Source organism: Aedes aegypti, chromosome 3, assembly GCF_002204515.2.
Source record: "Aedes aegypti strain LVP_AGWG chromosome 3, AaegL5.0 Primary Assembly, whole genome shotgun sequence".
In the NCBI taxonomy this organism is placed as follows: Eukaryota; Metazoa; Arthropoda; class Insecta; order Diptera; family Culicidae; genus Aedes; species Aedes aegypti.
The window spans coordinates 299,975,008-300,263,365 of record NC_035109.1 but is presented as its reverse complement, the minus strand read 5'-3'; the positions used below and the strand labels follow the sequence as shown (position 1 = coordinate 300,263,365).

At 37.2% G+C, this 288,358-nt stretch overlaps 2 protein-coding genes and 2 long non-coding RNA genes across 6 annotated transcripts; 1 reads left to right on the top strand and 3 right to left on the bottom strand.

Moving 5' to 3' along the window:
• Positions 1-20,369: 20,369 nt before the first annotated feature.
• On the bottom strand, positions 20,370-49,745 carry LOC5574262. The gene is made up of 4 exons (XM_021851796.1): positions 49,430-49,745; positions 38,577-38,673; positions 38,292-38,502; positions 20,370-23,731 (listed from the first exon to the last, which is right to left on the bottom strand). Exons 1-4 carry the CDS (start codon positions 49,457-49,459, stop codon positions 20,533-20,535), a joined length of 3,537 nt encoding a protein of 1,178 aa, XP_021707488.1. The 5' UTR covers positions 49,460-49,745; the 3' UTR covers positions 20,370-20,532.
• Positions 36,676-37,763, bottom strand: LOC110678653. Its single transcript, XR_002501809.1, has 2 exons — positions 37,150-37,763; positions 36,676-37,078 (listed from the first exon to the last, which is right to left on the bottom strand). It is a non-coding gene; the product is annotated as an uncharacterized LOC110678653 (long non-coding RNA).
• A 28,928-nt stretch (positions 49,746-78,673) lies between the features above and the next one.
• Positions 78,674-79,191, top strand: LOC110678643. 2 transcript variants are annotated; one of them, XR_002501801.1, is made up of 4 exons: positions 78,674-78,715; positions 78,781-78,935; positions 79,007-79,072; positions 79,150-79,191. It is a non-coding gene; the product is annotated as an uncharacterized LOC110678643 (long non-coding RNA). The 2 variants fall into 2 exon arrangements; XR_002501802.1 differs by having other exon boundaries at positions 78,982-79,072.
• Positions 79,192-81,996: 2,805 nt separating this feature from the next.
• LOC5574260 (glutenin, high molecular weight subunit DX5) lies at positions 81,997-273,508 on the bottom strand. 2 transcript variants are annotated; one of them, XM_021850086.1, is made up of 9 exons: positions 272,530-273,508; positions 110,484-110,586; positions 86,362-86,575; positions 86,157-86,302; positions 85,955-86,020; positions 84,554-85,870; positions 84,266-84,499; positions 84,038-84,211; positions 81,997-82,937 (listed from the first exon to the last, which is right to left on the bottom strand). In XM_021850086.1, the coding sequence occupies exons 1-9, from the start codon at positions 272,572-272,574 to the stop codon at positions 82,276-82,278; spliced, it is 2,961 nt and encodes a 986-aa protein (XP_021705778.1). In that variant the 5' UTR covers positions 272,575-273,508; the 3' UTR covers positions 81,997-82,275. The 2 variants fall into 2 exon arrangements, with proteins under 2 accessions (XP_021705778.1, XP_021705777.1); XM_021850085.1 differs by having other exon boundaries at positions 84,038-84,499.
• Between the last annotated feature and the right edge of the window lie 14,850 nt (positions 273,509-288,358).

Sequence of the window (288,358 nt, the reverse complement as noted above, 5' to 3'; positions counted from 1 at the left end):
TTTTGGCACATGAGCCAAAGAGGCTGACCGTCGTACTTGTTTCACTGCATTCAGTTGTTTGGCATTTTCAACATTATTAAAAATAGACAAGAAAAACCATGAAAAATGATCAATTTCACCCGAAATTACAGTACAGGTAAACTTCAAAACCTTATAACAGCAAGAAAACTGTGCTTGTCTATGAAAAATAAGACATGCCTCGATGTTTACCAATTTTTCAATAGTTCAATTATGAAAATCAATAGTTTTCATTATTGGAGTAGATTCGTAGAAAGATTTCCAATCGATTGGTGCAAGAATCTTGAAAATCTATGCGGGCGTTAGTAAGTTATTAACAGTCAAAATCTAACCACTTTTCGTGACGCGGGCGATTTTTCGTTTTTCGAAATTGTACCCCAGTATGTTGCCGTAAGACGTTATCCAACGTCAAAAAAATCTTGATTGAATTCTTAAAGGTTTTATTTTGAAACATAGTCCAGGTGAAGAACTAACCATATGTTAATGAAACATTATCAGAGATGATAAATCAGCAGGAGCGTTATCGTTAAGTTACTGTAGGTACCTTTTTTATTTGTCTTTTTTTAATGCCTCTAATTGCTAAGACTTTTGTATGGTCCCGAGCCCATGACTTGCAGTGAGGTCTCGTAAAAATCTTGAAAATACTTTCAGAAGAATGTTTGGTCGGATTCTCTGACAATTCTTGGAGTATTTCTTAGTTCCTTTTTGGTCCCTCACGCAGTCGCTACTAGCCCTGTGATTCGCTTCATAAACTGTTATAATTAAAAATGGAAAAGTAACCCGACCTAAGTTTGTTCAGCGAAATTTTCGCTTAAAGATAAAAGGTCCCGGCTTGCCATATAAGTTTCGTTTTCACTATTACAACTTTTCTGTAAATATTGAACTAATGTCAAACTTTTGCCTCAGCTTTCTCCAGCCATTCATCTCTTAATTCTCATCGCAATATCAGTTCTTCATGATATAAATCTTCCAAACTGAAACGTGACTCTGCAGGAAGCCTTCTAATTAGTGCTAAAACTTTGATCCAATTCTGGCGAATTCTGTGTTACTGGGAGAACTTTTTTTAACTCATTTTTTCACAACCAAAACACCGAAGGTGCCGCCCAAATGGTGCTACCGCCATCACTTTGATGTTTATCGATTCTAATCGCACCGCCGGTAGCTTCCGCCAGATTGTTCCGTCTACAACCAAACTTCGATGTGTTACCTAACATCCGTTTGAGCAGGTTTTTTCTTTGCGGGGCGCCTTGGGTAGAAAACTTGCAAATGCACCACAAGTCAGGGAGCTTCACAGAGAACGAAACAAGTTATTTCCACTTTGACAAGATAGTTTAACGATTTATATCGGCATTTCAAATGAAAAATGAATTTCTAAGCGGTCTGGTTGTTTTTATGGTTCATTGCTTTGTTTAACGAGTCGAATGTCAAATTGTCAATGACAAATTAACACAATTTTAAACAATACTTTCGCATATAATAGTTCAATTTCCGAAGAACTCAAGACAGACATGAAGGTGGGAGCCTATTAACTTGTTTAGTTCTATAACTTTGAAAAAAAAAACTGCGAATTATGGGTATGGAAAATCAAAAAAGTTCCAAATGTTTTGGCCAGTACTGTACAACAATTCAGCATAAATCATGCAAAATCTTGCTGTTATTTTCGTGCGTATCTTGATAAACTTCCATCATATAATGCAGTGACGCCAAAAGCTCCAATTAAACGGCCGAAGATGATAGCATATAAAAATTTTAATTTTCAGATAATCAACTAATAAATGCGAAGGACATCGCAGTCGAGAAATTGATTTTGATGACCGCAGCTTCCCCAGACAAACAACGTCTTTCGATAATTGGCACGAAGGATACACTCCACCCGCCGAAGAAGAAAGGTCAATGGACCCATTTCGGCAGATTCTTGCCTACGTATCTACGTGTTTCACTACTACTGGGTCAACCGGTGAAGCTATTTTGCCTAAATCAGAGCGAAATTGAGCATAGAAATGGTTCTCATTAAACGTTGCACGTATAATGGCGTCGTTTTTTATGATGGCAAGCTTGATTATGCAAATTGATTTCCGCTTTTTGGAGGGTGGTATCCTGCGAAGGATCGAAATTGGAGGTTTACTAGCTTTTGGCAAACATGACGCATGAAAATGGTTATGCAAATTTTACGTGACATTGGAATTGCGTTAGGAATTGATTTTGAAGAAATTAAAAATATCTTGAATGCTAAGGGGTGAGTTGCTCAGCAGGTCATAGAAATAAATTCCATGCAGAATAAGACGATCCCAATACCAATCACAATCCCAATCCCAATCCCAATCCAATTCAAATCTAACTCAAATCCAAATCCAATCCAACTCTATTCCAAGTCCAACCAAGTCCCATTGAAATCCATATCCAATGCATGTCTATTTCAAGTTCAATCCAAGTCCCATTCAAATCCAATTCAAATCCAAATCATATCCAATCCAATTTCTAACCAAATCCAATCCTAATTTAATTCATATTCGTTCGCAATTCATTGGGAGCTCTATCGAGGTTAATTGAAATCCCATCGCATTTGTATCGCAATCTTATCAAAATCCTATTCCTTTCGCTTTACAATCAAAATGTAATTGGAATTTTATTAAAATTATTTCAAATTCACCCCAAATAAAATCCACTTTTTCAAACTATTTTTTTTTTTTCTTTATTAACGAGATTTTTAGCCCTGGGCTAGTTCATCTCGGGACCAACGGCTTTACATCCCTTCCGAAGGAACTCGTCACTTTTTTAGTGACTATCTCGGGGATCCTTTCAAACTAGTCCAAACTCTAATCTATCCAAATTCAATCTATATACGTTCACCAAATACTCTATTAATCTAACTTTAAGTTACATTGTTACCATAATCCATGGCTACATAAATTTAATCCGGCTGAGTAAACCACAATGTGCTAATCATTTGATTATCATACTCATCTCATTATCATCCTGTTTACAAACAAATCGTGATGCAAAACGGAACTCCATCCTGGAGTGAGGAATCCCCTAATCCCTTGACCGCGAACGAGAACGGTATGCAAATAGCCAAAAATCCCACTCGTAGATCATAGTTAGTTTTGCAAACGGAACATCTGCAAGAAACTGAATCTTCTTCTCAAAGACTTGAGCTAAGACCTGTTTGGTACGCAGATAACTTATTCGGATCTGTTTCGAATCATTACGCATTGGTATCATTTCTTTGTGGAATTTCGATGGGCTTTTTTGGTGGTGGCTGTCGAAAACAAACTCGTTAGTCGTTTTAATACGTGATGGTGTGGTGGCTATTTTTAGCCGTTCGGCCAAACTCCACCGGAAAACCAGACCCATAAATTGAGTGCAGTCGCAAGAATCGAGCTAAAAATAAAACTCATGTAGAGAAAGGTAATGGAATGCCCCGTGGTGAGCTCCGAAACAGCGCACGCCTTATTTGGAAAGCTCTCAAAGGAAAAGCAAATGAAGTTTCGATGGCAAACGCCCAAACGGTAATCGGCAATTTCGAAGAATGCATCCAGCAAACAGGATTGGCGATGATTATTGGAATACATTATTGCAAGGTTGAACTGTTTCAAATGAACTCCCTTTATTGCCCTTGATGAAATTTGATATTCTTTTGAAAATCAAATTGATGAAGAATAGGGTTAGACGACCGTAATCCAATGCAGCATGTTTGAAAAAAAAAAACGTTTAAGAGATTTTTGGTTTAGCTGAAATTGGGTATACCGTAATGCATCAATACCCGGACACCTAAGGCGACACAAATGTTCAAATGCTAATATGAATGTGTTGTTTTCGAAAATCCTTAATGTTATAGTGTTTTGAATATTGTTTCAATCCAGATCTACACAAGAGTCATTAACCTTTTTGTAAAAACCACTGTTTTAACTTAAAAATCAAGCAAATATTGAAGCATGTGTTGTCTATAAATCCGGACAGCTGATGCAAGTGGTGTCTTTAAATCCGGACACTTTTGAATCGAAATCCAGACAACTGTTTTAAAGTATGTAATTATCGTTTAATTTTAATGAAAATCATATCAATCCAAATTAAAAAGATGTCAGTTTTTGCCGTATACTATCAAATAAAAATAGCACGTTTGTGATATTGGTGGTTGGATTACCTGAGCAGAAGTTCATGTGGCGTGAACTGCAGTCGATACTGCTCGAACTGTTATCAAGGAAGATATACTCAATTTATGTTACATACTCTTGAATTCTGATAACTCACTACACTTTTCATAGTCATTTTTCACATCTTCTATTGTTTTTCTTCCTTAAAACTCACTTACACTAGTCAAACGTGGACCTTTCAGACGATGTTCGGATCTCAAAACACTGGCTCGTAATCCCGGACAGTCTCTTTAGGAATTAATAAAAACATATTTCCCACACATTTAACAACAGTCGAGTCACAGAGCTTTTAAAATGAATTTTTTTTTCACACTTATGGTTAAAACTTTCTGTATAAATATGTTTCACAAACATTTCATCGACCCAAACATTGTTCGCGCGTTTTCATAGATCGAATAACTTGAATTGGGGTTGGACCGCGACGAAATGACGTTCAACATGAACAAATTATTTGAATTTATTTTTATTTTTTATTTGTCAGTGGTTACTAGATTGAAAATGAATGTAAAATGACCAGCATTGTTTAAAATAAAGGGAGAGACTAAAAATCAAATGTATGAAAACTTAATTTTAACCTTAAACAATAAATATACTAAGAGTGTCCGGATATCGGTACCGTCTGGATTTTGATTCACGACGGTATCTGATCATCCATGTAAACACTAACAATCGGTAAAATTGTAAATCCATGTAAACAATAAAAATCGGTAAATAATCAGTTTAAAATGCAAAATGCGTCTAAAGGAATAACATTTCTTAAGCGTTTAATACATCGCTTTTGATATTCTGACATACAGTAAGGGGGCATTTTGCACTGCTTACCTCTACAGATACACTGTAAGCGTAGGCTGTTAATGTGGTTCCGGTTTTTTTTTTTGCTTTACAACGAATAAAGAATGGGAATGACCGGTTACCAAACGAGGAAATATAATTTTGGTAGCTGTTTCATGCACCTCTGAATCGCTGACTTTGATGAGTGTTTCGATGAACTCATTGCATGCTAATGAAAAGATGTTTCTACCCCCGCATATTTTCTATTAACGTTTGAACAATGAAGGAATAGAGCTCAAATGTTCAAAAATGAAGTGTTTGATGAGAATTATTAAATCCATTTACACCACTGTGTTTATGGTAGACCAACATTATCTGAAAAATAAATATCTCCACGATACCCCCTGTTTTTGCTTCACACTTCTCATTTGATTCTAGATAAAAGCTGAGAATCCTCCCAACATCTGAGCTTATTTATATTAAAAATTAGATTGCAGCAGCCCTTCAAAGCTAGTAGGGGAATTACTATGGGAAAATCAAACAATTCAATAAATCGGTCATAGTGTTTACCTATGTTCTCTTGAGGGTTGGAGCTACGCTAATACAGTTAGATAAGTACTGTTCATTTTATAAAATGGATATCTTGTGCTTCTGGTTGAAGAAATAAATAGTTTTTCCGAACACTCCTTAGAAAAGCGGATCTTTAAAGTTAAACATTATTTTTCACAAAACCAAAATCCTCATTTTTCTCATATTGTATGTTGGTATTCATTACTATTTTACTAAAATAGAGCATTAAAACCAGAAGTCTTTGACACTAGTTTACTCTAGTGAATCATCCCTTCATGGTCAAATTGCTGAAAGATCATCTTTGTACTCCCAGCAAAAAAGTTAACCTAAAAGCGTGTTCAAAATTGGTATAGATTACCAAATAAACTGCATTCTGAAGTATAAATTTCACTAGTTATGGTCATTCTATGGAAGATTCTCAAACTTTGTATCACATGTACGCATATTTACCAATCTACTACAATTTGTAAACGTTTTTTTTTTTTTTCAAATAATTCTATCGTTTATTTCAGAATAACGGATTATGAAAATAATACATCTATATAAATAAAAATAGAATGGTGTCACGAAATGGCTTTAGAAAGGGTCAACGCATTTAAGTAATTCTTTTTATTTTGCATTCTACCAGAGCTGCAACGTGTTCTTGCGTCGGAAAATTTGCAAATATATTGTCCGATAGTGCATTTCTGTTTTGGTTGCGAAAACTTGTCCGAAAGACAATATATTTGCGAAAAAAATATAAAAATATTTCCCTGATATGATTTATTTATACCACTAGTTGTAATATAACATATACCGTTGAAAGTTAAAAGTTCTTTCTATAATAAATTGTACCAAATGTAACAAGAGCGTATCAAATCCTATTGTAATTATAACAAAACTATTAAAGGGTGTATTTCAAGAATGTCACAATATAAAAATATTATTGCAAGTTATGTTACTGGTCATAACTTCGAATGTTCTTCACAACGAGCCTACAAATGCAATGTCGAAAATATACAAATATTGTTATAAATCTGTTACAGTTTCCAAACTGTCCAACGGTGTTTTCATGTAATTTTCGTCCAACAGAAAAAAATAGCGTAATTCGTAGAAGCTAAGCTTATGTTTTGTCTCCTTAACAATTTCTATGAAATAAAACATAGCTGAAGTAATTTCAAAGTTGATTTTCTCAAAACATAATTTTTGGTGACTTACACCCCCTGTTGCTTCTAACTCCTATGGCTGCTATGAAAAGCATAGAAAACGCTACCGTAGACTTGTGCGTTTGACAGAACAGTGGTGCTGTTACAATGTTAAATCCCATATAGGTGCTTCTGTTTTGACGCAGTCACTGCCGGAAAAGTTACTTCAAATGATCCATTGTTACAGATATGATAATGCTATTCACGACTGGATGAAATTGATACTTCCCTGCAGAATTATGCAATCTCTCTAAAAAGGTCAATCCAATTAAAAAAGAGAACAACTTTCACGTAGAATTCAATTCTGCAAACAACAAACAAAAGCTGGTGGCGCTAACAGGAGAGGGCGTGGTTGGTGGTGGCCAACTCTCTAAATAAGCCAAACAACTTGTAGTGGCCGTCCAATCAAGTCAAGATAAATTACCACCTCCTAACCGAAAGCTGCTTAGGCGTGGATGGAATCGAGCCCAAAGTGTCATCGTCGACGTTGTCGTTCGTTGGCGTGATTTATTGGATATCAATCAAATTAATAACAAAATGCCAACGTGGCCCGTCCAAGCCAGCCCGATGCCATGATTAATACGGAGTTTCATCGCGCCTTTGAGGAGGATGATTGCTTGATGACACATAATTAAGCTGTAGATTTTTTTGTTACCGGGCAGGAATTTTGAACATCATTTGTACTGGAATCTAGCTTATTAGTTCTGCCAAAATGAGTGAAGAAAATAGGTATTTTCACCAGAAATATTACGTAACTGCAAAGGCGTTCAAATATACAATGCATTCCACAACAGGATTGAATTTTGATAGTTAGTCTGTCATTTCGGATATATAAGTTAGAATAATAAAAGAGTGTAGCGATAAAAAGACTTGCGAATCACAAATTAGTTCAGAAACATAAAACCCATCCATGTGTATTAGGGTGGTCAACTGCAAACAAATACATGGGGTTGGTCATATTTACTGCACTGTTCAGTGAGTCTTACCAGATTATAGTAAACTTAACAGATTTTTGTTGTCGGTTGAAAATCGTTGGTGCAGTTCCTAATTATACTATGTATTCGGTATATTTTACGACAACATTTGTTTGCGTGTACGTTCTTTTATGTTGTACAACAATAAAGAACAAACATCGCTTGTCACTTATAGTCGATGTGGGGTATTTAGAGGTGCGGGCGAACATCAAATCAGTTTTGTGATAACATCAGTTTTGAAGTGGTAGTTGTGCAATGCCAACTTCGGCGAGCCGAAAGTTCACGAAGCAGCCGAAGATGACGTCACGTTGAGGAAACTGCGAACAAAATTTTTCGCAGCCTTGTCGTCACCATCAGCTGATCGTTTGTTTACATCTTTTTCGTGACTAATACAAGCAAACACATACTAAGAGCCGGACCTGTTATATATGACATTGACTTATAGTGGTGATTCTGATTTCAGTGCACCGCGTGACAAACGAAAGATTAACCTCCGAGCTGTCGCGCTGTTTTACTTTGTACAACAGCTGTGATTCATATCCTATCATTTATCAAAAAAGATATCTATCGATACCAAACCAAAATGTATTCATCAAGACTCTTCCTAAGAACAATTCTCAACAGTTTTGTTTATAGTATGGTCCTTTACAATGCGGTAAAATAAACAAATGTACATAAAAATCGCATAAAAATGAACGGTCGAGTAGATTACAATTTGAAATCGATATATCTCAAAATCTAAATTATTTAATAAAAGGGGTTTTCAGGGAGTTTGAGCGCTATCTGATGGTATCTCATTTAATTCATAAGATTAGTTTTCACTCGATGTGTTTTGCAGCTGCAATATCTTCGTATGCAACTTTTTATATGAACCTACACCCAAAAGTTGAAACCGTCATTATAGGCGTTTTCTGCGTCTATTGATGGTGGAAAAGTGTTCTTCTGAGCGACATGACGTTTTTGAGCGTCTATTGATAGGCAGATAATCCGGTCATTGAGTCGAGCAGTTTTTACGGTACAAATGAGGAAGTACAACGTGATATGCTTTTTGCACCACGCATACCAACGAGCGGGTTTAGTGCTGTGGTATAGTATTTGGTTCTCACGCTCATGACCATGGATCGATCTTGGTTGATGTCGCATGTGTATTTTTTTTCATGTGCGTGCATCACCAACACATGTATTAAAAAATAAAACTTCCACACATATGCATACGCAAAAAACCGAGAGGGTGTAAACCAGATTCGAACCAAAATCATCAGATCGACTTGCACACTGTGTATCTACTGCTCCAAACTTACTACTGAAGTGAAGAGTAACCAAAATCAATGTGGTTTTACGTTTCATATGCATGATTGCTCATGCTGTTGATAAACATGTGAACATGTGTTATCCCCAGCAAAATAAAGATATACAGTCAAGTCTCCTTTAAAGCGTTAATCATCGTATGTTGAACAAGTTTAATGTATATTCATAATAATTTATCACCTACCAAAGTAGCCACATTCTCTATTGTAGAACTTACTTAAGGACTGTTCATTTTATAAAGTGGACACCTTGTGCATGCTATATCTTTATAATATATCAATAGAATCGTAATCGGTTTTCTGTATACAGTATCGTTAGACTATTATATTATTGCACGATGGTGTAATAACAAAAAAGCCATCAAAATAATTATAATTCACACGAATAAGGAACAATGTTTAGAATGGTCAAAGATTGGTAGGTCTGGAGCCAAGTATAATAGTTGAGTATACCAAAACACAACTCATTCATAAAAATTCGGATTTTTGGTATGTGAAAAATATTGTTTAAGTTTGAAGAACATCTTTTCTAGGAAGTTTTTGTCGAAATTTCTTTGTTCTTCTTTGTAAGATCTTATATTTCCATATAAGAGGAAAATAATAGTATTACGATGCATAGAAAACCGATTATGATTTCATTGATAAACTAGCTAACCCAGCGTGGCTAGTCACGTTCCATAAGAATTTTCAAGCAAAAACCTCTTTCAAAGATTAATAATGTTTATGTTCAATTGCAAAATGATAACATGGACAGAGAAATTTCTCTGTTGATTAATATGCCATTGGTGTATGAATAATAAGCTGAGACACGCATGATATTTATGAACGCAAAATCGCCCAAATTTATGCTCTAACCATACTCCATTGTTATAGTGCCGTTATTCTGATCTGAAATAATTACAGCCTTAAATGCTGTTGTGAAATATTTCAAAAGTTCCAGAAGCTTCTATAAATTAGAGAGAAGAATCTGACTGAAAATTCTAGAATATTCTATTGAATCCCGATTAACCAGTGCTACAATTTCTGTATAGATCTTTGTGCTGCGATGGCGATCGTCAACAATTTACAACGAATCGAATTGTAATTAGGGGACTATCGACTAATGAATATATCGAGTCATCGAACAGGAATGCTTTGGAAAGCTCTTTTAGGGGACCATTATAGTTACCATAAAAAAATATTTTTATTTTGCCTTCATAAGTCGATATCGAACCATGGAACATCGACTCAAGAAGGTTGTGTAAATAAAAAAAAACTAGAATATTCGGCCCACAATCATGTTTATCTTTCCTTTGCAAATATCTTATTTGTTTTTGAACCTTATATTGAAATGACGAAACCCGTAATGAATCACATTTTCAACTTGCATCGGAATTTAAGTGCGGTCGAACAGCATAAAGTTGGTTTGTTTACATTTTGATTACCGTCCAAGTTCATAAAACCGGAAAACTACAATGATAAAAAGATCGTGACTTTTATACGAATTAGGAAGGACAAAGCTCCGGAAAACTCTAGAACACCCTGTGCAATAGCTGTTATAGTGCTCCACAATTTGCAATAGGGTCCTAAAATGGTTAATGAAATCTTGTTTTCATTTAATAACACGAAAGATCATATTACTGCAACTACTTTAGCAATTTTTCTCGCTCAAATAACGGATACATCATATTTAAACTTTAATTTCAAAATTGGATCCATATATGAACCTTGACACTTGAGATCATGTTTGACGTTCGCTTAGTCGACAAAAATATCACAGGGGTTTTAGTTTTAACACTGGGGTTGTTGCTATCTGACATTTCGGAAGGGACACGGAAAACAAAATACACCCGAAATTTGAGTTCAAATCAAGGAGTGTGACAAAATCTATAAAAACATGAAAAAATGTTTTTTGTACTTAAACAAATGAAAACCATTAAAAAATTGAGTAAACATGTGTTTTTGGCCTGAACGTAAGCGTTTGGCACTAAAATTGGGACAGAGCTTTAGGACCCTAATGTAATGTTGTAACATTCAAATGGACTTTTGCAGTGCTCTTAATTTGACTGTTGTTGTGCTCTTAAATTGCTGTTGTATGCTGCTCAATGAAACCTTTCAAAGCGTTACTGACAGACAGAAAACTCTGGGATTTTATACACATGATAAAAAAGATATAGCATAAACAAGGTGTCCTCTTTATAAAATGAATAGTCTTTAAAACATGAAAACTCTGTGGAATCTTTTGCTGGTGCTGTTCAAAGAAAACAAGATCACGGTTCTACTTTCACATTGATAAAAAAATATCGATCCAATGCTGATGAATGCTACCCAGAATGAGCCGATTATAAGAAACCGTGCCCCATATATGGGATTAAATTTTAACCATGGTTTTAGTATAATAGTAAAAGAGTTTTCTATAGATGAATCGATCATTTTGACTCAAGAACAACTTCTGCAAATTGGCTATTAGTTTTTGCAAGCAATTTATTTTAAGAATTATTGCACCGATATGTTGATTTTAGAACAGAACGTTCAGTGGGGAGATTGTAGTAAACCGTACTGATTTTTTTTTATCATGAAAAATATGAAAACAAAATTTCATTTTTATATAACGCAATAATCTTTTTTTTTTATCATTTTTAATTTTGACTATCTATGAATTGTGATAGGAATTAGTTGTTCAGGACAAAATTTCAGAGACATTTTCGATAAGAAAGTTTTTCTAAGAACAACTTATGCTGTCCATAAAGGCCCATATTGAAAAAAGTAGGCACTGAGAAAATAGCGCTCAAACTTTGAAGTTTTTCTTTCATACAAATGTTTATAATTTTCTATTAGGGGCCGTCCATAAATAACTTAGCATTTTTCACTGATTTTTTACACCCCCCTTCCCTCTCGTACCGTTTCGTCACAAATGCTGATACTTCCCCTTGGAAAATACGTAGCATATCAAGCACTCCCCCCCTTCTTCTTCTTCTTCTTCTTGGCATTGACGTCCTCACTGGGACAGAGCCTGCTTCTCAGCTTAGTGTTCTTATGAGCACTCCCACAGTTATTAACTGAGAGCTTTCTATGCCAATGTTGCCATTTTCGCATTCGTATATCGTGTGGCAGGAACGATGATACTCTATGCCCAGGGAAGTCGAGAAAATTTCCAACCCGAAAAGATCCTGGACCGACCGGGAATCGAACCCAGACACCTTCAACATGGCTTTGCTTTGTAGCCGCGGACTCTAACCACTCGGCTAAGGAAGGCCCCCTCGAAAGTAATTTGGAAAACAGTTTCAAATAAACACAGTTCCTGTTACATAATTTTGGTATCTAGTTTCATATAGGCTAAATTGTATTACTTTTGCTGATGTCACCAAGCCAAATAAGTTTACTATAGAAAATGTGAAAAAAAATTGATTGGATTGATGAAGCTCGTTATTGTTGAGTTAGGGTACAATATATTTTTAGTTTATTTTTAGTTAGAACAAAAATTTCGTTATTAAAGGATTGTTTTTTTTTTTAATTATTCTTTGTTAGGAAATAGATTTCAATGAAAATGAACAATACAATATATTAATTCGAAATGAATTATTATCCAAATTCAAATCCATTTGGCAATCAGTGGCCAGATATAGAAAAGATTACACTTGATATATTTGGAATGTTTAGAAAATTTTAGCGATTATTATTTATCTCTATTAATATTTCAGCTGAACTTCATTATCTTTCTTCATAATAAAATAAACCTACACAACCTATAATGAAACAGTTAAATAATAAAAAAATATCAAATTACCAAGTTATCAATAAAATTGAATGATAGGACAATTTCGATATCACTCGAATCTGTTGTCCTCATTAATATTCAGGCTATTCCATCAAGAGCATTGATATATCAAAACAAATCGATGAGTTGATTGAGTGAGATCTCCTGCAACATTGAATGCATAATACACGGTATAAATATCTTGTTTCATGTAATATTTGCCGAAAAGAGCATATTTTATTGTCTTGAAAACAGCTGACTTTATGACTTGTTAACAAATGAGAAAACAATGTACTCCAAGTAGTTAAAGCATTGATTTTTAATTTATTTATTAAACTTTGATTTTGTTTATTTATAAATTTATCAATTAAGACACGAATATAATATAATATTTACATAACCATTTAAAGCTTTGAAAAATCTGTTTGATTGCATTTATCAAGAAAATCTAAAATTTCTCAGATTTCTTTTCAATCTTGATGAATGTTTTGAAGCTGAATCATCATTTTATAAACCAAGTTTATAAGTCAAACAAAACAGAGGACAGAGCCTGCATCTCAGTGTTCTTATGAGCACCTCCACAGTTATTAACTGAAAGCTTACTGTACCAATGACCATTTTTGCTTGCGTATATCGTGTGGCAGGAACGAAGATACTCTATGCTCTGGGAAGTCGAGAAAATTTCCAACCCGAAAAGATCCTCGACCGGTGGGATTCGAACCCACGACCCTCAGCTTGATCATGCTGAATAGCTCCGCGTTTACCACTACGGCTATATTGGCCCCGTAAAGATCCCCCTCCCCCCTAAATAGCTACGTCATTTATGGATGACCCCTTACATTTCTTCCTGACATATTTAACACAACCGCATAGCTTACTAATTTTGCTTTTAATGATCAGCAAAAAATAATAAACTTGAACACAATTCACGTTTGCAGCTGAAATTTAAATTAAAAGTTCATATGGAGACTGGTATGCCTTTATTTTTCAATATGGGACTGCACCAACTTCATATTTTCCAATACATTTTCAAACAATGTGTGTTTATTTTTATATGCATAATAAAATGCAGATTGAAATAAGTTTTATTGCACTTATTCGATAACTGTCAAGCAATGATACATAGTTTTGACATCATGAATGCTCTAAAGCATGACTTTAAATCGACAATATGTTGAGCATTATTATTATAAGTAAATTTTCTGGGATGTAGAAAAAATATTGTTCGGAAAAGATCTTCACGAGTTTTATATAGTTATGCGGCTTGGCAAACCTCTGAACGAACACCAACACCAAAAAATCCACTTAAGGGTTGAAGAAATCATTTCGTGACGCGTTCACCATTATTTTGCGATTATGTTGTGCACATAAGTTTTTTTGAGAATTATTATTTATGTATATCAATTCCAAAAATATGGAAAATCTGGCTTTGGTGTAAAATTTTGAGTGCGATAATTAAACCTTATTGTTATTTCTGTAAATTCCAGTTAGGTACTATTGCATCTTCTTTACAAAAAAAATAATATAACGGTAAATGTAAATGACTGCTAATAAGAGCGGTTTTAAATTTAAAAAAAGTTTGAAATTCCAATCCCCATATCTTTCTTAGGGGTCGTCCATAAACCACGTGAACATTTTTCCTGACTTTTTAGTCACCTCCTCCCCCCTCGTGCTTTTGTGTGGTTTTGACGAATAACCCCCCGCTCGCCCAATGATCATGTGTTTCATTTGTTCATGAATGAAACAGAAATTTGAAAAATGGGAGAAGAGATATTTATGAATTAGTTTGCTATTACTAAGCGAAATGTGAGATTATAGTGTGACAAACTTCTGCAAAAATCCCTAACAAAATTAGCTCAAAAAGATTTGTTTCTACTGCAGTGTTCCTTATTATTGTTTGAGGAATTAGTTTTCACTTAGAGATAATTTTGTATTAACATTACAGTACTAACATGTGGGGAACATTTTTTTTTTTTCAAATTTTGTCATAGTAATTTCCATAGAAATCTTAATCGTCTTCTAATCGTTGTTGGTAAAGAAGATATGAAATATTGAATTTTAAAACTTTTTTTTTTAATTTGAACCATCCGACTGCTAATGAAACCTTTCAGGTTTAGTTGATGGTGGAATTTTCTTTGAAACACAAATGGGTGGACCGTGGTCTTTGGCTAGATACCCCCTCCCCGCTAAATGATAACATAGTTTATCAACGGCCTCTATTTTGATAAGTAATTGTTAAAAGAATTACGGTAATCCAGTTTGCTGTATGCAGGCTTAGATGTTTGATTACAATATTACATCGTCAAATGAATCGAATCCCACAAACCCTGGGTCTCCTACTTCGAGGAGTCTCATACCGTCCCCAACCATGCGACTAATAGGAGACCAAAATGTAAATAAATGAAAAGTAAATCAATCAGCAAACGTCAACGATAAAATTCTGCTTATAAAGCGCCCGACTGTTATAGTCAAGTGTGTTTATTTGTTTCTCCCTAATATATTACCCAATCCAACACGCACGGCATGAAATTCTATTTCCACTGCAAATGTATAAGTCATTGCCGATAATAAAGATATACAAACATATAGATTTTGACTCTGGTATAAGTAAGAAATTCCCGCAGCACCGCGTTGGTACTTTAAATATATTTATAGAACATATCATCTCACCCCTTCTCGCACTTGGCTGTCCAACGGGTGTTGTATTTTGCTCCTCTTGCAGGTTGTCCTCCGTGACAAGATGGTTCCATCGTGTGTGATGTAGAGAACTCAACACATAAGAATTTGTGATAGTCGAGTAGTGTGAGTTTATGTTTAAGGATCCGAAGGTTGCGGTTTCGAAGCCAGTTACTGTTATTATTTTTTTGTTTTTCATATTTTGGTGTCTAAGGCAAATTTCTTGTGGCGGAGCCTTGGGGCAATCGGGTATATGGGGTAGCTAACAAGGGAAGGTCACGATGTGTTACACGGGGTTTTCAACCGGACTATTTTTGTTGGATTCAACATGTCGAAATATGTGAAACCCCAAAGCCTTTCGGGTGAAGAGCCAGGGAGATGTAGTATGTTGTTAACAAAATGTTAATAAAATCTTAAATTTGTTTTACCAAATTAGGATGATAGTGTTGTCTAACACAGATCACCTAGATATAAGAAATGAATGTAATGTTTGGAATGATACTAATAAAGAAATTAAAAAAAAACATGTACATCGTAATGTTCTGAATGGCTTCAACGGATGACGCATGAATTTGGATACTAGGTTCAAATAATGACTTATTCAGTAGGTACAAGAATGTTAACACTTTTGACCGGGTTAAATCCGCTCGATAAAGGCAATAAATACATTACTTAGAAAAGAGATAACGTAACTTTATATAAAATGAGTAGTAGAAAATCGGTAAAATAGAATGGTGTTTGATTTTCGATGGGGTTATTACTTTCAATAAAAGTAACATTGTTGCTAAATAAATAACTTTACTCAAGAAAATTGTTTCAAAAAGAACAAAATGTTTATTATTTATGTGTGATTTTTTGTGTATTCATACACTAACAAATGAGGCCATTTGAAATCACAGATCTGACTGTTATTTTTTAAGTTTCAGTTCAGTCATTTAAAACGACAATATTTTCACTTGTCCCACTAGTTTCCAAAATTTTCAATATTTACCTTGAACTTTGGCACAAACATTAAATTTAAATATAGCATAGATTTAGTAGGAAACAATCTGAAAAATATAGTAGATCTTATTCATTTTATTTTTTTAAGAACCCTCTCTATACGATTTCCTTTACCCATTTGTCACACGGTACCTTATTTCGATAGTCACTCAAGCAAAATGATTATCTAAATACAGGGACCGGAATCTATTATGATAATTCGCCACAAGAAATCGGGTTGAATTTCATAAATTTGCCTGAAGAACCAAAAAATAAAAACAAAATATATACTCGCGCTAATTTAGAATCGAACCAAGGACCTCCCGATTCATAAACCAGTACTAACTTCACGAACCTATCGACGGCTTGATGAGAGAAGTGACAAAAGCAATATATAAAGCGTTTTATATTGCAATATTCATTCCATTCTTCTGACATGTCCACCATCCATTTGCCGCGTGACCATTTGCCTAAGTGTGCGTTTCCGATGCCATCATTCGGCTTCGGATTGGTTGTGCAATTGTGTGGGTCGGGCGTAAACATTTAGATTGCTCGAATTTTCAAGTCCAATGTGCTCGATTTCAATTGACGGGTTTGTCCGTCTACGCTTAGGAGGCGAATCTTACCATCAATAGGTGGATTTAGCACCTAATACGTTAGAAGGGAAATCCGCCATCCGAATTATTTTGGGTGTATGCACGGGTTCATTATTGAGTAGTGTGTGATCCTTTGACTGTGACGCTTGCTCATGCGGGAGCGGGTGGAGCGGTCAAGCAGGATTAATCGTGTCTCGCGCGCAGTGCAGTGGGGGGGGGGGGGGGGGGGGGGGAGAAAAGTGGCGTGATTCGCGGACTTATTTAGTAGTGTGTGATCCTTTGACTGTGACGCTTGCTCCTGCGTGGGCGGGTGAAGCGGTCAAGCAGGATTAATCGTGTCTCGCGTGCAGTGCAGTGGGGGGGGGGGGAGAAAAGTGGCGTGATTCGCGGACTTATTTAGTAGTGTTTGATCCTTTGCTCGCGTCACTTGCTCCTGCGGGGGCGGGTGATGTGAGCAGGATCAATCGTGTCGCGCGTCGCTCGCGTGGCATGATCTATTAGTGGCGCGGTTCGCGAAGCAGGTTAGTTGTGTTTGATCCTTTGCTCGCGTCGCTTGCTCCTGCGGGGGCGGGTGATGTGAGCAGGATCAATCGTGTCGCGCGTCGCTCGCGTGGCATGATTTATTAGTGGCGCGGTTCGCGAAGCAGGTTGGTAGTGTTCGATCCTTAGCTCGCGTCAAATAATTTATCATGGTCTAATCGCTTATCAAAGTGAATCCTGTGACCCAACGATCCTCCCCATTAACAAACATCCCTCCCAGTAACCTTTGTGGAGATGCAGAGGTAAACACGGTCTCCATATAGCAAAGGTTACACACTAACATTCCTTCCTCCAATCCCACCTGACTGCAAGGACGTGGCCGGCGCCGTTATTGACCCTGTATAAATAGAAGCACTGAATTATGCACACTGAAGAAGATTATGGCCAATCCCAGCCGAACTTCTAGTTGATTCATTGTGCATTTTCACTGACTTCGGTCAATCACGGAATAGCAACCATTGATATGTGTAGTCAGTCTAAGCTAAGCTAAGCTAAGCTAAGCTAAGCTATCTGATGGTATCTCATTTAATTCATAATTCTACAACTAGGTGGCACTAGTGTACATGAAACTTTTACTTTTATTCTGCAGATATCTCAAGAGCCTGTCCATTTAGAAAGATGTTGTCTCCGGTTAAGTTGTTCAGTAACTCAAGAACTATCATAATTCTGGACAAAAGGTTCGAGACTTTGCCACTAGGCGGCGCTTGTGAGCATGAGGCTTTTGTTTTGCGGATATTTTATGATCCTAACCACTTAGAAAGATGGCGTCTTCGGCAAAGTTGTTCAGTCAATCTCCAAGATAGCCATTGAGCAACTGAATAACTCTGCCGAAGACGCCATATTTTTAAGTGATCAGGCTGCTGAGATATTTGCAAAACAAATGATTTATGCTCATTGTCATCACCTGGTGGCGAAATTTAGCATCAAAAAGCTCGACCAATGATTGCCTCAGGCTTATTAACCAACTTTACCGATGACGCAATTTTTGTAAGTGGCCATGATTCTGAGATATCTGCAAAACAAAAATTTCATGCACACTAGCACCACCTGGTGGAGAAATCTAGAATCTTTTATCTTGAATTATGACAGCCATCGGTTTATTAAACAACAAAGAAGACGCTATATTTCTAGATGGTCAGTGAGATATCCGCAAAACAGTTTCTAGCGCCACCTGATTGCAAAATATTGAATGCCTTGGCTCAAATAATGATAGCCCTTGAGGGCAACTTTTCCCAACACTCTATCCTCTTAAGTGATCAGGCTTCACCAGCCTTGGCATCATATTTTCTGTCGTGTTTGTATTTGTGAGTTTTTGAACAGATGCGACCGAAGCTATCTGTCAAAATACAATTTAGCTTTGTTTTTCTCTTCTCAAAGAATCAGCGTTTTGGCATTGCTGAATATTTGTATACATCATTCTTCCTCATTTTTGTTGCATTTACGCACCCACTGGAACCAAGCCTGCTACTCACTTTAATTTTCTATAAAACTAGAATAATTTTGATTTAGACTTTGCATTCAAAAAGACTGGATCAAACGCAGATTAGACTCGTGTGTCACTGTGCCACGCTGCCATCGCCGATCTATTTAACGTATATTTGATAAACTTTTTTTTCCTTAAAATGCTTATGGAAATATTAAGCTATTGCTTTAGGAATTCTTACAGATATCCTTCAAATGGTTTCCAAAGAATTTTATGTGTCTCCTGAAATTTCTCCATGGAACTTGAATCCTTCTGAGGATGCCTCCAGAGATTCTGCCCATAATTTCACCATGGATTCATCATTAACTCTCCTGATATTCAAGTATAAAACATATTCTTAAAATAATTCCGACAGGCATATTCCAGAAATTCCTTTAGTTTATCCTTCTGATACTCAAGTTTAAAAACTTCTAAGATTTTCTTCAGAAATGCTGCCAGGAATTCCACCAGATTTTTTACGCAATTTCAGAGATTTCTCTAGGAGTTCTTCCCTTCTTAAAAATTCCTTCAGGGATTTCATCAGAAATTTCGCATTCGAATCCTCCAAGAAATGGTTTAACTATACCTTTAGGAATTTCTCCAGAATATGTCCCAGTACTGTTTCCAAGGAATTCCGGAATCTAGGAGCTTTAAATTAAACTATTTTGAATTTCACCAATATTTTTTTAACCTATTTATGAATTCTATTGTGCCTTTGTACAAAAATTTCACCAAGTAATTTCTCCAGGATATAAAGTGGATTCAACTATAAATTCTATTTTCTTAAGAAAGTACTCAATGACTCTTTTTCATTGGGCTCTTCAGGTAATTCTTAAAAATGAAAGTCTAGAAATTTTGCTATGGATTTTTTTTTATTACACAAATATATTCAGCGATTCGTTTAAAAACTGAGCAAGTTTCCCAGATGCCCCAAGAAAATTCTCTTAGAAAACTGTCGATAACTCCACCACGTATTCATTCAGAAATTTTTGCATGGAAAATTCCTCAGAGATAGTTCTTGTTTTTAATGTTTAATGTTTTCTAGTAAGGCTGATACAAATATCAATTTTCGTTTATGTCACTACCCCCCCCCCCCCCTTCAAAAATCCGAAAATATTTTGAAAGGGAAAAAAAAAGATAAAAAAAAACCTATTTTCATTTTTATTTTTTTTGTTCCTTATTTATTTTTATTTGGTGGATTACTTCTTGCAAACTTCAATCTTGTTTACCTCCTTCCCCTTTTTTTGAAATATGATCATTATAATCATTATAATGTGCATTCTATTTCATCCTAAGATTTAAACCAATAAATCTATTATCTCCAACGCTCCTTCTCACAACCCCCGAACATAAAAAAAATCGTTTCGGATCCGCATTCTAAAGAAGAACCCAGAACACAATTTTAAAGTAATTCAGTCCATCGTTTTTATTCCAAAAGAATCCAGTCAAATACCTGCATTCGTTTGCATATTAATCGAATTGAAATTAATTTGCCGCTTCATACAGCTTCGCGGCTGCCGCAGTCTCAACCGGTTTGAACTCGATTTTCCCATTCCCGCCTTCTCAGTAGTAGAGCAAAACCTTCCTCCAGGATGGAACCAAACCGAGCAAAGCGCGCTGCTCTTGGCTTAGTTCGTGACTATCCGCCCCGACGGTCACGAGTTCCACATTGCCAGCCTCCTGGGCTTGCTCAATCGACACCAACGGCAAGTACGGATTGTTCAAGGTACTGTCACGTAAGTCTGTAGGTCCTCGGTTGACAGGCTGCGGCACCAACTCTCCATAGTTGAAACCTTTAGCAATGTCCAACATGAGCTTGTTTGCGTCCCTGTGTTGGAACTGTTCATACTGACGGAACTTGATTCCGCTGGTGGCACCGATGTTGACCTCGTAGACTCCAGGATGGATCTGTCGGATTCGATTCGCCGGATCACTGTCTCCGAAGACACGGAATTCAGGCGATTCGGTTTTGAGCAGGACCTGCTTGGCATCGGCCGGGACTTGGAGGATTACTTCGTAGCAGTTGGACGATATGGATGGCTGGATGGAGTAGCTGGAATCGGTAGTGCTGGGTTTGGGAGGAATCTGAGGAGACATTTGTACTGGACGAGGAGGAGCGACCGGTCGAGGTGGAGCAACAGGCCTTGGAGGCGCAACGTCTTCTTCAACTTCATCGTAGATATCTCCACTGGGGCCAATAGTAGTGCGGGCCGGTTTCGAGGTAGTTGTTGTCGTGGCTTGGAAATAGGTGTTCGAAACACTTGGACGATAACTGGTGGTTGGACGGGGTAATACAGGTGGTTTACCTGCATTACTGTATGCGTACGATACGGTGATTGTCTCTGCGTTATTGCCTTCAGTGGTTGTTCGTGGAGTGGCAGGAAGCTTTGGAATCATCAATCGATGTGATTCATCATTGGCTGCTTCTACAACAACGGAGTCGTCCAGATAATTCTCAAATGTGTTCTCTTGTCTGGCAGCAGGTGCACCGAGAATAGAACGAATCAAATCTAGTTTTTGTTTGCTGAGAGATGGAGTTTGTTTTACAGCGGGTTTTGTATCTACGATAGATTCCTGGGAGATCAATGGGATCGTTGTAGCGTCAACTTTTTCAATGTCTTGACGGTTGATAGGCTCTAAGTTTTCTGCATGTTCATTGGAGTTTTGATCTGAGCTTACAGTTTCAGAGAGATCGCTTTCAACCAATTTTTCGAATTCATTGTTCGAGTTTTGTTCCTCAGTTCTAATGTCAGAATGAGAATCAAGAGTTAGAGCATCTTCTACTCCTTGAAAAGTTATATCAGCGGCCTCGTTGACTTCTTGAATTGGGTTTTCAGCAACTTGATGGACATTTTCCAAATCGAGATTCAGATGATTATCATTTGAAATTATTTTTGTGATGCCATCTTGATCTTGTATTTCGATTGAGATCGGTTGAGTATCTATCTCCGTGTTTATCTCAGCCTCACTTGAACTTTTTCCTAGGCTTTGAGCTGATTCCGAGTCATGTTTAAAGTCTTTCGGAGATGCATCTGCTTCTTCCCTCGATGGTATGAAACTTGAACTATCTTCAGAGCTATCCATCTGTGGTTCATAAGCTTTTGGTGTGTTTTCGATTACTTGATCAGTACGTTCGGGTTCAGACACCGGTAACGATTCAACAAGTTCAGATCTCGATTGATCATCGTTAATTTCAACGTACAATGGATGTTCAACGACGTTGTCCGTTGTTTTCTTAGGGCTCACACTGTCAGGACTTGCGTTTTGTTGGATGCGTCCAAAATTTTCCGTCAGTTTCACGTTCGCATCTTCACGAAAGCCCGAATTAATCTTACCGGTGAAAGTTTCTCCTGTTTTCCTGATGTCGTTCTTTTCAACGGATCCAGTTCTACGAATCTTTGAGTCAGAAGTATCGACGGGTTTCGATGGTGAATTAGCATAATCCTTGTATTTTACATTTCCTCTAAAATGGGGTGTTAATTTCTGTGGCTGCCCAAGAGGTGCAGAATATTCCGATTTGACTTGGCTGTTTATCGGTTGTTCAAATAGTGATTCTGCTTCGGTAGGATTTGAGGCAACAGGTTCATATCTTCCGGAACTTGCTGTTCCGAAAGCATTAGATTCATCCAAAGTGATTTCACTCTTTGCTACAACGGGTATTTCAAGTGCAACTAATGTTTCTGTTTCAACAGAATCGCTACCGGTAATGGCAGTATCTACTTGATCAGTCCTCACATTTTCTGGTTCTATTTGATCTGAGTGAGCTTTATTTTCAGCGGTAAGATCCAAAACCTTCGGCTCAATACGTTGGACATCTTCGTTTGATTCTTTTGGTTGATCCTGTTCAATGGTAGATTCTGGATTATCCATAGTTTCTATTTGGTCAGAGTTTACTATGTCAAGCTTTTCCTCGACATTTTGCTCTGCGACAGTGTTATCTTTTTCCACCACAATTGTTTTGGCAAAATCTTCATTTGAAGCTTCCAAATTTTCTTGAGCCAATTTTCTTTCGCCGTGTTTCTCCTCCTTTTCGTATTCATTTTTCAATGAAGTCTCTTCTAATCGAGCTGGCTTCTCGGCCGGGTCAACAACCGCATTGACAGTGTCTGTTCTACGAGTCTCCACCATCACATCAGCAGCCTTCATCGCATCAGGAATCTTCCTGATACTGGCAGTAGGATACCAAACTGCCCCGGAACCTCTCAGAGGTATCAATCTGCCAATGGGTCTATCATTGGTATCGATTACGGTGACCGGTATGTAGGTTGACCCATCCGATCCAACACTGAATCTACTGCCAAAACTTTTGCCTGTATTCTGACTTCGCAGGTTTGGTTTGATGTAATTCCTTACCATAGGGTCCTGTTTCGCTTCAACTGAACCAACACTTTTCTGATTAGCCAAAGATGCCGAATTCGATGTCTGATCGACCTTTCGGTTTCTTGACAACAATTCCTTGACCTCATTTCCGCTTGATTGACTCAACTGTTTGATTGGCTGAACTGCTTGATTCAATGTCTTCTTCTGAGGCTGTCTAACCGCAACAGACGGCTGAGATTCTGGTTGATTTGTCACGACAATTCGCTCTACTGAGTTTGAAATCGAAGAAGAAGAACTGCGATCGCGGCCGTTTCCATACGGGGTCGGAGATTGTAGTGTGCTTTTCAACTGGGCAGATGTTTCCTGTAAAACTTTGATGTCCCCATCGGCTTGGCACTCCAGTGGGAATAGATTCTGCACTTCCAGAGGATGTTCTGCTGAACTGAAATGAGAATATGATGACAAATAAGATGACAATTCAAAAAAATCATTTGTTAAATAAACTATGAGTTAAGTAAAAATGCATTCTACAGTATCAATGAATCTAACGCCGTTATAAGAAGCACTTCAGCACTCTAGCAAAATTCCTGAGAAAATTATCGATCGTATAATTTCCAAGTTAACTAAGTCACAAATACTTCTAGATCTGTATCCAACTATGGCAATTATCAAAAAGTTATAACAAATCGATATCGATCGGTTTTGAAAGTCATTTACTAGTTGAACCAGAACGGGACCCACACCACATCATTATATGCAGTTCCAATGTTACACTACATAGAATGAATTATTTGAATGAATCTAAAGATAGTCATAAATACCTATGAGTATATGGTGTGTTTTTATAATTTAATTTTCAATTTTCGATTTCTTTTGGATAGTTCTAGAGCATAAACAACAGTCAATGGTAGTTGTGTAGATCATGAAAGCCTATTTATATCAATATCAAGCATATGTATAGCAAACAATATCAATCAAAAAGTGTCGAATAATTATATTGTTCAGTGTTGATTCCGTAGCTTCTGGCGTTCAGCAATATCCACAATGTACCAAAAAATGATAATTACTGTATTCTGCGATGTAATAAATAATAACGATCTCATAATACAGATGTGAATCTGTGTTAAACATGGAGACTATAAGTACAGTTAACTCTCCATTACTCGATATTCCGTATCTCGATATCGAGTTAGAGAACCAGGGTTGGGAAAAAATCTGAAACTCACTCTACAGTAGCCAAACAAAGCCAATCACAGTCAGCGAAGCCAGTGAAACTCACGCCCATCGCTGCTGTAGGCAAATGCCTTGAAAATTGCAAAACACCCGTTACTAAGGGCAACCCGAAATTACTGTAGAAAAATGTTCTATTTCCCGCTGCATTTCCCGCATTTGGAGCCTTCAATGACACTCATGATTTAGAAAATTCGTGCACCCAACAGAGGCTACTTGATGAGATTCACGTTTTTGAACTACTGTACTGGGAGAGCCACGTGATTTTCGCGAAAAATCAAGCCTACTACTATTACCATTCCCAGCACTGTAGAGAACCATAGAAAAAGTTGGTTTTCATGGCTAACTCGATGGTCCCTTGAAACGCAGTTGCACTGCTTTTGTGTTCTGTAACTCGATACCTCCCTAACTCGATGGTCCCTTCAATATCGAGTAAGGGAGAGATGACTGTATTGAAAAACAACTTAGAAATAATTTGTTATATATACAGTCATTCCATGAAAAACCGATCTAGTGGATCACCGAATTCCGTGAAAATATGCTATTTTATTCCTTATCCGAAATAAGGATACACGTGTTTTTGGATATTTTTTATTAGGGTTACCATTTCCAAAATAGGGTGATGAAAAAAATCGCGATTTTGCAAAATGTTTATTTTTTAAAAAATCTTTTGAACCGCTTGACCGATTTTCAATTTTCTTGGACGAAATGAATGCTAAAAATTTTCAAGAAAAATATGAAATTTCACAAAAAATTATTTTTTACATTAAAATAAAACAATAATTTCCGTTTTTTCGTGCTTTAAAGGCTATTGCTGTTCTTATTTACTCTTGAAAGCGATGTCTGTTCTTCAATTTTTGAGATATATCTTTTTGAAAATAAAAGATCAGTCATTTTTCATCAGCACACACTGTAGGTCTCAGCGGAATAGATTTTTTATTTAAAAAAAATCATAACTTTTGAACAGCTCAACCGATTTCCAACCTTTTTTTTTGGAATGAAAGCTGAAGATTTCAACTTTTCAGAACAAATATAAAACTCCGAAAAAAAAATTCTATTTTTTAGGAAACTTTTATACATTTTCATGTAAAAATATAAATTTCAGGGTCTTAAGCTTTCATTCCATAATAAAAAGATTGGAAATCGGTTGAGCTGTTCAAAAGTTATGATCATTGAAAAAAATAAAAAATCTATTCCGCTGAGACCTACAGTGTGTGCCGATGAAAAATGACTGATCTTTTATTTTCGAAAAATTATATCTCAAAAAAATGAAAAATATACATAGCTGAAAATTTGACAGTAAACGTAAAATTTACTAAACTTTCAAGAAAAAATAAGAACAGCAATAGTCCCTTTGGACCCGAGGCCTTTAAAACACGAAAAAACGGAAATTATTGATTTATTTTTTGTAAAAATATTTTTTTGTGAAATTTTATATTTTATATGTTTTTTGAAAAGCGTTCAAGTTTTCAACTGTTTCGTTTGATACACGAAGCCAATACGTCGATTGGCAGTGTCGGTTCTGTGGCTAATGCAATAAAACCAGTAAAAATGGCACTACCGCAACTATAGGAACACCTACAACTAATGGATCATTTGCCCTAAATGAGATGGATAAATATAAGTTGTGAGAAGCGTCTGCGTATGCTGTTGGGATTTAAATTTAAAACTTGTATCCTTCTCAGTTATTGGGTCACCAAGTGAATCGGCAGCTTAGTTGGTAAAGCACTCGCCTAGCATACAAGAGTCATAGGTTTGAATCTCACCTGTGCACGTGGACTTCCTAAGCATTTAATCCTAAGAAGTAATCTTCTGAGAAAAATCAGAGCAAATTGAGGTTATCCGTCATAATTTCCAATATGTCCAGGCAATCTCCTAAAATAGCAAAGCAACCACCATCAATTCAAGAAGCATCTGAGAGTTGTCTTTGATCCTCAATTAATTCATGTTAATGTCATGTTGGTTCACACATTGTTTGTCCACGAGTTGTTCTTGTTTTATTTAATTTTTATCAATTTTTTTGCAGTACTTCTTAAAATTTATTTGATGCTATTGCACAGTGAACATTTTCACTCCTTACACATACACTTGCAGTGTATGCACACATACACTTGCAGTTTGACAATAGCTTCGATAAATAAAATGTTCGTCTCTGTTTTGATTTTTCATTATTATCATCACATAAATTTTGCAACAAAAAAAAGTAGTCAAGTTATTTCTTACTCTCACAACTCATAATATTGTTTAAGTCATCATCAAATTTCGGAATACAAAAATAAAATTGCCAGAAACGCCGCCAAAAGAACTATCCAGTGGGTAATGCAGAATCTATCCTTCTAGTAGACCATTAAGGTGGTTCATAAAAAACGTTTTTACTCCACACCGCTAATTCAATTCTAAATCAAATTATGAGTACCGTTTTGACTCATATTCCGAACACTTAAGGCCAGCAGTGACTTCAAATGCATCTGGCAGGCATAAATTAACTGATATTTGTAAAAGTTTTAATTTCTTCGGAAAGACTATCTGTTAGCTGTGTAGTGTGCTGATAAAAATGTTTATTTGAACTTGTTTAGTATTGTTTTAACGTAAAAGTATGGAACAATATTTTGATTCAAATGCCGAACACTGCGTTCATTCTGTCTCATATTCCGAACACCTTGATTCAAATTCCGAACAGCACGAATAAAGCGTATTCAAATGAATAATTTCGCAAATAAATTAATTCAAGCTAGTTTTACTGGTCTTGAACTAAAGAATCATCAATACTCCCGAGGTATAAAATACATTTAAAGACGTTAAAACTAAATTGCAATCGACTGCCATTTCCTGGTTATTTGATGACATATTTCAGCGAAACATTTCAACCGAATCGCCATACAAAAACGGAGTGTTCGGAATATGAGTCTGTTCGGAATTTGAGACAAAACGGTACCGTTTTGTCTCAGATTCCGAACAGACTCATATTCCGAACACTCGGTTTTTGTATGGCGATTGGGTTGAAATGTTTCACTGAAATATGCCATAAAATTACAATGAGATGGTAGTCAATTGCAATTCAATTTTAACGTCTTTCAATCTATTTTATACATCGGGAATAGTGATGAGTCTGTAGTTCGAGACCAGTAAAACTAGCTCAGATAAATTTATTTGCGAAATTATTAATCTGAATACGATTTATTCGCACTGTTCGGAATTTGAATCAAGGTGTTCGGAATATGAGACATAATGAACACAGTGTTCGGCATTTGAAGCAAAATGTTGTTCCATACTTTTACGTTAAAACAATATTAAACAAGTTTAAATTAACAATTTTATCGGCACACCCAACAGCTAACAGCTATGCTTTGCGGAGAAATCAAAATGTTTACAAATATCAGCTAATTTATGCCCACCAGATGCATTTGAAGTCACTGTTGACCTTAAGTGTTCGGAATATGAGTCAAAACGGTATTCTCTCAAAATGAAAACAGAGACTGCACAAGCTCTTCAAAGTTTATATGAAATTACTATGGGAAAAGCTAGCAATTCATTCAATCGGTCATAGTGTTTGTCAATGTCCTCTTGCGGGTTAGAGCTATGTTGATACTGTTAGATACATTAATCAGCTACAACTTTGCTGAAGACCGGTTCCAAACCGGACGTCTCAGTAATTAGTTATTATACAGGGTGTTGGGGCGGAAGTCACATTTGCCGCGATAAACCAAAGACTGAGAGCAGCATTCTCAATAGCAGAAGTAGACGGAAGGAAGAAGGCCGACAATTTAGGCCAGCGATGGAGAAACGGAATGGAAAGGAGCCAGAAAGGTGTAAATCAGAACGGAAAACAACTGAGTCTGTGAAAGAAGTTCACGGAAGTCACGGTACAGCCTTAGGAAATTATAGTCAGAAGAAGAGGCAACAGTTCATCTATTTCGAAACTAGTGATGAAGATCGATTCTTAACGGATACTTCAAGTGAAGAACAAGATGAAGTTTCCGAAGAGTCGGAAGACGGTATTTTGTCAGTAGATGAAGATATTGGAAAGCGTCCCAAAGACACAAAATGTGGTCTAACAAAAGGTCAACTGTCCGCTCGGCAGTTTCTATCAAAGAAGCTTCCGACTTTCAATGGTCGACTCGAAGAGTGGCCTATGTTTATTAGTGCCTTCGAGACGTCTAATGCAGCTTGTGGATTTTCGAATGTCGAGAACCTGGCTCGACTTCAAGAGTGCTTGAAGGGGCAAGCACTAGAAACAGTGAGGAGCAGACTACTTCTACCGAGTGCAGTACCCCAAATAATCGAAACCTTACGCATGCTGTACGGTAGGCCGGAACAGCTGATGAACATGCTGTTAGCAAACGTGAGGAAAGCGCCATCTCCAACAGCGGACAAATTAGCTTCGTACATCAAGTACGGTGTCGTTGTTCAAGAGCTTACGGATCATTTGGAAGCGACAGGTTTGACCGCGCATCTAATGAATCCTATGCTAATCCAGGAGCTGACGGAGAAACTGCCTGCCAATCTGCAGCTAGAATGGGTTCGGTATCGAAGGAAGACTCAGGTTGTGACTCTACGAACATTCTCCAAATTTCTTTCGAGACTTGTCAGAGATGCTAGCGAGATTACTTCGTATTGTGAGATCACCCCTAGCGATCCGGATGAAGAGTTTCAGAGAGCTGAAAGCAAAGAGCACGAAGAATTTCGTTAGCATCTCTGACAAGTCTGGAAAGAAATTTGGAAAATGTTCGTAGAGTCACAACCTGAGTCTTCCTTCGATACCGAACCCATTCTAGCTGCAGATTGGCAGGCAGCTTCTCCGTCAGCTCCTGGATTAGCATAGGATTCATTAGATTTGTTCGGGCTAGTGATTTTCGAAATTGACCACAATTTACACAGCAGCGATTTTGGTAACGACAGCTTGAAACTATAAATTTATTATTACTATTTTTCTTATAAAACTATTTACACCTCTACTTACATTTTATGGTTTCTTCGCTTTATCTAATTTCTCTTCGGGTCTCAGTAGTGGGCGCAGCGGTATCGATTATCCTGCGATTACAATTTATATTCTGAAAATTAATTTCCTTTACCGCAAGATATAATGTTCTAACTTACAATACACTGAAGACCCGTTTCCACTATCCCAAACCTTCAATGCTTCAAATTCTTCTATTTCAGTTCTGTTTCCCGATTTAATTCAACTCACAATTTACGATTGTTTGTTTACTTCTCTCGCTTGGAGCAATTTAACCACCAAACAATTCACCTACTTCTTTTACCGCCAACTTCACAACGACCATTATCAGCATGTGCGATAAGCGCAGGGTTTTTCAATGTATGGTGGTGCGAACATACTCCCTCCCCGTAATTCTAGCTAAGAACTCTCTTTATCGCTAGAGTTTCAACCTTAAACTTCAAGCACCACCATCTTCGATACTTCACTTCGGAACCACCTGGCGCACGAACGAAGGCCCATAAACCGACCATCTCAGCTTCGATCTCACGGCTATCGGTTCATTAGGCGTACCTATTTTGGACTCGAGAGGCGCACATAGGTGAATGTCCTTCAATCCTATTAATATTTGTGGAATTCCTTGTTCGAATTCCGTTCCTTGCAGTTCTTGCAGATGAGAATATTTGCGGATGACCTCATGCATTGCAACAGTTTGTTGAGGCAATTTCAAACTATCCACGGTTTGGGCGGCACCAATACGGAAACACTGTGACGATCCTCTTGCCGAAATCCACATTTCCACCCGTCTCGAATCTTTCTCCAGCCTGGTCATACCAGCTGTCCAAGTCACTCGAAATTGCTGCGTCACTCCTTTGGCCTGTAACATGGTTGCCAACGACTTTTCCACTAACGTATGTGATGAACCTTCGTCCAGAAAAGCAATTGTATCAACGGCGCGATCACCGCTGTACAAAGTGACTGGGATCATACGAAAAATAATCGTTTCGTTACCATTTGTATGATCAGTCTGATCGATATGCAGCAGCGTATTGTGACGTCCACAACACTGATCAACATTCTCAGATCAACATTACATCGAATATTCAGCTTGCACGGGACTCTTCCGTGTTCGTTCAAGCACAAATAGCAAAGCCTCCATCTCCGCACTGCTTCCCACCTTTCGGTAAGATTTAATCTCTTAAAGGCTTCACTGTTCCGAATACGATGATCGTAGTAGCCACAGTTCCTGCATGCTGATCTCTTTTTATCAGGTTGTTGATTTCCCATTCCATTCGCTCCGGCATTGTGCGTGTGTATGAATCCCTCACGAAATTCGTGCTCTTTGCTTTCAGCTCTCTGAAACTCTTCATCCGGATCGCTAGGGGTGATCTCACAATACGAAGTAATCTCGCTAGCATCTCTGACAAGTCTGGAAAGAAATTTGGAGAATGTTCGTAGAGTCACAACCTGAGTCTTCCTTCGATACCGAACCCATTCTAGCTGCAGATTGGCAGGCAGTTTCTCCGTCAGCTCCTGGATTAGCATAGGATTCATTAGATGCGCGGTCAAACCTGTCGCTTCCAAATGATCCGTAAGCTCTTGAACAACGACACCGTACTTGATGTACGAAGCTAATTTGTCCGCTGTTGGAGATGGCGCTTTCCTCACGTTTGCTAACAGCATGTTCATCAGCTGTTCCGGCCTACCGTACAGCATGCGTAAGGTTTCGATTATTTGGGGTACTGCACTCGGTAGAAGTAGTCTGCTCCTCACTGTTTCTAGTGCTTGCCCCTTCAAGCACTCTTGAAGTCGAGCCAGGTTCTCGACATTCGAAAATCCACAAGCTGCATTAGACGTCTCGAAGGCACTAATAAACATAGGCCACTCTTCGAGTCGACCATTGAAAGTCGGAAGCTTCTTTGATAGAAACTGCCGAGCGGACAGTTGACCTTTTGTTAGACCACATTTTGTGTCTTTGGGACGCTTTCCAATATCTTCATCTACTGACAAAATACCGTCTTCCGACTCTTCGGAAACTTCATCTTGTTCTTCACTTGAAGTATCCGTTAAGAATCGATCTTCATCACTAGTTTCGAAATAGATGAACTGTTGCCTCTTCTTCTGACTATAATTTCCTAAGGCTGTACCGTGACTTCCGTGAACTTCTTTCACAGACTCAGTTGTTTTCCGTTCTGATTTCTTTCTGGCTCCTTTCCATTCCGTTTCTCCATCGCCGGCCTAAATTGTCGGCCTTCTTCCTTCCGTCTACTTCTGCATCCGAATGCTGCCTCATCTACATTCTTTGCTAATAATTTTATCCTTGCCATCTCACGCTTCAATTTTTCCAGTTTTTCCTGCACTTGCTTCAACACTTTTACACGTTTTTTCTGATGTGCTTCTTCATCGGCAACTAGCAGCTCCAAACGTTCCTGTTCGTACGTCAACGCCATTTCGCGTTTTTCCTTTTCGGCCTGCTGACGCAGCAGGAACAGCTTTTTCTGGTGCTCCAGTTGTTTCTTATGAAGGAGTTTTTGTAATTCGATGTCCTGCCTTTCTTTCTCCATTTTCTGCTCGAGTTTTTCCAATTCCTCTTCCAGGCCGAATGACCTCTCTTTGTCCGCCGACAGTTGCAGACAATCCTCGCAGGACCACGATTCGTTTCTTACATCGACCGATACATCAACGCATCCGGAATGGTACCATCGCTGACAGTGGTCACAAAATACCATCTCGCTTTCTTCATCATCCGGACGATGGCATCTCGCGCAGTCAAAACCTGTTTTTTCGGGATCCTGAATCTAACGCGACATCATAAAATTTTGTTCGGGCTAGTGATTTTCGAAATTGACCACAATTTACACAGCAGCGATTTTGGTAACGACAGCTTGGAACTATAAATTTATTATTACTATTTTTCTTATAAAACTATTTACACCTCTACTTACATTTTATGGTTTCTTCGCTTTATCTAATTTCTCTTCGGGTCTCAGTAGTGGGCGCAGCGGTTTCGATTATCCTGCGATTACAATTTATATTCTGAAAATTAATTTCCTTTATAGAGTTTTCATTCCCGGGAACATTTCCCGGGAATTGAGATTTCCCGGGATTCCCGTTTCCCGGGAAATGATTTTCTATTTCCCGGGATTCCCGTATTACCCGGGATTTTCATATTTCCCGGGTAGCTTTATAAAAAAAGAAATTACTATCTATTTTCAAACACAAACCATCGCACCGTTTACTTATCATATAATTCTTACCAATGAACTCACTACATCACTAGTTATATTTCGATGCTAATTTTTTGTTTTTTTTTTTTATGAAAAAGTTGTTCATAAAATAGATATCGTTTTTGACGAATTTTGCTATATAAAATAAAGGAATTTTCAAGGGATCTCTACGAATTCAGTAGGCTCATAAAGTTTTTTTTGTATCTTCATTAACGAGATTCCAATCTGAAAAATGTGTCCTCGGCGTGAGAGGCGTATGTTCTAACCACTACACCACGCTCGTCTCTGCTTATAAAGTTTTCATGAATGTAACAGTCACAAATTTTAATATAAAGACTCTAATTGGATCAAGAGTAAACTCCACGAGGACTTTTGCTTAATGCTATAAACTTTGTTGTTCTGAAGCCCAGCGTTTGAGATGAAGCTAACATTTCTTTAGAGAAACATGAATAAATTACTTACAAAGAAGAGAAATAATTAACAAATTTACTGGTACAAAATACATATAGGGTCGATGAAACCGCATGACTAAGAACAAATATTCGAATAAAATCGAAAAATACAGCCAGTGGCATTGTTTTTACGTCTGGAAGCTTTTATCACGGTTTTGTGAAAAAAAAAAAACAAAAAAAATACGAAAACATTTGTTTTTGTATTTATTGTCGCTTGTGCTACTATAGCCTATAATACAAATCAAAATGCAAATCAAAACCGTGTTTTTACACAACTTTTACATTTTTGCTTTAAAATGTGGATCAAAAGCTTTTGATTGATATAAAAAAGTTTTTATTCAATTGATTATTTTGTTTTATGAGAAATAGTTTTTCTTAGTAGTGCTACTATAGGAACAACAGGTTTCCTATAGATGCATGGGAGCTTAAATTATAAGCAAAACTATATTTCGATCATTTTTTAACAAAATCGAGTTGTGTATCAATTCTACTAAAGTAAATGGTTCCTGAGCTTTGTGGTAAAAATATTTGGCAACGATTTGTAGCAAAACGGCCGTAAAAAGCTACTAGTGCGGCAATAGGGGACTGTCTACTAAGGAAACACCGACCCTACACGAAATACGAATAATTTGAGAAATAAAATTCCACCGAATTTGCTTTATTTTCACGTTTTTCAGAATTTCCCGGGATCCCGGGATTTCCCGGGAAATGGTAATTTTATTTCCCGTTTCCCGGGAAATCAAATCCCGGGAAATTTGAATACTCTATTCCTTTACCGCAAGATATAATGTTCTAACTTACAATACACTGAAGACCCGTTTCCACTATCCTTCCACTATCCCAAACCTTCTATGCTTCAAATTCTTCTATTTCAGTTCTGTTTCCCGATTTAATTCAACTCACAATTTACGATTGTTTGTTTACTTTTCTCGCTTGGAGCAATTTAACCACCAAACAATTCACCTACTTCTTTTACCGCCAACTTCACAACGACCATCATCAGCATGTGCGATAAGCGCAGGGTTTTTCAATGTATGGTGGTGCGAACACAGGGGGTGACCCATTTCGCATAAAGACGTTTCGCAAAAGGACATTTCGCATGCGGACGTTTCGCATAAAGCGGTTTCATACAATAACAGGCAGCATTTCAAAGAAGGCATATAATTCTCGTTATGCCAAATGTCCATTGTTCCAAACGGCCGAATGCAAAACGTCCTTATGCGAAATGTCCAACCCCCATTATACAGATACGCGAGGTTCCAATGACATGCACAGTAGGGTGGATCAAAATTCAAAAAAGTTTGAAAATCTTCTCTCGCATATCTTCTCTACGACAAAAAAAGGTGTTCTGTGAAATTTTCAATTTTTTCGAAGGTAATTTGAAGGCGACCCAAAAATCGATGTGGGTTTATATGGAAATTACTATGGAGAAATTTGGGAAAATATTACACAATTAGTACTGTGTATTGTTAGTACTGTCATGTAAGTTACAAAATTGTCACCTCATAGTGAAATCTCATACTTCAAACCATAATAAAAAGAGTTTTTGAAGAAACAAACTCTTTTTGAGCTGATTTTATTTGGGGTTTTTGCATAAGTTTGCTGGTCTATAATTTAACATTTGGCTAAATAATATCAAACAATATCATAAATATCTCTTCTCCTATCCGTCGGATTGTATAACTCTCTTCAGCAGCTTCCTTTATTGTGGATTGAAGAATGAGTTTTCACTATGAGATAATAACCCGCATAATCATGAACCATACTAGTACCGTTTCCTGAATTGTCCACAACAATTTGCGACCATATCTGAGTCGTTTCGTATAACATGATTAAAAACAATAAATCGACCGTTCCACTAACGGTTTTAACAGTTCGAGGAATGGTAAATGGAAAAATTACAATGTGGGGAATAGGCGGTTAAGTTATGTAACCATTTAAAAACAGCGATTTTCTCGAACAAAATTTTTCGTTGACAGTTTGTCAAAATGTAAATATATTATCCACTTTTTGGCAAATCAAACGTAAGGCAAACGGTTCAGAAACAGTTTTACCTTAAGAGATTCATGAAAATAAATAATGTTTGTGTAATGATTAGGTTATGTTACATTATAGTGCATTAACCGTACGGTGAACTGTCCTGTTGTGTTTGTACTATAGGGTAGGTGTACCAATTATGGATGCAATATGTCAACAGTAGTAATAAAAATCAAGTTGTAACCGCGTTTCTAAAACGCAAGCATGACTTGTTGGTGTCAATTACTAGTTTAAAGCCTTGCGAATCTGTTGATTTAAACAGTTTTAGTACCAAATTGACTTTAAGCTTCTAAAAATGGATTTTGAAAAGCGTTGTCTTTGTACCAATTATGTTAATAGCGTTCCTAGCATTCGATATAAAAGTGTACCAATTATGGACTATCGAATATTTGCACGAAATGAACTCAAACGCCATAAAGAGCGAATGATAATGCAACGCTAATATGTAATGAAGATATCGCTCATGAAATTTTCCAAAAATTTTGAATTAAATAGATGTTAAATCAATTTTTTGCAATGGGTTCATGGGAGAAAATTAATTTTCGAAAAAGAAGTCAAAATGTAGTGTAAATGCAAATTATGATACAAAACAGCATTAATGATCTCACATTACCTTTCCAGTGCCAATTTTTAACGAAAAAAGAGGAAAAATTCAAAAATCGAGTGTCGCTGAAAACCCCTCTCTATCATGAAATTAGCATTTTCCGTTCGCGAACGTTTTCGAACGTGTGATTGAAAAATCTTAGTAATTGAGTACAAAACATGAAGATAATGCCTTACCGAACCGTCCCGTCGTGGAAGTCACCCGTAAAATAGCTTTACTTCTTGTTTTTTACTGATCAAAAAATGTAAACAAACCGCCTCTAGTGTATTGCCATAATTGGGCTCTCATACACTCTTTGTACCAGTTATCGACATAGTGGAAATAACACGATTTCCAACTTAAAACAGTAGAATTGATTGCATACCAGCTAAATTTATTCATTTGTTCTCACTAGGTAGCATACATTCATCGGTTGAAGCAGTTTATCCGGATGAAAACATACATTTCGTAACGGAGGTCTCTTAGCCAACTGCTAAGAAGGTGACATATATGTGAGGCAAAATTTTCAAATGTTCATTTTTCGAAGCTTATTGTACGAATGTTCTTTTCAAGGTTTAGTTACCATCAAAAACAAATAGTTTAATCATTCTTGTGAATACAAGCCATTATAATCTAGTGAAACAATAAGGAAAATCTCTTTTTGTTCCCACTATTGCCATAATTGGTACTATAGCCATAATTGGTACTTCTACCCTAATGGGAATGTGGTAGACATTCAATAAAATTAATGAAACAAAAATGCATGTAGAAAAAAAATCACTTCGACTGAAACTTGTCCAATTTACTCAAGCAGATAACTTTATCTTTAAAGTATATGAAAGCTAAAAAAAATTGAGCAAAATATCAGACAAGATTACACGCACTATTGTTTCACTGTTTCATATAAAAAAATAAACACACTTATTGTTAATACTATTATAATTATTATTTTATATTACTATTCGACATACATCACTTAATTACTTCAGTTAAAAAATATCTCCCATTTTTCTTGGGATAAGCTTTAACCCCACATCTACTTGTACTGTCTTAGTTCCAGGTTTCACTAAAACCAATTCCGCAGCTGCTAGTCCTACTGGTGTTTTCGTATGTTGGTGGCATCAGGGCTGAGTCTACGGGTCATATTTCATCCCTGTTCGATGTGTGAACGAATCCATTTCTTGATAGGCTTTTATCACCGACACCGACGGCGCCATTTTCCGATTGCGTTCCAATTCCGGAATTTCCGACGAAAATTACATCGCCATTTCACGATGCTTACAGGAACTTTTTTGCTCCTTTTAATCGTTGTAGCGTCGCGATTCTTGGGAAGTGGAAATTAATCACACGTTACAAGTCAGATTATTAATCAGTAGATAGGATAGAATTACATACCTGCTGTTATTGATCTGCAAACGCAAGAAGTCGGAAACTTAAGCAAATTTAAGGAACTTTAAAACTAACACAGAACGGTGATTTTCGTTTCATTTATTTTTTTATCGTTTTGTTTGTTGACAGACGGTGAAAAGACAAGCACGCTAAAAAAAATGCACAGTAAATATTTTTCACACAGCGACAAAAAACATTGTCATTTCGTCACAATAAGTGAAACAACACAAATTGTGCGTTGTTCTGAATTATCTGGAGTTTTTTGTGAAAATTTCAAGAACTTTTAACATCAGTATAAAATTGTATAACGACCTGGTTAGCGTCACAATCGTCCTAATTTTTCAGCTTGTACAATAAAAATCACTCACAAACAATGCAAAACAACTATTTCCCGAACAGTCAAATAAAGGTAATATACAGTGAATTGCACGTGTACAACTGGGTTGCACGAATAAAAAAGCTAACCATTCCACATACAGTGATTTTATATTGTGACTATTTCTCACCAGATCCCATACCGATATTGTTGAACTTTATCGGAACACTTTAATGAATTATCACTGTTTGGTATTTGGTACTCAAAACGTTGTTTATGGTTTAAAGTTCTGGGATCCATATTGTTCAACAAAAACGCAACTGTTTGCAGTATTGTAACCTTAACAGTTAGAGGTACTTTACTGTTTGAAATGTACGACAAACCATATTTTTCTATGCGGGAAGTTTGTACTAACATTACAGCACTAACGTGTTTGCAACATTTTTCAAAATTTCTTCATAGTAATTTCCATATAAACCTTCATCGACTTTGTGCCACCTTGAAATCGCCACCAAAAGCTGAATATTTCATAGGACTTTTATCGTAAAAATAGTGAAAAGATATGGGTGACTAGATTTTCAAATATTTTAAATATTTTAATATTATATTTACGAAAATATAGTTTATGTGGAGTTCGGTGTTTTATACAGTCAGTTCAGTTAAAATTTCCTAAAAAATGTGTCCTTCTTTCAATTATATCCGAAGTTTACGTATTGCCAAGAAGAATAAATACCAACAATTCAAACTTCCTAGAAGTTTGATTCAATCCTTGAGTCCATTGATAACCTGAAAAATATGAACGATATTTTTTATTTCATAACGATTTACTCACCCCAAAGTGCGAATTCTATCCAAAAGCTTCTTATCCAAATTGGCCATGTTGACCAATCGGTACCCCGCCTTATCTGCCAAATAATGCGTAATGAAAAGCTTTCCCTGGGGATCAACATATCCATAGCATCCATACATGGCTCCATCCAACGATCGCTGATGATGGAATTGCGTTTCCCCCTGTTTCACCGCATAACCATACTTATAGCGTCCTAAAATATAAAAATAAACGTTAATATGAATAAAATATCGTTCTCATGCATATCGATTAACTCCCACAACTCACCTTCCTTTAGGTTTCTCTCGTTGTATACCACTTCGGACCGCAGCTGTTGACGGGCCCCGGTAGCCGGACTGGACCAGACAGCGATAAGGAAGCAAATCTGCGAGGAAAGAAATGCAAAAATTCAGTTCCGTTTAGGATTTGATAAGCAAAATTGCTGTGGCTCATATGCATATAAATGTCCTCATCGATACCGTAAGAATTTATTCCGTGACAAATGGTGATTTACAGTTTTCCTACGAAATGAGGATTCAAGCATATTTGCAGCATTGTCAAAAAGCCGGCGGTCGATTGATTCATGCCAACTGGTTCCAGAAGGAGCATTTAAATTCCAAAAAAAAACTGCGCTTAGTCAATCGAAAACATTCTTTCTTCCTGTATCTTCTTCCGAAAGCACTTCAGCAGAACCGATCTCTCGGTTTTATTGCGTGAATTATAGTTGAAACCTTTAACCAAAGGTTATCTAAATCATCCTCGTTGAAGAGTTTACAGTCCAGGGCAGAGCGTAATAAATCAAACAGATTACAATCAACGCAAATAATTAGCATTTTTTGTATAAATTACGCATTGATATACATAATTTTGTTTGTTCAAGCATTATGTGTTTTTAAACCGATATTCAGATTTTTCGAACGTGATACATATATTAATGGACGATTACCAATAACTTTAAGAGATTGATGTGTGCATAAACGTAAAATTTGTCGTATCATATTCAATCAAATCTTTCAGAGCATGATAGAAAAATAATTATATTTTATGGATAAGGTTGTTTCTTGACCTTTTTGCAGTGCAAGGCTTTTCTTTTCACTTTGTTTGAAATCCCAAACATATAAATAAGATCGGCTGTCTACATTTTATATCATGGTGTTAAGGTCCAAATAAAATTAAACCAAAAATATCAAAACAAAAAAATATCAAGTGTCCAAAACAATGGACAAATTAAAGAAAGAAAAAACACACAACTCCAATATTTTCCAAATAGGGTAAAAGCACTATATTTCAACCCGTGAAACCAGTATTGGAGTAGAAAACTTCTAAAAACCCTGCAAAAAATCATAAACTAATATTCAAATTTGGCAATCGAATAAAAAAACCTGATATTTGTTCATGTATAGCTTCTATCAGATGATATTTCATTGTATTTTTTGTATACAGTATTGGACAAAACATTTGCAACTTTTTCGATTTTCCATACAAAATGACCAACTTTGGTAAGCTTTATCTCAGCTGTTTATGGACCAATTTGAATGAAATTTTGGCGGAACATCAGACATAACTTGAATTTTTGCATATATTTTTGAGTGATTTTTCCTATCACAAGCTCAAAAGCAGTAACGATTTGACTAAAGTGAATTTTTGGACGATTTTCTATAATTGACAAAACTGAACATATTGAAGGAATAGCCTTATAGTATATTCAGCAAAGTTGTAGATTTTAACGAGATGATTAAGTTTGTTGAAGACAGTTTTTGTATAGGGCTATCAGATTTTGAGATAAATAGTTTTGAATTTTTCGTCGAAAATTACACTTTAGTAAAACCGATATTACTTATAAATCCGTGATTGGAAAATATATTCAAAAATATGTGTTAAAATTTAAGTTATATCTGATGTTCTGTGAAAGTTTCATTTGAATCGGTTCATAAATAATTGAGATCTAGCTTACCAAAGTTGGTCATTTTGTATGGAGAATCGAAAAAGTTGCAAATGTTTTGTCCAATACTGTATTTAGAGATAAATGACTTTATCTATTATTTTTTGACCCATGCATGTGCTATTTTTCGACCTGTACCACGGTGCTCCAATTCCCAGACAACCAAAATGTACGTATAACGAAATCACCTGGAGGCTTTGTACGTGCAAAATTTCATTTATAAGATGTCGCGAAAAGGCCTTCTACATACAAAAGTGGAGGCGATATACGTGCATATATTATGTGATGCATCATAGCATACAATGCGAGTGTATAAATGTTCTACCGAACTAACCTGTGATCCTATGCGACTTAACTTATGATAACAAATGTTGATTTGACAGCTGCTACGGATTGATGCGACTTACTTTGTGCGAGTATACGGGACGAAACAAAATGTATAAACGAACTCAGAAAAAAAAGCATTTTATGCGAGGAAACTCATCAATCTGACGATTTTATCAACCGTGTTTTGTGGGTTTGATGTTATTTGTATGCATTAACGAGTTATAACGTGAACTTTCATGCGACTTCTGGTTGTCTGGGTTCCGTTATTATCAAATAATATATACCATCCAAACGGCAGTCGGCAGTTGATTTCTGACGTTGTTCTGCTTAGTAGGAATTTTGAGATACGCCCTTTTAAAATTTATATGATAGAAATCACATGATGTATGCCACTTTAACTTGTTTAAACAAACAGATTAAAATAAAATGTTGTAGTTTTAATTTTGTTTATCTGGTTTTAGATATTGAAAAATACTTTTTTTCTAAAATTTATCTAGATCGACATTTGAAATGGGCCAATGCTATGTTTAGTTATTACTAAGCAGCCAATACACAAAAAATGATGTTTACTAATCTAGAGCTTGATAGTGAATTCGGGAAATTATCCTAAGCATTCAAATATGTATGAATAAAATATGTATGAATAAGCATTCAAATATGTATGAAAGCATTCAAATATGTATGCATAATCGATAAACTGGTTCAAACTGCCTTCAAAAAATGGGATCCAGCTCGAATGAAAAACATTTAATACAAAATACTTCAATTCCTTAAAATACATTAAAAATCTACATATATAAGTTGAAACCCTTATTTGAACTTACAGCGAAATAACCATTCAAACCTTCATTTTCGTAAAGCATATGAGAAGCACGGATTAAGATTTAGAGTCTGTGTATAGCGATTTTTCACAGCTCGGGAGTGCTATAAAGCCGTATAAACATCGAAAGTGTACCGTTCTAATCTTTTGCGCATAGTTGTTAATTTATACAGTGTCCATTTGTAAAAAAAAATATGTATAAGCGCAAGTAGGGTGAATTATAATAGAATAAATTTATGTAGAATAGAATTGAATAGAATAGAAAAGAATTAATAGAATACAGATATATAATATAGATACAGATATGTGATGTTCGAGTGTTTCGATACGAGATACAGGCATTGTTCAGCAAAATTGATTTGTATATATTTCAATCATACCTTGGCCCTTTTCTAATGTCAGTCTAGACAATAGAGTAAGGTGGGGCAAAAGTTCGACCTTAGTGGTATAATCAAAGTTTCCAGGAAAACAATAGCAGTTAAAACAAAACAAATACCATACAGTGAACCTTCAACATATGGGCTATAATTTTGCTGAACAAACTTGTATCAAAATATTTACCCATTTTTAATTATAACAGTTTCAAAATTGATTGTCTTATTCGAACTTTTGCCCCACCGGTGGGGCAAGAGTTCGAATCTAGTGTGGGGCAAAAGTTCGCTGGCTAAAACACAAAATATCGATCCTTTTATGACAGGCATACTTTACACCAGCCATAAGCTTAAGTTTGACGAAAAGTACACACTAATTTTTTATCAAAAAACTGCATAAGAGCGGGTTAATTGTAATATACTCAAAAATAGCAGTTTTTCGCAAAACTAAGTGGAAATGTAAAATTTTAGTGACAGTTTTCACACGATCAGACAAATTTAACTAAATTTGAAGATAATATGTGGATTTTAGGCAATTTGAATATTTTTCCGTGATTTTATACATGGGTCGAACTTTTGCCCCGCAGATTCGAACTTTTGCCCCACTATGGGCCAAAATTTGTTTTCAAGCATTTATGTAAAAATTAATACACCTCAAAATAACCTTATGATAGGTCTATAAACGCCCTTATATAAAATATTGAAAAATATTTTATCTTTAATTGGTTCCATGCAACGAAAGTTTAACCAAAAATTACAATATTCACGTCGAAAAACAACAAATAGCCATAACTTTTCCAAATCTCAATCGATTTTTATGATATTTGGATTGAAAGTCTCTTACTTCAATAGCATTCGAACCACCATGACATTTATAAGATTTGTTTTGAATTGAGCTAGAAATCTTAAAAAGAAACTCTTACCCCACTCGAACTTTTGCCCCACTTTACTCTATGCGTACGTGTAAATTTTATGCAACTTGCTAAATTGAATGAAATAAGAACAACCGCAAAAGTGTAATGATTATTGATGTGTAATGTATGCACCTAACCGTTGATTATAGATGGAACGGAATTAACAATACAATATTCTTTCCATACACTTTAAAAGGGCGTATCGAAATATCCTGTCCAAGAATTATTCAAACATATTTGAATGCTTTGGGCAATTTCTTTAAATCACTATCAGGCGTTAGATTGGTAGATATCATTTTTCGTGTATTGGCTGATTAGTAATACCTAAACATAGCATTGGCCCTTTTCAAATGACGGTCTAGATAAATTTTAGAAAAAAAAGTATTTTCAATATTTAAAACCAGATAAAAACATTAAAACTTCAACATTTTATTATAATCTGTTTGTTTAAACAAGCTAATGTGGCATACATCATGTGAATTCTATCATATAACCTTCGAAAGGGCGTATCTCAAAATTCTGACTAAGGATTTTTTTCAAATTCGGCCCAGAGGTGCAGAACAACGTCAGGAAACAACTGCTGACCACCGTTAAGATGGTATATTTTATTTGATAATAACGGTAATTGGAGCATCGTGAAAACAACCCAACAGTGAGTATAAACTAAATGCAGTTTACCCAAATTTGAGTTTAAAGAACTTATTTTTTGGGTAGTCTGATTTCTCCGTGTATGCATATTCTCAAAGATTAAGGGGGTGTCATTATGCCCCGGATCCCCCTATTCTTGTTAAAAACTTTATTAATTCTTCAATAAAAAACCTTCCAGTTCATTTCAGATGTTCCATCGTTAAATTCAAATTTTAATATTGGGAAAATTAAAATCTGAAAATGCGAAACCGCAATCGGTTTTTTAAATATATTATTCATTTTCTTAAATTGTAATTTTCAATCAGCATGCACCAAATTGAAGAGTGTCATATTTTCAAAGAGCAAAACCCAATAACTGATGCTTGCTCAATGGTTCGGCTAGTATACATTTCGGCGCAATCAAACAGTCATAAGCTTTATACAATCAACTGTGACCGAATGAAACCGCCTACATGTAGAGCAAAGCCGCGGAAATTTGACTCACAGCAATAATCCAATCGCGTGAAACCGGTTGATGTGATGACGATAGCACGTGTTCGGCGTGTTCGGCGACGGTTCCACACCATGGACCAATGCACGAGTTCACTATTTGACGTTATAGCGGTGCCGTGTTATTTATGTGGACATGGAAACCAGTGAATTCGGCACTGCTCAAACGTCAAACTAGTGAACTCGTGCATGTGTCCATTTTGATTGGCAATCAAATCATAAATATCGAATTTTGTGTGATATCTATTTCAAATCTCAGGATGATGGCACCACCATCAATCGCAGTGATATTTTCTCGGCTAGTGTTTTACGTAGGCTCAACGACTTAACTTGTCTATCAGTTATTCTCGGTACAGCGCATTAGGTACATGACAGGGAACGAAATTGGGTTGGCTTTAAAATCAAATTTCTTACTTTGCTGTCATTTGTTTTGAATCGAATGGATTGCTGTCATTTGTTTTGAATCGAAGTCGTTACCGTAAATTCAAGTGAAATTGATCAGTAGGATGAAATTGATCATATTGTTACACAGGGAGCCTTCCTTAGCCGAGTGGTTCGAGTTCGTGGCTATACAAAGCAAAGCCATGCTGAAGATGTCTGGGTTCGATTCCCGGTCGATCCAGGATCTTTTCGAAAATTTTCTTGACTTCCCTGAGCATAGAGTATCATCGTACCTGCCACACGATATACGGAGGCAACTTTGCCAGAGAAAGCTCTCAGTTAATAACTGTGGAAGTGCTCATTAAATACGTGTGGACGTAATGCCTAGAAGAAGAAATTACACGATTTTATTTCTTAGAAATAGAGCACTTACATTTAGTAAATAAACATTTTTTCAATTATTCTTGAATTGTGCGTTGTTGAGTTTGCAGCTTGCACTTTCAAAGTCATAAAATCAGTTGATTCAGAAAAGTAGTTCTTCTTGCGCTTACATGCAGAAACTATGCAGATTATTTTTTCAGCTATGTCAGTTCAAAACCAGATGCTTTTCTTTAATTTACAGTCGACCCTCCACATCTCGATGTTCTACATCTCGATATCTCTCCCTATGCCGATAATTTCATAAGTCCCTTCAGTCTGCAAACATTTTCACCCTCCGTATCTCGATATTCCATATCTCGATGTGTTTCTGTTCATTTTTCGTTCTCTCCGTATGTCGATATGACTAATATCGAAGGTTACTAGACCAAAGTTTTGGGATTCAAAACAAATTAGGAGCGCAAAATGACGTCTGTTTGTGTATTAATTTCTTGGCAACGGCGTGTTTTTCAATCTAGTATTCATCAAAAATTTGTTCTTTGTCTCGATCTCTCCCTATCTCGATGGTCCTTTCGATATCGAGATGTGGAGAGGCGGCTGTATAATCTTGAGTCAGATAATCCACGACGATCGGTACGATGTACAAATTTCAATGACGGCCTTAAATAATGTTTTTTTTTATATGAAAATAGTGTAAAATTCCAGAATCACGTTCGAAGTGGTACTAACAGATATCCACGAACTTCAAGATCTACCTATATAAGAATTTGATCATGGTGCCAGCCTAAAAGTTTGTGAGAATGCTTGAAATAGGGGAACTTACGTATTCTCGGCAGTCTGCGGCATCGGCGCACTTTTTTTGTAATATTCTCGAACATCAGCAGATAAATTCCGTGTTTGTCTGTTTACATTTATGCGTTGCTCAATCCTCTATTGATTCACATCGACAGACTTGTCAAAATGCTTTTGGAAACGTTTTTTACAACGTTGTGAACATCTCTTGTCAGTGTGACTATTGTCGGCAGCCTCATTCTGTTCGACAACTTTCCCATAAAAACTGATGGTGAATCACTTCGGCAGCTCCAAATCAGTCGCATTTTGAGGCGTGTTCATTTGAATTGATGACATATCTGGCGGTATTGTTTGTTCAGTCTCGGAATTCTCGTCAGTGGGAAGCGGACAGAACAAAGAATCATCTGAATGTTTTCATTGACGTGTTTTTATAGAATAATACTGTGAATTTAGCGTTTGAAATTTGGTTGCCGATAATAGTCGAATGGTGCCGAAGCCGTAAGTCTCCCTATATCCCAAAACAGATTTCATAAATAAAAGAAACCTGAATTGAGTACCGTCGTGCGGGGTGACATTGGGCCATAAGGCTGACTTTGGGCCAATATATATACAGCAAACGAATACCAGAATAATGAAATGTGGCAAGATTCAAGAATACATTATAAATAGCTACTAGATGCCCAACTAACAATTTTAGCGCTATAAGCCAAGATTATTTGCTTTGTGCTGTATAACAGTTGAATTGAAGCAGCGAACGCAGCAAAAAATGAAAGCTGTCAAAAATAGAACGATTGGTGTTAATACAGCTGTAACGCAAACGTTTTGCAGCTACAAATCTTAGCTGAATAAATTTCGTCAGTTATCGCTTTTGCTGCTTTCACTAAGCTGTAACTCAACACCGTAAAAGATAGCAACCTAATAATGTGGAATAAAACTCGCCATCATCAATCCGGCTGCTTCTATACAATATGATTTGTTATGCTGCTCAATCTATATTTAAGAAGCGCTTTGTCGTTAGTTATACAGCGAGCATACAGCAGTATGCTGTAAAACAACGACTTGTGGCGCATCTACTCAGCTTGTTGGATGTAAACATAGTGGTTTCTGCGCTCGTGTACATACACGTTACATGTCACCAACACTACTTAAAAAGTGCTGGTTGAAAATATAAACAAAGATCAGCTGTTCCCAGCAAAATCCAACGGCAGTATTTTCAACCAGCAAATTTGCGCACGTGTTCGTGACACCGCTCGGCGAGAGCTCAATTGCGTTTGACGTTTCGCACCCTTTTACAGCCTGATGAAGTGGTGTAAGCGCGGCTATGGCATCTTTTACGATCATTATAAAATATTGTGTGAACCGTTTTCGATGTAGAACAAAACGGTGTGTTTTCTTTGCCTTTCGATATAGACTGTGGTGGCAACAAGGACAGCGTCGAGACTTGTGGATGCAGAGATCGTGAGTTCGATTCCAAGCGGTGGCAGGTAACGTTGAGAACATTAAATTCAGATACTTATGATATGAATTCCGGAAGCTGTGAAACAGCTTGAAAATAATATTTAATCCATAATACAGCGAAGCTGTATAATAATTATTCAACAGTTGCGAAATGGTTGAGAAAACGCCTTCCGAAGATATTACACAGCTACTTTGTCGTATAACTGTCGAGATAGAGCAATGATCGGTATGAATAAGAGCTGCCAACACAGCTTAAAAGTAGCTGAGTAGATTCGCCAGATTTGTTGGTAAAAGGATCGCATAGAAGCTTTCGTTCGTATGTACAGCGCCTTTACTCAGCATAAAGCCGTATAAAGAGGGCCTAGAGAATGTTTACATTTGCACTAAATGTTAGTTGGGTGGCCATTGATTAGTTTTTTGACGTTCCCTCTAGCCATGAGGCGCATCGAAAATGGCGGTCAAAGTCACCCTCTAGGCCCAATGTCACCCCGCATGACGGTACTATATCATTTTATCCACTATAGTATGTATCCTTTGACAGTCACTCGTATTTTGACCTCAACTGTAGGGCCGTCAATTATCTCATTTTGTTAAAACGGTTAAACACACAATTATAATTACCTATAATGGATTACCTACTTTCCTCTTGTTCACAGTTGACCACCAGAAGTTTTCTCATTTTATTTTGTAAGGGAAAAGGAATCTAACTTCAAATATCTTTTGGATGGAAGCTTTAATCGAAACAATAACGAACGAAAAATCGCTAAGAGGTAACGCGAAAAATATTTGTATCCAGCTTTTTACGCTAGCCATAAAACAACGAAGGGTGAATTGAATTTGACATTTCTTGCCTATAAGTTTTATAGCTTGATTTAAGTAGGCTGTAATTTAAGATAGTTGATTGAACTGTCAAGAATTTTCACTATTTACATTTGTTTGTACATTCCTTCGTTACAACATAAGTATCATTATTTTTAGGAATACGAAGCGAGCAACCGTGAAAATGTAGAATGAAGGAATACTCCGAAAGAGACGTTGTTTTGTTTCTTATTTTATAGTGTCTACATGGTATGGAAATTGGGGTCCCTCCATCGATCCGCCCTCTTCAGTTTCAGCCAGCAAAGTTCAAATTGCTTAAAGTTGTAAGAAAAAGTACTAGGAAATGTGATTTAAAATGTATAATGAATAAATGTCAAATTGTACGATTTCCTTAAACCGTACATGACTGGTTTGGAACTAAATTATGCCTGATCGGAATAATATTGTAGGCTTATTAATTATCAAAGGGATGTCTATGAAAATTCAAAAGGTTGATGGGTGAATGTTCGTTCGTAGTTCAAACATCAGCAGAATCCCGTAGAATGAGAGCAATCGGATTACAAAAATTGCCAAGCAATCGCTATGACTGCGTCCTAAACGTCTCTCATTTTGTTTATGTTCAGATGGGAAATCGATAGGCACCTTTTAAACTTATAATGTCCTCTAAACTCATTACTAAAGCAACAGAACGTTCAGTACAGATGAAAAATCATTTTCCCAGTGGAAAGTCTCACTGAAGAAACAATTTCCACAGCTGGTTTAGGGCCAGTTCGTAAAGCTTTGGAATCTTTTCCCCAAGTTGCCGTTGTTAATGCTTCCCATTAACCTAAAAAATAGAAATAGATTCAATTGTAAATTAAGGATTATTATTCAATTTTGGAAAACCAAGAGTGAGGACGTTTCCAACGTTTTAATGTCAGCAAAAAAGATATGAATATCACGGAGCTTATTTTGATCCTGCCATAACAAAATTATAGTGTAGAAAAGCAATGAAAGAAAGGGGTGATTCAAATTTTATGGCATCCTTGCGTAAAAAGCTGGATGGCGATTAATTCTAACGAATTAATTATTTAACTATTTTCGAAAAAAATATTTGGTACCGGTTGTATGTGATGATAATGACTATCACGACTACCAAATATTTTTTCGATTAATACTTGCATTAACGATAAAGTTGAAGTTAGATGCCTTTCCCCGTACAAAATTAAACGAGAAATCTTCTGCTGATCAACTGTGGACAAGAGCAAAGCAGGTTGTCCATTGTAATTTTTTTTTTCTAGATTTGGAATATTCCTGAGGAAGTTGCCTAGGTGTTTGCCGCTGTATTCTTCAAATTTATTTCCAAAAAATATTTTTTTTTAAGAATTTGACAATCATATTCGGATTCAGCAAGCTCAAACTAAGTACCTAGCCCGAATGGTTATCTACAACTCATTGACAACACATCTCTAAAACCGCAATATCGGAGCTAAAAATGTTCAAATGAATAACTTGCTAGAACTCGTGAGCCCTTTTCCAAAGTTGTTCTTGAGTCACATGATTATGCAAAACATTTATTCTATCACATACAACAACATCTGCGAAATTTTACACAAATCGAAGATGGTCGAGTTCGATGACTGACCGACTCAGGTGTAGCTTTTTGGGGTCCCAAATTTCGAATCCCTGATATGAGGCTTTATATTCTTTCAGTTTGAGTTTTTCCATGTCCATCTACTTCGTTGATCACTGTTGAATCACATATATTACCCTGAGCAATTGCTTACAATTCATTCACAAAGACAAAATTATTGTTCACTCACCAGTAATAGATCTAATTTCATGATGTTCATCTCAACATCAGCATCTGATTGATCCGAAAACTGCTCACTCCTGGCTTCAACAAACTTATACACAACACAATTTTCTCACAAGCCCACCTCCTTTTAGCAAACAAAAAGGATTCGCTTGAGGAAAAATATTCGCACACACCGCTCAGCCCGAAAAGCACCAGAAAACTAAAATTCACCAAAAACCATTCCAACATTTGAGGCATTAAGCGAAACTCATACGAAAAGCCGGCATCCATTAAAATACAAACACACTTGTTTGCAGCTCTTCTCAGAGACCCTACCTTCGGACCGACCGATCTCCGGCAACCAAGAGATATTGGCAAGTTGTCTTGGCAAAACGATGACTACGCACCACGCTGCTGCTAGTAATTTATGCATTTCCCGAAAAATGTTCATGTGCTTAGGAGTCCCGTGGCTTCGTGGTTTCTGGATGGGGATTTACAGTTATGCGGTGAATAGTACGAATCATGAATAGTATGCCTATACAGTTACTCCAGACAACAAGAAGTCGCATAAGAATTTACATCAGAAGTCGTTATTTGTGCGAATTATATCACACCAGCTCGACACGGTGGATGGAATCGTTTGATTGCCGAGTATCATACTCCCTGATTGTAGACCAAGGCAGTAAAAGAACGAGAGTAAAGTATGTAGATATTATGAATCATTCTTCTTAGATTGAAAATCTGCGAATTTCACAACTTTTTCCAATTATCACATTTTTATCACTTCGACCATGTTCCACGAATGACCCCTTTCCCCGGAAAGTGATACAGTTCAAAAACGTACAATAGTTTTTTTTAATCTTTATTAGCGATATTTTTAGCCCTGGGTAAGTTCATATCGGAAGAAAAGTTCTCAGTAATTAAGGGTATGCGAAATACCGAATGATTCCGTCAAATACGCTTCGAAACGAAATTCCGCGGAATTCCACGGAACTCGCACTGGCGAAATTTGTATTTTACTATTTCGTTTCGTTTCGCCAAATTGTTAAAATATTTCCACGGAAAATTGAAAACAAACGGAATAAAACGGAATTTCGCGAAATTCGAGTTTAATTTCGAACAAAAAAAGCAAAGCGTTCGCTTCTACTCCTAGCAGCTACAGTCAAAAATGGGTCCGTATTATGGATCAAATCAACTCGTATCATGGATCAGAACACTATAACAGCAAATTATCTGCGAGGCAAACGAATGGTGTGCTAGTGAAAGCATACGTTTTGGCGCTTCTTGAGGAATCGTCTTATCTTAGATTCATAACTGTGGTATGGGTTTCAATGCCCCACAAATATGAATCGACGCTTCTAGGCATATGTATGACATTTTATTTCCTACGAATGGAACAAATGTGTTTAAGCATGTTATTGTTGATTGCGATGCTGTATAGATTTATGGTTCGCGTAGGTAAAATGGGTTCTGCGTAATCGCTACTCTATTTGATGAGATATTCTCCGTTTAATCCAACTTTGATCCATATCTGTGTGCTATTCATAACTGTGGGATGACTGTAGTATTGACTGGTCCGCAGGATATGATAAACTGCACTGCCGTTGTAAAGTTTCCAAAAACGCCCATTTGCCCTAAATTCCTCGTGGCGAATAGCCCAGGAAAGGAACAACTGCGTTTGATGAACTACCGAAGTGTTATCTTCCATAAGAATGAAGAAAGCAAAACCATGGTTTCCTCCGGTGAACATCGCGTGTCCTTTTGAGCAAATCCGTTAATATATCGCAAAAATTGTTTGTACACAAATGTCAAAAATAGCTGCGGAGCGTGAGCCCCTGATGTTATGGATTTGCTCAGGTGGTGCAGATTATTGATGCGCGCATTAGTTCTCTCTCTTGCTTTCCCGCTATGACGTCACTTTTAACTCTGCATAAGAACAGCGGGAGAATAGAAGAGAAAACTAATAGCACGCACCAATGAGTTAAGGCTCTCCACGATTTCGTTGTTGTGTCATTAAACTCTACATGTAGCAGCGAAATCGCAGAGATTGTTTGTTGCTGTCGCCGTAAAAAATCGCGTTGATTTGGGTGATCCAAAACCACACCTCAAATCTTCAAGAGCACAAATCTAAAGAACCAGACGTCCATTCAAGCTGAAAAATCTATCGGTTGGTTACTCGATGGCCAATCGATCAAGTGTTCAGCTTGAACCGCTGTCGGGTTCGTTAGATTTGTGCTCTTGAAATTCTGAGGTATGCCTTCGATTTATATTCACCTTAAACAAGGAAGATGCATACATTATTTTATATCGAAAAATGAATCTAGGTTTATTCAAGCTGTACCACACCACCAACTCCTCTCTCCTCTTATAACGTGACCCAATTTACTCACGACCCCCAATTAAAAAAAATGCGAATATTGATAATATATCATTACAAGTATTAGAAGCCAAATGCCGCAAGGCAAAAGTCTTAACCTTTTCAATACCGACATCAACTTTCAAAATTCTCTAGTTTCGCCATCTTTCGATCGATTTTGATGATTTGTAAAAATTAGTATTAGTAAAAATCACAATCAGTTATAAATTTGATTCATGCATTGCAAGCGCCATCAAAATTGGTTCCGGATTAAGATTCAAGTTTGGTGAGGTACCTAGGGTATACCACAATAGAAAAGCGCAACAATTTTTTTTTTCAATTTTCGCACATCTAGATCTTGAGAAAAATAAATTAACCAAACATTTAATTTAGCTCATTGAAAGACGGATTGTCTGAACGAACATGGATGAACTTGTCAATCTTATTTGCGGTTCCTCTATGCTATGTAGTCCAGGTTCAAAACTGTTTTTTCGAAATTTTCAAACATTTTTTAAAATACTCTCGAGGCTCAAAATTCAGTGAAAATGTGATTTTGTAGTCAGTTTTAAGCAAAGAATCTGAAAATGAGATAATCTCAACAATCCTTATTTCTTCCAGAAATCGTCCAGAAATTCCTTCACAGATTTTGGAATAGGATCATTTGTCCAGTATTTGCTCTACAAAATAATAGAAATACCTTCAGTATTTTCTACAAGGTTTACTCTAAAAGTTTGCATTCATACAGATTTGATCCCTCCAAGAATTAGTTCACAGTTTATGCAAGGCTTTTCCAGAAAATTTATTAAGAACTTCTAAATTACCCCAACAGGCAATCCTGGTTAAGTTGCTGTCGCAATATCTCTTGGAGTTTATTACTTTTGCAGTTCTTTTAAATTTATCTTGATTGATTTCTTAGGTATGTGTTGATGGATTTTTTAAAATTTAATTTGATTCAATACTCCAGCAAATACTAAAGCAAATATTCCAGTGATTCCTCTGTTCTACTTATATTTCTTCTTGCGTTATGTTCCAACTGGGAAAGTTTAGTATTTTCATGATCACTTATCGACTTGTGTCCCCAATCCCATTCATTCAAGCCACAAAGCATAAAGTACAGCAAAAATAATTAATATCATTGTTCCATGTTTTATGGTATATATTAGCATATCCACATGATTAAAAAAATTGTAAGGCGTTTCTAAAAATCAAATTAATTTTGGACTCCTCTCACTATTTTTGAGATTGTTTTAAATGTTTGTAACTGCTTTTCGACCCACTTCTTAGTTGCTACATTTAAATTAAATCCACTGATTGCCTTGTGTGAGTGTCAGATATGTTGAAATGAAACCAAAACATGTAAGGATTCCGCTGAGCAACGCTAAGGTTTCCATATGGTAGACGATTTGAAAAGACGTTTATGCCTATTGTCAAATTTCCAGCTTTTGACAAAAAAAAAAAAACTTAAACGTGTATTCCGCGAAACAAATTCAAAAATTTCGTTTCGTTTCGAAAAATTCCGTGAGATATTTGATTTCGTATCGAGTTACACGAAACATTTTCAAATTTCGTTTCGTTTCGTCATTATCAGCGCAAGATATTCCGCGTATCGTTTCGTTTCGTATCGACATGGAAAAAATCCATATCGCATACCCTTATCAGTAATAGAGCAGCAAACTTGTATGCACGATAAACAATCAAAAGAAGGAGATATTCAGTCATTCTCGTCGTAACACATATTTAAAAAAAAAAATACAAAGAAAAAAGACGGGGTCGGTGAAATTTTGAAAGAATTGCCAATTTAATAAAAAAAAGGGCGCATGTGAGATGACCGGTTTGTTCACTACCTTCAAAAAGTATAAAGTCATGGATATGGGTTATGAAAGGGGTCCGCGTGGTCTGTAGGGATTTGAATTCTAAACTTGTAACCAACTCAGTTATTGAATCACCAAGTGGCTCGGTAGCTTAGTTGGTAAAGCGATCGTCTAGCATACAAGAGTCCTGGGTTCGAATCCCAGCCGAGCACGTGGATTTTTTTCATAATTTCACCCATAATGTGTCCATCTTCACCACGCGTAATGAGTTAATTAATTTAATTTTTTTTTTTAATATCTTTATTAGTATCATTCCAAACATTACATTCATTTCTTATATCTAGGTGTTCTGTGTTATTAGACAACACTATCATCCTAATTTGGTAAAACAAATTTAAGATTTAATTAACATTTTGTTAACAACATATTACATTACATTTGCCGTAGCAGTTCAGATTTTTTACAGGTGAGTTGATTTCACCTGCTTATAAGAGAAAAAAAAAACGCTTTGAATATACTTAACCTAACTTAACCTAAACATATAACGCATTAATCGTGGCAATAGAAGATTGTAATGATTTTTGCCTGAAATTATTTATTATTTTATTTGACATTTGTTCCAATGTTTCAACATTGGACATTCTATGTAACTCATTGGTACTATACCAGAGAGGAAGTCTCAGAATCATTTTCAAAATTTTATTTTGAATTCTCTGCAGAGCTTCCTTCCTGGTATTACAACAGCTAGTCCATATTGGTACAGCATACAACATGGCTGGCTTGAAAATTTGTTTGAATATCAATAGCTTGTTCTTAAGACAAAGTTTTGATTTTCTATTTATAAGGGGATAGAGACATTTTACATATTAATTACATTTGGCTTGAATGCCCTCAATGTGATTTTTGAAAGTTAAATTCTTATCTAGCATGAGCCCTAGATACTTAACTTCATCTGACCAATTTATTGGAACCCCTCTCATCGTGACAACATGTCTACTTGAAGGTTTCAAATAAAGAGCTTTTGGTTTATGTGGGAATATTATTAGTTGAGTTTTGGAAGCATTAGGAGAAATCTTCCATTTTTGCAAGTATGAAGAAAAAATATCCAAACTTTTTTGCAATCGACTACAGATGACACGCAGGCTTCGACCTTTGGCGGAGAGGCCTGTGTCATCCGCAAACAAAGATTTTTGACATCCCTGAGGTAGCTCAGGTAAGTCAGATGTGAAAATATTGTATAATATTGGTCCCAAAATGCTGCCTTGGGGAACACCAGCTCTTACAGGAAGTCTTTCAGATCTGGAGTTCTGATAATTAACCTGAAGTGTACGATTTGACAGATAACTTTGAATTATTCTAACAATGTATGTTGGAAAATTAAAGTTTTTTAATTTTACAATCAAACCTTCATGCCAAACACTGTCGAATGCTTTTTCTATGTCTAGAAGAGCAAGACCAGTAGAATAGCCTTCAGATTTGTTGGAACGAATCAAATTTATTACACGTAAAAGTTGATGAGTGGTCGAATGCCCATGGCGGAATCCGAACTGTTCATTGGCAAAAATTGAATTTTCGTTGATGTGGGCCATCATTTTGTTCAAAATAACCTTTTCAAAAAGTTTACTGATGGAGGAAAGCAAACTGATTGGACGATAGCTAGAAGCTTCTGCAGGATTTTTGTCTGGTTTTAAAATTGGAACAACCTTAGCATTTTTCCATTTGTCAGGAAAATATGCTAATTGAAAACATTTGTTAAATATATCAACTAAAAATGATAAGCTACTTTCTGGAAGTTTCTTGATGAGGATGTAGAAAATTCCATCATCGCCAGGAGCTTTCATGTTTTTAATTTTTTTAATAATAGTTCTCACTTCTTCCAAATCAGTCTCCCAGGCATTTTCGAAAACGTTCTCTTGATTGAGAATATTTTCGAACTCCTGAGTAACTTCATTTTCAATTGGACTAGTAAGTCCTAAATTAAAATTGTGCGCACTTTCAAACTGCATAGCAAGTTTTTGAGATTTTTCGCAATTAGTTAATAATAATTTGTTTTCCTCTTTCAATGCCGGTATTGGCTTCTGAGGTTTTTTCAAGATTTTAGATAATTTCCAAAAGGGCTTAGAGCCAGGGTCCAATTGAGAAATTTTATTTTCAAAATTTTTGTTTCTTAATTGAGCAAAACGTTTCTTGATTTCTTTCTGCAAATCCTGCCATATAATTTTCATAGCAGGATCGCGAGTGCGTTGAAATTGCCTTCTCCTCACGTTTTTAAGACGGATCAAAAGTTTTAATTAATTTAATAACCATGCGGATTGGATTACCGAACAGCGCAATATAAGCGCCAATTTATTAAGTCATGACAATTATGAGTGCCAAATAATTTTCGGGAAAGGGGTCTTCGGGGAAGCTGGGAATTCGGGGAACAAACATTCGGGGAAAAGTAGCACAACCCCTGAAATGCCACTGCGACGATTTTTTTTTTTCATATTTTTGTTCAAACAACAGGGCACAAGACAACCTTGGAAACGACATGGTTGCTAGCAACGATATTTCATTGCATGTACCGTAATCCAGGGTAATATTGATCAGCGGGGTATTGATCGCAATGACCCTCCTCGTAAAAAGTTTAAATCAACATTTATCGATGAAAGATTTTCAATGCATGAATGATTATTCGCTTTCTTCTATTCAAGAGCTAATAAACATTAAGGTTTTAAAAAAATTGAGTTGTGTTCATGCGTAATTTTTTCAACTTTTGGAAACAATGTTATGGATGACACAATCAATGAATCTTATCTCACAAGCGTTCTGAAAAAGATATGAGCAAGATAAATGCAATTGTTACTAAAAATGGCATCACCGAAAACAATTCCGTTGTCAAAACTATGTTGAGTTTAGCATATTCACAAATTACTATGAGGAACGTTGAATTTCCTTACGAAATAACCTACCTTTAGGCACATTCCACAATACAAGGTGTTTTTAATTTTGAAATAACTCAAACAGAAAATGACTTATAAGAATGTGGCCTTCATATTCGGAACTCGCTCAAAACGTACTCATTGCAGGCTGCCATCTGGGAAAAGTTTGCTCGATGCATTAAGCGTCCAAAATTTTACCCAGCAAGGTATAGGAAGTGAAATTTCAAATGCCTATATAAATTAACTACAATACAGTGGGATTCCGTTTTTGGCTTGTTCCGTTTTTGGCATGCTCCATTTTTGGCACCCCCCGATTTTGGCAACAAAATAGATCCGTTTTTGGCAACATTTTTCAATTTGTAAATTGCTGTAAATATTATCGTGTCTGTTGCTTAAGTCAATTGAATAGCATGTCAAATCCACACCAATTACATTCCAGAGCTCCATTTGCGTTGATATTCCCAAATCTCACCAACTACTAAGGACTCGAGTACGCGCTCATTTACTTCAGGATGGTCATTGGTCATGCTTTCGCAACGTTTCATGAGGGCAATAATCTCCACCAGTATCTCAATAAGAGACCAATCTCTTTTCTTAGGCATTCATATTGAGTGATCAGCCCACTTGAGTCTGCCAGTAGGTGATATAATACAAAAAACACTTTTTTTCAGATTTGGAACAGCTTGTTTGATCAAAGCACAAACACCGACATAAGATTAATCAAAAATCTATGACTCACACAGAGTTACAATCATAACTCTCGTCTCACCTTTTTGGCTCACTGTTTTTTTTTTTTTTATTAAGGATTTACATACATTGCGCTTGTACAAAAAAAAACACCGCAGTAATAGGTACAAAACCAGCAAAAATCATACTTTTAAGAAATTTCAATAAATAAATTGCGTTATGCTGGAGAATTGCAGCATATAATCCATAACAAGATTTCATACTGTAAAAATGTATATTATTTTTTGAGAATTCCACCGGCTCCATGACAAATGCGTGTATAGTCCAAACTTCAATTTATTCTCAATAATATCATTGAAGCGTGCGATAAATACGACTGAGAGTGTTTTAGCTTTTCGTCTGTGGTACTGGTGTGAAAATTGATCGTTCCGTGCCAACTATTTAGAGCTACGTTCCTTCTTTGTTAAAGACTCTGTAAGGCGTAAGATTTGTTAAGAGACGATCCAGAATTCTGTACAAAATTGTTAATCAAGGATACGGGTCTCAACATCATCAAAATGTTCCTCACGAGCCGAGTCTATGATTTTCCTAACTGTACCCTGGAGAATCCTTAGGGGCGATCCATTAATTATGTAAGACAATTTTCGGGGTTTTTCAACCCCACCTCCCCCATGGTAAGATTTTTTGTATGAAAATTAGAAATAAGTTGTATGGCGCGTAAGAAATCTCAAACCCCCCCACCCCCCATAAACCCCTACATAATTAATGAACAGCCCCTTAGGAGATGCTTGGTTCTTAGAAGATTTTTCAGAAATTTTAACGGATTCATGAGGATGTCTGCAGATTCCAAGTGGACACTGAGGGTTTCTTGAGGGATCTTAAGAACCTTTAATTGGTTATGGGGGATTATGTCCAAAGTCTGGAAATTTCGAATAAAAAGTAGTGTTTGATCCTTCGACCTTGACGCTTGCTCCTGCGGGGGCGGGCAATGAGGCAGGATTAAACTTGTTGCGCCTTGTTCGCTCAGAGAAATGAAAAAGCGCCGCGGATCGTTAGTAGTGTTTGATCTATTGATCGCGTCGCTTGCTCTTGCGTGGGCGAGTGACGAACATATTTTCGACGTACAATGCGATTATCGAATTATTTCGCGAATCCGGTTTGGCATGATTATATCATGGATCGCATCACCAAACATTGGTGACTCCCAGATCTGTACCTTATCCCACTAACCCAATATCCTTTCCATGACAACCGTGGAGATGCAGAGGTGATCTCGGTCGCTAGTAACAACGGTAGTCACACTAACATTCCTTCCCTTCCCCCCATGACCGTAAGGACGTGGCCGGCACCGCTATTGACTTTTAAATTTGAGCTCTCGATTTGTGCACATTGAAGAATGGTAAGCTAATTTCAATCCCCATTCTTTAATTCCCTGTGCAACTACGAATTGTACGGTCTTATGCTTATGCTTATGCTAGTCTGGAGATTTCGAATAAATTCTTAAGATTTCTAGGGCGTCCTGTAAATTATAAGCAGGATAATATGAATTTCTCTTGATATCTTGAGTATTTCTGGCGAAAGCTTGGGGTTTTGAAAAGGTTTCCAGAGAAATTTTAGATGTGCTAGTGGCAGCTTAACAATTATAAACATTTGAAAATTTTCATCGGAGACTTGAGAATTTTCAGCAATATCGCAGCGGAATACCAAGATGCTAACACCTAGTAAAATCATTAGCAAGATGATTCTAGATAGATTCTACGGATGCCTGGCATGATGCTTCAGAGACCTATCGTTTTTCTGTAGATTCCTTATGAGAACCTGATTCCTATGTAGATCTGGAGATTTCATAACAGGATCCTGTAAATTTCCGTTGATTTCATAGGGTAGGTGTGAAATATATATCAGGTTCTATTAAAAATTATTTCAAGTAAAAATTACTAGTTGCATTAATGGATCATCTCATGTTTATGATTGCTGTCAATTATTCATTATTAGATGCTTTACTTTATCAGAAACATAAATTAAAGGAGAAATTCTAAATAAACCGAATTTTATCAAATTACGCTCAAGTCCAAAAGTTAAACTAATTTTAAATGTAGCTCAGTTCGTTTTGCAATACCCAGCGCTTTAGTTTCGTTAATCTCAGGTTTCAATTTGAAGCTGCTCAAACGCTTTTATAACTAATTCAATTCAGCCTTTGTTTGAACAAGAGCTATTCAGAGCCTCCATACATAGTTGTTCAGCTTTTAAACAACTAATTCTGGCGATTTTATTCAGCCTTAAGCTTAATTTGAGCTATATAGAAGGCTGAATAAAGGTCTAACATGCGCTTGTTCAAGCCCCTTTTAATAATGATAATTCTATTTTTAGAACAGATGACAACCTTCGAAAGCTTAACGATCGCTTATTCATCCATAATTCAACAATAAACCAAAAGATGTTGAAATATTTACAGAGTAATAGCTTTGGGTTTTATCAACGCAACTAACAATTTCAAACATATAGTGGAGATATATGTTGGAATTTAAAGATGAAGATGAAATATGAACAATTGAGAAATGAACTGGGATTCACTGATTTATAACCACTTACCTTGACATCTGCTCCACATGAGACTGTTCGATCATCATTAAAAGCAAGGGAATAAGTTGACTTGTTGACTTGTCTGAATAAAGGTTGTATTGACGCTGAAGAAGTGATATCAGTGCCATTAAAAAAAACACTTAAGTTAGCTGTCAAAAGTATGTTGTGCCTTTTGATTTAATATGGAATCCTCGACAACCTTTTATTACTGCTGTTTAAAAGTTGTCAACGCAAGTTGATGATGATTACAATTTCATACAGTTAATTAAAAATGTGACGAGGTAATCTTCGTGATCAAGTGTAATATGCTATCTTGTTGTTACCCAAGGAAATAGTTGCCGAATTCAGGAGTTTTTTTTTTCGGCGAACGATAGGCCCAAGTGCGTTTAAAGCATGTCCGCTTCGGGATGTGAAAAATTGTTGTTCGATGAGTTCGATTATATAGTCGCCTCTCCACATCTTGATATCGAAGGGACCATCGAGATAGGGAGAGATCGAAACAAAGAACAAATTTTTGATGAATCTTCTTCTGTCTGGCGTTACGTCCCAACAGGGACAAAGCCTGCTTCTCAGATTAGTGTTCTTATGAGCACTTCCACAGTTATTAACTGAGAGCTTTCTTTGCCGATTGACCATTTTTGCATGTGTATATCGTGTGGCAGGTACGAAGATACTCTATGCCCTGGGAATCGAGAAAATTTCCTTTACGAAAAGATCCTCGACCAGCGGGATTTGAACCCACGACCCTCAGCATGGTCATGCTGAATAGCTGCGCGTTTACCGCTACGGCTATCTGGGCCCCTGAATACTAGATTGAAAAACACTCCGTTGCCAAGAAAGTAATACACAAACAGACGTCATTTTGCGCTCCTAATTTGTTTTGAATCCCAAAACTTTGGTCTAGTAACCTTCGATATTAGTCATATCGACATACGGTGAGAAAATTGAGAACGAAAAATCAACAGAAACACATCGAGATATGGAGATACCGAGATAAGGAGGATATCGAGATACGGAGAGTGAAAATGTATGTAGACTGAAGGGACTTCTAAAATCATCGACATAGGAAGAGATATCGAGATGTAGAACATCGAGATGTGGAGAGTCGACTGTAGTTAATTAAGTGTTTGACCCAAACGTTGTTGTGTATATTTTTGCTGGACGATTTTTTAGCAATTTCTGTGGATTTGATCAAAGCGCCTTAAATAAGCTTTAATCAATATCATTCAGGTTGGTTAAACGAAAGTTCAAACTGTAGATGTTTAGTAGATGTAGTTTTTTCAACTTGATATTCAGCTTTAAGTGTACTGCTGAATAAGATTGTTTAATAAGCTTTTCTCCAAATTATTGTTCAGCTGTCACGGTGTTCAGCCTTGTACACCATTAATCAGTCAACGTTCGGCTAATACTCTTCCTGTTCAGCTTTCATTGTTACTTGGGATACGTTTTTGTAAGAAAACAAAAATATTTTTTTTCGTATTCTTACATAATTTCAAGAAAATGTCCAGTTCTTGAATAAAAGTCACTTATGCGATTATTGATTTTTCATGACCCACTTATACAAAAAGTGTACATAAAGCTTCTAAAAAATAGTTGAAGACGTTGAGGCGTAAAAAAGCCACCAGAAAAACGTTTGCCAGAATTAACATTACGGGGCTATATATTCATAGCATAATAAAACCCTACGGAAAAATGCTTTGAAGTGAACCTTTCCGAAGTTCGAAGTCCGAAGTGCCTTATGCTTCCATAAAGATAATATATTAACATTCTAATGATGTTTTCAAAACAAAAACTTGAAAAATAAAATTTAAAATATGGGTTCGACTTTGGCACGGTTCCGTTTTTGGCAACTGAAAATTTCAACTTTGTTGCCAAAAACGGAATCCCACTGTAGCTATTTACAGTCTTTTCAGAATATGTTGATTTACTTTTGATGTGCTACATTATAGGCATATTATTTTGAATTTGATACTTTTTTCTCAATATGCTGCTGATTCTATAACTTTTCAAAAGCCAAACCCCGTACAATGTACAGAATTTAATAAAATTGTGTCTTGAAATATTTAGAAGCATTTAGAAAATTGACTTCCTATGCTTTGCCATGTAAAAAAATCGGCGCTTCACGCATAGGGTTGAATGTTGAGTTGGTATTACAAGGATATACAATTTTGTCATTTTCTATAAGAATCAGCATTCATAAGTAAAGCTAAACATGCTGTTCCTCTAAAAAAAATAAAAAATTCTTCCCAAGTAATGGTCAAAAAGATTTCTACATCGAGCTCTATTTGAAATGACATTTGTTTTCAACTGCGTACAGTTCCCGTAACGCGGGTAGATCTCCTTTTCGAGGTGCGTTACAAGGTAAGATCTACCATATTGTACTCTTGTTGTATTTGTTCTTTTTTTATTTTTTTTTTGTATCATTTTAAACATTACATTCATTTCTTATATCTAGGTGTTCTGTGTTATTAGACAATACTGTCATCCTTATATAATTTTGTTCTTCTTAATATGTATAAGTTACGGTCGGAAAAGCATAAAAGAGTAACAAACAACTAAGACTCACCTATTTGTCCTTGATGCCCTCCTTATCGTTTGAAGTGGAAATATGACTCAATCATCATCTGAGGCTCGTTTCAATTCATGCGATGAGTTCTATCCGAGTTCAAGTACTTATCTTTCGATCTCGAATCAGTGGAGTAGCAGACCTCCTACTTTCTAAAATGAGATTCTTGTTTCAAGAATTCTAAATGTATTATGCGATGAAACCTGATCACAGTTACAAAAAAAACGATCTTGTACCTTGTAAGTAGAAACAATAATTTGATACGCTAGAGTACCGATGCATGGTCAAAATCAGTACCGTAAAATCGGGTGTAATTGATCAGAAGGGTGAAATTGAACATCGTATCACACGATTTTATTTATTCGTAATGGAGCACAAATATCAATGTAAGTTGCAGTAAATGAACGTTGCTTGTCGTAACTATTGTCGAATTGTGTGTTGTGAAGTTTTTTCCCGCATTCAGAGCCTTCAATGACACGCATGATTTAGAAAATTCGTGCACCCAACATAGGCTACTTGATGAGATTCACGTTTTTGAACTACTGTACTGGGAGAGCCACGTGATTTTCGCGAAAATTCAAGCCTAGTATCGATTTTTTTCACTCCGGATAATCGAATCCTCCGGATAATCGCATCACTACGAAAAAAATTGAAATCTTTGATACAGGGACTTAAATATTATATTTTTTTTCGTTATTTTATTTATATGATGCGGTGGCGTAGCCAGAATTTTTTTCTAGGAACAGTAAGAGTCTTTACAGGGAAAACAAATTTTGACCAGCATACACAAAAAAAAACTTTTTCAAACCCACTTTTTCTTATATACGTTCTAAACTGCAAAATCATTCATATTTTATATTGCAATACCAAATTATCTCAGATTTATGCATAAAAATAGAAAAATAAGAACATCAAAAAACAAATTCCGTATAATCGAGTCAAAAATTCCGGATAATCGAGTTCGACCTGTCTATGTAAAGGCAGACCTGGTGGGGTTGGTGCTGAGGTAGTGTTTGAAGTTGTTGAAGAGTTTTTTTACCTTAGAACACTTGTGACATGTGACAATGATGTTTTCCGCGGAATAAAAAAACGACCTAATGTGAAAAAACAACCTAATGTGAAGAGTCATTCATAACAGTGTAACAAAAATAACACTTTTGGGTATCTTAAAGATCAAATCAATCAATCGTTCAAGTTTTAAGCTTAAACAGTTGTCTGGTTCTCCAGAGATTTGTGCTCTTGAAGATTTGAGGTTTGGCTTTGATTCATCTTCGCCTTAAGAAAAAATCAATCAAATTCAAAGTTTGAAGTGATTTGAAGTGCGCATGATACTTTCATTTAATGAATATCTCAGGAGCCTGACTAATGAGCTACTGAACAATTTTGCCGAAGACGCCATCTTTATCTGAAGTGGTCAGGCTTCTGAGGTATAAGCAAAACTCAAGATAGATTCATGCTCACTGGCGCTGCCTAGTGGTAAAATTTTGGGTCAACTAGCTCGATCAATGGTAGTCCTTACCATGCTGAACAAATTTGCCGAAGACGCCATCCTTCTTGGCTGAAATAATGATAGCCCTTAAGCTACTGAACAACTTTGCCGAAGGCGCCATCTTTTTAAATGGTCAGGCTCCTGAGATATATGCAAAACAAAAGTTCAGGTCCACTAGTGCCACATGATAGCAAAGTTTTGCAACTAGCTACAATAATTGCAGCCCTTGAATAGGGTCCTAAAGCCCTGTTCCAATTTTGGTGCCAAACGCTTAAGTTTAGGTCAAAAACATATGTTTACTCAATTTTCTAATGTTTTCCGATGGTTTAAGTCCAAAAAACATTTTTTAAAGTTTTTTTTTTTTAAATTTTGTCACACCCCTTGGTTTAAACTCAAATTTTGGGTGTATTTTGTTTTCCGTGTCCCTTCAGAAATGTCAGAAAGGAACAACCCCGGTGTTGAAAAGTTGAACCCCTGTGGCATTTTTGTCGACTAAGCGAACGTCAAACATGATCTCAAATGTCAAGGTTCATTTATGGATCCAATTTTTGAATTAAAGTTTTAATATGATATATTCGTTATTTGAGCGGGAAAAAATGCTAACGTAGTTGCAGTAACATGCTCTTTCATGATATTAAATGAAAAAAAGATTTCATTAAACATTTTAGGACCCTATTACAGAACAACATTTGCGAATACATCATCTTTCTAAATGGACAGGCTTCTGAGATATCTGCATTATAAAAGTAAAATTTTCATCCTCACTAATGCGTTCTAGCGGGTAAATGAAGTACCATCAGTGGCGCTCCATCTCCAGAACAACTTTACTGTAGATAGTGCGTTCTTTATTATGCGACTTCTATGTACATTAGTTAATTTTACCGCATTATAATTATAAACAAAAACTGTCGAGTATTGTTCTTGAGAAGATTATTGATGAATATATTTTAGTTTGGTGTCGATAGAAATCTTGCTAAATGATAGCATATAAATCACTACTGTTGATTAAAGTACCATAGCGCGATAGTCCGAAAGTTTGGTGTATGAGAAAATAAATGTTCCGCAGTGTGATTTATGCAAAATGATAACTTAATTTGGATGTTCAAATTGGTTTACAGATATAATAATAAGCATTACTCAATGGGTTACATGCATGCCCAGATTCGCTTTTCGCCACACCGTAACGCACATGCGCTAGTGTCTATGCACGAAAAATCGCTAAAAGGTAACGGGAAAAATATTTGTATGGCGAAATGCATCTAACGAATCATTTCTCAAAATTGGGATATAGGGGAACTTACGTATTCTCGGCAATCTAAGCAACTGGACTTTGAAAAAGGCAATTATACACAACCATTAAGCACAAGAATTTGCAGAAGACACCTGAAATACACTTGAGCACTCTTTATTCATTGGTTATTAAACACATAACACTATTTTGTTCTCTAAATTATATGTTTTTCTTCGCCAAAGTCACGAGGCACTTGTTCTATTATCGGCAATGCAATTACTATTATCGGCAACAAAAATGTTCACTTCGGCAATCCAAAACTGTGCAAAAACTAGCTTATGTATTGGATACTTTTCGCATGTGTTGACAATGACTGAAATTAAACGTCACTCATTATGTTCTACTCGCTGAAAGGGCCAATGCAGAAAAATACAGACTACACTGAAAACAGCGTTGCAGTTATATTATGTATCCGGTAGAAATCAAGACCAACATTTATTTATAATTATTGTTTTCTCGGGCCCCGTGCACCGCAGCTAATATGTGAATAGTGCGCTGTGTTCATAAAAATCGTAAGAATGCAGCGCCACACTAAAAAATTTCAAAATCGCGCGAGTTGAGGCGCGTCGCGAGTTTCACTGGCGCGATCTGGTTTGGTGGCGGTGCGACAATAAATACAGTAACAAAGAATCAAATTGAATGCACAACGCCACTTAATTTGTGCAGACTAAGGCGCCGTCCACATATTACGTAACGCTGTAGCGGGGTGGGAAGTAAGCTCAAATGTTGCGGCTTATACTTTTTTTTTTATTCAAAGACCGTTACGGAGGGGAAGGGGGTCGAAAATTGAACAGTTTAGCGTTACGTCATAATTGGACGCAGCCTAATTTCATTTTCATTTATTTCATCGAATATTTTTTGTATTAAGTCTCACTGTGGCAGCATTTCGGCTGTGAACATTGACATGCCATGGTTATAAACTTGCAGCAGGTGCAAATCTCGCTTTTAGGTGGACGAATACTATTTAGAAATCTCACATTCCTGTCCATTATATCATCCATCATATTGGAAAGCTCTAGAAAACTTGAAAGGAACACGATTCTCTTGATTTGTTCTTATTGCGTATCTATTCTACACGCAGCGAACTGGACTATAGAAATTCATATATTTTGCCTTAAGAATGATGGAACGATTATTGCAAAACGAAAGCTGTATGTATCGTTTTAGCATCACCCCACATTAAGGCGTTGATAGAAAAGGGGAGTGCGCACGAGCCTATTGATCGCAAGTTTTTTGGTTCGATTCCACGATGCAGCGAAAACTATTGTTGTTTTCAAATTTCGGTTTTATAACGTAAATTTATGAATTTCAATCCGATGTCTTGTGGCGAATTTTCATAAGGGGTTCCATGTTTATCGATAGTTCACTTTCCTGAGTGTTGTTTGTTTGGCCAAATGTCATCCCCTCGAAGGGGTGAGTTTAGGCCTATTTTCGTACGTTTCCTATTTAGAGGAAAATAATCAAATTTCAATCATTTGTTCAGCATTGGCAACCCGCATAGAAAAATAAATTTCGTCTTATTTTCCAAACACTATACATCTTTTAACTGATACGGTTAATGTATCACAAACAGTCAATATTTCATATAACAGTATAAATTATAAACTCTTGGACTATAAAATATTATTTGGGTAGTTCATTCCAAACTGTGACAATATATTATACATCTCAGAAAAAGTTCAATTATATGGGGATGTGAACCTTCGACAAATAGTAGCAATATAACAATACATTTTCCCAAATTGTTCGGGCTTCACACTCATACACATTACCATTTTACAATATATAACTAAAGCATAACAGTTTGGCAAACAGTGACGCGCATTAGTATTCGTGAGTGATATTTATTGCATGCCAAGCAACACGCTTGAATTTTTTTTACGCTTGGCGGGTATGTCTCACATCCGTGAAAATGTTTTTTTTTGTATTTTAAAGCAATCTCACCTGAAAAGTGAAACCACCTGGTTGTTTCATAGTGCATGCTACATCATGTTTGTTTTAAAATAAAAAAAATAAGGAATAAGAAAAAAAATATATAAGAACTTTATTTGTTGTGTTAAACCAACGGAGCCAATATATTTGTTTTTAGCGTGTTTGTTTTCGCACTGACCATCAACCACACAAAAATATAGAAAACGTTTTTTTAGTTCATGTTAAGTGCTAAGTTTTGCTTTTGAGTTCAAAATGTCCGGTCTAACCTGGTTCTATAGCAACTCTGGTAAGTACTTCATTTCAATCAATACACTGAACAGACAATCAATTCAATTTTCCCAATAAATAGGCTCGAATGTACCTTTCTTCGACCCAAGCTTCTGTGGGCTGCTGTGAATCCATCGAATTCAATGAGTCGGGAAAGAATGGCCAAAAGCGGACCAGGCAAGCTCCTCTCTCCTTCAGAATAAGCAAAATAAAGGTTCATATTGCATGGGAAATCGAGACTGGATGCATAAACTTGAACTTCCCGTGGTGTTCGGCGGTCTGTTTGGCGTTCGGTACTAGCAGCAGCAGAATTAGTGCCATCAAGAGCTAAAAGTTTCGGATGTTGCCTAATTGGATCTGATACACTAAATATTGTTATAAGTTAAGTCGCGTTGATAGTGTTTATAATAAAATTATGATTGAAGTGATTTTTTTCAGTACATACTAATTTATTTATTTTTCTTGCGACTTTAGAATTTTGAGATAAAACAGCCCCGCCGGGTTTTTTTCCTTTCACATTCCAACAGTATGTGAACAGTTTGCCTTAATGTATTCCACCGAAAATATGGATGGTATGCCAACAGTTCCCCATACCATAATGCGAAAAATTTGTTCGAGAAAATCGGCGATTTTGAATGGTTACATAACTTAACCGCCTATTTCCCATATTGTGATTTATCTAATAACTATTCGCCGAACTGTAAAAATCGTTTGCGGAAATGTTGCTTTATTGTTAATTTGGGTGGTTTACGATATTATTCAGATATTGTCGAAAATAGTGGTAAACAATCTGGGAAATGGTAATAGTATGGTTCTTGATTATGCGGGAAAGTATTCTCTTATTTAGCCGAACATATCATGCAAATTGCAAAAATTGTTTAGAAATAAATGAGGACTTACACATTTTTGGCCAAATCTCACCCCCAACGACGGTACTTGCACAGTTGTTTTCAAATTTCTTTAAATGCAAAAGGTAAATAATTTCACGGTGAATTGAACTATTCGCTGAATGGCTCGATATGGTTGTGGTCTCTAAAGGTTGCTGCTCTTGAATGCTCTATCACCATGTTATTACCGAGAGGGTGAATGGTAACATAAAAAAAAATCGGTTGCGATGTTTCACGATTTTTTTATGGTTCATGATTAGCAGTCTCCGAATATTGTTCGATCGGCTTATTCGAATCAAAATCCAAACTTTACAATTAAAATTTATTTGCGTTCATATTATTCTCAGTGTATGAGACAATCAGAATAGACCCTTTGCAAATCAATTCACTTATGACTTGACACATAAACATCATCCTCTGATAAGCCATTTTACGAGACGTTCGAATGACGTTTTCTGGCGGGCCGCTCATTGTTGTTGTTCAAAAAACTAGCATGATATCTGAATGGCGCTGGTCACATTTTTGTTGCCGATGACTTCCCCGTCTCTTTCAGCGCATGTTTCTACCCGGTTTACATGTATTACAGGTAACGTAGATGAAAAATATCTTCCCTGCCTACTGATTTAAATTTTACATGCGAACATTAAAAACTTTGTTGCATTGCCACCAGCGCCATTATTGAATATGCTTCTTCCAAATGTAGCGCTAAAAGATACGTAAATAAATCGGCCCGCCAGAAACTTTCAAAGCTGGTAAACAAACGGAAACCATATGATTCGAAACGTCTCATAAAATGCCTTATTCGCGACTACGAAGCTGCAGATGTTTTATTCGGTTTGCTGTGAGAAAAACAAGGAGAGATGTTTTTTGCTTTTTTTTTCACGTAAATACACGATGACAGTTCCTTACGAGGTTTTCCGTTGGTGCGAGTGCTTTGTGGAATCTCTTTTTGCTTCGTAGTCGCGAATTGCCTGTAGAACAACAGGAGTGTTGCCAAAATAGTTAACCTATTAAAAGACGTATGTTTTATATGTTTCTCAGTATATTGATGTTTATGCGCTACAATACGCAGATAAGGAAAGTATTGAAAGGCTCAATTATTACCAATGCATGCTTTGTTGCCTAATTCCAATAAATTAATGAGTTGTGTTTGACTATTTCTCTGAATTTAAATTGTGAATAATAAATACACCGCAATTGAATATGGTTTCCTAGCAACCTTGTCCAGTAATTAAAAGTGATTGCCGAGGAAATCAAAGTGCATTAATTTTAATTTGTGATTTGGAGCATTGAAATTAAGTATTTTCGAGTGCTTTATATACAAATCGAAAGTTCAATAGTGCATAAGTGATCGGTGCGTAGTTTTTGTGAAAAAATTGGAATTGGAGCGGAATATTGGACCGTTTAAAGTGGTGAGTTTTTCTTAAGCAATTCTTGTGTTGTTTTATTCGGCAGCTCACGAATGACGATAATTTCATATGCATTTATTTAATTTTATAATTAAACCCATGTTGTATAATATTTTTGTGAAAGATGAGATTCACAAGGAAGATTATAGTTCAAGGAATATGTTGAGAACATTGAAGTTAACTCTTGTTCCGTAGATAAATTTTGACAAGGACGATAAGTTAGTGCTGCCGAAAATACCCTCAGGGTGCCGAAGCCATCATTTAGCCTATTTCCGAAAAAAATATTTTGTACCGGTTGTACGTAATGATGATGGCTATCACGCGTACTAAATTGTTGTTTCGATTCAATCTTCCATTAACAAGCTATTTGAAGTTAGATGCCTTTCCCCATACAAAATAAAATGAGAAAACTCCTGCTGATCAACTGTGAGCAAGAGCAAAGCAGGTAATCCATTGAACTTATTTCTCTCGAATGCGCAATGCTGGAGATACTACTGTACCAAGCTTTGATGATGCAGAGCCAAGAACTTGAGCAAAGGAAAGAAATGCCCGGGAACGAACAGTAATGGGTCTCAAACGTATCATCACGCTCAATCGACGAAGAAAACGACGGGATGTTGTTGATCGCCCGAAAAAGTGGAGCTAAATTGGATTCCCTTAATCAAACTGAAAAATGGCAAAAATCTATTAAAAACAGACGGCCACTGCTCGTGGGCAAGCGAAAAAAAAGCAGATGGAGAGGATGTCACTTGGTCAAAGCCAAAACTTCGCGAGAAACAGGTCATTCAACTGAACCAGTTTTTTGAGACTCAAGAGTGGACGCCACTGCTCCGATATTCTTCTTATGTTTTGTTTGATTTGGAAAGAACTGATGATATTAGAAAGGTGAACCGTACTGGATTTGGAGCCGGTTGTGAAATGCAAGAGAGATAGAAAAAATGAATTTCCATAATCAATAAGATTGCGGGCTGAAACATAAGAGGTTCTCGAAAGGAGTTGAATTTGTGAAATGTTCAAAACTCGAATTGAATCTTTACTTAGAAAAAAAAATTGTGCCAAGTTTAAAGTGAATATAGAATAATGTCACACTTCTTATTGTCAAACACGCAATTCTAGAAAACTGAACAGCTTCGACCTTTAACAATAGTCCATGAATTTCAAGTTCAAGTAATAACACATAGAATTATCAATGAAAAAAAAATTCGATTGCCTATGCACCGAATAATTTTGAAAACTTTCCACGTAGGTATTATGAACTCATTCCATTTTTTCATGACCAACTTTTTGACCGGCCTTCTGCATTTTATCATGACACAAATTACCATTTTTGTGGCAAGCCAACTCATCTCTGAAATGGAAGGACCGCCCGGTGAGGGTGAAGTCATCTGGACATCTGCAGATTTTATGCAATTTCATGTCATAAAATTGTCATAAAGAGAATCGCCACGACTAAACGGTAGCGAAACGGAGAATCGATTCCGTCCTCTTTTCAGATGCATCGAGCGCAGTAACCTTGACATTGACACAATCTTGAAACCTCTTTCCCAAAAGAGATAGTGGAAAAGAAAACCTGTTTCTACGACGTCTTGCTCTTAACTCGCAAAAGGGCTTAATAAGTTTCTTATTGTCAAACTTTAGTTCCCACGAATCACTCGCACAACGGAAAATTTTCTCTGAGTTAAACGTTTCTGAGGCATGTACAAAGGATTTTCACTATGCTGTTACGTCAATCCAAATTTTGTTCGAAAAGGAATTAAATATTTCATTTCTAGCCCTTTTGAAAGCATGCGCTTTGTCCTTTAAGCATTGCCATGACCATTATCGCGGTTACAAGCTAAGGTTTCGGGGAAAACTTCTTTGCGTATGCTTCTCGCTAGCCACTTAACATACTACGAATTTTCAGCCAGACTTGGCTCATCAAGCAATGAGATAGGGTAACTGGTCAAAGTTTATCACGCTCTTATATTTATCCTGTTTGAAATTGAGTGTTAAGTGAACTTTTTCTGCTCTATTTGACTGCCCAAGTTCTTCATTACGTAGTTTAAATGTAGTAGAGCACAATTGGACAATTTATAAGCGGACATGTATGAAACATAAGTAATCTTGAATAATTGTTGTTAAAAATAATACGTATCTGTTCGACTTACTAGATTTTTTAAGAAAAAACTTTGAAAAAGTGGTATTTTTGTTAGACTTACTTGAGTTTGATATATGTCCGTTTATAAATTGTCAAAATGTACTCTACTTCATCTGAACAACACAATGACGAATTTGAGCAATTATAAAGCGCATTAAAATTTAGTTTTGTATGTTCTTCTTCTTCATTTTCTTGACATTACGTCATTTCTGTGACAGAGCCTGCTTCTCAGCTTAGCTTAGTAATTAACTAAGAGCGTCTTTGCCAAAGCTGGCATTTTCGTATACCGTGTGGCAGGCGCGATGATACTCAATGCCCAGGGAAGTCAAGGAAATTTCCATTGCGAAAAAATCCTGGATCAACCGGGAATCGAACCAGACACCTTCAGCATGGCTTAGCTTTGTAGCCGCGGACTCTAACCACTCGGCTGAGGAAGTTTTGAATGTTATATGTTTGATTTCTGACAGGTATACGAATATGAAATTGGGTCAGTTTTAAACATAAATTCAATACTTTTCCATTATTCCAAAGACGAATAAAATTAATACAGTTTATACCTACGGTATTCGTTATCGATAGTGTATGTCATATTCCATAGATCATTGAATAGTTGTTTACTAACTGTATCACGCTATGTCTAAATCAACAGATTATGAAAATCGAATGTGTAGAGAATAAGATGAGATTATCAGGATATTTTGAAAGTTCGATATGTAACAGTATACAAATAAGTTTTGATAGACAGAATTAAGATTTGGCAAGTAGGCATTGATTTTGAGGTAAAAAAATATATGTGAGTTTTGTGACAGAATTTGTAGGAGAAATATTAATATATTGGAATTGGAAAACAAGAACACGAAAATTGTTTAAATTTCGGCAGTCCGAGTGAGAAACGTTCCGAAGTCTCCATGAGTGTTCTGGGTCACGACAGTTTTCTACTGTTTTATACGAACTGAGTTTCTCCACTAGTGTTGTACAACCATCACCATGAATCTTCTGTAATAGAAAATACTCTTTTGGATTAAATTTTTAGACTTGCAATCTGAGCACAACAATCAAAGATTATAATAAAAAAAATCTTAATACTTTCGGTTTCTTATAAATTACGTTGCTAGATCTGGCTTATGCCATTACAGATCAATTTTTCCTGACTCGATATATCCAACTCTAACTTTGATATATGTATCACGATTTACATCACTGTTATCTCTTGTAATGCCTTGTGCAAATTATGTTTATTATTATTATTATTATTATTATTATTATTATTATTATTATTATTATTATTATTATTATTATTATTATTATTATTATTATCTTTATTAACGAGATTTGCAGCCCGAAGAAATAACGTTTCATATATTTTATTTTTTTTATAATTCTTAGAAAGGTATTTTCAGATAAAATCATACATTTCATATTATCAAATTGTGCCATGCACCTCCAAGAATACCATAGCATCAACCTCTAACAGCTGCATATCCAAAATTTACAGTTACGTTCAGAATGATAGTAATGAAAGCTGATTGTCATACAAAATGCTCAACTTTGGCATGCTGTAACTTTGTTTCCATATGAGCAATCGGCATGAAATTTTGGCAGTGAACTACAAATATACTCAATTTCATTATCACAAAATTTCACACCAATGGCTTAAAAGTTAAGCACCAGGTGAAATCGCTCAAAATAATAGTAGTTTTTCTTTTGTAAATTTTTGTTCAGCAACAATTTTATAAAAAAAATGGTTTGTTTATACATTTATGGCTTGGGTGGAAATGGTTGAAATGATGGATAAAGAAAAATGTCAAAACTCAAAATACCGCAGATATTTAAATTATTAAAACTACTATTATTTTGAGCGATTTCACCTGGTGCTTTACTTTTTAGCCGGTAGTGTAAACATTTTCAAATCTTGTGATCATAAAGTTGAGTATATTTGTTGTTCACTGCCAAAATTTCATGCCAATTGCTTATATGAAGACAAAGTTACAGCATGCCAAAGTTGAGCATTTTGTATGAATATCGGCTTTCACTACTATTATTCTGAACACAACTGTATTCTGAGTAATTCCACCGAACATGACGATTTTTTTTTTAATTTAATTTTTGCATTTTTTGAATCGCCTGGAAATTTTCATACAGATTCTTTTTGACCAAAAATGTCATTTTGCACCTTCAGACCGCCATTTTGAACCTCGCCTTATTTTTGAGAAGGGCGTATCGGAAAATGCATAGCAAATCTTTAAAAAACTGTAACTCGAAAACGGTTTGTCCGATCGATTTGAGATCTTCTACAAAGTTGTAGGTATTGCTTAGGACTATATGGAAAAAAATATGCACGGTAAAAAAAGTTACAGATTATTTTTTATTTCAAAAACAAAATTTTAAAATCGATTTTCTCCAGAAACGCAGTTTCGATTTTTTTTTAATTTTTGGATATGTTTTAGGGGACAACTTATGTGATTTATTGCATAATGTTTCAAAATGGAAGAATTATGAACAAAAAAAGTCATGATTTTTAAAAAAAATACAGATTTTGAAAAAAATAGAAATGGAGGAAAACAATATTTTTTATTTGATTATTTGAAAGTACAGAAAAATTGCAATCGAAAAGTACTTAGTTTTAAACGACAAGAATCACAAAGTTTAAGCTTACTTTTTAATTTATTCTGTTCAGCAAATCCCAACAAAACCAATTTCCGAATATTATCTTTCGTAAGATTTCGACAATGTTTAGAACAACTTTGTTTGAACACTTCAATACATCTTGAACTGATATAACTCATTGCGAAAAAATGATATTTGTACAGCTTCACGCACAACAAAAATAAATACCTCTGTAAAACGCCTCCTTAATCCACAATATAATTCTGTATCTTCTTTCGTAGCACGTCAATTTCACAGGCAAATAAACGTCACCTACAATCACTGAACAATCCCTGTGGATACAACATGCTCTCACGGATTCAGACTTACCTTATATACTACATAGGTACTTCACACCACGAAGTTTTTGTATCGCATTTTTTTCAATGATAAAACTTGTCAACATAGCGCATTATTTTTGTACCCATGAAGTACGTTAAAAAAAAGCATCGTTTTTCTTTTATTCATTTACCAAGTCCAAATGTATGGGTATGGGAAAAACGTGTTTGTTCATCATACCTTCTGACACAGGCAAAAGTGATGAAAACCCTTGTGGAGTCTGTTTAGTAGAATGCCTGTAAATATACAACAAGATGAGTAGTACTGTTCCTCTTAATTCTACTTTTGTATCCTTCGACAGATACGCGTATTTCAACCTCAACTGTAAAGCCGTCTTCAGTGTTGTGTACTTGACTTGACTTGGTTTGTGTTGTTGGAATCAAAATAAAATTTTCCGGAATGGAGAAACACGAAATATGTTTGAAAAGGGCCTATTTTTCTTTTTTTATTTGAAAATTTTATATAAGTATGAGTATATCTCGGAATTGATGCAACTATCAAATAAACACATAAAAAAATATTGTTTTCCTGTACTTCGAATTTTTTTCAAAATTTGTAATATTTTATAAAATTATAACTTTTTTGTCCATAATTCTTCCATTATGAAACTTTGTGCAAGACATCACATAAGTTGTCCCTTAAAACATGTCCAAAAATAATAAAAATCACAGATGCATTTTCATAGAAAATCGATTTTATTTTTTTTTTTTTAAACAAATCTGTCATTATTTTTTACCGTGCATATTTTTTTCCAAATAGTCCTAAACAATACCTACAACAACCGCAAAATATATCCAAAAATTAAAAACATCAATGTTGCGGTTTTTAAGAACTATTAGCTTCAAATTTTCATTTGAAAATATCGTTCATATTTTTTACCGTGCACTCTTTTTTCAATACTTAAGCATAAATGTTTTGATCAAACGATAAATGATTTAGCTATGATTCGCTCAATCAAAATATTTTTTTTTCTGGAATGGAGAAACACGAAATATGCTTGAAAAGGGCCTATTTTTCTTTTTTTATATGAAAATTTTATATAAATATGAGTATATCTCGAAATTGATGCAACCTAGAAAAAATTTACTGAAGTACTTTTCGATTGCAATTTTTCTGTACTTTCAAATAATCACATAAAAAATTATTGTTTTCCTCTATTTCGATGTTTTTTCAAAATCTGTATTTTTTTAAAAATATCATAATTTTTTGTCCATTTTGAAACATTGTGCAATAAATCACATAAGTTGTCCCCTAAAACATATCCAAAAATTAAAAAAAAATCGAAACTGCGTTTCTGGAGAAAATCGGTTTTAAAATTTTGTTTTTGAAATAAAAAATAATCTGTAAGTTTTTTTTAACCGTGCATATTTCTCTCCATATAGTCCTAATCAATACCTACAACTTTGTAGAAGATCTCAAATCGATCGAACAAACCGTTTTCGAGTTACAGTTTTTTAAAGATTTGCCATGCATTTTCCGATACGCCCTTCTCAAAAATAAGGCGAGGTTCAAAATGGCGCTCTGAAAGTGCATAATGGCATTTTTGGTCATAAAATTTTCATGCGATTCAAAAAATACAAAAATAATCGGGTTTGTGAAACGGCGTGGATCCGCTCATGTATGCACCTTCATTAGTAGCTTAAATTATTCAGAGCTGAATAACAAGTGTGTAATAATCTCAGAATACAGCGGAGGTTCGCTGGTTGGACCACGACAGCCTTCCATCTAGCGAATCCGACCCTTTAGTTGGAACGACTGACAGCTGGTAAAAATGCTCCACACTAACGCACCTGGAGAGCAAATCGTCACGAAACGCACATATACATACGCATTTGTTCTATTGTGCTCTGCAAGATAAATCCACGTAATGCGATTATCTGAAAATGTCGATATACCGTCGCAGTTATAATGAAAATTAATAAATGTTTCAGATTTAGCAAATTTGAAACATTTGTGTCCTTGAAGCACGAAAAAATCCAAGCCTACTTGAATTTTGACGTTGCGTTTTAATTGCGCGCATATCTTCTGCGCGTTACCGCCGCCGCTGGATGTGGATTTAAAATAAGCGCCGCAATATATATGGAGACTTCAATGCGACGGTACTCAGACGTCAAAGTCAGTTTGACATTTTCTGGTGACATTTAAGTGTTTGGGATATTTTCCAACCAGCAAACATCCAACAATCGAGTCATTCCATCCCAAGCAGAAGAAAATAACTACTGAATACCAAATTGAGGTATTCCATACCAGATAATTTCCAATACTTACAACCTGAATGAGGTATGAATGAGTCCTGCATAAGAGGTTAAATACCTCAAATAATACCTTCTGCATATTCTTCAAATACCAAGCTGATAATTAGATCAGGTATTGTAATACCTAAATTATACTTGATGGATTTTCATATAAAAGTGAAATTGTCAATAATAGTTCAATACCTCCAGCAGTCCTCAATAGCTATCGTATACCAAAATGAAGTATTTTTAATAGGGTCCTAAAGCCCTGTCTCAATTTTAGTACCAAACGCTTAAGTTTAGGGCAGAAACACATGTTTACTCAATTTTTAATTGATTTTCATTGGTTTAAGTACAAAAAACATTTTTTTATGATTTTGTCACACCTTTTGGTTTAAACTCAAATGTTGGGTATATTTTGTTTTCCGTGTCCCTTCCGAAATGTCAGATAGGAACAACCCCAGTGTTCAAACTATATGCCCTGTGGCATTTTTGTCGAAAAAGTGAATGTCAAACAAGATCACAAGTGTCAAGGTTCATATTCGAAACCATTTTTAAAATTAAAGTTTAAAAATGTTATAGCCGTTATTTGAGCTGGAAAACTTGCTAAAGTAGTTGTAATAACATGCTCTTTCGTATTATTAAATAAAAACAAGAATTCATTAAACACTTTAGGACCCAATTGTTTTAAACATTTTTTTCAAATACCATTTGAATACCAAAATGAGGTATTGATAATTGATCAATACTAATTGTGGTATGATACCAAAATATGGTATGTATAAGTTATTACGAGTTATTTGTGCTTATTCTGCGCGGCGTGTGAGTCGAGACGACTCGCTCTCACCGCGAGTGACGTGAGACGACTAATGTTAATCAAATGGGAGCGAGTCGACAATTGTCACCTCATTCGACTAGTGTCACCTCACACGCCGCGCAGAATAGGCACGATTCTTTCCTCCTCGGGATGTAGCGGACCCCCAACGAGCGAATCCACACTGTACTGTGGCTACTGCTGCTCATAGCTGCAAAGGAACAGTGTTAATATCGTAATTATTGTAGAATATTCTATTTTCACCACCTACTCATTGTTCAATTTAGAATGCTGGTGCTGGTATTACACACAATGAAAATTTACAACAAGAATCTAACTTTTATCATAAATGTACAGTGGTCCAGTTTAGTTATCTAAAAATAGATCTTGGAATGGAAAGAACTGAACCAATGTCTTATTATTTAAATATTAATAAGTTCTGCCATTGAAGTCCCATACCGGTCGATGCTGTAACCAGTGGTTACAATTATTACTTTTTGGCTCCACCACAAGTGGATATTCCCTTTTCCCGTGATTAACATTACGCCCTTTCCAAAAGTAGATCTCCCACTAACACTATTACATGGGACAGGGGCTGCACTCAGTGGCTTGATGAGTGTTAGAGCTCTGCACCACTCTCAACTAGTACCTCGATCGAGTGAGTGCTTTTGAGCGGTGTAAACGACACGCTCAGGGTTAATGGTTAATCCCGCCCTGAGTGAGCTACTTGCCCATAGGTGGAGTATAAGTGTCGAAAATGGGGTAAGCAGCAATGTAGCGAGCATAGCTGTCAAAAATCGTTTTTTATGATTTTTGATGGTATTAGGTTCCATCAGAGATGCCAGAATTAAATAAAAGGCCTTGTTCTTTCCTGAACAAGCCTCTGTTGCCTGAAAAATTCCTAAAGTGAAACAAGTGCGCGTCGTGATTAGTATTTAGAAGGTTAAAAAGTAATTATTTATGGTGGAAGCAGTTTTAATCAGTGTGTTTTGTCTCTTTGTTAATAGGTGGCCATTGTAGAACAATAAAGTCAGTGTTGTTAGAAGCATGCAGTGAAAGAAATTGTTAAAAGCTATTGTTAAAAGATAATGAATGCATGCAGTGTTAAAAGGACAATTATTAGTAGCTGTTAGTATAAAGAGTGTTTTTTTGTATTAGTACGGTTAGTTGTAAAATTGTGTTAAAATAATATGCTTAATTGTTAATAGTCATGCAAATTTAAAACCATTATAGATAGCACGAAAAGTTAGTTGAAGAACAACGAAGCATTGTTAATAAGCTTAAATCTACAAGGAAAAGGTAATTGTGCATACAAAAGTGTCTAATGTGGCAAAGTTCAATAGTTTGACGTCAATGGGAATTAATTTGGTGGGCAGGTCCACAAAGCGGGCCTTTTTCTGTTTCTTCAACCTTTTTATTAGGCAAGTGGACGTTCGAAAGCCAAAAGGAGTTCGAGTGAGTGGAAGTGGCCTCGTTCCGGAGTGTATCCAGGCCGGTCACAGCCGAATCGCCATCGCTGTTGGCCCCCGAGAGGTCGAAGCCGTCATTACCGACTACCCTCGCCACCGCCGCCATCTTCCTCGCACGAAGCCCCCTCACTGCCTCCCCGCTGATCCGTCCCTCGTCAAGAACCGCCATTTTGGAAAATTGGTACGTCGCTGGATAGTTTTGGCCCTGTGAACTCCTGCTGTCGATACCGGAAGCCCACCTGCGCCATCTACCGGTTGTCGTCGCCACCAAGACATTGCCGAATCCAAGTCAACGGTCGGCCTACCACCAACTTGGGCCGTGTAGGCTGGCGTGCCCCAATAGTGCCCCGACCAGCATCAGAAGCAACCCCCACCGCCGAGGACCCACCGTAGAAGCCACCAATAGTCGATATGCCCAGACACGCAAGTACCCTTGACGTCACAATAAATTGTAATGTAGATTGAATTTGCCTTAGTTGCATAATTTCAAAGTGCAAAGCCCTGGTGATTGTTGTTTCCACCATCTCATTTCGTATTTCCGCTTTTTAAGTTCAAAAAGGAACCAATAAGTTTCCGCTTTTGGAATTTCCCCAAGCAAATAATTATTCTCCGCAATTTTGAGCATCTCTACAATATTTGAATTCCAAAGAATAACATGACACAAAGTTGTGAAATAGTGATCCCCGGATTACGGTACTGATCCTACATGAGACATTATTCATTGATATTTTATTCATCAGTTCAAACGATTTCCCGCAAAAACCAAATTTTCGGACGTTTGGCGTTTTTCCCGATTTCTTGAAAGTTCAATTCGAACAACCCACCTGTTGGTTGGATTTTAGATTTGGAGCAATTTTGCATCACTTTTTATTAGTGTGTGCTTGCTTATTCAAATCAAGTACCACATATGCAAAACCGTTTGCGATCCATAGTGGTTCGCCCAAAGTTATTCTTCAAGATAGCTCCGCAAGCGGAGAGCAAAGTTTTGCTCATGCTCATGCACTCTGAAAAACACAGAGGTTCAACGGTTTTACACGATGATAAATACTATGTGAAGGTCTTTCAGTATTTACACTTAAACGCGTAAGGGATGGTACACAAATTATGTCACGCTAAATTTCGACTTTTTCGACCCCCCCCCCCCCTTTGTCACGTTTTTTGTATGAGTCCTTGGAAAATTTTGTAAGGCTCGTCACGCTTGACTTGACCCCCTCCACCCCCTTGGAGCGTGACGTAATTTGTGCATGACCCCTAAAGAAATTTAATTACCATAAAACGGGGGTGACATTGATACGTCCTCTTAGAAAGAAGTTTGAATCAACATTTATTGATGACATATTTTCAATGCATGAATGGTGCTTTCCAGGCTCAATCCAGAACATTCGCATACGCTTGTCATACATAGATTGTTATTTTTTTCCTCGAGAAACTTACTTCTTCTTCTTGGCATTACGTCCACACTGACACAGAGCCTGCTACTCAGCTTAGCGTTCTTATGAGCACTTCCACAGTTATTAACTGAGAGCTTTCTATACCAAACTTGTCATTTTTGCATTCTTATATCGTGTGGCAGGTACGATTATACTCCATTACTAAAAGATCCTGGATTAGCAAATTCTATAACAGTAGCCCGAATGACACGTGCACGAATACCATTAGCCCAAATATGAGGAGCTCGAATTTCACTATTGCTGCAGTAATATGACACGAAAGAACAGATATGTTTTAAAGAAGGAACGATTTCAGTTGACTCTTTAGTTGCTCATGACGCCAGGAGTCATCATTCACAATCATCAAAATTTAAAACTAGTTTGTTCGTTCAAACTCAAAGAAATCCTCAAGAAAATCTATCATCGCTAAACAGAAAGCAATGGCAATCATTGCTTAAACTCTAGCAAAAAAAACTGGTTTTGAAAATTTGAGAAACAATGATACTTATTTTTCTTTTAAGTATTGGATAAAAAAGAATGTCTTTTCCCAAAGAGGCTATGTGCATCATTCGGGCTACTAGCATTCGGGCAAACGTTACTGTTTCTGTTCGGGCTGAACCACTGCGATCAGTTGTCTTTTGTGGTAGCAAAGAACAGCTTAGTGCATGTTATTCAACATTAGTACTATTGAGAAATAATGTAGATGCCGTCTTTTAAACAACTATCATTGTTAGCCGTGGTAAAGTGTCTTTATTAAAATATAATAACAAAAATAATAATTCTGCACCATTTTGCATGATGATTTGCAGCTGGTTGAATGATACTGATTTTGACCATGCTTCAGTACTCTAGCGTATCAAAATTATTGCTTCTACCTATAAGGTTCAAAACCGTTTTTTTTTTTGTTACTGTGACAGGTTTCTCCGCATTAGATATTTAGATCCCTTGAAACAAGAAGCTTACTTTAGAAGGCAGGAGGTCTGCAACTCCACTGATTTGGAATCGTATAACTCCTAGATATCGAATGATAAGTACTTGAACTCTGAAAGATGATGATTGAATCATCTTTCCGCTTCGACCTCCTCATCATCTAGGACAAATAGGTGGCTCTTAACGCTTGGTACCACCTCGTAAGACTGATCTACCCGCGGTACAGGGAAAATGTTTCATTGCGGGCTACTAGCATCTTGCTTCATAAACAAGATATATTGAAGTTTTCTTAAAGTTGTCAGCGATAAGATCAGAGGACAGTTTCGAATTTTAACTTAAGGCACAACATATGGTATAAGGCCAGTGATATTATTATGATTATATCTAAACCAGCTTCATTTCTGACATTTATTAGAACACTAGTTATCATTCGCCGACTACGCTGCCTTCAAGAATCAGTTCCCTAGCACATACCTAAGCTTAAAATCGAATGAGTATTTTCGTCTCACGTCCTACCATTAATGGTTGATCTCAATACTGGAGGACGGTCACGTTGGACTTGCACGTCACAACCAGTCTGTTCCCTCACGAGTTTCTCACTATCGTTGCCATCTTTCTTTCCCAAGTATCCCTCTTCTTCCCATCGGTTCCGACGACCACGTTCTTCCCATTCTCACACGGATTCAATCTGAGATTCTGGTTTTATCACGAACTGCTCCACCTGTGAAGGCGGTGGTGGAGGAGGTCGTCTACTCCGAAGTCTACGGTTTCGGTTCTGGCGAAGTCTTGGCTGTGGAACCTGCTGAGGTTGCTGCAATGGTGCCAGTTGCAGTTGCTGCAACTGCTGTTGTCGTTCCTCTGGCGATAGCTGTTCAATGTTCCAGCTTCCATCCGAGCCCTGAACTAATCGCTGCAGCGGCAAGTCTTCAAGAGCTTTGCCAAGGCCATTTGGCGGTGGAGGAGCCGGCCAGTTAATGTGCGTGGGAAGACCACTCTTTTGTGCGGAGCAACTCGGTACGTAGATGACCGGGATGAAGCCGAGGTAACCGGTAGGAGGACGGTTTTGATCCTGTGGACAGTTGCATGGAGCTTGAGGTGGAGGATAAGGGTAAGGAACAAAGAAATACGGATACTGAGAAACAGCAATCTGATAGGGAGGGTATTGGTTGTTGTTGTTGTTGTTGCCTCCATTGGAGGGAGGAGGACCAGTTTGTCCAGGACGATTCGGAGGTTGGACACCGCTGGCAGTCGATGGATAGTCTGGTTGTGCGGTTGTGAACCCAGATGGAGAGGGAGCTGGTGATGTTGGTCCATAAGGATAATCCGTCGAGGGTTCTACAAAAAGTACGATATTTGGATTACTATGGATCAACGAAACTTACCAGAACATGTGTGGAGTTTAACCTTGAGGGGGTCTACCGATAACTACACTACCACCACCGCCGACTGTTACGCTACCTTGTTGGGGACCTATGAGAGGCGCACTTATACTGGCATTCGTGGTAAGCATCCCACTCACTTCGACGCCGATGTGCTCCGGACTAATTGCTCCCCCAAACGTACCTCCGGAAGTGCTACTTACGTTAACGGAACCTACCGCTAGGGTTTCGGTGTGATTAATCGTACCTCCTACAGTGATCTGACCTCCTTGGAGTGAACCTCCGAGGTTGTTAGCACCCGAAACGGATACGTGCGTACTGTTCAAGCTATTCGAACCTGTATGAGTTCCTTGTACTCCCTGGCCAGTCAGAGAACCGCTGTTACTGGACGTGTGATTGTAGGAAACTCCCAGCACGCTGCCTGTAGAATTGTGGCTTGTTGTGGCATGTACGCCACCGGTTCCAATGGATCCACCTAGACTAGTAGCTCCTGTGTGAGAGGTCGAATTGTGGGATGTCGTAAGGCTACCACTTATGCCTGCTTGTGAAATGCCAGCGCCTACGGTAAAACCCACTGGAAAGCAATTTAAGAAACGAGAAAAACGAAAGCATAGCACAGCGAAAGCGCAGAATTGAAAGCAAAACATTAGTTAAGCCATTTGAGAGAAACGGAAGTTCGGCAGGTAATTACCGTGTGGTCCACCAATACTAATCGATGCGCCAAGGCCCCCACCGCCCAATATCTGTGGCCGAATGCCAATGTTTACTGCGTGTGCGTGTTCGTAGATCGTGATGCGTGTGATCGTGGTGTATTTGTTGGTGCAGATGTGCGTTTGTGGTGGATTTGTAAGTGTATGTGTGGTGAAGTTGTTCGTGTGTGCGATTAATTTAATTATATGAAATGAGAATAATCTAGTTATCTTTTATGTAAAGAATGGGTATGAGTACATTAGATCACAATCCTCAAGGTATGTTGTACGATTAGCATTACTTACGAATTAGACGACTCAGTTTGTTAAAACACTTGGCAATCTTTGCTCAAAAATTTAACCTTACCTCCAATTGGCCTTGCTGTGGTCGTTTGTTGCTGTCCCTGTCCTTGCCATTGACCCTGCCCCTGCTGTTGACCCTGACCCTGACCCCCGCCTTGCCATTGGCCTTGTCCCTGCTGTTGACCCTGGCCTTGTCCTTGCCATTGGCCTTGTCCTTGTCCTTGTTGTTGACCTTGACCTATAAATTGAGTAAATATAGTTCTTTCTGTAACGAGGTGCATTCGATGATTACCTTGACCCTGTCCCTGTCCTTGGCCTTGACCTTGTCCTTGACCTTGTTGTTGACCTTGTCCTTGGCCTTGTCCTTGACCTTGTCCTTGCTGCTGACCTTGTCCCTGTTGTTGGCCCTGCCCTTGTCCTTGCTGTTGACCTTGCCCTTGTTGCTGTCCTTGACCTTGCCCTTGCTGTTGCCCTTGGCCTTGTCCTTGCTGCTGACCTTGTCCTTGTTGTTGACCTTGCCCTTGGCCTTGAAAAAGTATTGGTCTCAATTTATACTTGAACAAAAGAAAATCAAACTAACCTTGTTGCCCAGGTTTCTGATGACTCCACGACACCTGAATGTTGTGTGTTGAATTGCCGAAAGGACCCTGATGGGATCCCTGATGCTGACCCTGGTGTTCATGGCTGCCGCCTTGATGACTTCCTTGATGACTGCCCTGGTGTTGTCCTGAACTGATTGGACCTTGATGTTGACCCTGATGCTGGCCTTGATGTTGCCCCTGATGTATTCCCTGATGACTACCTTGATGCTGATTTTGATGTTCACTTGAGCTAATAGGACCCTGATGTGACCCTTGATGTTGGCCTTGATGTGAACCTTGACTGATACCCTGATGACTGCCTTGGTGTTGTCCTTGATGTGCGCCGGAACTGATCGGGCCTTGATGAGATCCTTGGTGTTGCCCACCATGCTGACCCGAAGAGCCTTGATGACTGCCTTGGTGTTGGTTCTGATGCTCACTTGAACTTATAGGTCCTTGGTGAGATCCCTGGTGCTGCCCCCCATGAGAACCTTGACCAGCTCCCTGATGGCTTCCTTGATGCTGACCCTGGTGCTGACCAGAACTTATCGGGCCCTGATGCGATCCTTGATGTTGTCCTTGATGGTGGTGTCCAGGCCCAGTTTGTGGGGCTTGCCCTTGGCTTTGACCTCCAGGTCCCTGTTGTTGCCAATTGCCACCCTGGTTTTGTCCTTGCCCTTGACCGCTGGTTTGTCCTTGATTTTGCCCTGGTCGTTGTGCCTGCCCTTGGCCTTGTCCCTGTCCTTGCGTCTGTCCTTGACCCTGCCCTTGCCATTGACCTTGCCCTTGACCTTGATTCTGCCCTTGTCCCTGTCCTTGTCCCTGTCCTTGACCCTGTCCCTGTCCTTGTCCTGGTCGCTGACCTTGACCTTGCCCGTGCCACTGATTTTGTCCTTGTCCCTGTCCCTGACCTTGTCCAGGTCTAGTACCTTGGCTTTGGCCTTGACCTTGTCCCTGACCTTGGCCTTGTCCTTGCCACTGTCCTTGTCCTTGACCTTGGTTTTGCCCTTGGCCCTGTCCTTGGCCTTGATTTTGACCCTGTCCTTGTCCTTGATTTTGACCCTGTCCTTGTCCCTGCCATTGTCCTTGTCCTTGACCTTGTCCCTGACCTTGGTTTTGTCCCTGACCTTGGTTTTGGCCCTGTCCTTGCCCTTGATTTTGTCCTTGCCCTTGTCCTTGGCCTTGACCTTGGCCTTGCCATTGCCCTTGTCCCTGTCCTTGGTTTTGTCCTTGTCCTTGGCCTTGCCCTTGTCCCTGCCATTGTCCTTGCCCCTGCCCTGGTCGATTTCCACCCGACTGTTGAGACCCTCCGCTTCCTAAAATACAACAATCAATGCCATTCGTTTACGAAATTCATATCTTCATAGTTCACACATCTGAAACGAAAATATCAATAATACCTTGAGGACTACCAGTGCCACTTCCACCGCCAGTATTGGTGCCACCATTTGTTGGTCTTGTGGGTGCTGTAAAGTAGTGCGGATATACAAAATAGTGTTTCCAGTGCTAGGTTCTACTGTTCAAGTGCAATCTTTGGGTGCAAGTTCTAGCCTGCCTGCCTTCCAGCTACAACTAACTGAACGGTAAACTTCTAATACTTACCTCCTGTGGGTGGAGGTGGAGTTACCGCTGGTCCATCCGGACGAAGTCCTCCTGGATACATTCCACAGCCACGTGGCAGATATAAATCTCGCCAGGCGACCAGCTGACCTCGGTGTCGAAATTGGGGTTCGTCTTCGGTAAGGGCGCTGAAAACGAGTAGAAATCATTTGAGCTGCCGAAAAGAAACATTGAACTGCTAACTCACTTGCTGTATTGCGCTGGCGAGTCAGAAAATATCTCTACCGGTCGATTTGGTTCCACCACCCTATAACCGTGACTATCGGCAACATAATGGGTCACCCGGAGCATTCCGTTGGGATCGATGTACCCGTAACAACCATATGTGACTCCGTCGGGTCCTCGTGTTTCGTGATGGAACTGACCGTTTGGTCCCACCTCGTAGCCAAACTGGTACGCACCTGGAAGTAAACGGAAGATCGTTTAGGTTGAGTATTGAACTAAGCGTTGCGTAATGAACTCAGCGACAATCTTTACTCCATGATCATATATAAATGCACAGTAGTTCAGATCAACGATTTGGGCAGCCATGCAATCCCAGACAACTGGAAGTCACATAACAAAGTCGTTTTCTTGATATAAATTGCATCTTATCGCACTATTTGGTGGATGAAACCGTTTGATCGATGAGTTCTCTCGCATAAAGCGCCATCTTTGAACATAAACTCATAGATTTATCTTAATTCCGGTGAAATTCGACAATTTTTCACTTTTTTGACAGAGTCGTAAGCTTTTCAGATGATTTTAAAAAAGAATAAGTGTTTCCATGCCAAAAAGCAAACTCATGGAGAAGCCTGGTTGCTGATTTTTCTTTCTCCATACTAAATGGCATTCTACCCCATCCATTCGGTCATTTTGAACCACCCCCATTTCAACCAACTTTTCGACACGATTCAAAACCGTGAAATAGCTCAAATTTGGGAAATGTTTTCATAGTGGCAGTTAGCAAATTTTGTAAATTTACTGTTAAGGCTTATAAGGGCCACGAAGAATGTTGCTGCACTTAATTGTGTTTAACATTAAAAATATAGAACTAACAGTTTTTTTTTTTTTTTTGAAACTATTTTACAGGAAAGGTAGCTGACAAGTTTTTCGTTGGTATTTCTATGGCGGGTTTGTATTATCTTCGTGTTACGAAAAACTGTAGTCCAGATAATCCTACAGGGTTTTCCTAGGGTTTTTCTCGAGAAATTCGTTCTGCGCCTACAAAAAATCATCCAGGGATTCCTCCAAGAGTTTCTCTTAGAATTCTTCCAGAGATTCTCTCATGAATTCCTGCAGGTTCTTCTTCTTGGCATTAACGTCCCCACTGGGACAGAGCCGGCTACTCAGCGTAGTGTTCTTATGAGAACTTCCACAGTTATTAACTGATAGCTTTCAGTGCCAAAGCTGGCATTTTCGCATTCGTATATCGTGTGGCAGCTACGATGATACTCTATGCCCAGGGAAGTCAAGGAAATTTCCATTACGAAAAGATCCTGGACCGACCGGGAATCGAACCCAGACATCTTCAGCATGGCTTTGTTTTTAGCCGCGGACTCTAACCACTCGGCTAAGGAAGGCCCCTGCAGGTATTACAATGAAAATTGCCCTAACAATTCATCTAGGGATAATATTTGAAATATGTCTACAAAAGTTCCTCCAGTAAAATCACTACATTTATTTCTTTTGAAAAATTTCTCCATGGATTTCTCCTGAGATTTCACCTGTGATTTCTATAAAAAAAAATTCTTGGCTTCCTTCAATCCCTGGAATTAGGACATCTTCGAAAAAATCTCTACAGATACTTTTCCCTAGATTTCTCCTGGAATTCCACCAGCAAAATCTCTAAGTTAGTGATTCTTCCTGGTATACCTGAAAAAATTGCTTTGGAGATGCAGACTCCTGGCTGTTCAGGAATTAACTTAGATAATCCTTCCTACAGGAGTTTCTCCCTCCTGGGATTACTCTAGGAAAATCTCTACAGGAATTTCTGCAGAAATTTCTACATCTTTTTCTTCAGGAGTTCTTGCAAGGATAGCTTTAAACAATATAATGATTTCTTCCAGAAGTTGGTCCGGGGAAAAGCAGGAAGAGAATCGGAAGGAATATGCTTTTCGTCTATGGAGTCTTTATTACACAGAAGCCGTTGAATGTGTAAAAACTGCGTAGCCAAAAATCATATTTGATAATTCAGGGATTTTTTCAGAGATTTTCACCATAGGCTCCTGCAAGAATTTCTCAAGGATTTTTTCTTGGAATTTCACCAGGGACTCTTCTAAAGATTTCTCTAGATTTTTTAACAGGTTCCTCCAGGGATTGCTCCAGGAATCCTTCTAGGAATTTATTTAGGGATTTCTCAAAAGTTTCATATGGAAAGGATAATTCCAGGGTCATCTTCGAAAAATCTTTACAGGGTCTATTCCCTAGATTTATCCTGGAATTCCACCAGCAAACCTATACAGTGATTTTTTCTGGTATACCTTCAAGGATTCTCCAGGGATGCCTTTGGAGATGCATTTAGAAGTCCTTCAGTAATTGAATTAGATAATCCTTCCTACAGGAGTTTCTCAATACACTCCTTCAGCGATTGCTCTAGGAAAATCTCTACGGCGATTTCTACAGATTTCTCTTCAGGAGTTCCTCCAAGAATTGCTTCAGAAAATCTGTAATGGTTTCCTCTTGAAATTGTTCCAAGGATGAGCTGGTAGAGAATCGACTGCATATTTTAATGGAATATGCTTTTCGTCTACGCAGTCTTTATTACACAAAAACCGTTGAAAATATAAAAACTTCGTAGCCGAAAATCATATTTGATAATTCAGAGATTTTTTCAGGAATTCTCCCAAAGATTTTGACCATTGGCTCCTGCAAGAATTTCTCATGGATTTTTCTAGGAATTTCACCGGGGACTCCTCTAGAGATTACTCTAGATTTTTTTTAACAGACTCCTCCAGGAGTTGCTCCAGGAATCCCTCTAGAAATTTATTTAGGGATTTCTTAAAACTTCCTTAAGAAAAGAGTTCCTAGAACAATTTTTAAAATAAAAATCGCAGTGGAAGCCTTGGAGAACTTTTTTTTTAAGAAATCCCTGGAGGAATTGTAAGTGAATCACTCTAGGAATTTATAGAGGAATTCTTTGAGGAATCCTCGGAGGGTATTTCAAAGGGAATTTCTGAAGAATTACCTGGTAAAATCAGTAGAATAATTGGTTGGTGCTCAGACAGACTCAGCCATTTAATGATCTCAGGGAAAATTATGCAGGTTTTTTGATATTTCGAATGCCTGGGGTACGCATTCGAAATATCAAAAAACCTACATTATTTGCTCTAATAATAGAACTTATCTATTTAATGATACATTGGTATCAAAAAAGCATAGGAAAAATCAGAATTGAGAAAGTATTTAACGCATCTTTAGAACGCCAAAATGTCATCTACTCCGGTCTGTCTAAACACCTACCAATTCATGTAATGATTTTCCTGCAATAATTCTTGAAGGATTTTTTGAGGAATCTGTATAGGAATTTATGAAGTTGTTTCTTATTGAATCCCTAGATAAATTTTCAGTGAAATCTCTGGAAGAATTCCTGGAGCAATCTCTGGAGAAAATCTGAGGAATAATTCCTAGAGGAATCTCAAGAGGACTACCTGAAGAATTTCTAAAGAAATCACTGGAGACATATCTTGAGTAATCCTTTAAAAAATTGTCGTAGTGTAACCTGGACTATGCCTTAAAGACATCTCTGCAAAGTCCCTATACAGATTTTCCTAGAGGAATCCTTAGAGTTGTTTCTGCAAGTATTTTTGGTGAGAAGAGAAATCGCTTGAAGAATCTCTGAAGGAGTCCTTGAAGAGTAATCTCTGCTATAATTCTTGGATTTTTTTTCTGAAAACTTATTGTAGAAAATCCTTAAAAAATCTCAGTAATTATTTAACTGGAGGAATCTATGATGGAATCGCTATAGAAAAATCCCTGCAAAAATTCCTGGAATAATCCTTGGAGAAATCTAAAGAGGATCTCCAGGCGAAATTTCTGACCGAATTACTGAAGGTGTTTCTGGAGCCTTATTGAAACCGGTCTGGAAAATCTGATAGCGAACAAAAGTCAATCAGCAAAGAATGCTATCAGTAAATATCTGTAGAAGTTTTCATAAGAACACTAAGCTGAGAAGCAGAGGCTCTATCCTGGTTGGGGCGTAACGCCAGAAACAAGAAGAAGAATTTTATGTTTGATTTTTGACATGGTGGAAGAAGTGAAAGCTGTTATTGAAAAATCAAGAGTATGAAAACAATGACAAAATTGTTTACATCCTCGTCAAGAAATTTCTAGAAACAAGCTTATCATTTGTGGATGATAAATATAACAAATGTTTGCAGTTGGCCTATTGTCATGACAAGTGGAAAAACGCCAAGATTGTGCCAATTTTAAAACCAGACTAAAATCTTGAGAATCTTTTGGCTATCGTACAATCAGCTCACTTTTCTCTAACACTAAACTTTCTGAAAAAAAATACATGGAACAGACTGATGGTTCACAAAAAAATTTTCCAATGAACAAATCGAACTCTAACATCAGCATTCAATCACGTATTAACTATTCAAAATCTTTGTTTTGCAGATGACATGCGAAGCCTTCGAGTCATCTAGGTAATACGTTTTTATAAATATTTGTTTCGTATAGGTACATCAAAGTAATAATCTAATGCGTCATATGCCGCATAAACAATAACCATCACTTTTTTTTTTATCAAAGCTTTTGTGCAAATTATATTCTATAACACGATAAAAGACCATAGCTATTTGAATTGTGCACTTCCATCTCGCGCGGCAGTTCATTAGCGAAAGCCGCGCGGAATATTTCCCATTCCGTGCAATCGATATGCCAACAATTGCCCGATCAGCTCAAGACACACGGCTTATCCTTTATCCCTGCGTTCATCCAATTGTCCATAAATTGTGTGTAAATACCGGAATGCAAACAATTGCCGACAGCTCGCTGCCACTGTGCACCGGACACATGCAGAGTGCACTCGTTATCGTGGGGGGACTATCCGGGCTTGGCTGCATTCCTATAATAGTGCAGTGCAGTGTGGTGCATTCTCAACGACAAATGGGATCGAAAATAGCGAATAATTGAATTGGTGTTCGTTGCCTTCCTACGCCAGTTCCGTGCCATTTAGTAGAGAAAAGTGGGGCAAAAGTTCGAGTGAGGCAAAGTTTTTTTTTAAGATGGTTCAAGACAGTCAATTTTAAAACTGTTACAACTAAAAATTGATACATATTTTTACGAACAGTCAGGTCTTCTAAACGACGATACCACCCACTAAACGCCCACCCCAGTCAACATTTTGGTTGGTATAACTTTTGTTATACATCATTCTATATGAACCAGTTAAATCGTATGGAATGCATGAAAAGCCTATATACCTACCAAAGTGGAGGCTATATGCGTACTTGGCACGACTTTTTCAGACTTTCTGCGATCAGATATACGATGCCACAAAATTTTGATGAAAATAAAAACAAATGTTTCCGACAAGTCTCGAACGCGGGACTTCTGGATCATAAATCGGACACCTTACCACTGTACCATCAAGGGTTACTTATCTAAAAGTGATTATTTGCCAATATTAATTCATGTTTCATGTACAGCGACACTTGCTTTGTTGTTCTTTGAGGCCCATCGTCAGCAGCCTACCAAGTTTGGGTGGCATTTTTTGCTAAGTTATTACGATTTCATATGATGCTTTCTGGATTGATATATGATCTGTCAGTTTAAACAACTTAACGCGATTCTATGGTGCACTATTAACGACATGTTTTGCTGTCAACACAGATTGTCGTTTATGAATCGTATTGGGGATTTATATACAACTTGTGTTGACATTGATAACGCTCAATTTGGCATCTTGTACGATTCTGATTTTGAACGCATGAATATGTGATTTTGGATGCACATTCTTATACGATACGTGGTTCACTGGGACCGCAATTTCTAAGCCGTCGTCCAATCGATTTAGATGAATTTCGGTAGGCAAATAGCTATAGCATTTTAAAGGAGATCTGACTGAAGTTTTATGCAGGAAAATTATAGTTAATAGATCGAAAGTCAACTGTTCGGTATTTGTTTCTTTTTCTGGCAATATGGATTATTCCACTAACGTCAAACTTTGAACCCACCTTACACTACTGGGAAGAATCCTATTTCTCTCTACAACATAGTCACGCAGCATCGAACGTTGGACGATCCAGAGGACGGAATCGTCGGTAGTTGTTTGCCAACAAGATTTATCCCCTCATTACGTGCGAACAAGAACACATTCGCGTGTCGGGCCGGGCACCATCTTGATCGCAATAATTTTGATGGGCACGGGGCGATCTGGCCTGCAGTTTGCAATTCCTTAAATAGTTCATGTTCTCAAATAGTGACATCGTTAGCTCGTTTGGGGGTGGATTGTCGTCACATGCACATGCTGAGGAATGCGCTATAATTGAGGCAATCTTCGGATTTTTTGACCACGAAAGGAAATTGGAATTGGATTTGTGTGTCAAGATTCACAGTTACATACAATTTTACTGTTGCACCAAGTAAATCCAACATATTAGTGAGTTAGTTTAAAATATATTCTTTTCACGTATTTCGACTAGCACTTGCAATCTTCTTAAACGGCAGTTACTCGCACCCACTCAGTGGAAATTTAGGGTAACACATTTTTGAAGATTATGAGAACTCTTTTTTAGTACAATCCAAATTTTTTCTGCTTTTCCAACTATTTCTCTGCGCCAAAGACCAAATAAAGACCTCTTTGTTCCTTGCAGTTGCCCAAAATAATAGATAAATGAAAAATGTTCAAAAAGAATTATTAATGACAAAAGTTTTAAAAAAATCTAAGTAACTCTACTATATTTTTGAGTGTTACATTATAATTGATTGTAAAACGCATTTGATTGGGAATACAGATTTAAGTGGTAGTTTTAGCAGTAACAAGTAAATAATAAAAATTTAAGAGGTAATTTTAGTAGCAACACCACTAATGCATGACGGCTCAGCATCGTAGCATGTCCGAAATAACTTAAAATTATTGAGAACCAGAGCTATATGTCCAAAGCACTGGTGAAGGTGGATGGTTGTGATGGCTATGACTGTGGTCATCATGTAAAGAACAAACGAACAATGATGTATCGTGTGTAAGCACCGAGGAGACAGCCTCTCTAGCATTATGTACGAAGCACAACTCTGGTTAGCTAGCCTATCGAAGGCTCTTCGGATTCTACTCCATTACCCCGAATGCCATTACACCTAATGTCATTACCCCGAATGCCATCACCCCGAATTCCATATCCCCGAATGACCCATAACTCCGAATGAAATTACCCCGAATTCCAATATCACAGGGCAATGTTATTCAAGGCGATTGTACATTCGGGGAAATAGCATTCGGGGTAACGGAATTCAGGGTAATGGTACATTCGGAGTAGTGGCATTCTAGTAGATGGCATTCGGGGTAATGGGTTTTGGGGTAATGGGTTTTGGGGTAAAGGGGTAGAATCCTGGCTCGTGTGCTGCGGACTGTTGGCGTGAACGTGACAGCTATCCACGAAATACGCTGGCCGAAAACCGGAGACGGTTATTACCTAGCGGTAGATCCCATCGTCACCACATCTACTAGAGCGGCGGTGACAGAACAGAACCTGGAGTCGGCTTCATAGGGATTTTGAAGCAGATCATGCGAGTTTTTCGGAGAAACCCGGTAAGCGATCTAATCTGTGTGTTGAGAATGAAGAGCTCGTTCTTCAACTACTAGCTAAAACTTGGGCGAGGTTATCCAGCGTTCACGAGTTCCAGAAATAACATAATGCTGCGCTTCAACATCCAACGCTTGTCGACTAATGGGATCACTGCACAGTACCGCTGCTAGACGAGCAGTTGGGAAGAATCAGCGTTTCTGGAGATGTCTACAGCCTGTGGAAATCTATCCACGAAGCTGTGACAACAACGGCGCGGGAAATGATTGGCACTGGTCAACGACGAAACAACTGGTTCGATGAAGAGCGCCAGAGAATGACAGACGTGAAGAATGTAACCAGAAGCCGAATGTTTGAGGCCGGTATCCAACAGAACAGAGGGCGGTACAGGACAGCGAGAGCCGAAGGAAAGCGAATCCACCAGAACTCAAGTAGAAGAAAACGAGTTTGCTCGTAGAGGTCCGTAAAGCATCCGTCCCGTGATAATAATCTTTAAGATTATCATCGATTTATTCTTTCCCTCACGAGAACAACAATCACCAACCACAATGAACTCCAGTGATGCTCAATGCATTATTTGCCACCGACCAAATTCCGTGGAGGTGAACATGGCACAATGTGATGGGTGCAGCCGTTGGTATCATTTCTCGTGTGCCGGCGCACACTAGGGCAGAATCCTAACAACCTGTAGTTCTTCGGAATGAAGAAATAGACGTTTGATGTCTTATGCGAAAATTATCCTTTCAATGAGGCCGATATTTTGAGATAAAGTCATATTTTTTAGTGTTATTCGCATAAATGACTGAAATGCCATTTCGGTCAAATGGAAGTTTAGGTGTATGGTTTCTTCGGCAAAGTTGATCATTATTTTATGCTGAAAATAATTGCTGAAGACGTTGAATTTCCTAGGCTCACTTTTTTTTTTTTTGAAATATAGACATTAATTTAAACAATATGCTAAATACCGAAATATTTGAGTTTTACTTGCATTTGTTCATTTAAAATACCATATATTGCCTATGACTATGTCATTAATTAATATAAAGCAGGTCTGATGAAAATTTGACGGTATTACTTGTCACATATTTGTATCGCTAGAAAAAAAAAATCGATGCAAATGTTCATTTTACCTGCACTTTGTGGGTAAAATGATCAGCCGTTGGTGGTAAAATGAACATCATGCAAAAAACGGGGTCCAAACTAATATATTAAATTTTCATTGCTTTCACGAAAATATACCCATTAAGGATTGTAACCCCTTCATAAATAAATCTAAAAGTTTCAGATTTGACATCATATCAAAACGATATTCACATCGCTGAAAAACCTCAAGACCTCCGAGCGAAGAGTTACGTCAGTTCTAATTTTCGAAAGTAATTTTCTTAATTCTTAGTTTTCGTTAATATTTTCACTTCAATTGACCTCCGTAACCCGAATACACCGATTTATACTCTTAATCGTCCGTGCATGATAAAAATTCATTGAAATTTGATTTTTCTCGGTAAAAGGCATGGTGTTCATTTTACCACCACTTCCCCTACATCGTCATCGTCAAAAACTACCACGTCTACGAATGCCAGTCAAAGAAAAGCTCGACTGCAATTGTAAATGCAGATTTTGGCAGAGGAGAAAGCACTGGCAGCACAGGGCCAGGAGATACAGAAGAAGACCCTGCTGTCGGAGAAAGATCGACGAGAAAAGGCCATCGCAGATCTTATGAAGCTGGAACAAGAGTTTCTCGACCGCAAGTATAAGTTGCTCCATTCGCTGCTAGATGCAGACGATCGTTTGAGTGTGGTTAGCAATAGATCCGACGAGGCCGTCGATAAGGTTCGAGGTTGGATTAACAATCATCCGGTGATTCTGGATCCAAATGAGCTGTCCGGAATTCGATTCAAAGTGTCCGGAATATGAGGCAAAAGTGAGGAAGCGTCCGGAATAAGAATCATGAAAAGGCCAAACGTTTTGATTTATTTAAAATTATTGAAGTTGCGGAAGCGTATTCTTAACCCACCGTTTGAAAGTAAAGGGCTTCCGACACTCGATAGCGTTAAGGAATCATACAGAATGATTTATTTTGTATGCTCTATGCTGGGTTATATTTCCCTGAGTCCTTAAGTGTCCGTAATATGAATCAAAACGGTACCCGTAAGTAAGCGGGTAAGCGATAAGGTTAGAATCGTTTGGGATGCAGCTGCATCAGTACAAAATATCTCCTTAAATTCGGTTCTACTGAATGGGTCGGACCATCATTGCAGTCTGTATTATGCAGACATCGGCAAAGGGAAGTCGGCATCAGCGGTGATATTATGGGAAGGTTTCATCAAGTGAAGATTAGATCGCGACCTGCTCAAAGATTTCTGTGGCGAACCAACCAACGGAACCAATTCAAGTCTTTGAAATTAATGTCGCCACCTTTGGTTCAACGTGCTCTCCTAGCTCCACCCAGTACGTGAAAAACTTGAACGCAGCTGAACACGTCGAAGAGTTTCCTAAAGCAAAATCATTACGTGGATGATTACCTGGACAGTGTGGACACTGGCGAAGAGGTCGTTCAGTTGGTAATGGAAGTCAAAGAAGACCATGAAAGAGCAGGATTCTTAATTCGGCACTGGATGTCGAACCCCACAGAGGTTCTGCAACAAATCGGCGAACGGAACACAAAGTCTGTGAAGATCTTCGTCATGGATAAGGGAAGCAACTTAGAACGAGTTATTGGAATGGTGTGGCTTCCTCAGGAAGATGACTTCTCGTTTTCACTTACTTTCCGTGAAAATCTTCAACGTCTACTCCATGGTTCATCTGTACCATCGAAGCGTGAGCTGCTGAGTCTCGTCATGAGCGTGTTCGATCCTCAGAGTATAGTTGCTCCTTTCGTAGTACATGGAAAAGTGCTAGTGCAAGAAGTATGGAAGTCTGGAGTCGGTTGGGATGAACAGCTGCAGACGAACATCATTCCGCAGTGGAAAAAAAATGGGTGAACTTATATGGAACGCTGGAAACAGTTAGAGTGCCCAGGTGCTCCTCCCCAGGTTACAGTCCAAACACATACGAAACTTTAATACTATACGTGTTCGTTGATGCAAGCAGCGCTGCATATGCAGCAGGGGATTTCTTTTTATTACCGTACGGGTTTGGGCCGAAGGGTCTCAGATTTTCATGAAACTTTTTCCACAGGCAGGGCTCATGGATATATGAATAAAAAAAAATTGGGGTGGGTAATGTCTATTACATTACCGCGGGGTTGACGTAGAACTACGATGATTAATAATTTGATTTGTCATGTGCATGAATTTGTAAGTGTACTAGTTTTGTGTTGTTATTGATCGGATGAAGTTTTCAGAAGTTAACTCTTTTTGGACTCATTTTGGTAGTCCTGAAAAGAACCATTTGTCGTTCTGTGGTTTCAAGAACCAGTGTATGGTTGGTCAATTGGTCAATTGAAAGACAAGACATCAAAGGGTCATGTCGTTTACTTACTGAATCCCACATACCTGTCCAAATAGTTTAATAACTGTTTTAAAAGAGAACGTTGATTTCAAGCAAATTTATAAATAGGGGTGCTAGAGAAAATTTGACGTCATTTGCTTTCAATTCTCCGCTTCGATCGCATCTCAGCAGGCAATAGATCGTCTTGCTCTGACCGGGCGTGCTTCTCAAGCACAGACATCGACAGCGAGGGACCTCCCCGTTTGTCTTGCTTCGCTCAAATCAAACTGTCAAGCGAGCGAGAGAAGATGCCGTCCGAAGCCAAAGTCATCACCGCTGCCGCCGCCAAGAAGAAGAAGAATATGAAGCAGTCCACAGGAAAATTTGCGGTCGAACTGTTAACACGGTCGGGCAAGTCATTCTCGCTTTGTGCTTCACCGCTTGTTTACGTTCACCCAGCCATCGCCATCGCCGCCATCATCAGATTTCGACTTAAGCCCGGTGATTCACTACCTGTTACTGTTGTGCGCCATCCATGCCACGAAACTTTCGGTTCGTCGTATAAGCAAATAACTTGCTCAAATTTATACATTTGAGTTGAGGATTCCCCGTTTGACCATGGCAATCAACTGATAACATCCCGCAGTGTTATTTATCTGTAAGAGCATCAAAGCTAACAAAGCCATTGGCCCTTTTCAGGGTCATCAAATTAGTAGAAAAGAGTTAAAAGAGAAATATTTCCGACTTTATATATGACTTCTTATATTCCTAAATCAATTTCACAGCTTCATACAAAATTTCATTTGTCATGAATAATTGATGACTCAACATTTTGAGACTGTAATCGCGGACGCTGCTGCAGTGCCATCGGGGTGAGTGCTCAGCATTCCACAACAATTGTAAAATAGAGTGGCATTTCCAACAGCGTCTTTGATGTTCCATATTTTGTGGGAACACTTTGATTAGCAAAATTATCACATGTAAGAAAATTGTGACATATTAAGAATGCTTTTGAAAAGACATTTTCATTGAACAATTGTAATAATTTTGGCACCCATGGATCAGAAATTTACCGCCATAATAAAGAAAACTATTAATTATCAATATCTCTTATTGAATATTTAGTTAATGTCAACCCTTCCAGCAATTCATGTTCGACCAATTTCTCACGCATTAGCATTCTCCGCAATTTTCAAGTAATTCTAAGCCCAACACATTATTGGCACATACCCATTTCCCAGATTGGTCGATCAGAAAGCGAAGAGCACAAAAGGGAGGAGCATCATCTGCTATTCTGAGGTTATAAAACATGCTTCCTTCGTCGGATTCAGTTTCATTCTAATTCCGCTTTCGAGCTGGTAAGAGCTCCTCCGAACTTGCTCAGCGAGAAGTAGCTCGCTGCTAGAAATCTGCTGAGCTGTCATTCTTCAAGCTGCCAATCCAGCATCTGGTCTGTGAAATCGCTCAAAATTTCTAGGTTGACCGATCCGCGCTTCTAGATTTCGCCTCGTGGTAAACTCGTGGTCACAGCATCCAAGCTCAATCGGCCCTTTTCAGGGCCAACATACGTTCATAAAACGGTTTATTGGATGATATTTACTGATTTATCTATAATGATCTAAATATCGCGGTATACTACAATTTGGTTCACATAATTTACCCCACATAATTACATGAATTTGAGAATTTACCACAGCAGCGCCATCGGACCGTAATAACATCATGCTACTCAGCATTGTATGGTATTTCTAACAGCATCGTTGATTTATCATATAATGGGGGAACACTTCCTAAATTCTCGAGTATTAAATTGGAAAATGTATTAAAATTGCGACAGATTTTAAATACTGTTCAATAAACTGTTTCCTGATCAATTGTAATAAGCAACTATTGATCTGAAATTTTTCTACATGTTAGTCTATTGCGTTAATCTGAGAAATAGGCTATATGAAATTGATGTCTTGGCAAGGGATGTACAAGATGAGCATTATGTATTAATTTTCCAATTTCCGTACTCGAGAATTTTAGAAGCGGGGGCCGTGATGCTCGGGATGGATTGTCCTCCATGACTGGTCCTGGCTGGAAATATTCGTGGGGAAAAACTTGACCCTTTGCTGCAGGAATTTCATTAACAACTCTTTGGTAAAGCAGAAATTTCTGATAAAAGTGAACTTTTTCAAAACAACTCTTATTGATTGGAATATTTATCAACAACTCTTTGTTAAGTAAAATCATCCTTAATAACTCTTTGCTCCATCGCCAAACCAAACCATTTCATTGAATTCATCAAGTACAAGAATATGAATGGTAAGGAGAGGCAGATGGTGTATATTTTGCTGGCGTTACTTTCCAACAGGTCGCCGGTTGGCGCTGACTACTAATCCGTCCACTGAATGATTTTCAGTTGTTGCTTTCGCTCTCTGGTTCCGTCCGCTACTCGCACACTGCTGTGGCTTTCACGCGCTCTTCTTTGCTGCTCCGCTGCTTGATCCGTTCGTTATGCCGTTCGATTTGTGAATGAGCTGGGAGCAGAACAACCAGTGGTTTTATTTGCTCGAGCTTCGTTCACCGATGGCGAGTGGTGGGGCTCTCGCTTGGTTGTTTCGTCACTCCCTAAGATAAAGATCGGACAACTGGGTATAATATTTGATCCAGTTTGTGATCCAGTCGCTGATTGGTTGATTTTGATGCCTCCGAGTGTGTGGCTGCGTGTGAGAAAATACCATCGGAAGCGTTTGTTTTGATTTTGCCTGTGTTGCTGTTATGTTGTTATTATTTGCAATTGTTCATAAAAGTTCGTGCCAACTAGCCGACTGATGTGAATGAAAGTAAATATTTAAGCGAAATCAACTTGAATGTTTAAGAAATGAAGTGCAAAGGCTTCAATTGTGCAAGGAGCAGTAAATCGCATCCGGATAATCATTTTTATCGAATGCGAATTAAATAGTGTTGGCAAATGGCAACACTGTTTTAGCGTAACACGCAAGGGTCGAAAATTTACAATTGGGCTCATGGATGAAAAGAAGAACAACTAAAAGAAGCCAGTTGTCCGATCTTATCTTAGGTCACTCCGTTCGCTACTCGCACGCGATTGGTTATTGCTTTCGCGCTATTTTCGTTGATGGTGTGATTCTTCGCTGAGAAAAAAAACTGCAACTCTTTTGATTTTTCATGCAAAGTAACCAACTTTGATAAACTATATCTCAGTTATTTATGGACTGATTTGAATGAAATTTTAACAGAATATCAGACATAACTTAAATTTTAACATATGTTTTTGAGTGATTTTTCCAATCACACGTTGAAAAGCAGTAACGGTTTGACTAAAGTGAATTTTTTGACGATTTTTTATGATTGACATAACTAAACATATTGAAGGAATAGCTTCATGGTATCTTCAGAAAAGTTGTAGATTTTGACGAGATGAATAAGTTTGCTGAAGATAGTTTTTGTGTAAGGCTATCAGATTTTAAGATAAAAAGTTTTGAATTTTTCGTCGAAAATTACAGTTTAGTCAAACCGTTATTACTTATAAACTTGTGATTGGAAAAATTTTCAAAAATATATGTTAAAATTCAAGTTACATCTGATGTTCTGTGAATGTTTCATTCGAAAATATTTCCATAAATAACTGAGATCTAACTTACCAAAGTTGGTCATTTTGTATGGAAAATCGAAAAAGTTGCAAATGCATGCGAATAAGTTGGGGCCTTCCTTAGCCGAGAGGTTAGAGTCCGCGGCTACAAAGCAAAGCCATGCTGAAGGTGTCTGGGTTCGATTCCCGGTCGGTCCAGGATCTTTTCGTAATAGAAATTTTCTTAACTTCCCTGGGCATAGAGTATAATCGTACCTGCCACACGATATACGAATGCAAAAATGGAAACCTTGGCAAAGAAAGCTCTCAGTTAATAACTGTGGAAGTGTCATAAGAACACTAAGCTGAGAAGCAGGCTCTGTCCCAGTGAGGACGTTAATGCCAAGAAGAAGAAGAAGAAGAAGATGTGAATAAGTTCTCTGTTTATTCGACAAACAAGCCTAATATTTCATGGGTACACAACAGCAACAGAGTAGCGTACACAGGGATTTAGTTGAAATCTGGAAACGTAGCTCAATCTTGAAATCTTGAGCAATTTCACAAACCAGATTCTGGATTAACAGCTCAGCAGGCTTCTAGCAGCGAGGTACTTCTCACTAAGCAAGTTCCGAGGAGCTCTTACCAGCTCGAAAGCGGAAATGGAATGAAACTGAATCCAACGAAGGCAGCATGTTTTATAACCTTGGAATAGCAGATGATGCTCCTCCCTTTTGTGCTCTTCGCTTTCTGATCGACCAATCTGGGAAATGAGTATGTGCCAATAATGTGTTTTGCTTGGAATTACTTGAAAATTGCGGCGAATACTAATACGTGAGAAATTGGTCGAACATGAATTGTTGGAATGATTGGCATTCCCTAAATATTCAATACGAGCTATTGATAACCTGAGACGAGACTCGCGAAGACAGTCTTCTTTTTCTGTGATTGCTGAGTTTTTTTCTTATTCTACTTTGTGCATACCAATTATGCGCATGCGCATACCAATTATGCGCATGCTGTTCAAATCCTCACATGAACCTCTCAGCAAAAAATGATTAAGTTTGCATCACATCGAATCATAAATAGCCATTTGAGTGAAATTCCATGCCAGCAAACGTAGCAGACATTAGAAATAATTAATCTTCTGCTTAGATTTATCAGCAACTTTGGAAAAAACTGCTCCGCCGACTGAGGTTTATAATAACAGTTTACTTTGAACACAATACTTTTAACTTTTGCAGCCATAAAAACGGTGGGCTGCATTTGACGTTTCGTGAGAGGGGAATCTGGGCTGCATATGACGTTGATATTTTTCCTCTTCGCGAGTCTCTCTCAGTTGATAACCAATAGTTTTCTTTATTATGACGGTAAATTTCGGATCCATGGGTGCCAAAATTATTACAATTGTTCAATGAGAATATATTTTCAAAAGCAGTCTAAATATGTCGCAATTTTGTCACATGGGATAATTTTCCTAATCAAAGTGTTCCCATAAAATATGGAACATAAAAGGCGCTGTTGGAAAAGCCACTCTATTTTGCAATCGTTGTGAAATGTTGAGCACTCACCCCGACGGCACTGCAGCAGCGTCCACGAGTACAATATCAAATGGTTGAGTCATATATTATTCACGACAAATGAAATTTTGTATGAGGCCGTGAAATTGATTTAGGAATACTAGAAGTTATAAATAAAGTCGGAAATATTTCTCTTTTAACTCTTTTCCACAAATTTGATGGCTCTGAAAAGAACCGATGGCTTTGTTAGCTTCGATGTTGTTACGAATAACTGCTCGGACCAGCAAAACTCAGGGGGCTTCTGGTATTTGCTCTTAACGGGATTGCTTCTTGACCACCAATGATGATTTCATCACGAGTCGAAATTTTAAAGCGCGGGTCAACAGCTCCTCGGCAGATGAAATTTGCGGCGGCGATGACGATGGCTGGGTGAACGCAAACAAGCGGTGAACCACAAAACGAGAATGACTCGCCCGACCGTGTTCACAGTTCGACCGCAATTTCTCCTGTGTACTGCTTCCTCTTCTTCTTCTAGGCGGCGGCAGCGGTGATGGCTTTAGCTTCGGACGGCATCTTCTTTCGCTCGCTCGACAGTTTGATTTGAGCGAAGCAAGACAAACGGGGGCGTCCTTCGCTATCGATGTCTGTGCCTGAGAAGCACGCCCGGTCAGAACAAGCCGATCTGTCGCCTGCTGAGATGAGAGCCAATCGGAGAGTGAAAAGCAAATGACGTCAAATTTTCTCTAGCCACCCCTATTTATAGATTTGCTTGAAATCAACGTTCTCTTTTAAAACAGTTATTAAACTATTTGGACAGGTATGTGGGATTCAGTAAGTAAACGACATGAAGCTTTGATGTCTTGGCTTTCGATTGAGATGCTAATCAAGAAATTTCGTTAAGCCAGCGAAAAGTTATAAACGTTTAAAATATTTCATGCCAACGTAACGCTCTTGGTTTCAAAATTCCAATTTTACTCCTGTATAGAGAAGAGAGACGTACTTCTACGTCAAAAAATGAGAAAAATTCAGGGTCGCCTATTTTTCCAAAAAACTCAGGTGGAAATTTTTTGTTTTCCCTTGACACTACTTACTTTGAAAAATCATAACTCAAGAACGAAGCATCGTAGAAACAAAGTTTTTATATGAAAATTTAAGCAAATTTTCTCAAAAATCCAAAAAAAAATATGAACTGGAAAAAGTTTTCCACAAAATTATCCACCGTTGGGGAAATTCATAAAGAAAAGCTGGAATATCTATGCCCGAACTCGTGGAAAATTTTCAAAAAAATATTTTCGAGAAGGTAATTTTATAAGCTTTAATCACTGATATTTTTGAAATGCACTTTTTTTCGTTTTTGAGTTATGGCCAATTTTGTGAAAAATGTCCAGATGTGCCATATAAGACTTTTCTTTGAAAAATCATAACTCAAGAACGAAACATTGTAGAAATAAAATTTTTAAAAATTCATAAAGAAAAGCTGGAAAATCTATGCCCGAACTCGCGGAAATTTTTTAATAAAATATGTTTAAGAAAGAAACTTTATAAACTTCAATTCTGGTAACTTTAAGGATGTACTTTTCTTTAGTTCCTGATCTATGGTCAATGTTGTAAAAAATGCAAAGATTTGCCATACATGCCTTTTCGTTTAAAAATCATGACTCAAGACTCATCATGACTTGTCGAACCGGATTCAAATTATCTCAAAAATATGAAATTTTTGAAATGGAATCAGTTTCCCAGGACATTTTTCACTGTTTATGAAAACAAATAATGAAAACCCGATTAGCTATTCCAGCTTTCAAACAAAGTATATTTGAAAAGAGCGATCAATAAGATCCAATCCTACAATATTTTTCAATACGCTCATTTTTCGTTCCTAAAACATGATCAAATATTGCTAGGATGAGCTGTTTGAACCATATATTTACAAATTTATAAGTTCATAAACAAAATTTCTTAAGAACGAAACTACATAGAAACAAAGTTTTCTTCAATCAGAATGTAGGCAATTTTTTCCTGTTAGGTAACTACAAAACTGACAGTTAAATAAATGGGTAGACAATATGACAAATAGGTATTTTCTAATTCAAGTTTAAAGCGTTGAAATGGCTTGAGAATCATAAGTTTACCAAAAACTAACAAAGAGCAGTGAGAAAGTGCACGTGTTGTCTATCAGCTGTATATTCCTCGTTATTATTTTTTGTAAAGTGAAAAAAGTTTTCTCGAAGCTGTTGAAATGGACAAAGTTCAATATTACGAATACAATTCTTTATGCTGTAACCCCTTCGGACTGGACGGCCTTTAATACTTTAATAAAATTTGCGTGAAGTGCTCCATTACCGGTGACCAGAAGGCTCTCGTAACGGATCTTCCAGAAGCAATGGCGTTTGAAGAACAAATTTCACCACTATCTTCGTTGGCGTCGCCAAAGGAAACTCCTTCCTCGGGTGAGTCAGTTGGTTCTATAAATAATGTACAAAAAATACAAGAGCTTGCTAAATTCTTGGAAATTTCTTTTCAAGTAAAATCTTCACGTTTGGATGCTTCTAGTAGTAACTATCGCAATGCTTCTATGGACGAAATGTTCAATCAAATTTTGAGTAAAATAAAGACTTGGTTTCCGCCTAATATTGTCGATGTTACAGAGGATTTTAATTCCGTTTTATTAAATTTGAACTCAGCTGTTACAAAAGCCGAACCTGATAAGCAAATTGAACTTCTAAAATTACTTCCTAGGAATTGGTCATATGCCAAAACTAAAGCTCATTTTGACGTGTCTCAACACGTTATAACTCAATCAAAAAATACAATTTAGGGATTCAACCACTTTCAAAAGTAGGACGACCCTCGCATGGATCAGATGTCCAAGACATAGTTTCAAATTTTTACCTAAAGCCTGATTTGCTACTGAAAAGGAATCGCTAAAGAAATTTCTCGCCGATTCCTTGCAGAAATTTTCTACAGCGACTCCCATTTGAAGTGACAGTTCTTTTCAACTGCGTACTGCGATCAGAAAAAAGTGCATTCTTGATCGATTCCTTGCAGAAATTTCCCATTCATCAAGATAGGCCGATAAAATACTTATCAGCAGCGAATCAGGCTTAAGGGATGATATCAGTCGGCCATTTCCTGGCTTGAAAGATACCATATCTATTAAGTTACCCAATGGAGTGCGCCAAAATGTTCAAAAACACCTTTTGCTTGACCCATTGGATACATTATATAAACAATATTTGGAAACCTGTAAGAGTGAACAGGAATCTGTCTCATTCACATCGTTCTGGAAACTTAAACCAAAACAATGTGTTTATACAAAGGATTCATCGGCCATGAATGTTTGTGTTTGCATGATACATGAGAAAATGAAATTCATGGTTGATGCATTGAAAATAACTAATTGCTTTGAAGTTCATAATACAGAAAAACAACTTAACGCCTTTTTGACTAGTCAAATGATATGTCCAGATAGTACAGATGATTGTTACTTGAGGTCCTGTGAGAATTGTAAATTAAAGAAATTAGATTTTGTTGCCAATCGCTTAGATGAAAACAACGTTGAAGAAGTTAAGTATTGTTTTTGGATTATTTCTCCTCGTTGTGAAATTATCAACAAAGAGGAAAACGTAAATGATTTTATAGAAAACTTGAAAAATCTCACAGAGAAGTTTCTTGTGCATCAATTCAAAGTAGATAAACAAAATAAATTTATAAGAGCTAAATAGGAATCACTAGTTGAAAACAAAGAAATAATGTGCCAGATGGATTTCGCGGAAAATTATTCATGCGTGATACAAGATTCCATTCAAAGCCATTACTTTGTACGACCTCAAGTAACAATACATCCATTTGTAATTTATTACAAAGACAAATCTTCGATCAAAGTCTTAAATTTTGTTGTAATTGCTGACATAAAAAAACATAACACGACATCAGTTTATGCTTTTCAAACAAAACTAATTTCAAGATTGAAAAATAAATTTCCTGAGCTTGAAAAAATCATTTATCTTTCTGATGGTTGCGGAGAGCAGTACAAAAATAAATCAAATTTCAAAAATGTATGCAACCATGAAAATGATTTTAAAATAAGAGCAGAATGGCACTTTTTCCCAACCTCACATGAAAAAGGTCCATGTGATGGTATCGGTGGCAATATTAAGCGAATGGCTAGAGATGCTAGTATTAGAAAGTCAGCGGAAATTAATAACGCCAAACAATTTTGTGACTGGGCTGTGTCGCAAAAGGTGAAAGACCAATTTAAAAAAGATTGAGAATTCATCGATGCAACTGAAAATGACTATTCAGAGGCTGTAAAATTACTTCAGGAGAGATTTTCTAACCTTGTTCCAATTCCTGGAACAAAAAAATATCATTCATTTATTCCAAAAGACGAACGAAGCATTTTTTCGAGTGATTTCTCAGATGCACATGAAAACCAAGAAAATACAGCATGCTTTGTTCTTAATACTACAAAGAAACTAACTCACAACTCTTCTGGTGGTAGCAACCAAAGGCAATCTTCCCGGTTGAAAAAATAGATAGTTTTAAGATAAAATGTAAGTTATGTACTGAATAACTGAATAAATAAAATTAAAGAAAAATATAAAAAGAATCTTATTTGTTCCATAGAAAAGAAAGAATCCCTTGGAATGGAAAAGAAACAGTTTTTTCAGCTTTGCTTTACGGTGTAATGTTTCATGAAAAATATAATCCAATCCGACTTATACTTCATTAAAACCAATCCCATATCGTTTCTTACAGATCTTTTAGAAAATTTTCAATTGCTTTGATTAAAAAAACCTTGTTTTTCTGATGCTTCGATTGAAATATGGGTTTCCAAAGAAAAGGCTAATATGGTCATTTTTCACAAAATTGACCATAACTCAGGAACAAAAAAAAGTACACCCTAAAAGTTACTAGAATTGATGTTTATAAAGTTTCCTTCTCAAAAATATTTTAATAAAAATTTTCCGTGAGTTCGGGCATAGATTTTCCAGCTTTTCTTTATGAATTTCCCTAACGGTGGAAAATTTTTTCCAGTTCATATTTTTTTTTTGGATTTCTGAGAAAATTTTCAAAAATTTTCATATAAAAACTTTGTTTCTACGATGCTTCGTTCTTGAGTTATGATTTTTCAAAGTAAGTAGTGTCAAGGGAAAACAAAAAAATTCCACATTTGTGTTGTTGTTCCATTGGTTAATTGTTGGTTCCTGTATCGCTTTCGGAGTTATTAAGTTTTTCGTGGAAATTGCTCCTATAAATTCATGTAACTTATGTATAACCACGGATCTGACTAAGCTGTAGTTTTTTCCTCAACGTTTCGAGAGTGAAGCCGTTTTGCTGCGAAAAAGTTATAGTTTTTAGATCAACGAAACCGCCATGGAGTGCAAAAAGTGCTTAGCTCGAGTCGTAACAAAGGAAGAGCCTTTCATCTATTGCAACGGACTGTGTGCTGCGCTTTTCCATGCAAATTGCGTTGGACTGAACAAAACTGACCTTGCTGCTGTGTCACCTCCTAAACGTAACAGCTTATGGTTGTGCGATGATTGTTTGACTGAATTCGTGCATTGGAGTGCTAAACGAAACGAAAAAGCATCGATCATCCCAGAAGACGTTGAGCCGAAGTCCACACTCCAACGTGATGTCGATGAGCTGAAGGCAAAAGTTGACTCCATATTGACTGTATTAGCCACGAATTCAACCCGCTCCTTGGACACTGCGATACATCATTCAACGCCAAGTTCTTCTCAGCAATTTGATGACGTGATACGGGAAGCTAATCTTCGCAGTGAAACCTCATGCGTAGCCAGTGAATTGGAACGATCGGAACTGTTTTCTAATACAATCGACCGAAATGAGAACTTTGCTTTGTTGTTGTCAAATATCGATAGCAGCGTTTCTGAACATGATGTGCAAACAATGGTTTCTCGATGTTTGGGCGCTTGTGATGCTGAATGCCAACAAGTGAAGAAGCTCGTTCCACAGTGGGCTGATACCAGTACTTTTGACTATATATCTTTCAAAATTGTTTTGAACCGCAAATATAAGACTGTTGCTATGGAATCATCTACATGGCCAAGGAATATAAAGTTCCGAGAGTTTAGAAGAAGACAATGCACATGGAAGCCTGATACGTTGTAGTTTTGTTATCGTGAATTATTGCCATCTGTATATGAGATTTGAATTGAAGGATTTTGTCTTTTTATTTTATGTTGTTTGTTGATTTTGTATTATTATCAATGATGTTATATGTATTCAAATCGCTGTGTTTTAGTTATAAGTTTATATTCAATTAGACTACAATAAGTCCGTTAAATAAAACCCTCTAATACCCAACCCCGCCTTTAGACGGGGTACACTTTGGAATTTTGTGTATTTTTTCGTAGCTCGGAAATCAAAATTATTTTATTTTTGGCTTAAACCTTGACTCATAACACGCATATGAGAAAAGTTTTTTATGACTTTTGAAACTTTTTTGTATTTTTAAAAATTGTTTGAAAAATTGTATTCTTATATAACCTATAAATGCCCGGGGTTAATTTAACGTGTAATATAAAAAATCGTACCTTTTATATTTTTATACGATCAACCTATCACAAAAAAAGAACCAGGTGGTATCAAAATAATTTCAAACCTGTTTTTTTCCGTTAGTTACACGGAAAATAAAATACGCTCCGAAAAAAAATTAAAAGTGTAATATTTTTAAAAGCACCACAAAAATTTAAATTTTTATTATTGCCAAAAATCAACAACCAGAAAAAGCTTCAAGCAAAAATGAAAAAAGTTAGGGATGTTCAAAAATAAAAGTTATAAAAATCAAAAACCAAAATTCAAAAATTTGCGAATAAAAATAAATAATTGCCCAGAACGTGTTTAGAACGATTTTAGATAACGAAAAATAATATTTAAATCGAAAATAAAAATTTGGGTATTAGAGGGTTAATTCAATAAAGAACCTGAGTTTTCCGGAAAAATAGGCGACCCTGAATTTTTCTCAATTTTTTTTATTCATATATCCATGAGCCCTGCCTGTGGAAAAAGTTTCATGAAAATCTGAGACCCTTCGGCCCAATTTGTACGATAATAAAAAAAATCCTCCTTAATAACTGTGGAAGTGCTCATAAGAACACTAATCTGAGCAGCAGGCTTTGTCCCAGTTGGGACGTAACGCCAGAAAGAAGAAGAAGGTACTTACGAGATTTTAACATTTTAGAAACAATTTTAGTTATTTTTCGAACAAATTAAGTTAAAAATATATGTGGAAGATGTAAACGTGGATTGTAGTTTGCTTCTTGCTATTCTTTTGTCCTCGATCCAAAACATGCCCTATCGAACTTTGGGATTCGCGTGCATCTCTCGTTGAATGCGGATGAAGCTGAACGAGTTGACCTGTGTTGCCAACACGCCCCGGCCTGTTTTGCTTCAAGAGTTCTTAAGTGTTTTCCCACTTCGACATCAGTGGGAGCAGCAAATGTCAGTTGTTAATAAGTTTATTTTTAATGGAGAACCTCAACGCAATTGAAATTAAAAAACATACATGTTGAAAAGCGACTTCTAAACAGTACACTACAGTCACTGCTCCAGAACCATTTAGCTGAAGCAAAACAACACAATTTCAAAGGCAAAACAAACAACGTTTATTTTTTTATTTTAGCTTTGCGCACTAGCAGAAATCATTAACAACGTTCCTTGTTTTACTTTTTCTTCGATTTTAGTGCCTTTAGAAACATCTTTCACCTTAATACCATTATTATTATTTTATCTGATCATGCAATACAAACAAGTCAAAACAATTTTTATTTGGTTACCCTTAATCTCGACTATCGATGTTTTCGTTCACTCAAACATCGATTACCAGGAAAACTATTGAAGCCTCACACAAATCATAATCAAATGGATAGGTACATCCGATTTGTTGAAAATGATATGACTCAATGTGTTTCCAAATAAATCCGAGTGGGTTTTCCTGAATAATTCGAAATAAGTCCATGCTTTCAGATAACCCTTCCCATTTCAAAATTCATGTAAAGCTCAACTGTACTGCCGGCTAAAACTGAAAACTTACTCGTATTGAAGTTTGCTTCGTGGTATTGGGTCTTGTCAGGATCATCAATGGCAACAATCACTTCCTGTTGCGCAGCTGTTGTTGCAATATGCACTCCCAGTATCTGTGAAGAGAAATCAATTGAAACAAATTACAATTACATTCAAGTCCAATTTATGGAGAAACTTAACGATTATTATAAAGTACGAGCTCAGATCCGGACACCAGCTGCACCAAACTGACGATACGATCCAGAATATTCGTTTTCAGTAGCAGGGTGCCGATACCAATGGTGGGTTACATGAGCACACATTTTTTTTAACATTTACTGCTGTGAATTGAAAGTCAGTTCCGATTTTAAAACTGGTACAACCTTGGATTTTTTTTCATTTGTCGAGTAACTATGCCAACTGAAAACATTTGTTAAATATATCAACTAAGAATGAAAAGCTACTTTCTGTAAATTTCTTGATGAGGATGTAGAAAATTCCATCATTGCCAGGGGCTTCCATATTTTTGATGTTTTCAATAATAGTTCTCATTTCTTCCAAATCAGTCCCCTAGAAATTGTGGAGAACATTCTCTTGAGTGACAATGCTTTTGAATTCCAGAATAATCGGATTGGTTAGTCCTAAATAATTGTCGAATCATCTTAATATTGGTGCTGTCACCCTACATGTAATGGAAACATGATACAACGAAAAGAGCAAACTTTTGCCGGTCGATGCTTGGAATGTAGACTTTTTCTTGTAAGCCGCTCACGAAACACGAAGAAAATATTGCGAAAAGGAAGGGGTTTTCACGAACTCTAAAAACTAGAAAGTCTCACCAACTTCACGGCAGGAACAGCAGATTCGGCCAGCAGTAACTAGAAGAACATGGACCATCAAAAGAGTTCGGAACTTTGGTAAATAGGTGCTACTGTAAATAAGGGTTTATTTGGGAAATTGAATCAAGTGGGCTCGTTTGGAAGAATGGAAAAGTTTTGCACTTCACTTGGTTTGGTTTAAAGAAGATTCCAGAACAGTGAAATTTTCTTCTAATATTTCCTAATGGATCCTGGGAAGATGGATCATGCGATTCTTGAAAGAATCCTGGGATTCTAGTGTGGATACTGGGATTCCAGTTTTGATCGTGTGATTCCAGTGCAGATCCTAGGATTGCAGTGCGGATCTTGGAATCTATGATATTTGGTTGGAAGACATTTGATCGAATGACATTTAGTCGAATGACGTTTGATCGAAAGTACATTTCGTCGAATGGACTTTTGGTCGGAAAGGTTAAAATGCATCAGAAAGCATATGACATTTGGTCGAATCGACATTTCGTGGAAAGGACATGTGGTTGAATCTAAATAGTATGGAAACAAAGTTTTACGTTTAGTCCGTTTATCGTCGGGAGTAGAATTTTGTCGCTAATACAAGAGTGATTGAATAATTAAAAAAAAAAAGTATCAGTTCGTTTACCAACAATCTATGCAGATGGTCAATTATATGGACGCTACTCAGCCAACTTTTTTTTTACGTTTCATGCTGCATTTTCATTCAAGCATGAGTCGACAAAAGCTAATCTTAAAAGAAGCAAATGAACTTTTTTCACCACGGTTAACAACAGCTTTCCACTCCTGATACATAGAAAAAGCACATTTTTTTGTTTAGTTATACAAAGCTGCTACCGCAAACTCTGCTATTCAATACTGTCAGCAACAACCCTTATATTAGCTTAAGGAATGTTATTAAGCTGTAAGTTACAAGAAGTCAATTGGCCATAGGTTGAGTAACCGACACATAACATTCACTTCGCCATAAAGGTTTTCCGTAAAGAAAATTTTCCTGCGTTCAAAGTCTGATTTCTGCCTTCAAAAATCTCACCTACCTCCATAAGCTACAAGACCCGGAATCCAAAGAAAGATCCTGACCACTCTCTCTCTCTCTGAATGCTTCCATCAGATGAAGATCAGTAGTTCATTACGACATCTCAAAAGAATCATCATGTTCACACCTTTGAGTAAAAAAATAACTTGCTGAGCAGTTTTTCAAAGAATGATGATATTTAAAAAAAAATTAATAAATTCACTAGAGCTAAATATTTCAGTCAATGTACAAAAAAAACTACTTCTAAAAAGTTCATTTGAAAAATCGACGAAATCCTAGATATTGGCATAACTACAAACCACAAACAAAAAGACGTTTAACATATCACTACATAAAATGTTCCATTTTTCATGCATCGAAAGATAACGATTCAGATTATTCAAAAGAATCCGCTATCTTTCCAACCTTGCAAAACTTAGAAAACAATTACACCCCAACCTCTTTTTACGACCGTTATCGGGGGGTCGTAAAAAAAATCGGTCGTAAAAAAAATCAGGGTTATAATTGTGTTTTTCAAAAATGCAACGTCTAGATGCGGAAATACTGATTCGACATAATCGGCAAAGTTGAAGCATGGTTTGAGAACTTTCCAAAATGGCCGTTCAAGTTTTCATATTTTGGTAATAGATGGCAACACTGATCGATTGTTATCAAAAGAGACAATTTTATGGGGGTGTGATATGCAAATACCAAAAAAAAAAAAGATAACGATACCGAATGTTCAACAAAGTTGAAGGAAGTGTTGCGTGCCATACAGTCTGCCGAAGCACAAATGTTCATGTGGCTGGCAACACTGTTTAGGAAGAATAAGGTAAAGATCAAAACCATCAAACTTGAGCGGAACAGAAAAATATAATGCTTTGCAACATAGCAATACTTTTCATCTGTAATCCAGTTTTTCATGAAGGGTTCAAAATTTTTTTCGTAGCTGGCAACACTGCTTAAGTGAAATTGCGCCACCAGGCAGTTGCGGATATCTCAGGATCCTGACCACTTAGAAAGGTGCGTTTTCGGCAAAGTTGTTCAGTAGCTCAAGGACTATCATTATTCTAGCCAAGAGATTCGAGATTTGACCACCAGGCGGCGCTAGTAAGCATAGAATTTTTGTTTTGCGGATAGCTCAGGATCCTGACCTCTTAGAAAGATGGCGTCTTCGGCAAAGTTGTTCAGTGGCTCAAGGACAATCATTTTTCTAACCAAGATATTCGAGATTTGGCCACCAGGCGGCGCTAGTGAGCATAGATTATTTGTTTGCCGGATAGCTCAGGATCCTGACCACTTAGAAAGATGGCATCTTCAGCAAATTGTTCAGTAGCTCAAAGACTATCATTATTCTAGCCAAGAGATTCGAGATTTTGCCACCAGACGGCGCAAGTGAGCGGATCGTGATATACCTAAAAAACAAAAGTTTCATGCTCACTAGCGCCGCCTGGTGACAAAATTTTGAATCTCATAGCTTTTATAATGATAGTCCTTGAGCTACTGAACAGTTCTGTCGAAGACGCTATCTTTCTAAGCGGTCAGGATCCGGAGCTATCCGCAAAACAAAAGTTCTATGCTCACAAGCGCCGCCTGGTGGCGGAATTTTGAATCTAATAGCTTCTATAATGATAGCGCTTGAGCTACTGAAAAACTTTGCCGAAGGCGCCATCTTTCTAAGTGGCTAGGATTTTTAGATAACCGCAAAACAAAAGTTCCATGCTTACTAGCGCCCCATGGTGGCAAAATTCTGAACCTCATAGTCCTTGAGCTACTGAACAACTTTGCCGAAGACGCCATCTTTTAAGTGGTAAGGATCCTGAGCTATCCGGAAAACAAAAATTCTATGCTCACTAGCGCCGCCTGGTGGCAAAATCTCGAATCTCTTGGCTAGAATAATGATAGTCCTTGAGCTACTGAACAACTTTGCCGAAGACGCCATCTTTCTAAGTGGTCAGGATCCTGAGATAACCGCAAAACAAAAGTTCTATGCCCAATAGCGCAGCCTGGTGGCAAAATTCTGAATCTCATAGCTTTTATAATGATAGTCCTTGAGCTACTGAACAACTTTGCCGAAGACGCCATCTTTCTAAGTGGTCAAGATCCTGAGCTATCCGGAAAACAAAAATTCTATGCTCAATAGCGCCGCCTGGTGGCGAAATCTCGAATCTCTTGGCTAGAATAATGATAGTCCTTGAGCTACTGAATAACTTTGCCGAAGACGCCATCTTTCTAAGTGGCCTGGATCCTGAGATATCCGCAAAACAAAAGTTTCATGCTCAATAGCGCCGCCTGGTGGCAAAATTCTGAACCTCATAGCGTTTATAATGATAGTCCTTGAGCTACTGTACAACTTTGTCGAAGACGCCATCTCTCTAAGTGGTCAGGATCCTGAGCTATCGGGAAAAAAAAAATTCTATGCTCACTAGCGCTGCCTGGTGGCAAAATCTCGAATCTCTTAGCTAGAATAGTGATAGTCCTTGAGCTACTGAATAACTTTGCCGAAGACGCCATCTTTCTAAGTGGCCTGGATCCTGAGATATCCGCAAAACAAAAGTTTCATGCTCACTAGCGCCGCCTGGTGGCAAAATTTTGAACCTTATAGCGTTTATAATGATAGTCCTTGAGCTACTGAGCAACTTTGCCGAAGACGCCATCTTTCTAAGTGGCCAGGATCCTGAGCAATCCGCAAAACAAAAGTTTCATGCTCAATAGCGCCGCCTGGTGGCAAAATTCTGAACCTCATAGCGTTTATAATGATAGTCCTTGAGCTACTGTACAACTTTGCCGAAGACGCCATCTCTCTAAGTGGTCAGGATCCTGAGCTATCGGGAAAAAAAAAATTCTATGCTCACTAGCGCTGCCTGGTGGCAAAATCTCGAATCTCTTAGCTAGAATAGTGATAGTCCTTGAGCTACTGAATAACTTTGCCGAAGACGCCATCTTTCTAAGTGGCCTGGATCCTGAGATATCCGCAAAACAAAAGTTTCATGCTCACTAGCGCCGCCTGGTGGCAAAATTTTGAACCTTATAGCGTTTATAATGATAGTCCTTGAGCTACTGAGCAACTTTGCCGAAGACGCCATCTTTCTAAGTGGCCAGGATCCTGAGCTATCCTCAAAACAAAAGTTCTATGCTCACTAGCGCCACCTAGTGGCAGAATTCCGCAATTGAATGACCACCATATGTTAGCCCTTGAACTACTGAACAATTTTGCTGAACATCATGATCCTCTATTTTGAATACTTTTCAAGATAATGATCGATTATAAAAACAGTCGTTAATCTGAATTTCGGTCGTAAAAAAGTGGTCGGAAAAAGAACCGTTGGTAAAAAAACGGTCGTAAAAAGAGGTTGGAGTGTATCAATTTTTAAAAACGATCTCTCGTTAAACCATTTCAAAATGGCTTTCAACAAAATTTCTGTTCAACTTTGTGTCATTCATTTGAATGCCATGCGAACAAATGTTCTAAAGTCATTCGATCAAATGTAAATTCAACCAAATTTCCTTTCGACCAAATGTCCTTTGGACCAAATGTCATTCGACCAAACGTCTATTGACAAAATGTCATTCGACGAAATGTCCAAAGGCCGTTGTATGGATCGTAAGGTTTAAGCCTAAACCCTGAGATTATAATGTGAGTCGCAGAATTTCAGTGTCAATCCTGAGTCTCCAATGTGGATCCTGGTGGATCCTATGATAGTAGCTGATCATAGGGTGACAGAGTGGGTTTTACTATTCCTTTATGGATCATTGGATTCTAGTGTGGATATTGGGATTCCAGTGTGGGTTCTGGTATTCCAGAGTGGATCTTGGGATTTCTGTATGGATCTTTGGTTTACAGTGTAAATCATTATATTTCAGCCTGGATTCTGGTATTTTAGTGTAAATGCTTTGATAACAGTGTAAATCTTAGGATTTAAGTGTGGACCTCGAGACTTCAGTGTGGATCTTGAGATTACAGGGTGGATCCTGATATTCCAGGCTGAATTCTAGTATTTTTATGTGGATTCTTGGATTGCAGTGTAAATCTTGGGAAAAAGTCTAGATCTTTCAGTATGGAGCTTGGATTTCCATTGTGGATCCTGAGATTCCTGTGGATTGTAGCATGCATCGTATGATTTCAATGTGGATCTTGGGATTTCAGTGGATTTCTGCAGGGATCCTAGGTTTTCAGTGTGAATCTTTAGAATCACGTGTAGATCCTGGTATTCGAGAGTAGCAATACCAGTGTGGATCCCAGGATTTCAGTATGAAGCCATGGATTCCAACGTGAATCTTGGAATTCCCGTATGGATCCTGGGACTCCAGTGTGGATCCTGGAATTTCAGTGTGGATCCTGGGATTCCAATATGGATCCTAGGATTTCAGTGTGAATCATGGGACTGTAGTTTGTCAGTATGAATTTTGGGATTCTAGTGTGGATCCAAGGTGGTAATGAGCTATAGGCTCATTTTTAGGGTGCTGTTCGAACCCATTGTGGTATGGAGCTACATGCTCTCAATTCGCTCATGCGATCTTCCCTCTTCAAGGGACCCCACTCCTATTTCCTCCCATTTTTCCCTTCCCTTTCCTCTCCCATCGGGTAGATGATGAAATAGGCTCAAATATGGCGATGGCACAAATCTCTCAACTGGTGGGGAACGTGCCTTTGGAGCCGGCCTTCTGATACCTGATACCTGAATGCTGGGACTCCATTGTGTACCCTTGAACTCCAGTGTGGATCCTGGGATTCCAGTGTGGTTATTTGGACTCTAGTGAGAATCCTGACATTCCAGTATATTTTGGGATTGTAAAGTGAGTCGTGGAATTTCAGTGTGGAATTGAATAAGGGCCTTGGGGTTCCAGTACTGAACCAAAGATTCCAGTGAGGGCTTTGGGGTTAAAGTGTAGATCTTGGAATTCTAGTGTGGATCTTGCAATTTAAGTGTGGATCCTGAGATTGTAACATGGTTTCTTGTTTTCCTATATGAATCCTAGGATTCCAGTGTGGATCCTAGGAGTCAGATGTGCATTCTCGGATTTCAGTGTAGATTCTGAGATTTCACTATCTTCCCTGGATTTCCGGTGTGGATCCTAGGATTTCAGTATGGATCGTGATTAGAGTGTCCATTTCCCGACCATTTTGCTCATCCCGGGATTCGGGACAAAAATCTAGGCTTGTCCCGAGAAATCCCGGGATCCCGGGATTTATCAAATTTTAAATAAAACTAGCATTTTGGATGAAATGGAAGAACAAATTTAACAATACAATTTTTTTTTTTTTCAATGAAATAAACAGATAAAGTAACTTGCCAAGATAATATGTCAATTATAGCAAAGCACATGTCAGATAAGACTTTATTATTCTGATTCGAAAATCAAATCTTAGATTGACTAATTACGGGTTTGCTATGAACTTTTTTTTTAAATTCGTTATAACACATGTGAATGAAGGATTGTAGAAAAATTAAGTCATAATTTGAAAGCAATTCGCTTCAAACATTTGAAAAGTCATAAAAACATAAGAACAAAATATAAGATTAAACATCATTGTGGGTATTGTAGATCATGCTAAAAGTTTATTACTCAAAATTATTGACTGAAGTTTAGATGTACTTTCAAATTTGCTATTACTGCATAGGCTTATAAAAACAGCTAATGTTGAAAAGAAAAGTTCTAAAACTTTGCAACTAGACAAATAAAATATGTGTTTCTTACTAAAACAGTATTTATATGAAAATAATAACTCGTATATTCTCTTTTTCATTATGATTTCCTATTTAATCAAATAAGGCTTGATAATGAGGAAAAATCTTATTATCTTTCAATAAAATTCAGCGGTTTTCATCAAATTTTACATACATTTCGGGATCCCGGGAATCCCGGGATGTCAGAACTAAAATCTCGGGAAACGGAAAATCCCGAAATTTGTCAAATCCCGGGATTGCCGTCCCGGGATGTCCCGGGATGGACACTCTAATCGTGATATGACAGTGCAGTTTCCAAGTTTCCAGTGTGAATCCTTAGAGTGCAGTGTAGAAATACTGCGGATAGCGTGCAAATAATTTGAAAATACATTTGGAATCTTACTGGAACGCTACGATTCTTGCGGATGTACTGTGGAAATATTTTGGAAATTGGGAAGGAATCCTGTGGGAGTTATGTGGCACACAATTGATATTTCTTAGAAAATCCTATGGAAATGCTTTAGGAGTCATGTAAGAATCCCATAAGGGTCATGTGAGAAATCGTAAGGCAATTTGGTGCGAAACCCTCAGGAATTCTGTGGAAAATTGTGTAGATATACAGTGTGAATTTTGGGAAAATGGAATCTTGCATGTTTTCTATGAGTATCCTGAGGAAATTCTGTTGGTTACCGGTGGACGTTCTTTGAGAATTATGTGGAAATACAGTGAGAATCCTGTTGCGTTACTATTTGAATTATTTGGGAATCCTTCAAGAGTCTTGTGAAAATGAAATGAAAATATCTTGGAAATCCTGCTTATTTTCCGGTATTTTTTTTTATCTACGACTCACCAATTGAAAATCAAATTACTCAGGATTTCAAAAGCATTCTCAATGAAGAGAACATTTTCGAAAATTCCTGGGAGACTGATTTGGAAGAAGTGAGAACTGTAATTAAAAAAAAAATCAAACATAGGTGTTCAGGACGGCGCCGTAGCCTCCTAAATATTTCCCTAGGGGTGCGTGGTACCAACAGCAGGGAGAAAAATATTAAAGTGTACAACACATCTACAATACACACAATACTACACGATCGCTTAGGAACACATAGTCAGTACTGAAATAGACACCACAGAAGACGCACACGGATTAGAAGAACAGAAAACTAAATTGTCAGTGAATTTATTGTACAGCAAAGTTAGTTGGACAGGATTCGAACATAAAACGGACTAAAAATGTAAGTTGCTGTTTAAAACTTTGCTTAATATCTAATATTTTGTAAACCTATGAGCTACTCATGCCTTAAAACTACCTATGAACTATTTTTGAACTTATAATTAATGAACCTAATACAAATTGCAGCTAAAAGCAAACTCCACATCATAAAAAAAACGAGTTTCGCTCTTTGGATCTCCGAAATCATCACCTGTCGCAACAAAACTTTTAGATTTTTATCCCACCATCGCCAAATTCGAAGCCAACAAAGTACAATGGCGGCCAGACACAATTGTACATGTGATCAACCGATCGTCGATGGTGATAAGATAGACCATTGTAGCGAATGTTTTCGCTCTATTCATTCCGCGTGTGCTGTGTTCGGTCGTTGTATCGGTGGTGAGCGTGTGTTGTGTGTTCTTTGCCAGCGTCGGGCTCCACTACCGCCTCAATCGCATTCGAGAAGATCGACGAGCTCTTCAGTTCGAGCCAGAATTCAACTGGATCTACAACGACTCGAAGAAGAAAATCGATTGCAGGAGAGAGCTGCAGAGGAAAGGCTCCGGCGTGAGAGGGAATATTTAGCCAAAAAATATGACCTTATGCACGCCGAGTTGCTCGAGGAAGGTGAAGCTAGCAGCCGTCGTTCAATGTCAAGCATCGAAAAAGTTCAGCAGTGGCTGCAGGATAAGCCTACCACGACTACCGGGTCCGGCATCGGGTGTAATGAAATCCCCGCCGGTGTAACGTCACGGACAGGAACAATCCGCAAGCCCAACCCATCAGTGCCAACAACCATTGCTGCAGCTTCAACACCGAAGTCAGGGCAGCCCGCCGAGCTTACTTTTGGGCTCAATCCGAGCCAACCAATTTGCCCAGTTGCAACGAGGATGCAGCATTTGAGTTCGATTGAGGAGCGCAACGAAGGTAACGTACCACAGGAAGTTCAAAATCCGTTGGATTGGAGCCTTACTTGGGATCTTCCCGAGACATCGCAACCTCTACCAAAAGGACAGCTTGCGGTGGATCTACAGGAGATTCAGCGGAGGTTTACTGATGTACAACTACATCGAAAGCCAAATCATCCCCCGGGCTGTTCGTTTACAACGATTGAAGCAATGCGAAAAAATAACGAACAAAACACCGAGATTCCCGCAACAATGTCAGCCCATGGCCGAAGCTTCACCCAGGCTGCACTGGAGCCCACCATTGACCAGCCGGTTCAGTTGTCCGGCCTCGAAGCATCACATCCCAGACAGCAGATGTCAGCAGCTAGTTTTTCGGTGAGTCAATCGTGTTCGAATCATGCTTCTACACAAATAAGACCGTTACAAAGCAATGTGACATTCAGTCTACCAAATCGTACGTCATTCATTCAACACACTCATTACCCTGTGACCGAACCATGCAATCCCCCCCATTCTTTTCAAAATGTGGCTGTCTTCAATCCGCTGCATAAAAGCACTCCTCATGTCCGCCCCGCAACAACCCCCTCCGTGCGTTTTGCTGACTATCCGCTTGCTTCATCGTCCAATTTGCCATCGGTGCCCCAAGTACACACGGTTCAAAGTACTCCATTGCCAATAGCGTCAGCAGTTGCTGCACCCAGTGGTATGCCAACCGCGATTCCCCCCTTTGACTCAACCCTTGCACCAGCATCAGTACCTCAACCATGGATTAGTGCTCCGACAGCTCAACAACTCGCCGCCAGGCACATCGTTCCCAAAGAGCTTCCCAACTTTTCGGGCGATCCTGTCGAGTGGCCGCTGTTCATAAGCTGCTTCCAGAACACAACCCAACTATGTGGATTCTCACACGGCGAGAACTTGATGCGTCTGCAACGAAGTCTCAAAGGAAACGCCCTTGAAGCAGTGAGAAGCTTTCTGCTGGAACCATCGTCGGTTCCGATGATTATCTCGACTCTCCAAACACTCTATGGACGTCCTGACTTGATCATCAACTCTCTTCTGCAAAAAGTGCGTATCACTCCAGCCCCAAAACCGGAAAAGCTGGAATCATTGATATCTTTCGGTCTCGCATGCCAGAATCTTTGTGGACACCTACGGGCAGTCGGTCAGCAGGCCCACTTCTCCAACCCAGCGCTGCTGCAGGAGTTGGTTAATAAGTTGCCAGCGAATATTAAGTTGGATTGGGCTCTTTTTAAGCAAAAATGTCCAGTCGTCGACCTTGGGACATTTGGAGACTACATGGCTCAGTTAGTTGTCGCCGCAAGTGACGTGGCGCCTTTCCAACCATCTGATGCTCCTAACGCTAGTTCGGAGAAAAGAAAGGGAAAAGAGAAGCTGTATGTGAATACACATTCCACCGGTAACCCAGAGGACAGCGCAGGAAAAAGTTACCAATCCAACAGCTCCGGAACAAAACAGTTCTTGGGAAAACCGTGCCCAGTTTGTGGAAAACTAGGGCACAAAGTTCGAGATTGCGACGATTTCCAGAACTCCAATTTGGAAGACCGTTGGAAGCGTGTGCAGGAACACCACCTATGCAGACGGTGCTTGATAGCACATGGGAAGTTTCCTTGCAAAGCGACGTCGTGTGGGTTGGAAGGATGTGAAGAGCGACACCATAAGCTGTTGCATCCAGGCAAACCGCAATCGGCTGCTCCAGCTAGGAATCCGCCAGCGATCGAAACAATCAACGTGCATAGCACACGCAAAGTAGCCACGCTCTTCCGTATCATTCCTGTAACGCTGTTTGGCAATCGAAAATTCGTTCATACTTTTGCGCTATTGGACGAAGGGTCTTCATCTACCCTTGTCGACGCAGGTGTTGCTCGTGAGCTGGGAGTGCAGGGTGAAGCATATCCGCTTTGCCTTCAGTGGACCGGCGAAATCGAAAGGGCAGAGGACAACTCACAGCTGATTCATATTGAAATCTCAGGACGTGGCTCGCAGAAACGACATGTGCTGAAAGCAGCTCATACTGTGGAAAAATTGTGCCTTCCTAAACAAAGTCTGCCATTTGAACGATTGTCTGAAGAATTCCCGTATCTCCGTGGTTTACCGGTCGATGGGTATAGCAACGCAGTTCCAACCATTCTGATTGGTCTAGACAATACGCATTTGAAAATTCCCCTCAAAATTCGGGAAGGTAGAATTGGCCAGCCGGCTGCAGCGAAAACCAGATTAGGTTGGACAGTCTACGGTCCGATATCCAATGCAGATTCCCCGTTGGAACATTGCCACTTTCATCTGAGCGAAGAAGCTCGGAGTTCTGATGAAGTTTTGCACGATCTGGTGAAGGATTTTTTCTCAATAGAGAGTGTCGGCGTGGCTGTTGCTCCATTGCTCGAAGGCTCCGATGAAATGCGTTCTAGGAAAATTTTGGAAGATACTACAATCCGTCTGCCATCCGGACGGTTCCAAACAGGGCTACTGTGGAAGCACGATCACATAAATTTTCCGGATAGCAGGCCCATGGCGGAGAACCGTATGAAATCCTTGGAGCGTCGTTTATTACGGAACCCTGAGCTTTTCGACAACTTAAAACATCAGATTGTGGAATACGTGAAAAAGGGATATGCGCATAAAATTACCACCGAAGAAATGCTCAACACAGACCCAAGGAGAGTCTGGTATCTCCCTTTGGGGGTAGTCGTGAACCCTAAGAAGCCTGGGAAAGTTCGCATCGTATGGGATGCAGCGGCGAAAGTTAAAGGACAGTCACTTAACTCCGCTCTGCTTGCTGGACCAGATCTTCTAACGTCTCTTCCATCGGTTTTATCCCGTTATCGCCAACGTCAAGTTGCAATAAGTGGCGATATACGGGAGATGTTCCACCAGTTCCAAATCAGACCGGAGGACAGACAGGCTCAACGATTCTTGTTTAGAAGCGACTTATCCAAGGCGCCAGACACCTACGTCATGAATGTTGCTACCTTCGGCGTGACCTGCTCACCCTCTGCGGCACAGTTCATAAAGAACCGAAATGCGAAGGACTTCGAGACTGAATACCCTGCTGCAGCTACCGCAATCGTCCACAAACATTATGTGGACGATTATTTGGATAGTCTGGATACCGTCGAGGAAGCCGTGGATATGGCACTCCAGGTGAAAGAGGTTCACGCCAAGGCTGGGTTCCACATACGGAACTGGATGTCCAGTTCTAAAGAAGTTCTGTCACGGGTCGGGGACTCGGCAGAAGAGCAAGTGAAAAGCTTCTCAGCACATGCCACTTCGTCATCAGAACGCGTTCTTGGAATGAGCTGGTTTCCGGAAACAGACGAGTTCGCATTCAGCGGTTTGTTTCGAGATGAGTTGATGCCATTACTCCAAGGAGACGTCATACCGACGAAAAGACAACTTCTGCAGGTGGTAATGAGTATTTTTGATCCGCTTGGCCTAATATCGCTTGTCGTGGTGCATGGAAAAATTCTCATTCAAAACGTTTGGCGAGCAAACATTGCGTGGGACGAAAAAATCAACAGTGAACAGCTCAGTGAATGGCGTCGTTGGATCAAGCTATTGGGCCAACTTGATTCCGTTCGAATACCACGATGCTATTTTCCAGAATATCTTCCAGAAAGCTTCGGAACTCTGCAACTACACGTACTTGTGGATGCCAGCGAGGAAGCGTACGTGGCAGCAGCCTATTTTCGGATAGTGGACCGGACTCAAGTTCGTTGTGTCTTAGTTTCCTCGAAAACCAAGGTAGCTCCACTGAAACCATTGTCAGTTCCCCGTCTCGAACTACAAGCTGCATTGCTTGGAGCAAGATTGGCGAAGTCGGTCACAGAAAACCACACATTGTGCATCAAGCAACAGTTTTTCTGGAGTGATTCAACCACTGTCCTTTCCTGGTTGCAATCCGATCAGCGAAAATATCGGCAGTTTGTAGCGTGCCGTGTATCGGAAATCCTAGATTCCACAAAGGTTGATGAATGGCAATACGTTCCCACACGAATGAATGTGGCCGATGACGCCACAAAGTGGAAAGAAGGGCTCCAAATCGACACTGGTCATCGCTGGTTCAGTGGACCGAGATTCTTGTATGATCCCCCAAGTATGTGGCCGCAACAGAAGAAACTTTCTTGCCCTACTGTGGAGGAGCTTCGACCAATACACATCCATAAGGAAGTCATCAACGAGGCGTTGGTACAATTTAACCGATTCTCAAAATGGGAACGATGTCTACGTACTGTGGCTTATGTCCATCGGTTTATCGATCAACTGAAGCGGAAGAAGCATGGAGATGTATCGGAGGTGCAGCTTCTGCTCACCCGTGAGGAATTACAGCGAGCAGAACATACGATAATCAGGTTGGCACAGATGGAAGTCTTCGCGGACGAGATCGCAACGATGCAAGGAAATCAATCTTTGCCACCAGATCGACGTCATCGGCTGGAAAAAACTAGTAGGCTCTACAAGCTATCGCCTTTTTTGGATAATCAAGGAATCGTTCGCATGGAAGGTCGAATCGATGGGTTCTGTGAAGCTGCATACGAGTTCAAATATCCTGCCGTGCTGCCGAAGAACCATTATGCGACTACGCTGATCGTAGATTCATACCATCGTCGATTCAACCACTGCAACGGAGAGACGGCCGTGAATGAAATGCGGCAAAGATTTCACTTGTCGGAAATGCGGGCAGCTTTCCGGAAGGTTCGCAAGCTATGTATGTGGTGCAGGGTGTTCAGGGCAACGCCAGCAGTTCCACGAATGGCACCACTACCGGACGCTCGGGTCACTCCACGCGTTAAACCGTTCAGCTTCGTCGGAATAGATTACTTCGGCCCGCTTTTAGTTGTACAAGGCCGTCATGAGGTGAAGAAATGGGTCGCACTCTTTACATGTTTAACCATTAGAGCTATCCATCTCGAGATTGTATCCAGCCTGTCAACTGAATGCTGCAAGATGGCTATACGGCGGTTTATATCGCGGAGGGGGGCACCTTCGGAGATCTACAGTGATCGGGGGACGAATTTCGTCGGAGTCAGCGGAGAACTGCGAGAGCAGCTGAGATCCATCAATACGGAACTAGCTACGACTTTCACCAACACTGTTACACAATGGCGCTTCAATCCACCAGCTGCACCGCATATGGGGGGGTCTTGGGAACGTATGGTTCGGTCCGTTAAGTGTGCACTTGCTTCGCTATCAGTTGAGCGCAAACCTAGCGAGGAAGTATTGGTCACGTTGCTCGTAGAGGCGGAATCGGTGGTGAATTCGAGGCCGTTGACCTACATGCCTATCGAGTCTGCGGAACACGAAGCTCTAACTCCGAATTGCTTCATCATGCTGAGTACGAGTGGGGTGAATCAACCTCCGACGCAACTCGTAGACGATAAATTGGTCTTGCGTTAGAGTTGGTTCTTATATCAACGTCTTTTGGATCAGTTCTGGACACGCTGGGTGAAGGAATACCTTCCCACCATTACGAAACGAACCAAATGGTTCGTTGACACAAAGCCGGTCTCTGCCGGCGATCTAGTGATCATCGTTGAAGATCGACTACGAAACGGCTGGATTCGAGGGATCGTACTACGTGTATTCCCGGGACGAGATGGCAGGTGCCGCAGTGCAAACGTGAAGACATCAACCGGAGTTCTACGTCGCCCGGTGTCAAAATTGGCCGTCCTGGAAGTGACTGATACAGCTCGTGATGACACGGAGCAATACGGGTCGGGGAATGTTCAGGACGGCGCCGTAGCCTCCTAAATATTTCCCTAGGGGTGCGTGGTACCAACAGCAGGGAGAAAAATATTAAAGTGTACAACACATCTACAATACACACAATACTACACGATCGCTTAGGAACACATAGTCAGTACTGAAATAGACACCACAGAAGACGCACACGGATTAGAAGAACAGAAAACTAAATTGTCAGTGAATTTATTGTACAGCAAAGTTAGTTGGACAGGATTCGAACATAAAACGGACTAAAAATGTAAGTTGCTGTTTAAAACTTTGCTTAATATCTAATATTTTGTAAACCTATGAGCTACTCATGCCTTAAAACTACCTATGAACTATTTTTGAACTTATAATTAATGAACCTAATACAAATTGCAGCTAAAAGCAAACTCCACATCATAAAAAAAACGAGTTTCGCTCTTTGGATCTCCGAAATCATCACCTGTCGCAACAATAGGAAAACCCCTGGCGATGATAGAATTTTTAAAATCCTCATCAAAAAACTTAAAGAAAGTAGCTTACATTTTTTGGTTGATATATTTATCAAATGTTTACAGTTGGCATATTTTCCTGACAAATTTAAAACCGGACAAAAATTCTGCAGAAGCTTCCAGCTATCGTTCAATCAGCCTGCATCAGCAATTTTTAAGAGAAGGTCATTTTGAGCAGAATGATCGTTCACATCAACGAAAATTCATTTTTTGTTAATCAACAGTTTGGATTCCGTACCCATACCCTTTAAAATACGTTGAATGTAGTAGATTGCAAAAAAATGGATATATTTTCTTCATACTTGCAAAAATGGAAGATTTTTCCTAATGCTTCCAAAGCTTAACTTATAACATTCCACATAAATCAAAAGCTCTTTATTTGAAACCTTCAAGTACACATGGGGCCTTCCTTAGCTGAGTGGTTAAAGTCCACGGCTACAAAGCAAAGCCATGCTGCAGGTGTTAGGGTTCGATTCCCAGTCGGTCCATGATCTCTTCACAATGGATATTTCCTTGACTTCCCTGGGCATAGAGTATAATCGTACCTGCCACACGATATAAGAATGCGAAAATGGCAACTTTGGCACAGAAAGCTCTCAGTTAATAACTGTAGAAGAACACTACGCTGAAAAGCAGGCTCTGTCCCAGTGAAGACGTTAATGCCATGAAGATGAAGAAAAAGAAGTACACATGTTGTCTCGAGAGGGGTTCCAATAAATTGGACAGATTAAGTTGAGTATCTAGGGCTCATGCTAGATAAAAAATTACGTTGAGCGCATTTAAGCCATATGTAACAAACATATAAAATTTATGTATCTACTTATTAAAAGAAAATCAAAACTGTGTCTTAAGAACAGACTTTTTATCTTCAAACTAATTTTAAGGCCAGCCATGTTGTATGCTGTACCAATATGGACTAGCTGTTGTAATACTAGGAAGAAAGCTCTGTAGAGGATTCAATATAAAAATTTGAAAGAAACTGCCTAATGAGTTACATAGAATATCCATTGTTGAAACTTTTGAACAAATTGTCGAATAAAATTATTAATAATCTTAGACAAAAATTGTTACAATCTTCTATTGCCACGAAGAATGCGATTAAGTAAGGTTAAGTTAATTGAAACCGTTTCTTTTTCTTTTACAAGCAGGTGAAATCAACTCACCTGTAAAAACTCTGAACTTCAGTTCAGTTTATAAAGTGGACACGTTGTTTATGCTATAAATTTTTTATTCAATGATAAAATCGTAATCGGTTTTCTAGGCATCTTTCAGCTATTATTTTTCAATGCTATGAAAATATGTATTCTTACAAAATGCTTTTGGTTGAAGAACTAAAAAGTTTTTTTCTAAAAACTCCTAAGAAAACCTGTTTATCAAAGTTAAGCATTATTTTTCGCATGACAAAATTCCTTATTTTTATTAACAAAATGTGTATTGGTATCCTTTACTATTATAATATAAATAGGGCTTAAAAAAAATCAATAATATTCCACCATTCTCTGACACTACATTGCTCTAGACATTTATCTTTTATGGCCATTTGAATAAATGAGAACCAAATCGTGAGTTTTACCCGCGTTTAAGAGTATAAATTTTACTCTATGAGTCATTGTGCTTTGAGTGGTCTTCTGAAAATAAATTATTTGTTCTTCGATTGTACTTTAAATGTGAGGTGGGAAAAAGATAAGCAACTCTATGAAGAAATAGGTTTTTTATAATAATACTATATTTGTACTTCCGCCAGGAACAACATTGAACCAAAAAATTATACTCATATCAGTAGTCAATCAATTTAAAATATTTTTCTTCAACAAAATTGATGAAAAAATGATTCTATGATATCTGGGAAATTGTTGCCCCAAAAATAACTTGACATTTTTCAGCAGGCTTTTGAATAATAATACTTTTGAAGAACAAGCCTTTTTAGAAAATAAAATATACAGATTGTCGAATATAGGTATCAGAAAATTTGTAATAATCATTTATTTTGATAACTTCAAAAAAACCTACCGTTCTAAACGTTGTGCCTTATTCGTGTGAAATTTAATTATGTTGGTGGCTTTTTTATTATCACAATATTGTACAACATTAATCAAACGATGTACAGAAAACCGATTGAGAATTCATCAATCAATTTAAAAGATATTGCATGTACAAGGTGTCCACTTTATAAAATGGACAGTCCTTATGTTGTTAGAGAAAGCTTAATTTGGTTTTACTAAATAAGGATGATACTGTTGCGTAACACAGAACACCTAGATATTAGAAATAAATGTTCTTGGAATGATACTAATAAAAAAAATAAAAAAGTAATGTTTGTAATGATATGCGATGAAAAAATAAATGGAGTGTTTCAACTCATTGAATGTTGATGATACAAGATCCAAGCGAAGATAAAAAAAATCTCCACATGAAATAGATTGTGCGAATTTTGAGGCTGTTCGAGATTTGGGTCAAATCGATATCTCTTATTATGACTTGCATGGTCTCCGAACTAACCCCTTCATCTGGTTGATAAATGAGCAGCACATCCTTCAAGGCATAGAGCACAAGATTTGGATTTGGTCATTAGATCCATAGTGAACGACATATGGTACCGGCGTACACATCAATCAACCAACGATAGAACATGATCTTGAAAAATGGACCAATTCCCTTGAACAATCAAAGCAACGTCTGGATTTACCCCAACCGGGTGAATGTTCGCCGGTAGCTCTGATTGCAAACTCCAAGCTCGTCAAATTCATCAACATTTGAAACATGATGTGACCTTGCCTTGCTCCACCCACCACGCACGAGCAGCATTCCCAGCAGGGAAGCGCCAGGTGAACGGTCTATTCGGGTTGCCCTAATCAGAATCCACTGACTGTCGTCATCCAGCGCCATTCGGTATGTGGGAGCCATATTGCAAAACTTTGGAAGGTGAATGTAAGTATTGATTGTTTCTCTGTTTTATGTTTCTGCTGATTCCATCCTGTGAAGTACCCGTCCGAGAAGCAACAACATTGAATTGATTAGAACACAATTGTATGTCAACTCGCTAGTTCGGAATGTGAGCCACGCTTAAAGGTCAAGTTAATATCCGAAGGCCCACATCATCCACCGCTGGCGTTTGGCTCTGTGGGTATGTGATATTTCGAATGTTTCCGAAGTATACCGTCTGAACAGAATTTCACAGAATTCTACGAGATCCAGTGAAGAAAAATAGAAGAGATATGGAGAGATCGAGACATGGATCAATGCACGAGTTCACTAATTTGACGTTTGAGCGGTGCCGAATTCATTAGTTGCCATGGTCACGTAAATAACACGGCACCGCCCAAACGTCAGATAGTGAACTCGTGCATCGGTCCATAGAACAAATTTTGAGTGAATACTAGATTGAAAAACACTTTGTTACCAGGACAATAATAAACAATCAGATGTCATTTCGCGTTTCTAATTTGCTTTGAATCCCAAAAAATTGATCTAGTAATCAAAGATAATGGTCATATCGACATACACTCCCGTGCAAAAGTTTGGGTTCACCCCCTCAAAAACATACAAAAGTGTTCTGTCCATATCTCTGTGTTTACACGTCCAATTGAAACTCTTTAAGCCGCATTTGAAAGGCAAAAAGTTAATCTTACTTCGTATGTATTTTTCAAAAAACATTTTTTGAATTTTGTATACTAATTTTTTACTTAAAGTTGTGACATTTTTCAAAAAACACACTGAAAAATCATATTGAATTTCCTCAGCATTGGGTCGACCAAAATTTTAAATCAAAGTGTCATTAGAATCGTAATCTTATATTCTTTGAAGAAACCCCACGAAATTTTGACGGAAAAATCTAGAAAGTATTCAAAATCAATGAAACAGTCAGTCAAGTCATCGTGCAAAAGTTTGGGTTCACCCCTCAGTATGATGCAAATCGTGCAAAAGTTTGGGTTCACCTGAGCCGCACGCACATCATTTTTGTTAATATCTCTGCCATTTTTCATCCGATTTTAATAGTTTAAAGCTTTATTGAGCGCAAATAATGTCGTGTACATGATTGGTTTGAGATTTCACAGATTTAAGTCAGTTTAGGTGAACCCACACTTTTGCACGATACACCATACTGAGGGGTGAACCCAAACTTTTGCACGATGACTTGACTGACTGTTTCATTGATTTTGAATACTTTTCAGATTTTTCCGCCAAAATTTCGTAGCGTTTCTTCAAAGAATTTAAGTTTATGATTCTAATGACACTTTGATTGAAAATTTTGGTCGACCCAATCCTGAGGAAATTAGATATGATTTTTCAGTGTGTTTTTTGAAAAATGTCACAACTTTAAGTAAAAATTTAAAATACAAAGTTCAAAGAATGTTTTTGGAAAAATACATACGAAGTAAGAATAACTCTTTGCCTTTCGAATGCGAATTAGAGAGTTTCAATTGGACGTGTAATCACAGAGATATGGACAGACCACTTTTGCATTTTTTTTAGGGGGTGAACCCAAACTTATGCACGGGAGTGTACAAAGTGAAAATTTGGAAATAGTTATTTATGCAACTACTTGTAAAATGATGATTTTTTCAGCACGAGTTGTACATTTATCCAATGAGGCTCGCTGAGTTGGATAAATACAACAAGTGCTGAAAAAATCGAGTTTTGCAACGAGTTGCATACAACATTTTTTGCTATTTCGAAAAATGCCGTTTCAGCTGGATGAACTTTAAAAGCACAAACAAACATTTCAAGAGAACCCACATGGTCATACAGCCATCCCTAGTTCAATTCAGTATTTTTCAATTACGTAGGCTGTGATACAGTAGTACCAAAGAATGTCACAAATTTTCTCGCTCCCATCAATAGCTGACTTCAAATGCTGGCTGATTCGATCCCACATCAGAACCAGATCGGGTTTATTCTACGAACGACTTGAGGTCAGAATTGTCGGTCTCCTATAGCGAAGTGACAATTCTCGACTCGAGTGAAGTGACTCGCCTTGTAAACCAAATGGAAATCCGTTGGCCGATCTGGCTCCGACACAGGCTGACGATTCTGATGTGGGAACAGATCGTTCAGCATTTGACGCCAGACGTAGAACAAACCCAAGAATCAGATGCAATTGTGCTTAAATATGCTGTGCGCAGTGTAAGGCGAGAAGAATCGAATGAAGTGACAATTGTCGGCTCGCTCTCATTTGATTAACATTAGTCGCCTCATGTCACCCGAGGTGAGAACGTCTTAGCTCGACTTACACGCCGCGGTTATTCAGTTGACGCCTATCAAAACAGTACTAAAAATTGCTACTTTTCAGCACCGAAAAGAGTGCTGAAAAGTAGTACTTTTCAGCACTGCTTCTTTTGATAGGAAAAGTAGGCCGTTATGTTGATCAACTTCTCAATGAAAAGTTGATTGATTGGCAACGGAATTGCAAAAAAAGTATTTTTGCAATTTCTCATCGTAATTAGCTGATTTTCATCACGCCAATCTGTCATGAAACGGCCTACTTTCCTGCACTGAAGTATGCAATGCGGGAATAGTCATTACCTAACTGAAACCAGTGTTGTAATGATTCATTACGCAATGCTTTTTCATTACGCAACTGTTTTGAGTTGCGTAATGAATCATAACACAACAATTTTTAAGAAATTTTAAAATAATGGTGAATGCATTCCGATATAATTTCTGATACCCTCAAATGGTCTTCTACGAAATTGCAAAATTATTGTATGTAACTCGTTGCAGAACTCGATTTTCACAGCACTTGTCGTAATTATCCTACTCGACGAGCCTCGTAGGATAATTTTACGACTCGTGTGTAAAAATCATCATTCTGCAACTTGTTCCATAAACTACTATTACATGGAGGTTCATATCAAGATAAGGATGATCTAGATATGGAAAGAGAGAAATTGTATGCAGAATGAAGGGACCGAAGAAATTATAGACATAGGGAGAGATATCGAGATGTAGAACATCAAGATGTTCTGTAAGAAGAGATGAGACTGCAAGAAGAATTTCATAGTTATTATGAGAAAGTTGTCGAAGAAAATAAGGCTGTCCACAAAAGTCGCATTCACATGAAAAAATTTGAAGCATTGTTGAAAGGTTTCGCAACAGGTTTCGACAATTCTGTCGATGTGAAAGGGTAGAGCACGAATTAAAATCATGAAAAATGTATATCGTATACCCTTAGTTCGCTCCTATGAGAATGAGTCAGCGCTGATGGAATTCGGTAGAACTGTTCTAGAAAATTGAATAGCATAGGAAAATTACGCATTACAACCCGGATTTGAGGATTACCTCGAAATAGTATAGCTGTCAACGTTGGAGCATCCGGGAGGGTGTCTATGACGGCATGCTCATTAAAGTACAACACTGTATCGTCGCTAGCGTTGATATACGACGATTGACACTGACCTACACCGAGTGGGGTGGGAAATTTTCCGCTTCGACGACAATGGAAATCATCCCACGCCCCATTTGCCGTTATACCGGTGGATTATATGGGCGACTGTTTGCGGCTGTAGATATGTATCGAATCCTGTTGAAGTTGAAACATTGTTGAATTAAATTGTTTCACTCGTTTGGAAATGATTTCGAATTTTTATTAATTTCGCATGTTTGCTGAAAATGAAACGTCATCATCGATGTGTACGACACATTTATTTATATATTCCCTAAAGGCATTCCGTTGAAGATCAGTGAATATTCGTTTACACATTAAAGGACACTGAATCTGGATTAATTAATCGCAATTCAAACAAATGGATTTATAGGCAAAAAAATCATTTTTTGCCTTCTTAAGTGTATTCCATTGAAATTACTGTATTGGTTCATATTACGGACATCATACAATTCCGGACAGTCTACTTCAGCGTTTCTCAAGCGGGGGTCTACGGTCCCCTAGGGGGTCGTGATGATCTCTCAAGGGGTCCGCGAAGCCATAGCAACAAAAAGTGTTAGTTTGGACAAAAAACGCCAAGAATAATAGCTATCAACTAATCGAAAACATCGAATTTTGATAATATTTAGAATATTTAAGCAAACTGAGATTTAATAAATTTAACTTTTATTTCTTTCAAAACTGTCAATTCTCGATAAAAATCTGGTAACAAGACTCACTGTTTTTTTAAATGCGGCCTGTTTTTGTCGCATTTTTGAAAAATCTTAGGATTGTTGGTGAAATTTTTAAAAAATATGTAGAGTTCTTTGGCCGACCAATTATGAAAAGCTTTCCCTACTGTGGTCTTTGAACGTTTCCACTCTAATCGTAGCACTGGTAATGCGTTGACGAATTCATTTTGAACCTTTCAGGAAGGACAGTAAAATATAATAGGCAATTTTAAGTTTTTTGGACTGTTTCAAATTTTTTGGCAGATTGCTTAAAAAGCTTTATGGATTGATAGTGCCATATTTGACTAAAGCTTTATTAAAAATTCTCATTGAAGTTTTTCGCTACCTTTGCTAGGTTCTTGGTGTTATTCTGAAGGATTTTCGAAGGTTGTTTTGGAATAACATAAGCCCGTTTTTTTCTGGACATAATCCTACGAATCCATAATGGCGACGCCTTCTTCATTCTCCATGCATAAAAGTTGCCGAAATAGTTTATGTTTTGTCAATAAAGGCCAGTGTCCGGGATTCGAAGCGTCCGAGCAAATCGAATCAACACGGCGTAAACAGGTGTACTACGCTCCCTAAGGAAAAACTGCTCTATCGCAGTAGCAAATGCATTAAGGCTCCCCCAAATCTACGCGACTTTTTACGGCTACAGCGACAAATAATCGTCGCGATTTCGTTGTTATGTCACTGCAAGCACTCTTCTATGGCACCTGTCGCTGTGGTTTAGACGCGTTCATCAAACAATACATGCAGCGATATCGCGACGATTTGTTGTCGCTGTCGCCGTAAAAAGTCACTTAGATTTCGGGAAGCCTTTACTTCTATCGTTTTTTTTTATGTCAAGGTGTTATTTTGTTAGTTGGTCATGGTCATGCTCTGCATGCAACTTCCTCTTGCCAGGTAGCATGAGCATGAGCATGATTCATCGCCGGCAGTTGCTACTCTGTTATTGCCAGAACAGCTGTACTTTCACAGGGAACCAAAAGACGCTACTCAGGATCAGTAGCATCCTCAATGTGTAAGTACTGGTGCTCTCATTATTAAAACAAACAATACCGGCGCCGGCTGCGTCCGAATGCAGGTCAATTTGGGAATGGGAGGGAAATGTTGACGTAATACTTGCTTTATGGAAGCCGAGGAGTCCTCTGCACTTCCACAGTTTGATATGGGAAAGGATTCGTTTTGATAAACGATAAATATATACTTGTTTTTAATTATGAATCGTGGTTTACGGCCAACCAGCCGAGTGGAAGTTTAACAACTACCGAAAAGCTAAACATTACATATAATTTGCAATTGGATTAGATGGACAAATTGATGTGAAGATTTGCGAAAAAGTTACACGTCTTCTCAGTGAGAATCGAACTCACGACTCCCCGATCTCTAGTTGGGGCGCGTTAACCACTACGCCATGAGAGGACTCATGAACGCAGAAGTTAACCTGAATTCGATTTCAGCTCAATAATCACGTGGTCCTCTTTCGCAAAGTGCACCTCTTTCGGAAGAATTAGATGCCCATCCAAACACAACGCTTTCTATATATATCCAATGCCTAGCCCGAGAGCGCATTGTTTTTTGGATATAGGAATAGCACACTACACTAGCCAGCAACTGCGCTGGCTGAGGTTTCTATTGTGTGGGCTTCCAATGGGTCGCGACGTTCTCAAACGACCGGTTACGGAACATGAGTCCGTTGCTCGATAAATACTTGTTTTTAATTATGAATCGTGGTTTACGGCCAACCAGCCGAGTGGAAGTTTAACAACTACCGAAAAGCTAAACATTACATATAATTTGCAATTGGATTAGATGGACAAATTGATGTGAAGATTTGCGAAAAAGTTACACGTCTTCTCAGTGAGAATCGAACTCACGACTCCCCGATCTCTAGTTGGGGCGCGTTAACCACTACGCCATGAGAGGACTCATGAACGCAGAAGTTAACCTGAATTCGATTTCAGCTCAATAATCACGTGGTCCTCTTTCGCAAAGTGCACCTCTTTCGGAAGAATTAGATGCCCATCCAAACACAACGCTTTCTATATATATCCAATGCCTAGCCCGAGAGCGCATTGTTTTTTAGATATAGGAATAGCACACTACACTAGCCAGCAACTGCGCTGGCTGAGGTTTCTATTGTGTGGGCTTCCAATGGGTCGCGACGTTCTCAAACGACCGGTTACGGAACATGAGTCCGTTGCTCGATAAATACTTGTTTTTAATTATGAATCGTGGTTTACGGCCAACCAGCCGAGTGGAAGTTTAACAACTACCGAAAAGCTAAACATTACATATAATTTGCAATTGGATTAGATGGACAAATTGATGTGAAGATTTGCGAAAAAGTTACACGTCTTCTCAGTGAGAATCGAACTCACGACTCCCCGATCTCTAGTTGGGGCGCGTTAACCACTACGCCATGAGAGGACTCATGAACGCAGAAGTTAACCTGAATTCGATTTCAGCTCAATAATCACGTGGTCCTCTTTCGCAAAGTGCACCTCTTTCGGAAGAATTAGATGCCCATCCAAACACAACGCTTTCTATATATATCCAATGCCTAGCCCCCCCAACTAGAGATCGGGGAGTCGTGAGTTCGATTCTCACTGAGAAGACGTGTAACTTTTTCGCAAATCTTCACATCAATTTGTCCATCTAATCCAATTGCAAATTATATGTAATGTTTAGCTTTTCGGTAGTTGTTAAACTTCCACTCGGCTGGTTGGCCGTAAACCACGATTCATAATTAAAAACAAGTATTTATCGAGCAACGGACTCATGTTCCGTAACCGGTCGTTTGAGAACGTCGCGACCCATTGGAAGCCCACACAATAGAAACCTCAGCCAGCGCAGTTGCTGGCTAGTGTAGTGTGCTATTCCTATATCTAAAAAACAATGCGCTCTCGGGCTAGGCATTGGATATATATAGAAAGCGTTGTGTTTGGATGGGCATCTAATTCTTCCGAAAGAGGTGCACTTTGCGAAAGAGGACCACGTGATTATTGAGCTGAAATCGAATTCAGGTTAACTTCTGCGTTCATGAGTCCTCTCATGGCGTAGTGGTTAACGCGCCCCAACTAGAGATCGGGGAGTCGTGAGTTCGATTCTCACTGAGAAGACGTGTAACTTTTTCGCAAATCTTCACATCAATTTGTCCATCTAATCCAATTGCAAATTATATGTAATGTTTAGCTTTTCGGTAGTTGATAAATATATGATTTTAAATGAATACGTGATCATATACACGGATGATCGATACCGATAGTGCGGTTACTATGCTATCCGGACACGATCAGAATTCCGTCGCTTGCCCACAAAGGAGCATGCAACAGATTCAACGGATCAAACACAACTCGCAACTTTCTCTTGCCATGTAGCTTCAACAAAGGGACAAGACGATTTTTGTAAACGGTCTAAATTTTGACGTTTCAAAACAAATCGGACAATATGCCCCTGCCATTGTAGAAATGGTCGAAGAGAAATTCCACCACTTGTTAAGCTTAAAAGGGTGCATTAGCAGTACTCTTCCGGTAAAAGTTTTTGTAATAACTACAATAGTAAAGTAAGGGCTTCATTTACAACGAGGATTGCATATCGGTTGAAAAATTTTACGCCAAAAAGCTGATTTTCGATATTTTTGAAATATTTATTGGTTTTTCATACTTCTCAAAGAAACTAAATAATAAAAAAATAAGTGAAAAATAGAGGAGTTGAAAAGCTGAGAAAAAGGTTTACTCCAATCTTCAAACAAAGAAAGCTCGGTTAGCATTGCATAGCATAGCCACAGATAACAGACGTTGAAGTCCGCTTGTGAAACTGTGTAAGACAATTTATGGTCATTTTGAATGGCAATAATATTAGTGGTGAATATGAAATATTTCAAGATACTGATATTCACCACTGATTGACGCAATTCGCTGTGTGGCGACGCTAGTGATTGCAAGTTTCAATTTGAATATTTATACAGGTGTTCCGAATTTTTTTGTTCTAGCATAAACATCTGTTATCTGTGGCATAGCATTAATCCAAACATGACCGTCCCATTGACTGACTTCAACCCCTATTCATGTGTTCAAAGACACTAAACTAAAGAAATGGAATATTATCAAACCTGATCTTCTTTTCACAGCGTCCTGTTAATGCACGAGATTGAAATACAAATGTTATTCCTATTCGTTGATTTACTCTTGAGATTTGTGCCTTTGAAACTTCAGTGAAATAATGAATTTGAATTTCAATTGTTTCCTAAAATATGCTATACTTATAGATTACCGAGGTCAGTGAAATTTTACTGTTCTTTTTTGAACTCTCGAAAAAGTCAGTGCAATGTAAAAAATCGCCAAGCGTATGTTAATGACCAATGAGCAATTCTCGCTGAAACCAGGCCGCCATCGGCACCCTATTCCAATTTTATGTCACTGATCGCTAGTTTTCCATAAAACTTAAGGGTGGTCCTTTCTGTTTTCTCGATTTGGTGGACCCCTCGTACACCAACTAGCTGAACAGTTTGCGAAAAAGCCCATTTTTTTATGAATCTTGGGTATTTCTTTACGTGATATGTCTCATATTTCGCTTGGAACACATAGCAAACTTAGTAGCATCGTATAGAGAAAGGATATAGCTTTCATTTAAACTTGAAAAATTTTGGCGGTCATTTTTAATTTGGCCGCCTTCTTGAATTTTGTTAGAAAAATCGTTTTTTCACCATTAGCGCACCGCTCGTTTTGAATTCTGAGATCACCATCAAAAAGCTAAGGAAAAATTGCGTAAGATAGGCTACATGAACATGGCAATGGTATTTACCCTATCAAATGAACTATTTTCAAAATCATGTTATACGGTTTTGACGTATATGGCGAGTACAATCAATACAAACATCATTTTTTTTACAACAAAGAAACAAGTTTTCAACCTTTGGTGTTTCATTTGAGCCGAGTAAAGAATGAGAATATTATTTTGAGTGAAAACATCTGGCGGCCGTCTTGGATTTTGACGCCATCTTGATTTTAAGTAGAAGAATTAATTTTTCACCTTGATAGCGCTCAGCATGACGAATTTAGAGGCTACCAATAAAAAAAGGTTACGTATACTCTTCTTCTTATTATTCTTCATTTTTCTGACGTTACGTCCCTACTGGAACCGAGCCTGATACTCAAGTAACCAATAAGCCGAATAAAATGGTATCAAGTCGGTTCTATAGTCGATTCAAAGGCTTGGCTAACAGGGCTAATAGGAACTTTATCATAATTAAGGGCTGCTGTAGAGCCACTTTTGGCAAATTATTTGGCCGAATAAAGATTCTTAGTCGATTTTTTTTTTGTTTCGTGGTCCTGGCTCGAACTAATGTTTCTGAGAATACTATTAGATGATTTGTGCCACATTATCCAACTGCTCCACCGACGTACTGATAATTTACATTGACCGGCAGCATATTTAAAGCAAACAAAGTTGCTGCAGCATGTTTGTTAATATTCGGAAGGAATTTAAGATGCTGATGAAGCCCGCAAAAATTAATTGGCCCTGGATTCACTGCATACGATACTGCAGAACCAAAATCCTCAAAAAGTTTTCTGAACATGTTTTGTTATTAAGGAATTCAATATAATTATATCCCGGCATGAACCTCCCCCAAATGTTCTTTAATCTATTTCGTATAATTCCCTTTTCCTGAATCAGCAAATCCCAAGGCATCTCCGAAACAATATTGCGGAGGCTTCATCAGTACAGTATTTCCACTATTTATACAATTTTGCCATATTTCGCTACACAATAGTTTGTTTTCAGATATCGTCACATTCAATCTTGATCTAAGCATCTACGGTCGATGAAAATCTACCAAATGTCATCATGGTTCATAATAAATTTGTTTTGGTTGATATTTGTTTTGCTATAATTGACATGCACGTTTTGACACTGTTTATAAGCATTGGCAGCCGTTGTTTACTGCTTATAGGCACAGGGTTTACAAGCCCTGTAGCATAACGTTATATAATCATATACGGCTACTTTCAGGGCACAAAAGTCACAGTGCCTAGAGGCATTTAAAAATGTCTTATGATGCTAGTTGACACTGACAAGCCGTTGAACGTCCCATATACCGCTTATAACAGTGCTTATTGGTTACCTGGGTAATCTTTATTAGTTATAAATCCAGGTTGTCAAATAAGAATTTTCTTTTATAATGCGATTTCTGACAACAGAATAATTCTTCGACATATCTTTGAATTCAGTAATAAGGAATAAATAAATTTAATAAATGGAAACCGTCCAAAAACATTGATTGTATTGAACAAACATTTTTTTACCATATGCATTGTTGTTCATTGAATGAAGTTTATAGATTGCGCGTTGGGGCATGAGTAAGTCTTGTGGTAATATCTGTAGTTTTAACATAAAACATTGACAAAAGTGTATTCATTTAAAATGGAAATCTTAAATTTTGAAGCAAAATAAATCCTTGATTTTCTGAGTCATAAAGTATTGTTATTAGTACCGCCAAACATGCATGTGAAAAATAGCGGAATTAAAAAATGAGAAGCAGGTTTTGTTCTAAGTTGGACGTAACGCCGAAACGCAGGTGTATCATTTCGAGGTTGGAAAATCTGGCGGCCCTCTTGGATTTCGACGCCATCTTGGTTATTAACAGCTGAATGATTTTTTACCATCTCAGTGCTCATCATGTTGAATTATGAGGCCTCCGTTAAAAAAACAATCAGATTCTATCTTTCTTATCTTATCTCAGCTGTTCAACTGATTGTTCATTTCTATCAATGGTTTTAGACCAAATAAGTGAAACAAATAATGCTATTTTTCAACTCCTAAATATGCAGAAGAATTATTCAGCGCAAATAAGCGTAAAAATCCTATTTGATAATTTGTTTTAAAGTTAGTTAAGCTGAGGGGCTGGCTCTGTTCCAGTAGGGACGTAACATCAGGAAAATGAAGAACAAGAAGAAGATAAAGTGTAACGGTAGAATTAAAGTCAACATGTTGAGTGCTATCAAGGTGAAAACTCATTCTACTTCTGAAAATCAAGATGGCGTCGAAATCCAAGATGGCCGCCAAATTTTTTACTCAAAATAATACTCCTATTCTTCATCTGTCTTAAATAATACACCAACGATTGAAAACTTGTTTCTTTGTTGTACACAAACTGATGTTTGCGTCGATTGCACTCGCCATATACGTCAAAATAGAAGAACATGATTTAGAAAATCGTTCATGTCATAGGGTAAATACCATTGCTCACCTAGTTTTTGTAGCCTATCTTACACAATTTTTCCTCAGCTTTGTGATGGTGATCTCAGAATTCAAAACGAGCGGTGCGCTAATGGCGAAAATACGATTTTTCTAACAAAATTCAAGAAGGCGCCAAATTCAAAATGGCCGCCAAAATTTTTTCAAGTTTAAATGAAAGCTATATCTTTTATCTATACTATGCCACTAAGTTTGCTATGTGTTCCAAGCGAAATATGAGACATATCACGTGTAGAAATACTCATGATTTATCAAAAAATGGGCTTTTTCGCAAACTGTTCAGCTAGCTGGCGTACGAGGGGTCCACCAATTTGAGAAAACAGAAAGGACCACCCTTAAGTTTTATCGAAAACAAGCGATCAGTGATATAAAATTGGAATTTTAACGATGGGTGCCGATGGCGGCCTGGTTTCAGCGAGAATTGCTCAATATAATAGTGTCGTTTTTAACTGGTGAATAATATCGATAGAATGACCTCAATGAAGTTTAAATGTTAAAATTCCATTTTTCATTAAACGGCCAAATTTTCGCAAAAACCTAGGCTTATAAAAGCCTTTGCATTGTCTATACTTATGATTAATTTGTTTCAATATTTCCACACATCTTTGTTAAATATTCAAACAATAATGCGAAGTGATCAATCATGGAAAACCAAATTTGATATATTGATATTGATACCAAACTATTTCACATTTACGTATGTTTATCTAAGTATTTCTGATCATGCTTATTTTTAAATTACGATAGACACAACTATATAATTCGGCATTATATTTTCATAAAAGCTTATCTGCATTCATCGATTCTCTCTTTGGATTATTGCAGAAAACTGATTCACTTTTCGTGACATGTCTTCGTGCAGTATGATCACGAGGAATCACGATATACGCGATACACGCGTCATGAACAAGTAATATTACAGATTTCAATTCAATTTGGCAACATTATTAGCAAAAGAGAGGATCGATGAAGAGAAATCGATCATGTCAGTTAAGACCTTATGGAAGAACAGTGTCGAATTTTTCAGAAACATTTTTTTTATACATTCCGTCAGTTCATGTAAATTTCAAAGCATAGAATCGATTTTTGTTTTTTTTATAACCTAGTTTTGAATTATTATTATTAAGAAGCATAAAAAATGTTTTAAGGAATTTACATCAACATTGAAGATAATGTATAATCCTTTTTTTAGTAGGGACTCATTATAAAACGACTACTAGTGTTTCTATTGATGGTGTACAGTTTTCAATGGATTTGTTATACACTACTACATTTTGATATTTTTGTTGCATGCATTTTAACCAGTACTTATTGTACACATAATTTTGAAAACTAATTTGGATACATTTGGCAAACAAAATATGGCTTCCAATTTCAAATGCATAAATAGCCCTATTGATTAGCGGAAAGTGGACTTAACCGGACTGCATGATCGAAAACATATACATTTTATGTGACACAAAAACTATCAACTGTTAAAAGTGTTGAAAGAACGTTCTACTTGGTCTTATTGATGCGTATGTTTTTTCAGATATTTGTGAAATATATTTAAAAACTTAAATACGGTCAGGCACTATCCGATAAAGCTGATTTATTGGACTTATTGCCTGCATCAAACTGTAAAAGCTTTGTGTGAAGTATTTCAAGTGTGCAACTTGAAAATGGTTTCCTGCGAGACAACCAAACAAACAACGGTTAGCACTGGTGGAAAAATTTGTGTTCAAATTGAAAGACCAAAATTTTCGAGACCCCTCCGGTCTCTAGCAGTACTGGGAATGGAAATAGTAATAGGCTCGAATTTTGAGAAAATCACGTGGTTCTTCCCAGTACAGTAGTTCAAGATCGTGAATCTCATCAGGTAGCCTATGGTGGGTGCATTAATTTTCAAAATCATTAGTATCATTGAAGGCTCTGAATGCGGGAAATAGAAAATTTTTCTAGATCAATTTTGGGTTGCCTTTAGCAACGGGTGTTTTGCTATTTTCAAGGCTTTTTGCCTACAGCAGCGATGGGCCTGAATTTCACTGCCTTCGCTGGTCTCTAGTAAATTTGAGGTAGCTGAATCTGATGCCGTTGTCACAATTTTCCATTTTGAGCTACAGCCCAGTAAACACACCACCGTATATGATGGGATATAAGAGTACAAATGTAGAGGCGATATACGTACATCTTGCATGCAACCTTATGGCGCATGTACGTATATCGCCTCCACATATGTACTCTTATGCCCTATCGTATACGAGTTTGTGTTTACTGGGAGGTCGCTTAAGTTGCATGAAACACTAGTATTAATGGATTTGGCCGCTATATTGGATTTTGCATCTTTGGAAAGCTAACACAAAATATGAAAAAATCCGAGGTGTATGTTTTCTTGATCAAAAGTTATGGGCGATTTTGTAAAACATTTTTTATTACGCTGGTGCAATTTGTGGTCAAATAATGGCGCTATAGCGATCTACGCTCGCGGTGATGTATTTGAATTGTAAAAAAAATATCTACGATGTTTTACATGAGACATTATAAACATTGGCACTAGGGGCCATCAATTTGACCAACCGAATGCAGTTTCTTTACTTACTCGACAGAAGCTTTCGAATGAGCATAAATTTGAACATTTCGAAAGACCGAGTGTAAATAGCGGGCCGGTCTCAGCGAGAATTACTCAATACAACTCTTTTCTAAATCATCAAAAAAAGCGCTTTTGAGCATCGAAAGTATTATGAACTTAGTTGTTAAGTGTTGTTTAACCTATAAAGTTCAAACATTGCCATACAATCTGACAAACTTGCATGCAAGTGGGCTTAAAATCGTTAAATTCTGCATTTTCAACAGCAAATATCTAAATAACTAGACGTGGTACAATATTTTTGGAAACGGTTATGGATTCAGTGATCCAAAATTTAGTTGGTAGCGGTATTTTGATGCTTGAGCTTGAGCTTGATTGGCCGCCCGCTACTCCAGTAAGTGCAGCTGACACAAGGAACCAATTGAATGACTGTTTGGGACTAACAGACACCCTCAGTGTATAAGTGCTGGTGATCTTCTATTTTTAGACTATAATGGCGCCTGCCACGTCAGACAGCAGACCAATGTGGGGAAGGGGGAGGAAATGATGCTGTTCTTATAATGGCCCACTGTAGACCGTGGAGTCCACTGCATCTACGCCAGTTCATGCGGAAGTGTATGGATTGGGGGAAAGGCATGGCAGAGAGGTTTGCTTTTGTGGTTAGCAGACTGCCTATGTATCAGGCGCAAGGAAAAGCATGCGCGTGGAAGAATGGAAGCTTTAGGGAAACGGTTTCACGTCCGTCTCTGGTTCTAGCGTTTGCTATGAACGAATAGTTTGAGTGTGATAGATTAAGAATGGAAGATATACAACTACAAAGTACGAGGAAAGGGACGGGCCTGGGATTGATCCCATGACCTTCTGCTTATGGAGCAAAAGCGGTAGCCATTAGACCACCAACCCCGTCTGGTAGCGGTATTTTGATGCTTGGAACGAAAAAGTGTTCTGCAGTGTTACTGATTAGCGGATCATTTCAATAACTATTGGTCATCTACATTTACAGGGATACCTCGATAAGATTTGTTGATACCAGACCATTTTACTCTTATACTCTTTGAGTCGAGAACATTTTTTTGTATATATAAATGCTTCAAGCTCCTTGTTCATACGAGGTGTGGTAAACTGGAACACGTTACCACCTGATGTAAAACGTTCTTCATCGGAAGCAAGTTTCAAGAGTGGCTGCATCGAATTTTGGAATCGTCTAAATTGATTGTATAAAATGACCAATGTAGAATAGGTAGTATAAAAGTTTTAGTATGTAGTTCAATATTGCATCTTGAGTCAAATCGAAGGTAGTGAATATAAAAAGAGTTGTATCTTAAGCTACTAGACAATGAAAACAAACAAACAAACAAACAAAAAGTTACACATAATGAACAACATTTTTTTATCTGAATAATTCTTAAAATGTTAATTACAATGTACACCTGTAATAAGATTGATCAACATTTTAAGCACAGTGTAGAGCTTAATAAAATTGTTTGAAGTACATATCAGGGAAGTAATTTCAAAAATTATTAGTCTCAAGGGGGACTCAAGTTTGGGAAACACTGTTATAAATTAATGATTTTTCGATGGACTAAGAGCACTTTGTTCACTTAACAAAGTAAACAACTTCTTAGAAAATAACAATCATTTAATGTTTCTATGGTCAAACTGGGTTCATATCTTCAAAATAAACAGATTATCGACATCCTTCGACATCAGTATCGTAAATTCTTCAAAATCCATATCTTCAATCCCGAAATCAGTGAAATTACGATAGCTTGAAAATTAAAGTTTTGTTGGCTCAGTGCAACTGAAATCATAGTGATGCTTTTAATAACAAAATTATCTCCTTGGCTCTTCAGCACGGCGTAAAAAATTAACAAGGCAGACTCTTTACTGGTGTAAACAACAAATTTGATTGTAAACATGTGACGTCACTCCTATCGTACCATACACCATCTGGACCACTAGATCATTTTTTTTCGAAAATTTGTTCGAGGTGGATAGGAATGACGTCATCAAATAGCTGTCAGTTTTCGGAATATAATTGTTTACAGATTTTAGAAACATATTAGACATTTTATTTCTCAGGATGCGATGCTGTATAGCTTTATGGTTTACGTACAGTGACTCAACCTCATTTTCGTACGGGGCACTGTTTCCATATCAAGTAGGTTTAAAACTAATAAATGATTTACAGACTTCGATATACCTTATCAATTACGAAGGTCGTAGGTGTCATCTATTACTCGGCAATCATAATCATATTTATTCGCTCAAATCTTTAGAAAAATGGAAAAGTATTGAATTTGTGTCTAAAATTGAGCCAATCCCATATTCGTACACCTTACAAAAATCAAACATACAACATCCAAAACTATTTTTTTATGCGCTAGATCATTGCTCAATATCCTTATTACGTTGTTCAGATGTAGTGGAGTACATTTGGAAAAAATATAAGCGGACATATTTGAAACTTAAGAAAATTTAAGAAAAATGCCTCTTTTCCAATGTTTTTTGCTAAAAATAATCTAGTAAGTCGAAAAATAACGTAATTTTTCCAGGTTCACTTCATTAACAATTAATACTACGAATACTGAACGAGTTTCAAAAACTTATAGTCAGTTTTAGAGTACTTACGAGTGGTTATCGGTATCTCATACTTCGCAATCTTGGTTAATATAACATTTAGAAAAAATCTAAAACCAAAAATTTTAGTCAATTACTTTCAGTTTGGCTCTTAAATAGATGTACATAATCCATAGTTAATCTTGCTTTCTAAAAATTGCGCAATTTTTATTTTTATTTCATATTTTACTACCAAAAAATTTATAAAATTTATAAAATAAATAAACCGCAGAATAGGGTCATATTTTGAGTATAATCAGAATAACAATTGAAAAATAATTTAAAATTGGGATAACATCAATCATGTGAAGATATGTACAACATAGTGTAGAGGACTTTGTTGTAAAACGAAGTTCTTAGTTACAATTTTTTCTGCTGACAAGTTTGAAACTAACCTTTTACTGTTGTTTAGAACAAAAATTCGGTTTACATTGTTTGAAAATAACATTTCAGAAGAGTTTTGAAATTATGACATAATCATTTTCTATACTCAAGGAGGATAAAAAATTTGTATGAATTCTGTAAACTTAATATATTTTAACCAAAACTCTTTTAGTGCTCATGAATATATTTTTTATATTGAATTCTACAACAAAAATTAACGCTATTGCTAGAATTATTGAATTTCATAGCAAAATCAATGAAAAATTGTATTTCTAAAAATTTTACCTAAGTTTCATATATGTCCGCTAATAAATTGTCCAAATGTACTCTACTACGTCTAAACAACGTAATGTAGTACTTGAAAAATCAAATAGAGCATTAAAATTCAGTTTGAAATGTTGTATGTTTAAATTTTGATAGGTATACGAATATGAGATTGGGTGAATTTCAGAAACAAATTCAATACTTTTCCATTAATCCAAAGATGAATGTAAATGAAAACATTTTATGGCTGTCAAATAATAAAGCCTGTCCACGATAAATTTCGGACACGGATGGCGGGTGTACCACAGAAAGTTCGAGAATTTTACAGAAAGAAGGATTAACATCCTTGTCAACTGTTTATTTTGTAGATATAACTCTTTTATTCTGAAATAAACAATTGTTTTTGTTGAATTATGAGTTACTTTTTTTTGCTGCCATTATTTGGGTGTCCGAAATTTAACGTGGACAGGCTTTAGATGACACCTATAGCCATCAATGTGGATAAAGCATTTCAAACTCAATATATCATTTCCTGAGATGGAGGGGTAGGTGGTTGGGCTTGAGTGTTGCACATGGGATCCGACAGTTTCGATCTCGGTGGGCCGCAATTCAAGTTTCGGTGAAATGATTCGCACTCACTCGCTCACTCATTTCATTTCACCGAAACTTGAATTGTGGCTCTCTGGGATCAAAATTGATCGATTTTGTGTGCAGTACTCAAGCTTAACCATCTGCTTTTCCATCTTAGGAGGATAGAGCATGGTTGTAGTAGTTCGTGGCTTCGTAGTTCGGAAAATGTTATTTTCGGGGAAATGAGTCTGAGCAACACTGCTCTATTAGATGAGATATTATCCGTTAAATTCAAATCTGATCCATATCTGTGTGCTATCCATAACTGTGGGGCGACTGTACTTCAGCGCATTGACCATTTTCGTTGTTATGGTAAAAAGCACTTGGTCCACTTTAACTGACTACTTCTGTCGGTTTTAATTGATCATCCATAGTAAACATTCCTCAAATCCGATCAAAGGGAAGGTAGTTTTGTATATAATTACATAATAATCCGTTTTCCCAAGTTTTGCCCTTTGGCCACACTGGCTTAACGCCGACCATTTGATCATCTTTAAAAAATCTAACAAACACCCAAAATACCCTCCCCCAAAACAACTTCCTGGGTACGCCACTATCGCCACATTTTTTCAGCAAACTTGCTGAACAGCAGGTAAAAATGAAACACTCAAATCATAAGCGAAAACGTTTCAGTGATCCAAAACAATGGATGCTTCCTACATGGCCTAAAATATTCAGAAACTGAAAAGGTCCAGTTTGCTGCTTTTTCATATTTTCGACTGAAGCTTACTAAGCTAAATTAGAAAATATTAAGCACTCTCTTCATCATTTGGTTTTTGAAGCTTCAGCTTTGTTCATGGGTGATAAAGATCTTAGCTATTTTCTTTCTCAATGTTCAAAAACTTGCAGAAATTTGGAAAAGAAATTTACGGACTCAGTATTGTGAAGAGAACGCAAAACTGTTTTCAGCTAGTTTGATTGAAATCGATACGATGAATTAGTTTGGAGCATTAACTTCAATACACACAGTAAGAATAAGTACATAAAATCTCTCATACTTTATTCTGAACTGAAGACTACATAACAAGTAGTAGAACGATTATCTCAATGTCTGGAAAATCATCGCGCTGAAATTTCCTCAATACGTTAATAAAATATTGAAATATTACGATAACAGCACAAGACCAAAATCATCCCATGAACACTTTAAGGTGTAATGAACTATGTTTGAAATGATACCACAAAAGAGGAAGGTCTAACTTCCCAAAATATGATTTATGGACAACTTCTCGGATGCTAACATTCTCCAATATGACATGAAAAAATATCCAGATCATAAAACGACCTCAATTAAAACGCACTTACTGCAACTTTGTAAGATCACGCGACTGAAATGACGCAACATGATTTTTTTAACTGTGTATCTTCTCGCGGTAAAGCTAAATATATGCACCGTAATCGTGTGTTCAATTCGTGCTGGGATGAACGAACATGATGCTATTTGCTAGATAATTGAGCTTACCGGATGAGAACCTAAGCGCACCCACAGAGAGCCGCGTCTCCCAACAATCTAGATTTCACTTTCCTGGAAGTTGAAACTAATACATTCTGACGTTAGCTGGTTACCTACAACCACGCGCGCGACCCATTCCATCACGGCATCCCTGAACTTGACAGTGCTCGGCACTCCATCCAACGCACACCCCCGGTGGACCACGCTTTTCAAGGTATAATCTCCTCGACCTCCAGGAGAGACGGCTCAATCACGAACCGTCATCGCGCTTGTTCCGCTCGCCGCAAAAGCAACGGGCACAGAGCTCTAGCTATCCAGATCCGATCTCGCACACACAAAAATGGAACAAATTAAGTCCTATCCCAAGGCCGCAACCGGCCGGTGCCGGTAGATGACCAGACCTTTCTCGCGTGGACGATCTCCGCGCTACACACTGGTTCCATTTGATTTACGAAGTGGTCATGAATCACCGTACATGGTGTAAAAACACATTACAAATAGCACAATCAATTATGTGACCATCTTTAACTACGTAAAGAATTATGTTGGAAAGGAAAGTTTGATATTTCAAAAATCCCCCTATTTCTATTCTATATTGATTTTTTTTCTGAAAATCCAATTGAATACAATCAACAGAACGCAGAATTGGCTTGATTTTTCGACATATATTAAAAACTAACAGAAACCTGTACTATATTTGTGTTCTCTACATTCTAGATTTTTCGAATCTTGGCCTCTAGGCGGTAACACTGTGCGCTGTGGTGTTGTCGCGCGCAATCTAAATAGGGAGCGATTAAATCAGGCGGTTCACCTAAATATTGCTGCTGGAGCCACCGACTGGGAGCACACCACTTTGTAGTTGGCGGCACGTGATTCAGCCCTCGCATGGCGACGAGGTGTTGTTCAGTTAGTTTATCTTAAATAAGGCGAGAGATGATTAATGCCAGATAAGAATAACATTTCGACCACTCGAATTTGCACTGCTCAGCGGGTTATTTTTCGTATTGGATCTTGAGTATGTGCGTCGCACATACTTTGACTCATAACGCACCCTCGGGGAATGGATTGGCATGAAGAATATGAACAATATAGGACATTGTGACTTTGACATTGTGAAAAGGCCGGAGATTTATTAAAGCCAAAATGCCACATGCCTTCACAGGTTTGTCGCTCCGGTGGCGATGAAAAAATTTTGACATATGGTGGCTACAACAAGTTACCAATGGAGTGGAATATATGAAATATAACCAACATAGTTTCAAGGAAATTTCAAATGAATTTGTTGTGCATCCACTCCCAGAATTTTTTGCATGCGTTGTTTTTTCTCTCTCATAAGCTTTCACGTGTGAAAATTCACTTCACCTCACCTGTAAAAATTCTGAACTGCTATGACAAATGAAATGTAATATGTTATTAACCAAATGGTAATAAAATCCTAAATAAGTTTAACCAAATTCCGATGATAGTGTTGTCTAACACAGCACACCTAGATAAAAGAAATTGATGTAATGTTTTAAATGATACTAATAAAAGTAATTAAAAAATGTTTTCCATGATTCTATCATAGTTTCATAATTATTTTCGTGCTTCAAAATTGCTGCAAACTTTTTTTACGTGGGTTTGATTATTGCTTGCACCATTAATTTATTGACAATTCGATATTCCTTTGGCAGTCGTGAATTTTTAACATGACATTGATAAAGAGTTGAATATATCTAAAAAAACGAACAAACGACTGTTGTATGGGGAATCAGTTCCGACTTCACAATGAAACGATAGCCAGTCTGAAAACTGTACCTCATGCATGCTTTCCCGAGCAAGCTATCGGAAACACATCCTCGATAATTGATGCCTGAATGAAATGCGCCTCGAATTGCCCGCTTCGATACTTATCCGATAAAGAAAGATGGCACATTGTGTCCACCGGACTACCATTCTATTTCCATCATGGTAACATCTATTCCAACTATCCTCCCACAGGAAAGAATTTGTAGACTGAAAATGGACGAACATGTTCCATCCATTCTTTATTCGTCAGCCGGACAGACATTTCCCGAGTCAATCAAGTTTGCATGAATGGATTAGCAAATGCAAGATGATTTTTTGTTCAAAGAGTTGCCGACGAATAGCTGGATGCATGTTGAATGGTTGCGAATACTTGCGATGGATTTAACTTTTCGTCTGAGATAGTGCTTGACCTATAGGAATGTAGAGACGAAGCCTTGAACTTTGAAAGTTCTGGCATAAATCCTTTGCTAATTGTGTTTATAATCTGCGGTGGTTTGCGTGAAACTTATCAGCTAAAAACCTTAATGAAGCTGCTGCAACAAAAATAATCCGCATTTACTAGTGAGACGGCTCTGATGGTATTTCGTATGAGCAGTGCTAAACTATAATGTCATTTAATGTCATGAATGACGGATCAACTTTGAACCACTTTTTGTTGTGAGCAAATTAAAACAGAAGCCCGTATCTTCTAAGATTCTGCCATAAATTCCATCCAGTATTCTCTAAGAAAAAATGAGAGTTGGCCATTTTCCAATGAAACAACCTACAACATCTAAATTAATTATTTAAGGAATTGCCCCTGCAAGTTTTCTGGGTGTTCCTATTGAAATGTATGCCAAACATCAAGAGCAACTACTCCAGGAATTTTATTAGGGCTCCCTGAACAGTTGTACCAGAAATGGTTCCTATCATTTCTGAAGAAATTGTTCAACATGTTTCAAGTGGGCAATAATCAATCATAACCAACTCGTAACTCGAAGGATTTTCAATTAAAAAAAATCAGAGAGGGGGTTCCGGGAGTTATGGCTTTAAGTCCGCCAGAAATTCTTGGAGAATTCATCATTATTTTTAAATTTCCGGCTTGGATATCAATGTCCAACCTGCCAAGTAAAGCAGGACAATCAATTTGGTTTTGAAGCAGATCACTGATGAAGCAAGCTTTTGAAACATCTCGTCTTGCGAGAAGAAGCTCCAAGTTGATGAGCATTCAGCGGCTCTCATAGCTTTGTAAATTCAAAGAATTTCTTCAGTAGCGATTACGAAGAGCAAAGCGATCACACGCTGGATATTTTTTCAATTCATTGAACTATTTTGCTAGTATGGGGACCAAACTAAGTATGGCTGAATATTTCAGTATTGGACGAACCAAAGATACAACGCTTTAAGGCTATATATGTCCTTAAATTGTTTCGCAAAACAAACAAAAACAAATTTTATACACAATGTAGGAAACGTGATTTTTAAATGTTAATTACGAATCTGAATAAATGCCTTTATCTTTGACTGTGGTTTCTCGTTGCAATTTAGATTCCACATGAACATTATGGAGTCCCTCCAGGAATTCGTTGTGAGCTTTTCAGATAATACCATAGATATGAGTCTGTCAAGAGTCCCTAAAAAAAATTGTTAATCCATTAAGGTCCTGAAATAGGCATACCTCCAATGTTTCATCGAGGCATTACTTTGAAAACAACTTCTTTGAAAAAAAAAACTCTTGATTTCCTAACGGCAAAATATTGTCCAAGAATTTTCCTAAGAAATCTTGAAAGTGTTTTTTAGAACTTCTTAAAGAGTTGGTTGAATGGTTGTTTCCAGAATTACTTTGTAATTTTCTCTCCGGGATATTTGTTCCCAAGCTTTCCTCCATAAAACAATCTAAGCATTTTTAAGGGTAATTTGTACAAAAATTTCACTCCACATACCTTTGAGAACTCTTCTTGAGATTTCCAATTAATTTCCTTAAAATATTCCTCCAGTTATACTTGGTTGCCTCCTAAAACTGTGCCGGAAATAAGTCCAAAAATTATTTCGGAAACTCACTCAATATTAGCATCAGGGATATATCAAGCAATTCAACTAGATATTACTCTACAGAGATAAACAGGCAAATACACCAACTTTGGGGGGAGGAAAGCACTTTTGGTCCATAGTAATTTTCCATTTGGGAGAAGTGCCCCAATAATGCTGACGATAAATCTTAAAATTTGTATAAATTTTATTGAAAAATGCAGCCAAATGCCTTACCCGATGAATAATTCATTGTGCTTATTAGACATTTTAAATGGAAAATATACCTTCCTTAGATGGTAGTACATATTAGAACATGTTGCAATCCATCACACTTTGTCCAACTTGAATCAAACGTTTGATTTATAAGCGACATGAAAACCCTGCTTATTTAAATAGAAGCTCCTTGTACTATTTTAGCAGTTTTGTTCTCTTAATCAAGAGGGTAGAATGATGCTTAATGGACTTTTTTATTTTTGTTTGGTATTTGTAATATCATTATAAATCAGTGATCACCAAACTGAAAAGGTTTTGTTTCCTCGGGAAGATTTTGTACGACTAACGAGCGGGTTTTGAATAGTTGTGTGATGTGGTCCGCACAAAGACATGCTGTAAGTTGCATTTAATAATCGATCCTTTGCTTTAGAAATTATGTTTTGACCGCTTGGTAATTCAAGAGAAGTCAAATTTGTCTGCGTTTCTCTATGTTGGGGATTGAAAAATATTACGTAACGCAACAGGGAGAGGGAGGGGGTCTTTCGTAGTGTTACGGTCCATACAAAACAAATCCATACAAAATCAGTTACTTGGCAGAGGGAGGGAGCTTGAAATTGGTCAATTTTTCGTTATGTTATATTTGAATAATTCGCTAGATATATTGTGTATTTCTTTCACTACTGGACTGCTGTGAATAAAAGAGCGGGATTGCATTGAATCCTGTTGGTGTCTTCAGAGCACTTATCCTTTGATTTACGAAGAATAAGTCCCCCGAAGACACCAACCCGATTTGATGCAATTGCGCACTTTTATTGGCGTTTTCGCACTTCTGCGATAGTCCAGTGGTGAAAGAAATGCGCAATATATGGTGATCAGTAATTTATGTTTTTTTTTTTTCAATTTATGGAAGGGATTTTTTTTACAAATGAGAAGTGAAGTGTTAAAATTCAATTAGTAGTTTTTTTTTTTCTTAGTAATTTATGGATTATGGATTTCGTGGATTTTTTTCTCATACTCACCACCAAATGTTTAAGTTTCAATCAGATAAGCTTATTGGATGAACTATCCAGTTTTTTACGAGCGCAAATATTTTTAGGGATCTATTGATCAGACGTTTGACTTGGGTCGTTTAATAAAGACTTATCCATCGGTGCAATAAATTTACTCAGACCGATAATTTTGACATTTGAGCGGACCGAAACACGTGGAGAGCATTGAGAAGTGTGACCCGTTGAAGTGTCAGAATTTTTGGACCGAGAGAATTAAGTACAACATCAATTTAACGGACTCAAGCCAAACGTCAAACTGATGGATCTCTACCAGATAACTTTTGACGGCCATTACCGCTCTTAAAAAGCTGGATATAGTTCATCCAATGGACTTATCCACGGTCTTCTTTTCTTGTCGACTTTTTTGTCTTTTCCACTCTGCCCGTATGTGTTTACATAAAATGACTTCCGCACCAATTGACTTATCCACCGGTGTACTAAATTCACTCGGTCCAAGAATTGTGACACTTGAGCGGGGCACGCTTCCGTATGTTCTTCACGTACTCCGACCCCGCTCAAGTGTCACAATTCTTGAACTGAGTGAATTTAGTCGGTCTGAGAATTGTAACACTTGAGCAGGTCCAGAACACGTCAGGAGCATACGAAAGCTTGCCCCGCTCAAGTATCACAATTCTCAGACCGAGTGAATTTAGTACACCGGTGAATTAGACCACATCCAGCGAAAGAATGTTCATCGGATGAACAATGCGTGGATGAATATGCAACGAAATCGTTAAATTTTGTAAACATCGGCCGCTGTAAAGGTTTTCTTCTCGCTGAAAGTTGCAGCGTGACATCATCGTAAATTAGTTCATACACACTTAAACGGAATCGCCGAGAATCTAACAGTTAATATCTCGGTAATAATTTGACGTAATCGTTTACGCAATCTCGGTTACGTTCACCGAGATCTCAACATAAAATTTGATTGCCGAAGTATCTGTTAAATGAGTACCGAGCTTTGAAAATTACCGAATTCTCAGCTGTTGAGTTCTCGGCAAAACATTTTACTGAAGTCGGTGGTATAATTTAAGTATGTAGACCAAACCACTGGTGGTGAGTATGAGAAAAAAAGTGTTAAAACCCGCATAGAAAAAAAGTTGCGAGCACATTTTTTTCACTTTCGGATTTAATTCCCGTTCATATATTTTATTTCATTTTATATTACGGTCCACGCTTTCTTTCGAGGGCATCAAAGTGACCCACAAAATCAGTTTTGTGACTAATTATTTTGCAAAATTCTAATTGCGCCCGATAACTTTACCCCGTTAACCCTCTAATACCCAAATTTTTATTTTCGATTTAAATATTATTTTTCGTTATCTAAAATCGTTCTAAACACGTTTTGGGCATTTATTTATTTTTATTCGCAAATTTTTAAATTTTGGTTTTTGATTTTTATAATTTTTATTTTTGAACATCCCTAGCTTTTTTCATTTTTTCTTGAAGCCTTTTCTAGTGGTTGATTTTTGGCAATAATAAAAATTTAAATTGTTACGGTATTTTAAAAAATATTAAATTTTTAATTTTTTTTCGAAGCGTATTCTATTTTCCGTGTACCTAACGGAAAAACAGGTTTGAAATGATTTTAATGCCACCAGGCTCTTCTTTTGTGATTGGTTAATCGTAGAAAAATATAAAAGGTACGATTTTTTATATTACACGTTAAATGAAGCCCAGGCATTTGTAGGTTATATAAGAATGCAATTTTTCAAACAATTTCTAAAAATACAAAAAAGTTTCAAAAGTCATAAAAAAACTTTTCTAATATGCGTGTTATGAGTCAAGGTATAAGCCAAAAATAAAATCATTTTGATTTCCGAGCTACGAAAAAATACACAAAATTCCAAAGTGTACCCCGTCTAAAGGCGGGGTTGGGTATTAGAGAGTTAAGCGATAAAACATGTTCGCCAAATATACAATATTTTGTATTGCTTTCACTACTGGACTTCGAAGTGCGGCCTCATAAGTGCGAAAGTGTGAATAAAAGTGCGGGATTGCATTGAATCCTGTTGGTTTATTCAGAGCACTTATTCTTTGATTTACGAACAATAAGTCCCCTAAAGACACCTACCCGATTTGATGCAATAGGGTAACGACTGTTTATTTTGATCTTAATCGCTAACAGTTGGCGCCAGTGGCTAAAAGTACAGACAACAACCCTTCGAACATTCAGTTTATCTGTGCTGGCCGCCTAGCGGCGACACTGATGTGTGTATTCCTTTCACTGATCGCGCTACGCTGGATTCTCACATTTCTCAAATTTCAAACACAAGCGCATGGAAGAATGGTGGTCGGTGAACTGTCAAAACGTATGGAAAATAATGAAAAACGTAAATTACTTGCAATTAGGAAACTGTATCGAAAAAGTAGTGATTAGAAATCAAGCGTAATATGAATACATAACTTTTTGTGTTTAGTTCATCTTCCATTGTGCTTTCTTTGCTTCAGAATTTCGTTTTTACTACCACTGAAGAAGAGTCATCTATTACCTTTTCAGTTTTGAATATCGTCCTATTGAGCACTTTTATTAGCGTTTCCGCACTTGTAAAAACTTCTGCGATAGTCCAGTGGTGAAACAAATGCGCAATATGTATTTTAAGCCTTATCAATATATAAAGTATTTTCTTTAATAGCTTCATTAAAATGATTAATTACAATAGATATCCTTAAGCGTCAATCTGAACAAAACGCCGTACACAAACATAAATTGAAAACAGTCGAATAATTGAAAATAAATACAGTCGACTCTCCACATCTCAATATCGAAGGGACCATCAGGAAAATAGGAAAAATAATAAACAATCAGTCGTCTTTTCGTACTCCCAAACTGTTATGAATCACTAAAATCGCTAAAATCTGGTCTAATAACCTTTGATCAGAAGCATGTCGAAACTTGTGAATTAATAAGATTTTGAAATTTCACACTGACAAAAATCATCCTTATTTTTGATCTCAACTTGTCAATTTCTCCACATCAATATATCCATAAAATTGGTGCATCTGCGTACAGGAGTTACATTACGGATTGATTGAGTTGGTACAGAAATTCAATAATTCAATTTTTCAAAATTCAATATATATAAAAATTCAGAAATTCTCCACAAAACCATGTTTGACATTTTTTTTTCCTAAATTTCATCTGCGTTTCTTCAGGATTTTTATGGTGTTTTTTTTTTAACAAAACTCATGTTTTGTTTGTTTTACTTTACAAACAATATTTTAGTTTTAAACTATATGAAAGCTTCTGTAAAATCGAACATATTTTACAGAAGCTTCTATATAGTTTTAAGCTTAAATATTGTTTGTTAAGTGAAACAAACAAAACATGAGTTTTTCAGTATGAATTACTTTTAAATCAAATGTTTATTCCATTTTATTCACAACTGTAGTTTCCTTTTTCTTTCGTTTAAGATTCTTGACCAATGTTTTTAGAGGTTTTTTAAAATTTTTATTCCAATTTCCTTTCTAAAGTTCCTGAGAAAAATACTTTTAGAAGAAGCTTTGGGGTCATGCACAAATTACGTCACGCTCCGAGGGGGGGGGGAGAGGGTCAAGCCAAGCGTGACAAGCCTTACAAAAATTTTGGAGGACTCATACAAAAAACGTGACAAAGGGGGGAGAGGGGGTCAAAAAAGTTGAAATTTAGCGTGACATAATTTGTGTACCATCCCTTTGGGATTTTTTTTCTTTTTTCAAAAGGAGCTTTGGAAAAGTTATTTGATTGATCTATGGACAAATTTAAGTGAACTGGGAGAATCATTTAAATTTGTGCAGTAGTTGCTGGTATTATAAATTCAAGGAGAAAAATCTAAATGAACGCCCTAAATAGTTCTAACCGGATAAATTCTTGAATGCATTTTATTGAGAATCTTTTGGAAAATTCTTCATGAAACGCATGCGAGTAGATTTTCATGGAAGAATTCATGAGCGAGCCTCCAAAGAACTTTTATCAGCTTTGTGTGGGTTTTGGTAGATGTTCAAGTTTGATTGAAATATTTTCTAGAGGAATGTTTTTCTAAAACTCATGGAAAAACTTGTTGTATAATTCCATGTGCTGTTAAGAACAATATTTTGAGATTTTTAACTTTCCTTGATAAATATCTTAAATTAATCCTAGAAAACAATAACATACCATCAACAATAACGACCGGGTTATCTCGATTGGTATGACAAATTCGTGAAAAACTGAAATATAGGGTAACCTGGTCCAATTCGGACACTGTTATAATTCGGACCATCAAGCATTTCTCAATACTGGCGTAACTGTAGAGATCGTGAGTACCGTTGTTCTACCCACCGTCTGGCTTGGATCTAACTCAATAAATTTGACGCCTTTCGGTTGTTTGATTTTTATAATAGTTTGTTGTTTTGAAGTGCTCTGGTGTACTGTCGGTTAGCAATTTTTCCAAGCTTCTGTAAGTGACCATAAATCTCCAATGTTTCTGTGTTATTTTATAATCGAATCCTCCAAGCCAAAACTTTCATCTGATCATATGGCTTTGATATATCTATGCACTGTTTGTGCTCAACTACTTTGAAAATCACAAAATGTGTGTTGGTCCAATCCGGACCTTTTGATATGGTTCAAAAAAGACCTCTTGATTTTCAACTAGCACTCAGTCTATTCTAAGAGCTCCACCCCGAGAAAGTCTTCTCGGCTTGGTAGAAAATTACCAAAAGTTGTAATATTGATCGATGATGTCTTTGTTTCTGGTGCGGTTAAGAAAAATTCTTCGAAACAATCTAAGAAATATGGTAGACCACCAAAAAATAAGGGAATCAATAATAATCCAGCTACTTGAAAAGCATCTCCAGCCTATTTTGGATACGGGTTCCCAAATAGTTTGACAATACGATACTAAAAGACATTTACGATTGCTAAGAACCTTTTAAGTTCACCTTTTTAACCCGATATTTGCATGCAAAGTTTAAATGTGTTGAAATTTTACTGTATTCAAGACTTTTTTGAATGTATTTTGTCAAAATGACAAAAAGCTCCAAAATATGTATGTTCTTTATCGCGATATCTTCATATATGATTCTTTTGAAATTGAATTAAGGAGAGTAAACTTTACTTAGATTTGAACCAGTTTTGGATTTCACCCTCGTTTTTTTAAGAAATTCACATTTTACTTGAGCTAAGTCTGAATCGAATTAAATTAAAATTTTCCACAAATTGGGTTTATTTTTTATGCTTGAGCTTACAGAAGAAATTCAATAAGCTTTGATACCAAACAAATCGGAGTTTTATTTTATAACTACCATAGCATAAACGATAAAACTTAGGGTGGTCCGAATTGAAACATGGTGGGTCCGAATTGGAACAGGGTTGGTTCAATTCGGACCTTCTGGAGCATTTTGTTCAAACATGTCTAGTAATGTCCCGGTAGAATATATTCCAAAACTCTCTGAGAGAAAAGTGTGCGCGCTGAATCAGGCGTTTACGTAAACATAAAACTTTTCATGTCGTTCATCATACTGAAAAGATATGGCCAAAAAACTGTTACTAGGTCCGAATTGGACCATGTTCCCCTATATAAGGGACCGTCCATAAATGACGTAGCATTTTAGGGGAAGGAGGGAGTCTACGATTTTGCTACGAACCATGTATTAGGTATGGGAAAAAAGGCTACGATGGGGGAGGGGGTGTCGAAAATTGGCCAAACAAATGCTACGTCATTTATTGACGCTGCCTAACTGGTGAGAACATTTTGTAATTATGTAATTATGAATAGTTGTTCTCGATCTGATTTTGTGAAGCTTATGAAACCAAAGGTGAAACATGAAACAAGCATTGGAAAGTTATGTTAAACCTTCACGACTTTTACCGCACCTGAGAAGGGGTCGTGCCTACCCCCCTTCAAGTCTGATGACTATTTATGCCATTTGGGAAAAGGCCAAAAAAATTTTTTTTTATTTTATTGATTTTAAAAAGTTAATTGTTTCGATAAGCTATAAAAATAAGTTATAGCTTATCGAAACAATTAACTTTTTAAAATCAATAAAATAAAAAAAAAAAAAATTTTGGCCTTATCCCAAATGGCATAAATAGTCATCAGACTTGAAGGGGGGTAGGCACGACCCCTTCTCAGGTGCGGTAAAAGTCGTGAAGGTTTAACATAGATCAAAACCTGAAAATTGAACAAAATCGATCGAGCAACTTTCTTTGATACAAGATTAATGTGAAATGCTAACCTCTTGAAGCCGAAAAGCCAAAGAAATCCGCCAAAGCCATAAACGATTGTAAACAACATCAACCCATTGGCTGCCTATACTGACTATAGCAAGGAATTTTCGTTGCATAAACTGAAAAGTTTGATTTGCAGTGAGACATGGAGCACCGTTTTAATAAAGAAAAAAAGACACGGACACCATCTTCAACCATTTAACTGTACAGACTGTAACTTAATACGTAGACAATGGTCATAGCATGTTCCAGTGACACAGCCGAAAAAAATTCCTTCCGAAAAGTTTCAATGGGGGCGGGAATCGAACCCACATCCCATGGCACGATGCGGTAAATACCTGACGACAATAACTGCACGGCCATTAAAATACTCTTGGTAGTTACTGGTTTCCAAATGGGCTACTTGGAAACCAGTAATCACCAACACTATTTTCACGCCCTTGCAGGCATATTTAACCAGCCAACATCCAAAGATATCGATTTCCATCGACAGTTTCATACTGTCTGATTAAAGATGGCCCAACAAATGTTTTGACGTGAATGCCTGCCCAAATAATCACTTTTATGGTTAAAAACGGCGTTTTATCGATCTTCAATAGATATCTTGTTCCTCAAATGTGACATTTTTACAATCCCGCCAGATGGGGCCTGTTGACCATGATATTTTCAATGCTAAAACTTTTAATTAACAAAACTGAAAGATTATTTTCTATGTAAAGCGTCACATTTTGGCACGATGTATCGGTGTAAAATATTCATGGTTAAAATTGTACGCAATTGACGTTTCCAAAACATGTCTTTCAAAGTCGATTGGTTGATAAACGTCAAAGTTATTCAATATTTACATACCGACATAAAAGATGGCGCACCCTGTAAAAGTCAATTATTTGAACCTCAATTTTTCAACTCCCGTCGATAACTGAGATGCCAAAAATCAAAAACGACAATCTATAAAGCACAGTAAAGAAATAATCAGATTTTCTTTCAAAAAACTTATAAAGTTTTCCCGTATGGTGAAGATGCAAATGTTTATTGGAGTTGAATTGTACAGTAGTACTTTTTTAATTTATAGTTATTCCACTAATAAATCAAAAGATTCATTATCAACATCAACAATAAAATATCCTCTTATTTGCCTAAAAAGTTTATTTTGAAGCATTTTTCTCTACAGTTTCCCATGTCTCCCATCATAAAACTACGCCATAGAGCAAAACAAAACTAAGAAAATATTACCATCAACTCTCCCATCTCTAATCTTTAGCCCCATGGCATCGTAGTCGTTACGAGGTGTAAACTGTAAAAGCCCGAAGTGCATTCATTCATCAGAGGAGTCTCTGTTGACACTAAACGACGCTAATTTGCATTTTGTAAACATTCACGAGTCAACATATGATTTTATGCACCATCGCAAACGCCGAAGCCGCCAATCTCGCGAAGAGAGACGCACTATCCTATCCACATGCACTCACTCTCCGATACGGTTGCTCGTCGTTATTGAGCGAAATATTGGCGATCCGTTAAAACTATAAAAATGCTCTCTTTCCCGAAGTATCTGCTGAACTTCATTGGTGGCTGACGAACGATTATAGCCGATAAAGAGGCAGAATTATGCAATAGTTATTTAAATTTAATGGCACAAACAAACAGACGAAACATCTGCAAATTTTGTTTTAATTCAAACGCTCAGTTTTGTGCAATAAGATCTGCAAAAGGCGCTAGAGTGAAACGTCAAAACAACGACCCGTGTGCCTCTGGTTGGAAAGCATGCAATTAGTAAAATTTTGAACGAGCGTTTAAAATGGACGATGGAAATTTCGTAACAGTCATGTCTGTTGGTGCTTGGGTTTTGTATGTTTTCGCGATTAAGCTGAACGTTTACTAAATGTTCAATTATAATATTCAATTCACATTTTTCGAAAGTTTTAAAAACCAAATGTTCGAGTGCTCTGTTGTACTTAAATCACATAAGAAGAGGTATCTCAAGGTTGAGCTAAAAGTTTTGAGATTTAGAGGAAACACAACGACTTATGAATAATACTAAAACTTTAAGGTTTCCTTTTTGAGTTATTTGATCTCAAAAGCGCTTTTTATATCAAAATCTGAAAAAAACAAGCCGCTTGATATTGTACAATCAAGAAATTATTTACTGTAATTTAAGCAATGTGTACTTTAGGTCAAATCCTTTTATTCCGAAACGTTGTTTTGACATAGAAATAAAAAGCTAATACATGTTAACATAAATCCATGCGGCTTGAGATTAATCGACATTTTTACTGCTTTTGACTGGAAAGGGCTGTCCACTAATTACGTAAGTAAACTAGAATTTGCGATTTTCTTTGTATGAAAGTTAAAATTAATATGTACATCGCGTAATAAATCCTAAGGCCCCCACAACCCTACACGTGGTTTATGGACGACCCCCTCACCACAGATGCTGCGATGAGAGATGAGCGCCAAGCTATTACCCATGCAAATCCCGTACCTTTTGTAGGCCGATAAAGCGCGCCCGCCTTTAGATGGAGGAGCAGGCTTTCAATCTCAATCTTGACAATCATCCACGTAAACGACGGCGACAACGACGCCACTGGTAGTAACCGCAGAAGATCTCCCGACGACGACATGTTGCATCAATGTCGCTCTGGATTTGCCATGGCACACAGATTGACGACGGCAGCCAAATTGAAGAGCATTTAGAGAAGTTTAATAATCAATGTTCCATAAAAAGTAGCAAATTAAATAATTATAAACAAGCAATATTTTGAAAAATGTTCACAATCCATAAACCCAAACAAACTGACAGGAGACAATGCTACGTAAAATCCAAGTGAAACGATTCGTGATTCACTTAGCCCGTATCCGTTAAGCGTGTTGGTAACGAAATTGGTTTGAACCTGACCTGTGGACGATGAATCAACAATTGGTGAGCTCGTTTCATGTTTGTATTTCATATGAGTTAATTATAATTCACGAATATTTATTGTGAAATCGGTAATGCATATTTTACTTATATTTTATATTGAAGGACACATCTTAACATCTGATTTCATAATAACAAAAATACGTTGAATGGTTCAACACAAGAAGTGTCGACTTTTTCTTCTTAGAGTGATATAAGACTATTTTGATTCCTGTTCCATATCTTCTGATGAGATTTTCCGTTGGTGAAGAAACGGAATCGAAATAACCTGCGGCGATATAATCATGAGTAATTCCATTTTAATTGAAAAAAATCAAACAGGTACCCGTATGAAAAAAAATTGAAGCGGAGGAATTGAAATTCCCTGTGACAACATTGGCGTAGATTTTTCCTTGGGTTAGAATTGAAAAGATTCGAATAGTTACCCGTCGGAAGAAAATTTGCTTGTGAATAAGCGTAACTAAAATTTACCTGATGGGTATTATTTTTAAGCAAGTGTTCGTTAACTGTAAAATGGTAATTGTAAGAGAACTTCTAATGTTAATTTATGCCAAATTATTGCTTTTTGTAAACTATTTCATTGGCTGGTTTTGAATAAACTACAGTAGTAACTGATGGTTATCCTTTTCCACGGTCATGAAAATATTGTTCCCAACTGACGACACCCCCGCAGTTTTGAGCGCCACCGTGCAAGATCTTCCGTGAGGAGCGCGTGATTTGCGAGCCTTTTGATACATTACTGGCGGATTGTGCGTGCGAGTGTTTGTGTAAATGTTATTGATTTCTTACCAAAACGGGCTAAAGCCGGGTGAATTATGTTTGACGATTGCCATTGTATTGTGACGCGGTGGTGCTAATGCCGTTTGATGGCTGGTTGACTGAAGAAATCAGCGATCGTGGCAAGGGTTGAGGGAGCAGCGGTCGTTTTGTATGACTAATCACTTCACATCATATGTGTGTCGAAAGTGAGAATGTTCGCTCGTCTAACTTATTCACCTTGAGATTTTTTGGCTATGTGTTGCTGCATGTGTTTGGATTTGGCAAGAATGATTACGTCATTTGGAGTCCGCATCAAACGTAAATATGATTGTTATTCAACGAACACTGTCCGACGGGTCGGATCTAACGGAAGTGCTTACCGTCCATGCGCTTCGGTGGAGAAATGGGATGCTAGAAGTCAAAAGGCTGAATCTAAGTTGTAAGATTGTGGTTTTGTAGTTCTGGACATAGTCTGTTTTAATTGTACATGTTTTAAGTAAGCATTGTTTTCAAGCTAACCATTGATGCAGATGGATCCATTTCAATGCTCCTATGAAAAGACCGTTTGTACCGTTTTGTCTCAAATTCTGAACAGACTCATATTCCGAACACTCGATTTTTGTATGGCGATTTGGTTGAAATGTTTCGCTGAAATATGTCACCAAATGACAAGGTACATCTAACAGCTAACAGTTAGACTTTGCGAAGAAATTAAAATTCACACAAATATCAGCTAATGTATACCAATCAGATTGATTTGAAGTCACTGTTGGCCTTAAGTGTTCAGAATATGAGTCAAAACTGCGCTTGCACAAATTTTTACTTGTTTGCAATAGTGTAGCTAGGGGTGCGGTGGGTGCTGTTCACTACGGACCCCAGGTTTTTAGTGCATAACAGAATAAGATGAGTTTTAACAAAGTAAAATGTATACAGGCAAGGCATCGGGTTTGGCATCTAACTTGGTATTATCTAACGATAGGGGCCGTTACTTTGAAGGCATAGGGTAAGTATTCCCTTAGTTGTGGGTGTTCCTATAGTTGCGGTAGAGTCGTTTTCAGTGATTTTATTACATTAGTTACATAACCGACACTGTCAATCGACGTATTGGCTTGTTGATACACGGAATAGTAGAAAAGAGCGTACAAATTGCTTTAACCCTCTAATACCCAATCCCGCCTTTAGACGGGGTACACTTTGGAATTTTATGTATTTTTTCGTAGCTCGGAAATCAAAATGATATTATTTTTGGCTTAAGCCTTGACTCATAATACGCATATAAGAAAAGTTTTTTATGACTTTTGAAACTTTTTGTATTTTTAAAAATTGTTTTTAAAATTGTATTCCTATATAACCTACAAATGCCTGGATTTAAGTTAATATGTAATATAAAAATTCGTACCTTTTGTATTTTTCTACCATCAACCTATCACAGAAGAACAGCTTGGTGGTATTAAAATAATTTCAAACCTGTTTTTCCGTTATTTACACGGAAAATAAAAATATTTCCAGAAAAATATTTAAAATTTATTATTTTTTAAAGTACCGTGAAAACTTGAATTTTTATTATTGCCAAAAATCAGTAACTAGAAAAGGCTTCAAGAAAAAATGAAAAAGAATAGGGACGTTCAAAAATAAAAATTATAAAAATCAAAAACCAAAATTATTATATTTACGAATAGAAATAAATTATTGCCCAAAACGTGTTTAGAACGATTTTAGATAACTAAAAATGATATTTAGATCGAAAATAAAAATTTGGGTATTAGAGGGTTAAATCTGAGAAAATATTAATAAAATTGCTAAAACTTTTCTTAGGTACTTGTACCAATCCTATAATGGAGGATCCCATATTGAAACAACGGATACCGCAACTATAGGAACACAAATTAAAAATATACCGCAACTGAAGGAACAGTGTACCAATTGGGAACGTATTATTTTTCACTGACATGTCGTGGATTACTGCGATTAAATCATTTTTTCTCATTGAGTTAATTAATGGTCGTTGATTCCCGTTACAACATTAACGCGCTTCTTGAATTTAGACGGTTAAATGAAGTTCAATCGTGCTCCACTATTGGTACATCTACCCTACCTCTATTCAACCAAGATAAACAAATTGAGCATTCCTACATGGTTCAATATCACGTCCTAGTATGTTAATTGGGAATAAATTTTACTCATTTCTGATATCAGCTTTTTTTGAAACCAAGCCAAATGTGTTAAGTGGTCTTAGCGTACGCCGTTTTTCGAGCTTTATAATGCATGAGAAATGACCTTCGACCTCAAAGACTGAACCAATTTTCTACCTACAGCCTATTTTGAAGCCAAGATCTTGTAGATAACCTTAAATTCAATAATTGGACTTTTAGATTCATCTTTTCCCCAATTTAGGAAGAAAATATATTTAAATTGATTGGCGACCTATTTCTCAGACGTCTCATATAAATTTTAATTCTATTATCTTAGTACGAAGCAATAATTTAGAAATTAGGCTGAAAGAAATATTATTTTCCTCTTATATCACCCCTTCCACCCTACTTAAAGTCGAAGACTTTGAAGGGAACAAAAAGAAGATCTATTATTTTCTTGATTTCGTATTAGAATTCAATTTGAACCTTAGTAAGGACCAGGCTTCCGAATTCTCACTCACTCTCACAATAATGGATTTATCCCTCACATCAATTTTCAGCGATCAGCTGCCTTGCGATTTTATCCGTCCACAAAACAAAGCGAAAATAGATAATTGCACATTTCCGCAGCTGTGAGAAGTTTGTTTTCTCTTTCTCCGATCCATGGAGATTTTTTCCTGTATCCATCGCCACGAGCAGCAGTTGCTTTTATGCACCAAATTAACCACTCCTTTCGTCAAGTTGGTGTGGTAGCATGGTTAGCGTGCACGCATCGCGGTTGTTTTTAGCAATGTTCTAGGTTCGAATCCCGTCGCTGGCACTAGTTTTTGTTTATCCACATAGTAATAATTCTCGGGAGCAGTTGGTGAGTGAAAATATGATGGAGTGAAAAACAAATTATCCACAGAGTGGAGTGATTTTCGGTTATCCTCCATCGTAGCTCCAGGGAAAATTGATGTGAGCGATAAAAGATGTTCACGCGAGGAAGCGAAAAAAACATTCTCCATACGTGCGAAAAATCGTAGATTTCGCATCATTGATACGAAAATTCAGAACCCTGGTAAGGACGTTGGGTTTATTTTCGACCTATTTCAAAATTCAAATCAATGTTAGTTTTGATTGACATAATCTAGCAATTTGAAATTAAAAACAAAAGTTTTGAATGACCACTAGGGGAGCTTCCATAAAAAATTACAAATTATGACTTAGGGTGTTGACCGAATTTAATTTTGTTGACCGAATTTAATTTTGTTGAGCTTAAATGAAAGGCACACATTTCTAGTTTCAGAAACCCTCTCGGAGACCCAGATTTGGTGACTGTGGCCACCGGAAACCTGCTACAGGCAGTAATTCGGAAAGCTCAAGCAAAAGTGGTCGTTTTTTTCTCGAGTCGTCGGTTTCCTTCTTTCTCCGTTTGCGCGCGATTTGCGCTTGATTCGGAGAAGCCCAGGAGGTAAGGGGCGATCCATTAATTACGTAAGACAATTTTCGGGGTTCTTCAACCCCCCCTCCCCCCATGGTAAGATTTTTTGTATGAAAATTAAAAATAAATTGTATGGCGCGTAAGAAATCTGAAACACCCCCCCCCCCCCCCTCCCCCCATAAACCCTTACATAATTAATGGACAGCCCCTAATGTGTGCTCCTTGATTCTGTTCCATGTTCCTGTGGAGCGAGTGATGGAGTCAAACGTGTCCGGTTCACGTTGTGCGAGTGCGAGAAGATGTTCGTGTTCAGTCGAGGATGGATTACTAACTGGTGAGCTCGTTTCATGCTAATTATTACACATTTACATTGAGGCAACGTTTTTGCATTTTTTAAACAAACTATGGATGGATGACCACTACAAGTGTTCCCTTATTCTGTTTAAAATAATTTTAATACACATTTTATATAATAATATTTTTTTTTTCATTACATAAAATAACATTTAATAGTTCGATATTATGAATGTCGACGTACTACAGCGTTACGTCTTCTTCAAGATACCCTATACAGTTAATTTTATAAAATTAGCATGAATTTTTCACTAATTCACATCAAACTGCATTATAATTTGTGGGCTTCGTGGCCGTGCGGTTAGTGTCGTCAGACAATGAGCACATCGTGTTATGGAGTGTGTTAATGGAAATATTAGTAGTAGAACGCTAGTGGCGATGTTGTCACAAAACTGATTTCAATTATTATTACCTTAAATTATGGTTTTTCATTGTTTGTTCAATACTATGTCGTTGTTTTGGTTTTCATAATTAATTTCACACTTTGATGCCCGGTACTCATGCTGTCAGTTCGTGGCAAACTAGATGTTGGTAACACGAACAGCAGCGACATTAGCATTCTTAGGTTAATGCTTTTACTAGTGTGTTCGATTCCCGCTGCAGCCATTGAAACTTTTCGTCAGAAGATTGAATAGTGTTACAAATTTTTTTTTGAAATTTTATCAATATCGATTGTGTATCTTCAAACAAGCTATGGATGGTTCTTCACTTAATGTATAGGCATATACCTTTATTTTTATTTAATTTAATTTTATTATTAATAGCATTTTCTCTTTCCATTACTAAATATAACCTTTGAATAGTTCGACATTTTGAATGTCGACGTATTTTCTTAAGTTTCTATCCTGAAATATCTTTTCACCGCGAGACAAAATGCAAAAATAGTTCTATGTTTTCTCCTTATCCATAAATCGCATCACCAATAAAAGGTGACTCCTGGATATTTTTTCTTCCTCACTAATAAACACCCTTCTCGTGGTGATTGTGGAGATGCAGGGGTATTCTCAGGCTCTTGAAGCAACAATCATTACACCCTAACATTTCTATCCCATCCTAACTGACTGTAAGGACTTGGCCGGCGCCGTTGTTGATCAATAATATGAGAGCTGCTAAAATTGCACTTAGAGAGTAAGCGAAAACTTCCATTCCTTATTCATTTGGATCGATGTACAGTCAGTCTATTCTATGTGGCCACCGGGAACCTGCTACATTGGAAAAAAGTCTCTTTAGAAACCCTTTCTTTGACCACCTGTAGTTTCAAAACTAAACTAGTAATCTGAACCGTCCTTATATTGTTGATTAGCTGTTCACGTGGACTATGCATAAAGATCCTAGAATCACTTAGTTATTCATACCCGGTTCCGGAACATCCGAAGGAAACTTTTCCATCGTAGTTTTGTATATGTAATTCACATCGGTACTATTCAGTTGATGGATATTTTGGCATATTTTTTTCTGTGCTAAGGAACCAATTACCGACGCACATTCTCTGAAAAATTCGGTCCAATATGGTCCATGCGGAACCCGTTGCTGGAGTCCCGGAAGTTGGCCAATCTGTACAATTCGAAGAAATTACTCGAATTTATGCCCCAAAACCAAATGAATTGTATCCAATTTTTTACAATATTTTATGTTTAGATGTATTTTACTAACTAGATAAATGTATGGTTATTAGAGTGGTTCAAAAAATCGTTTTTGCTCCACACCGCTCATTCGATTCTAGAGCAAATTCTGTGTGTCCTCCCAAAATTTGAGCTCATTTGGATGAAAACTGAGACTGCACAAGCCTTTTAAAGTTTGTATGGGAATTACTATGGGAAAAGCAAGCAATTCATTCAATCGGTCATAGTGTTTGCCCATGTGCTCTTGGGGATTAGAATTATGTTGATTCTGTGAGGTACAATAATCAGCTACAACTTTGCCGAAGACCGTTTTTAAATCGGACGCCCCGGTAATTAGTTATTGATGGGACCACTAAGTTTTAACACCAAAAGTAGGCATGCGACGACTCAATCTTCATTATTTTAAATCACTGTGACTTTTCTAGTTCAATTATAGATGAATGACCACTCTCGCTTATTGTAACCTATATGTGAGGCCAGCACTTTTTGAAAGAACATCGTTTTTTTTTTTGGATTCAAAAATACATTGTTCTGTTAATCATCGAACATCCAAAGGTCTTCTTTAACTTGAGCGTGAAAAATTCAGGAAAAGGTTTGGATATTTGTACTTTATTATGAATCATTTCCTAAACCAAGACGAAAAGCCGAAATGAACGTTTGTACACAATATTTTATACATTCTTGAAAAATACCAAAGTGCAAATAAAGGTAACCAAAGGTATCTAAAGTCCCTTTTTCCTTTTTTTTTTGCATGGCAATGAATTATTACTCTGAGATACCTTGAAAATGTTTCTACAAAAATTCTTGTATTAAAACAACGGTTTATTCATAAATTGAAGTTCCCATGCCTTTCTTCAGATATACTTTTAGTTGCTTTCAGAACTAATTCTTAACCTTCGTGCAGTTTTTGGATTTTGATCCGAATCAGCCGATCGAACCATATTCGGAAAGTGTAACAGTTCGTGAACCACAACAGTTCATGGCACATTGCAATCGGGAAGCCTATTCACTCTCTCTTTTGGTATGTGGCGAGAAAGCGTTTAAGAGCAGCAGCCCTCACAGACTACAACGGTATCGAGCCATTCGGGTGTTTTATGTCTTGCATAAAATTGGTAAAAACTTTCTGGTAATGCAACCTTAAATAACTTGATTCTTGGTTGGTTGCAAACATAGCATAGGAAATGGAAAGTATTCACCTTTGTTTCTTTATCAGAATGAGAATTGATCAGCAAATGTTGCAAGTGTTGACACACAGCGATCAGCGCCAAGCAGTGGGTGGTATATATTATTTTCCTCTCGTGACTCGTTAATTTCCACGAACGATAAATGTTATGAGTGTTGTGTGTATGCAGGCGGATAAATGGGATGCAATTATAGCTCGTGTGTCAATGATCGATACATTTTCCAAAGCCTGCCTTCGCGTTACTGATCTGTTTTTCACTACCAAATTTTCGTGATCTTTTGGCTCTATTTTTTTCGGAGTTCAACATAGCAGGAGTCGAGGACACTAGCGTATTTCAGAAAAGCGGTAAGGTGCCACGATCACCGGTGCATACCACGGTGAATCTACCGACGTGCAGCAGAAGCTCGAAGCAATGTGAGACACAATGACTACAAGGAGGATTAGGGATTCAGAGTCCAGTGAGCACACCGAAATCGAGCAGCAATGCTGCTCAAGGAGGGCAACAACCTAAAAACTAGAGGTTAACGAAGGTGAAGAATAAGGTCGATGAACTCAACCAGCATCAAATCCTCTGTCAACGCTGCAATGAACGAGCAGAAAGCGCTGAGGATGAGAGCAGAACTTGCCGAAATGACACTGAAAAAGGTTACAGAGCAAACAGCGGCTGACAAGCTTAGGACCACGAAGATACGAGGTGTCAAACCTACAAAAAAGCGAGACAGAGTTTCGCCAGAAGAAGAGGAAGAACGCGTGGTTCGAACACAGCGCACCCAGAAAGAGAAAATTCTGTTTAAGCTGAAGAGTGAACCAAGCGATCAGGAGCAAGTCGCGAAATCTTTGGTGAACAAGGTGGACATAATAGCACTAACTCAGGAAGCAGCTGCTGAGTGCAGATATCTGCTCGAGATAACAACCGTGGACGAGGTGAGTGAGTAGCTGCGTCAACAATGCAGCCTTGGAGAGGAGGCCATGGCAATCCGTCTGAGGAAGTCGTACGGCGGCACACTGTCAGCAACGATTCGGCTGCCAGTTGACACGGCGGACAAACTTGTGGAGAAAGGCAAGATCGCACCTCACACGAGCGGATAGGTCACCGATGCGATGCTACTTCGGACACTCGGCAGCGAGCTATCAAGTTCCGGACAGAACCGAACTGTCCAGGAAATGTGGAAAAAGAGGTCAGTTTGGGAAAGAATGCAAGAATCGAACAAGGTGCTTGCTCTGCTTACACTGCGGAACACGTTTTAGTCTCCAGCATCAAAATACTTCTATTTACTTAATTAAGGGTTTCTGAATCCATTAACGTTCACAGAAATATCATAGCACGTCTAGTTTTTGAGATATTGGTTGTTGAAAATGCGAAAATTGACTATTTCAGCCAACTTGCATGCAACTTTGCCAGCTTGTAAGGCAATTTATTTGCTTAATTTGCCACAGAATTCAAACTTTATGTGTATATCAATACTTATCATCGAAGTTTGTAACACTTTTGACGCGGAAAAGTTATTTTTTGATGGTTAAGAAAAGTATTGTATTTTGCCATATAAGAGAAACGAAGAATTTAGTATGAAGACTGCAAGCATATAAAAAAAATATTTTAATCAAAATTTTAACGTGCAATTTCAATCAAAATACATCTAAAATGAAAGTTTAGGTCCTCTTTTGCATGCTAGATGGATAAGATGACAAAAAAGTTTGATAAAATATACTTCAAATTTTGGGTAAACATCAATAAAATCAATGTTTTATACAACTTTGGCGACATGTAACTAAAAATTGTGACGTGCTGGGAAATTTCTGAGAACGGCATCAAATTCAGCAACCCCAAATCTACTAGACACATAATTTGATCCTTGAGACACGCAAAAATGTCATTTTTCTTGCGCTGTGTTACTGGAGCACAGTGGCGTGCCTTCATACAAAGGTCGGACAAAACCTCAAATACGTCCCAAATCGCTTGAAAATGGTAATCTATTAACTATCTTGGAAACATGATATCGTCTCGTTGGCAAATTTAAAATTCGATTTTCCAGTGAAATTTGTCCAAATTAAGTTTTGTCATCTAATCGAATAAAAAGGCTATTATTACAAAAAAATAGGATAGTTATTACAAAAATAATTGTTGCTACAACTTACAACTTAATGTGTAATGTATGTTATTATAGCCAAACCAAAGGCTCAAGATTACGCTTTCAAATAAAGCCTATTGAGCTTAAATCGGTTATGATTTCTGTGAGATACAGCTGTTTGGAGGTTGCTAGGAGAACCATAGTTGATAAATTTTAAGCAGTCTAATTTTACTGACTTTCGCGTACTTACGATGCAGCCAAAAATCGAAAACAAAACAGATCAATCTTAAATTTTGAGAAATCGTCACTCGATAATATAGAAGTCTGTAGAAAATACTAACAAGCGATTTTGAGAACAAGAATTTTTGAGGTTTGGTCCGGCCATGCGCTACTGTGTGGAGGAGGAAAACACCCGTTCGTCGGCCAGCTTCAATTGCTGTGCGTGCCTTCTGGTGGATCGCAGCCCAACAGTAACGGAGGCAACACAGATCAACCTGAATCACTGCAACTGTTGTGGCACTCGACAACAGAAACTAAGTGCGACGTTGCGAAGCTGAACCGTACCGAGTACCACTCAATAACGCCAATTGTGTGGCGGATAGCACACGCGCAGCGGCGGTACAAGTGACGTTAGCACATTCCGGAAAACCGAACGGGAGTCGATCATCGACCTCACATTTCGTAGCCTGGCGGTCAACATAATCTGAAGGGTAAGCGAAGAGTACACCCATAGCGATCACCAGGCGACACGCTGCAGGATTGGCCAACGGAACACTGCGGCAGTGCAGAGTAACACAATTGGCGACCAGCAGTGGAAGACAAAAGCTTTCAACAAAGATCTCTTCGTGGAGGCACGTCGCACCGACAGCGTTGCCCTGAACTTGGATGTGGTAGGGCTGACAACAGCGATAGCAATGGCATGTATTCAACGATGCCACGAAAACGGAAGCCCCTCAAAGATCGACGTCCCGCGTACTAGTGGAACGAGGCATTCAACGCTCTCCGCGCTTCGGTTCAACACGCTGAGATTATCGTGTCGAGGGACATGTCATACACGAAACACTTCTGGTCGCTCAGATACCTGGGCGTGATGATAGACGATCGGTAAAACATTAACAGCCATGTTGACTATGCATATGAAAAGGCAACAATGGCAACCAACACACTTACAAGGATCATGTCGAACGCTCATAATCCAAGAAGCAGTAAGAGGCGACTTCTGGCTAGCGTATCATGGTCATTCTGAGATACGGAGTTCCAGCCTGGTGTGCAGCACTGCAAACCAAGCGCAATCGGGACAATCTCGACACACGTTCCGGCTTATGGCTATGAGAGTAGCAAGTGCATACAGAACAATATCGTCGGAGACAGTATATTTGTGTTAGGGGGATCCCATAGCCTCGAGGTTACGCTTTCGCTTCGCAAGCGGAAGGTCATTGGTTCGATTCCCAATCCCCCCCACACAAAAACTCCGTCCAGCCACCTGAAGACGCCGCACGAAGGACCGTGTATTGGGGAACAACACATCCATTCTTCGTCAGTATCGGATGGTGACTGAGACACACTGACCCTCTTTGTAGGCTGTTGCCTCACACAACACATAAAAAACATGGCAAAATGAACCACCGCACACCAATGGACTTCGATATGGATATGGATTGGACCAACGACAGCACTCTCCTCTACCTGCTCGGTATGAGAGAAATAGCATAAATATGTGTGTGCAGTATCGGGATGATTCCGATTTGCATCACCCTGGGAATAGCCATCGAGTTTCAGCCTGACGAAGAAAGAAGACGAAGATCTCCCCTACAATTACCATCAGTGCGGACATCTACCCAACCAACGACGCCCGGAGAAATCAGGAGGAGTAGGAAGCGAGATGTACGACTGAACGAGACAGAGAAGCGGAGGAAGATGAAAAGACAGTGCATGCTCAACATGCAAGAACAAACCACTGACAGACTGCGTTGAGTACTAGAGCACAGAGCGGGAGACCGTCAAGAGAGTAATACAAGTGCAGATAAACTTAGGGTGATCATCTCCTGAAGACTCAAAATCAGGACATATTTAATTTTTCACAACTTAGGGTGCTTTGGCATTGGGTTTTTTCTCGGCCGATTTGTCTGAAACTTTGCAATAAGAAGCATTTTAATACGTGGCCAAATATGACGTCAGTAACTTTCAAAAAACCCCACTGCCAAAGTGCATCAAAAGTGCCAAGAATAGGATCTGGCCCTACATGTGCAAGTTCTGTTTTAGCTCAAATTTCAAATATGACTCATATTCTCAATTCCCGATAGCATTTTCAATGTTTTTATTTTTCTCGATTGTTAATGTTGATGTCTTGTAATGTCAAATCACGAAACACTTCTGATTAGCAGGTATGAGTATACGTACAAATTCCTAAATATAACTAGGTAGTCTTTTGCTAAGACAATAAAAACCCTTTAGAAATCTGCCAAGGGTCTCAGAATATTAATTCAGATATCCCCTGAAATCCTGCAGACAACTGCAACAATTTACCGATGATTTTCAAAAAAAAAAAGAAATGTTATGTGGCTAGGTAATAACTAAGAATGTCAAAACAGCCAAGTATATTTCATAGAGTCTAATAAAAATTTAAATGAAGTCTAACTAGAACCTTTTGGGAGATTTATAAGACATAATAACGCCAGGAAATAACGGTAGCATTCCTCGAATCGTAGTTATACTGAGAATATACTAAGAATCTTTCAAAGAATTTCATAAAGAAAGGAACGGAAAGTTTCCAGAAAGGTCTCGTAACAACAATGTAATCTGTGTCGCAAGTAGAATGGTGAGCACGTAAGCCTTTCGTGTGAACGCAATTACTAAAATTCTCTATGCAAGTTCCATGAAAAATCATCAGAAGCGCTTCGGTTTGGGGATTGAATAACACTGGATCGATTCAGCTGTTATATCGCTGTAAAGTGTCGTGATATGTGCTGAAAAATTCCGAAAATAAAAAAACATCATAAAGTTTAACCCATCGAAGCCATATTGATTGACACCCGTAGCAAGAACGAAATTCGAGCAGTGTGATCTGTATTGGTGATAAATCCCACCTTCAATACCAAAATGTCATCGCAAGACTCGTTAGTGTCCAAACAAACTCGCAGTAACTCAACAAGTGGTAAAACCAGATCTGACTCCGACATGAGTGTGAGCGATCTCGCAAAGCTCCTAAAGTCAGAGTTCGCTATGTATCAGAAATCCACAAGTGATGAACTCAAGAGAATGAGTGACTCCTTAATTCAGTTTGCTTCGAATCAAAAAAGCTCAGAAGAGAAACTGGACAGAATGAGCAATTCTCTCTGTGTTCAAATGGAGAAGCTAAAAACCGACATTTCTGCTGATATGAAGCTGCTGCGTGAGGAAAACAGTACCACAATTCGGAATCTGACTAAATCCTTGGAGGAAGCCAAATCGGATGCAGTGACGGCTGTGGATCGAAATACGCGTATGAATGACCTGATTGTTAGTGGAGTACCTTTTACGCCTGGTGAAGATCTCTATGAATATTTTGGAATTTGGTGCCGATCCTTGGGATATGCAGACAACGACACGCCGTTGGTGGACATCAGAAGGCTTTCAAAAGGAACCCCTAAGGCTGGATCTATCAGTTTGCTATTGATCCAATTCGCTATCACGATCCATAGAAACGATTTTTTTGCAAATTATCTGAAATCTCGCAATCTCTCGCTCTCACAAATCGGATTCTCTGTTAATCAACGCATTTTCATCAATGAAAATCTTGGAGTCGCAACCAGGGGACTACGTACGAAGGCCTTGGCAATGAAGAAGAGTGGACAACTATCCGGTGTGTTCACAAGAGATGGTGTAGTCTATGTGAAGAAGGTTGGAAATGATCGTGCTGTATGTGTAAGGTCAGAACGCGAGCTAGAAGATATTGGGCAAGCTTAACCTATCCCTACACGATATTGTTTACATCCATGTTTCCTTTCCTGTGTATCCCATGACTCCCCTCCTAAAAGTCGAATGCTGTGTTGTTGCTGCTGTTGCTGTTGGAGGTGAACAATGGACGACCGGATGAATGGCTGGAACTGATGCTGCTGCAGTTTGCTGAATTTATTTAGTTTTTTGCGTCACTAGAGTGAATTTATATACATGATTGCTTTAGTTTATTTGATTTTCTTAACTTTTAGTATAGTATTCAATTATTATTTCCTCCTAATTGCTCTCGCGTTCTCTTATGCTTATGGCTAGTAACTCTGGTTCTCACGTCTCTACAAATGTTTGTTTGCCCGGGGTTGTACTGAAATCGGCTCTGCTTCAGGGAAAGTTTTCAGTTTGTTGTATCAACAGCCAGAGCATTTGTGCTCGTAAGATGTCTAAGCTCGATGAACTGCGTCAAATGCTTGTAATAGCGAGGGTCGATATTGTATGTGTGACAGAATCCTGGCTGAATGAAAAAACTGACAACAGTATTCTACTCATTGATGGATATCACCTAATTAGACATGATAGAGTTGGTAAGATCGGAGGAGGAATCCTTATATATGTTAAAAAAGGTATTAAATTTGATTATGTAGCTAAATCTGACAACCATTCAAGCACTCCACACACTGAATACTTAGCGATTGAGGTTTTCATTGATAATCAAAAAATACTTCTTGCTTGTTTCTATAATCCACCAGAAATAGACTGTGTTGATAGCGTTGACAATATTCAACAAAACTTCGGATCAAAGTACGAAAATACTTTATTCTTAGGAGACTTCAATACGAATCTGCTTGATCACAATTCACATAGAACGTCCAAATTATGGTCAGTTTTATCTTCATTCAATATGCATAGTTTAGGAAATGAACCAACGTTTTTCCATACTTATGGTTCTTCTCAGTTGGATCTAATGCTTTTTAGCGATGAATCAAAAGTTTTACGATTTAATCAAATTGATGCCCCGGTGTTTTCTAAGCACGATCTTATTTTTGCATCGTTTGATTTCAACATGGGTCAGAATGATAATAAATATTGTTTTCGTGACTACAACGCTCTAGAAGTTAATGGATTGGTTGAAAGCTTTTTTTTTTTTTTTTTTTTAATTTCTTTATTAGTATCATTCCAAACATTACATTCATTATTTCTTATATCTAGGTGTTCTGTGTTATTAGACAACACTATCATCCTAATTTGGTAAAACAAATCTAAGATTTTATTAACATTTTGTTAACAACATATTACATTTCATTTGCCGTAGCAGTTCAGATTTTTTACAGGTGAGTTGATTTCACCTGCTTATAAGAGAAAAAAAAAAGTTTTTAATATACTTAACCTAACTTAACCTAAACATATAACGCATTAATCGTGGCAATAGTAGATTGTAACGATTTTTGCCTGAAATTATTGATTATTTTATTTGACATTTGTTCCAATGTTTCAACATTGGATATCCTATGTAACTCATTGGTACTATACCAGGGAGGAAGCCTCAGAATCATTTTCAAAATTTTATTTTGAATTCTCTGCAGAGCTTTCTTCCTGGTATTACAACAGCTAGTCCATATTGGTACAGCATACAACATGGCTGGCCTGAAAATTTGTTTGAATATCAAAAGCTTGTTCTTAAGACAAAGTTTTGATTTTCTATTAATAAGGGGATAGAGACATTTTACATATTTGTTACATTTGGCTTGAATGCCCTCAATGTGATTTTTGAAAGTTAAATTCTTATCTAGCATGAGTCCTAGATACTTAACTTCATCTGACCAATTTATTGGAACCCCTCTCATCGTGACAACATGTCTACTTGAAGGTTTCAAATAAAGAGCTTTTGGTTTATGTGGGAATATTATTAGTTGAGTTTTGGAAGCATTAGGAGAAATCTTCCATTTTTGCAAGTATGAAGAAAAAATATCCAAACTTTTTTGCAATCGACTACAGATGACACGCAGGCTTCGTCCTTTGGCGGAGAGGCCTGTGTCATCCGCAAACAAAGATTTTTGACATCCCTGAGGTAACTCAGGTAAGTCAGATGTGAAAATATTGTGCCTTGAGGAACACCAGCTCTTACAGGAAGTCTTTCAGATCTGGAGTTCTGATAATTAACCTGAAGTGTACGATTTGACAGATAACTTTGAATTATTCTAACAATGTATGTTGGAAAATTAAAGTTTTTCAATTTTACAATCAAACCTTCATGCCAAACACTGTCGAATGCTTTTTCTATGTCTAGAAGAGCAAGACCAGTAGAGTAGCCTTCAGATTTGTTGAAACGGATCAATTTTGTTACACGTAAAAGTTGATGAGTGGTCGAATGTCCATGGCGGAATCCGAACTGTTCATTGGCAAAAATTGAATTCTCGTTGATGTGGGCCATCATTCTGTTCAAAATAACCTTTTCAAAAAGTTTACTGATGGAGGAAAGCAAACTGATTGGACGATAGCTAGAAGCTTCTGCAGGATTTTTGTCAGGTTTTAAAATTGGAACAACCTTAGCATTTTTCCATTTGTCAGGAAAATATGCTAATTGAAAACATTTGTTAAATATATCAACTAAAAATGATAAGCTACTTTCTGGAAGTTTCTTGATGAGGATGTAAAAAATTCCATCATCGCCAGGAGCTTTCATGTTTTTGAATTTTTTAATAATAGTTCTCACTTCTTCCAAATCAGTCTCCCAGGCATTTTCGAAAACGTTCTCTTGAATGAGAATATTTTCGAACTCCTGAGTAACTTCATTTTCAATTGGACTAGTAAGTCCTAAATTAAAATTGTGCGCACTTTCAAACTGCATAGCAAGTTTTTGAGCTTTTTCGCAATTAGTTAGTAATAATTTGTTTTCCTCTTTCAATGCCGGTATAGGCTTCTGAGGTTTTTTCAAGATTTTAGATAATTTCCATAAGGGCTTAGAGCCGGGGTCCAATTGAGAAATTTTATTTTCAAAATTTTTGTTTCTTAAATCTGCAAAACGTTTCTTGATTTCTTTCTGCAAATCCTGCCATATAATTTTCATAGCAGGATCACGAGTGCGTTGAAATTGCCTTCTCCTCACGTTTTTAAGACGGATCAAGAGTTTAAGATCATCGTCTATAATCACGGATTCAAATTTTACTTCACATTTTGGAATTGCAATGTTTCTGGCTTCAACAATGGAATTTGTTAAAGTTTCAAGAGCATTGTCAATATCAATTTTAGTTTCTAAAGAAATGTTAACATCAAGATTAGAGTCAACATACGTTTCATATATATTCCAGTCGGCTCGTAAATAATTGAAAGTGGAGCTGATAGGATTGAGAATCGCTTCATGCGATAATTGAAATGTAACAGGGACATGATCAGAATCAAAATCAGCATGAGTAACTAATTGGCTACAAAGATGACTAGAGTCGGTTAAGACCAAGTCAATCGTAGATGGATTTCTAGAAGAGGAAAAACATGTAGGGCTATCAGGGTATTGAATTGAGAAATATCCTGAAGAGCACTCATCAAATAAAATTCTGCCGTTGGAATTACTTTGAGAATTATTCCATGACCGATGTTTGGCATTAAAGTCACCAATGACAAAAAATTTTGACTTATTGCGAGTTAATTTTCGCAAGTCAGTTTGAAGCCAATTAACTTGCTGTCCAGAGCATTGAAAAGGCAAATAGGCAGCTATGAAAGTATATTTACCAAACAGTGTTTCAACAGAAACACTTAAAGTTTCAAAAACTTTAGTTTCAAATGACGAAAACAGTTGATGTTTTATACGCCTATGAATGATGATTGCAACTCCCCCACATGCCCCATCAAGTCGATCATTACGATAAACAAAAAAGTTAGGATCTTTTTTAAATTTGGATCCAGGTTTTAAATAAGTTTCGGTAATAACTGCTATATGCACGTTATTAGCTGTAAGAAAATTAAACAGCTCGTCCTCTTTACCATTCAGAGAACGAGCATTCCAATTTAAAATATTTAAATTATTATTTGGATCCATTAGAAAAACGTAATCCAATAACAATTTTATTTGTAAATTTTACACCTACTTGGACTGCTTCAGTCATAGTGGTGGCTTTGAACATTGCATCAATCATTAGATTCAATTGTTCAGTTAGAAAATTAAAATCAGAGGCAGACATATCATCTGATGATTTCCCATTGGAATTTTCGGTAGACGAAGAATCGGGGTGGGAGTTACCTGTGGCGGTAGGGTTTTTTCCATTTGATTTGAAACAAGTAGAATGGGTACTCATGGAACGAACAGGGGAAGAGTTCAAATTACCTGCTACGATATCGGCAAAGGATTTACCGTGGGTAGATACATTCGAAATTGAAAGATTCGAACGGCTACCCGACGGATTAAAATTTGTTTGTGAATGAGCATGATTATGATCTTCCTGGTGGGTATGATTCCTAATCAAGCGATCGTTAACTGAAAAATGAGCATTGTTCGATACTCTACCAGGCAAATTCCGGAAACGACCGTTATCGTAACGGATATTATCCTTCATCTGCTTGGCACGAGCCTCAACGACTCTTTTGCGTGAAATGCATTCCCAAAAGTTAGCTTTGTGAGGGCCCTTGCAATTGGCACATTGAAATTTTCTGGTATCTTCTTTCACAGGACAGTCGTCCTTAGCGTGAGAAGAACCTCCGCAAATCATGCATTTAGCATCCATGCGACAATTTTTTGTACCATGACCCCACTTTTGGCACCGACGGCACTGAGTGGGGTTCTGGTAATTTCCTCCAGGTTTCTGGAAATGTTCCCACGTCACACGGACATCGAACATAAGTTTAGCTTTTTCTAAAGCTTTAATATTATTTAGTTCTTTTTTGTTAAAGTGAACTAAATAATATTCTTGAGAAAGCCCTTTCCGAACAATGCCAGATTGGGTTCTCTTTTTCATAATGATTACTTGGACTGGGGAAAATCCAAGTAAATCATTTATTCCATTTTTGATCTCTTCAGGTGACTTATAGTCACTTGAGAGACCTTTCATGACGACTTTGAACAAACGTTCAGTTTTGTCGTCATAAGTAAAAAATTTGTGCTTCTTCTCTTCAAGATATCTGAGAAGAAGTTCGCGATCTTTAAGAGTTTCCGGCAAAACGCGACAGTCTCCTTTCTTTGCGATTTGGAAGGAAACCTTGATTCCCCTAATGGAGTTCAAGATCTCCTGCCTAAATCCCCCAAATTCGGAACAACTGACCACGATAGGCGGCACTCTTTGCTTCCTCACTTGAATCAAAGAGCCTGGGCTAGAGGCTGCTTCGATTTGGTGTTCTGAAAATTTGTCTAGAGCATCGAACTGATTGCTCATTTCAATACAATTATTCATTTCACCCTTGGAAGAAACTTCGCATTCCGGGGAAGCGTCCTTTCTTCCATTCTTGCCACGTGTAGTGACAGTTTTAAAACCCACTTTTTTGGAAGGAAGTATTGAATTCAGAGATTCACCCTTCCTTTTGTTAGTTGTTGATACCATGTTTAGTTAATAAACGAGAAAGACGTGACCTTCGAGAGGTTTTTTCCCTAGACGGTGTCCAAGAAGGATTACCACCGCTAGCTTTCGCCAACGGGTCCAACGAAAAATCGAAGGCACGGGTCCAAACAAGGATCGTAAAGGGATCAATAGTAGAAAAAATAGTACTGAAAAGTACTGTTTAAGTAGCACTGAAAAGTACCGTTTTTAATTTTAGCACTGAAGAGTACTGTTTGTGTAGCACTGAAAAGTACTGTTTTATTGCTGTAGGTAGTTTTTAAGAAAACTTCCAAGAGCAGAGAGAATTCGTGTACGCACAGCACGAAGCTACGATGCGCACTGTTGGTTGAAAGCTTTAATAATATCAACTGGTCATGCTTTTATAGCACAATCGATCCAGACCATTTACTCGAGTTTTTCAACTCTGAAATGACCATTTTACACGATCAGTTTGTGCCTATTCGCACTTCATCTTCTGTTAAGAAAATTAATCAGTGGTTCAACCACACTATTAGTAAAGCAATAGTTGATAGAGATTTAGCGTACAGAACGTGGAAGAATTCAAAATCGGATAATGATCACAGTATTTTTAAACGTCTAAGAAATAAAGTAAATAAATTAATCCACGAAGCTAAGAAAAGCTACTACGCAGTTCACCTTGACCATAGTTTACCAGCACAAGAGTTATGGAGAAGACTGAAATCGATTGGGGTTGGTCGAACCAACTCATTCCTTAGTCATAGATACAGCGCTGATGAAATCAATACATATTTTGCAAGTAATTTTAGTAATCGTATCCAAGCGGCCTATACGAGCGACAATGTGAACCATAGTCATAATGGTAATCCTATTTTAGACAATGAATTTTACTTTGATATTGTCAATGAAGTTGATGTTATTAATGCTTTACATTATGTAAAATCAAACGCTGTCGGCTTGGATTTTCTTCCTTTAAAATTCCTAAAAAATATTTGTCCGTTGATTATTAAACCAATTACCCATATTTTTAATTCTATAATAATTTCTAGTAGGTTTCCCGAAGGATGGAAACAGTCGAAAATTATTCCCATAAAAAAGAAACCATCCAGTGACTTACTTAATAATTTGCGACCCATAAGCATACTCTGTGCTTTATCTAAAGTTTTCGAGCGATTGTTGAAATCACAAATATGCCGGTTTGTCGAACAAAATAAACTTATCAGCAGTTTTCAGTCAGGATATCGCCCAAAACATAGTTCGAAAACTGCAATGTTGAAAATATTTGACGATGTAGGTTTTGTTTTGGATAATGGCAAGCCTGTCGTGTTGATTCTTCTTGACTATTCTAAAGCATTTGACACCATATCACATAAGATATTGTGTAGAAAACTTCGTCATAATTTTAATTTTTCGATGCATGCAACTAATTTAATTGAATCATATCTTAAAGATAGAACTCAAACCGTTTTTAGTAATGAAATGTTTTCCGCCATGATACCCATTGCATCAGGGGTACCTCAAGGATCAATTCTTGGGCCCATTTTGTTCTCCTTATACATAAATGACCTACCCAGTGTGCTTAAGCATTGCAAAATACATCTTTTTGCCGATGATGTTCAGTTGTATTACGATTGCAATGACAATTCAGCTTCATCTATCTCTAGGAAAATTAATTCTGATCTAGCTAGGGTCGAAGAATGGTCGTCTAAGAATATGCTATCACTGAATATCAAAAAGACTCATGCCATTTTTATTAGCAATACAAGAAGTAATTTATGCTTAAAACCCACCATTGTTTTGAACAATGAAACCATTGAGTTCATAGATCATGCTACTAGTCTGGGGGTTATTATTGATGAAAAATTTTCTTTTGACAAGTTCATCTTAAATCAGTGTGGAAAAATTATTGCAGTCTTAAGAACATTAAATAAATCCAGCTCTTCTTTTAATGTAGAAACTAAACTAAAATTGTTTAAGAGTTTAATTTTTCCTTATTTTGTGGCGTGCGACTATCTTTTATTCGATGTTTCTTCATTTGCTCTTTCTAGATTACGAATTGCACTCAATTCATGTGTACGATTCGTTTTCAATTTGAACAGATTCTCTAGGGTTTCGCACCTGCAATATCGACTGATTGGCTGTCCTTTCGAGAAATTTGGTGAAATGAGAAGTTGCTTATTTTTCTTCAATCTTTTAACCACAAAGCAACCTGGCTATTTGTTCAATAAATTGGAACCCTTCAGAAGCAATCGATCGAGAAAGTTTAGAATATCACGATATAAAACTGCAAGATATGGAAGGTCGTTTATCGTTAGAGGCGTGATGACTTGGAATCTACTACCCAATAATTTGACCCTAGAAAAATCTTATATAGCATTTAGGAGGAAATGTATTGAATATTTTAATTAGTTTGAAAATAATTTAATTAGTTTATTTAACATTGAATTGGTTGACGTGACGCCCATTTTACATGAAAATCATTTGTAACAATTATAAAAAGACGTTTGTCTTATGTTACTGATTAAATGAAATAAATAATAATAATAATAATAATCGAGAAACAATTCGCTAAGAATCTCACAAGGAACTCATGAAGCAAAAAATCAATCAAAGTTTTTGGGAGATATCCGTCAAAGATTTTCTTTGAGCCGACAGATTTTTCTACACAATTCTTTGAAATATTCGTAAAGGATCTCTACTTTGATTGAATATGGTGTGCAGCCCGAGATGTGAGATGGAGGAAATCAATCTTTGCGATGCATCAAAATATTGAAACGAAGATAGGAAATCACGTGGTTACTACTGTCTGAGCTGAAAAAGCAGGACAAATCTTAAAATATGAAAAATGAATCAGGACGCCTCAAAAGAATCCCAAAATGTCCTTCTAAATCAGGATGGATGGATAAACTGCAGCCACCTGCAAGAACAAGATAGAGCACCGAACAAAGCTCTGAGTTGATAATTTGGTCGATTGTGAGCTTGGTAGATGAAAAAACCTGTACTTAGTAGATGAAAAAACCTGTACTAGAAGTCGAGTCTAGTACACGACACTGAAGACGGCCTTACAGTTGAGGTCGAAATGCGCGTATCTGTCAAAGGATACAAACTATAGTGGAATTAAATGATATACATAGTACTAAATTCGGGTTTTTCTTCTACTTATAGGTAGTCTACTAAACAGCTCGAAGATTTATTATCGACGTGAACTGTTTGTTCTCTAAATTTGAGCTCTTGAAAATTTAAGGCTTCAATTGATTCTATATTCACCATGAATTCCATTTTTTGCAACAGCGTAGCTGTTTTCCTACAAATAGAATTGCCTACGACTATCTAATTTTAAATATTGGTGTATAGTTGGCACACTATTCGATCTGATGCATAGGGCTATTCAGGTTAGTTGAACCAACCCTTATGGCGATTCGGTTAATCCGAGTAAAAAATCTATTATTATTATTTTCAAGGAGGACCAAACCCTGCTTGAATTTAACCTTTGCTTCTTTTGGCTTCGAGATTGACTCATGCGACTGAATAAACTTAGGGAGTGATGAAACTAGACCACGAAAGAATATCTTCTAGGGTTAAACTCGAACAGCTAGAAGAAATAAATCATCCAATCTAAATGCCATTATTACAAAAAAGGTAAATCATGGCTAAATTTCACTACCCGAAATGATTTGAAAAAAAAAAACTGACGCTATAGCATAAATCATAATAAAGTCGTACGTCATTGCAAGCGTCGCCTGCACAGCAATCTTGACCTATACTTTCAACTTCACCCAGTTCCAAGAGGCATACGACAAAGCCGGAGGCAAAAAGCAGTTAATAGCAAGGTGATGAAGTTAGTGCCGTCACTATCATTTAATTGCCTCGTCTGATTACTGAATTCGGTATATGAACCCTGCGTTTGCTCAAATAACTATTAACCAGAAATTTGCATCAATCACATTCGAAGACAATCGTCACCAATTTACGATACTGTTGTCATTCAAATGTCGTATGTGCGTGTAGCCATTTGATGAGTAGGATGACCATTAGAATGGTTCGCTAAAATGGTACGGTACAGCATAGGCGACAGCTCGTTAGTAAAGGGCAAATCCGCCAGGCTAAATGTCCCTATCGGCATCGCCAATCCGATAATTATCGCCTAAGCTAAAATCTATGATCCTTGATGAGCTTAAACGGCTTTTGGCGCTTTTTGCCAATCAATTCTGCAGAAGAATCAACACCTTCGGGGTGGTTTATGCGATGTTAGAGCGCACGGGGTCATCATTAGTCATTTGGGCAGAAGGTGAGAACAAATTTCGATTACATTTTCAAATCGACGTATGTAAAATTTAAACAGGTTTGAAAAAAATTAATTGGGAATAGTTGAAATTTATCACTGCTTCAAAAATCCTTTTTTAATTTTTTTTTTGTTTTATACATTGCCTAAACATTGCATATAAACAGCTCGCGTTCAATTATTTGGGATTTTCTATTATTTTTCCACAAAAAATGATGACAAAATGATACACCGTTTTGTTCAATAACTTACTAACGACGACCTTACAGTTGAGGTCGAAATACGCCTATTTGTCAAAGGATACAAATTCTAGTGGAATGAAATGGCATAGTACTGAATTCGGCTTTTATTTACTTACTTACAATGTTTAAGTATCAGTGTAAGATCAAGGCAAGCAGTGTTTTATTTCAATTCGTGCTTACATCGCTTTGTCTCTCTATATGACGGAGCGGCTTAAGTTGAAAATCTTAATTACGTCGTTCTATAAATCCGGTAATTCAGAGTGGAATATGTAGAACTTTGTCTGCGAAATACGATGAATCAAATACAAGTTTGTTTACTTCTCAGAGATAAGTCTAACTGAATACTTTTTCGAGGAATAGCACACCAACTCGCCATGTGTTGCGTACATTGTACAAATCATACATCGGATCTAGCACGGATGGATTTACTCAAAAGAGCGTCACGATACGCGTGATCACGCTCTCGTCGGCATCGTTCTTATCCGGTGGGCATTATTCAATTATTAGCAATCATCTCGTTAATTATGGGCTTTGCGGTGTCATACCCTTGCCACAGATTGATGCTACATTTTCGATCCGTCGTCGGAGCCATCATGAGCTGCGGATACGTCTAAAGAAGCAGGACACCCAGCAATGAATCAATATTCACTGTGCATAAGTAATTATTACACAGTTTCCATAGCTATTAGTCTTGTCCAAACATCTGTAATTAAATATTTCCCGTAAACAAGATATAAACGTAGTGATGTGCTAGAACAATTAATTTAACAGTATGCTCCATACATTGAGTGTAATGCAACCTTATACAAGGCTAAACGATGCTTCAAGAATTGTAACTGCCAAATATGACCACATTTATAGCAATGTAAGCCCAAACTTTAGCTACATGACTATTTTAGGTCATGGGACGAATCATACGACAAGTGAGTCACAAAGATATTCTTTAAGTCCTGATACCCAATCTCTAGCCTGTATGTATTGCTGTTTGAATTTGAGGTGCAAATGTTGAGTAAACATCCTCCAAATGCGGCAACGATTACATAAATCACCGCCGCCCTAGCAAGAAAAATCAATCTTTGACATTGCATTTCTTGTGAAAAATCTAACCGCGTTTGGTGTTCCCGCATTTGATGTTTGCATTTCAAACGCAAACAGCAATACTACAAACAGCATGTAACCTATTTTTATTAGTATCATTCCAAACATTGCATTCATTTATTACATCTAGGAGTTCTATGTTAGAAAACGCTAACAAAGAAAAATTGTTTATAATTATGATTAATTTTATTTGACATTTGTTCCAATGTTTCAACATTGGATATTCTATGTAACTCATGGGACCTTCCTTAGCCGAGTGGTTAGAATCCGCGGCTACAATGCAAAGCCATGCTGAAGGGGTGTCTGGGTTCGATTCCCGGTTGGTCCAGGATCTTTTTATAATGGAAAATTTCCTTGACTTCTCTGCGCATAGAGTATCATCGTACCTGCCACACGACATACGAATGCAAAAATAGTAACTTTGGCAAAGAAAGCTCTCAGTTAATAACTGTAGAACATTAAGCTGAGAAGCAGGCTCTGTCGCAGTAAAGACGTAATGCCAAAAAGAAGAAGAATGTACGTACGGTAAAAACTATGATTACCGATGACAAATAACGCACCAAAATATGCAATCCGAGTTAATAAATCATCCAATACGAAACCGTGTCAGAAAACCTTCCCATAATTGGCATTTGATTGATTCAAGAGTAATAGCACTGGGTATGCACCGAGTAAACGATTCATTGATAAATTATGCTCGCTGTATCGAGCAGTGACTATTTGCGTGAACACACTTGGGAAAAAACCTGTGGTTGGGTGACGAAACGTCGAAAAGAGAGAATTGGATGGAAACGATAATTTCTTGGAAGAATGATTCTCTTACTAAAGAATAAATAATCCACTATGAGCCGAATGTTATTCTAAGCGTATTTAATCGAACACGTTGTTTGAACGTTTGGATATTCGACGTTTATTCTTTCGACATTTTGTCCCCAAAACACAATCTGTCAACGCAAACGCTTTGTGACTGATAGCCGATGGAATATCCTATCATCAGTCTTTTGATCGATACTTGCATTCAACATGATTTGTTGTTTCAGGCTCATAGCATGAGACAAAACATGAACGACCCTATATAACGAGTGGCGAACAACGCAAAAAGCACATCTCCCATCCTCCTCCACCCACAGAGGAGCTTTATCATCGAGAATCAATGCCATTATGATGCTTGGCATCCCAGTCAATGTGTATACCCCTTGCCAGTGCTCGTTCACATCTTCGAACGACTTTGCAGCTCGATGGTATTTATTCTTATAATTCTTCTATTAACGGCACTGTCACCAGTAATGTACCTACAATCGTTAAAATCAGGTCATTCGAGTATTGTGGTTTTATCGGCTGCCGCACAGAGGAAAAGCATTGATTGAGTAAATAGTGTAATTGATTGGAATATTGTGTTAAGATGAGAGGACTGAATTGAAAAGTAATTAGCAACATGGAAATGGAAATTTTGAGCCCGATAGGTTTCAGAAAGCTAAACATATGACGAAAAGAACAAAGCTGCCTAAAATACTTTAAGTCGCGCTTTATAAAACAGGATGAAAGAAAAACATTGCGCGTAAAACTTTAGAACGGCTCATCTGATTTGTACAGGGTCTATTTCGTATGTATTGTTTTCATGCAAAAAAGGTTTTTGAGGTTAAAACCATGATACATTTTGCGAGAATTGTTATACAAACACGATTTTTTTCACGAGCTCGGCTGTGCAAATCTCGGTTTCCCTATTTTAACCGAGAATCAGCTAACAAATTGGCTAGTTGCTTAGCAACGAAGCACGATTTACTGATACTCGGCTTTTATTTGCTGAGATCCCAATAAATTAGTTTGCCGACTACTCGGTTGTGCGGATCTCGGTTAAAATTAGCCGAGATTCGGCATCCTAAATAAAGTGTGTACATTTTAATTTTGAACAAAAAAAACATTACAGTAGGCATCATTCAGTTTGTCGGGTGACAGTTAGTTATTTTGAACAGTTCAACCAAAAATTGTATCGTATACATTCACTTTGTACAGATCTAAGATTTTAACCCTCTAATACCCAACCCCGCCTTTAGACGGGGTACACTTTGGAATTTTGTGTATTTTTTCGTAGCTCAAAAATCAAAATTATTTTATTTTTGGCTTAAACCTTGACTCATAACACGCATATAAGAAAAGTTTTTTATGACTTTTGAAACTTTTTTGTACTTTTAAAAATTGTATTCTTATATAACCTATAAATGCCCGGGGTTAATTTAACGTGTAATATGAAAAATCGTACCTTTTATATTTTTATACGATCGACCTATCACAAAAGAAGAGCCAGGTGGTATCAAAATAATTTCAAACCTGTTTTTCCGTTAGTTACACGGAAAATAAAATACGCTCCGAAAAAAATTAAAAATGTAATATTTTTAAAAGTATGTACCACAAAAATTTAAATTTTTATTATTGCCAAAAATCAACAACCAGAAAAGGCTTCAAGAAAAAATGAAAAAAGTTAGAGATGTTCAAAAATAAAAATTATAAAAATCAAAAACCAAAATTCAAAAATTTGCGAATAAAAATAAATAATTGCCCAGAACGTGTTTAGAACGATTTTAGATAACGAAAAATAATATTTAAATCGAAAATAAAAATTTGGGTATTAGAGGGTTAAGTAAATTTCATTAGATTCTATATGAAAACACTCGAACTTTTTTGTTTCAAAACATTATTTTTCCGGGATTAAAACATCTTTGGGAGTAAAGTATTATAGACTGGAAAATGTCTGTTAAACACGATGGAATCGGATTTTTTGAAACAAAATAAAATACTCATTCAATTAAAAGTCTGTTGCAAATTTCATAATTGGAAATTGATAGAGAGGGAAAAGCGAATAGAGAAAAATGATTTCTAGCAGATTTGCTTTAACCTTCGGGCTATCGCGCTTTTGGATTCTACCTCATCACTTCGAAATCCATTACCCCGAATGCCATCACCTCGAATCATGAATCTGGGGTATCATGCACTCTTGAGGCAAAACGACCCACGGTGCTCTTTTAGGCTATTTGCTAAGTAATTTTGAACAATTTTTCATCAGGGGCTGATATTAAGGAACCCCAGCATTCGATTTGACAAGAAAAAATCCCCGGAAAATCTCTCAATATCTCCAAAATATTCATAGAAGCTCTGAAAGTCGTTTTGCCTCGGGGTTGCATATTACCCCAGATGAAAAGTTATGAATTTTTTAACAGAATGTACATAAAATCGTATGAAAAAAAATGTTTAAAATCATTGTTGTTCATAACTTTTTACTAAGATTTTTAACATTTTTCATGTCTCCTACAAAGTTATTAGATATCTTAAAACACAAGTTTTTGCTGAACATTGCACCTCTCTATCTCTTATAGTAAAGGTATTATCGATAGAAATTATTTTCATTAGACATATTTGTTCAATAGTAAGAACCCATGAAAAAACGCTTATAGACAAATGTTTTTATCATCTTCCGAAAGGTAAGATATGGTACTTTCATGATTTGTAAGAGTTGCCTGCGCCATTTTTCGCCGAAGGCAGTTATAGTGGGATAAAATACCCATTGAAAAAATAGCGTTTCATAAATAACTTTGTTACTTCAAAAGATAGCGTGATGATATGTTCAGCAAAAACACGGGATTTTTCATGACAAAAAAAATTGTAGAAATCACAAGAAATGTTAAAATTGTTGGAAAAATGTTATCATTAAAAATATGATTTTCAGGGGCCATTCACACAGTGCCGGATTTGGGCTTCGGGGGGCCCGGGTCGGATCTCTTGACGGGGGCCCTTGGCACAAAATGAGCGGAAAACGCTAAGCATATAAAAGTTAAATTCTATGAGAATGAAATATCCGGAAAAATCAAAACAATTCTAATATTACTCGAATTTAACTATACCCATATCACTTCGTGAATATTGTACCATCTGTATAAAATACTTGAAAAGTCGCATAAAGCACATGATTAGAATGATTTTTGACTGAATTGTTCTCAATCAAGTCCAAAATTAAAAATGATCCAGTTGAAATGAAGACTATCTGATTAATCTAAACTTGAATAACAATAGCAAATATTATATTCATATCTTTTTCAATTTTACCGCAGATATTTCCAATGAATGAACTTGAATGATAGGCATTATTGAAGCAATAAGCAAATCGTTTAGCTTTTTTATTTAATTGTGTAGAAATTTACTGATTTCATGCATTTATTGTCAAAACTTATTATGCTTTGAAATACTCAATTTGGTTTTCATAACAGGAAAGGAACTCACGACTAAAATTTGCGAACAAGGAGCAATTGCTTTCTGAAAGCACATGGGCTTCACTCTCGGTCAACTAACATCTTCCAGAATTAGCTGTATGAGCTTTCCCCAATGCTCATGACTAAGTTCCTTGCTTTATAATTCTAATGTTCCAGATATTCAAAAGTTTGGAAGAACTTTGGAAGCTGTAAAATATAAAAGTATCGTATTTCTGGCATAATCCAGATGTGTTTGATAGAATAGTAGTTTCAGTATCCTGATGGTACAATCAAGAATGTATGAATTAGCGAGTATCTTCATCTTATCAAGATCATTCCAGGGCAAAGGGCACTGCTAATTTGACTGTATCTTTCCTAAAAGCTTGCTGTCAATTTGCTGAATTTTGAATTTTCATTGAAACGGAATTGTTCCGATGATCGTCGTATGGAATTAGCTACTTTCTTTTAAATAAAATAATCTCATGGCAGAATATCTCTGTAAGCAATCATATTGAATTTGTGTTTGAAATTTAAAACCATGGCACGGTAAATGGCTGGGCATGGCGTACCATTGGTACCTCGCGTACCTACAGGAATAAAATAGACCCCATTGTGTGGTCCTTAGCCTCTTGCCCAGCAACTCCTATCCCTACCTCCACGTGGTACTGGCCGGGGTACGAGTAACCTTTGGAAGATCGGGTAACCAACCCCCGGTGGGAACTTTGGTCGTATGCTGACAGGGAAGGGGGGTTTGCTTCTGCAAACCTTGAGCGTCTGTGCTCCATGTTGGGAGCGGCTCACAACAGCGTCTGTTCCCCATGTCAGGGGCGGCTGATCATCGTCCGAGTGCCAGAGAAGGACTCTAAGCTAAACTGCACACTATGGCCCTCCGAACATATAGGGGGAATGGTCCTCCGGAAATCTAGGGGGTTGGTGTCAGGCCCTGCAAGCCAGCCGTAAAAATACACCAGCACAGGAACGTCAACGAGAGAATACGGACCGGAACAATCGGCAAAGACTACAGCGACGAAAATGGACTTGCGATTGGAAACTCGGTACGTGGAACTGCAAATCTCTCAACTTCATCGGAAGCACACGCATACTCTCCGATGTACTGAAGATCCGCGGTTTCGACATCGTAGCGCTGCAGGAGGTGTGCTGGACAGGTTCGATGGTGCGAACGTTTAGAGGTAATCATACCATCTACCAGAGCTGCGGCAACACACGTGAGCTGGGAACAGCTTTTATAGTGATGGGTGATATGCAGAGGCGCGTGATCGGGTGGTGGCCGATCAACGAAAGAATGTGCAAGTTGAGGCTCAAAGGCCGGTTCTTCAACTTCAGCATCATTAACGTGCATAGCCCTCACTCCGGAAGCACTGATGATGACAAGGACGCATTTTACGCGCAGCTCGAACGCGAGTACGATCGCTGCCCAAGCCACGACGTCAAGATCATCATAGGAGACTTAAACGCTCAGGTTGGCCAGGAGGAGGAGCTCAGACCGACGATTGGAAAGTTCAGCGCCCACCGGCTGACGAACGAGAACGGCCTACGACTGATAGATTTTGCCGCCTCCAAGAACATGGCCATTCGCAGCACCTACTTCCAGCACAGCCTCCCGTATCGATACACCTGGAGATCACCACTGCAGACGGAATCACAAATCGACCACGTTTTGATCGATGGACGACACTTCTCCGATGTTACCGACGTCAGAACCTATCATGGCGCTAACATTGACTCCGACCACTACCTGGTGATGGTGAAACTGCGCCAAAAACTATCCGTCATTAACAATGTACGGTATCGACGCCCGCCTCGGTATAACCTAGCACGACTGGCCCAACCGAACGTCGCTGCCGCATACGCGCAGCATCTCGAGGTAGCGTTGCCGGAAGAGGGCGAGCTTGACGAAGCCCCTCTTGAGGACTGCTGGAGCAACATAAAAGCAGCCATCAACAACGCAGCCGAGAGCATCGTCGGGTACGTAGAAAGGAGGACATGTGACGATTGGTTCGACGATGAATGCAGGCAGGTTTTGGAGGAGAAGGATGCAGCGCGGGCTGCAATGCTGCAGCAAGGAACGCGACAAAACGTGGAGCGATATGAAAGAAAACGAAAGCAGCAAACCCGCCTATTTCGGGACAAAAAGCGCCGCCTGGAAGAAGCGGAATGTGAAGAAATGGAACAGCTGCATCGTTCACAAGAAACGCGAAAGTTCTACGAGAAGACATTCACGAAAACGCGACGTGAGACAAGACATAACACTTATAGTTCTTACTATCGTCAAAAAAGCTTAAAATTTACCTTTCTGTCGACCGGTTTCGGGCGCGATGTAGCCCATCTACGGGACAATGTCCGACTGATTGCGATTCGTACGATGTTCGTACACGTCCGAAGAGAAAACTGCTAGTGAAGTGTCGTGTCCACCAGATCAAACAGACACGATACGATGGGGGGATCGTCTTCATTCATCAGCGGTCCGTGGTTGTTGCTGATGAACATTGATTCCCAGGCGTTAAGATGGGAAGCTTTTCTTACACTTTTCTTTCTTACAAATGCAAAGCTTATCAAAAGTGTAAGAAAAGCTTCCCATCTTAACGCCTGGGAATCAATGTTCATCAGCAACAACCACGGACCGCTGATGAATGAAGACGATCCCCCCATCGTATCGTGTCTGTTTGATCTGGTGGACACGACACTTCACTAGCAGTTTTCTCTTCGGACGTGTACGAACATCGTACGAATCGCAATCAGTCGGACATTGTCCCGTAGATGGGCTACATCGCGCCCGAAACCGGTCGACAGAAAGGTAAATTTTAAGCTTTTTTGACGATAGTAAGAACTATAAGTGTTATGTCTTGTCTCACGTCGCGTTTTCGTGAATGTCGTGTTGTTCTTACGTTAGCACAAATCACATAAATTTATAGTTCTACGAGAAGCTTAACGCATCCCGAAAAGGCTTCGTGCCGCGAGCCGAAATGTGTAGGGATAAGGACGGAAGCATCTTGACGGACGGACGTGAGGTGATTGAAAGGTGGAAGCAGCACTACGATGAACACCTGAATGGCACGGAGAACACAGGTGCCGAGGGTCACGACAGCGGAGGAAGTGGCTACGTCAGCACGGCGGATGAAGGAAACCAACCTGTCCCCACATTGAGGGAAGTTAAGGATGCCATCAACCAGCTCAAGAATAACAAGGCCGCTGGTAAGGATGGCATTGGAGCTGAACTCATCAAAATGGGCCCGGAGAGGTTGGCAGCCTGTCTGCACCGGCTGATTGTCAGAATCTGGGAAACGGAACAGCTGCCGGAGGAGTGGAAGCAAGGGGTCATATGCCCCATCTACAAGAAGGGCGACAAACTGGAATGTGAAAACTATCGTGCGATCACTATCCTGAATGCCGCCTACAAAGTGCTATCCCAGATTATCTTCCGTCGTCTATCACCAATAACAAATGAGTTTGTGGGAAGTTATCAAGCTGGTTTCATCAACGGCCGCTCGACAACGGACCAAATCTTCACTGTACGGCAAATCCTCCAGAAATGCCGTGAATACCAAGTCCCAACGCATCACTTGTTCATCGATTTCAAAGCGGTTTATGATAGCATCGACCGCGAAGAGCTATGGAAAATCATGGACGAGTACAGCTTTCCCGGGAAGCTCACAAGACTAATAAGAGCAATGATGGACGGTGTGCAGAATAGCGTAAAGATTTCGGACGAATATTCCAGTTCGTTCGAATCCCGCCGGGGACTTCGACAGGGTGATGGACTTTCGTGCCTGCTGTTCAACATCGCGCTAGAAGGTGTCATGCGGAGAGCCGGGTTCATTAACCGAGGTACGATTTTCACAAGATCCAGCCAATTTGTTTGCTTCGCGGATGATATGGATATTGTCGGCAGAACATCTGGAACGGTGGCAGACCTGTACACCCGCCTGAAACGTGAAGCGACAAAAGTCGGCCTGATGGTGAATGCGTCAAAAACAAAGTACATGCTGATAGGCGCAACCGAGCGCGACAGAGCCCGCCTGGGAAGCAGTGTTACGATAGACGGGGATACTTTTGAGGTGGTTGATAAGTTCGTCTACCTCGGATCCTTGTTAACGGCTGATAACAACGTTAGTCGTGAAATACGGAGACGCATCATCAGTGGAAGTCGCGCCTACTATGGGCTCCAGAAGAAGCTGCGGTCGAGAAAGATTCACCCTCGCACCAAATGTACCATGTACAAAACGCTTATAAGACCGGTGGTCCTCTATGGACACGAAGCATGGACCATGCTGGAAGAGGATCTGCAAGCACTTGGAGTGTTCGAACGAAGGGTGCTTAGGACGATCTTTGGCGGAGTACAGGAAAACGGTGTGTGGCGGCGGAGAATGAACCACGTGCTCGCTAGGCTCTTCGGCGAACCCAGTATCCACATAGGTAGAAATCAGAATCCAAAAACAAGATTATGACTCATGATATCATGATTCCAGCGTGTTTTCGTCTTATGAAAATAGACCATGATTTGGACTCATGATATCATGAGTCAGATTGCCGTAACGCAACACACGCGTTAGGTTTTTGTAGCTGATTGCTCGGAATCATGATTCAAATTCCAAAAATGCTGAGTCGCGCATCCGTTTATGATCGAGAAAATAAAAAAAAAGTTAAAAGTAGCATACATTGAGATTCGATCCAAGAACCTTACGATTGTGAGTCACGTACCCTACCACTCAACCGCTTCGTCATCTTGAATTCAGTGATCGATACGAATGTAATGAAGCAAAGTGCGCCGCTTAGTGTTTTCACACTGGATGTTACGCTTATGAGGAATCATGATTATGACTCCAGGAACCATGATTTGTGATCCTGATATCATGACCTAACCAATTTATGAATTTCATGATTTGTAAATCATGGTGTGGGGATCAGATTTTTATCCGTGCAGAAGGTTGCGAAAGCCAGAAGGGTACGCTGGGCAGGGCATGTTGCAAGACTACCGGACAACAATCCTGCAAAGATGGTGTTCGCGTCGAATCCGGTTGGCACAAGAAGGCGAGGAGCACAGCGAGCGAGGTGGCTTGATCAGGTGCAACAAGATCTGGAGAACCATCTAAATAAAATAATCATTTAAAAATAAATCATTTAACTCTATTTATTTTTTTTTTTTCATTCCTCAGGGGGCCCCCTTGATCGGGGGGGCCGGGGCATTTGCCCCTTCGGCAAACCTCCCCCCCCCCCCTCCAAATCCGGACCTGCATTCACATACAACGGCATATATCCCAAAAAGAATAAGAGATAGAAAAACCATGTCTTCGACACAGTTGTGTTTTAGTTTTGTGTAGAATTGCCAATTCTACAACTTTACCGAAGACACCATATGTCTATCTAAATGTTTTGAAAACATAGTTTTTCTATTTTTTCTAGGTGGATTGATCACAAAACTTTTTTCATCAGAAAATGCGCTTCAATATACCACGCAGCTTCTCCGAACAAACTATATCGCTTAAATAAACGGTTTGTGCGCTATTCAAAAAGCGCATGGAATCGACCAAATAAATCTCAGTGCACTAGTACTTTCGTTAGAAACTGCGAACCCTTTGAAAATTGAAATATTCCTCAAGAAAGTTTATGTTGTTATAGTGATTATTGCTAAGGAATCTATGACATTTTATCCAATGAGGTTTGGTCGAATGACGTTTGGTCGAATGACGTTTGGTCGAATGACGTTTGATCGAATGACGTTTAGTCGAAAGTACATTTGGTCGAATGAACATTTTAACGAATGGACATTTGGTCGAAAAGAATTAAATTGGATTATGAATCATTTGGTATTTAGTTGAAAGGATTTCTAGTCGAAAATTTAGTCGAATATGTATTTTTCAGATTATTTTACAAAGTGTCATTTTAATGATAATACACAGTTATTGAATCATTGAAAAAGAGGAAAGCAGTAGGTTTTATTACTGGAGGTTACATAAGCTAGGACAACATGACAAAGTGCAAGAAATCTGCAATAGTTAACTGGTGTTTCTCGAATAAACTTCAAGGCTTAAATATACGACGAGCGGTATTTTCGAATTCCAGTTGGCTACCCCGTGGAAAAGAACATAACCGATTGACTCCTTACGTTTTTGACGAAAACTGATAATATTTTTCACATTCAAGCTTATTCTGCGAGTCAGATGAATCGTAATGAGCTAATCTCAAATAGAAGCAAGTCAACTTTTGTCACCTCTATTGACTTGTCTCACCTCATGCGATACAAAAAATGAATACAATTATTTTATTTGATTACCTTCGACTGAATTAATTAACAACTTAATATCAGTTTCAGTCATCGACTCCGAAATCAAATCCACATATTTGCTCAAAGAATGTAATTTAGCTGGAAATTACAATCCCAACAATATTCCATCATGAGTAGGAAAACGTATCCTATAGGCGGCACTTTTGATGTACTTCGTCCAATTCGTATTCGTATAAAAGCGCATATGCAAATAATTCAAGGTGACAAAATTGTTCTATGCCCAACTGCATTAGGTTTGGTTCCCGCTATGAAACTTGATAGGTAATAAAGGTTCCGAGCACTCACACTGGAAGTTGTCATAGGATAAATATACAGCCATTCCATGAAAACCCGATCTAGTGGATCACCGAATTCCGTGAAAATTTGCTATTATATTCCTTATCCGAAATAAGGATACACGTGTTTTTGTATTTTTTGATTAGGGTGACCATTTCCGAAAAATCAATTTTCTTGCAGAGCACAAGATTTGTACCAAATAATAATGACGTCACGCTGCAACTTCTTGGTTGGTTGATTGGTTGGTTCTTGGTTGGATTCTCACCTGCTGCAAGATTATAACTATGACACAGCAATTTGTACAGCCAAAATACTGCCATTGTGAGATTTAATGCAAAAAATATTCGATGAAATAAATAAAAACGAGATTAGGTAGCATCCATCCATTACGTAACGCTAAAATGTACAATTATTGACCCCCTTCGTAACGGGTTTTGTATGAAAAAAACAAATTTTGTGCATGAGTCGCAACTTTTGAGCCTAATCCCCCTTTCCCTAGAGCGTTAGTATGCACAAATTAAGTGGCGTTGTGTATTCAATTTGATTCTCTGCTATTGTATTTATGACTGCAACGCTGTTCTCAGTGTATTCTGTATTTTTCTGCATTGGCCCTTTCAACGAGTAGAACTTAATGGGTGATGTTTAATTTCAGGCATTGTCAACAAATACGAAATGTTACTAATACATAAATTAGTTTTTGGTGAATGGTGAATCAATTTTCGGAAAGTCAGTACCTGTGTATTAAATAGCTTTGGTCCCAAACAGAACTGAGAAGCGTGTTCAAACGCAAAACGAGAATGACTCGCCTGACCGTGTGTACAGTCTGACGGCAAAAAGAAAAAGGCACAAGACAAGACGTTGTAGTGCGCAACGAGCAGGATGGGTCGATCAATGATCCTCAACATTTGCGGACTCTTCGAGGCTCATTTGCGGACTCTTCGGACTTGCGAGGCTAAGGACCGGCAGCCATGGACCAAGCCTGATGGAGACGTCTCCGGCCGCCTAAGTCTTAGCCTAACCGGTAAGGTAAATAAGTAAGTTACGACGCATCGATTTGTTTGAATTTTTGATTGAATTTTTTGTTGAGAAAAACAAAATAAAAATTGTGATTGAACTAATACATTATTACGAATGTTCATATAAAATTCAGAGATGAAAACCTGCCTTGTCCTTGTAGGCACGATGCGCCAGAAGAATTAAAACTGATTGAGATAATTTATTTTGTAAGTTTGATAAAGCTAAGCAACTTAATGTTTCTTGAAATGTAATTGGACATTACACCTCATAAATGAAGAAAATGGACATTACGACCTCATAAACGCCTGGGAGTAGTAGCGCCCTTTGAGCTATAGTAACGCCCCCAAAAAAAAGGACGACTAAGTAGCTCAAAATTTACGACGACAGGGCTTTAGGATCTAATCCCCTAAGCGTGTAAAACAGGACTTTAACTTTCATTTTAGATATAATTTGGCTGAAATTTTGTGATTGAATTTAGATAAAATCCATTTGTTTTGCTTGCAGTCTCCATATGAAATTCTTGATTTCTCTTATATGGCAAAATACAATACTTTTCGAAACCCCCAAAAAATAAATTTTAAGCATCGAAAGTATTATGAGCATGACCAACTAAATAAGTAACACCTTAACATAAACAAATTTTAGAAGTGATGCATTTGCTACTCCGTTAGAGCAGTATTTCCTTAAGGGGGGCGTATTACACCTTTTTACCTTACTTATTATTTTCCGATATAGTCCTTAGCAGTAAATGGTAGCTGGATTTGCTTTCGAATACGGGACAAGAATGATATGGTTGAACAATTTCTTGAAAATATTCTGAATTATATTTCATGATATTGTTAATAAATTTACATTGAAACCTTCACCAGTCGTTTCTTGCAATATGTAGAAATCATATGAATTATTTTTCAAAATATTCGAAAATGCTCCCAGTGATATCTTGTGCATCTCTTCCAGGGTCATTCTCATAGCCGTTCGATTTTTCGCATTGAACAACAAGCAAATAATTCCAATTTTGAATGCACCGTCTTCAAACATACAAGAATCAACATTTACCAACTACCATGCGCAAAACGTGCCCTTGCAAGCATTTGAGAATGTTTGCCAAATATCAGCCGTTTTGGTTCGCGTAGAAAAGCAAATCGATGGTCGGTCTATTGATTGTCAACTTTTACTACGTTTGAATCGTCATTAGGAGTAGGGTAGCCCGGTAGAGTGAGATGGGACAAAAGTTCAACGTTAGTGGAATAACCAATATTTTCAGAAAAAAAAACTTTACCAGTTGATAGGTACTTTTTATTATAGGCCAAATATCTGCTTGCCATGGATTGATATTTGCAAAATAACACTAAATTTAAAACAGAAACTTGCCCAAAACAAACTTAATTAGAACATACCAAAAAATAATCGTTCTACTCAAAACTCACTCCGTGCAATGAAGGTTCGACCAGCAAGTTAACATGGGCGAATAATTAATTGATTCAACATGGCGCACAGTGCGTTGCTCCATAGACAAAAATCAAATTTCAAGTTATTTTACCCGGCGATAATAAGTATCCACAAGTGTTTATAGATATCATCCGTTATTGAAACAAGTATTTTTAAGCTATACAAAGCACTAAAACTACTATAACAAGCAGTGGAAGTGACAGTTATCGGAGTAGCAGAAAAACTAAATTTTGTCGCATGTTTTCAGCATTCTTTTCAACTAGTTCGAAGAGTGTTGAAACCAATATATTCAATCAAAATCTAAAATAGAACATGGTTGAAGGTTGGCAAAGTATATTTGATGTGATAAGAACACCAGTTTTAACTTTGAATATGAGAAATCGGCACGTTGATTTGGCTATGAAATCAAACTTATGAAATACTAACATTTTACTTTGATTATCGATTCAAAAAAAGTTCCACCGAGTTCCACCCTAAATCACGTACAGACATGTTTCTTAGAGTGTCCTCTAAGAGGTCTGAAAGATACAGCTGCAACTCCCTGCAACTCTTCGAGATTTTTGACTATTTTTAGGTATACTCCTTAACCACCACAAGTATGAAAATGAGTTGTTTGTGATTAGAAAACCGGAAATCTTGCAACGCTATGTGGTCACGTCTCAACCAGACATTACACCAGAGCATGTTTATGCTTAAAATAAGATATTTTATATGTAGTTTCCAAGATTATATTCAAATTTTATATAAAAAACCAAAAAAATTAAAAAAATGGGTTTTTTTTTGCATAAAGGCGTATAAGTCATTTTTGCAGCTACGAGTGAGAAAAGACAATTTTGCAAATAACTTCTTACATTATTATGAGTTATAAAAAACAAATTACAAGGTTGTTCTTGGAAAATAATGAAATTGGCGCTTGGGACAGTTTTGCGATTATGCGTGTACTATATGCCATTTATGCAAATAACAGCTCTTTTGAGCAGAAACAACTTGCCCTTCCATACTAAGTTGCTCAAATGGCATAATCTTCCAGTTTTGATTTTTGTCCCGCATCTCCATACATTCAACGCACTGTGTGGCGTCTTGTGTTCTTGTTTTATTGTTGTGGTAGGGACAACATATATGTTTTGATGAGTGGGTAACATTAATGATACCACGATGATGCGTAAAATATTAAACTAAATGATGGAAAAAAATAAATGCATCATCAAATACGATTTAATGCGAAATATTGAATTGCCAGAAACTAGCACTAGCAGCGTATGATACTCTAAAATCAGAATGAAAATTGGGACAAACCGACCAGAAAGTGGGTACCAAAACGATGTCCGCCGAAATGTATGCGGAATGAGTGCCCTGGGTTAAGAAAATTACAATTTTCACATTTAAAAACAACAAATGATCATATCTTTTCCAAATCTCAATCGTTCCTTACTGAAACAGCATTCGAATAACCACGATATTTTTAACATTTATTTTGAATTGAACTTGAAATCTCAAAAAGAAACTTTTGTTGCACTCGAACTTTTGCCCCACTTCCCCCTACAGTTGTTTCGATGGCGCTGCAAAGATCCGCAAGCACCGCGTGGAACCGTGCGTGAACGAGGGGGAGCTGATAACCTTGGGAAGCGGCTGTTTGATGATTTGGTAATAGGCAAGTCGCGCGCGCTTTCGGACGGTCTTCAACTGGCGTCGTCTGTGTTTTATCTCCCGTTTCTCATGCATTTCGTACACTTTTCGAATAGGTATGTGCCTATGGTTGCCTAAAAGTTGCGATTGGATAAAGAGTTTTGACTGTTGGAAGATGCGGGTTTGGATGTCTTTTGGTTCTTTGTATCCATACCCTCATCAACTTCGAATACTATGTAGAGTACAAATTACAAATTATTAGACTTTCAAACTAATAGAATAAATATACATAGTTTCAAAAAGGTAATTTCAACCAGTTTCCTCCACACTAAGGGTATGCGATATTTCAATTGAAGTGACCAAGCGCAAAGGGGAGTAACAGACATTTTGGTAGGTTTTGAGTCAAGTACACTAAAAACCTCCAATGCTTATTAGCTTTGAAATTGGCAACTCCACTTTTCATAGCGATTTTTCGAAAAAAAACACTAAAATTCCTTCACAGGATGACCAATTCAAATGTTCTTCAGTAGGGTGCAGAACCACTTGGGCACATCCATGATTCACTTTGGCACGGGGGGTTTTTGTTGTCCAAATTGTCTGAAACTTTGCAATAAGAAGCACATCAGTATGACGCATGTTGTGACCAAATATGAGCTTTGTAGCTTTCAAAAAACCCCACTGCCGAAGTGAATCAAAAGTGCCAAGAATAGGATCCGGCTCCCTATTAGAGTGGTTCAAAAAATCGTTTTTGCTCCACACCGCTCATTCGATTCTAGATCAAATTCTGAGTGTCCTCCCAAAATTTGAGCTCATTCGGATGAAAACTGAGACTGCACAAGCCATTTAAATCTTATATGGGAATTACTATGAGAAAAGCAAGCTAATCATTCAATGGGTCATAGCGTTTGCCCATGTGCTCTTGGGGACTAGAGCTGCATTGCTAATGTAAGATACATTTATCAGCTACAACTTTGCCAAAGACCTTTTTAAATCGGACGCCTCAGTAATTAGATATTGATTTTTGTATGAGTTGTAAAACTTTGGCTATAATAATTGTGCTGCTTTTCAGGCATCACTGCATATATGCAGTAAAACATAGTAGCCATGATTCATGTGTGCTATCTTTCGCGCCAGATGCAACAATGTTGCCTGTTCAGAAGATAAACGAGCACTGTAGAAGAATTTGCAAATGGATATAAATCAATAGCTAATTACTGAGAGGTCCGATTTAAAAACGGTCTTTGGCAAAGTTGTAGCTGATAAATGTATCTTCCATTAGCAATGCAGCTCTAGTCCGCAAGACCACATGGGCAAACGCTATGACCCATTGAATGATTTGCTTGCTTTTCCCATAGTAATTCTCATATAAACTTTGAAGGGCTTGTGCAGTCTCAATTTTCATCCGAATAAGCTCAAATTTTGAGAGGACACTCAGAATTTGATCTTGAATCGAATGAGCGGTGCGGAGCAAAAACGATTTTTTGAACCACTCTACTCCCTATATCACATTAGATCAATTCTTTTACGATTAAAGTCCTCTACAATTAAGTGTCATGAAAATACGATTTCTTACTTTCGAAATGACTATGAATATGAGTGATGTTCGGAATTTGAAACAAAACGGCATTTTAAATGATTTTTCAGTCGAAAAGAACAAAATAACTTAATTCGTGACTAGCTTGGTTTTTGGGTCTCGTTCAAATTGTATGGAATAAAAAATCTGTAACAACTTAAGAGTCGATTATGTCAAAACTTGGTTTTTGGAACTTACACCCCTTTGCTTCTAATCCACTCAATTGATTCACTCAAAAATGATTCGAAACGATAGTGTTGGTGATTCCAACTTTCTCCCATCCGTCGTATTGAATTGCTCTCTTCAACAACCTCCCTAACTTATCTGCAACTTTTATCACCGTGGAGTTAGCAACATACCTGTAAAAGAGTAAAAAAGAAAAACTATTAGAATAAGAATAAAGAAACACCTACGAACGAAAAATTCTAATTAAATATAATTAACGCCGGGGACAGCCTCATAAAAAAACTAATTACGCCGAGTCTATTACATCATACGTTCAAACCATGAGAATCTCACCATACTGTGCTATGCGGTTAAAAATACTCAGGCTATCCAAATCATAAACAGCGATTAATCTATAAACTCACAAAGGTAAAAAGCATAATCTGCAAAGAACAAGCAAAGACACATTTTCCAAGAAGCCAACGGCATCGCTTCGTAAAGCTACGTGGGGGTTGCGAAAATTGTTTGAACCATTTTCGTGTGTAACACCCACTCCACCAGTCAGAACAAAAATTAGGTTCAAATACGCAGAATTGAGCTCGAAACAGTCGCACAAAAAGCTCCGCAGTAACCATCAGAAAACAATTTCTTTGTGCGGGCTTCAAGCTAAGCATTTTTCAGCTAAACGGTACAAACAAGGCGCACGCCGAGGCTTATTGAAAATTATTCAAATGATTGACTTAATTATCTCCACTTGTAATTAATAGGCTCCGGTCGAGAGTTCTCACCGGTTCGTCCACCCTCTGCCATTGCTGGGCTGGCAGAATGTGTCAATGGGGGGTTTCAGTTCCGTCACTTTACCCGTACGCAATTCAACGCATTTCCGAACCACACACCGCCCGATGACTTGGTTCGATGGAAGCTGTCTGTGGAGTTCGAGTGCACACTTGACTTATGATGCCGTCTCAACATCACACTGCACAGTGGTTCCATTTGGGCTATGAAGCGGTCATAAATAATCTTACACATAGATATGATGAGAAATACCATAATAAATTGTCATCTGAATCAATCTTGTTTTGACCATAAAAATCCCCTTCGTTGTTATTGTTAAAGATCATGTTTCAGTATTTCCTCACATACAGTAAAAGTACTATTATAAACAAAGTTCGATGCCACAGAACTTGATTTTGTTATTAGGGATTAATCCTCTTAGCTATGATTGCCTTAACATTAGTTTTTAGAAAAAAAAGACTAAGGATCTCAAAATGTATGAAAAATAAGAATTTTTGCTTCATTCCAGCCGAAAATATGGGTCTGCAAGTCTAAAACACATACACATTCCATAGCACTTGACATACTTCTATCTTTCTATCGTTCTATCCATCTATCCTTTTACCTTACTATCTTTCTATCCTGCAATCCTTTTATCCGTCTATCCTTCTATCTTCTATCCGTCTATCTGTAATGATTGTATTCAGGGCCGCATAGCCCCAAAAATTTTAGCTAATAACGCTTTTGGAAGATTGAAAACAATAAGACACCATCAACTTGTTAGAATCATATCAACTTGAAAAAGAGCTATGGCTATAGAATTTCCCCTTACTTTTTCTCCTTATTTATTTATTACGCATTTTATACATTTACAGATTGATCGGGAAGATCAATATATTCAGATATGGCTTAAACTTATAAACCAGTTAAATATTGAAATAACGAAGAACAACGAATTCTTCAATCACGATAACAGTACTATATTAATTTGTTGAAAGGGATTATAGAATAAATCTAAAGCGATAAACATATGCAGTACTGGTCAGAATCAGGTACAAAATGGTCAAGTTTGGAGATCTGCACCCAAAAGTTGAAACCGTCATTATAGGCGTTTTCTGCGTCTATTGATGGCGGAAAAGTGTTCTTCTGAGCGACATGACGTTTTTGAGCGTCTATTGATAGGCAGATAATCCGGTCATTGAGTCGAGCAGTTTTTACGGTACAAATGGAGAAGTACAACTTGATATGCTTTTTGCACCACGCACACCAACAAGCGGGTTCAGTGCTGTGGTATAGTATTTGGTTCTCACGCTTATGACCATGGATCGATCCTGGTTGATGTCGCATGTGTATTTTTTTTTCATATGCGTACATCACCAACACATGTATTAAAAAATAGAACTTCCACACATATGCCTTTTTAGTGCATGTATTGGAAGTATGGAAATACGCAAAAAACCGAGAGGGTGCAAACCAGACTCGAACCATTATCATCGGATCGACTAGCACAATGTGTATCAACTGCTCCAAACTTACTACTGAAAGGATGCGTGACTAAAGTCGATGTGGTTTTACGTTTCATATGCATGATTGCTCATGCTATTGATAAACATGTGAACATGTGTTATCCCCAGCAAAATAAAGATATACAGTCAAGTCTCCTGTAAAGCGTTAATCATCGTATGTTGAACAAGTTTAATGTGTATTCATAATAATTTATCACCTACCAGAGTAGCCACATTCTCTATTGTAGAACTTACTTAAGGACTGTTCATTTTATAAAGTGGACACCTTGTGCATGCTATATCTTTACAATATATCAATAGAATCGTAATCGGTTTTCTGTATATAGTATCGTTCGACTATGGTGTTATAACAAAAAAGCCATCAAAATAATTATAATTCACACGAATAAGGAACAATGTTTAGAATGGTCAAAGATTGGTAGGTCTGGGGCCAAGTATAATAATTGAGTATGCCAAAACACAATTCATTCATAAAAATTCGGATTTTTGGTATGTGAAAAATATTGTTTAAGTTTGAAGAACATCTTTTCTAGGAAGTTTTTATCAAAACTTCTTTGTTCTTCTTTGTAAGATCTTATATTTTCATATAAGAGGAAAATAATAGTATTACGATGCACAGAAAACCGATTATGATTTCATTGACAAACTAGCTAACCCAGCGTGGCTAGTCACGTTCCATAAGAATTCTCAAGCAAAAACCTCTTTCAAAGATTAATAATGTTTATGTTCAATTGCAAAATGATAACATGGACAGAGAAATTTCTCTGTTGATAAATATGCCATTGGTGTATGAATAATAAGCTGAGACACGCATGATATTTATGAACGCAAAATCGCCCAAATTTATGCTCTAACCATACTCCATTGTTATAGTGTCGTTATTCTGATCTGAAATAATTACAGCCTTAAATGCTGTTGTGAAATATTTCAAAAGTTCCAGAAGCTTCTATAAATTAGAGAGAAGAATCTGACTGAAAATTCTAGGATATTCTATTGAATCCCGATTAACCAGTGCTACAATTTCTGTATAGATCTTTGTGCTGCGATGGCGATCGTCAACGATTTAAAACGAATCGAATTGTAATTAGGGGACTATCGACTAATAAATAAATATATCGAGTCATCGAACAGGAATGCTTTGGAAAGCTCTTTTAGGGGACCATTATAGTTACCATAAAAAAATATTTTTATTTTGCCTTCATAAGTCGATATCGAACCATGGAGCATCGACTCAAGAAGGTTGTGTAAATAAAAAAAAAAAACTAGAATATTTGGCCCACAATCATGTTTATCCTTCCTTTGCATATATCTTATTTGTTTTTGAACCTTATATTGAAATGACGAAACCCGTAATGAATCACATTTTCAACTTGCATCGGAATTTAAGTGCGGTCGAACAGCATAAAGTTGGTTTGTTTACATTTTGATTACCGTTCAAGTTCATAAAACCGGAAAACTACAATGATAAAAAGATCGTGACTTTTATACGACTTAGGAAGGACAAAGCTCCGGAAAACTCTAGAACACCCTGTGCAATAGCTGTTATAGTGCTCCACAATTTGCAATAGGGTCCTAAAATGGTTAATGAAATCTTGTTTTCATTTAATAACACGAAAGATCATATTACTGCAACTACTTTAGCAATTTTTCTCGCTCAAATAACGGATATTTCATATTAAAACTTTAATTTCAATATTGGATCCATAAATGAACCTTGACACTTGAGATCATATTTGACGTTCGCTTAGTCGACAAAAATATCACAGGGGTTTTAGTTTTAACACTAAGGTTGTTCCTATCTGACATTTCGGAAGGGGCACAGAAAACAAAATACACCCAAAATTTGAGTTCAAATCAAGGAGTGTGACAAAATCTATAAAAACATAAAAAACTGTTTTTTGTACTTAAACAAATGAAAAACATTAAAAAATTGAATAAACATGTGTTTTTGGCCTGAACGTAAGCGTTTGGCACTAAAATTGGGACAAGGATTTAGGACCCTATTGTAATGTTGTAACATTTGCATGGACTTTTGCAGTGCTCTTAATTTGACTGTTGTTGTGCTCTTAAATTGCTGATGTGTGCTGCTCAATGATACCTTTCAAAGCGTTACTGACAGACAGAAAACTCTGGGATTTTATATACATGATAAAAAAAGATATGGCATAAACAAGGTGTCCTCTATATAAAATGAATAGTCTTTAAAACATGAAAACTCTGTGGAATCTTTTGCTAGTGCTATTCAAAGAAAACAAGATCACGGTTGTACTTTCACATTGATAAAAAAAATATCGATCCAATGCTGATGAATGCTACCCAGAATGAGCCAATTATAAGAAACCGTGCCCCATATATGGGATTAAATTTTAACCATGGTTTTAGTATAATAGTAAAAGAGTTTTCTATAGATGAATCGATCATATTGACTCAAGAACAACTTCTGCAAATTGGCTATGAGTTTTTGCAAGCAATTTATTTTAAGAATTATGGCACCGATATGTTGATTTTAGAACAGAACGTTCAGTGGGGAGATTGTAGTAAACCGTTTGGAGAAGTCAAGAGAACATATATACTGATTTTTTTTATCATGAAAAATATGAAAACAAAATTTCATTTTTCTATAACGCAATAATCTTTTTTTATCATTTTTAATTTTGAATATCTATGCATTGTGATAGGAATTAGTTGTTCAGGACAAAATTTCATGATGGAGACATTTTCGATAAGAAAGTTTTTCTAAGAACAACTTATGCTGCCCATAAAGGCCCATATTGAAAAAAGTAGGCACTGAGAAAATAGCGCTCAAACTTTGAAGTTTTTCTTTCATACAAATGTTTATAATTTTCTATTAGGGGCCGTCCATAAATAACGTAGCATTTTTCACCGATTATTTACACCCCCCTCCCCTCTCGTACCGTTTCGTCACAAATGCTGATACTTCCCCTTGGAAAATACGTAGCATATCAAGCATCCCCCCCTTCTTCTTCTTCTTGGCATTGACGTCCTCACTGGGACAGAGCCTGCTTCTCAGCTTAGTGTTCTTATGAGCACTTCCACAGTTATTAACTGAGAGTTTTCTATGCCCAAGTTGCCATTTTCGCATTCGTATATCGTGTGGCAGGTACGATGATACTCTATGCCCAGGGAAGTCCAGAAAATTTCCTTTACGAAAAGATCCTGGACCGACCGGGAATCGAACCCAGACACCTTCAGCATAGCTTTGCTTTGTAGCCGCGGACTCTAACCACTCGGCTAAGGAAGGCCCCCCTTTATATTTTTTATTAATTTTCCTCAGTGATTGGGTTGAAACAAAAAATTAGAATTCAGTAGTTCAATACAAAATTTGATATTAATTACTGACTAAAATGTAAGGATAATCTAATCTACAGTAGCGCTCGAAAGTAATTTGGAAAACAGTTTCAAATAAACACAGTTCCTGTTACATAATTTTGGTATCTAGTTTCATATAGGCTAAATTGTATAACTTTTGCTGTTGTTACCAAGACAAACAAGTTTACTATAGAAAATGTTTAAAAAAATTGATTGGATTGATGAAGCTCGTTATTGTTGAGTTAGGGTACAATATATTTCTAGTTTATTTTGAGTTAGAACAGAAATTTCGTTATTAGAGGATTGTTTTTTTTTTAATTATTCTTTGTTAGGAAATAGATTTCAATGAAAATGAACAATAAAATATATTAATTCGAAATGAATTATTATCCAAATTCAAATTCATTTGGCAATCAGTGGCCAGATATAGAAAAGATTACACTTGATATATTTGGAATGTTTAGAAAATTTTAGCAATTATTATATAAATTATTTATCTCTATTAATATTTCAGCTGAACTTCATTATCTTTCTTCATAATAAAATAAACCTACACAACCTATAATGAAACAGTTAAATAATAAAAAATTATCAAATTCTCAAGCTATCAATAAAATTGAATGATAGGGCAATTTCGATATCACTCGAATCTGTTGTCCTCATTAATATTCAGGCTATTCCATCAAGAGCATTGATACATCAAAACAAATCGATGAGTTGATTGAGTGAGATCTCCTGCAACATTGAATGCATAATACACGGTATAAATATCTTGTTTCATGTAATATTTGCCGAAAAGAGCATATTTTATTGTCTTGAAAACGGCTGACTTTATGACTTGTTAACAAATGAGAAAACAATGTAATCCAAGTAGTTAAAGCATTGATTTTTAATTTATTTATTAAACTTTGATTTTGTTTGTTTATAAATTTATCAATTGAGATACGAATATAATATAATATTTACATAACCATTTAAAGCTTTGAAAAATCTGTTTGATTGCATTTATCAAGAAAATCTAAAATTTCTCAGACTTCTTTTCAATCTTGATGAATGTTTTGAAGCTGAATCATCATTTTATAAACCAAGTTAATAAGTCAAACAAAACAGAGGACAGAGCCTGCATCTCGGTGTTCTTATGAGCACTTCCACAGTTATTAACTGAGAGCTTACTGTGCCAATGACCATTTTTGCTTGCGTATATCGTGTGGCAGGAACGAAGATACTCTATGCTCTGGGAAGTCGAGAAAATTTCCAACCCGAAAAGATCCTCGACGTGAACACAATTCACGTTTTGCTGCTGAAATTTAAATTTAAAGTTCATATGGAGACTGGTATGCCTTTATTTTTCAATATGGGACTGCACCAACTTCATATTTTCCAATACATTTTCAAACAATGTGTGTTTATTTTTATATGCATAATAAAATGCAGATTAAAATAAGTTTTATTGCACTCATTCGATACCTGTCAAGCAATGAGACATAGTTTTGACATCATGAATGCTCTAAAGCATGACTTTAAATCGACAATATGTTGAGCATTATTATTAAAAGTAAATATAGAGTTGATCTGGTGGTAGGTCATTTGGCATAATAATCATTTGACATAAAGTCGTTTGGCATAATGAGTCTGAAACCAAGGACGTTTCAAGATGATATTCGTTTTTACGTTTTTATTGAATCCCTCTGACAACATCAGGCTTATTTTAGAGTCAGTTGATTTAAAAAAGGCACTTAATGCAACAATGATATGCTCTTGAATAAACTAAAACATATTGGGAAAGTTTTTGCCAAAACTATTTCGTTACTTATTAAGAAATCCTTTCTTTCAAATATTTATTCTTCTTTGGGCTCATTCGCTAATTTCACACAACGCTTGAGGGGGTGGGTGGGGGTCAGTAAGTTGTTATAGGTCATACAAAAATTTTATAATATTCATACAAAAAGCGTTACGAGGGGGTGGGTGGGTGTCCAAAATGACTATTTTTCGCCTTATGAAATTTATGAACAAACCTTATTGAGTTTCGTTATTGGAATAATTTTTTGCACTGAAGATTTTGATATATCAATAAATAAAATATTTAGCACAAATTTACCCTTCCTTCAAACATTTCAAAATAAAATGTAACCATAAATATAAAAACTGAAGATTTAAAATTAAAATGAATTTCGCCTTCTTTTATGCATAGGCTGTTCTTTCGAGCTATATTGTTTTTAGATATTGTTTTTTGTTTCCAACTAATATAAAAGCAACAATCGATAACATTGATTTGCTCAAGTTATCAGCGAAAAGAGAAATCGATTACTGCAGTTACTCCGATGATTCTGAACGCATTTTTTTGATGTTCTTTCGTTTTATTATGTCACAATAATTTTTGACGTCCAATAACCTAATGTTTTAATAATAAATTTTGCCTTCTTTTAAAAATAGGTTGTTCTTCACATAAGATCATAAGATAACATTTTGTAAAGCTATCTATCTATCTATCTTTCTATCTAAGCGCTTGCACAACCAATATTGAAAAGCATCCTGGAAATACTGGAAATGATTCCAATATTTTCTTGTCGACATTCATATTTGCAGCATATCGCATACAATATGACACAAACATTAAAATGACCAGGCCCACTGTGCAGACTTGGGTTTTAAGATAATTGAAAGATTTATGACCATCAGATTATCCACGAATGAATAACATGGTGAGTGAACATTTTTCAATTTTATAAGTGAAGAAATGGGGACAACCGTACCGACCGTTTCATTAAGAGGGAAAGGTAAAATCGTTGGAAGTGGCGTAGCTAAGAAAGTTAATGCACACTTCATCGCTGTGTTCCTTTTCCTGGGATGGGACACAGGTATTTCCCCCGTATGTCCTGGCTCTAGAGCCTTGGCTTAAGCGGCATTACTCGCTCTCTGAAACGAAAAGAAATTTAAATCTGATCCCTCTCCTATTATGCTGTGAATTCAGATAAATGTGTATAAAAACCCACAAAATCATCACATTGAACAAACAAATAAAAGTATTTTGAAATTTCTCACCAAAACTGCAACTCTGCATCAATTCTTATGCAGCAGAAACTAAATTTGGGGGCAACATGAATGACACATGAAACATCTTACCTGAATGTGTCTTCGATCAAACACATACAAACTCTAAGTTTTCATAAACAAAAACATTATTACCCGTTAACGGTAGACTAAAGAATGCAACGCATTAGAAAAAATGAACATTTTCTGTTCACATCAAATATGTAAACTGATCATACCACACTCTTTCTTCTTAGAAGTTTTGTCTTCACAAGGTTTCATATACCATGTACGTATCATAGCAGGCCAGAGCATTTAAACAAAATATTAAATTCTCCTAGTAAGCCGACAAGTCATCACAGTAAGTTTCCTTGGAAACACACGTGTTGATCAAAATCAATTGCATCAAATTTTTAACCTTCCGGCCGACAGCGTGACACTTTTTCGATTGTCAAGGCTGTAGTAGCACACTCTGCTGAACAAAGTGATTTATTTTCACTACACATTTGTTCAATCCAATCTTCCTTAATTAGATTTCATAATTTCACTTCAATCAATTTCCTACGTGACTTTTACACTTAGATAAAATTTAGTAAAGCTAATACATAAACATTTTTATATATTACTGATTTATCAATTCTTGCAAGCAACGCATTTAGAATGATCATTACTTTAGAACCTTTCTTATATTTCTATATAAATAATTTTATAACAAACACATGATATTTATTCGAGATATGTTAAAAATTATTATTTTAATCAATTTTCCATTCTTTCGATAATGTTTTTGATGTACACTTTCAAAATTTCAAAATTTTTCCTTCTTTTACTAAGTAATTTTCTTCAAGTGTTTCGTTCCAACTGGGCAGAGCTTGATCCACGGCGGAATGTTCTATGAGCGTTCCCTTTATTATTAACTGCGAACATTCTTTGCCTATTTACTATTTTCAAATATGTATATCACAACAAGCTCAAAGACACCCTATTTTCTGGGATGTAGAAAAAAAATATTGTTCGGAAAAGATCTTCACGAGTTTTATTTAGTTATGTGGCTTGGCAAACCTCTGAACGAACACCAACACCAAAAAAACACATAAGGGTATAAGAAATCATTTCGTGACGCGTTCACCATTATTTTGCGATTATGTTGTGCACATAAGTTTTTTGAGAATTATTATTTATGTATATCAATTCCAAAAATATAGAAAATGACGGGGTTGGTGGTCTGATGGCTACCGCTTCTGCTTCATATGCAGAAGGTCATGGGTTCAATCCCAGGCCCGTCCCCTTCCTCGTACTTTGTAGTTGTATATCTCTCACTTGCTTCTATCTTTCATTCTAAATATATCACACTCAAACTATTCGTTCATAGCAAACGCTAGAACCAGAGACGGACAAGAAACCGTTTCCCTAACGCTTCCTACTTCCACGCGCACGCCTTTCTTACGCCTGATATATAGGCAGTCTGCTAACCACAAAAGCAAACCTCTCTGCCATGCCTTTCCCCCAATCCATACACTCCCGCATGAACTGACGTGGATGCAGTGGAATATACGGTCTACGTGGGAGTCAGTTCAATGCATCATCAATTCCTCCCCCTTCCCCTCATTGGTCTGCATTCTGACGTGGCAGGTGCCATTGTTGCCTAAAAATAGAAGATCACCAGCACTTATACACTGAGGATGCCTGTTAGTCCCAAGCAGTCATTCGGTTGGTTCCTTGTGTAAGTGCAGCTGATCTGGCGATACTGGAGTGCATCCACGGGCGGCCAATCAAGCTCAAGCTCAAGCTCAAGCTCAAGCTCAAGCTCAAGCTCAAGCTCAAGCTCATCAATTCCAAAAATATAGAAAATCTGGCTTTGGTGTTAAATGTTGAGTGCGATATTTAAACCTTATTGTAATTTCGGTAAATTCCAGTTAGGTACTATTGCATCTTCTTTACAAAAAAAATATAACGGTAAATGTAAATGACTGCTAATGAGAGCGGTTTAAAATTTTAAAAAAGTTTGAAATTCCAATCCCCATATCTTTCTTAGGGGTCGTCCATAAACCACGTGAACATTTTTCCTGACTTTTCAGTCACCTCCTCCCCCCTCGTGCTTTTGTGTGGTTTTGACGAATAACCCCCCGCTCTCCCAATGATCATGTGTTTCTTTTGTTCATGAATGAAACAGAAATTTGAAAAATGGGAGAAGAGATATTTATGAATTGGTATGCTATTATTAAGCGAAATGTGAAATTATAGTGTGACAAACTTCTGCAAAAATCCCTAACAAAATTAGCTCAAAAAAGATTTGTTTCTACTGCAGTGTTCCTTATTATTGTTTGAGGAATTAGTTTTCACTTAGAGATAATTTTGTATTAACATTACAGTACTAACATGTGGGGAACATTTTTTTTTTTTTCAAATTTTGTCATAGTAATTTCCATAGAAATCTTAATCGTCTTCTAATCGTTGTTGGTAAAGAAGATATGAAATATTGAATTTAATTTTTTTTTTTAATGTGAACCATCCGACTGCTAATGAAACCTTTCAGGTTTAGTTGATGGTGGAATTTTCTTTGAAACACAAATGGGTGGACCGTGGTCTTTGGCTAGATACCCCCTCCCCGCTAAATGATCACATGGTTTATCAACGGCCTCTATTTTGATAAGTAATTGTTAAAAGATACATAAAACATCCATGTCGTGATAATTGTTCCACTTCTAATATTGCGAAAGAATTACGGTAATCCAGTTTGCTGTATGCACACTTAGATGTTTGATTCCAATATTACATCGTCAAATGAATCGAATCCCACAAACCCTGGGTCTCCTACTTCGATGAGTCTCATACCGTCCCCAACCATGCGACTAATAGGAGACCAAAATGTAAATATATGAAAAGTAAATTAATCAGCAAACGTCAATGATAAAATTCTGCTTATAAAGCGCCTGACTGTTATAGTCAAGTGTGTTTATTTGTTTCTCCCTAATATATTACCCAACCCAACACGCACGGCATGAAATTCTATTTCCACTGCAAATGTATAAGTCATTGCCGATAATATAGATATACAAACATATAGATTTTGACTCTGGTATAAGTGAGAAATTTCCGCAGCACCGCGTTGGTACTTTAAATATATTTATAGAACATATCATCTCACCCCTTCTCGCACTTGGCTGTCCAACGGGTGTTGTATTTTACTCCTCTTGCATGTTGTCCTCCGTGACAAGATGGTTCCATTTTGTGTGATGGGCGAGTGGTGTAGGTTTATGTTTGAGGATCCAAAGGTTGAAATTTCGAACCCAGCATTGGTTTTTATTTTGTTTTTCATATTTTTGTGTCTAAGGCAAATTTCTTGTGGCGGAGCCTTGGAGCAATCGGGTATATGGGGTAGCTAACAAGGGAAGGTCACGATGGTGTTACACGGGGTTTTCAACCGGACTATTTTTGTTGGATTCAACATGTCGAAATATGTAAAACCCCAAAGCCTTTCGGGTGATGAGCCAGGGAGATGTAGTATGTTGTTAACAAAATGTTAATAAAATCTAAAATTTGTTTTACGAAATTAGGATGATAGAAGAAATGAATGTAATGTTTGGAATGATACTAAAAAAGAAATTAAAAAAAACATGTACATCGTAATGTTCTGAATGGCTTCAACGAATGACGCATGAGTTTGGATACTAAGTTCAAATAATGACTTATTTTGTAGGTACAAGAATGTTGACACTTTTGACCGGGTTAAATCCGCTCGATAAAGGCAATAAATACATTATTTAGAAAAGAGATAACATAACTTTATATAAAATGAGTAGTAGAAAATCGGTAAAATAGAATGGTGTTAAATTTTCAATGATGTTATTACTTTTAATAAAAGTAACATTGTTGCTAAATAAATAACTTAACTAAAGAAAATTGTTTTAAAAAGAACAAAATGTTTATTATTTATGTGTGATTTGTTGTGTATTCATACACTAACAAAAGAGGCCATTTGAAATCACAGATCTGACTGTTATTTTTTTAGTTTCAGTTCAGTCATTTAAAACGACAATATTTTCACTTGTCCCACTAGTTACCAAAATTTTCAATATTTACCTTGAACTTTGGCACAAACATTTAATTTAAATATAGCATAGATTTAGTAGGAAACAATCTAAAAAATATAGTAGATCTTATTCATTTAATTTTTTTTAAGAACCCTCTCTATACGATTTCCTTTACCCATTTGTCACACGGTACCTTATTTCGATAGTCACTCAAGCAAAATGATTATCTAAATACAGGGACCGGAATCTATTATGTTAATTCGCCATAAGAAATCGGGTTGAATTTCATAAATTTGCCTGAAGAACCAAAAAATAAAAACAAAATATATAACTCACGCTTATTCAGAATCGAACCAAGGACCTCCCTATGCATAAACCAGCACTAACTTTACGAACCTATCGACGCCTTGATAGGAGAAGTGACAAAAGCAATATATAAAGCGTTTTATATTGCAATATTCATTCCATTCCTCTGACATGTCCACCATCCATTTGCCGCGTGACCATTTGCCTAAGTGTGCGTTTCCGATGCCATCATTCGGATTCGGATTGGTTGTGCAATTGTGTGGGTCGGGCGTAAACATTTAGATTGCTCGAATTTTCAAGTCCAATGTGCTCGATTTCAATTGACGGGTTTGCCCGTCTACGCTTAGGAGGCGAATCTTACCATCAATAGGTGGATTTAGCACCTAATACGCTAGGAGGGAAATCCGCCATCCGATTTATTTTGGGTGTGGATATCGGCTTCTAGTGGTCCGATTGATCTGAAATTTTCGCCGCACCTCAGATATAACTTCAGAGCCACATTTACGGGGGGCGAAGAGGCCATTTTAGGGACCCTCACAAATCTCGACAAGCATATTTATAGTTAAACTTTTACGAATTATTGTAATCAATCCAATAGTACTTTTTGAAATCGCATCATGTGATCAATGAGATTCGTTTTTTAAACAAATTTTAATTCAACAGTAACGGGGCCCAGATAGCCGTAGCGGTAAACGCGCAGCTATTCATTAATACCATGCTGAGGGTCGTTAGTTCGAATCCCACCGGTCGAGGATCTTTTCGGGTTGGAAATTTTCTTGACTTCCCAGGGCATAGAGTATCTTCGTACCTGCCACACGATATACGCATGCATAAATGGTCATTGGCATAGTAAGCTCTCATAACTGTGGAAGTGCTCATAAAAACACTAAGCTGAGAAGCAGGCTCTGTCCCAGTGGGGACGTAACGCCAGAAAGAAGAAGAAGAAGGTTCGAATGCAATCTATATATCTGCAGATCAAGTAAAAGGACTTAATTATTTAAATATTTATTTTGAAAATGACTCTATCACTGCAGGGCTGGAAATGTTAAAGGGCCTTGAATATATGAATTATAAAGGCTTCTAGCTTGAAAAAAAAGGTTCAAAACGAGACCAGGCAGGAACCAAAAAGAGGCCAAAAATGGACCAATCAGGAAACAAAACAAACCAAACGTAGCCTACAATCAATTAGATTATAAGATTGATTATTCATCATAAAATCAGGCAGTTTCTCTTTTTTATTTTGTAATTCCTCGTGGCGTTACGACAGTATTGGTAATCGTATTACTGTATGTATTTTTCATGATTTCTCTTGGAATTTCGTGAGAATTAAGGTATTTTTCCAAATATTCAGAGGTATTCTGAAGATTTCTCCAGGAGTTCAAATTTCCTGTGGAGTTACTCCAATAATTTTGTTTCAAATATCTCAAGAATATAACTTGGATTTTTTCAAGAATCACTATAGAAATTACCTAAAAGATTCAATCAGGATTTCTTTACAGATTGTTTTATATATTTTTCAAGAAAGTCTTTAGTAACCCAGTATTGATTCTTCGATAGATTTTCTTAGTATATCCTCCGAGGTTTACGTTTAAAACATCTTAAAAAATATTTGTAAGATCTTCTAGAGTAATAACTGCAGAATTCGGATTAACGATTAGTGAAAATATAACTGGAGGAACTTCTGTATAGACTTTGTATATAAAAAAATCAGGGTAATCCATGAGGAAACATCTGGAGGTAGTACCTTAGGAGTGCTCAAAGATTTCCTGAAGAAAATCCTCTAAGCTTCTTTTAAAAAATCCCTGGAAGAATTTCTGGGAGATCCCTTCATGAGTCCCTGAAAGTATACCAGTTGATACCTCTAGAAAAATCACTGAAGTTTTTCCTTGAGGCATGTGCGACGTAATTCTTGAGCAACCCGCTGAAAATCCGCGTTAAAGCCTATGAATTTCACTCTGGCGCCTGTAGAACTTTGCATCAGGATTCACTGCAATCATAATAAAAAACAGGGATTCTAAAGGCCATTTTGATTAAAATAGAGACCTTAGAGACCTTCCATTGAAAATAGAGACTTTTCAGAAACTTTCATTAAAATAGAGACCAAATCTCAAGAAAAAGGCCTGCTATCAACCCTACGTCAATTTTTTCAACTCAAAATTTTTAAATAAATCTGTATGTTCAACAACTTGAATATTAAAACATGATTATATTAAGCATAATTTGTATCAAAGTACCAATGAGAAGGTAAGCATCAAATAAATTTCGTTATTGACAAATGATTTGAGGTTTAAAAACCTTGCAAAGAACATTAAAAACATCTAGTATATTCTAAAGTACCAAAATGTTTTTCTGGGAAAAAATTCCCCACAAGACAATGGCCCCGAGCCCCTACATTTGTAAATCCGGCCCTGTTTAACATGCATTTTACTCGACTGAGATATCATAAGGCAGCGTCCATTCATTACGTAACGCTAAAATGAAAATTGAATCCCCTCCGCCCTTCGTAACCTTTGTGTGCATTGTGTGAAAATTTTTAAATTTTTGTATGAGTCGTAAGGCTTACTTGCCTACTGTATTGCCTACTCCTCTCCTACCCCTAGAGCGTTACATAATTTGTGGGCGGCGCCTAACACAAACTTTTTAAAAATGAAATCTTCCGAAAATCTTCCGTTTTGCAAAAAATGGCATGAATTTATTTTGTAAATATTATTAAAACAATCCCTTCTACTTAAAATCGTAATTCTACTAACTTATGAAATTCCAGTAAAGCAAATCTGAACTTACTTTGGAAGTGTGGGGGAAAGTTCAGGTTAATCGGAACACCAGCCACCGAGATTCAAGCCACTAAACCATGTGTATAGGAAAACGAACAAGACATACTTTACTCTGTCCTGTACTGTAATATCTTCTACAGTTCAATACATAATGCACAGCCTAGATATTTTCCTTAAATAAAACACAGTAACTTTCCATGTTTTACAATTTTATAATTCAATAATATTCTAAAGTCTTGTTTCATTTCTAAGCCCAAGTTACATTAATTAATTTCTAGAAAAAATTGTTTTAAGTACCGTTTTGATTCATATTACGGACACTTAAGGACTCAGGGAAATATAACCCAGCATAGAGCATACAAAATAAATCATTCTGTATGATTCCTTAGCGCTATCGAACGTCGGAAGCCCTTTACTTTCGAACGGTGGGTGAAGAATACGCTTCCGCAACTTCAATAATTTTAAATAAATTAAAATGTGTGGCCTTTTCATGATTCTTATTCCGGACGCTTCCTCACTTTCGCCTCATATTCCGGACACTTTGAATCGAATTCCGGACAGCTCATGATAATCATTAATTGAACAGTAAAATCATCAATCGAAATCGTTAAACCACCAAAGAGACATCTAAGGTAGTTGGGCATTATAAATTTTCAAAGATATTTATGGAAAAAGTTTACTAAAACGAGCCTTGAAATTGAGAACTTTTGAACAGCAAAAATTGAAACATTTCGCGTTAAATGTTTCCCATACAAAGCCTATAGTGTCCGGAATTTGAAGCTGTCCGTAATATGAATCAAAACGGTAGTCTGTAGTCTGATTACAGCATGACAAAGATTTCTGAAAAAGGCCCCCAATGAATTTTTGGCCCCGGGGCCCCCACATTTGTAAATCCGTCGCTGATTGCATTACATATTCCATTTTACAAGACGTTTTTGAACAGCTGATCGCTTGTTTTATGCATGAAATTTTGACAGGAGGCGGTATCGTAACGTGTGAAAGTAACACCAATATCATCAGTGTTGCCATTTCGTAAAATGGACTATACAAGTTTCAAGGAAGAAGATGGGGAATTTGGAAGATGGACGTCATGGTAAGACAACATATAGTACACACTCCGAAAAAATCATGCGACTTAACGTCTTTTGGATGCACATAAAAGAAGCGAGCCAAATGACGTGAATTTGTGTCACATTTTTAATACGATAGTGTCTGATTCTGGAAATGTCAATCATAGCGGCATCGTTTTCATGTCCTTAATCATGTAAAATTACATTTTTCTTTCAATACAACTTTCAGAATCCATTTTCACGTAATTTCATCACTTACATCATGTGTCATTCAGTCAAAATGTGAATTACGACTGGAGAGATTTTCATTATTTTTAAGAGAGTTGTTAATGAACTTATATTATTTGATCAGAAACCGATTGGGAGAAGCCAACAAGTTAGAGTTCTTCCCAAGTAATCAAATAGCACTTTTATTCGCCTTGCGTGCTTATATAGTGCTATCATACAGCTCATATGCAGTCTTCCCATGAACAGAACCGATGTGCAACTTTGGTTTGAAACTTGCAACTTGTGTTGAACCGCAACACGCTTCGTCTCTGTACCAGTGTATCAAACCGAACCCGGTACATGTGCACTGCAGTTCAAGCTTCGGTTCAAACGTGGGTTCAAACAATGGCACAAAACTGACAGACAGGGAACGGTTGAAATCCACGCGGATAAATTTCTACGATCAAATATGGAACTTATTACTAGTTCAAATCGCAAGACGTTTGAGGCTTGAATGAATGTTTCATTCAAGCAGATCAACTAAGATCAATACTTTAAATAACATTTAGCGGTAACTTTATGAAAAAAAACAAGGATTTTACTATATCATACAACAAGACACGATAAATAGAAATTGATTAATAATTATTTAGAAATTCAGAATTTAGAAAACGTGACAATTATAGACTCTAGGCAGAAAAAAAACAAAATTCAGTCAAAAAAACTTTAAAACTGGTCGAAATATCGATGCCAGTATTCTGGGCTAACTGACCGTGTAGATTTGAAGATCCGGCGGGTGGTACATCGGATGCTAGTCCGGTGGAGGAGTGTTGGTCAACCCATGCTTCGACCTGCCTTTCACGAGCCTCAGTCTCGTTCACGCGGCTAAGAACGATAAAGTTATCACCTTCTGCTCCCACGATCGACTCTTTCAATTCGTACTGCTCCTGAGAATGCGTTTCCAAAAGTTGGTAGAAAAACAGCCGGCCAATGTCAATGGGCCCAGCATCTGATGTACGAGCCAGAAGCGAGTTTGATAACTTTCAGTGACTTCATGGGGATAGCAACTTTCGATTGACGATCGGTGGAAAACATTCAACGATTGAAGTTGTGTCGCAGTTGTCTCAATCCTCACTGCCGGCGCCCTTACAAAGTGTCCAGCCGATGTGGAATTAACGGATGTGAGTTTCGTCATCATCAACTGCTGCATGGAAAATCTGACGCACCAATCAAGCCAGCTGGGACCTCAGCGGAGAACCATGTTCACCACCATTGTGGTCAATCCGTCCTCTTTCGAATCGTTCCCGTAATATTGTACGGAAAATCAAAATCAGTAAACGCGTTCGCCTTCTTAGACGAGGGATCTTCTGCGACATTGAGCGAGCAGAGCTGGGAGTAGAAGGCCCAACAGTCCCATTGTGTCTCAGGTGGACAGTTAACATTACGAGAAGTGAGGACGAGTACCAGACTGTGTCGCTGGAAGTGTCGGAAGTGCAGAAGTTCCAGCTGATGCATGTACGCACCGTCGAGAATTTCAACCTACCATCGCAAACACTACGATTCGCTGAGCTGCAAGTGGGCCACCCCCACCTGAAAGGATTGCCTATTCGAAGCTAGGCGGTCGTTGTCGAAGCTATTAGTTGGCCTACGAAACCTATAGCTGGCCGTCCCGCAGCACGGCGAATCGTGGAGGAAACGACGATTAGGGTAGGTGATCGATTTGCAACTGGACTGCTTTGGAAGTCCGATTTTGAGTTGCCGGACAGTTACTCCATGGCCCTTCGACGCTTGGAATGCCTTGAGAGCCGAATGTCAGCGAGTACCAGGAGAAGAGGTATGCTCACCGAGCTACTACAGACGAGCTTGCGAATGCTGATCTCAGACGGACCTGGTATCTTCCGCTAGGCGTTGTGTGCAACCCCAAGAAGCCAAGAAAAATGCGTTTGATTTGAGATGCAGCAGCGAAAGTCGACGGGATATCCTTAAATTTCGTGCTACTCCCAGGTCCTGACCTACTGACATCCCTCCCTTCCGTAAAGTTCTGCTTGCAACAGTACCCAGTGGCAGTAAGTGGTGACATCAAGGAGATGTATCACCAGGTAAAGGTCATCGAGCGTGACCGACCGGCACAAAGCTTCTTTTTCCGTGAAAATCCTGACGTATTCATGATGGATGTTCTCACCTTCGGTGCAACTAGCTCCCCCTCATCCGCCCAGTTCATCAAAAATCGCAACACACAGCAGTTTTCCGAGCGATACCCACGGGCCTCGAAGGCAATTCGTAAGTGCCATTAATTTGACGACTACTTAGATATTTTTATGTCAACCGGATTCACTCCAAAGGAGGCTTTGAACTGCGGAACTGGGCATCTAATCGAAAGACTGTCCTAGGATATCTAGGGGAACGTCCGAAGCTATCCACCAAAGATCTCGCTATGAAGGCTGATTCGGAACGCGTGCTGTGGCACACTGAGGACGATGTTCTACGATTTTCGACATCTTTTCGTGAGGAAATCGTCAAACTGATCGAAGCGAGCGCAAAGCCAACGAAGCCCAAGTCTTAAAGTGTGTGATGAGTCTGTTCGACCCTTTAAGGATGCTGGCCTGCGTTATCGTGCACGGGGAAAAAAATGATACAAGATATATGGATTAGTGCGAACATTGCCGACCAGATCAACGAGCGGTGGGTGAAGTGTATTGAGTTGCTGAATAACGTCAACGAAGTTCGCGTACCTCGGTGCTACTCCAACGGAGCAAGTGCTACTTTGTACGATTCGTTGGACGCCCACATTTTCGTCAATGCGAGCGATGTGGCAGAAAAAGAGCATTGCAACGACTGATGAGGAGCTCCGAGGATGTACCAGTTCTGCACAATCCGTTCACTTTTGAACGGTTTTCCAAATAGAATCGGCTTTTGAGGACAACAGCCTACGTAATTCGGTTCATCGACAGACTGAAACGCACTGGAACCGGCGAAAAACGCCGTGCCTCAGCTTTACGGCAGGATGAACTACACGCAGCAGGTTATTCCATGTCCCTATAGATGCCTTGCTACAATAGATGATATTAACTCATTATTAGAGTGTTCATTTCCCGGCCATTTTGCTCGTCCCGGGATTCGGGACAAATATCTATGCTTGTCCCGGGAAATCGCGGGATCCCGGGATGTATAAAATTCTCAATAAAACTGGCATTTCGGTTGAAATGGAAGTACAAATTTAACAATACCTACATATTTTCGATGGAATAAACAAATAATGTAACTTTTCAACAAAAATATGTTAATTATAGCAAATCACATTTCATATAAGGCTTTCTTATTCTGATGAAGTAACCTAACAAAAATCAAAACTTAGCTCGACTATTTTTTTCATATTCTCTATAACATATGATGATAAAAACTTAAGGCTCAAGAATCCATCATTCAATCATCAGCAATCATCAAAAACGAAAAACCAGTTTTTTCGTTCAAATTTAAAGAAATCCTCATGAAAATCTATCATTGCAATTCCGATAGCAAGCGTAATGCAATGATAGATTTTCTTGAATATTGCTTAAATTTTGAGCAAAAAAACTGGTTTTGAAAATTTATAAAACGATGATGGTTATTTTCCTCTTAAGTCTTTAAGTTTCTCTCTCTGTTCGGATGCGCTACTGCGACCAGTATTTAGATCTACCGTTTTTGTTTTGATTCCTCAGATATTGATAAAAATCGACTATGATGAAAAGATCCCACTATTTACACCCTTCATAGAAATTTAAATCTCAGCGAAGGCGCGCCCCTTAGCAAACATAATCGATTAAATTTCTGAGGAACCAAATCGGTACTACTGATATTTGACCATGCAACGGAACTCTAGTCACATCTTTGTTTCGCTTTTAGTTCAGTTCCAGAAAAATACTAGAAAAAAGGGGCTTTATGCTAACAGCAAAACCGAATCAAGCTAGAAAATATGTTTAGTAATCAGAATTTACGTGAGTCCTTGAATTACCAGTACTTACAGTCCTTGTTGAGTTAATACTCATGATTGTTATCCTGGCTTCAAGTGTAGTCTCGGGACTGACCGACTCCGAGTATTTAACCATCTGCTAGGTAAAATAGATTGATTTTCAGAAACTGTTGCCAGTAACAAGGACTTTGTACCGCGAATCCTTGAATTATCAGAACATATTACCCTAGCCCGACAAACAAGATGAGACTAGGGTTCAAATTGGTAGATCTTACCCCGTAACGCATTACGAAAAGGTGATCTACCCGCGTTACGGGTGGTCGTTAAGTTTAAAAGCAATTTGCTTCAAATATTTGAAAAGTCAAAAGAACTTAAGAACAAAAGAAACGATTAAAGATTATTGAAGGTATTGCATATCGTGTTAAAAGTGAACTACTGAAAATTATTGACTGAAGTTTACAACCGTGAATCGCAAGTCAATTTTCTTAATGCCTACTTTTGACAGATGGTACTGACTTGCGATTTGCGACAGTTTAGGTGTACTTTTAAATTTGTTATCTCAGCCTTAGGCTTATAAAAACGGCTAATGTTGAAAAGAAGAGCTATAAAACTTTGCAACTAGACAAATAAAAATATGTGTTTCTTACTTGTTAAAAAGATCTTTTCATAAAAATAATTACTCGTTTGTTCTCTTTTTCATTATGCTTTTCTAATTTATCAAATAAGGTTGATAGCGAGGAAAAATGTCATTGTTTTTAATTGAAATTTAGTGGTTTTCATCAAATTCTACATACATTTCGGGAATCCCGGGATGTCAGAAATAAAATCCCGGGAAATGGGAAATCCCGAATTTTTTCAAATCCCGGGATTTTTTGTCCCGGGATGTCCCGGGATGGACACTCTACTCATTATCATCAGTATCATACTACACCCTTATTGAACAATTTCCAAATATCAGACCAGAACGGCTTGAAACTCGACTTCATTCATAACTGTGATGAAATTGTTTATGTTTCCATCTGTGAAATAAGGTGTCAAAGCTTTACAGTGTTGACAGGGTTTCTTTCTCGTGTGCTGAAAAAGACCCACTGCGAATTTTTGGCCCATGCAAACATATGCTCCAAGTAAGTCTATTACTCGCATCAAAACTAACTTCTGCATGTCTCATAACATTTAAATATGTGCCAAAAGTGATAGATATACTTTTGTTCTAAGGTTCTGTACTTCAAATTGTTTGAAAATTCAATCGCTTTTTGTTAAGAAAAACAGGACACAAAATACAGAAATTATTTATTTTTTCACATGTTTAACCCGTATAGGCCTGAGTGAAAGCAAAAATACTGAAACCCTCACCGCTCAGCAAATTCTTAACGGATTCAAATGATTTTTTGTCAGTTCATTGGCCCACATATATAGTTTCTGGAAGTGGCCAGAGGAACTCGGAAATATTCCTGTGGCCGGAGTTATTCCGGTGGGTCACTGGGTCAAGTCGGGTAAAAAAGCGCTATTTTTTGGGACATGCCTAGTTACCTTTATTTATTTTCAATGACAATCATTTGAATTTGCATAAATCATTAAGATCTGATATTCAACATTATAAATGAAGAGTTTTGCAACGTTTGAAATATACCGGATGTTGCCATTCTGACGTAATGCCCAGAAGAACCGACTGTAGATTTGTTGGATACTAAACCGTTTCAAATGTCGAAAAGTAGAAATCAAACATAATTGTGCACTAAAATGCGTTCCCATAAGTTTGGCACAGTTGTTCAGATAAAAATTGGCCACTTTATCATAAGTTTGAGGCGTCCCGGGACCCAAAAATGGTCATTTGTAGAATAAATCAAATGCAAAACTCATAGTTATCCAATTCAATCGTTGCTCAAAAGGTATACACTGATGCAATTTTCTTAAAATTCCGTCATGCAGTGGCCACATTATAGCCGATTCCGGAAATTATCTGTGACTTGAAAGTTGCCTACTTTCAGGGGCACAAACGCACAGTACCCTTCTCACCCGACCTGACCCAGTGATCCACCGGAATAACTCCAGCCACAAGAATATTTCCGCGTTGCTCCGTCCACTTCTAGAAACTAGAAATGTGTGCCAGTATACTGACAAAATATCATTTGAATCCCTTAAGAATTTGCTGATTGGTGAGGATTTTAGAATTTTTGCTTCCACTTAGGCCTATACGGGTTAAAAATACAGGAAAATTTATTTTCTTACAAGTATCCAATATAAATGTGTGAAAAAAAATTTTCTACATTCTTGAGATCATAATTAATCTGTTAAAAAGGAGTACAACTCCTTCTTCAATGTTTGGCCTATGGGAAGCACCACTGTGCACCGGGAGAGGCAAGGGGTTACTAATTACCCTCTCACCACCAACGACCGTATCGTCGTCGTCGTTGTCTCAGCCGTCGTAACAGTGGATGAATTCCCACTGCAATCAAGTAACCAAGAGTGCCTCCAACAGGTACCTCTACTACACGAGCGCCCCCGTCACCTGAAGAGCCATTGTCGTAGCTAAATGGGTAATAAATAGTAGCACTTTGGGGTCTCCGCCTTTGCTTGCCGACACAACACGACGTTTACGATGATTGGCAATTGCGGAGCGCGTAAACGCGTGCGAGGGGGATCCAGAGGTGTAAAAAACTTAATTCCCAACCGATTCGATTGGGTCATTCAATGGGTTTAAAATGAAATAAAAGTGCCACGGATCGGAAGGTCGAATGAGTTACAATTCTCAATGGTCAATTAATGTAGTACATTTTTATATTCTTCAATTCAAGCTCAAATCGTTCGGATGCGTCAGTTCATAGGTGTAGTCAGAAAATGCGGTTTAAAGAATTACTTAAGATTCTCTCAATAAACATTTACTGAAAAAAATCAGACGGATACTGCATGCGTTATCCTTGACGGGATTCCTAGGAAAATCTTAAGAAAAACATTTCGAAGAATATCTAAAGAAATTTCTTGTCGATGGACGAATCCATCCTTTTTGAATGGAATTATTTTGAAATGACTAATAGTTCTGCTGGTAAGATCTTTGACAAGGATCTGAGAAATTTTGTAACAATAATTATGGCACATTCCTTGCAAGACAAGTTGCGGATTCTTGATGGAATCTTTGAATGATCATACATGTATAATCCATAAGTAGCAAATCAATGAATATTGAATTTATTTTCATTCAGCCAATGAAGGGTTCAACACCAAACCCCTGCCCCCCTTAGCTACGCTTGTTCACCAAGCACTCACCAATAAATGCTAAATCAATGAATCAACGATTGCTAAAACCATGCGGATGGGTACAGCATCCGTGAGTTTGATACACTTCAAGTTCAAGGAAATGGAGGGGCCAACCGTTCAAGCCGTTGGGTTGGTTGGCGTGAACTTCAAATCCATCTCGTATTAGCATTAGACCGTGGTTAGTAAGTGTTTTGTTTGGCAAATTGGATGGGTGCAAAGACGGCGCGCGGCAAGATTCGTCACGATTCGGAAGGTACCTCACACACGACTGAGGTCGATTGAACGACGAGGAGCCATATGCTAAGAATCGAGCCCCTTTTAAGAACAGGAACTGATGTGTTTTTGAACTAAGTACGAACTTTTCGAGGTTGAATTTTAATTTTTTCGATCTGGAGGGTTCAAACTATAAGAATGTAATTTGTAGATATGGAATAACTGGAGTTCGAAACGCTATTATTGTTAATAGAGGAAAACAGAAACTCTCAGTGGTGAGTACAAATACGCATTTGCAAGTGATTGCTTTGGAAATTGATGTTCAGATTAAAAAAAACACATCACATTCCAGCTCAGCATAGAACGACACCTTTCGCATTTAGCTACGTGGCTCAACTGTATGCAACCGATTCACATATCGTCTTCTCGCCTCACGTGACTGATGGGGCCCTCCTGATACAGATAAATGTGAAGGATGCCGGAGTGCACTGTCAAGCCAAAGCGAATACTAGTGCATGATTGGTATGCCTGAAGACTAGGGTGATCCAAAATTGGGATAAGACAACGAAATTTTGAAAATGATTTTTAAATGCAATAAAAGAACAACATGAGCTATACATGAAAATAGTAATTTTTCTTCAATATCATTTGTACTACGTGTCAAACAACAAAATTCTAAGTCAAAAGTTTTTGTCATTGTTGACTTTAAGCCAAACGTCGGTCATGTAATAATTCACAAAGTAATTCCAACGGCAGAATTTTATTTGATGAGTGCTCTTCAGGATGTTTCTCAATTCAATACCCTGATAGCCCTATTTGTTTTTTTTTTCTTCTAGAAACCCATCTACGATTGACTTGGTCTTAACCGACTCTAGTCATCTTTGTAGCCAATTAGTTACTCATGCTGATTTTGATTCTGATCATGTTCCTGTTACATTTCAAATATCCCATGACGCGATTCTCAATCCTATCAGCTATATATGAACATATATTGACTCTAATCTTGATGTTAACATTTCTTTACAAACAATACTTAATATTGACAATGCTCTTCAAACTTTAAGAAATTCTATTGTTGAAACCAGGAGCATTGCCATTCCAAAATGTGTAGTAAAATTTGAATCCGTGATTATAGACGATGATCTTAATCTCTTGGCAATTTCAACGCACTCGCCATCCTGCTATGAATATTATATGACAGGATTTGCAGAAAGAAATCAAAAAACGATTTTCACAATCAAGAAACAAAAATTTTGAAAATAAAATTTCTCAGTTGGACTCAGGCTCAAAATCCTTTTGGAAATTTTATTAAATTTAAAAAAAAACTCAGGAGCCAATACCGGCGTTTAAAAACGAAAACAAATTATTACTAACTAATTGCGAAAAAGCTCAAAAACTTTAATTTAGGACTTACTAGTCCAATTGAAAATGAAGTTACTCAGGAGTTCGAAAATATACTCAATCAAGAGAACGTTTTCGCAAATTCCTGGGAGACTGATTTGGAAGAAGTGAGAACTATTATTAAAAAATTCAAAAACATGAAAGCTCCTGGCGATGATGGTATTTTCTACATCCTCATCAAGAAACTTCCAGAAAGTAGCTTATCATTTTTAGTTGATATATTTAACAAATGTTTTCAATTAGCATATTTTCCTGACAAATGGAAAAATGCTAAGGTTGTTCCAATTTTGTTCCAAAATGTGGGCTTCGTGGCCGTGCGGTTAGTGTCGTCAGGCAATGAGCGCATCGTGTCATGAGGTGTGGGTTCGATTCCCGCTGCAGCCATTGAAGCTTTTCGTCAGGAATGTTTCTCGGCTGTACCATTGGAGCATGCTTGTCCGTTGTCTAGTGTTAAGTTACAGTCTGTGCAGCTAAATGGCTGAAGACGGTGTCCGTGTCTTTTGTTTTTTTTTGTTCCAATTTTAAAACCAGACAAAAATCCTGCAGAAGCTTCTAGCTATCGTCCAATCAGTTTGCTTTCCTCCATCAGTAAAGTTTTTGAAAAGATCATTTTGAACAGAATGATAGTCCACATCAACGAAAATTCATTTTTTGACAATGAACAGTTCGGATTCCGCCATGGACATTCGACTACTCATCAACTTATACGTGTAACAAATTTGATCCGTTCCAACAAATCTGAAGGCTATTCTACTGGTCTTGCTCTTCTAGACAAAGAAAAAGCATTCGACAGTGTTTGGCATGCAGGTTTAATTGTAAAACTGAAAAACTTTAATTTTCCAACATACATTGTTAGAATAATTCAAAGTTATCTGTCAAATCGTACACTTCAGGTTAATTATCAGAACTCCAGATCTGAAAGACTTCCTGTAAGAGCTGGTGTTCCCCAAGGCAGCATTTTGGGACCAATATTATACAATATTTTCACATCTGACTTACCAGAGTTACCTCAGGGATGTCAAAAATCTTTGTTTGCGGATGACACAGGCCTCTCCGCCAAAGGACGAAGTCTGCGTGTCATCCGTAGTCGATTGCAAAAAAGTTTGGATATTTTTTCTTCATACTTGCAAAAATGGAAGAATTCTCCTAATGCTTCCAAAACTCAACTAATAATATTCCCACATGAACCAAAAGCTCTTTATTTGAAACCTTCAAATAGACATGTTGTCACGATGATAGGGGTTCCAATAAATTGGTCTGATGATGTTAAGTATCTCAAGCGGTTCTATACCATTTCCCGGAAAGACGTTTCCCGGAAATCATTTCCCGGATACCCTATTTCCCGGAAAGACATTTCCCGGAATGACCCATTTCCCGGAAAATCATTTCCCGGAATAACCCGTTTCCCGGAAAGCTACTCAATGTTAAATAAAATAAGTTATTTCCGGTTCTATACCATTTTTTAAAGCAAAGTAATATGAGAACCACGAAAAGAATGGGCTAATTTCTAAGAATACTTTATAGTCACTAGATTGTCACGAAATGTATCGGAAAGAATGATCAAAGTCACCCCGCACGGCGGTAACATTTCATTGATGTTCCAATGCTTAATTGCATCCTTGTTTTTCATGTTGAATACAACTATTTAAAAATTTAATAATTTAGCAACAGACAACATGCTTTTAGCTTTATTAATAAATATTTTGAAATAAAAATATATATTAATGATTTTATCCAACATATTCTTAGTTTTTTTTTATATGTCGAGGATTTAAAATAGATCTAAAAATTTTAACAGCTAGGATTTTTTTTTTCAAACAATCTGATTCCAAGCTTAGTTAAGTCTATTTATGATGTAGACCAATTTTCTAGATCTTTCATCCCTTTGAAAGGTTTCCAACTGTAGACTTACTTCAAGACTAAATAATCTCAAGACATTTAAGACCTCACCACCATTTTTGAGCAGCCTGTGAGAAAATTTTTGCCCGGTACAAGTTATTCTAGTATTATTATTATTATTTTTGTCCCACTGTTTACATTTTCATTGGATAATTGCCCTTCTTCCATACATACGCTGTTCTTTCGAGTTTTGCTGTTTGAACAATTAATAATGTTCAAACTGATGAATAAACCCATCAACATACATTCCTGTTATAGCTATTGCATTTTCATAAAGAATCACCCTTCTTTTAGAAGTTTGCCGTTCTTCCGAATTATACCGACAGAAACATTTTTGGCGAGGAGACTGCTAATATTGAACATCAGAAAATTTCCCTTCATTCTAAGGTTATTCTATTGATTAAATGGATTATATCAGGGCTGCGAATGGTAATAGTAGTAAGCTTGAATGACGCGAAACTCACGTAGCACTTCTTACTACAGTAGTTTGAAAACGTGTATCTCATAAAGTAACCTATTTTTGGTTCATGAATTTTCTAAATCATTAGTGTCATCGAAGGCTATAAATGGAAGAAATATGCTCCGGAAAATAGAACATTTCCATCAGAAGTATTGGGTTGCCTTTAGGTGTTTTACTACATTCTAGGCATTTTGCCTACACGGGTAGAAATCAGAATCCAAAAACAAGATTATGACTCATGATATCATGATTCCAGCGGGTTTTCGTCTTATGAAAATACACCATGATTTGGACTCATGATATCATGAGTCAGATTGCCGTAACGCAACACACGCGTTAGGTTTTTGTAGCTGATTGCTCGGAATCATGATTCAAATGCCAAAAATGCTGAGTCGCGCATCCGTTTATGATCGACAAAATAAAAAAAAAAGTTAAAAAAGCATACATCGAGACTCGAGCCAAGAACCTTCCGATTGTGAGCCACGTACTCTACCACTCAACCGCTTCATTATCCTGAATTACGAGTGATCGATACGAATGAGATGCTGCAAAGTGCGCCGCTTACTGTTTTCACACTGGATGTTACGCTTATGAGGAATCATGATTATGACTCCAGGAACCATGATTTGTGATCCTGATATTATGACCTAACCAATTTATGAATTTCATGATTTGTAAATCATGGTGTGGGGATCAGATTTTTATCCGTGTACAGCACCTTAAGCTTTCGGTTTCACTGGCTTCGCTGACTGCGATTAACTCTGCTTGGTAGCTTGAATTTCATGACTTTTTGCAACCCTGGATTACACACAAATTATGTCACGCACATTTTTTACATATTGGACCAACTCCTTTCTTGTCAATTTTATAAGGCTTGTGACGCTTCCTTCAACTCCTTCCGCACCTTTGGAATGAAACACTAGCTTGAACTTTATGCTGTGATAGTGTTTCAGTTGGTATCAACGTCTTCTATTTTTTCTATCTGGCATGACATTTCAACTGCTTCTCGGCTCTATGTTCATATTAGCACTCCCAAAGTTATTAACTGAGAATATTCTTCGCCAATTGACAACTAAACTCTATGCCATCAAAAGTAGAAGAATGTTTCATTCCTAAAAATTCTCGACCGGCGGGATTGGAACCTGCGATGCTTGGCTGGGGTCTTGCTGAACAGCTGCTCGTTAATCGCTACGAATATTGGGGTTCCGTGAAAGTTTATTTTTAGTGCATTCCGGGAAGTGGCATTCCGGGAAATGGGTTTCCGGGAAACGGGTCATTCCGGGAAATGATTTCCGGGAAATGGCTGCTTGGGCACGTCAGGAGTTAATCATCAATATTAACCTCCTTTTCCCGAGCAGCCTAGATAGCCGCGTAGTGTCGGTAGCGGTTGTTTCAACTGGCTAAGAATTAACACTACGGACTGCCTGTTCCGGTGGTAAAAGTCCACCTCACAGGTGACCCCTAATTTATGGTGTGATGCGTACCGTGCCTAAGAATGAATGGTTAGGGGGGTCTAAATAAAACCTAACCGCTAACGGAGCCTGTGGGGTACCAGGGCGCCCTCCACAGTATTGAGTCCTCCTGTGCTACCCGGAGCAATGGTGCAGGTGACCTTGTGTTTCTCCGAGATAATCGGCTGCCCTTCTTCAGTCTCTATCCTGAGGCTTAATAAGGGTGGGATTATGAATATGTTGACATTTAATTTAAATTATCACCTATATGGATTCGCATTATGCGTTTTACACAGTGTATTCTGTGCTCTTTCGCCTTTGGCGACTTTAAATAGATACCGATCTGGTTTTTTCGTTGCTGGTCTTTTTCGTGCTGAGATTGCAAAAAGCTTAATCCTGCCTAGTTTGGGTAGTGGCTACGGTTAGGTTAGCTCAGATCAATCTTCAGCATAAAAGAACAGCAACGATCAATCTTTGCAGACTCATGCAAAATGGTGCAGCCCAAGTGGCGCTAGTTCAAGAACCCTACTTTCGTAGAGGGAACTTCTATCTAGGTAACCTTGTGGACCCAGTTTTTGCTACTTTTAGCAAGCTTGAAATGGCAAACTCGCGCTCCATGCCCCGCGCATGCGTGCTCGTTAATAAAGCAATCGTTGCTACACTCATTTCTGAGTTAACTACCAGAGATGTATGTGCTGTCACAATCGATGTTTCTGTTGGTGACCTCAACAGGAAGTACGTCTATTGTTCGGTATATTTACCACATGATGAACCATCCCCAACGGATGACTTCAAACGAGTTGTCGTACACTGCGTAACAAAAGGCCTTCCGCTGATTGTGGGCAGTGATGCCAATGCTCATCACATCATCTGGGGCAGCTCGGATATCAATTTGAGAGGCTCCAGTCTGATGGAATACTTAAGTAGTACAGACCTTGGATTACTTAACATAGGCAATCGCCCAACCTTCATGGTTTCTAATAGAGAAGAAGTGTTAGACATAATGCTCTGCTCGAATAGAATCAGTCACGAGTTGACGAATTGGCATGTATCAGATGAGGAATCATTATCTGATCATCGCTACATCTTCTTTGAACATTCAAATGTAACTGCGCAGACTTTGCGTTTTAGGAATCCCCGGTCAACAAACTGGGAACTCTACATTGAATTGGTTGCGACCAAATTTCATGGATATTCTCCGTCCATTGAAAATCCAAGTGATCTGGATGATGCCGTTGATACTACAACATCCTACATTATGGAAGCTTTTGAAGAAGCATGTCCTCTGCGGTCTGTAAAGACTACAAGAGGGACCCCATGGTGGAATTCCGATCTGACTAGACTCAGGAAACAATGTAGAAGGAGTTGGAACAGACGCCGTTCAGCTGGATCAGAGTCGTTCAAGTCAGCTCGCAAGGCTTACAAGAAGGCTCTTCGTTCTGCTGAACGATCCGGCTGGAAAAACCTTTGTACAAATGTTTCCAGTTTGAGTGAAGTCAGTCGGTTGAACAAAATTCTTGCAAAATCTAAGGATTTCCAAGTGAACGAAATTCGCTTACCTAATGGTGACTTTACTTCTTCCGATGAAGAAGTTTTAGAATGTTTATTCAATACACACTTCCCCGGATGTGTGGACATAGCATCTACGGATGAACCAAATGTCTTTTCATGTAGTTACGAGTCTCTGGCCTCGGCTCGCAGTATCGTAACTACTGAATCGATTCAATGGGCACTTAATAGTTTTGCCCCTTTCAAATCTCCAGGAGCGGATGGGATTTATCCTGTTCTGCTCCAAAAGGGATTTGAGTCTATCAAACATGTTTTGGAAAAGCTACTTGTAAGCAGTTTTGCTACCGGGTACATTCCCAAATCCTGGCGTGATATTACTGTAAAGTTTATCCCAAAAGGAGGACGTGCGTCGTATGAGGAAGCGAAGAGTTTTAGACCAATCAGTCTGACCTCTTTTCTTCTGAAATGTCTGGAACGCATTATCGATCATCACATCCGTGATGTTTATTTGGCAAACATGCCTCTTCATGTGAATCAACATGCTTACCAATCTGGAAAGTCCACTGTGACTCTTTTACACAAAGTTGTATACGATATCGAGAAAGCATTCGCTCAGAAGCAATCGTGCTTGGGTGTTTTCTTGGATATTGAGGGTGCCTTTGATAACGTGTCTTTCGATGCCATATTGGAAGCCGCACGAAACCATGGGCTACCTACAATGATTACCAATTGGATTCATCAAATGCTCAAAAACCGACATCTCTTCTCGACATTGCGTCAAGCAGCGATTCGAAAATTGAGTGTTTGCGGATGCCCCCAAGGGGGAGTCTTGTCACCACTTTTGTGGAATCTCGTAGCAGATACGCTATTGAGGCAACTCAATAATTGCGGTTTTCCAACTTATGGATTTGCCGACGACTATCTAGCTCTGATAGTTGGTATGTGCATAAGCACCCTATTCGACCTGATGCAAAGTGCTCTTCAGGTAGTCGAGAGTTGGTGTCGCCAATATGGCCTTTCGGTTAACCCGAATAAAACATCTATTGTTCTTTTTACGGAAAGACGAAACCGCGATGGAATTCGACCTTTACGTCTTTTTGGCACTGAGATTAATGTGACTGATCAAGTAAAGTATGTCGGAGTCATTCTAGATTCCAAACTTTTATGGACAGCTCACATTGATTTCAGAGTCAAAAAAGCTTGTATGGCCTTCGGTCAATGCCGGCGAACCTTTGGTAAAACTTGGGGCCTCAAACCCAAATATATCAAATGGATTTACACAACAGTTGTTCGACCAATATTGGCATATGGATGTCTTGTGTGGTGGCAAAAGGGCGAAGTGAGAACAATCCAATCAAAATTGGGCCATCTCCAAAGGATGTGCTTGATGGCGATGTCTGGTGCGTTCTCTACAACTCCCACAGCAGCGCTCGAGGCCCTTTTCGACGTTGCGCCACTACACATATATCTTAAACAAGAAGCACTTTCTTGCTCTTACCGTTTATGGGTACTGGATCTACTGGAGAAAAATCCAGTGAATCGTAGATCTACACACACTTCGTTGTTTCCACTTTTGGTGAATTGGGACAAAATTGTCCTTGCTCCAAGTGATCTCACAATTGCTTGTAACTTTCCTTACAGGACATTTACCACACAATTCCCTTCACGGGAAGAGTGGACGTCTGGCTATTTGGAAAGAAGTATATCAAACAATATAGTATGTTACACTGATGGCTCCCTTCTTGAAGGTAGAGCTGGTGCAGGAGTATATTCTCGTGAGCTAAGGCTGAATCAGTTTTACTCACTTGGTAGAAACTGCACCGTTTTTCAGGCGGAAATATTTGCTCTTATGTGTGGAGTGCAATCAGCACTTCAACAGCGCGTAATGGGTAAAGTCATATACTTCTGTTCAGATAGTCAGGCTGCTATAAAAGCTCTCGCTTCGGCCAACTCAAGGTCGAAGCTTGTTATCACATGTCGAACTCAAATTGAGGAACTGAATTCAGTCAACTCTGTAAACCTTGTATGGGTACCTGGCCATTCTTCCATCGCTGGAAATGAATTGGCTGATGAGCTAGCTCGCGATGGAGCATCGCATGATTTCATTGGCCCTGAGCCGGCTATTCCAATTTCGAAGTGCTGGGTGAAGCTTCAGATAAACTCTTGGGCGGCAACTCAGCACAAGCAATATTGGAATAGTTTGGAGTCGTGTCGTCAAACAAAATTGTATATTACTGAGCCATCTCCAAAGGTGGCGAAGTATTTAACAAATCTGTCAAAGCAGAATTGCAGTCTCTTGGTCAGAGCGTTGACAGGCCACTGCCGACTCAACTATCACATGGCAAATATTCAGCGTGCTGACTCATTTGTGTGTGATAGTTGTGACTCCGATTATGGAACTTCGTATCATCTGATATGTAACTGTCCAGTTTTTGCGCAAATGCGATTCCAATTACTTGGTAAACACTTATTAAGTGAAACTGAATACAGAAGCCTGAATCTTCAGGACATTCTGTTATTCTTAACCCGCTGTGGTAATGAGCTATAGGCTCTCTTTACGCTCATGCGTTTTGCAGTGCCCTTTTTAGGGCGCTGTTCGAACCCATTGTGGTATGGAGCTACATGCTCTCATTTCGCTTATGCGATCTTCCCTCTTCAAGGGACCCCACTCCTATTTCCTCCCATCTTTCCCTTCCCTTTCCTCTCCCATCGGGTAGATGATGAAATAGGCTCAAATATGGCGATGGCACAAATCTCCCAACTGGTGGGGAACGTGCCTTTGGAGCCGGCCTTCTGATACCTGATACCTGGGGTCTTGCTGAACAGCTGCTCGTTAATCGCTACGAATATTGGGGTTCCGTGAAAGTTTATTTTTAGTGCATTCCGGGAAGTGGCATTCCGGGAAATGGGTTTCCGGGAAACGGGTCATTCCGGGAAATGATTTCCGGGAAATGGCATTCCGGGAAATGGTTTTCCGGGAATTGTCATAGAATCATCTCAAGCTCATGCTAGATAAGAATTTAACTTTCAAAAATCACATTGAGGGCATTCAAGCCAAATGTAACAAATATGTAAAATATCTCTATCCCCTTATTAATAAAAAATCAATACTTTGTCTTAAGAACAAGCTTTTGATATTCAATTGGAACAAATGTCAAATCAAATTATTAATAATTTCACACAAAAATCGTTACAATCTTCTATTGCCATGATTAATGCGTTATATATTTAGGTTAAGTTAGGTTAAGTTAATTAAAAACGTGTTTTTTTCGCTTATAAGCAGGTGAAATCAACTCACCTGTAAAAAAATCTAAACTGCTACAGCAAATGCAATGTAATATGTTGTTAACAAAATGTTAATAAAATCTTAAATTTGTTTTACCAGATTAGGATGATAGTGTTGTTCAATAACACAGAACACCTAGGTATAAGAAATCAATGTAATGTTTGAAATGATACAAATAAAAAATATTGATCTGCGGGCACTGCGAACTGCGAACTCCTTTATTTTCAAGCAAAACCTGAATAGAAGTTTACGGAACAAGTTGCAGAATGATAATTTTTACAGCACGAGTCGTAAATTTATAATTACGACGAGTGCTGTAAAAATCGAGTTCTGCAACGAGTTACGTACAACATTTTTTGCAATTTCGTAGAAGACCACTTGAGGGTATAAGAAATTATATCTGAATGCATTAATTGTAAATGAATTATTGAATGAAAAATTTTACAATTTCTGGAAAATTGTTGTGTCATGATTCATTACGCAACTCAGAACAGTTGCGTAATGAGAAAGCGTTGCGTAATGAATCATTACAGCACTGGTTTCAGTTGCGTAATGACTATTCCCGCTGTGCATACAGTGCATACAGTGCAGGAAAGTAGGCCGTTTCATGACAGATTGGCGTGATGAAAAACAGCCTATTACGATGAGAAATAGCAAAAACATATTTTTTGCGACGAATTGTGTTTGACGTATTAGCCCCTCAAATGTCACTTGGAATTCTCTGTGTATCAAATTTTGCTCACTCATCTTTCTTAGGAGAGCTTGAATGCGTTCAAGCTCGCATGACTTTCGAAAAGAGTGTTTTCATTTTGAAATCGGCTAATACTGGGTCAGCAAAAAGTGTGCCGATCTATTGTATTTTTTTTTTTTTTTTTTTGACTCACTGTGCCTGTGGATTACAATGAGATGGTTGTCGGAGGAACATCTGGAAGGGTCATGTTAGGATCGTTCACCGCTGAATTGATAATGATAACTTTGGTCGACTCAAGTATGGTTAAATGTACAGACTCAATTCCGGCTACGATTCTGTTTAATCAATTGTGGAATCACCGATGGCACATGCGCTTCATGTGATTTCACATATGGGGACCAGACAAATCCCTCCATGGTCAAACACTTCGAACGCTTCCATTTCATTCGCCGCTTACTATATTTGATCACATACGCAGTCTTCGATTGTGCTACCTTTCCCCTAATGTCATTTCCGCGAATGTCGGTTCTCCAAACGCCAGTTCCCCGAATGATCCGTTCCCCCGAAAAGTGGAGCAGTTCAAATAGGCGCAATCAGTGATGCATTTTGAACTGAACGCGAGCCAAGAATAAACGGAGCGCGTTCAAATTTTGAACGAGAACGCAGTAAACATTGAACTCTCGAGCCAGAGCCTGTCGTTGCTCTCGAACGGCCCGTTCAGAACGCAATGCATTACAACGGGAGTCAAAGCATGGGTTCAGGATTGTACCTGGAAAATATTTCTTAAATTGATGATAAGTTCCATTCAATTATAATAAGCATAGCATTTCTAGCTTTGAGCACCTTCAAAACAATTTTGGCACGTTCAGATGCCGTGAAATCTGTCAAAACCATCTGCGTTCAATTTTCTGCTCACTAGCGTTCAAATTTTTGAACTGAACAATGAGCAAGCCTACTTGATCACTCCGTTTAAAAAATTGAACTGGAACGCGTTCAAATGCATTACTGGGCGCAATAATAGTTTTCAGTAGTAGGATGGTGAATTAGAAAGAACGATAAGCAATCAAAAAAAGGAGGTATTTGGTCATTGTTGGCTATACACATGTTGCCAAAAATGCTGAGAACGGTAAAACTCGTAAGAACCTCCAATCAAATAAAGAAGGGTGATGACCATTACGTTTACCACCCTGAAATGTATAAAGATATGACAATTATGAGTTCCTCAAACTTTTCGGGGAAGTGGGTTATTCAGGGAAACGGAATATTCGGGAAACTGGCATTCGGGGAATTTGTATTCGGAGAACTGGCATTCGGGGAACCGACTTTCTGGGAAAAGTAGCACAACCGCAGTCTTCGTATATAAAGCTTTTGATTTGGGAACTTATTTTGGTAACACGTACAAAGATTTTAGAGCTCCACAAGACAAGAGGGCTCTTTGTACATACACTGGCCTAGTAACTGGGCACTGTCCGAGCAAATATCATTTGAAGAACATTGGCCAGGTTCAGAATGATATTTGTCGCTTTTGTAATATTGAAAGTGAAACCTCGGAACATCTGCTTTGCAGTTGTGGTGCATTATACAGGCGCAGATCAAAGTTTCTCGATAGCGGCTGTTTACAGCCCAGTGAGATCTGGTCTGCTGACCCGAGAAAGGTGATTGGTTTCATAAACCATATCATACCTGATTGGGAACGTGTCATGGTAAGCAGCTGATCGTCTAATCAATGGTGTTCGGCTAGCGTGACATGTACAGTAAACTGGGACATACTACAATAGTTCTAAATAATGGACGCAGTAGTTTCAAACCCCAACAAAAATAAAAGAAAAAAAAAACACGTACAAAATATTATAAATATTATTCAGGGTACAAAATAAACCAACAAAATTAAAACTTTTATAATTTCTATCTCTGAGATTACAAACTTGTTTATAGTTGGTTTGCAAGCAACATAGCCACAATCTTGAATGTTAGGCTCCGGCAATCAGGCTCCCGCTTGACGCGCATATTGAGTATATCCCCAATACCCAGTTTAAAACCGGTGATGAAACTACTAATTTAGAAAATTCACGCACCAAAAATGAACCAATGCACGAGTTGACTAATTTGACGTTTGACCGGTGCCAAATTCACTGGTTTCCATGGTCACATAAATAACACGGCACCGCTAAAACGTCAAAAAGTGAACCCGTGCATAGGTCTATACGGCACCGCTAAAACGTCAACGAGCGAACTCGTGCTATGGTCCATAGGCTACTTGATGAGATTCACGTTTTTAAATTACTGTAGTTAGGAGTACCACGTGAGTTTCGCGATGTTCAAGCCTATTACTGTTGAAAATATAACGCATTAATCGTGGCATCCTAGTACTGTTACCATTCCCAGCTCTGGTGACAACATTAAGGTGAAACTTCTTTGAATCTGTCATGTCTACCTATCTCAAGTGATATGCCTTATGACTCTGGCACCTTTTACTTGTTCGTACCTACGGAATTTCAGAGCTATAAATACTGGCTACCGTAGGCACAGAAGTGAGACATCCCGAACTGTGGACTGATTAACATATTATTTTATTCTTTATTTGCAGGATATCCACTAATATCTGTATGAAAGTAGTGGTACACAAAAAAATATTCTGTTATTTGCTGGTAATAATGAAATTGTAATTCAGGCCTGCCCAACCTTTTTGGCTCTTTTTCGACATAAATGGCTGGTGCGTTCGCTAGAGTAGACCGATTTGAACAAAATTAGTCTCAAATGAAAGCTGGGTAGTATATCTATCTAATCCATGCTGAAAATTTTAAATTCATATCAAACTCTTCGCTAGCGATGTAAGCAAAGGTAAAAATCAGTCCGGTCCGTGGGCCGGATCATTTTTTGGGCCTTATTGCATCGGTAGCAAAGAGGTTGATATAAATTTAAAGTTTTCAGCATGGATTAGACAGATGTACTACCAAGCTTTCATTTAAGACTAGTTTTGTTCATATCGGTCTACTATTGCGAACGCACCAACCATTTATGTCGAAAAAGAGCCAAAAAGGTTGGGCAGGCCTGTTGTAATTGATAAGACATTGTTGCCAGTAATCGCTACTTCAGTTTGAGTCTTTTCCCCTTCGTCTAAATAATATTGCTTGATGTCGCACGTAACCATCAACATATCTGACAGCCCTTCAAGCGGGCAGCCGACGTAAAATTAGAAAAATTAAAAAAGCAATATGTTGTGATCGAGTGATTGTTTTCAGCACGATTTGGTGAAATTTCAAGTTGTTTTCATCAGAAATCAACCAGAAATTGTTCTTTAATTAAAATTCCGTTCGAGGTTCTACGTGTAGCGAAAGTGGTTAAATTTGGCGAAAAGTGTTCCTAGTTCGCAGGTAAACAATTCTCGCATAATCTGAGATAACGCCCTAAAAGCCATTGGTAACCACCTGTGTAGCTCGTTGTTTCTGAGTAAATTAATGAATAAGCATCAAAACCAAAACCACTGGCAGGTAGAGAATGATCCTTTCTTCGCCATAAAGTTGTTAAATAGCGTGTAAATCCATTTAAATACTCAAAAATAGCGAGCTACACACATGGTTACCAATGGCTTTTAGGGCGAGATCATAAGTTATGCGAGAATTGTAGCGAAGTTGAACGTTCGTGTTGAAAATTAGCACGATTCATGAAATTTCCATCAGCTACTAATGTTAAAACTATGAAAATTGTAAGATAATAGTGTCCTGATGTCTCGTTAACAATTTGGAAGTGAATTTAATGTAGGCAAGTGAAATATTTTGAGAAAAAATGTGAACTTACAGCAAATGTGTTTGTGTGTGTGAGGAAGCTATCTTCACTGCCATGACAGAGATTCCTTCCTACATGTCCTTAAGCGGTGCGCTTGTTTGGCGACGTCCACAAATTACGTAATGCTCTAATCGCGTGAGTAAGTTGAGTTGAATAAGTAGGGAAGTAATATACTGTTCTGCGATTTTTGAGCAAAACCGATCCCTATAGGATCATTGGAATGAAAAGAAGATCGGGAAACCAAACGGCGCCAGGATGCGTGTACAATTTGTCGAATAAAACATGACCAATCAACAGTGGATTTGGTAAAAAATCAGCAACATAAGATGTGGAAACATAACATAAAACTATGAAACAATACTTCCTCAGTGTATCAATATAGAAAACATTTCTTGTGTCGTCAAAAACAAAATAAAACGGTGGTAGGGGAACATGGGCAAATTTGGACCAAATAACACCAAGTAACAGTTTTTGGTCATATCTTTTCAGCACGATGAACGACATGACAAGTTTTATGTTCTCGTGAAAGCCTGAGTACCCGAGGAGGAACAAATAACTCCCCAATAACTTATCCATACCATATTTTGGTATCATACCATAATTAGGTATTATTCAGTTGTCAATACCTCATTTTGGTATTACAATGGTATTTGAAAAACAATTAAAAATACTTCATTTTGGTATTCGATAGCTATTGAGGGCTGCTGGAGGCATTGAAAAATTTCACTTTTATATGAAAATCCATCAAGTATTATTTAGGTATTACAATACCTGATCTAGTTATCAGCTTGGTATTTGTAGAATATGTATGAGGTATTATTTGAGGTATTTTACTTCTTATGCAGGGCTCATTCATACCTCATTCAGGTTGTAAGTATTGGAAATTGTCTGGTATGGGATACCTCAATTTGGTATTCAGTAGTTATTTTCTTCTGGTCGGGTAAACGCGCTTACTTTTCTCTCAGAGTTTGTGATATCTCCTACCAGGGCATGACTAGATGTTTGAACAAAATTCTTCAGAAGGTTCGAATTGGGCCAACTCTGTTCCAACTCGGACCCCCCATGTTCTAACTAGGACCACCCTATATCTTATCGTTTTTTTGCAGTCCAAGTAAAATGTGAATTTCAATAAAAAAAACCTGGATGAAATCCAAAACTGGATTAAAAATTGAGTACAGTCAACTCTCCGTAACTTGCGTTTAAACAAATCTTCGTGTATGGGAGATACTGAGGTATAGGAATCATTTTTTTTTTTTTTCAAATTATGGAGCTTATTTTCGAAAAAGCTCTGAATGTAATACAATTATAACGCATTGAAACTTTGCATGAACATTTGGGTTTAAAAGGTGAACTTGTACGGGAAACTGAAAGAGATAACATCGAGTCTCGAGACATTAAGCGGAAAAGTATCGACTTACATTTTAGGGTCAAAGTACGCTATATAAAAGTGATTACAAAATGAAGCTAAACTTCAAATTTTTAAGTTCATTGCACATTATATCGGGAAAGATAAGGTTAATTGTATTGTTTTCAGCACTCGTGAACGTTTTATTGTATCGTATTGTCTAACTATTTTGGAAGACAAACTAAGATAAAAATCAAACGAATTAACTGAAAGCCGTCAAATGTATTATGTTGGATCTAAGCCAGACGGTGGGTATAAAACGGTTCACTCGACCTTTACAGTAGTGCCAGTCTTGATAAATGCTTAATGGTGCGGGTTGGGTCTGAAATGGACCAAGTTCCCCTACGTAAAATCCATTTAAGATCATCGGATTGTTCCGAAACATAATATTAGAAAAAAAGGTTCTAAAATATTTGTTAAAATAAGTTAATATTTTGATGAAACTTAAAGTCAAAAATCAATCACGCATCTTTGCGGTGAATTTAAAATATGCCCTACACGAACGGAAAAATGTGGAAATTGTAGCAAATTCGAAACGTATTGCCTTCTAAACGCGAAATACCCGTTTATTCGTGTTACCGGTCCGCCGAATCACCAAAAGACTATTTTTTCGATAAATTTTAAGCATAGAAAATGTAGAAGACATTTTAACTATGGATTCTGAGCGGAAAAAAAAACGGAATTTGATTCAAAAACACAGTGAAAAAGGTCAGTGTCCGGATTTTGAAGCGTCTGGCAATTCGATGCAGCACGGTACAACTTCCAATAATTTAAGTTTTTTACTGTTTGATTTTATAGTATAAAAAATAAAATTTCGTGGTCTATTTTTAAAATCAAGCAGATTTATTTAGTAAACCGAGCAGACGTATGGTTTAATGGACATTTGGCATAATGAAAAGTACATCTCTTGTTCAAAAAATAGCCTATATTTAAAAACACGGAAAAAATATGATTGTACTATTAACTGCTCCACTCCTAAAGGCTAGCTAGAGCCTTATGAAATCTGAACTATCATCCAAAACATGTACTAAATATTATCCGAAACGTAGTACCTGATTGGGATGCACACCAATAGCTGTGGAGATAGCTACTTCATATAGTAGGGTAAGTCACCAAATGTTGAACGGTTAAGATAGACGTTTTTATTTTATTTGATTTTAATTGAAATTCTGTTACATTTTTGGTACTGTAATGTCTATTTTGAAATAAAAAATATGTATATTTAGTTTAGTTCTATACTAAAGTGACCAGACGTCCCGGATTGTGCGGGACAGTCCCGGATTTGAGCAACCTGTCCCGCATCACCAAGCGTCCCGGAAAACGTCCCGGATTGTAGGGATTACACAAAAACTTTGTACTTGAAACTTGAACAATGAAATGTTCTTAATTGTTATAAAGAAATTCAAAATCATCTATCACACATTGGTCGGCTTTCTCCACGGAAAAAGAAGCTAAATTTGAACAGGATTTTGTTCTTATTTTTACAAAATTCGTGCTGAATTTTTTGCAAAATATTATTGGAATCTTAACCTAATTCTATTCGCACTCAAAATTACCATGGTGAATCGAAATCCGGACGGTACCAATATCCGGACACTCTGATGATATTCAATTATTTTGGCCTAATTTGAACGTTAAAGAACTGGATTTTATTCATACTTTTGACTTATTGAAATACTAATACAAATTTTCTCTTACTTACTCTCTTCTCTTACACTACATATTTCATAGATCTTAGGCCCCTTTAATTAATTCAGTGATGTTTTTCACCATTTTATTTCAAAATAAATCAGAAACCGTCAGTGAAATTCGAGAGAAACGTGAAAACAAATATCACCATTAAAATTAATGGTTAATGGCTCATTATGCCGAACGATCATTATGTCTAATTGATCCTTGGAGAAACCACTGTTGAGGTATTCAAGGAGCCAAAATCTCAGAATATATGCAGCACTGTGATAACAGGAAGATTCGATAAAATAAGGCTTCCAAATATTAACATTTCAGTTAACAATTTATTTTCAGCACTGTAAACGAAAGTAAAATCGAAAAAAAAATGTTTTACGTGGAACAAATATTAAAAAAAGTCCTTGGTGAAAATACCAGGTGAAAGAAACAAAACAACTCCCAGAGGAATTTCCTGAATAGCTCTTGGAGAACTCATAGAGAGAATTCGTAATGAATAGTTTGAAAAATTCATGCACAGATTTATTGTGAGATAGTAAAAAGGTTCTGGTGGACGTTATGATTTTTCCAAAGCATTACTCATATCATAACCAACCCTTAATTAGACAAAATGTGTAAGTTTAGAGATGCAGTCTAAAAAAATGACCCCTAATCGTGGGTCACCCTACTAAATCCTACCAGCAAAGAAGAACATAAGAAGAAACAAACAGTCGATAACCATCCCAACGTGCACATAGTTCACCGAGCACCATCTTCGGTGTCAGTGCTTGATTATACAGAGACATTGAACATCATTTGTCTGCCACACTTCACCCTTATGTTGATAATTTGTTCACTGGCCAAGCAAATTGTCTCACCTTAGGCCGAGCGATGGTAAAAAGCTGGAGTTTTTTTTCTGTATTTCGAACACAATTTGATTCACCGAGTCCAAAATAGGAGGACGTAGGCTGAGCAAAGCGCTTCGGTGCACCTTTGCTCTTCCCACTCAAGTTCAGATTTTGCAAACGTGTTTCAAATGTAGAGTTTTTGTGGCCGAAGATGACGGTTACCACCATGGCGCTAGGTGGTCGTTGGCAGTAATCATACCCACCAAGCAGATGACTCAAGTGGGCACTCCAGCACCGTGGCAACAATAACAACTTTGGAAGTGGTTGGGCTTCTCGTCACAAGATCCGTCCAACGAACCGAAGAAGTTCTTAATTAGAAAAACGATATCCTCCTTCCCAAAAAAAACGACAGCTTTTGTTTTCGGTGCTCCGGTTTGTGCTGAAGAGTGGTTCATGACCTTCCCAGTTTGGGGGATTTTCTCGGAAATAAGTGGAAGTTATGTTTGTAAAAAGTGTCGAATGCCGTAAAGGGAGTTTCAATCGGTTTGTTTTGCGATACTCAATGCAGCACAAATCAAATTAAAATCCATCAAAGCTATTTTTGGACGACTAAATTCATACAGAACAAAAGATTATCCGGGATAAAATGTTATTGTCATCAGCGGTTACTTCATTCGATGTCAGGATAGATGGTTGAACGATATTTGACCAAATTAACGAACGCTCATTAATTGCTTCACCCGAAAAGCGGTCTTTTCGAACCACCCTCCCTCCCTATACGTTAGGGATCATGCACAAATTACGTCACGCTCCGAGGGGGGGGCAGGGGGTCAAGCCAAGCGTGACAAGCTTTACAAAAATTTCGGAGGACTCATACAAAAAACGTGACAAAGGAGGGGGAGGGGGTCAAAAATGTTGAAATTTAGCGTGACATTATTCGTGTACCATCCCTTACGTTTTTAAATTTCCTTAATCGACACAACCCCTTTTATTGTACATTAAGAAAAAACCCTTTCAAAGTTTCAAATCATTCGGTTGATCCACAAATACGCCAGCTCGTTATGAAACCGAATGAGTTGAAAATTTGAGAGATTAAGATTTGAAATTTTCAGGGGTTTATATCAAGATTTATGATTAATAATGTGATTGAATTGTTATAACGAAAACAACACGATTTTTATCTGGAACTTATCGTTAATTATAAGTAATATTCATCATTATCTTGTTTATATCCCATGCCTTGCCAACTCAAGCGTTTTGCTGTAGGCAACAAATGTGTCATACATTTGAAAATTATTACCGTAAACGGGGTAACTTATAGTTTTTTCGAAGAAAACTTGAAAATTTATGCATGCTGTTTCAAAGAATTATAATTTATATTTTTAAAACAAGTACTGGTATCCTAACTATCGATTGCAGTTGATAGATCGCCAAAAAAAATTCTGAATGGATGTATAATTTTTCATCGTAATCGTTACTACACGGTGGTCAATGGAACTGCGCCAAAACCTTATTTTTGCATGAATCGTCGAGAACTGGTGTTACTTTTTTGCACGGTTTTTGACATTTTGAACTGAAAACTTTTTTTGCACGGTACGCATCCACCGTGCAAAACAGAATCGAATGTAATCGTAAGTCGGTTTTCTGTTTTGTGGTTATTTTTGATAGTCGAACTATATTGAACAGTGAATCAATTGTCACCCAACACGCAGCAACAAAGACATTGTCACCTTCCATTCTTGTTGCAACAATTTTATTCCGCAACATCAGTTTATCACCACTTGAACAGAATATGACAAAGATCGATCTCCACGTGCGCAGCGATTTTCTAGGCTTCGCATTGTAATTTTTGAGAACTGTTGCTGTGTTGATAATCATTGACACATCAAAACACAGCATCCATAAAACAAATTTGAGCTTGTGTTTAAAATAACTGATTATTCGCGAGTTGAAAAGGTTGCAACAATGTTGTACTCTGTGATTGTCATGACAATTTCGCTTTTGATTGTGTCCTTATCCGTAACAGTGGCGACAAACGGTTGTGAGCGAGCTTGCTTTGTTGTTTGTTTTTCGTCTATTTTGATGACAATTTGATTCACTGATATTGAATGAATAAGGGAACATTAATAGGGCGTTGCATACATCTAGGCGTTTAACGCTGTATGGAAATTTCTGACTTTGATTACAAAAATGGTCCCAGTTTGTAAAAATGGTATTCGCTAAGAGATTTGATACCGAATCCTTGTTATATTACAACTAGGCTGTCAAGAAGGGACGAACTCATTATGGCTTCATCAAATAGTGATCGTAAAACAGATTGTTTGTAAGCTTTTGAAAAATGCTAATATCTTATATTTTTTTAATATTTATATGTAAATCCTCAAATGTACTTGATTCCAACGAAAATAGGTTTATTACGAGAAGTGTCATGGTAATACTTTTTACTCTTTCATTCGTTCTGCTTAACTGAATTACAGAAACTTTGTTATTTCGTTTAGTATGTTGTGGGTCTCACACTATCAAAGTTACCCGCATTATCAAATAATTTAGATAAAAAGTACAAATTTAAAAGCTTTTTACATGATTTATCGACTAATCATCATAGTAGAGGCATGGGCATTTTTCCACCACAAGTTCTTGTGAAGCCCATAGTAGATACGACTTCCACAGATGATGCGCCTCCGTAGCTCACGGCTATCGTCATTATCAGCCGTGAGTAAATATCCAAGATGGATTAAGTAGTAATTCGCATAAATTCAGATGATGTTGTGTAATGTAAATTTGCGTGTTTTGTAATGTGAATTTGAATTTGTTTTGTAATGTAAATTCCACATGTAATAGTTTTTCTGTGTAATTTACATAGTTATCATTTCTTTTGAGTTATATTTTAATCTATTAAGCTTGGATCATTCAATATTTTGTCCTACACATCTCATAATCACAAACAAAGTTGCACGCCGGCTTCAAGTCGACAGTAAACATCTCTCAGCGGCTCGTATGATTCATTGATCAAATCGGATAGTAGATGCCTCCAGCTGAGAGTTGTCTGTAGATGTTAATCGCTACAACTTCTCCGCCCCCAAGCCGGTTCATCGCCAACGCACTCTGTGCGTACTCTGCTACGCAATGCCAAGTACACGGGCATCCATTGACCACCGCGTAGTAAGTAATGCGGTTGTAGGTAATTTGCCTATCACTACCCGATCAGGAACGAATAACTCGTACCTCTCTATACATATCATAATTTGGTATTATACCTTAATTAGGTATTGTTCAGTTGTCCAGGTAATGCCCACACCTCAATTTGGTATTATTATGGAATTGAAAATATTTATTAAAACAATTAAAAATACCTCATTGATGTATTCGAAAGCTATTGAGGAATGCTTCAGAAATTGAAGTGCTATTGAAAAAAATGATTCTATACACACTCAATCTGTTCGGTAAAAATAACTGGGTTTTGGAACTACCGAAAAAAGTCAGTAAACTAAAAAAAAATGTCAGAAATCGAAAAATAGAGATTTTTCACTGACATTTTGCAGAGAGCTTTCTTTTTATATCATATATCGATAAAAAATAAAACATGGTGAAATTTGCTTTCCAATTACGCGTGGCGACAGTTGTCATTTTACTGACTTTTTCGGTAGTTCCAAAACCCAGTAAAATTTTACCGACCCCAGTAATTTAATCTAAGTGTGTATGGAAACTTATGATGTATTATTAATATAGTGCAATAACTGTCCCAATTTATCAGTTACCTGTTGGTAGAATATGCACGATATTTCATTTGAGGTGTTTTACATCTTATGCAGGGCTCTTTCGTTCCTTATTCATTTTGTAAGAATTGAAACATATCTGGCATGGGATACCTTAGTTCGGTATTCTGCAGCAATTTTCTTCTGATCGGGTACCTGTCGCGATGATTGCATGGAGCGCGTGGCCGAGAGTGATGCTCATTCATTATAACCAACTGTCACGGTTGTCGGTAGTCATCATCACCGTAGAATAGATTCATTATTGTGGTTTATAAGCTTGCGGTTGAGTGGTTGAGATTCGTCGACGTTCGTGTTTCGATTAGTAACTGGCAGTGGGCTTGGCAATGCTTTGCGGTTTCTCGTTTAGTATCACTCTTTTCTTGATTGATCGTTGCAATCATGGGTATTTGGCGAGTCTAGCTGGCCAAAACCCATATATAAAATTCGCTCAGATTTTAACATGATGTTTTGAATGGCGTACACAATACACATATTCATTTTTCCCTTATTAAAGAGTTTGTTAGCACTGCATTACCTTAAAATCACAAATACAAAAAATATAAATTTTAGCTGAAGTTATTTTAAACTATAATTTCGAACTATAATGTCGATATCCTATGATAAAGCATGATGCAGAACAAGCAGACAAACTGCAAAATAATAGATATAGAAAATATTAAGTATATTTTATGTATTATGAATACCTACCAAGAGCAAAAATAAGCACGCTCACATCAGAAAAATCAGAAACTATCAGACAATGAAGCTCAGAATATAAAATTTAACATCCTTTGGTGGATTTGCTGCAAGATTTACTGCGTGAACGTCTGCACAGCTAGAAAGTGTGTTTTCTAACAGTAACTTGGTTCATGCTAATGAAAATAACTCTTTCCATAATTATTTGTCCATCTTCAATTAGATGCTTTGAATGATCGTCTTCCTAAATTTATTTTACTTAACATCGCCATGTAGAGCAATTTTAATTATATTTTTGTATTCATCTAATCAGGACCCGAGCGAAGAGTGTGCGTCCGAAAGCACAAGCAAATGAGTTCGTTTCGCACGTCGCCAGAATGATTGTTTTTTTTTTCTCAGTTTTCGTAGCAAATAGTTTGCGAATTGCAATCCATTCGATTAGAATCGTTTACACAAACTTGTTATTTGGACGGTCGATTTAACGGTTATTTGCAGAGAGGTTTCAAATGCAGAATTCGATGAGTTTGTTCCAATATGAACCAATGCCCAAATATTAGTTATATGTACGTATACGTCTACCAAACGTATTCTATGGCCTTCCTCATCCTATTAACATTCCACAATATCCCGTATCACCTATGAAAGGTCGTAGAGTTCTCTGCATCTTTCTTAAGTATTCGCAAGGACATGACCAGTACAGCTCTCGACTGTTGGAGGATGCGTCAATCTTGTCTATGATTCAAAGGTTGGTCCCAAACCTTCGACTTTGATAACGGACGGGAAGGAGGCAACCCTCATACAACGGTCTAGGACTGTACCACCTAATTCGTGCGAATTCTTTAATGCTAAATCTAATCAGGACCTGAGCGAAAGGGTACATGCCACACATTTTTAGGAAGTCCAGAGAGCAATTATCTTTGAGAGAAAAAAAAACTAAGCTCTTAACTTTAATTACAGAAAGGTATTGAAATCATTTTCATTTTTTACAGAACACCCGTTGCGTTAAGTAAAAAATAAGAATGATTTCGATATTTTCTGTATTTTAGGTGAAGATCATATTTTTTTTTTCTCCTCAAGAGAATTGCTCTCTGGACTTCCTTAAAAGGGTGGCATGTTTTTTTTTCTCAGATGCTGTAAGTTCAATCGAAGATGGCTTCGAAACAGTAAGCACTGCGCGAACGTGTTGTACGGTTTTACGGTTTTATCGTACATACTGAAATAATGGAATCCGACCAACTTTCGGCTCCCTCAGTGATTTAGTGTGCGAAGAAGTTTAAATGAAACATACTGAACTCGTTGAAAAAAAATGTTTTTTTACTTTATGACTATAATATTTTTTCTTGTAATGACCACCCGATACTAATCCGGTAAAAATATTAAACGTGTTGTTTTCTAAAAGTAAAAAAAAATTGTAATTCCGTTACATATTAACCAACTTTTCTTTCGAGTTACTGTGCACGAGCTGTAGCCTCAGGTGCAGGAGCCTCATTGCTAGCTAGCACACGGCGCGCTTTACATCGTGAGACCTACTTTAGTGCGCCTCGTTTCTCTTGAGATGTGTCTAAATGCGATCTCAGACGAGTCTCCCCGAGAGCACATCACCTAGTGCGCGCTTTCAGAATTTTCGTGAGCACGCTAAGATTCCGATGAGCTGAGAGACGGTTTGGTTGGAGGCTCGTCAGTACATTAATGTGCTCCTGAGAAATTTGTAGCTCTACTTGTCATCGAGATGAGATTTTTTTTTTTTTACACCCACACCAAAGAGCTCGCATTGTGAGCTCCCTGGTAGTGGACGCAACTAACAATTAAATGACTAATAAACTAACAAACGCGAAATAAAAACAAACAATTACCATACAGAGGTGCGGTGCAAAAACAAGAAGGTGAATATATCTAGGATCCAGTGGAAATCAGCTTTTCTTTGAAGGATCCATTTCTGAACAAGAGACGTTGATATGCTTAAGCATTAAATAAATCTAATTAAGAATTCGAGTGATTGAAAGTAATGTTTATAGCAATGGATAGTTGAATTTGTGCTACAGCAGATATGCAATAATGTTACCTTTATAATGTTGTTTCAATTTGGTTTTGAAGATATCACGATTATTTATCTGTTTAAGGTATTCCGGGAGGGAATTGTATTTCAGAGGACCGAAATAAGATAATTTTGTTTGTTTAAAACTGCTCTCGATTGCACTAAGCTATTAGCTTGACCATGATTGGATGTTGTAAGAACAAAATTATGATGCAAGTTTTGGTTTTTTAGTATATCATAAACAAAAAGAGACGATTGCAGTTCGCATAGACAACGTATGAGTAGGATACTGTGAAATGTGTTAGCAAAAAGATGGACCGTAGAATAGAGCAGTGGTAATTTAAATATGATTTTTAAACATCGATTTGGAGTTTTTTAAGTTTAGATTTACAAGCATGACCCCACGCAATTATGAGGTATTGGAAAAGAGAATGTACACAACCGTAATAAAATTTCATCAGTGCGTGACGAGGAACAAAGGAGCTCACACGGTACATCATACCACAAAGAGATGCAACTTTACTTTCTACGCTTTTAATGTGATTTTCCCAAGACAGTGTTGAGTCCAACTGAAGGCCAAGATACCTGATTGTAGACACCTCCTCAATAGTGTCTATTCCAAAACATGGATTACCATGATTTTCAAGTTTTTTTTCGTGGGCTATGGAACAGCATATATTTTGTTTTAGAAAGGTTTATGGATAAATAGTTAGTATTAAAATAGCGGATGAGGATTCGCAAGTCCTGTTCAATGCTGATGATTACAGAATTACTATCAGCATCAGGGTAAAAAATGAATGTGTCATCTGCGAACAATCTTGGTACACCAATTAGTGGTAGATTACCAATATCATTTATATACGTAAGGAACAATAGAGGCCCTATATTGCTCCCTTGTGTTACCCCGACGTTAACTGTACCCAAAGAGCTTTTAACACTGTCAATAGCTACAAACTGCTGCCTACTTTTCAAATAGCTCCGAATGATATCATTCGCAATACCCCTAATTCCATTCAACTCTAGCTTTTTCAAAAGGATATTGTGGTCCAGCGTATCGAACGCCTTTTTTAAATCGATGAAAAGCCCTCCTACAACACATTTGGAATCAATTTTATCAATAAGGAAATCTATTAGCTCTACTATTGCGGTTGATGTACTACAGCCTTTTCTGAATCCGTACTGACATTTGTATAAAACATCGTACTTGGTATAAAAATCTGTTATTCTGTTAACTAGCAATTTTTCAAATATTTTATTGAACACAGATAGAGTGAATATTGGGCGATAATTACAGGGATCGTGTAAGTCACCCGATTTATGAATTGGTACAATTTTGGCCAACTTCAGGCAGTTTGGGTAGATCTCAGAGCATATTATTTGATTAAACATTGTTGAAAGAATATCTGAGAATTTTTGGATATTGTTTTTCAAAACACTAGCTGGAAAATCATCACGGCCATTACTTTTTTAGTATCTATCTCTTTTATATATAGAAAAACTTCATTTACATTTGTATGTTTTAGAAAAATAGAATGATTTAGGTGACGCATATTATCAAGAGGATTTAAGTCTGTTTGTCTCGGAATGATATCAGCTAGTTTAGTTCCAACAGTTGAGAAATACTCATTTAGCGCTTCACAAGCTTCGAAGTTATTATTTGTTTGGATACCATCGACATGTAAGTTTATTATATTTTTTTGTTTCGATTTCATTAAATTTTTTCCACAACTTAGAGTTACTAATAGATTCTAACAAGTTTTTGTAGTACACAGTTTTACAAGACTTTTTTGAAACTTCTACTTTTTTGGTTAGGTGTTTCAAAATTCCCTGCAAATGTTGATCATTTGGATTGTTTCTAAATTTTTTTAAATATTTATTTTTAAGTTTTATAAGTTGCCAAAGATCAAAAGTGAGCCATGGACAGTATTTGGACTTAACATTTAGAATTTCAACTTTTTCCGTCGTACAACGAGACAACATTTCACTATATGTTTTAACTATGGATAACAATGAACAATTGACATCATCAGAACAAACAAATTGGTTCAAATAATTATTGAACATAACCCTAGTTTGCGTTTGTTCACAACTTTTTTTGTAAGTGTTACACGATCTTTTATACAAGATAACATGAAAGATGATACAACAATCACATGGTCGCTAACTTCAGTGTAAATCGTATCATGACGAACATTGGGCGTGTCATTTTTCTTGCTGATAAAATTATCAAGAATATTGTTGCTTACTCGACGTGTGACAGATGAATTTGAACATACAAAATCATAAGATTCCAAAAGGTTTTTATAGAGAAGGACAACATTATTGCTGGACAAGTTTGTCGGTACATTCATATCACCTACAATGAAACAAGGTTTTCGACGACAGTCGAACGTCATTATGGCCTACTTTTCCTATCTAAAGAAACAGTACTGAAAAGTTCAACTTTTCGAGCACTTTTTAGTACTATTTTGGGAGGCGTCAAGTAAATATCGTAGTATCTACCTGCCACAGCTTCTGGTTCTACATACGTTGCGTGCGATCCGAATTCAACACAGGCAGGCGATTTGTATTCCGATCGTCCAGCGATTGTAGATGAGGCAGCAGAGTCTGTTCGTGTCTAAGTTGTTTTTGCTCCAATACAGAATACCTATAGACCTATATAACACCAATGAGTGCGAGCCAATTAGTGACATTCACAGCCTACGTGATTGAAAATTTCTGAATTTATACTACGCATGGATGTATGCCCACGTGGGATCTCCGAAATATGTATGAGCAAATAGAAACAATACAATAAAACAGTTTTTTTCGTAATTGCAAAAAATGTTGTATGCAACTCGTTGCAAAACTCGAAAAACTCCTTTTTTTTCAGCACTCGTTGTATTTATCAAACTTGGCGTTGGCAAGCCTCATTGCATAAATGTACAGCTCGTGCTGGAAAAATAATCATTTTTCAACTTGTTCAATAAATAACTATTTTCGTATACTATGGTGATAAACTTTACACTTTCAAAAATTGTATCTAGATGTTGAAAATATTAGTTTATTTCGTCTCATAGGATGGACGTGTTTTCGATGATCACCGTAAAATATTTTGCCAGAGTCATGGTTTTGGGAGCATTTGTGTCTTACAGATTTTCAGTAATTGTCGAAACCTAAATAAAAAAATAAATACTGTGTACGATTATCTTAAGAACAAGTTTGTTCCTTGGATTAGAGATATTGTAGACAGCGTCAGAATTTGTCCGCAAAAAAAAAGAGCCCCATACCACATTTAAACACTTAAATGCAATCTTAACCACGGCACAGTGGCGACCTTCATACAAAGGTCGGACAAAACCTCAAATATGTCCCAAATCGCTTGATAATGGTAATATATTAACTATCTTGGATACCAGATATCATCCCGTTGGAAATAACTGTCAAATTATAAATTCGATTTTGTAGTGAAATTCGTCAAAATTAAGTTTGTTCATTCAATCCAACAAAAAGGCTTTAATTCCAAAAAAAATTGGTTATTATGTTGAAACTTGTGTATAAATCAGAACTAGAGATACATATTTAAGTTCCTTATAGTAATTTCAGTGAAGTTTTAAACGATTTATGACACTTTATACAGATTTGAATGATGAAATAGATAAATTATAATAAAAATGAAAATGGAATTTACACCTATAGGGGCAAAGAGAGGCAAGAAAAATTATTGCACGTTAGAAAGTATGGATGATTTGCTACCTCATAGTGAGTGACTCATTTTCTCGAAACGCTTCACATAAAACGGACGAAATTTTGAATTTTTTTAAAAATTTTGAAGAAATAACATTTTTTTCAACAAATAACCATTTGATGTGTAGAAATTGATATTATTATATCCAAGTATAAGGCTTTAGACTACGCCTTCAAATGAAGCCTATTGAGCTTAAATCGGTTATAATTTCGTTGAGAAACAGTTGTTTGAAGTTTGTTAGGTGAACCATAGTTGATGAATTTGAAGCAGTCCAATTTTGCTGACTTTCCCGCACTTACGATGCTGTCAAAAATCGAAAACAAAACAAATCAATCTCAAATTTTGCGAAACCGTCACTCAGAAGTCTATAGAAAATATTAACAAATGATTTTGAGATCATGCATTTTTGAGGTTTTGTCCGGTCATACGCCACTGTGCACAGTGGTTTAAAACCCAAAAAACACGATCATCAGCTTTTTCAGTATCAAAGAGTGAAAATATTGCCATACTATATTCGGCGTAGTTACTGCATATGTTAAGCAGCAACTTTTGACATTTACAAATTTTTGACTTATTTACTCATAAGTTATATAAAATTTTTATTTTCTCTGTTTGTCATTAAAAGCATTTGGTGTCGTCGACAAAGTCGACAAAAGACACGCGAAGACACGGATGAGTCCACTTGGAAAACATAGTACAGATGTTGGCCTTTCTAATGCATGTAATTTTGTTTGCAACTTTTTGCAACTTTTTGAGATACATTAGTGTAAAAAAGGTGAATTTCCCACAATAAAATGCTTATAACTCATAGAAAATAAAGATATTGTCTTGGTATGTTCAGCAAAGTTTTGTATTTTGAAAATATAAACATAGTCCTAGAACATTGTAAGCCATGAAAATCGCTACGAAAAAAGTTAAGTGAATATTTGTACTTTTGAAGTGGTTTTTATATGAAAATCGCTATACATCGTTTATTTTAATAGATAGAGTTAAAGTGTCTTCGACAACTTTTCTTCATTTAACAATTCCAACAACTTTGTCGACGACACCAAATGTTTTCAACGACAAACAGAGAAAATAAAAATTTTATATAACTTATGAGTAAATTAGTCAAATATTTGTAAATGTCAAAAGTTGCTGCTTAACATATGCATTAACTTTGCCGAATATAGTATGGCAATATTTTCACTCTTTGATACTGAAAAAGCTGATGATCGTGTTTTTTGAGTTTTAAACCACTGTGCTGTGCACGGTTTCGAAATATGTTAGGGTCTTAAGCGCTTCAGATGTAACTCCCTTCAAAAATTTTGAATGGGTAAAAGTTCAACACAAGTCCTGTGACGAAGCTCACCCCATAGTTGTCGTTTTAAAAGCTCTAATCATAAAAATATTGCATGTTTGATAAAATTAGACGGCATGTTTCCAAGTATTCTCTTGTAAGGGGAAAGCAACAGATTCAAAATGTGGTAGATCTTTGGCATAAAGCCGTTTGGTATAAAGTCATTCGGCATAATGGTCATTTGGCATAAAATCGTTTGGCATAATGGTCGGTTGGCATAATAGTCATTTGGCATAATAGTCGTTTGATATAATGAGTCTGAAGCCAAGAATTTCTTAAGATGACATTCGTTTTTACATTTCATTTGAATCTTTCTGATGGCATCAGGCTTCCCGACTAAGGGTACATAACAAAATTATATCAGCACATGTTCTTATGTTATAAGGTTTTTTTCGAACATAGGTTGTTACAAACTTGATGCAGGATGTTGTTAAAATAACTAAAATTATAACAAAAAGTGTAACATAAACATAACAAAATGTGTTAAAATTCTATCAAAAACATATCAAACCAAGTTATAATGTTTGATACCAAGTATCAAAATTATAATTCTGTTCGATATACGATAATATTGTATATTATCGAAATGCATAAGTATCTATTTAATTTTGTTATAAAGTTGTTAAAAATGAACAAAAAAAAATCTTAAAGGGAAATAAAACACATTATGTTATATTTTTATATTTATTATGTTCTGTGGATAACGGAGCCTAACAAAATTATATCATAATATGATATGCATATCACATTCTGATAAAATTTTATTATATTTTTGTCTAGTAGGGGGTTTTGGAATCAATTGGTACAAAATTATACTTTATTCAACAATTGAATAAACTAGAGAATGTAAGGAAAGTCATTGCCAATAGAATTTAATTATTTATTCAGAAATTTCCCTTTTTTTAATATTAATTTTCATCGCTGAGCCAAAAAAACAATGATGAAGTATCAACAAAATCAAGCAATGTAGTTGGTTGATATGTTGTGCAAAAAATAAATACACATTGGCAATATACTATTCAATAGAAAAAAATATTTCCTGTGAAAGATGTGACAAAATTTCTTTTACATAGACATTCTGATCCTCCTATATTTGATGTATGTATGGATGGTCACGAGAAACAAACCTGATGGCCAAGTGGGTCGCGCATCCAAGAAGATTGAAAACCTATGAGTTACACTGTATGACGAATTCTGTGTTAAGTGTTTGAAGACCACCAACGATGTCAAAATAAAGACTTCAATTTATATTTGCCAATCTGATCATGAAAACATAAACAATCACGAATTTCGGACATATTGATGATAACAATTTCATTTAGATTGTGCAATATTATAAACTATGAGTTGTGGGCATTGAAGGAAGTCGACCGGAGAGCTTTAGGGATTTGAACGTAAAGTTCTGCCAACAATACTCGGCGGTAAGTTAGAAAATGGCATCTGAATCACGGGTTGTATATACCAAGTGTATAAAGAGGTGAAAATTTTCAAGCGTATAAAATACGGCAGGCTGCGTTGGGCTGGTCAAGTTACCCGTATGGCGGAAGAAGTACAAACAAAGATAATATTCACCAGAGTACACGGACGACGCAGCCTCCGTCGTGGTAGGCCATAAACGATGACCTTTTGCAGTTGAGGACGACTTAGGGACATTCAGGACGACTGGAAGCGATTGGTTCAGTGGAGAAGACTCGTATATTCGGCGTAGATTCATCTTAGCGGATGGGGGTCCATTAAGTATCAAGTAAGTAGTAACATCCATTGGTGATACCAGTGATCCCTTTTAAAAGTGTAAGTCACTCATGGTTTATCAAAAAACCGTTCAAAACGTGATTCGCCACTAACTTCATACCACTCTGTTATGTGTGGAGGTCAAAATTTAGATGTGGTTTCTGTCATCATGATGGTTGTTTAAAGTCGCAGTCCACCTTCTCAGTTTCCTCAAGGCATCAGTGAATATGGAAGAATTGAATGTATTGCAAATGCGTATCATGGATGTTTAGCTCAATTGGTATTTGATTGATTGAAACACAAACAAAACAACCAGGATATAATTGCTTGCCAATTTACAATCAACATCAATTTGTGATGTTTATCTACGTGATGAGCAAATGATATTTTTAAACTATCTCCTATCCGTGATCACCGTGATAGTAGCGGTGTTGGCGGTGGCATCAGTAGATAATTATGTAATCAACCCGAAACTGTCTATGCGGTGAGCAAGCTTCCAACATTCATCGGCCGCAGCACCGGCTCATCGATCGATACCAGACTGCGGGAGAGCAGCGGGCTTTCGCGCCTGTTTAGCTACGCTGCCCGTGAAATGATTAAATAGTCGGTCAATGGATGGAAACCGGCTGTGAAATTTGTTTGCTTGATAGTAGTATAGATATCTCTACCACACTCCCTAGCGAAAGTTTGGGAACACCTTTAAAGAACATACATTCGAAAGGCAATGATTTTACCTTACTTCGTAGTTATTTCTACCGAAAAATGTGTTTAATATTGCTTATTAGAATAATCTTCACAGCAATTGATTGACATTCTTTAAATTTTATTTGCAAGTTTTTGGTGGAAACACTATGATTTGAATTTTATCAACTTTAAGTAGTTTTAGGATTTTTTTCCGACAAAATTTTACAAATGCTCTTCAAAAAATATAGGATTAGAGTTCTATTACCACATTGATTTAAAATTTTGATCATTTCATAGAGAATTTTGTTTTGTCAGTGTAATTTTATTTCAAATGTTACAACTTCGTGTAAAAATTTAATAAACAAAATCCGATTTTTAACTTCAAATACCCACGAAGTAAGATTGAATCATTGCCCTCCGTAAAAGCTATAAAGAGTTTCAATTAAACGTGTAATCACATAGATAAGGGCAACACATTTTTGCATATTTTTTTGGGTTTGACCCAAAACTTTTACACGGGAGTGTACCTTCTGCCAAAACGAACGATACCCGTTGGTGCAGTTCGTTGGAATCTGCACACTAAAGCTAGATGATCGTCGAGCTAAACGGCCTGAGGATGACGGCAGCTGATGGATGATGGCAGAGTGACTGCAACCCGCCGAAATGTGATACGGGGTTCGCTAGGGGTGCCTAGGGGAATATACACTGTCGGGGCAAAACGCACCTTGTAAACTTCTCAGAGATAATTTGACGAAATAACACTACTTCCCATAACACTTTCCATTGAGCTCTCGATTGGAGCAATCCGTACTCTATTGGTGGTCGAACCGGATAGAACGATTTTTTTTAAATGAACTATAATTACGTAAACTTGCTCATTTGAAGTCTTTACCATCTTTGTGATGCACAATGGTATCAGCTTGTAAGCGAAAATCATCCAAAATTCGTGATTTTAATTTTCTAAAACTCTACTATAATTACCCTAAAAATTCGGACTAAACATAAACCAAATAGATTCGCATATTGAAACACTACTTACACATTATTTTGTCTTCATTCTGACACATCTTTCTTAAATAGTGCGTTTTACCCCAGGTCCCCCTATGTGCGGTCGGTGCTGGTCTCAGCAGCGCATAGTAGATTGCGGTATTGTTTTTTGGTGAGGTCAACAGGTCGCCGAATGACATTTACCGATAGGGGCTGTGGAGACGACGACGAGGTTCGTTACTGCAGAACAAAAATTGGTTGATCAAGTTGTCCAAACACAAACATGTGTAGAATACAAATATGACATTCAGATGCAGCATTCAGTTTTTAAGATGATTTCATCGGGAAATCATTTGCGAGATAAATTATATACAAATAATCGACTAAGCTCGATGCCAAACTCGCATCAGTGCTAATAAACTAACAAAAATGATGCATTCCGGTCTTCTTTGACTGAGCGATCAAGTAACTTAATGGTTCGATGATGGTTGTTAAAGGTGTTCGACGATTAACGTCGTTTATCTGGCTTAGATGTCGTTGAATGATAGTTATTAAATTTGATTGGGGTTTCAGAATGCTGAATTGAGTTATGAGACAACGTACGTAGATAGTAGCACAGGATAAGTTAAAATGTGCCCTATGAGAAGCGAGTCGATGGAAACTGTGAATAGATAGGCATTCAAAATAGAGCTTTCGATAATCGTCAGCCAGGAAATTTAACATACTGTTTTGGTTCCTATTACGGACAGCTTTTAATTCCGGACACTCTTCTTTGTATGGGAAACATTTCAGACGAAATGTTTCAATTTCTGCCGTTCAAAAGTTCACTTTTTTGTAGCTTGTTTTAATAAGCATTTTTCATCAATATCTATAAAAATTAACATTTCCCAACTGCATTAAACGTCTGTTTAGTGGTTTAGCGATTTCAATTAATAATTTGACTTCTCGATTTACGGTTTTCATGAGCTGTCCGGAATTTGAATCAAAGTGTCCGGAATTCAAGGCAAAAGTAAGGAAGCGCCCGGAATAAGAATCGTGGAAAGTCCACACATTTGTATTTATTCAAAATTATTCACGTTGCGGAATCAAAATCTTCGCCCATCATTCAAAAGATAAGTGTTTTCAAGGCTCGATAATGCGGAAGAATCATACAAACTGATTTATTTTATATGCTTTTTGATCAGTCCACTTAGGCCTTAAGTGTCCGTAATAAGAATCAAAACGGTATCTTATATAGTTTCATCATGGCACTGAAACATGTGTTATGATAAAAAGCTTTAAGAACACCTTACAAATAATTTGATTCCGCTATTTGAAATACATTGAATAAATGAAAATGTGCGCCCTTTTCTCAATTCTTATTCCGGACGTCACCTTACTATTGCTTCATATTCTGGTCATTTTGATTCAAGTTTCGGACTGCTTATAAAAAGCACGGAAAAGTCATATTACACTGCGGCACATGTTTTGTCTCAAGCAACAAAATACCGTTATTTACTGAATAAAGGGTTGTTGCTGTTTTCAAAAATATCATAGCACGTCTAGTTTTTGAGATATTGACTGTTGAAAATGCGAAATTTGATTATTTCAATCAACTTGCAAACAAGTTTGTCAGCTTGTATGGCAATTTATTCGTTTAATTTGCCACAATAAATTCAATATTCATGTGCACAACAATTATTATCAACAAAGTTCATGATAAGCAATTCTCGCTGAAATCAGACCGCCATCGGCACCCATCGTTAGAATTCCAATTTTATGTCACTGATCGCTAGTTTTCGATAAAACTTAAGGGTGGTCCTTTCTGTTTTCTCAAACTGGTGGACCCCTCGTATGCCAGCTAGCTGAACAGTTTGCGAAAAAGCCAAAAAAACAACATCTTGAATTTTGTTAGAAAGATCGTATTTTCGCCATTAGCGCACCGCTTGTTTTGAATTCTGAGATCACCATCAGAAAGCTAAGGGAAAATTGCGTAAGATAGGCTACAAAAACTAGATGAGCAAAGGTATTTACCCTATGATATGAACGATTTTCTAAATCATGTTATACGATTTGGCGTACGAGGAGTCCACCAATTTGAGAAAACAGAAAGGACCACCCTTAAGTTTTATCGAAAACTAGCGATCAGTGACATAAAATTGGAATTCTAACTATGGGTGCCTATGGCGGCCTGATTTGAGCGAGAATTGCTCTGATACTTTTGATGCTCAAAAGTTATATTTTCAAAGTTTCGAAAAGTTTCTTTTTTTGCTATACATATAACAGAAAAGAATAATTTTATATGGAGACTGCAGGCATGTAGGAAAAATCAATTTAATCAAAATTTAATCGTGCAATTTCAACCAAATTATATTTTTGATGAAAGTTACAGTCATCTATTGCATGCTTGGTGGATTAGATCACAAAAAAAAATGATAAATCAAACTTTAAATTTCATGTAAACATCATTGAAAACAGTAGTGTTTTACAAAACTTTGGCAACTTATAGCTAAAAATTGTGATGTGCTGGAACATTTCTGAGAATGGTCTCAGATACAGCAACCCGAAATCTTCTAGAAACACACAAAAATGTTATTTTCGTTACGCTGTGTTATTAATTGAACTCACCAAACATTAGGACATTTGGGTATTTTTAATTTCTGCTAATTAAATCACGCCTCATAAGTAGAACAGCAGTTTTTGAAACATTTCATGTGTAATGTACCCCATGCAAAGTAGAGTGAGTACCTGTAATGTGATCTTAACATATTCATTGTTCTTCAATTATGTATCGCTATTATTGTCCAAAAATATAATTTTCAATAAGTGAAAACATTAAAATTACATCTTTATGGAAATTATTCATCTGATCTTTAATAACTCAAAATTCATAAAATTAGGAGCTGAAAATCTTCCGTAATGCTTTTCTTTATTATATTTCCTACAGCTTCATTGGTTCTGAATATATAATGTTAATCTTGATATGTGGGTATGATATGATTATAAATATTTTTTCTTTAAAAGTCATAATTTTCGAATAGCCAGAATATGTATATACCGTTTTGACTCATATTTCGATCACTTTAGTCAACATTTACTTCAAATGCATCAAAGGGGGGCAGGGCAGGGCCGTACAATGGTTTGTATGAATTTTCCAAATATTGATTTCAGCCTTCATATGTATATATCATTGCGTCGTGGTAAACTTGTTGGCTAGTAGATTTTTCCAGAAATCAACCAGAAAATTTTACGTTGCAACGTTTCTCACTGGCCGTTGGGTTCGTTGAAACAATTCAGGCGTCCATCAAAGATCTCACAAGAAATCATTCAAAGATTTTATCAACAGTTTGCACTATATGTTGAGAGGAATCTGCCAAACCACTATTATGGAACTCGGAAGCTCATACCAAAGATCTGACAAGTCATCATGAAACGACTTCCCTAAGGAATTCTTTCAAGAATACACCAACAAATTTGATAAAATCCCCTGGGATTCCTCTAGACGATTCTTTTTTCGATCTTCAATGAGTTTTTGAGAACAACCACTCCAGAACTTATATTCAGGAATCGTTCCTCTAAATACTTTCAATTCCTTCAACAAGTATCTCAAGGTATTTTTGGAAGCATCTTTGCAATCTTGCCAAAAATTTCTTCAAAACATACAAAACAGGAAATCCTTCATTAATTCCTTCCAGAGTTCTAGCAAATAACTTAATGAGAAATTACAGGATGTCCCAGAAATTATGGGCACGGCTTTGATAATTAAAATCATAGTACTTTTCCAGACAATCTAATATTTTTATGTTTTTGTATTTTTCTATATGGTTGAAATACAGCATCTGTGATATATTTGCTTGATTTAATAATAAAAATTTTCAATCCAAACGAAATTTTGATTTTAGAAAAATAATTCTTACCTGTTCAGCACAGACCCTACATTTTGCTTTTGTTGAAAAATAACTAGCAAAATATATTTTTATCAAAATCTTAAGCCGTGGTGAGTTCAAGTACATTGTATCAATGATGTTTTACAAAAATTTTGTTCGAAATTTCATTTGGCTTTGTTAGAGAACATTCGAACAAATGGTAAAATTTCGAAAATCTCGTATTTTTATTTCCACAAAAGACAACATCACGAAATTATAACTCTTCGGGTATTTTGAATATTATTAAAAACAATACATTTCAGATTTACGAAAGGTTAATCCCTATTCTCTTGGATAAGCAACTTTAATTTAACATGATTTATTGGTAAATCTTACATTTTTAAGTAGATGAAAAAACGAATTTAGTACTTGAAGTCGAGTCTAGTACACGACACTGAAGACCGCCTTACAGTTGAGGTCGAAATACGCGTATCTGTCAAAGGATACAAACTCTAGTGGAATTGAATGGTTTAGTACTAAATTCGTTTTTTTCATCTACTTATAGGTATTCTACTAAACAGCTCGAAGATTTATTATCCTACATTTTTGTTTTTTGACCATTTTCAAATTGACCACGGCTAGAATCGGATTTTTAGTTCCAATATAAATTTTACATGCTTGGGTTTAAAATTTAAATTTAAATAAGTGCAGTGTTGCGATGGATCTTCTTCGCGAACGATAATCTACGCATCTTCGCGATCCAACATTCGCCAAAATTCATTTTTCTTTTTTGCCCCACGAAGAGCATCGCAAAAAGCGAACGGATGCAACGCCGAAGAAGCAAAATGAACACACCGATAAGTTGCTCGCAAAGCACATCCACTCGTAGGATTAACTTATCCACGCGCTGTTCATTCCTGCGATTCATTGCAAGGTTGCTCCTTCTCGAAAGTCCAGCAAACATTCTGCTGGTCGCGCATGCAGATGATCGAATGATCGATGATGACTTCTGCGAGCCCGCATGAATATGATCGAAGTGAATATTTCCCTATTCTTCGCGAAGAGCAGGCAGCGTGGATCGTACCGCTCACATTACCAAGCGATGGAAAATCATCCGATTATAACGTCGGGAGAAACAGCAATCTGAAAATGAAACACGAACGAATAAACCACCCGAACGATTGTTCGGGTTCATTCGCAGATTTTGTTTTGATGACTAGGAAAATTCATCGTGCCTCGTGTTTCCGATCGCTGTTCAGCAACATTGAATAAGTGATAGGGAGTCATGCACAAATTACGTCACGCGGGGTTGCAAAATGGTGAGTCGACAACCAGGAAAGAGCGTCCAACATAGCTCTGGACTCGAACCAAGCGTGACAAGCCTTACAAAATCTTCGGAGGACACAAAAAACGTGACAAAGTGGGGGGAGCGAAACTTGAAATTTGAAATTTAACATGACATAATTTGTGTACCATTCTTAGTCCGTTCAATTATCATATCGTCGCTGATAAATATTTTTTTTTCAGATTTTTATTATACGCACTTTCTGACGTAGAACAATTTTTGTAAAACAAAGTCGCTCAAAAAAAATGCGATTTGTGCAAGACTGATAAGAAATGCTTCAAGAAATGTTCCGCAATCACCACATTAATAATTAAATTATTTAGTAAAAAATCACAATCTACATTGTTGGGTACAGTAATCAAATGTGTAAAAACCAGATTTTTATCTTCTCTAGTCTTGAAATGGCAGAATGGTGAAGTCGTGCCCATACTTTCTGGGACACCCTATAAGGGGATTCATTCATGTATTTGTTAAAATGAATTCTTTTGCATATTTTTTAAAGAATTTCTTTCATTCATTCTTCTTAAAGATTCATACATAAATTTTACAAATTATGTTTCTGATTTTCTTAAAGATTTTACACCAAACTCATTTTGATTTGGGTACTCTGAACAATTCTAAGAGAAACTACTTAGCAATAATTTTAAGACTTTTTCACGCATTCAATTAGGAATTGCACTAGAGACATCTTCAAGTTTTGCCTTAGGAAGGGTTTCCCTAAGAAATTGCTCTAGGAGTTCTTTGAAGTAATTTTTCTATTTTTTTGTCTTTATCTTAATTAATCCATAAATACCTTATAGGCTTCTAAAAAAGAATACCTCCAATAATTGTAACTTGTTTAAAAATTTTAGATATACTTCCCTTAGAATAAGGTGGGGCAAAAGTTCGACCTTAGTAGTATAACCAAAGTTTCCAGGAAAACAATAGTAGATGAAACAAAACAAATACCATACAGTGAACATGCAATATATTGGCTATAATTTTGCTGAACAAACTTGTATCAAAATATTTACCCATTTTTATTTATAACAGTTTAAAAATTAATTGTCTTAAACGAACTTTTGCCCCACCGGTGGGGCAAGAGTTCGAATCTAATGTAGGGCAAAAGTTCGCTGGCTAAAACACAAAATATCGATACTTTTATGACTTATGTTTGCCGAAAAATACACACAAAGTTTTCATCAAAAAATTGCCCAAAACAGTGCTAATTGTAATATACCCAAAAATAGCAGTTTTTCGCAAAACTAAGTGGAAATGTGAAATTTTGGTAACATTTTTCGCACTATCAGGAATTTTGCTAAATTTGAAGATAATATGTGGATTCCAGGAAATTTGCAAATGTTTCCATGAGTTTATAAATGAGTCGAACTTTTGCCCCTCTGATTCGAACTGTTTTCCCCACTATGGGCCAAAAATTGTTTCCAAGCATTCATGCAAAAACTAATACACCTCAAAGCATCCTGACAATAGGCCTAAAAACGTCCTTATATAAAATATTGTAAAAATTTTATCTTCATTTGGTTTCATGCATCGAAAGTTTGACTAAAAATTACAATCTTCACGTAAAAAAAACGACAAATAGCCATTACTTTTCCAAATCTCAATCAATTTTTATGATATTTGGAGCGAAAGTCCCTTACTTGAAAAGCATTCGAACCACCATGACATTTATAAGTTTTGTTTTGAATTGAGCTAGAAATCTTAAAAAGAAACTCTTGCCCCACTCGAACTTTTGCCCCACTTTACTCTATATTTTTTCAGACTTTCTTCCTGGCACAATACAAAATACAAATAAAACAAATAAAATTACCCTAGGTAAGGCATAGACATATCATATGGTGATTCAAGTACAATTTTTTCCAGGAAATTGGGGAATCCTTCATATATTTTTTCAAGAACTCAATATATGAAATCATTTCAAGATTCTTCCCCCCGCATTTCTTGAGGAATTCTCGAATAGTTCTCCGAAAAATGTTATAGAGAATTCTGGAACTTCTACGAGTTCTTTCGAAAAAAAATATTTTCAGAATTCAATCAGAAGTAGGCCAAATGATATACAGTGGATCCACAATTAAGAATCGTCCGCAATTTATGAATCAGCTGACTTTAAATGACAAAATAACAACAAAAATCAGCACAAAACATCACGTAAACAATTTTACTCAAAATAAATTATAAGCGAAAATGTTTCCGTGATGTTTTGTGCTATTTTTTACTGTAATTTTGTCCTGTAAAGGCAGCTGATTCATAAATTGTGGGTGATTCTTAATTGTGGATTCACTGTACTTTGATTTTAAATAGGAACTACATCTATAAAACATATCGTAGGTATTGATTGGTCTGGGAATCAATATTGTAGTTTCCCTAGGACCAAATTAATGATTTATCTCAGCACTCCTCCAAATATTCAAACAGGAAGTCTTCCATTCATGTATTAGGAATAATTGCAGAGAATTTTTCAAGACATCACTAAATTCTTATTTCAGGTTAATATTTATCCATATATTCCTTTGGCAAAACCAAAGAACCAACTGCAGAATTCAAATTTTTTTCTTTGATTCCATAAGCTTCTGCAAGCTATAAAAAAAACTCCCAGTGAAATCCTTAGAGGAGTAAGAAGGAATTCCTTAAGAAACACTTGGATGTATATTCGTTGCATTATTGCAAAAAAAAAAAATATGTAGACATCTCTGGATGCAAATCTGGTAAAATTGTTTCAAACTATACTTAAAGGGATTACAAGAAGAGTTACTGTGGAATTTAATATTATAATTTTGAAGGAGCTTCTAAAGGAATGTGTGGATTTCATTGAGAGAAATTGCTCAGGAATGAGATAGATGGAAAAAACCTAAATAGAAAATTTATTTCAGAGTAATAGGAAAATTACCATGAGTGATGTCTAAGGAGAAATAGAAAATATTTAAATAATTCTAGAAAATACATTGAATGTATTCTTGAATCAATCTTAGGAAAAATAAAATACGAGTTTAATTCCCAAAGAAATTCAAGAGGAAATACTTCATAACATCTATTGAGGCAAAGCAAATTATCCAGAGGGTAAACTAAGAACTAATCCTGAAAAAAAATTCCAAGGCAACCCCTTGCTAGAGAAAAAGAGATGCCTGAAAAAAATCAAAAGTTTTTCCTAGAATGAATGTTGGTGGAAAAAATCTAAAGGAATTCTAGAAAAACTGTATGAAATCATCACATTCCGTTTCATGGCAAGATTGAATTTAATGATCAATAGGAACTCAGGAATATTCGGCAGAATTGTATTAGAGTAAAATATGAGGAAATTTTGCAAGAATTTTCAGAAAAATTTAAGAGATACCTTTAGTAGTATTCTTCGATGTGTCCTAGGCTGCATATCCTTGAGATTTAGAAAAAAACCAAAAGGCTTTTCTGAACGATTTTTGGAGGAATCATATTTATGTTCATGGCAGATTCCTTGAATAATTATCCGGAGAAGTAAAGTTTTTAGAAATAACAAAATGTGTGAGAAAAAAAACAGAAATGAAAGCTTTGACAGGAATTGAAGAAAACATTTCCTTCATAAATATCCAAAAATAGTCCCAGCGGAACTTTGATTCAAATTCCTGGAAGAAGTAATTCTTATGCAAGATTATCTTAATTAGTAAAATTCGAAGACGGCTACTTGGAGAAACCAATCAAAAAATTTCAGTGTGATTTTTAAGCATAGTTCTGGGGCATTATGAAAATAATAATTTTTGTTTAATTTTGAACGAAATTTTCAGAGAAATCTTTACAATAAACTATTACGATTTTTAAAAGTTATAGAAATTCTCGATGGATCTTATTAATAATCCTCTGGAAGAATTCTTGGAGGGGTTGTAAAATACCTAAATGCTTCGTTAAGAACTTACTACAGAAATTTGAAATACCTTTTGATTTTTTTTTCGGAATAGTCTATGGGTAATTATGTCGAGAAACATTTAAAAAAAAACCATGTAGGAATCCTTGGCGAAAATTCTGGAGGCATTCCTGAAGGGATTTTAATCTAATCTTTTTAAGAATCTTTCGGTTGGATTTGTTTTAAGATAATTAGTAGATCTGCTTGCAAGATCGTTGATAGAAACCTATTGAGTTTCATAAAAGATTCTGGCAGATTTATCATTTGCAGACTGTTGATAAATTCTTTGAATAGTGAGATCTTTACCACAGCTTTGCTATTTTTGTGAACTTCCAAATTTTCAATATATGCCATATAATAATTAGTACAGATTGTACTAAATATTGCAAAGGGTACTGTACTGTACGGGCCAGAAAAACAATATACACATTGATCACTTTCCTTACAAAAAATCTAAATTTATAGCGCTCTGATGTTCATCTTATCTGTAAAAAAAACTTCGAATTCATCGAATAAAAAAATTAAACATTTCAGAAACAAACTTACCCAGATATACAATTTTGATCAATATATTGGATATATTTTCAAGGTAGAAATAGTTAGAACAATAGAATAAAATTATTTTACAAAATTGTACAATTTTCCGGGATGAAAAATCGTAAACCATTAGTTTTTAATTGAATTGATGGGTTTTCGTAGATCTGTGTATTTCCATGGCGTAAAGTGAAGTAAAACATTTTATATTCGTTACTGTAATACGTTAAATTAAAATCTAAACTAACAAATCCTATGAGCAATATATTACAGTCATAGTCAACATAGCTTTTACAAACAGAAATAAATTGTTTTTCAAAATTAGAACCCGTTATGAACTTTCAAATAAGGTGAATATCACGTGAGACAAACTCTAAGCTTGTACGGTGTGTTAGCCTTCTAAATTTTGTGACGGAAACATCGTGAAATCTAATGCATCGTTCAGCAGTGCTGTCTAGATTCACCCACTGACAAATTTCCAAACAATCAAACACGCCAAGCAGAACCCCATCAATCTCAGGCTTTTCCCTTCACGACTAAAGCTCAACAATGTGATGTGTCGTCGGCTCACCCTTCAAAAGGTGTATCACTTACGCGGGGTCTTAACTGTGTTCCTAACCCGACCAGAACCACATAACAAAATTATAACACATTCCTATCAGAAGCTGTTAAAAATAACAAAAGTTGATATAATTTTGTTATTAGAATGGCTTTGTTCTCAATTTGTTATATTTTCTGTAACACATTTATAACAACATTTGTTATATTTTTGACATCTCTTTTATAAGTTTGTTGCAAATAAAATCCGATGTCATAAACAGTAACATGATTTGCAATAATTCTGTTGTTTTGTAACATCCTTGCAACACATTCTGTAATAATTTTGTTATAATTATAATGAGGTTTGTTAAATTTTTGTTTTGATTGGTGCAAATTTTGTTAGAATTTTTGTTATTTTAACTACTAACGGTACATGTTTTATAACAACTGGTGATATAAAAACATCATATCAGGGGAACACATTCTGTTATAATCTTGTTTCTTCCGTTTGGTCGGGAAGCATTCTATATGATCAGTACTTACCACCAAAAGCAGCATCGGCAGATTTCCCATCGCTGTCAGCAGCATTTTTTTTTCTTCTGGCTCTTAAGTATGAATAATGCTATTCACTTGCTCGTCGCGTTGATTAGTTGTACCTCGCATGCAGAGGAGTAGACAAATCTCTTCTACTGCACAGTACGAAGGTGGTGTTTTCGTTCGTTGATGAAGATGATGATGCTGCGCGAGTAACAATTGTTTACCTATTCATTAACACCACACACACATGCACAAACCGGTGACACTAGGTGCGACTAGAGTTCCTATTCAGTTCTAATGCCTACAAGCAATTGATATTGCTTTGCTGGATTTAGCTTTTCCTTACTCAACGCGTTCTATACGTATGATCACATCCACGGATTCTTGAAACGAACAAAGGAAGTGCACCGATCTTCGCGAACCTTTTGCGCTATTGTTGTCAGAGTGGCGTGCACTAATGCGCTGTTTAACTTCTATTCTAAATGCGAGCTATCGTTAAACAAATAAATAAGCGAATTACATAAATACTAAAATGGAATGGGATGAACTATAGGGTACGATCGCTCGACGACGACGATAGACATTCGCAGTGCCTCTTCTAGCGTCAATTCTAAGGGCAAACAGTGACAAACATCAACAGTTCAGAGCGCCCACTACAGTGCGGCATTTCGAGCCACGTCGGAGGAGTATCGATGGATGTGCACTTCGAATGGCGCGCCGCCACTTGCCATTGATTGAAGATCCGGCTTTTGATCACATCAGTCACACTGTGGAATCATAATCGAACAAGTGTCTTTCAAGAATACAGTTTCACCGGAAAACTGATTTTTTTTCACTTCCAGAAGGGAATTATTTCCCGAAGTCCTTGTAGATCCTACAGGATCATCCAGAACTTAACCCAAAAAAAACTTAAAAGCACCAAATTGCAATCCAAACGGGTCGAGCGATTGCGAATGACTGGTCCGCGCATTGGCGAAAACTTCACTTTAAATGTGGCACTTCATCGGCGAGGCGCACAACACACTCGACGCGTAGACGATCGATGGCTCTCACGCAAAATTGATGTTCCGCGTGATCGCGTCTCAACAAAATCTCCGCAAACAGGCGTCGCGACGCCTTCCTGCGCAGCAGCCCGTTATTGAACAACCGAAATCAAAACAAACAGCTGAAAAATGTTTGTTTTTTAACGGTGAGTGCCGTCGGTGAGAGAGAGAGCATCCGAGCACGTGGGGCTGTTCACGCGATCAAGAGTTAAGTTCGTCGACTCTGATAGAGTACGCGAGAGAAGTGTTCGTCATCGATCAGCTGTAGATGCGTGCGGAAACTTCCCAGGATTCATTGAACTTTTGGATCGCGTCGGTGACTTGAACGATGGCCTGAGGGTATAAAAGACGAACCGAATGTCTGGAAGTCGGTATTCGAGAAGGACCTTTTGAACGAGTTCCATGCAGGATCATGTTCTTCTTTGAATGTTCCTCATCAAATGAACCAATTAATTTATGACTTAGGTTTGAAAAACCTTCGAAGTTTCCTAACATATGAACAGAATTACGGGTGCGAATTAAAAGTAGATCGGAGAGACAAGATGTACGATTTTGTAACGATTTTTGTCTAAAATTCTAAAATATTTCCAATGTTTCAACATTGGATATTCTATGTAACTAATTAGTACTATACCAGGGAGGGAGCTTCAGAATAATTTTCAAAATTTTAGAGCTTCCTTCCTGGTGCTAGCCCATATTGATGCAGCATACAACATGGCTGACGTGAAAATTTGTTTGAAGATCAAAAGCATGTTCTTAAGACAAAGTTTCGATTTTCTGCTAATAAGAAGATACAGTCATTTAATATATTTGTTTTTTTTTATGAGTTCATATGTACATTTCGTTTCGTTCCGCATACACATACAAAGTTAGTCGGATTAATCCGTAGCAGCTGTCAAATTAACTTTGTTGTTACAAATTAAGTCGCATAAGAGTACAGATTAGTTCGCAATAAAATCTACACACTCGCATTGCATGTTAATTTTTATCATATAAAATATGCACGTATATCGCCTCCACTTGTGTACGTATAAGGCCTTTTCGCGACATCTTATACGTGAAACTTTGCGCATATAAGCCTCGCATAACGCAAAAGGTGATTTCGTTATATGTACATTCTGGTTGTGTGGGTGTACAATGCTTTTCTATGTCTAGAAGAACAAGAACAGTTGAATAGCCAAATTTGTTGTACGTAAAAGTTGGTGAGACGTCGAATGTCCAGGTCGGAATCCGAACTGTTCATTGGCAAAAATTGAATTATGAATCGTCAATATAGACCAACATTCTGTTCAAATTAAGCTTATCAAAAAGTTTACAAATAGAGGCAAGCGAACTGATTTGACGATAACTGGAAGTTAATGCTGGATTATTCTCTGGTTTCAAAATTGGTACAATTTTGGCATTTTTCCATTTGACAGGAGAATATGTCAACTAGAAACATTTGTTAAATATATTAACTAAGAATGATAAGCTAATCTACGGAAGTTTCTTGATGAGGATGTAAAACATTCCATCATCGCCAGGGGCATTCACATTTTTTTTTATTTTTTTTTTTTTCAAATTTAATTTCGAATCGGTTTCCCAAGAATTGTTCTCTTGATTGAAAATGCTTTGGAAAGAACCATTAATTTCAATTGGACTAGTGAGTCTTACATTAAAATTATGCGCGCTTCCAAACTGCATGACAAGTTTTTGAGCTTTTTCGCAATTAGTTAGTAATTTTCTTCGAAAACCGTTCAAATGACCTCCAATAGTCATCAAAAAACTTTCCTTAACCCGTAGGCTACGGGGCTGACACACAAAATTGAAATTGCTCGTATTTGAGCATAACTTCATATTTTTTAATGAAATTTTGAGGATTGCTACACTATTAGGATAGTTTCATAAGTGATGGAGAGGTATAGCTTCGGTGTATTGTGGACAAAGTTATTTCAGAACATCTCAGGGTCAGGTAGGGTAAATATCACATATACTTCCTTTTAGAACTCATTTATCATTTGGAAACGAAATGTTTTCATACAAAATGTGAACAGACCCGTTATTTGTAATAAGTAACGAAGGCCCAAGATATTTTTAAAATTTATAATTAACCTAAAGTAAGACTAAGGCCTCCAGAATATTCTGGAATTTTGTCATAATCAACACAGCTTCATTAGTTATTTTTAAGCGATTGATGTCTACGTTTGTTGGTTTACAGCACTTAGCTTTAACAGACGTTCCCAAAAATGTTGACAAGAAATTGGATATTGGAAGTCATCCAAATCGTCCTAAAATTCAGGTCCTTATGATCTACCAAATCTACTACAGTCTATACTAACCCAATTCTCTTGAAACTTTCTCGTTCAATTCGTTCAATCTCGTGTCTCAATTGGGTCCTAAAATGTCTAATGAAATCTTGTTTTTATTTAATGACACGAAAGAGCATGTTACTGCAACTACATTAGCATTTTTTTCACGCTCAAATAACGGCTACATCATATTTAAACTTTACTTTAAAAATTGAGTCCATATATGAACCTTGACACTTTTGATCATGTTTGACGTTCGCTTAATCGACAAAAATACCACAGGGCTTTTAGTTTTAACACTAGGGTTGTTCCTATCTGACATTTCGGAAGGGACACGGAAAGCAAAATACACCCAATATTTGAGTTTAAGCCAAGGAGTGTAACAAAATCTAAAACAATGTTTTTTTGGAATTAATCAAAAGAAAAACATTAAAAATTGAGTAAACATGTATTTTTGGCCTAAACTTTAGCGTTTGGCACTAAAATTGGGACAGGCCTTTAGGATCCTATTTTTTTGTTTCGTTATTTGTTGAGTACTTCATTTAGGCACTGAAAAAAAATTCACTTAAGGTGATATACACTGAGAAAAAAAATTAACTTTTTCATTTATTGTCGAAATTGAAAACTGTATAAGAAAGTATTGTAGGCGACATCATTTCATGTCGAATACGGAAAAGCTCTATCTCTTACACTGACAAAGTAAGGGGTAAAAATGGTATGTATCCCCTTAAAACTCATATTTTGTCCATAACTTCTAAATATGAATTTCTACGTTTTTACTATGTTCTATAAAAATACACATTTTTGCCGAAAACACTTAAGCGCAAACTTATCATCCCAAAGTGAAAACTCATTCTTTAAATCATAATAAATAAATTTGCTAAAAAGAGCCACTCAATCCAAAGGATAGGAGAAGAGATATTCATGAGTTTGTTTGCTATTATTTTGCTTCGTATGGGATTATAGCCTTGTAAAATCCCAAACAAAATTAGCTCAAAAGGATTTGTTTTTTTTTCAGCAACATCCTTCATTAAGGTTTGAAGAATGGGTTTTCTCTATGGGATATTCAGTTTGTACTTACAGTCCAGTGCTAACGTGCTTGGAACATTTTTCAAAATTTCTTCATGGTAATTTCCATATAAACCTACTTTGTGTTTGGGCCACCTTTAAATCACCACCGAATAAGCTGAAAATTTCACAGAACACTATTTTTATGGTTTATTTGGTAAGAAAGATATGGATTTTCAAACTTTTTAAATTTTGAACCGCGCGATAGTCTTAGATTTTAGTTTTCGGTAAGGGTAGCAGTGTATGAAATAAAATGAAATAGCGACGTAGAAAGCAACGATACAAAATTAAAGAAAATAACATTTTAAGTATTCGGCTTCGTCAACTTAGAAAAGTATTTGTATCTCTGTTTTACCGTATTTTATATATCTTTTAAAAATTATACCTCTTAGCTCTGAATTCCATTTCCAAGAATACCAGAAACCTGAAGATCATCATCTAAAGGTCTAGTTCCTAGAATGGAATTATTTTGAATTGCATTATCACGGGGCAAAGTCATTCAAGGTAAATACACCCGATTCTGTTTTTGCACGGAGAAGCGTACCGTGCAAAAAAAAGTTTTCAGTTCAAAATTTCAAAAACCGTGCCAAAAAAAAGTAACATCATTTTTCTACGTTCATGCAAAAATAAGGTTTTGACGGGAAAAAATGTATGGCAACTTTTTTCGCACGGCCGTGTAAAAAAATCCGTACAAAACCAGACAATTAATCGTTCCATAAAAAAATATAAAATTTCCATAAAAAATGCAAAATTTGCCGGTAAAGAAACAAGGGTAAAATCAACAGAAAAGTTTAAAATTTCCATAAAAAAATAAAGAAGTGCATAGAAAAAACAAAATTTTCCATAAATAAAAAAATTTTGAGCAATAAATAGATTCAAAAGTGCAGTAGAATCGACAATAATCTCACTAAAAAATATCGAATTTTCCATTTAAAAACCTCAAAATGTCCCTATTTTCTTCACAAAAAGCAAAAAATAATTATAAATTATCCACAAAAAAAGCCAAAATTTGCAATAAATAAATAATAATTCGCCCACATTAAATCAAAAATTTCCATTCAAAAAATTAAAGATAGCAATAGCAGTAAATGCAAAGTTGCAATAAACAAACCCAACTGAGTAATTCAAAATGACAATCAATACATGAAAATGTTGTAGAAAATTCCAATATTTAAGTAAAACTTTCCATAAAAATAACGCAATTTTCCAATAATAAGTCATAATGTGTATAATGGATTTCATCAATTTTCAGTCAAACTGAAGCATTGTTTTCATAATTGGAGCTAGTTAGTCGTCGTACATACAGTATTGGACAAAACATTTGCAACTTTTTCGATTTTCCATACAAAATGACCAACTTTGATAAACTATATCTCAGTTATTTATGGTCCGATTTGAATGAAATTTTCACAGAATATCAGACATAACTTGAACTTTAACATATATTTTTGAGTGATTTTTCCAATCACAAGTTGAAAAGCAGTAACGGTTATACTAAAGTGAATTTTTTGACGATTTTTCATAATTGACATAACTTAACATATTGAAGGAATAGCTTCATCGTATGTTTAGCAAAGTTGTAGATTTTGACGAGATGAATAAGTTTGCTGAAGACAGTTTTTGTGTAAGGCTATCAGATTTTGAGATAAAAAGTTTTGAATTTTTCGTCGAAAATTACACTTTAGTCAAATCGTTATTACTTATAAACTCGTGATTGGAAAAATTATTCAAAAATATAAGTTAAAATTCAAGTTACATCTGATGTTCTGTAAAAGTTTCATTCTAATCGGTGCATAAATAACTGAGATCTAGCTTACCAAAGTTGGTCATTTTGTATGGAAAATCGAAAAAGTTGCAAATGTTTTGTCTAATACTGTATGTAGATGTATAAATTGCATTTTAGAGTTTGATAATTAATTACGTAAGAATTTAGGGGAGGGGAGAGCGGGGAGATTGGCCGGGTTTGAAAAAATATTTCTTGTCATATAGAAAAAATAATGTATCATACAAAAAATCATACATAGAGGGGAGGCGAGGTTTCGAAAAATCACAAAAAAAAATGTTTTTTAATACACCCCATCGTTAGGCGCTACAATTTTACTTATTTCGGCAAAGTTGAAATGAAACATGGAACATGGGATATCAAATCTTCCAATATTAGAAACACTTATGTCACTGCTTGGGTTATGTCCAACTACATTGGTAGAAGCTTATGCTCTCATGCCCCACCAGCCAGGGAACTGGTGTTTACAAACTAAGCATCAGTAAAGTAACTGCCCACAGCAGTTGCAGAAATATGTATACTTCGATTGATGAGTTTTTTCCTAAATATTTTTTTTTATTTACATACGAACATAACGCTTTTTAAAGTATCTTCCAATAGGTTCATTTTTAGATCTAGTGGGTTGTCTCAGTACTACAAATATGGTTAAGCATGCTGTAACGCTACTTTTGTACCTCATCACCCACTTCATGTTTCATTTCAACTTTGCCGAAATAATTAAAATTGTAGCGCCTAACGATGGGGTGTATTAAAAAACATTTTTTTTTTTTGTGATTTTTCGAAACCACGCCTCCCCTCCATGTATGATTTTTTGTATGAAACATAATTTTTTCTATATGGCAAGATTTTTTTTTTCAAACCCGGCCAATCTCCCCACTCTCCCCTCCCCTAAATTCTTACGTAATTAATTATCGAACTCTAAAATGCAATTACTACTTCTACATACGTCGACTAATTAGCTCCAATTGTGAAAACAATGCTTCAGTTTGACTGAAAATTTATGAAATCCATTACACACATTATTACTCATTTTTGGAAAATTACGTTATTTTTATGGAAAGTTTTACTTAAATATTGGAATTTTCTACAACATTTTCATGTATTGATTGTCATTTTGAATTGCTCAGTTGGGTTTGTTTATTGCAACTTTGCATTTACTGCTATTGCTATCTTTGATTTTTTGAATGGAAATTTTTGATTTATTGTGGGCGAATTATTATTTATTTATTGTAAATTTTGGCTTTTTTTTGTGGAAAATTTATAATTATTTCTTGCTTTTTGTGAAGAAAATAGGGACATTTTGAGGTTTTTAAATGGAAAATTCGATATTTTTTAGTGAGATTATTGTCGATTCTACTGCACTTTTGAATCTATTTATTGCTCAATTTTTTTTTATTTATGGAAAATTTTGTTTTTTCTATGCACTTCTTTATTTTTTTATGGAAATTTTTAACTTTTCTATTGATTTTACCCTTGTTTCTTTACTGGCAAATTTTGCATTTTTTATAGAAATTTTATATTTTTTTATGGGACGTTAATATTTTAGCCAACCAGAATCGGGTGTATACATTCGGCATAATAGCATTCAGCGTAATGGTGCGTCAGGGTAATGACATTCGGGATAATGACATTCAGGTAAATAAAATTCGGTGTTATGAGGTAGAATCTTCTCAAGAGAGTTTTGATTTGAGTACTGATTTTCAAGGAAGAAATGTATAATTAAGTTCTGCAAATGTTATGATTCTAAATTGAATGAAACCAAATTATAACGAATATTTTTTACTTTTCTTAAGTGAGTTTCAAGTATTGAGGCTTCCTCGTGAAGCCAGCTCGTGACTCTGAGCCAAAATGTGAAAACTGTTAACTGATTTATTCAATTCTTTCACTATTGTAATTATCTAGGACTCTTACGTGTTTGTGTGATTGAAAAGACTGAGAAACCCACAGGTAAAATTGTAGATTTGTGAAAAATCTTAATGAAATAATGTATGGTACAGATTATCGCACAATCAATTACAGTGGTCTAGAGTTACAGCTATTGAAGTTCAAGTTCTGAGGTAGTACAAAGTTAGCAAGAACAGCTGAGGGGTAGCTAGTTGGGCTTTAACAATATTATATGAATAATAATGATAATACGAAATTGGCTCCGTAATGCCTCATAGTACTTGAGCCTTGAAAAAAAAACAGTTAATTGCTAAAGATTTTGGTGGTATGTAAGTGCAATATGACATTGAAAACATTTAAACGTGCTCAACGGTATCAGAATTTCTTATTAATTTATTTAAAATTGGTGTTTTTACACCTCAAAAAGGACGTAATTTTAAATGTAATCTTTCAACTTTAAAACTCCACCCAGAAGTTACAAATAACTGAACAAGCCAAATTCGAACCAAATTTTGATGGTATATTTCTTCTGATAATCACAACCAAGAAAAACTTAAAAAATCCTAAATATCTCAGATTTCCTTGGAATTTGTGGGCTTGAACAATCAAAAGGGCGTAACTGCAAAACGGGCCCTATGATTTTTTTAATTTGGAAACAAGATTTGAAGGGGAGGAACTGAACTGAACGTTTCACATAAGGAAGTTTGGCATAATGGACGTTTCGCATAAAGCAGTTTCATATAAGAACATGTAGCATTTTAAAGAAGTCATATAATTCTCTTTTTGCCAAATGTCCATTATGCGAAATGTCCATCGATAAAATTATGCGAAACGTCCCTCTTAAGTTTATCAAGCATCTTCTTTTAATTACGAATTGAATATTGCATATGTATTTTACCATGTGCAAAAATATGTTTGTTTCAAAATTATTCAAAAAAATGTTGTAAAGTCCTTTTCAAAGGTTTAGCAAATGGGAAAAACCAGTTTCAGCATTAGAGATATTATTTAACTGGTAACAAGTTGGAAAAACCAACATTTTTCGCTAAAAAATCATGTTTTTGTGCAGTTTTTGTTGAATTACTTCATCAAAACAATTTTAAGTGAAATGTGTTGTATGAACAGTTTGAAAATTAAATTAGCTTCAAAAGCTCGCAAAAAGATTTGGAATCGGTTGAGAATTTATGAAGTTATGTTCAAACAAAGATATTTTTTTAGTAAAATGAGGAAAAGGTAGGAGTAAAATATTTTTAACTTAAACTAGTTTTAATTTTAAACAAATTTGTGTTCTACAAAGTTTTCATAAATTTACCCGACCAGACGGAAGAAACAAGATTATAACAGAATGTGTTGCGCTGATATGATTTTTTTTATATCACCAGTTGTTATTAAACATGTACCGTTAGTAGTTAAAATAACATAAATTCTAACAGAAATTGCAGCAAATTAAACTAAAATAAAACAAACAATGTTACAATTCTAACAAAATTATTACAGAATGTATTTGAAGGATGTTACAATCCAACAAACATTTTTGCTGAATAAGAGTTGAACAAGTGACTCTCAAGCGTACTCCAGCTGAATAAACTATTATTAAGCTATTAATGTTTCTTGGGAAAATAATAAAATCATTGCAAATTATGTTACTATTTATGACATCGGATGTTATTTGCAAGAAACTTATAAATGCGATGCCAAAAATATAACAAATGTTGTTATAAATGTGTTACTAAAAATATAACAGTTTGAGAACAAAGTCATTTTGATAACAAAATTTTATCAACTTCTGTTATTTTTAACTGCTGCTGATAGGAATGTGTTACAATCTTGTTATGTGCTTCTGGTCAGGTAATTTTGAAGATAATGGTGCTATAAGAATCAAAATTGATTAGAAAATAAAGAAGTTATGTTGACTTCACTGAAGGTCATTGTTTATAATATTTTTTTCACTATCAAGTCGTTTGCGCCACCTTCAAGTCTTAATATTTTTAGCTCAAACTTTGAGGTTTCTCTTTAAATCTGATTTAATTTCATAAGAGCATACGAATTTTTGGTTTTGATAACTTTTGAAAAATAAGCCGCACCCTAATGAGCGTGATTATAATTTACCTGATGGGTATGATTGTTAAGCAAGCGATCCTTAACTGAGAAATAAGAATTGTTGGAGATTCTGCCTGGGGAATTCTGACTACCAAAAACGTTACCGTTCATCTGCCTGGAACGAGCCTCGATGATTCGTTTACGCGAAGGGCAATCCCAACAGTTAGACTTATGGTTGCCCTCGCAATTTGTGGGACGAATGTCCGTAGCGTGAGAAGAACCTCCACAAATCATGCATTTAGTATCCATGCGGCGATGTTTGGTACCATGACCCCTCTTTTAGCACCAACGGCACTGAATGGGGAATTGAAATGGGTCTGAATATTGTTTCATGTAAAACGGACATCGAACATAAGTCTAGCTTTTGCTAAAGCTTCAATATTATTTAGTTAAGTAAATAATATTCTTGAGAAAGCCCTTTCCAACGAATCCCGACTAGAGGCTTGTAACAAAAATATAATAAAATTTTATCAGAATATGATATGCATATCATATTATGATATAATTTTGTTAGGCTCCTTTATACATTGAACATAATAAAACAGAAATATAACATAATGTGTTTTATTTCCCTTTGAGATATTTTTTTGTTCATTTTTAACAACTTTATAACAAAATAAATAGATAGTAATGCATTTCAATGATATACAATATCATCGTATATTGAACAGTATTATAATTTTGATACTTTGTATCAAACATTATAACTTGGTTTGATATGTTTTTGATAGAATTAAAACATATTTTGTTATGTTTATGTTACTATTCATACACTTTTTGTTATAATTTTAATTATTTTAACAACATCCTGCATCACGTTTGTAACAACCTATGTTCGAAAAAAAACATATAACATAATAGCATATGCTGATATAATTTTGTTATGTACCCTTAGTCGGGATGCCAGATTGGGTTCTCTTTTCCATATTGGTTACATTGACTAGGGAAAATCCAAGTAAATTATTTATTTTATTTTTGATCTCTTCGGGTGACATTTCTACTTTAGGGTCTAAAAGTTTTGCAAATATGGTCCAGGTGGTTCTAGATTTATTCGGCAGTATCTTGGGGTAACAACATTGAACACATCATCCCTTCAACGGATATTTCAGAATCCTGATGAGCTAGACGGTTGGTGTTTTCGGAAAAGTTGTTCAGTAGAATGATATATATGTGGGCAAGTACACTGACAAAAATTATTTGAATCCGTTAAGTATTCGCTGAGTGGTAAGGGATTTAGTATTTTTGCCTTCACTCAGGCCTAAACGGGTTACCCCTCTAATACCCAAACTTTTATTTTCGATCTAAATATCATGTTTCGTTATCTAAAATCGTTCTAAACACGTTTTGGGCAATGATTTATTTTTATTTGCAAATTTATGATTTTCTTTTTTTGAGTTTTATATTTTATATTTTTGAACGTCCCTATCCTGTTTCATTTTTTTTTTTTTTTTGAAACCTTTCCTGATTACTGATTTTTGGCAGTAAAAAAAAATCACATTTTTACGGTACTTTTGAAAATATTTTTTTTTCTGGAGCATATTTTATTTTCCGTGTAACTAACGGAAAAACAGGTTTGAAATTATATCAATACCATCAGGCTCTTCTTCTGTGACAGGTTGACTGTAGAAAAATATTAGAGATACGTTTTTGTATATAACACGTTAAATTAACCCCAGGCATTTGTAGGTTATATAAGAAAACATTTTTTCAAACATTTTTCAAAAATACAACAAAGCTTCAAAAGTCATAAAAAACTTCCCTTATATGCGAGGTTTAAGCCAAAAATAAAATCATTTTGATTTCCGAGCTACAAAAAAAAACACAAAATTGCAAAGTACACCCCGTCTAAAGGCGGAGTTGGGTATTAGAGGGTTAAACGGTATTCACAGGATATTGTTCATTTTGTTGAGGAATAGATTCTCGTGCACATTTTGAACGTGGAAAAATAAATACTCACACGTCAGTTTCTATGACACTTTAATAGAAGCACGCAACTTGCATTCAATGTACAATCCAACATGTTGCGTTACATGTGCGTTACTTGTTGGTTTTGTTAGCTACGACGCCATCCAATATATGGCAAACATAGTGGGAGAATATTTTGGTGGGACAATATTTTTTAGGTGTGAGTCTATTGGAGGGCAAAATCCTCAATACATTACAATATTAATAGTAACATAAGGTCTTAAAAGTACAATGACGCCACAAGAAGGTAAGTAAAGCTTTCACGAAATAAACTATCCTAGTTCTAAAATTTAGTAGACCAAGGTAAACAAAAATCTAGCTCACCAGGATCTTGAGTTATAGAAAATTGAAGAAAAAATGGTACTTGCGCCACTTAGCGGATGAATTCCCAAACAGATTTTTGGGGACGGACCTGGTGTAGTGGTTAGAACACTCGCCTCTCACGCCGAGGACCTGGGATCGAATCCCATCCCCGACATCAGAAGGCCGGCTCCAGAGGCACGTTCCCCGCCATTTGGGAGATTTGTGCCTTCGGAAGGGAAGTAAAGCCGTTGGTCCCGAGATGAACTAGCCCAGGGCTAAAAATCTCGTTAATAAAGTCAAACCAACCAACCAACCAAACAGATTTTTCACTGCCAGATAGCCTTCGTTCCACTGAACAACTTTGCCGAAAACACCATCTTTCAAGCTTGTCAGAATCTTGAGTTATATGAAATTTAAGAAAAAAGTTATTAGTGCCACCTAGCGGACGCATTCCCAAACAGATTTTCCTCTTTCATGTAGCCCTCGTTCTACTGAATAACTTTGTCGAAAACACCAATCGTCTAGCTCCGTGGTCACCAAAGTGCACGTGATGTCTATATCTCTTAAATCTGATAAACTTCGCAATTTTTTTCTTTGGGATGCTGTTCTAATCCCAAAGTTACCAAGATCATGAAACAAAATTATTACGAGAACTATCTACTATCAGTAATAAAAATGGTTTTAAAAACAGGGCTGAGGATCACTGTCTAGCTCATCAGGATCCTGAGATATCCGTTGAAGGACAAGCTGGCAAACTTGCATGCAAGTTGGCTGAAATAGTCAAATTTACCATTTCAATAGTCAATATCTCAAAAACTAGATGTGCTATGATATTTTTGAAAACGGCAATGGATTCAGCAGAGCTTAATCTACTAAATAGCAGTATTTTGTGCTTGAAACAGAAACGTGTTCCGCAGTGCGAAACTGATTATTCGACTACTAGCTTCCTTATCATAGCCGAGTGTTCCACCAACTTACAAGACTAAATATATCACATGTGTTCCAATCATCCCAATCGATATTTCTATTCATCGATCAACTGCGATATTCCTCGTTACAATCCTATCCATTGACCATTCTGTCGAGTCATTCACAGGCCGCCGTTAACGAGCGAATAATTTAATTAACAGTGATGCTCATTAATCAACTGAATTAGTGGGCAGACCATTTAATCAGTTCGCTGATTTTATCTCAATGTGCACTGTGGTCTGTGAGTGCCCCCAGACCCACGCTTTTCCCGGCAAACAAAACAGGATTCTGTTGATGTTATACGTCTGCCCAGTTCGGGTTCTGATGAGTGGCTACTTGCCCTGCTTCAGATGCAGTCATCCGTCATTTTAAAACGGGTACATGCTAGTTTGCGGTCGATTCTCGCGACCAGAGCTATAAGCAAAGCATAAGTACGTGCCAATGTGATTATAGTAAAGCAATTATGAGCGGCATTAAATATATTGCAGATGCTGGTGGAATCTTTGTAACCAATCAGAATGCTTTGTAACATGTGGTTCAGAGTTTAATCTGTACCATCTCCCGCAGATGAAGTCGTTAGGAAGCAAGTACTGATTTCCCATCCACCTAATTGGAAAACTGTTGCTTTCCACTGGATAGCAGTTAAGCTAACCACTATACAATCAATGTATCTTGTTCAGGCAAATGACTGCTCTGAGGATTTCCTTCGGGATCCCCTACTCACTGAAGAATAGACAGCGTTAACACGTGTACATTTGAATGTGCAATGAGTGTTTTCGCGCACAAAGTACCTCGTGTTCAAACAAGTAGGGAACAACAGGGAATAGATGAAATTGAAGGGACAATTTCATATGGAACCTCAATTTACGAACTAGATCGAGAGTTCGTTAATTGAATTGTTAAAAGGATAAGTTCGTATAGCGTGGGAATTTAGTTCGTCCAACGAGATTATATCTTTTGAAATCTTTTTGTACGATACATATTCCATAGCTAAAATTTCAAGAAACTATATTTTTCAAGATCGATGATTTTTTTGGATCTTAGTGAAAGATTAATTTACTTTTACCAAAATAAGGATGATAGTGTTGCCTAACACAGAACACCTAAATGTAAGAAATGAATATAAATTAAAGAAATAAAAATAAAATCTGTATCAAACAGGCTGTATGCTAGATTTTGCTTAAAAAGAAGATCATGGGATTTTTTTCAGACATTCAAACATATCCCTTCTTTTTTACCTATTACCTGTGTGTTCTCTGTTCGACGGGGATATCAAAATGCCAAATGCAACATCATGCAAAGTCCTGGATTTCAATGTTGAGAATACACAGCGAAAGATGTTAGCACACGTCTTTTATTGACAACTACGTGACTTGCCGTTATTTATTATAGGATAGCGCACGCTTTCATCTGGTCGGCGCTAGAAACTTCGAACGCCTTGTGGTGAGAAATGGGTATCATCACAATATAATTAATACCAATTCTGTCGATGCAGGAGAAATTGTGGCATTAATTCCTAACTGCTGCACTTTCTTGAATGCTAACGAAGGATGATTCTTATTGACATGTTTGAGTATAGTTTACCTTTTGAAAATTATGAAACCCATTGTGCACATCCACACGGACTATGTCAAGCTAAATTGCAAAATGATCGTTATAACTATCGTTGAACAATGTTGCACTTGAATGCACTCGACGGATACGCTAGAATGCTTTTGATGAGAACCAGTCCAACTGTTGAGAACCTGTCGAAAGGTTAACATAATTGATAGCTAAATATTTTTAAGTTGACCGTTTAATCTTCATCGTGCGGAAAAGCCTCCAAGGCGGGCAGCCTTCAATTATCACAAGCCAATTAGTTTGGTGCACCAATAAATAACGCCAGAAAAAAATGGAACCATTCAGATAAATCTCATCGCACCGCAATCATTTACTCCCACGACAGAATCCATTCAGTAATTAAACGATGCGATGCTCACACAATAATGAATGACCTCCGTCATCGGATGGCCATCTGAACATTGATGGATGCTCCATAAACATTGAGCAGTTGTCACTTTCCAACGCCTCTCGCTGCCAATGGACAATCTAACGCAAAAGATTTCTGATACAGCTTAAACATTCTCATGCAAACCGTAGGATATAATCATCAACCTTGAATCAAAATTATCAACGCTTTTCACAGTGACTCCAACTCTTAACCAAACCCTGGCCAAACCCATAATTAGTTCACTTACGCATACAATCAGAATAGTGCTATGCCTCAGGGATTAAGTTGCTAAGCTTAGAATAGCAGGATAGGAACTTTCAAAATTTCAAAGTTGCGTTAGCTCTATGCTGGAGCACCAAACTGTTTAATATTGTCCGATGTTTTCGGCAACAGAGCTCCAACGATCGAAACGTTCGTTTCCTAGTTCTTGCTTAAAAAGCCTTAG

Bases quoted from the DNA above. Each gene is read 5' to 3' on its own strand.
- LOC5574260 (XM_021850085.1), bottom strand. From the start codon at position 272,574: ATGCTGCTGACAGCGATGGGAAATCTGCCGATGCTGCTTTTGGTG. The intron at 86,303-86,361 runs GTGAGTTAGCAG...ACTCGTTTTCAG, and splicing joins TCGCCAGCGCAATACAGCAA to CGCCCTTACCGAAGACGAAC. The intron at 86,021-86,156 runs GTAAGTATTAGA...ACTACTTTACAG, and splicing joins TCCACCTCCACCCACAGGAG to CACCCACAAGACCAACAAAT.
- LOC5574262 (XM_021851796.1), bottom strand. From the start codon at position 49,459: ATGAACATCATGAAATTAGATCTATTACTG. The intron at 38,674-49,429 runs GTGAGTGAACAA...CTTTCCTCGCAG, and splicing joins TGAAATTAGATCTATTACTG to ATTTGCTTCCTTATCGCTGT. The intron at 38,503-38,576 runs GTGAGTTGTGGG...TTTATATTTTAG, and splicing joins CGAGAGAAACCTAAAGGAAG to GACGCTATAAGTATGGTTAT.